Raw genomic sequence first — 258,098 nt, forward strand, 5'->3', positions numbered from 1 at the left:
GAAAACGAAGGAAGAGGAGAAAAACGCTGGGTGGAGCCAAGGGGTCGGCAGCAAGGCTTCCAAACTCCCGGGGGGCCTCTTCTCTTTTCGCTCGCCTGAGTCGCCCCGGGGTCCGCTTCGAAGGCGCGATGCCCTCGCCGCTTCCCCGGCGCGGTTACCTCCCCGGCGAGTTTTCGCCCCCGGTGGACTCGAGGCCCTGCAGCAGCCCTGCTGAGCTGCCAGGGAGGGCAGGGAAGCTCCTCGTGGGTGGCACTCCTCCCAGGGCCCCGCGGCTACCGCGCCGGCTGGCCTGGTGCTCCATTGACTGGGAGCAGGTGTGCTTCCTGCAGAGGCTGGGAGCTGGCGGGTTTGGCTCGGTGTACAAGGCGACCTACCACGGTGTTCCGGTGGCCATAAAGCAAGTGAACAGGTGCACCAAGAACCGACTGGCGTCCCAGCGCAGCTTCTGGGCCGAGCTCAACATCGCCAGGCTTCGCCACGACAACATCGTGCGGGTGGTGGCCGCCAGCACGCGCACGCCCGCAGGCTTCAACAGCCTGGGCACCATAATCATGGAGTTCGGTGGCGATGTCACCTTACACCAAGTCATATACGGTGCCCCCAGCTGCCCTGAGGAGGACGCGGAGCCTCGCTGCTGTGCCAGAGAGCAATTCAATTTGGGAAAGTGTCTGAAGTATTCCCTAGATGTCGTGAACGGCCTGCTTTTCCTTCACTCGCAAAGCATCGTACACTTGGACCTGAAGCCTGCGAACATTCTGATCAGCGAGCAGGACGTCTGCAAAATCGGCGACTTCGGTTGCTCCGAGAAGCTGGGAGATCTGCCGTGCTGCCGCACTCCCCCTTACCCCCCGGGGGGCACCTACACCCACCGAGCCCCAGAGCTCCTGAAAGGAGAGGCCGTAACGCCCAAGGCTGACATCTATTCCTTTGCCATCACTCTCTGGCAAATGAGTACCAAGGAGGCCCCGTACTCCGGGGAGCGGCAGTACGTGCTCTACGCTGTGGTGGCCTACGATCTTCGCCCGTCTCTGTCCGCAGCTGTCTTCACGGACTCCGTGTCTGGGAAAAGACTGGGGAAGATCATCCAGTGCTGCTGGAGGGCCAGTGCCTTGCAGCGGCCAAGTGCAGAACTCCTCCTGGTCGACCTTAACTCCTTAAGAGCTGAATCTGGCTGACTCTAAACCTGTATCAAGATAGGCTTTGTCTTTGTTTCTGCTCGTTTTTAAAGAAGTGACCATGTAGAAAAAAAACATATCTGCGGGATGGGTTTTTAGAAAATAAAGTTATTAAAAACTCCTTTTTTGTCTCCAATACCTTTTCTTTTTTTAACTTATTTTGAGAGAGAGATGGGGGGGGAAGGAGGGGTAGGAGGGGTGGAGAAAGAAAGAGGGAGAGGGAGAATCCCAAGCAGACTCTCAGCGCAGAGCCCGATGCGGGGCTGGAACTCCCGAACCATGAGATCATGACCTGAACCGAAATTAAGAGTCAGACGCTCAACCGACTGAGCCACCCAGGCGCCCCTCAAATACCTCTTCTAAGACACACAGCACAACTACAAATCTAGTAGTTGTCTTAATATTGTCAGTAACTAACCTTATTCCCTTAGAGAGTTATACACTTTGCTTTCTCAGCAAGCATGCTTTTTTTTTTTTTTTAAATATTTATTTCTGAGACAGAGACAGGGCATGAGTAGGGGAGGGGCAGAGAGGGAGGGAGACACAGAATTTGAAGCAGGCTCCAGGCTCTGAGCTGTCAGCACAGAGCCCGACACGGGGCTCAAAGTCACAAACCGTGAGATCATGACCTGAAGTTGGTTGCTCAACTGACTGAGCCATCCCGGTGCCCCATGCATGCTTACTTCTGCAGTCCCCTACTCCTGAATTTATTCAAATCTGTTATTGGTGAAACCGGCTTGTCCAGAACAGAACTGAATCATAAAATGCCAAAATTTTCTATGAATTCAGATCATATGCTCCATACCCACCACCTAAATTTAACCTACTAACAGTTTACTTGCTCCCACACCAAAGCACAGAGCCCAATGCGGGGCTCGAACTCACGAACCGCGAGATCATGACCCGAGCTGAAGTCAGGCACTTAACTGACTGAGCCACCCAGGCGCCCCAGTAGAAAAATACTTCTAAACTGGGTCTCTTTTACCTATTATTTGGACTCAGAAATAGGTGACAAAGCAAAGATTTATGATATGTGAGAAGAAAATGACAACCCCGAGGAAGAGTAAAATTTAACATTTGGTTGGAGGAAAGCAGGCAAGTAAAACCAGAATGCCCCCTTTAGAAATCAAGGCAATGGCTGCCAGGACATGAGACTGTGAAGAATGAGGTGACTGAATTTTGTCATTAGGACCACTCTGACTTCCATTTAGCCCAGCAGTTTCCGTGAGTGGTAGAGGGCAAGGCCATCGCAATGGACCCGACAGTTATGGCAAAGACTCGATGTGCTTGGGCTCTTGAGGAAGAAGGCAAGAGCAGAAACCTTCAAAGGGGGTAAGATACACCCGTGTTCGGCTTCGGGGTTTGGTTTAGTTGTCTTAGGATGAAGGAAGTGAGTTGATCTGTGAACGAAGCAAGAAGAGACAAGGATAAATGATGAAGTTTAAAAAGTTGTAAAAGAAATGGAAAGTAGTACCTAGGGAAGGAAACCATAGCTTTAGAGAGAAAGGGTATTTCTCCCCAACGAGCAATACGAGTAAGCAAACGAGGGCGGGACAATTGCCACCGAAGGTGAGTTTTTACGCAGCAGAAGGAGACACTGGGGAGGTTCACATCTGAGGGCTTCTATTTTCCGTTAAGGGTGATTGAGAGTAGGAGGTCTACAAGGAGATCACCGTTTGGAACTGTTCTTGAGGGAAACAAAAGGGAGCTGTCCACGCCCACGTAAAGTACTGCTTCAGCATGCTATCTCTGTCCATGCAGCTTGGAGCACAGGGCACCCAGATGCCAGCGAACGATTTCCTCCCCTGTTCATTGGAGCCACAGGGGTTCATGTTGGAAAGTTTAAGGTACGAGGGCTCAAAAGCAAAATGAAATCAGTTTGCTCCGTCAAGTGTGCTAAAATGAGATCCTAATTATGCCGAATATCTCATTAACAGACTGTCAGTGAGCTCCTTGAGGATCCCCTATCAAAAGCATCAAGGTCCAGAATTCCCTTCCAGAATGAACATGGCCACAGCTTAGACTCAAATACCTTCTCTTCTTCTGGAAACCACAGTGGGAGGTACCTTGTATACCCCCTAATCAGTGACCCGAGGAGACGAAATGTGCAGGCTACAAAGTGTATGTAGTGACGCCAGATGACTGGACACAGCCTGCAGGAAAAGAGCGCGGGGAGCGGTAGGGGGTAGCTCAGGGGAGGACCTATCGGTGGCCGACCTCAAAGTCTTGGCAAAAACACGGCCTGATGAAGAGGAACGCGCTGTGAAGTGCAAACGTGGAGGAAAAAAATCCTCAGAACAGGGTCAAGGTCAAACGGAGCTGAGCTTACAGGAGTTGATAGAGAGCGAAGGCACAGAAAGTACTAAGGGAGGTCTGGCCGCGGCCCAGCTCAGAAAGTGGAAGCAAACGGCCCCTTCTGAGCATGGGAGGGTCATTTGGGCGGGGGCCGGGGGTGGTCGGGGAATACAAGACAGGCACAGAAGCCTCCGGAGCCGGGTTTGTTTGGAGAGAGAGAAAGGTGTGGTTGCTTGAAGAAACCCACAGAAATGCCATGCTCGAAGGAGACAAATATGGTCTTTGGGGTGGCAGAGAAAGGAAGTCTTTGAGCTGCGGGAAGACTGCTCTGATGGGAGGTAGAATACGCCGACGGCTTCACCTGTAATAGTGAACAGTCACAGGAAATTACTTGAAGCAGACACATCAAGTCAGAGGTAAAGGCATATTTAACAGTACAAAGATAAGCATTAAAGATATACTCCTGACATAAATTGAGGCACAGGGGGAGAGAGGAAAAAGGATGTAAGCTGTCAACGTTATCACTGTTCATAGAAGTAAACTCACAGATACTGTCTAGGATTAAGGATGTTATATACAAGTATATAATTGAACACAAATACAAAAAAAAAAAAAAAAAAACTCGTCTTCAAAATCAGAACTACCAAAACAAAACAAAAAGGTGAAAGAACCAAGCACAGAATGAAAGACAACAACATAAACTTTAGGAACAAACTAATATAAAATGTGAAAATTTAGATTAAGCTTATCCGTCATCACCAATAAATGTAAGTGACTTAATTCACCTATTAAAAGAAAATCTCTATGCTATAAGATATAGTTCTCAAGCAGGGGAGCAGCAGAGAGGGAGGGAGAGGATCCCAAGCAGGCTCTGGGCTATCAGCACAGAGACCGATGCAGGGCTTAATCGTTTTTTTTTTTTTTTATTTAAAAAAAATTTTTAATTGTTTTATTTATTTTTGAGAGAGAGAGAGAGACAGAGCACAAGCAGGGGAGGGGTAGAGAGAGAGGGAGACACAGAATTCTCAAAGCGGGCTCCAGGCTCTGAGCTGTCAGCACAGAGCCCAGTGTGGGGCTCGACCTCATGAACCACGAGATTACGACGTGAACCGAAGTCAGACACTTAACCAACAGCCACATAGGCACCCAGGGGCTCAATCTTATGAACCAGGAGATCATGACCTGAGCTGAAACCAAGGTCGGATGCTCAACCGACTGAGTCACCAGGCGCCCCAAATATAATTCTTTTTTAAAAGCATGGACAAAAATATACCAACTAAATGCAAACCAAAAATGGGAGCCACAATTTTATCGTAAGATAAAAAGGAGTTGAAGTCAAAGAAGGATACTGAATAATGTCAAGGAATACAATTCACAATCAATAAACAAAAGTTAGAAATAACTGCGAGCCACATATTAGAGCAACAATTTTCACACACCAGAAATAACAAGCAGTAAGAGAACAAACTGAAACACTATCCACAGAAGACTAACAGATTAGATGGACACAAAATAAGGTATGATGTCGAAGACATTGACAAAATTAATAGAATACATCTGGTTGTAACACAGTTAAGACCCAAAAAAATAAACATAGCTTCTTTTCAAGTACTTGTGGAAAACTGATGTATACCATGAAGAAAACCTTAAATTCCAAAACCTAAAAAGTGTAAAGACAAATACAATTGAAATTTTAACAAAATTTAAAAAGAAAAAGCTCCTTTTCCTAGAAATTTTATTTATTTATTTAAAAAATTTTTTTAAATGTTTATTTATTTTTGAGACAGAGAGAGACAGATCGTGAGTGGAGGAGGGGCAGAGAGAGAGGGAGACACATAATCGGAAACAGGCTCCAGGCTCTGTACTGTCAGCACACAGCCTGACGTGGGGCTTGAACGCATGAACCATGAGATTGTGACTTGAGCCGAAGTCAAATGTTTAACCGACTGAGCCACCCAAGTGCCCCCTCCTAGAAATTTTAAAACTCTTAAGTAATTGTGTGTCAAAAAGAAATGCTAGTCAAAATTGCAGGAACTCCAGAGGGCAACAATAAGAAAAACACATATATTAGAACACAAAGGAAAACAATAAAGTCAAAGAAAATTTGTAGTCTCAAAAAGTTATAGCACCTAGAAGAATATATAATATTTTAGGAAACTATAATTTACCAAGTCTGGCACTAATGAAGATATAAAATCTCAGCAGGCCCATTTCTATAGAATAGAGAAGGTTGTCCAGTCCTTGCCTTCTCTAGAAGGTTGTCTAATCCTTTCCCCTTCCCCACCCCATTAGGCATAAGACCCAAAATTCCACTGACTTCAATCCTTAAGGACCAGGTAATCTTGGTGCTACTTAGATTAGAAGAAAAACTTCCCAACTCTTTTTGAGAATAACACACTGAAGCCTGATAAAGATTGCTTTACAAAGCAACAAAGACCAACCTTATTTATAACAATCAGTGTGAAGGTTCTAAATAAAATATTAGCAAATAATATAATGCATGATAAATAAATGTGAGTTTATTCCAAGACGCAAGGATGGTTCAGTATTTAAAAATTATTAATTCATCATATTAATTGGTCAAAGAAAAAATAATATATACTGAGAAGACAGTTGACAAAATTAGACGTTCAGTTCCAATTTTTAAAAAGAGACTAAAAAAGAGGAACCCTTAATATTTTTAAAAACACTCCACATACCAGTGATAATTTCTTAGTTTTTATAAATATATCATGGTTATATAACATGTTAACATGAAGGGAAGCCAGGTGAAGGGTATACAAGACAAGAATTGTCTGTACTATCGTTGCAACTTTTCTGTATTTCTAAAATTATTTCCAAATAAAAAGTGAAAAATCACAACACACACATTTCAGCCCAAGAGCCACCACCCTAATGAGTAGTCACTGGAAACATTCCCACTAAAGTCAAGAATAACATAAGAATGTACACTACTTCCCTACTATTTAACACTTTATCACTGAAATTAGAAAAAAGAAGGCAATTTACGGTCTAATAATTGTAAAGATAGAGGGCAAGCTAATTCTGTTTGCAGATTCAATTTTCGGGATGCAAAACTGAAAAAGAATTAACAGAAAAACTAAAGAGCAATGAAAAGACTGTATAGGGTCGCACTATAAAAAAATAACATAAAATATGTCAACTGTATTTCAATAATAAAAAATTAATGAGTCAATAGACTTCAAATATGTAAAAATAAAAAAAACCCCAGAATTTATAGAAGAGGATTCCTTTTATGATAGCAATGAAAAAGAGAAAAATACTCTCCCTGACACATCCAATGGGCCGCTTGGTTGGTGATATTAAGGCCAGAAGATGGGATTTTTGGCCAGTGTGGGAGGGATATGATCTGTATACACGTGGGCCGGAGAAGTAAATATATTGAAGATAATGGGAACCCCTTGGAGAAGGGGGCTCTAAGTACAAAAAGGAAATAGTCTACAATAAGTTGCATCCTGTTGGAGGTATCAGTGTAAATTCATACTTTTTAATAGTGATAGATGGCTAGCGAGATACAGACATATAGAAATAGACATAAATGTGTGTGTATCTATAGGTGTGCATGCACATACATGTGTTTTCTATTTCCGTCCTTTGAGAGGGTCTAAAATAATGGTGTTTTGAAGCAGACTTCAACATCAGATTTTAGTTTCTGGATTCTGAGTTTTCAGTTTCTAAATTCTTAACTATTCACAGCAGAAGAAAGGCAGGGCTTCTTAGAGAATTGGCTGATTGCAGAGCGGAGAAAATACAAAATGGACCTAGAACATCTTATGCCCCAAATAAGGGAAGTGCTCCAGAATGAGAGGGACAAGTCCAAAGGACACAGGACAGGTCTCCACTGGCCAAACCAAAGACTATTTGTGCATTAAAATAATAACGGCAAGAAAATAAAAAATAAAACAAGTTAAAAAATGTAAAATAAATAAACATTAAAAGAAGAGAATCATTAAAAAATAAAATAATAATAGCAGCAAGTAAAATAGGAACAAATAATCTTAGTGAATGAAATAGGAATTCATACCAATACGAATAATTAACTAGATAAGGGAGAAAGGAAAGTCCCACCTTACAATAGAATTGCTAATAAATGTAAAAGACTTATTAATTATTAATTATCCTAACAGTGGAAAGTCCTGCTGACATTATCTTACAAGTGATATAGATAGATATAAGCTATTTTAATCAAGTTAGTATCACCAGCAACGGGACAAATTGACAACATGTGCCTCCTGATACGGCACACTGAGAAAAACATGCACCACTTCTGTGACATTCCTGAGAAAGATATACAACCTGATTCAAATCATGAGGAAACAATCTACAAACCAAAATTGGCCTGTGTAGTTGAAAACCATCAAGGAAAGACCGAGGAGGACATGACAACCCAATCTAACACATAATCTTGAATTGGATCATGGTCCCATAAAGGACACTACCAGGACAACTGGCAAAATTTGAATGCAGCCTCTGGATTAGTTGATAGTATTGGATCAATTTCTTCTTGATTTCCATAGTTACACTGCAGTTATGTTGGAGTGTCCTTGTTTTTAGGAAATACTCACTGAAATACTAAAAGAGCAATGAGGTGTCCATGTCTGTAACTTACTCTCAAGTGGTTCAGAAGAAGAAATAATTATAAATATATGTAAAGAGAATGATAAAGTAAATGTGGTCAAATTTAACAACTGGGGGAATCTCTGTTGAAGAGGATTTGGGAGACTTTTATGTCACTTTTGCAACTTTTCTGCAAGTTTGGAATTATTTCAAAATAAAACAATTAAGGGGTGCGTGGGTGGCTCAGTCGGTTGAGCATCCGACTTCGGCTCAGGTCATGATCTCGCGGTCCATGAGTTCGAGCCCCACGTCGAGCTCTGTGCTGACAGCTCAGAGCCTGGAGCCTGTTTCAGATTCTGTGTGTCCTTCTGTCTGTGACCCTCCCCCGTTCATGCTCTGTCTCTCTCTGTCTCAAAAATAAATAAATGTTAAAAAAAAATTTTAAATAAAAAAAATAAAACAATTAAAAACAAAATACGTAGGTATAAGCTTTAAAAAATGTGCAAAATCTTTATGGGGGAGACTTTAAAACACCTTAAAAAATACATAAGAGGCATCAAACAAAATGAGAGCTTATTATAAAGATGGCTATTGTTCCTAAATTAACTTATAATTTTTAAATGATTCCAATTTTCGTACATCTCCATCTGAAAATCAGACAGGCTGACTCTAAGATTTATATAGAAAATAAAAAAACAAAAAGAGCCAGAAAAATTCAGAAAGAAATGAGCAACAAGAAAGCACTAATCCTATTAAACATTAACATGTAGTATAAAATCTAAGTAATGAAAATATTGTGGTATGATGTATAAATACACAGACCATTCAAACAGAATAGAATGTCCAGCAAAAGAGTCAAACACATATGTGAATTTGGCATACAATAAAGATGGTTTCTTAAATCAATGGAGAAAAGATGGACGTTTCAATGAAATTATGTTGGGACATTTATGTGGCCAACTGGAACCAAAATTAGGTCTACATCTCACAACATATGAATATGTTCTCAATGAGTCAAAGATTTAAGTGTCAGAAACGAACTAATGGGAACTACCAGGAAAAAAAAGGTGGGGTCAACTCCATTATAACATTAGAGTGGGAAAGTTTTTCCAAAGCCATAAGAGGAATAATTGGTATTCCCAACTACAAAAAGAAGGAACGTATCTACATGGAAAAAAAGTTAACAATACAGATAAGGTCAAAAGAGAAATACAGACTGGGGGAGAGTATTTATACTTCAAATCACCGCAAAGAGCTAATATCCCTAATACAAAAAGAGCTCTTAGAATTTGATAAGGGGAAAAAAAAAAGAAGGGTGAACAATCAGTTCACAGAAACAGAAACATGAATAATCTGTAAATATATGAAAATTCCTAATTAAAGCTACTCTGGGATACCATTTGCCATTACAGAAATTGAAAACAGATCACCAAAATGCAAAAAAAAATTGACAAATAAGATTGGTGAGGCATGGGGAACTGGATCCCCTCAGATATTGCTAGTGGAAGTACAAATTGTTATGAACTTCATGGAAAGTACTTTGGTACATCTATTAAAATTACAAAATCACGTACCCTGTGATCCAGTAACCTTACTTCTGGAAATTTATCCTGTTGATCTACTCATAGGCATATGAACAAGCTTATTCATTGTAGTATTCTTGGAATAGCAAAAGATTAGACGCGGGTCAAGTACCTTTCAATAAGAACTAGTTAGACTTTGATTCATCTATATAATAAAACACTATTCCCGGGAACAAAAAGAATACACTTTTTACTGTTACTGAGAAAACTTCAGAGTGTATTTTTAAATTCAAAGCAAGGTATAAGACAGTAATGAATGCCGTATGCCATGCTATGCTTCCTTTTGCGAAAAAAAAAAGGAAGGAAAATAAGAATATATATTCATTTTTGTTTGTATTTGTATAAGAACCCCCGAGGGAAAAACAAAGTAAAAGTGATGATCTGTGGTAGGAACAGGAATGGTGTTGAGTTCTTGCAGTGGATCTTTTCTATTATTTTCTATTAATTTGATATTTGAACCACACGAATGCATTGCCTCTGCAAAAATAGCAACGTTGAGTAGTAACCATGTTTAAAAATAAAGTCAAACCTTATCTGTACAAGTTTGCCCCAAACCACTTTGAATCGTCTCACCTAACTGCCCTGTTCATCCAGCTTCCCTCAAGCCAATGAAATCACGGTAAACATGCTTTTAAGTGTGCCGGGAAATCCATTTCTTCCTGACCTTTCTCAGATTCAAAGCAGAGAGCAGCCCAGACAACAAAAACAAAATACAAGAAGCTTTTAATAAAGCTTCCCCAAGAAATCACACACAATAGATAAGGATCCTAAAAGACAATGGAGGCTACCACCTCCAAAATTCTGAGGGAAAATCATTTCCAACTTAGAATTCTACTATACCCAGCCAAACTATCGAGTGAATGTGTTCTGACTAAAGACCTTTCCAGGCATGCAAGATCTCAATTTACTCCTGTGCACCCTTTCTCAGGAAACTACTTGAGGGGGTATTCCACCAAAGCCTAAGTAGGAACCAAAAAAGAAGAAAATATGCGATTCAAGAAATAGATACAACTCAATAAAGAGACAAAGGGAATCTCCAAAGATGATGGTAAATGAAGATCACAAGTTACCAATCGTGCAGTAGGGCAAATTAGAGCAAATCTGAAGACCCAAGAAGATAAAACTAAAGAATATCTGTGTTTGAATACACTGAAAGAACATTTCCCCAATTTGAGGAGTGCTCAGGGTTAACTGATAAGTACGGAGAAAACAAAGCGAATGAAACAAAAAATGTATTACCTTGAGGGGACACAAAAAGTTGGGCAATACAAGAAAAGCAAATACAGCATAAAAAGCGGTTCAGTTCAAAATAGCCCTATGTAGCTATAATAACACCACATTGTATGTTGATCTCACCAAAGCTATAACAATGAAAGAAGGACCAGTGGAGGGGAATTTTGACTATAGGTATTGGAGATGGGAATGGGAGAAAACGAAATCCTAATCTTCCGAAGACAAAAGTCAATAGGTATCAATTGGTAGTTCCTAAAACTAAGGGAAAAAAAAAAAAAAAACTCCAGCAGTGTCCACATAAGCACGCTACTTCTAGGCACAGACACAGATACCAAAACCACCAGCAAAAGGGAGTTGAAAATGGTTATAAGACTCCGAGAGTTGATGCGGCATCCTAGAGGCCTTTTGTTGTTGTTGTTGTTGTTGTTGTTGTTGTTGTTGTTGCACGAATTCTAGTGCAACTATTTGACTTCGAAGAAATGTAAAACTAACTTTGAGAAAGAAAAAGGAAACACGAGTGGGCGTGTCTCGGGAAAAAGGTGGATGGCAGGGATATATGTTAATGTGCCTTTTTCTACGAAATGAATTTTAAGAAACGCTATCAAAGAGACGGAAGTAAATATGATCTCTGATGACTTTAATATGCGTGAATCAACGCACTCTGCGACATCCACGCTTTCTTTACACTAGCCTGGTGAAACACGGCGGGCTCCCTCAGAAGGGGGAAGCCTGACAGAAGGAGCAAGCCACCCCTTCAGCTAAGGGAAGCAGAAGTGGCAGACAAGACAGCTTCCGGCACACTGCTGAATAGGGCAACAAATTACAAAGAGGGAAACCCTGAAGGTCTCTGGAATGATAGAGTAGGGCCAGAAGATTTTTAAAGGGAAAGGAGAGAAAAACTGGACAGAATAATGGCAGCCCGTGCCAGGAGCAAGTCCCCTTACACGGGAGTCAAGTTACAGAATTTCCCTGACTTCAGAACTGGCAGTTGATTTCCCCCCTTTCAGGAACGGTGAATCATCTTAGAACACACGGGATGGTCAGTCCGACCAAACATTTGTCAAACGTTGAGTAATCTTTACTGAAGTCGTTAAGGAATTTTGATTCTTCCACAGTCTGAGGAAGAAACCATTGGAAAAAACAAGAAAAAAAGACAGGAAAGTCACCCGTTTTCTCCCCTATTTCTCAACTGACTGTCATGACAGGGTCATGCCAGTCTACTCTAGATAGATCATGTAACTCTTTTAATTGTCTGCCGAAGTGTTTCTTTCCATAAGTATTTCAATTTCCTGCTATTAATTTCAGCTAGAATTACCCACCACGCGGACAATTCTGTTTCTGTGATAGAGCGGACCGAATTCAGGCTTGACTATGCAATTAGTGGATTGCTCGTTCAGGCTCTGTCTTCTGGATTTCTTGCTGTCCACATTTTGGCCATTCTGGCACTCATTAGAACCCTGACCAGATGTTAGGAGAGAAAATGATGGAGAGAAATTCAAATTTCTTTTTCTAACAAGTCTGTTGTCCAGTATAGGCTTTAATTCGATTTGAGGACTACTTTTAGATTTCATTTAGTTGTACCCTCCCCAACTCCCCATTTTATAGATTCTTCCTCAGGAATTAAAATTCTATTTTCAAGAGTTGTTTTTAGGTGTTTTTTTTTTTTTTAACTATTTAATGAGGTTCCAGAGTCAGAGCTATAGTTGGAACTTAGAACTTCAGGCATCAGTGAAGGCAGTGGGAAGGCCAGACTGGGCTTTTGTTTGTAAAAGCCTCAAAGATTCCATGAAAGAGATCACTAAGAAATTGGGGCTCTGGGGCACCGGGTGGCTGTTGGTTGAATGTCCGACTTCAACTCAGGTCATGATCTCACGGTTCGTGAGTTCAAGCCCGAGTCAGGCTCTGTGTTGACAGCACGGAGCCTGGAACCTGCTTCAGATTCTGTGTTTCCCTCTCTCTGCCCCTCCTCCACTCGTACCCTCTCTCGCACTCTCTCTCTCTCTCTCACACACGCACAAAATAAATAAACATTAAAAATTAAAAAAAAAAGAAATTGGGGCTCATAGCTGAGCCCCCCACCCGCAACCCCTCCACCTCTCCCCATCAAAAAGATAAAAACGTAACCAGGAAATAATGGCATTTCCTTACCTAAGGAGGAGCTGTTGGAATGGAAAAGAAATGTATTCTGAAAAGACTATCAGAGCAGGTAGCTCAGGCTACCTTAGGGGCTGAGGAAGAAGATCTTTCGAGGTGTCTTCCAGGAAAAACTTCCAGTGGAGAGGATGGACGGTTGTATGAACAAGGGAAAGCAGAACAATGAAAATAAAAGAAGCGCCAGGGGGCGCTGCTGGCTAACAGCTGGGGTAGCCTTTTCCCTGACCCTGCAAAGGTAGGTGTCCTCAAGGAACAGCAGAGGCAGCAGCCCCTGAGGAAGCTGTCATGACCGTAGCAAGGGGACAAGCAGTTAGTGTCTCTGAGCAGAGGGCGGGAGAGGAGAACGCATCTTTCCTGATTGTAGCCTGGGCTGCTGCAGCCCCAAGAAACAGAGGCTGTGTTTAGGGAGCCTTCTGTCTGGGAAAGTGGAGGAAACCAAAGAGTGAGTAAGTCATGCTTCTTATTTTCTTTAAAAAAATAATGTTGTTTTTTACATTGATTTATTTTTGAGAGACAGAGTGAGACAGAGTGTGAGTGGGGGAGGAGGGGCAGGGAGAGAGGGAGACACAGAATCCGAAGCAGGCTCCAGGCTCCGAGCTGTCAGCACAGAGCCCGACGCGGGGCTCAAACCCGTGAACCGTGAGACCGTCACCTGAGCCTTAGTCCGACGCTTAACCGACTGAGCCACCCAGGCACCCCTAATCATGCTTCGTATTTTCAAGGAGCTTCTAGCCTACCACCAAAAGTTTTACTAAAACTATGTATGTATTTTTTAATAAATACTTTACATATCACACACCAATATCATTTCCAGGTGGATTAGAGAGCCAGAAGAAGACAACTGAATAGTTAATATAAATTTGAAGGAGGAAGCAATTTCTAAAGTTTTATAAAAGCAGTATAAAAACTGTAGAGATTGCCACATCTAATTACACAAGGATTATAAGTTCTGGATATTAAGAAATAAAATGCAGACAATGGGTTGAGAAAAACAGACACGTGAACAAAATTCGTAATGCTAATAAAGTTGTGGTAAAACAGTCTTTCATACGTTGCTGGTCACAATACAGACTACTGCAATTTTTTGGAAAGCACTTGCAGTTTGGCAATATGTATCAAGAATCTTAAAAATATTTTTATTTGCTGATTCAGTAATTATGCTTCTGGAACTCGATCCTAGGACATGCTACAAAATAAGCATTTTAATTAACAAAATGTTCACTAAGAGCCATTTATTTCAAGAAAAATTCGAAACAAGATAAATGTCCAAATGGTTAAATAAATTACAATACAACAGTTGATTTAAAATGTTATGATGATCGAGGCTCCTGGGTGGTTCAGTCAATTGAGCGTCCGACTTAGGCTCAGGTCATGATCTCACACTTTGTGGGTTCCAGCCCCACATCGGGCTCTGTGCCGATAGCTCGGAGCCTGGAGCCTGCTTAGGATTCTGTGTGTCCCTCTCTCTCTGCCCCTCCCCTGCTCATACTGTCTCTCAAAAATGAATAAATATTTTAAAAAATTTAACATAATGATGATTATAATAATACAGAAATGGCTATACTACCTCATTAAGTGAATGGGGCAGAATACAAAATCATTTATCAGTCTGGTTATAACATTTTTTTTTTCAACGTTTATTTATTTTGGGGACAGAGAGAGACAGAGCATGAACGGGGAAGGGGCAGAGAGAGAGGGAGACACAGAATCCAAAACAGGCTCCAGGCTCTGAGCCATCAGCCCAGAGCCTGATGCGGGGCTCGAACTCACGGACCGCGAGATCGTGACCTGGCTGAAGTCGGACGCTTAACCGACTGCGCCACCCAGGCGCCCCTGGTTATAACATTTTTAAGCAAACTTTTCAAAACATGTAGAAGAAGACTGAAATTCTTGTTTGTCTGGGGCAACTGTGGATGTCTCTTTATTTTTTAAAAGCTTTTCTTATTTTCCAATTTCTAAATATTCTTTATAATGAAAATACTTATTTAAAAATAAATGGCCACCAAAATCATTGGTATGCATTCACAAAGAACAATCTGGAAAGGAAATTAAGAAAATTCCAATTTACAATAACATCAAAAGCAAAAAAAACACTTAGGTATAAATCTAACCAAAGAGTTAAAAGACTTGTACACTAGAAATGACAAAATATTGCTGAAAGAAATTAAAGAACAAGTAAGTGGAGAGACAACTCACGTTCATTAATTGGAAGACTTTAATATTATTAAGAATGTCCATACTACCCAAAGCAATCCACAAATTCAACACAATCCCTATCAAAAACCCAATGGCAATTTTCAAAAAGAGAAAAATTCATCCTAAAATTCATACGGAACCTCAAGGGACCCCAAATTGCCAAGACAATTTTGATAAAACAGAACAAAGTTGAAGTGCTCACACTTCCCGATTCAACATATATTAAGGAGGGCACTTACTGTAATGAGCACTGGGAGTTACATGTAAGTGACAAATCACCAAATTCTAGTCCTGAAGTCAATATTACACTATATGTTAACTAACTAGAATTTAAGTCAAACGCTTGAAACAAAAAATAAAGTAAAATAAAATAAAATAAAATAAACCTACAGTAATCAAACTACAGCGTGCTACTGGCATAGATAGGCAAATAGACCAATAGAATAAAATAGTGAGCCCAGAAGTATACCCTTACATATACAATCAAATGATCTTTGACAAGGATGGCAAGACCACTCAATGGGAAAAGAATAACCTCTTCAACAAATGGTTCTGAGAAAACTGGATATGCAAAAGAATCAAGTTAGACTCTTACCTCATAAAATATGCAAACGTTAACTCCAAATGGATTAAAGACCTAAGCATAAGACCTAGAAATATAAAATTCCTAGGAGAGGGGCACCTGAGTGGTTCAGCCGGTTAAGCACCCCACTCAGGTCATGATCTCATGGTTTGTGAGTTCAAGTCCCACATCGGGCTCTGTGCTGACAGCACAGAGCCTGCTTCGGATTCTCTGTTTCCCTCTCTCTCTGCCCCTCTCCTGTTCTCTCTCTCTCTTAAAATAAATAAACATAAAAAAATAAAAAATCAAATAATAAAATCAAATTCCTAGGAGACAATACAGAAGAAAAGCTTCATGATATTGGACCTAACGATGATTTGACACCAAAAGTACAGGCAACAAAAGTAAAAATGGACAAATGGGACTACATCAAACTTAAAAACATTTGCACATAAGGGAAACAGAGTGAAAAGACAACCTAGAGAATGGGAGAAAATATTTACAAATCATGCATCTGATAACGGCTTCATGCCCAGCATATGTAACAAACTCATACAACTCAGTGACTAAAATCAGATAACCTGATTTTAAAATGGGCAAAGGATTTAAATAGACATTTCCTGGGGCGCCTGGGTGGCTCAGTCGGTTGAGCATCTGACTTCAGCTCAGGTCATGATCTCACAGTTTGTGGGTTCGAGCCCCGCATCTGGCTCTGTGCTGACAGCTCAGAGCCTGGAGCCTGCTTCCATTCTGTGTCTCCCTCTCTCTCTGCCCCTCCCCTGCTTGCTCTCTCTCTCTCTTTCAAAAATAAAAAAATAAACATTAAAAAAATTAAATGGACATTTCCTCCAAAGACATACAAGTGGCCAAAAGCATATGAAAGGATGTTCAACATCACTAATCATCAGAGAAATGCAAATCAAAATCAAAATGAGGCATCACCTAACACCCATCAGGATGGCTATTATAAAAATAAAAAAAAATAATGACAAAAAACCAGGGTTGAAGATGTAGAGAAACTGGAACCTTTGGGCACTGTTGGTAGGACGGTAAAATGGTGCAGCCTCTGGAAAACAGTACAGAGAATCCTCAAAATTTTTAACCTAGAACTACCCTACAATCCAGTAATCCCACTTCTAGTATATATCCAAAAGAATTGAAAGCAGGGTCTCAAAGATATATCTCCACAGCAGATATGTTCACTGCAGCCTTAGTCACAATAGCCAAGAGGTGGAAACACCCCAAATGTCCATAAACAGGTGAATGGATAAATACATAAACAAAATGTGATATATACATGCAGTGGAATATTATTCAGCCTTAAAAAGGAAGGAAATCTGGCAATGTGCTACGACAATGATGAAGAAAATGATTAAGAAAATTAGGTTGAGTGAAACAGCCCGTCATAAAAAGACAAATAAGATACAATTCCACTTATATGAGGTATCTAAAATTGTCAAATTCATAGAAACCGAAATTAGGATATGATTAACAGGGGCGGAAAAGGAGGAAAAGAGGAGTTGTTAATACCTAGAGAGCTTCAAACTTGCAAGATGAAAAAGTTCTGAAGATCCTTTCACAACAAGGTGAACACAAAAACAGCTTTCTTGAGATATAAGCCACATATACAATTCACCTATTTAAGGTACACAATTAAATGGTTTTCAATACATTCAGCTGTACAACCATCATCATAATCAATGCTAGAATATTTTCATCACCCCCAGAAAATCTCTGTCTATACCTATTAGCAGCCACTCCACTGTCCCTTCACGCCCGGCCTTCAGGTAAACATTAATCTACTTTCTATCTCTACAGAATTGCTTAGTCTTACATTTCAGGTAAGTGGAATCATATACTATGTGGTCTTCTTGATTGGGTTCTTTAACTTGGCCTCATGTTTTCAAGGTGAATTCCTTTAATGGTTTATTCCAAATAATATGATATCTATAATGCATATAATATCTTTTTTACAAATTCTTTTTAATGTTTATTTCTTTTTGAAAGAGAGAGAGGCAGAGCGTGAGCAGGGTAGGGGCAGAGAGAGAGACGGAGACACAGAATCTGAAGCAGGCTCCAGGCCCTGAGCTGTCAGCACAGAGCCCGACGTGGGGCTTGAACTCACGAGCTTTGAGATCATGCATGACCTGAGTCGAAGTCGGATGCTTAACCGACTGAACTACCCAGGTGCCCCTATAATATTCTATGTTATATTCAAATAACATTATACACACACACACCATATTTTGTGCATCTATTCAGTTGTTCCCACTTATTGACTTTTATGAATAATCCTGCCATGGACATTCGCATACAAGTTTCTGTGTGGATATGTTTTCATTTACTTAAGGTATATATATTTAGGAGGGGAATGTCTAAATTGGATGATGAAGAGTTTTAACCTTTTGAGGAACTGAGACTGTCCTCCAAAGCAGCTGAGCCATTTTACATTTCCACCAGCAGTGTATGGGGGTTCCCAATCTGCACATTTTCATCAATACTTGTTATTAACTGCCTTCTTAATTGTACTCACCCTAGTGGGTGTGATGTGGCATCTCAGTATGGTTTTGATTTTCATTTCTTTGATGGTTAATTTGGTTGAGCATCTTTTTATACTTTTATTGGCCATTTGTGTATCTTCCTTTAAGAAATTTCTATTTGGATTCTTGGTTCATATTTCAGTTGGGTTATTTGTCTTGTATTATGGAATTATACGAGTTCTTTACATATTCTATATATGCATCCCTTATCAGATATATGGTTTGCAAATATTTTCTCACATTATATAGGTTGTCTTTTCACTTGTAATGTTTATTTATTTTGAGAGAGAGAGAGAGTGAGTGTGAGTGGGGGAGGGGCACAGAGAGGTGAGAGAAAATCCCAAGTAGGCTCTCCACTGTCAGTGCAGAGCCCTACTCAGGGCTCGAGCTCATGAACCGTGAGATCATGACCCAGGCTGAAATCAAGAGTGGGACGCTCAACCAACTGAGCCACCCAGGCGCCCCAATCTTTTCACTTTCAGACAGTCTCCTTTGCGGTACAAAACGGTTTAATTTTGATGAAGTCCAATTTATCTTTTTTTCTTTTGTTGACTGTAGTTTTGCTGTCATAACTCTAAACCATTGCCAAATCCGGGTTCACCAAGAGTTATGTTTTCTTCTAAGAGTTTTGAAGTTTTCTCTCTTACATTTCAGCCTCACATACATTTTGAGTTAACTTTTGCATATGGCATAAGTAAGACTTCCCTTTCCCCACCGAATTGTCTTGGCACCCTTTTCAAAAGTCAACCGTCTATAATGTGAGAGCTTATTTTCAGATTCTCGATTCTATCCTATTGGGTTATACATCAGTCCTTATGCCAGTACCACACAGCCTTGATTAATGTAGCTTTGTAGCAAGTTTTATTTTTCCTTTTTTTAAGTTTATTTATTTTGAGTGAGAGAGAGAGAGATCGAGAGAGAGCACAAGTGGGGGAGGGGTAGAGAGAGATCGAGAGAGAATCCCAAGCAGGTTGCACACTATCAGTGCAGAGCCTGATGCAGGGTTCAATCTCACAGACCACGAGATCATGACCTGAGCTGAAATCAAAAGTCAGATGCTTAACCGACTGCACCACCCAGGCACTCCTGCTTTGTAGCAAGTTTTAAAACCAGGAAGTGTGAGTCCCCCAACTTTGGTTTGCTTTTTCAAGACTGTTTACTATTTCCAATGTGAGTGTTAGGATCAGCCTGACAATTTTTGCAAAGAAGCCAACTGGGATTTTAATAAGGACTGAACTGAATCTGTATGTTGATTTTGAAAGTATTGCTATCTTACAATAGTAAGTATTCCAACTCATGAACGTGGGATGCATTTCCAATTACTTAGGTCTTCTCCAATTTCTTTCAACAACGTTTTGTAATTTTCAGATTACAAGTTTTTGACCTCTTTTGTTAAATTGATTCCAAAGTACCTTATCCTTTGTGATACCATTAGAAGTGGAGTCTTTTTTTAAATTTCATTTTTGGATTGTTCATTGCTTCAGTTTAGAAATATCCAGTTGAATTTCATATATTAAATTTGGCATCCTGCAATCTTGCTGAACTCATTTATTAGTTCTAAATGGGGTTGTGCATTCTTTAGGATTTTTCATATAGAAGATAATGTCATCTGTAAATAGATAGCTTCACTTCTTCCTTTCCAATCTGGATGACTTTTTCTTTTCTTTTTTTCTTGCCTAACTGCCCTGGCTAGAAACTCCAGTATAATACTGAATAGAAATTATGAGGGTGGACATCCTTGTCTTGTTTCTGATCTAAGGGGAAGAGCTTTCCCCTTAGGTAAGGTAGGTAGGATGTTAGTTGTGGGTTTTTCAGAGAAGCCCTTAATCATGTTGAGGAGGTTCCATTCTAGTTAGTCCTGGTTTGTTGAGTGTTTTTATCATTAAGGCATGTTGAACTCTGTCAGAATTTTTTCCATAACTGTTGAAATGATCATGTGGTTTCTGTCCTTTAACACATTGGTTGATTTTTGGGTTCTCTCTTCATTCCTACTTGACCTCCAAGCAATATTAACACAGTTTGAGTACTGCTTTTTGAAATACTGTATTTTCTTCTCTTGACTTCATTATTCTATTTTTCTCCTACTTCACAGGTTCCTTTTCCTCTGTCTAAATGCTGAGGATCCAGGGCTTTGTCCTGAACCCTCTCCTCTTCTCTGTTTGCACTCTCCTTGCATGATTTCATCCAGTCCCATGATTATCCCCATGCTAATGGGCCCCCAGTTTATATTCCCAGCCTTGATCTCTTCTTTGAGCTCAGAGCAAGATCATACTGCCTCCTTTATGTCTTCATTTTCTATTAACAATGCAAATGTAACTTGATCAAAACAAAGCGATTGTTTCCCACTGCTTTCCAAGTCTTCTTTAGCTCAGTTAATGTTCCCCAAATGCACCTATTTGCTTAAGCAAAGACCAAGAAGTCGTCTTAATTCTTTTTCTCCTCTACCTTCTGAGCCCAATCTAGTCACGGCTACTTCAAAAATACATCCCAAATTCAAGGACTTCTCATCATCTATATTACTAAGGACAACTGTATAAGCTTCCTAATAGTTTGCATTGCTATTGTTAATTCTCTGTGCAGCAGCCTAGTTTAGGTTTTTAAAACCTAAATCATATCATACCACTTTCTTACTTCAAAATTTACATTACCAGGGTGCCCGGGTGGCTCATACGTTAATTGTCCCCTCGAGATTTTGGCTCAAGTCATGACCTCACGGTTCGTGGGTTTGAGCCCCATGTTGGGGCTTGGGACTCTCTCTCTCTTTCCCTCCTGGTCCTCCCCCACTTGCTCTCTCTCTCAAAATAAATAAATAAGCTTTTTAAAAAATTTACATTGCCTTCCCATTCCTTCATAATGAAACCCAAACATCTTATTCATAACCTAAATCTGATCAAACCATGATCTGGGCCTTGGCTATCTCTCAGACTTTACCTTTCACCCTTCTTCCTTATTTTTCATGCCTAAACATACCATCTTTCATCCTGTCCTGTAATATACCAAGCTTCTTCCAGCAAGGGATGGCTAGTTCTTTATCATCATTCAGAATTCAGCTTAAATGTGTCCTCCCTTGAATATTCCATCTTAAGAAGAAACCATCACACTGTACTCCCCAGTCACTCTCTGTTCTATACCACTCATCTTTTATTTTCTATAAAGAAAGAAATATTATGATATGAAACTATTCTATTTATTCGCTTACCTTTCCAAAAAATAACCCATCCTCATCCGCTATGTCATGTAATGAATGTAAGCTCCATGAGAGAAAATGTGGCCTCAAGGTATCTGCCCTCAAGCAATATCTGACACATAGTAGCTGATCAACTAATACGTGTTGAAGAAATGAATAGGATATGTGAGAGGTACAAAAACTATAAAGACAGAGCACCTTTCCTGAAGTAACTTGTAGTTCAGACAAAGAAATGTGTATTTATTCATTAAAAGTAGTTCTGAACATCTAGTATGTATCAGGCATTTTGCTAGGAGTTGGGAACACAAAACTGCCTCACCGTCTCGATCTTAGTTCGGGCTCTCATCATTACTTGATTTAATTTCTAAAATAATCTCAAAGTGCTTTTTTAATGAACATTTTCAAACATATATGAAAATAGAGGAGCCCGTGTAATTAATTTTCAAACTGAACAATTACCACAGCTTTGCCAAATGTGCTTCATTTAGTGTTTTCTCTACTTTTTTCTTTGCTGAAATATCTTAAAGCAAACACCATTTCCATTCCTAAAAATATGCATTTTCTTACATAACCATATTGCCATTATCCCCTTTAATCAACAATAGTTCCTTACTAATATCTAATAATCTGTCAACAATCAAATTTCCCTAATTGCCTTAAAATATGTTTTACGATTATTTTGTTTGAATCGGGATTTAAATAAGGTATACACATTGTGCTTAGGTGTTCTTTAGTCTAGAGTGTCCACCCTCCTTTGGTTGCACATTTTCAGAAACCAAACATTTCTACAGAATGTCTCACATGCCAGAATTGCCTTGTGGCTCCCTTGTGGTGTCTTTTTCTACTACCCTTCATATTGTTTGTAAGCGGAATTTAGTTTCAGAGCCTTGACTAAGTTCAGGTTCAACTTTTTGAGGAAGAATACTTCCTATGTGGTGCTGGTTACTTTACCCCAGGAGAAACACATTACTTTTTCCACCTTTTAGAGATACTAAGATGGATGAATGGGTTCGGTAAATCTCCCCATTGTAAGATTACCCTCGAGCTTTCTTTCCTGTAATGGTTCCATCCGTTACATGTTGCCTGATTCCATGTTTTTTTAATTTACTTATTTATTTTGAGAGAGAGAACACAACCGGGGAGGGGCAGAGAGGGGGGGGGAGAGAATCCTAAGCAGACTCCATGCTAATAGTGTGGCTCAGATTGTGAACCAACTGTGAGATCATGACCTGAGCCAAAATCAAGAGTTGGATGCTTAACTGACTGAGCCACCCAAATACCCTGCCTGATTCAATTATTTAATTAGGAATTGTAAAATGATAGCATCCTAATTTTACTGTTTCTATGCTATTTAGTATTTGAAATTCTGTTAAAAAAGGAACTCTCCCATATAAAATAGAACCATTTGGTGGGAATACAGTATGTATAAGAAAATCAAGATAAATGCTTAATTTTTGCTTCAAATTTCCAGTTTTCACGATAAGGCATTAGTGCCTTATTTACTTACTAGGCATCCAATGAGTTTACTTATTTTTCTTTTCTTCCTCTATAGTCTTGTTCCTCTCTCTCTTTCTCTTTCTCTCTCTCTCTCTCTCTCTCTCTCTCTCACACACACACACACACACACACACACACACATACTCTTGCTTGCTCTCTTTGGGTATCACTGTAAATTCATTGTTTTTTATATATTCAATGTCTGTCAATTCTAGTCATTATTATTTTGATACTCAAATGGTCTCATAACTGTCTAACGGAAGCTTCTTCATATTGGCCTTTGTTCTTTTGACATAATCCATTAATCGTCCTTCCTCTGTGACACAACAAGATGTCCCAAGCTCATGTTGTAAATTCCTGCCCATATCCAGAATCAGGTATTTCTCCAATAAGCCCTGGATTATTGTAGTGGGGAATGGTATTTAGACACCACAACACAGGCACTAGTTGAGCTCATGGTCATTGGGTTGTCGTTGCCCCCTGGTCGCTTCTGTGGATACAGCCAGAGAATAAGTATTTTTGAAATTAAAAAAAAAAATAGTAAACATATGCAGTATGTTAATTATACTTCAACAAAGCTGTTAAAAATGAAAAACAAAAATAATGCACATCAATAGGCTCTATTTCAATCACTCTTTTCAGTCTCAACATTGATAAGATAAAGATAAGGTGAGATAAAGATAACCATATGGAAAAGTACATAGCACGCACATGGCACACTTATACACCACCACAGTTCAGCAAATAAGTGCTGACAGATTATTTTCCATACAAGACATCTACAATAGAGATCAAGAAATTCTAAGTGTATTTTTTAAGTGAGACAACTAGGTACATCTGGAAAAAAATAATTTGAAACCACCTAATATCTTACATCAGAATAAATCTCAGAAGGATCAAAGAAATAAAGATAAACAATGAAACCTTAGAAGCATCATTAAAAAGCCATGGAAATTTTTAAAAAGGAAGCTGTGAGGGATAAGTATGACCCCAAATCCAAAGGAATAAAAGTGTAATTAATGACAACAAAAAAATAAAACTTCTGCATAGTAAAAACTGACATTAGCAAAATTAGAAGATAACTGACAAACTGAAACATAATATCTGCAACTCAGATCACAGATTAAGAGCTAATGTGCATAACAGAGAGCTCCTACCAAATACCTGAATAAAAACAAATAACCTAATAGAAAAACAGGGGTAGAGGATACCAATAGACTATTCACAGAAAATAAAATACTCCAAATGGCTCTGAAATATATTAAGTTAGGCTTAATTAGCTCAGTAAAACAAACAAAAAAACCCACAACAATTTTAGATGAATGCTAAAAGCGGTAAAACTAATAAATTTTACTAAATCTCCATCCTTTCCTTTTAATAATCTGGGTGATCAAATTGGAAGTACACATTAAATGCATGGAGTCTGTCACTTCAAGGAAAACAATTAACAGCCAATTGCTAATGACAAAATTTGAGCTTTCAAGCAGACTTGTGGCTCCCTTGTGGTGTCTTTTTCTACTCCCCTTCATATTGTTTGTAAGTGGAATTTAGTTTCCAAAAGTCAGAGGACTTTGGAAAACCTATGTCTGCCACCATGAACTTCACAGCTTCCTAATACTGAAAGGACTCTTCTGACAAATTGAGTAGTGATAGTAAGAAATATAATTTTTAAAATATTATAAAGTGAAATATGTCAACATGTAGAAAATCTGCATAAGCTCAGAAGCCAGTATTTTCCAAGTGACCAATGCAAGATGTCACAAAATCATGCATGAGTAGGGGTAAAAGGTCCATTCAAAGTGCAAGCGGGACAAATAGATATTATTATAAGAGAGTACAAAAAGGCCACTGATGTGGTTTCAGACTCTCATTGTAATTAGTCTTTAAGAAACTGCCACTTATCCAGTGTAAGTGCATCAAAGAAGATTATCCACAAAAATCCGAATAGATTATTAAAATTCTTCTCCTTTTTCCAACTTCTTATCTGTGCTCACACAGAATTTCTACACATCAGCCGCGGCAACCTACTGTAACAGACTGAATGGAGAAGCAGATATGAAAAGTGAGCTTTCTTCTATTAAGCCGGACTTTAACAAGATTTGCAAAAATATAAAACAATGAAAATATAGTTATTTTTCATAAAAATGTTAACAATGAGTAAGTTTATAATTTTTTAAAATAATGAACAAATGTTTTTAGACTTCCTCATTTTTAGTCTCTAATACAGCAAACACCAATAGACATCGGGCCACATAAACAAAAGCTTATGGAGTCTTCAATAATTTGTAAGCATATAAAGAGTTACTAAGAATGGGAAGTTTGAGAATCACTGTTCTAGAAAATTATAAATTGCTAAAAGTGACCCCAGAACAGAGATCCCAAGGCAAATTAATTACCATAGAAGAAATTAAGGTTTAGAGTTACCTCTCAATAAAACATGCATTCTACCGTATCTTTTAAGACACGCATAACCACACTACTATATAAACTTCGTGCAGAATGAAGGAAAGCTTCCAAATTGTTTCTCTGATGCCAGGACATAAATATGTACACACACACACACACACACACACACATCTTAAAAACAATCTCATTTGTAATACGTTTTGTGAAGAGATATTTTTCCCCAGGAATGCAAAAAAAAAAGGCTCAATATTAAGAAATCTATTCACCATATTAGTATGAACACCTACTTACTTACTTACTGAAAAGGCATTTGACAAAATCCTAAATTCATTCCAAAATGAAAATTACTAAAAGAAACCATAAGATAATTAAAAAAAAATAATCTCAGAACGTGGAGGGTCTTTCTTAGCAATCAATTATTTTCTTGATGTGTCCCATCCAGTGAGGTATAAACAAGGAAAAGGTTTTTTTAAATCTAATCACTGGTTTCAATTGCATTTTGTCACTCATCTTTTCCCATCCCTTAATTAAAATCTAGGGAAGAGTCAATGACTCTCTGGTAACTTCGGGTTTTCAAAACTCAGTCCCAATGAAGTTTAAAACCCTAAACTAAACCAATTCGAAGGCTGTTCCTTGCCATCACCAGGTGGACTTGTGCTTGAGTAAAGAGACCATAACATTAACAATCCAAATAGGAGCATTCTTGAGTGAAAGTTGGCGCTGGTCAAAACAACACCTTGGTCACGTACTGAGGCTGCCCTGGCCAAATCAGATGAATGGCCACCTGAGACCACAGGACTTGAATGGGGAGAGAGGAGCCCCCATCTGCCATTTCAAGCCTCCTCCCCTGTGGATTCTATATGTAGCTCCTCCAGTGTTGGGGAGCAAGAAGGAGGGACAAAAGAGGCAGAAGCCATCTTGCGTGTCTGGCAATATGTTGGCAGTGAAGAGATATTCTCGGATCTGTTTATTTCCATGCAGTAGCTTCTCAGAGCTGGAAGATCACATAGTCTAACACCCTCCTTTTACAATGAGAAAACTGAGGCCCGTGTAGATAGTGTGACCCTTACGAGGTGGCCACCTCAGCAGCGGACTTAAGCATGTCCTCACAACTCCTATCAGTGTGCCCTTTGCTGCCCTACAGCTGCCTCTCCTACCCGCACCCATCAGAGCCAGGACCAGGGTGAGGCCTTAGGAGGTAATCACCTCAGGTATAATATTTAAGGGGTGCCAAAAAAACTCAGTAGTAAAGAACAGCAATAGGGCAGTGCAATATTTTTAAAAAGCAAAGTAACCCACGACAACCAACATATCACAACGCGCAATAAAGATGGCATCAGTATGACTGACATTTCCTTCCGCCTGAGGCTCGAACAGCCATGGTCTACATAGCTTTAAATGTCTAATATTCGTCTGGGACTGAACGTGTCTACAACAGAACTCTCAATCTTCACTTAACCTGTCCCTTCCTCAGGCCTCTCCACCCCGGTGAGTGGCCTAGTTCATCAGTCTTAAAACCCAAGAGACATTCTTGATTTTTTTCCTGCCCTAGTACCTACAGTCAACCCATCGACAAGTGCCATAGAATCGACTTTCAAATTCTGTTTCCGATCTCCAGTCGCCTTCATTGCCAAGGCTACCACTCTTGTATATAACACTAAGCTCATCCTACCTGCAACAGCCTCCTAACTTCTCATTTTCACCATCATCCCCCTACAATTCATCTCCTCAAAACACAAATCAGATCGTAGCCCTCCCCGGACAAAAACGCTTGGGTGGTGTCATAAGTAATGTCCCCCAAATATGTCGAAGTCCTAACACCAGTACCTGTGAATGTGGACTTATTTGGAAATAGAGTCTTTGTCGATGCAATTAAGTTAGGGACCTTGGGATGAGATCATTCTGGATTTGGTGTGGGCCCCAAGTCCAATGACTTGTGTCCTTAGAAAGAAGGAGATTTGACTCAGAGGCACAGGATGATGGCCATGTGAAGACAGAGCAGAGACTGGTGTGATGAGTCTACAGGACAAGGAATGCCACGTCCTGGTAGGAGAGAGGCCTGGAAGCGGAGAGAAGGCAAGGTACAGATTCTCCCTCAGAGCCTCCAGAAGGAACCATCCCTACCAAGAGCTGTGAGGGAATAAGTTTGTGTTGTTTTAAGCCACATGTTGGTAATTTTTGACAGCAGCCATAGGAAGATAATATGGGCAGCAGTTTTCTGTTGCACTTAGAATAAGATCCAGGCTCCAAATCCTACTTCGCAAGGCACATTACCCGGCTCTGCCCTCTCCTTGACTCCAATTCCGTTCACCTTTTTCTCATCCACGGTGCTGCGTCTTCTCTTTTTTCACAAACAAAACAAGGTTACTTCTCCCCTGGGGACTCTGCTGTCCCCTTTGACTAAGAATCTCTTCCCCCAGCTTACTCCCTCGCTGGCTCCTTCCTGTGATCCCATCCCCTGCCTAGTGACACCTCCTGAGTCACTTGCTGTTCTTCTCTTCGGCTACACAGCTGAAAATGCCAGATATCACTTTCCCGGCAAGTTGGCCGGAGCCACACGAGCTAGGCTTTGCCCATCAGATGTTGGCATCGAGAAACAAGGAACCGGGCAGAATCCGGAAGGAGCGACGACTGCAGCGGCACATAGATCCGGTTTCCAGCGGTCGTCAAGGCAGGGGCTTCGATACACTGTCCAGTGGCCACGGTGCCGCACAGCTGGGGTCACAAGAAGACACTGCAACATCAGGGCTCAGCCCCGGGACAACTGCAGCACTGTGTCCGCAGCATACCCTCCAAAGCCGGTTCTGCAGCCCTGCCACATTTCAATTTGCTTAGAGTGATCCAGAAGTAATTTCCGTAGATTGCAACCAGGGGTCTCGAGGGATGTGCCTCTTCGGGAGGCCCTTGCAGACCGCACAACTTCTATGCACACATCCTGTGCTGTTTCCTTCATAGAATTTATCACCGCTGAAATTCCCACTTATTCTACGGCCAGTTATCCGTCTCCTCCACTAAAAGGCATGCTCCGTAAGGCAGGAATGAAAGCAAGGGTCTCGTTTTCCATCGTATTCCCAGTGCCTGTAACTGCCGAGACATAGGTGTCAATCCATAAAGATCTGTGCAATGAATCGACGTAATAAAAGAAAGTGGAAAAAGGAGTGCCTGCGTGGCTCAGTTGTTTCGGCACCTGACTCTTGATTTTAGCTCAGGTCATGATCTCATAGTTGGTGAGTTCAAGACCCACATTGGGTTTTGTGCTGACAGTGCAGAGCATGCTTGGGATTCTCTACCTCCCTCTCTCTCTCTCCCTCCCTCATGCTCTCTCTCTCAAAATAAATACACTTTAAAAAAAAAAGAGGGTTGCTTGGGTGGCTCAGGCAGTTAAGCATCCGACTTCAGCTCAGGTCATGATCTCACAGTCTGTCGGTTTGAGCCCCACATCAGGGTCTGTGCCGACAGCTCAGAGCCTGGAACCTGCTTCAGATTCTGTGTCTCCCTCTCTCTCTCTGCCCCTCCCCTGCTCGTGCTCTATCTTGCTCTGTCTCTCACAAATAAATAAATGTTAAAAAAAATTTTTTTGTTAATAAATAAAAAGAAAAAAAAAGCAGAAATAAGACCATGTCTAAGCTTGAAGTGGGTTTCAAATGGCTAGTTTACCAGCAGAGAATTAAGATCTTTCAAATTACAATTATGAGTTTGGCTCTAAAGAACATTAAGGGAGGTAGTGAAGCTACTCGAAAGTTACTCCTCACCACACAGGGCCAGTTGAGAGATACCCGTGGGGACAAGCTGACCGGGGGAACACTCTGAGCCTCGTGATTACGAGAAAGGGCAGTCTCCATGCTGTTGACAGGCCAGCAACAGTTCACAAAGGCAACAGGAAGGAACTCCGAAGAACAGGTATCTCTTACGCAAGCAGCCTAGGATTCTGCATTCCCTGCAACGACATGGGCAAAGCGGTTCAACACCCTCTGATCAAATTTCACTTCACTTGATCTTAGTCAAAAGGCCAAGAAGTGATGATCAAATATCACTTCAGGTCGCCCTTTGGGGCCTCCTACATGACCCTTTGCAGCTCATTTCATCAGTTCAAACATGTTGTGTGTATCCAATGTGGTAGTGATCTATTGCCGAGTACCAAGTTACCACACATTTAGCAGAGGAAAACAACACGGTCATTATCTCACAGGGTCTGTGGATCAGGAATCCAGGCTCAGCTTAGGAAGCTCTCCGTTCAGGGTCTCTTGTTAAGGCTGCACTCAAGGTATCGGCCAGGGCTGAGGTCTCGTCTGAAAGGAGAGATCTGCTTCCAAAGTCACATGGCTGTCGGTAGGATTTCAGTTCTTCAGGGATGTTGGACCGGACACCTCAGTTCTTGCTGGCTGTTGGCCACAGGCTGCCCTCATTTCCTTGCCCCGTGGGTCCCTCCCTATAGCAGTTTGCAACGTGGTGGCTTGCTTCATCAAATCCAACAAGGGAGAGAGTCTTCTAGATAGTCAGGTGTCAGAACCCCATTTAATCTATTCACAGAAGTAATGTCCCAGCACTTTTGCTAAATTCTCGTGTTCAGAGGCAACTCACATGTTCCCACACTCAAGAGGAGGGGATTCCACAGGGGCACGAATAACATAGTGGCGGAGATCACTGGGGGCCACATTTGAGGCTGTCCACCACACAAAGGCAACGCGGCAGTATTCGTGTGTGGTGAAAGCTATAGGTTCCAATCTTCTCACAAAGGGAGGCGAATGGTAGAAATATTTCCTAAAGACTTGTGCCAATTCTATGCAACATGAGAAGCACAACCCCGGGGGGGGAGGGGTGGGGAGGAATGATTGCTAGGTACCTGGCTCCCCTGTGTGAGATCAGGATCACAAAAGAGTGACCATGGGAGTCCTCCGAAGGTTATCTGCTGAAACTAGGAAATGGCACTAGGCGACAGAAGTAGACCCATTTTTCAGGTTGCATTTCAAGAAATGCTAGAATCGTTAGGCCTGCAGGCCTGGGAACAGGAGAAACAAAGCAGGGAGAGAAGTACTCTCAGGTCTGGTGGATCGGACATTCAGTTTCCACCCCTACAAAGAATTCTGCGAGCTGTGCAGTTAAATATGCTGGAAAATTACCAACCCAATGCGTGTTCCGTATGAATCGTTCTCAATGGAAAGATCTGCGTCCCTAGTTCTGTTCCATTGCTCACTTTTGTGAAACCATTTTAAGAGCAAAGAGAGTTAAGTGGCCTTGGGTATCTACAGAACTGCAAACCGGAAAAAATAAAAGAATTAAATAAAAAGGATTCTGGGGTGCCTGTGTGGCTTAGTTGGTTGAACATCCAACTTCGGCTCAGGTCATGATCTCACAGTTCATGAATTTGAACCCCGCGTCAGGCTCTGTGCTGACAGCTGGGAGCCTGTCTCCTTCCCTCTCTGCCCCTCTCCTGCTCACACTCTGTCTCTCCCTCTCTCTCTTTCTCTCTCTCAAAAATAAATAAACATTTTAAAAAATTTAAAAGAAAATAAGGATTCTGCCTTACAGTGGACACATTAGTAGCTCAATAAAACTTCCGATTTCAGCTAGAGTAAAATACAGAAAGCCTTTCTATGCTTTTACACCTCGCACATAGGTACAACTACTAACGATGATGATATGAGCTCTGTAAGTGAGAGACACCATAGCGTAGTGGCTAAGAGTACAAACTCTGGAGTTCGACCGCATAGGTTCAAACACCAGCTTTTCCTGTGACCTTGGGCAGCTCACCTAAACTCAGCTTCCTCATGTATAAAACACGTTCCGGGGGGGTTGATGTGAAGATCAAACAAATTGATGTGAATAAACCATATACCCAGCACTGTTCTAAGCACACACATGTAATCCTGGCACACGAGGAATTGCCTCCATATTTCACTCCCCTACCAACACAACACAGGTCACCACAAGAGAAAGTTTTCAACCCTTTCTGGTTTTTATTCTTAAATTTCAGACAGAAGTTTTAAGACAAATTTATTTAGATCATAAACTCTGCAAAGAACACAGTGTCTAAACAGCCTCTTGACACATTCATTTGAAAATACGGCTTCATTATTTCACCAATGTACCCATCTGTACCATGAATGAAGTCGTTTTCAACTTCTATGAATTTCCTTTGGTGAGAAGTTATGATGACGCTGTCATTACAGCAAAAGACCAGTAGATGGCTGTCCACAGAAAGGAGGTCTTCACAAGATCATTTGAAAAGACCTACAAGAGGCCCCTGGGTGGCTCAGTCGGTGAAGCGGCCGATTTCAGCTCAGGTCATGATCTCGCGGTCCGTGGGTTCAAGCCCCGTGTCGGGCCCTGTGCTGACAGCTCAGAGCCTGGAGCCCGTTTCAGATTCTGTGTCTCCCTCTCTCTGACCCTCCCCTGTTCATGCTCTGTCTCTCCCTGTCTCAAAAATAAATAAAACGTTAAAAAAAAAAAAAAAAAAGAAAAGACCTACAAAAATCAGCAATGGAAGTCTACGAATAGAGATGTTGAGAATGTAATCACCACACTGCTGGAAGAAGTATCTAGTTGAGCATAGCCTTAAAGGGCAACTTACATAACATCAAAGTATTTCTGATTGTCTAATATGCATATCCTTTGATTAAGCCATCAAAGGATAAGCATATCTAGTAATTGATCTATGGCATTACGGAGGGCATTCTGCATTTTCTTCTTCTTTTGGATAAATTGTTAATTTTCACTTTTTCTCCCATGAATATCTCACATCTAATGTTAGAACATTACATTTTTAATTAAAATGTGGGGACTACTCAGGGTGCCTGGGTGGTTCAGTCGGTTAAGCATCCAACTTCGGCTCAGGTCATGATCTTGTGGTTTGTGAGTTCAAACCCCGCCTCAGGCTCTGTGCTGGCAGCTCAGAGCCTGGAGCCTGCTTCACATTCTGTGTTTCCCTCTCTCTGCCCCTCCCTTGCTCACATTCTGTCTCTCTCGGTCTCAAAAATAAATACACATTAAAAAAAATTTTTTTTTAATATGGGGACTACAGGAGCTATTAACTTTAAAGAGAAAAATACAACAAAATGTTTGAACTAAACATAAATTTGAAAATAGTGATGTTACAACGGAATACTACTTGGCAACGAGAAAGAATGAAATCATTCCACTTGCAGCAACGTGGATGAACTGGGGGTATTATGCTTAGTGAAGTAAGGCAGTCCAAGAAAGACAGATACCATATGTTTTCACTCGTTTGTGGGATTTGAGAAACTTAACAGAAGACCATGGGGGAGGGGATGGGGAAAAAAAAGTTACAAACAGAGAGGGAGGGAGCCAAACCAAAAGAGATTCTTAAATACAGAGAACAAACTGAGGATTGATGGGGGGGGGGGGGGGCGGGGGAAGAGGGGAAAACAGGAGATGGGCACAGAGAAGGGCACCTGTTGGGATGAGCACTGGGTGTTGTATGTAAGCGATGAACCAGGGGAATCTACCCCCAAAAGCCAAGAGCACACTTTACACACTGTATGTTAGCCAATTTGACAATAAATTATATTTAAAAAAAAAAAATGAAAGTAGCGGTTCATTACGTTTTTCTTTTTCTTTTTTTGTAAATTTTCACTACAGCCTTCTAATATTACCTCAACCAGCTGTTTCCTTAGTTCTGGTCACATCAAGAATTATTCCCATACATGCTGGGCCACATTTTGCCTTTTCCTATACTGAAATTCTTTTCTGTGGTCAAGGAAGTTAATTTGTTCACCGCTTTCTCAAGTGCTTGAGGGGAAACAAACCTAAGAATAGATGGACCAGATTTGTTCCTTAAAAAAAAAAAAAAAATCACAAATACACTGAAGCATTCCTACTGGTCGCCATCACAGTTAAACCCCAAGTTACGAAGTCTCATTTAGATTACAGCTAGTAAACTAAGAATTCTGGTTTTCAGATTTTCTGCTGTAAATTCTACGGATATGTTTGTTTGTTTGTTTGTTTGTTTGTTTGTTTCCGCCAGTGGATGCCATTTTAGAATAAAATGAACTAGAAAGGTACAAATTTTAATACTGAAATTAATTGTTAAATGGCAAAAAACCTAGTATACATATTTTTGTGAGTCAAAGAAAGCCAGCTAGTAGCTCTGCCCAGTTATCACCAAATAAGTAAGTTAATGCTGTTATTTCATGAAAGTTTCAAACATCATTTCCCTTCAAGGAACAGAAGAGAAGGGCTCAAGAAGGAGCCCTAGCTGGAGGGGTCAGAGCTCTGCCCACCAGTTCAGTGTGTCCGAGCAAAGAAGTCTCATGCACCCAACATTTCACCTGTAAAATAACGAGGTTATTTACCCTTCCTTCTGCCCTGCACGAAAACCCACAGTCCCTATGTCGTTCTGCTTAACCACTCTGCCATTTTTCAGTACATGTGTCCTCGGTATGCTCTCTCTCCTGGCTACCCAAGTCAGTTGACCGCTCTTAAGTTTTAACACTGTACTTTGTCCCATTACTCAGGCGATCTCGAAGGGTCTTTTCCGATGTTACCTTATCCGAACAGAGAGGGGATACATGTTTAGAGTTAGGGAGAGAGCCTGGGTCGCCAGGATGGGCCTCTGGAGGCACAACACGCTCCAGGATAATCCCAGCAGCCAGGCATCACGTTCCCGGAGGGAAAGAACCCAAGTTCAGGTGCTTTCTAGAAACGGATTACATGCTTCTACCGGTCTGCGAAGCTAGAAGGCAAAGTATCACGAAAAGGTATTTCAGGCTATGAACACAACTGCCTACTCACTTTAAAAACAACACGCCCAGCTTGTCAGTCATTTTCCCCAATATCCAGGTGAGTTAAACTCAGATGTTACCCACCTGCTCAGAGAACGAGTGATTCGGTTTGTATGGGAAGAAACATTTGCGCTGTAAAAACCACAGGAGTCGTTTTGATTTTGCAGAGACCAGGGGTAGGGGCGCCCGGCAGAGGAGTTTCTCAGGTTTTAGATCGCAATCTCCCGGTCATCTCTCCCAGGCGGTTAAAGGACCGCGGTGGTGACTGCGCTGGCGTGGACGCCACCTCGCGGGGCTCTGACTCCTCCCGGCCGATAGGGGGCGCCCGCAGCCGCACCTTTCCCGCCAGCTCGTCGGGCGCTCCAGCCCCGGCTCGCGCAGCCGCCTCCGTAGCCCTGAGGGCCGTTCCTCTTCCGGGGCAGTGCGGAGACGCGTGCGGGACCCGGATGCAGACGTGAGCGCAGCTATATAAGTGCCGCGCAGGCCGCACGCGTTTCTCTTTGAGGAAGACGCGGTCGCAGCCGGAGCGGTGCTTTGGAGGCTCCCGCGCCTGCTCCTGACTCACCGCTGTTCGCTCTCGCCGAGGAACAAGTCGGTCAGGAAGCCGCGCCGCAGCCATGGTGAGACGGGGGGGCGGCGCCGCGCGGTTCGGAACGTGGCGGAACTTGGTCCCTTCCTGGGACGCTTGGCGGGCTGGGCGGAAGCGGCGAAGGCGCGAGCCTCGCTTACCCGGGAAAGGGGCTCCTGAAGTGGTGGTGGAGCTTGGGGAGACGCGATGAAGCGTGTTTCTAGGCTTTTAAAAGATCTGTGTTCATCTGTGTAATGCTAGGCTTTTAAAGACACCGGGAAGACCCCCGTGGAACCGGAGGTGGCGATTCACCGAATTAGAATCACTCTAACCAGCCGCAACGTAAAATCTTTGGAGAAGGGTCAGTACGGTGGCTTTGGGCAAAAAAAAAATAAAAAAATAAAAAACGATGAATTTGACTTGTTGCTGTACAGGATCGACTCGGAAAAGTCAAACGACAAGTTGTTTAACTTAGGGAAAATGAGAAGGATCCCCCCCTTAACTGTTGGTGCATCTTCAATGCTTGTTGGCGATGAGGAGACAATAAGTGTGTTGAGTTACGATGATAGTTTTATACGCTATTCTGAGCCAGCATCGGTTCAGATTTCTTAGGGCTGCTTTGGCTGTTTGGGACGAACTGAAAGATGCTTTTATTTCCCTGTAGTGTGTGCCGACTTGATCAGAGGCGCCAAGGAAAAGAATCTCAAAGTGAAAGGACCGGTTCGGATGCCCACCAAGGTGAAATGAGTGAGAGGGGTGGGAAAACCACACAACCCGAAAGAAAAGCGTTAGAGTTTGTTCACGTTGAGTACCGGGTGTTTACAGGTAGCTGTGGAAGTTTTGCTCTTCTGTTCCTGGGTGGGTGCGGCGCTCGTAAGGGCACCGTGCGGGCTGAGTGGACACGGACTTGCCCTTGCAAGTTGATGCCAGGAGAGGAGTGATGCTCCGGGGAGTAATCCCAGGGAATGGGCGTAATGGTTTTCCGGATGTTCTAGAGAGCAGCGTAAAGCCATAAATGCTTGGTTTCCTTTGTCTTTTGTTGCAGACTCTGAGAATCACTACAAGAAAAACTCCTTGTGGTGAAGGTTCTAAGACTTGGGATCGTTTTCAGATGAGGATCCACAAGCGGCTCATTGATTTGCACAGTCCATCTGAGATTGTTAAGCAGATTACTTCCATCAGTATTGAGCCAGGAGTTGAGGTGGAAGTCACCATTGCAGATGCTTAAATCGGCCTTTTAATAAATTGGTTATCAGTTAAGTCTCGTTGACTTTCATTCGTAATGCCATCAGATTTTAGGAATATGCGTTTGTGCCACGAAGTTTAGTCCATCTTGCAGGTAGACTGGTCAAAATTAGGTGAATGTCCTGGGGTGGTCTCGCTTGTTCTCATTAGGTCTCTTAGAGGCCACTGAAGCCGTTCGCACTTGACATCACTTGAGAACTGAGTTGTATTCACGCAACGCGTGAAGTCTTCAGGATCGACGAGCCTACGGCTGCATATTGGAGCTTTTTCAAAGGATGTGTCTGGATCCTACCCCCAAATTCTAAATTGATGGATCACAGGGTGCTGCAAATCTAAAGTTTCTGGGATGCAGCTATGACTTGAGAACCTAATGTATTCTGGTGGGTAGGTAACATGGGAAACAGTAAGTTCTGCCAGTTAATGTTCTTCCTCCTGAAGACCAGGCTAAAGGGTAAACAGATGTTTTGGGAACATTTGCGGTTTTGCAGGCAGGTGTTTTATATTTTAGAAGAATGGGTTGAAAAAAGTAAACCTGGTATTTGTTAGCATTTAGGTTATATCTATAAAAGTATTTTATATACAGTCCTTGGAGTTTTCATTTGATATGTAGACCATTTAACATGGAGCTATGCTGACATGTAGTTTATATGTAAATACTAGTTAATTTTAGGAGTGAAAAGCATGTCCCGTAGGCCAAATTTATTTAGCCAAACCCTTATTGGCACAGTAATGGATAACGTGTAGCTATCAGGCTCTGTTAGTGCTTTATTTTCTTGAATGTGTCTCAGGGGAGAATGCTGATGTTCCAGTATTGAGATTTTTTGCTTTTTGAAATTTATAATCAGATGGATATCTTCAATAGGTCTAGTTTTCTACTAGAGAAAATCGCCAAAAATATTTTGACAAGCATTTTTGCAAATTACAAAATGCCCTGAAAGTCATCATGATTGTATTTGCTATGCTTGCTAGGATAACAGTGATGAAATTAACGCCTTTTCTCTAGGTTTGGGCTTAGACCTTCACTTTGCTGCACTATCTTGTCCACGGTCTTCAGTTAACTATGTGCGTTCAAATTGAACTTGAGCTCAGATTGCTCCATACATCCAGTAGTGTGCTAGATAACCTGTGCACCTCCCAAGCTCAAACTGGACATGCCTAAAATGGAAATCTCTCCCTGCTCAAAACCCTTCTCTTAGACCTCAACATTTTGAACTGACAGGAACGAATTATACCAAGCTGATGAACTCACAAATTCCAGTAGTTTAATTAGTTTGGGAAACTAAAAAATTTAACTGTAACTTTAATAAACATTGGCCATAAACATACTACTTGAAGACTTAAGCAGGGAGTCTAGTTAAGGTTTCTGGGGTAAGCGAGCAGTGAGTGATCCATTCTTTACAGAGAGGCTGGTGTTCTTGGTTTAGAAGTGAAGGAATTCTTGATCAGAAGCCAAGTAGTGAGCTCCTGACCTGTCCTCTAACCCAACTTTAAGATTTCTCTACATTGGGGACCCCTGCTAAGAGCTGTTTACTTATCAGTTAAGATCATTTTAATATTCAGTACCTGGTAATGTGTGGCCTTCACACAAATAACAAGTTTGTTTTGATGATCAAAGTATTGCAGCATAGAAGTCTGGAATATACTCAGTATCCTGAGAATTGTTTGAAAAGCGATCTTCTGTGAAAACGTTGAAGTCATTTAGGACTGAAGAACAGGTTGATTGTGAGAAGTGTGCCTCAGTACATCGGAAGATGTTGAAAACAGCTTTATGGCCTTCACGACAGTTGTGAATTTTAGGTGATGTGCCAGAGTAACTAATACCTGAGCATTTGTGAAGTTTCCCACTCAGTTGGAGCTATCTTTAAGTTACAGCTATTTAGAGAGCCTGTGATACAGCCAAAGCACAGCACTTAAAATTTGGGGAACTGCTGTTGTCTTCCATTCCTCAAACATTTAAAAACATCTGTAGTACTTGGAAACAAAACCCATGCAGGACCTTGGGATATTTAGTACTGACCTAAAGATAGGTTAAGTAGTGGTTGTGGTGCCAGTGAGCCTTAGAGGCCAACTTGTATGGATTAGGGATGTAAAGAAACACGAAGTTGGGAGGCCTCTCCTGTCCTAAACCTCATTTCCTTTGGATTTACAGAGTACTCACAACTGTGAGCTGTAAACATAAGGCAAGAGAAACCACCCTGGCTGTGCGTTTGCTGGATCACATGTCCTCACCTGACATTCCTAAGTGCAGGTGTACAAGCTCTGTGGATATAAAGTGAACAGGCAAGAGAATGTAGAAGTAGAAATTCTTGGCCGTGAGCAGTCAGATCTGCTGCAAACGTCATTTGGATAAGTGGGCTTGATAAGATAGTGCTTCGGGACTCCTGCAAAACACTTAGTAACTATCTCAAGACCATATATGGGTGTTCCTTTCTCTCTCCAGGGGATATTTTCCAACCAAACCAAGACTGGCTCGCTAAGGGCATAGATTTCTCGCGCCCGGACCTCGATTCCCAGAGGGCAGGGTGAGCTGCTGGTCAATGGTATTCGGTCAAATTATGCTTCATCAGAGAAGTCCACGTGAATCCCCAGAGGTGTGGCCTTTCTAACCATCCTCCTTCAAAAAAGTGAATATGTAGATCTAAAGTGAATACAAAGAGCCTGGCCAGGCCAAAGCTTTATTTTTTTGAAAATAAGAGGAGCCAAATTAATAATTTACTTCATTCCAGGAATAGTATAGTTCACTTATATAGCAAGTTCAACTTTTAGGACGAGAGAAGTGAATCCTTCCATATATTTTGTTCTGTAAACTGCCTTTTTTTCTTTACATAGAACCTACCCTACGAGGTATTGTTAATATAGTATTATTCAAAACTTTTCACGTACATAAAAGTGTATGTAATCATAATCTACTCTTTATATAAAGTCTATATCTTTAAAAAATACAAATGAGAATACTAAATGTAAATCATTTTTATCATATATCTGGGAGAAGTTCCTATATCAGCACATAACTTCATTTCTTTTAATGAATGTTGCATTATATGGATGCACCTGAATTTAGTTAAATAACCAGAATTTATTTAATAATTATTCATTTGAAGAATTATTTAAGAACATTTACTATATTCAGGTATGACTTTGTCTAAGTCACTTGGATTCCACCTTGATTCCACTCTTAGTCTACGTTTTCACGTAATTATGTGAACTATCGGAATCTTAATTCAGATGGTTTTCAGCCAGTTCTCGGGATATTGAATGTATTCCAAAGACTTCTTTGCTGCAATATACGTCAATCATCAAAACAAGCTTGTAGGTATGTGTACAAGAGAAGAGATAAAAGAGAAATAGATATTTCTGTCCTAAGATTCCAGAATTTTTAATTTTAAGTTGTTACCAAATTGGTGCCCTTGAATGATTGTACCCATTTATATTCCTACTAGTAGTGGAAGTGCAATAACGTCCATCTGGTGGACAAAAAAAATGTATCAGTATTTTATCTCTGCCCTCCATTTGTTGAGTTTCTCTTTCTGGGGCTCCTATTGATTGGGTGACCTGGAGGTCCTGTATGTCTGTTAGCCTTCTTTCACAGGCTTTTTTAGTCTTTTTTAATTTTACAGTGTGGGATTATTTCTTGGACTTTCTCATCTAGCACTTTTATTGATTTAATTTTTCATCTTGATAATCTTGGAGGTTTTTTTGTTTTTTTTTTTTTAACTCCTCCATTCTGGTAAATTTCAAACATAGACGTAGAGGGAATGGTATAATGAATCCATTCAGCTTTAAGAAATGTCAACAGTTTTCATGTGTAACTTCATTCTCTCCCCCAACCAACCTTCAAATTATTTTGAAGTTAATCCCAAACATATTATTATATATACACATTTTTCAGTGTCTAAAGGACTCTTAATTATTACTTTGTAATTATTTACCTTGTTTTTTCAGTTTAGTAGCGTTAAGTATGTTCACTTTGCTGTGCAACAGATCTCCAGAAGTTTTCCATCATGCAAAACAAACTACCCACTGAAGAACAACCCCCATTCTTCCCACCCCTAACCCTTGCCAACTACCATTCGGATTTTTGTTTCTATGAGTTTGACTACTTTAGATACTTCATAGAAGTGAAATCCTACAGTATTTCTCTTTGTGACTGGCTTATTCCATTTAGCATAATGTCCTTAAACTTCATCTTTGTGCTGTATGACAAGATCTCTTTCCTTTTAAAGGCTGAATATTCCATTGCATGTACATACCACATTTTATTCATTTATCCCTCAATGAACATTTGAGTGGCCTCCACCTTTTGACTGTTGTGAATAGTGCTGCACTGAACACAGGAGTATTAATACCTCTTCCAGATCTGGCTCTCGATTCTTTTAGGTAAATACTCAGAAGTGGGATTGCTGGATCATATGGCATAACTTTGTATTTTTCATTTTTTGAGGAACCTCCATTACATTTTCCATAGCAGCTGCACCATTTTACGTTCTCACCAAGGGTTCCAATGTCTCCACAGCCTCGACAACACATTTTCTGTTTTGGGTTTTTAGTTTGTTTTTTGTTATAGTAGCTATCCTAATGGGTGTGAGGTGGTACCACACTGTGTTTTGATTTGCATTTCTCTAATGATTAATGAAGTTGAGCATCTTTTCTTACACTTGTTAGCTATTTCTGTATCGTTTGAGAAATATCTATGCAAGTTATTTGTCTATTTATTAATCAGGTTATTTATGTTCTTATTGGGCTGTAGGAGTTCTTTCCATATTCTGAGTATTTAACTCATTAGTTATGCGATTTGCAAATATTTTCTCCCATTCTATAGGTTGCCTATTCACTGTTGATTGTTTCCTTTGATGTGCAGGCTTTTTTTAAGTTTGATACAGTCCCATTTGTCTACTTTGCTTTTGTTGCCTATGCTTTGGGTGTCGTATCCAGAAATCATTGCCAAATCCCTTGTCATGAAAACTTTGTTTTCTTCCGGGAATTTTGTAGTGTAGTGTATTAGTTTAAATATTTTTCTGTGTGAGACAGAGTGTGCAGGGCCAGGGCAGAGGGAGAGGGAGAGAGAATATCTTAAGCAGGCTCCATGCTCAGTGCAGAGTTCAATGTGGGGCTCAACCCCACCACTGAGAGATCGTGACTGAGCCAAAATCGAGTGGGATGCTTAACTACTGAGCCATCCAGATGCCCCTAGTTTAAGTCTTTAATTTTGAGTTAATTTTTGAATATGGCTTCACAGTTTTGCATGTAGATACCCAGTTTTTCCAGCACCATCTGTTAAAGAGACTGTCCTTTCCCCCGCTGTGCGTTCTTGGCACCCTGATTGAAAATCATTTGACCCTATACATGAGGGTCAAGGCATCCTTGCATTCCAGGAAAAAATCCCTCTTGGTCATGGTGTGTAATCCTTTTAATATGCTGATGAGTTTCTTTTGCTACTATTTTGTTGAGGATTTTTGCATCAGTATTCATCAGGGATATTGGTCTGTAGGGTTTTTTTATTAAGGTATAATTGACATATAACAATAGTTTCAGGTGTGTAAGGTAATGATTTAATATTTGTATATATAGTCTGTAGTTTTCCTGTAGTGTCTTTGGCTTTGGTATTGGAGTAATGCTGTCCTTAAGAGTGAGTCTGGAAGTATTCCCTTCTCTTTGGTTTGTTAGAGGAGTTTGAGGATTGGTGTTAATTCTTCTTTAAATGTTTGGTAGCATTCCCCAGTGAAGCCATCTGATCCTGGGCTTTTCTCTGTTGGTAGGTTTTGATTACAGATTTAGTCTCCTTACTAGTCTGTTTCAATTTTTTATTTCTTCATGATTCAGTCTTAGTACGTTGTGTATTTCTAAGAATTTATCCATTTCCTATGGGTTATCCAGTTTGTTGGCATGTAAGTGTTCATAGTATTCTCTCATAATCCTTTTTGGGGTTTTTAAAAATATTTATTTATTTATTTATTTATTTATGAGATGGAGTGGGGGAGGGGCAGAGACAGGGGGAGACACAGAATCCAACACAGGCTCCAGGCTCTGGGCTGTCAGCCAAGAGCCCAACATGGGGTTCAAACTCCCAAACTGTGAGGTCATGACCTGAGCCAAAATTAATGCTCAACCAACTGAGCCACGCAGGTGACCCAATCCTTTTTGGTTTTGTGGCATTAGTTGTGATGTCCCAGGTTTCAATTCTGATTTTAGTTATTCAAATATTTTTTCTTTTTTTGAAATTAATCTAGCTAAAGGTTTTTAAATTTTGTTGATCTTTTCAACAATCCAATTCTTAGTTTTGTTGGTATCCCTATCGGGGTTTTTTTTATTCTCTATTTTGTGTATGCTCTCATCTTTAATATTTTCCTCATGCTAACTTTTGAGTTTCTTTTTCTTTCTCTAGTTGAGATGTAAAGTTAGATTACTGATCTGAGACTTTCTTAATGTAAGCGTTTACACCTATAATCTTCCCTGTTGGTACTGTTTTCACTTTATCTCCTACATTTTGGTGTGTTGTGTTTCCATTCTCATTTGTCTCCTGGTATTTTCTAATTTCCCTTGTGAATTCCTTGACCAAAGAACTTGACTAAATTGGTTTTTTTGAATTCCAGAAAGTTGAACTCACAAATCTGTTTCCATTTTCTTTGTTATTTATTCCTTGGTTTTCCTCTATGATAGTTTCAGTGAGGTCTCTAGGCAGAGATGAAGCAACTATCTGTGCTCAGTCTGCAACCCTGAGCTGAGATTTAACTGATTCTTAAGGTTTCTTGAGCATCTGTTTTATATAGATAACCCACATAGGACATTTCTCATTAACAAGAACGATAGAGTGGCATTGTACTGAAAGGTAGGGGCTCCTGAACCAGACCATCTGGGTTCCAAATTTGGCTTTTCTCTTTTCTAGCTGAGACTTTGGTTAGGTATGTTACTTACATTCTTGTATATGAGTTTCTTCACCAATCAAATGAGAGTACTAAAAATCCCTTATGGAGTTATTCAAAGATGAAATGAGTTAATATTTTTAATGTACTTAGGTGAGTGATTGGCATAGAGTAAGAACTATTTCAGTATTTGGAATTGAATAAATTTGAATTTCAGAAAATGAAATGCATCTGAGAATGTGGCCCCTTGAATTTGTCTCACTCATACCTGGTACAGAGTTCCTCGAATACAACAAGATTTAAAACATTTTTTTTTTCTGCTTAGAGGTTAACTAAGTTGAGTGGTGACAATTTTTGCACTTAAGTAGGTAGTTAATAAAAAAAACGAACTTAAGTAAGTTTGAATGACTGTGTATCCCTGACAAGATATACAGGCGTCACAGTCGCGACTGAAAGGAATTCACAGAAAGTCCGACTGACAGTCGAGGCACAAACTGGCCAAGGGAACACTCAAGGAAACAGATTCCAAACGTTTGTTGCCTTTATTTTTATTAACCCTTGCATTCGCACAATATTTCAGCCAAAGCTTGAGGAAAGTAAGAACCCGACCTATTGAAAGCTCAATCAAAAGACCATAATAAAATAGCCAAAGATACAGTTCTACAAAATTGCAGTATTTTTTTAATTTTTTTTTTCAACGTTTATTTTATTTTTGGGATAGAGAGAGACAGAGCATGAACGGGGGAGGGGCAGAGAGAGAGGGAGACACAGAATCGGAAACAGGCTCCAGGCTCTGAGCCATCAGCCCAGAGCCCGACGCGGGGCTCGAACTCACGGACCGCGAGATCGTGACCTGGCTGAAGTCGGACGCTTAACCGACTACCCCACCCAGGCACCCCAGTATTTTTTAATGTCTGTTTATTTTTGAGAGAGAGAGAGAGAGGCAGAGTGCAAGCGGGGGGGGGGGGGGGGGGCAGAGAAAAAGAGGGAGACACAAAGCCCGAAGCAGGCTTCAGGCCCAGAGCTGTCAGCACAGAGCCTGACGCGGGGCTTGAACTCACAAATGGTAAGATCATGACCTGAGCTGAAGCTCAATCGACTGATCCACCCAGGCGCCCCGGCAATATTTTTTAGAAAGAACTTTTGACGTTGTTTTCCTGTAAGCATTTGACAGGTGTTTTTAATCTCACAGTATTCATTAGTTGTTCACTTACAATTTGGCACATTTGCATTATGAAGCCTCAAGTGTTTTCATTTCTAAAAAGGTCAGCACTGTTGGCTTAAGTCTTTTTCAAAGATAAATCCCATTAAACTTTGCTTTACAAAAAAATGAAAGAAGACCCACAAGAGCAAAACTGAGGAAGGAGAAATCAACCATTACACTAAAACCAGGAAGACCGATTTATCGCAGTTCAGTCCTTTGTTGCCACGATGCCAGAAAATGAGGTTGACACATGTTCTTTAAAGATTCTTCTTGTTTTTCTTTTGAAATAATCTCGAACTTACAGAAAAGCTGCAAGAACAGTACAAAGAACGTTTTGTCAACCGTTTGTGTAAAGGTGGTCGACATGACACTCCATCACCCCCAAACACTTCAGTGTATTTCCGGCACAAAAATGCATTCTCCACAACCATAATACAGCCGTTAAAAATAGAATATTCACACTGATAGTGTTAGCTCCGTCCAGTCCTCACATCTCCTCCAAGTTTTGCCGGTTGTTCCAATTTTGCCCCTTCGAGCACAGGGATCCCGATAACAGTCAGGCATCCCATTGAGTTAACAGATCTTGTGTGTCTCATTTAGCCCGGAACGGTTCCTTGGTGTCCCTTTGACCGTCATGCCCCTGACGCTTCTGAAGATTCCAGGCACCGAAATTTGGATACTTTCCTTACCCCACGTGGGCTGCGGCACCTCATTCGGGGCCGCCTCCTGCAAGCGTGCCCTCCTGCACGGAGACCCTCCACTTGGGCCGGACGCCCCAAGCCCGACTGCCCTTGCCATCGCAGTGACGCCACCTCACCCTGCTCGGGCTCCGGCACCCTGGCACCGGGGCCCCCACCCAGGCAGCACCCCTCACCCCACTGAGGCGACAGCACCTTGCGCTGGGCAGCCCCTCCACGGACACCCACCTCACCCTGCTCCGGTGCTGACAACCTGCAATGCGAGCGTCGCGGCGCCCCACTCCCCGGGCGGCTGGTCTCACGCAAAGGCTGACTTGCTCAGGGAGAGAGGGATCACGGGAAAAAGGACAAGCTTCGGATGGTGTTCAGAAACGCGTCTTAGTATCTGTACGTGAGTCGTAGCCGAACCGGCTGACGAACTGAAGTCCTTTTACTTAAGCAGAAAGCACAAACCGTAAGCACAAAAGCGTTCTCGTTTACATCATGAATCCCAAAGGAGTATTTTGAAGTGTTAAAACGGGTGGTCACATTTGACTGTGATTATTTTAAAAACATGCGCAGGGAATTCACTCAGTCTTCAACATTTTCTATGTATACACAAAAATGAAACCAATAAAAATTATCGTGTAAGACATTGAAATTAGTAAGCTGTTATAATATAATTTGGGTTCCTGTTTTATAATGATGTGTTAGTGTTCTCCAGAGAAACAGAACCAATAGCTTCTATATACATGACATTTATTGAAATATATGAAATTTATTGTAAGGAATTGGCTCATGTGATTATGAATGCTGACTAGTCCCAAGATCTGCAGGGTGAGTCAGTGGATTAGTTCCAGTCTCAGTCCAAAGGCCGGAGAACCAGGAGCAATAACGGTATAGCTCCAGTCTGTAGGCCCATAGGCTGAAGGTCTGGAAAGAGACAACGTTTCGGTTCAAGTCTGAAGACAGGAAAAAGCCAGGGCCCCAGCTCAAAGTCAGGTAGGAGGAAGTCCCTCTTACTCCCGGGAGGGTCAGCATTTTTGTTCTATTTGGGCATTCGAGTGATTGGGTGAGGCCCACCCATGTTGGGGTGAGGGGCAATCTGCTTTACTCAGTGTACTGATTTAAATGTCAGTCTCAGGGCCACCTGGGTGGCTCGGTCTGTGAAGCGTCTGACTTCGGCCCAGGTCGTCATCTCACAGTTCGTGAGTTCGAGCCCCGCATCAGGCTCTGTGCTGACAGCTCAGAGCCTGGAGCCCGCTTCGGATTCTGGGTCTTCCTCTGCCTCTGTCCCTCCCCCCTTCACACTCTGGCTCTGGCTCTCTCTCTCTCAAAATAAATAAACATTAAAAATTTTTTTTAAATGCCAATCTCCTCCCAAAACAACCTCACAGAAGCACCCAGAATAATATTAGGCCAAATATCTGGGCCCCTCGTGAGATGTCTAGTCAAGTTGACATATAAAAATTAACCATCACAAATGGCAAGCTGCATGTTCCTACCGGAAACCCTCTCGTGATTACTGCCAGTCCAGACCACCATCCCTTCTTTTTTTTTCCTCTTTCACCTATAACCTAAAGTTTAACATCTTCCTGTTTTTAAGTATGCCATTCAGTAGTGTGAAACATACTCACATTGTGGTGAAAGCAGATCTCCAGAACTTTTTCACTCTGCAAAACTGAAACTCTATACTCATCACACAACAACTCCCTTTTCCCCCACCTCCTGGCCCCTCGACCACCGTGCCACTTTTCTGTTTCTCAGAGTTTGACTATGTCGGATACCTCACAGAAATGAAACCATAACGGTATTTGTCAGTTTGTGACTGCCCATGTCATTTAACATAATGTCCTCAAGGCCCACCTACGTTGTAGTATTTGACAGGATTTTCTTTCTTTTTAAGGCTAATATTCCGCTGTGTGTACCACATTTTCTTTCTCTGTTAATGGACATTTTGGTTGTTTCTACTTCTTGGCTACTATGAATAGCGTTGCTATGAACACGGATGTGCAAGCAGTTCTTCGAGACCCTCCTTTCGGTTCTTCGGGGTAAATTTCCAGAAGTAGGATTGCTGGATCGTATGGTCTACCATTCACTTCTTATCTGGGTTGTTGTGGTCGCCTCATTCCCCGTCTCTTGTGCCCAACCAAAGGCTCTTTCTGTTTTTTTCCATATGTGCTAAAATTATCCTTCAGATATTTAAATCGGGTCACGTCATTTTTTCTGTGTAAACTGCTCCAATAGAGACATGGAGTTCCTGCTTGAGATGTACAGAACTAGAAAAAGAGCCACTCCCAAACTTACAGCAGTAAGAGAGAAAAAAAAAAACCCAAATGCGTGACTTTTACTGAACTCATCAGGCTGCTGAGGTCTTAAGGCAACCAGATGGTGATCTAAGGCGACATAGGCGTTTTCTGGGAGAGGCCAGAGGCAAGCATCTGTTTGTCTGGGGCAGATGCAGCTGCTAAGAGGAACCAGACACTTTTCATCCTTTCTAATTTCCACGTTGCCGAAATCTCTGCATGAGGGAATTACATTCTGAACGGTAATTTTACAGACAACTACAGTAGAGTCCTTTAACTTCTAAATATTTTCTTCTACCCATTTGCAATGAAAGGTTTCTAAAATGTGCTGTACTTCGCCCCGCTTTATTGGACCGAGTACACATACCAGTTATTGGGCTTTGGGAGGCTAGACATTCTAGAACAGGTGCTGTACCGCGCTAGAAGGTTATCCTGTCCTCCAGGACGTCGTACCGTGAGAGGCCCTTGAGTGCATTTAAGATTTTTTTTTTTTCAATGTTTATTTATTTTTGGGACAGAGAGAGACAGAGCATGAACGGGGGAGGGGCAGAGAGAGAGGGAGACACAGAATTGGAAACAGGCCCCAGGCTCTGAGCCATCAGCCCAGAGCCCAACGCGGGGCTCGAACTCACGGACCGCGAGATCGTGACCTGGCTGAAGTCGGACGCTCAACCGACTGCGCCACCCAGGCGCCCCTACCTTGAGTGCATTTAAAGAGATCATCCTCCGGGCGCCAGAGTGGCTCAGTCAGTTAAGCGTCCAACTCTTGAGTTTGGCTCAGGTCTTGAGCTCATGGTTCGTGGAGCCCCGCATCGGGCCCCATGCTGACAGTGAAGAGACTGCTTGGGACTCTCTCTCCTCCCTCTCTGCCCCTACCCTGCTCTCTCTCCCTCTGTCAAGGTCAATAAACGAAACTAAATAAATACATGTAGACATACATTAATGAATAATCCTCTAGCTGTTCTTCTGTTCCTTCAGGAAAGCCCTTCAAGGCTGTCCTTCCCAGTGGCACAACACCTAGAGGAAAACCTTCTAAAGCAAGACAGAAGTCCCATTGCCTTAGCTCTCAGATGAAAGGTACCAGTAGACCAAGTAGGAGTGGACCGGACTGGAACCCGTCTAGGTCCCTGGTCACTCTTGTACCCTTATGACTGTGCTCACCTGCCCTCCAGGGTTTTGAGAGCATGTCTGAGGAGCAATGCACCCACTAAACTCAAGAGGGTATGCAAGCTTATCCAAATCTGGTGATGATGCTTTCCTAGAATTCTGTGTGGTGTGCTACCACGAGTTCTTTCTTAACAAAGAGCTCTTTGCTTTGGATCTTCGGATCACCAGAAATCTGTGAGTGGACACGGGTGAATTCACTTTGAAATCATAGATAAAATTTTGTATAGGCTTATGCCTGACTTTTCTGGGAAGGAGTTCCAATATTTTCATGAGATTCTCAGAGGCAATGAAATAGGCTGAGATGTTACCCCTCTAACTCTGAAGAAAAAGAAGTGATGAAGTGACTTACGTTGGTCTCTTACACAGGCTCAGTCTGGGCTGAGCATCAGGTATAAATACAAGTGCAAGGTTATCTCTATTGGATCAGCGTCTGACGCATATGTAAGTGTATATCACACTCGAGTTACAATGCTTCCCACAAGGGGCCCCCCAGATGGCTCAGTCAGTTAAGTGTCTGACTTTAGTTCAGGTCAAGATCTCACAGCTTGTGAGGTCGAGCCCCGTGTCGGGCTCTGTTCTGACAGCTTGGAGCCTGGAGCCTAATTTGGATTCTGTGTCTCCCTCTCTCTCTGCCCCTCCCCTGCTCGCACTCTGTCTCTTTCTCTCTCTCAAGAATAAACATTAAAAGAAATTAAAAAAGATACTGTTCCCCACACAATGTCCTACACCTTTCCTTTCTTCACTAATATATCAGGACATCATTTCAGGCATCTTATTTTTGTGTTTATGGAACTGTGCTAATCTTTTTCATGATCACGTGGGATTCTTATGTATGGCTACATCACAATTTATTTATCTAGCACCCCACTGATAGATACCTAGATTTTTTTATTGTAGTTTTGTTGTTGTTGTAAACCAATGAAACGCTGCATATCTTTGTACATATGGCTTTGCACAATGTATGGCGGTGCCTTTTTGCTCATTCCCTTCAGACACAGGGCATTATTAATACTTTTGGGCATTTTCCAGAATGATAGGTGTTGTACTTCGCTTTTTATGTATTCCCTTAAAGATTTCCATATATTCATGGAGCATTTGTACTTATTTTTCCATAAAATGTAGTGTTTACATTTGCCCCAATAAATATATCTTTACAGTGTTACCTGTTATAGAAGTGAGAAGCCCAGAGTGACATGGGCTACAGCCCCCGTTTCTCAGTGGATACGAAATTTGATCCTACTCTAGAACAAATTACTCATGCATCTATTTTCTTTTTTTCAATGTGTTTTTGCAGGATCTGTTATGGTAGCTAGAAATCTGCTAGAAAAGTCAATTGCCAAAAAAGTAATGATACACTGATGCACTGAGTAAAGATATATTAATATCCAAAGTAATATTTCATGAAATACCAGGAACAGAACAAATTAGTAATAAAAACTTCTTTTTTGTAATATTCATTTATTCTTGAGAGAGAGAGAGCACTCAAGCACGAGCAAGGGAGGGGCAGAGAGAGAGAGAAGGGGACACAGAATCCTAAGCAGGCTCCAGGCCTGACTCGGGGCTCGAACTCCCGAACTGTGAGATCATGACCTGAACCAAAGTCAGGCGCTTAACCACCCGGGTGCCCCAGGAATACAAATTTCTATAACATGACTTCAACTTAAGTATGAACTGACTTAAGGAAATGTTCATAGTAATTACCATATTTCTGTGGGGTTTTTAAAAGGTAAATAATGCTTTTCTTAATGTCTATTTATTTATTTTGAGAGAGAGTGTGTGAGCAGGGAAGGGGCAGAGAGAGAGAGAGAGAGAGAATCCCAAGCAGGCTCCACACTGTCAGTCCAGAGCCCAACTCGGGGCTTGATCTCACAAACGTGAGATCGTGACTTGAGCCCAAGTCAAGCGTCAGAGGCTTAACTGACTGAGCCACCCAGGCACCCCTAAGGTAAAGAATGCTTGGCTGCAACTACAGCTCTCACTATTACCCACAGAAGAATAATTTTATGTCCTATAGGGAAAAGTTGTAAAACTTTAAAAGGGTTGTGATTTCTAAATGCAAACTTTGAAGTTTTCTTCTTGAAGTCATCTCCCTGCAAGTTTTTGGCAGTTGCACAACTTTTAATATTTTACTGGATTCTTTGAGCGTATATTAAGAATGCGGTTCCATATGAAGAAGAAAGCTGAGCTCTGTGATGAAGGCAATGCTTAGTAGATCAGATGTTTTTCTGTAAATTTCAATATGGTTTTGATAAAATCATGGTTCCAAGTCAGTGAGTATTTGTTTTATTATTTGCACAGCTCAGAGCTAAATGTTTTGCCCAACTCACTGGGATTTGCCAAGGACCCATTAGCAATGTGAAATATAAGTAAGAATGTATTATATTGAGGGCCCAGAGGTGGGGTCTGGAGGTACTAAGGAGGAGGCAGCAAACAGGTGAAGGAGTGTTCTAGGCAGAAGGTCCAGCTCGTAAGTGAGAAAGAGCATGGCATGTGAAAGGGGCTGGGAGAAATTGGGTGTGGATGAAATATCTAGCCTGGGATTCACGTGAGGAGATGGAGAGTGCTGGAGAGGTAAGACGGATCAGGTCATGCAGAGGATTTCTTCTGTGCTAAGGACTGTAGACTTTATCCTCAGAGAAAGAAGAGGACATTAGAGGGTTCTGGTCAGAAGAGTAAGATGATGAGATACAGTACTAAAAACGGATTGGAGGGGAGGGAGAAGCCTGAAGGCTGGAAGACCAATTCAAGAGCCCAGACAAGACACAACTGCAATGTTAACTAAAATAGCGGGAATTGGAATGGAGAGATTCTATCACCGTGAGAAGTTTTCAGAAGGTAGAATCCACCATATTTGGAAATAGGTTGAATAGGAGGAAGAAGGTGTCTTGGGCACGTGATGCGGTGTCCTGAACATTGGAGAGCTGAGAGAGCATTTACAAAGAACACCAGGGAAGGTTTGGAGGGCTGGCTTGACCTATTAGAAGGGACCATGTGACATCCATGTGCAGATACTTGGTAGATAGCTGGGTAAAATGGATCAGAAGACCTCTTTCTCAGGATCGAACTCTGGAGTGGAGATCAGATATGGGAACCTCAGCACGAAGATAATTGCAGTCAGAGAGATTGAGGAGATCGCCCAGGGAGCATGTGTCTAGTGAGACAAGGTGGGCTGGATGGAACCTGAAGAATACAAATCCTGGTCAAGAAAACCAAGGGACTGGGGCGCCTGGGTGGCGCAGTCGGTTAAGCGTCCGACTTCAGCCAGGTCACGATCTCGCGGTCCGTGAGTTCGAGCCCCGCGTCGGGCTCTGGGCTGATGGCTCAGAGCCTGGAGCCTGTTTCCGATTCTGTGTCTCCCTCTCTCTCTGCCCCTCCCCCATTCATGCTCTGTCTCTCTCTGTCCCAAAAATAAATAAACGTTGAAAAAAAAAATTTTTAAAAAAAAAAAAAGAAAACCAAGGGACTGTGGAATGAGGGAACCCAAGGAAAACATTGCAAGAATGAGAGCGATGTCAACTGGGTCAAACAAGATGAGTCCATTAGATTTAGTAAAAACTTCCACAACTATCACTTCAAACAGCTGGTGGGGATGTGAGGGAGATTGTGAGAGGCTGGGGAGTGAGAGGAGGGTGAGAGAATGGAGGCAGTGAGCACAAATGAATCTTCTGGAGAGTTGGGCTGTAACAGAGATAAGAGAGTCAGGGCTAGAGGCCAGCTGCGTGTGGTTGAGTGGACTTGGTGTTCTTCAGATGAACTTAAGGTGAGTTTAAAGGCTGATGGGAAGAGAAGCAAGAGTTGAACCCATGGGAGAAGGGGGTGGCAAGAGAAGGAGAAAGTGGTGAAGGATGACATCATGGGAGAAGGAGATGGGAGGGTGAGGTTCATGAGAAGGTTGGGGGGGATGGAGTCCAGAGACAGGTAGAGGGATTAACTTGAAGAGGAGGAGGGACACCTTATGCTTTTCTGTTTTATGTAGAAGGAAAACGGTAAGGACAAGACCTATTGGGAGGTAAGTTTGTTTAGTGCCTGAAGTTCAATAATTGCTCATCCATCGATTCCTAGTGTCTCTGTGAATGGAAGAGTCATGAGCACATGAGTAAGGAGTGAACTGTGGAGTCCAAGACTTGAAGAGAATGAGCAAAGTGTGAAAAAGCTTAAGGGAGACCAGGAGAGAGATAGAGCCAACCAGAAAACAGGAGGATTTGGGGGTGGTAAGACTGATTTTATAATGGCACCAATCCAAGCCATTTTATTACTTTTTCTGTAGTTCGTGATCAAGATTTAGAAACGGGGAAAGCAAATGGTTGTGTTGATCTGGGACTGGGCTTTTCCGGATCACGACAATGGTGGGAGATATAACAAGAGAGTGGAGAATATAAAAAATGTTTCCAATAGCAAAACCCCCCCAATAACTCCATTAAAAGGTAAGCTAAGAACTTGAATAGATGTTTTTCCAAAGAATACATATAAATAGTGAGCAGGTATATGGAAAGATGCTCAACATCACTAGTCATCTGGGAAATGCAAATTAAAACAATAAGATACCATCTCACATCTGTTAGGATGGCCGTGATCCAAAAAATCAAACAGTGTTCATGAGGATGCGCACTATTGGTGGGAATGTATGCAGGCACCCCCACCCTGGAAAACTGTATGGAAGTCCTTCAAGAAATTAAAAATAGAGCTACCATCTGATCCAAAAATCCCACTCCGGATATTTATCCAAAAGAATTGAAGTCAGGATCTCAAACAGATATTGGCACTTACATGTTCATTGTAGCATTATTTATAATAGCCAAAAATGTGGAAACATCCTGAGTTTTCTTGATGACAGACAAATGGGTTTTTTAAAATACAGTATATACACACACCGGAATGTTATTCAGCCTTTAAGAAGGAAACCCTGGGGCACCTGGGTGGCTCAGTTAAGCACCATTCAACTCAGGTCATGATCTCACGGTTCATGAGTTCGAGCCCCACATCAGGTTCTGTGCTGACAGCTCGGAGCCTGGAGCCTGCTTCGGATTCTGTGTCTCCCTCTCTCTCTGCCCCTCCCCTACTCGTGCTCTGTCTGTCTCTCAAAGATAAACATTAAAAAAAAAAAAAAAAGAAAAGAAATCCTGGAGTATGTGACGACATAGATGAATCTCGAGGATATTGCGCTCAGTGAAGTAAACCAGTCACAGAAGGACAAATACTGCATGATTTCACTTATCTTACACACACTTGCTAACAGATACATGAAAAAGCGTCCAACCGTATTAATCATCAGGTAAACGTAAATCAAAACTACAACGAGACATCACCTCACACCTGTCAGAATGGCTAAAATCAAAACCACAAGAAACAACAGATGCTGGTGAGGATGTGGAGAAAAAGGGAACCCTCGTGCACTGTGGGTGGGAATGCAAACTGGGGCCGTCACCGTGGAAACAGTGGGGACGTTCTTCAAAAAGTTAAAAGGAGAACTACTTTATGATCCAGCTCTTCCACTACGGTGTATTTACCCCCCAAAATACAAGAACGCGAATCCAAAGGGAAACATGTTACCCCATGTTTATAGAAGTATTATTTACAATAGCCAAGATATGGAAGCAGCCCACTGACGAATGGACGAAGAAGATGGGGTGTGTATATAGACACACACAGGGAATATTATTCAGACATAAAAAAGAATGAAATCTTGTCATTTGCAAGGGCATGGATGGAGCTAGAGAGTATAATGCTAAGCGAAATAAGTCCATCAGAGGAAGACAAAATACCATAGGATTTCACTCAGATGTGGAATTTAAGAAACAAAACAAGCAAAGGAAAAAGAAAGAGAGAAACCAAGAAACAGACCCTTAATTGTAGAGAATAATCTCATGGTTACCAGAGGGGAGGGGGTGGGGCATGCGTGAAACAGGTGATGGGGATGGGGGGGGGGCACTTGCCGTGATGAGCGCCAGGTGATATATGGAAATATTGAATCATTATGTTATACCCCTGCAACTAATATAATACTGTATGCTAACTGGAATTAAAATAAAACTTAGGGAAATGCAAATCAAAACCACATAAGTTATCACCTCACATCTGTTAGAATCCAGGCTGTTATAAAAAAGGCAAGAAATAAGCAAGTGAAACCAAAAACCGAACCCACAGATACAGAGAACAGATTGGTGGTTACCAGACGTGGGGTTGGGGGATGGGCAAAGTGGATGAAGGTGGTCAAAAGGCACAGACTTCCAGTTATAAACTAAATAAACCCTGTGGATGTAATGTACAGTATGGTGACTGTAGTTAAAATACTGTATTGTATATCTGAAAGTTGCTAAGAGGGTAGATCTCGAAAGTTCTCATCACAAGAAAAAAAATTCATAACTATGTGTAATGATGGATGTTAACTAAACTTGCTGTGATTGGTTTGCATGCAATCTATACGTATATTGAATAATTGTACACCTGAAACTAATATAACGTTATATGTTAATTATATCTCAATTAAAAAAAATACTTTCGGAATAAGATCAACAAATTCAATGAAACCTTACACTTCATCTATGGAAAGACTTTTAAAACCTGCCTTCATAAATCATATAATTCTTTTTTACATATGAAAAGGTACATATAAAGCCACAAACATCCCATGTGGGGAAATAATGAAAATTCTGGGGCGCCTGTGCGGCTCAGTCAAACTTCGACTCAGGTCATGATCTCACCAGTCCCGAATTTGAGCCCCACATCCAGCTCTGTGCTGACAGCTCAGAGCCCAGAGCCTGTTTCGGATTCTGCGTCTCTCTCACGCCCTCTGCCCCTCCTCCATTCGTGCTCTTTCTCTCTCAAAAATAAATAAACATTAAAAAAAAAAAAAAGAAAAATTATGTTAGAAGGATAAATGGACTTTCATATTTACAGAGGTGACAAAGGAAATAAAATCTGAGGAATAAAATGGTTTAAAATGGAAAAGCTATTGACTCCACTTAGCAAAGAAAATAGTCCTCTGACCCTTCTTCCTCCCCTGAGACCCTGGCCAGTTCTCCCTAAACACCAGTCCCTCACCACCACCCACCCCATCAGTCTCAGCGGCCAGACACACAAACATACTTCTCCTCTGTGGGATGCAAGGTCTCAACTAGAATTCAACTAGGAATGAGAAGGGTAGCCCCTCTAGAATTTACTTTCATTCATGACTAAGATGTACCACTAAGGGGAAACGAGAACTCCACAAATTTCATCCAAAGCCAAAGAGCCAGTGCCAGAGAAAAATGATTTTGATTTTGATGTTTTTAAATGTTTATTCGTTTTTTGAGGGAGAGAGAGAGAGAGAGAGAGCACCTTGCTTGTACCTTTCCTCTAGCAACGAGGACTTCTAAAGCATGTCCTCTGTGCCAGGCAAGGATGGATAGGCATGACCATGAGGACCTTGTATGTAGGAAAGGAGATAGACACCACATCACGTGAAAGGCGTGACAGCCTGGTAACTGATGCATCAGAAATGAAACATACTTTTACTGACACTTGATAACACTCCTAGGCCAATGGCAAATTCAGTCTGGTCCTGAGTTCTTTGTGTATCTCCCACACCTCCTACCACCGATTGACTTCAGTTGATTGTAGCTTACCTGAGAAGGTGTCTTACTTCGTCTAGAGTCTGGATCCATGGCAGTAATTGATACACTGCCTGGCACACAGCCATCTTTTTCATTCAAATGAATTTCAATTTGAATAGAAGGGACAGAAAGTCCTGTTCGTCTCTAATCCACATCCCTCTGTCATCTCCAATGGCCTGGAAGACATTCACCTTCTCCTAGCGGGAGACTCAGTAGAAGCTGACCATTTGCAGGGGTCCTGAGTAGTCTCAACCCCCAACTATTTCCCTATCTAAATTTGAAAAGCCAGTATCAAAATCTATACCGGAAACTGTTTTCCCCAGGCCCCAAAATCTTCAAGGTCCTTAAAACAGGAACAAGAAGCAAAATATAAAACAGAGCAAACAAGAAAATCACACTAGAGACAGGACATAACCTATCTAAATTCCACAGTGTTGACATTAACCAAAATAAGAGGATTATAAAAAAGAGCTAAAATAGCCAAACTCATGGGAGCAAAGAATTGTGGTTGTTAGGGACTGGGGGGGCCGGGAAAATAGGGAGTTGCTTTCAATGTGTATAAAATTTCAGTTATGCAAGGTAAATAAGTTCTAAATATCTACTGTACAACATTGAGCCTATTGATAACAATACTGGGTTGAGCACTTTACTTTTTAAATTTTATTTATTTTTGAGGAAGGGAGAGAGAGTGGACAGGGCAAGAGTAGAGAGAGAAGGAGAGAGAAAGAGAGAGAGAAAGAGAGAGAGAGAATCTCAAAGAGGCTCTACGCTGATCCCACAAACCATGAGATCACAACCTGAGCCGAAACCAAGAGTCGGACGCTCAACCAACGCGCAAGTGACTGAGCCACCAAGGTGCCCTTGTGCACTTTAAAATCTGTTAAGAGGGAAGATCTCAATGTTAAGTGCTTTCACTATAATTAAAAAAAAAATGCCAAGTGCTAGAAGATGAAATCCATGAATAAGGAAGATGTGCAACAGAAGATTCTGATAATTATATTCTGGCAGAATGAAGGAAAGTCAAAGTATACGTTGGCAATCTCACAGCAGCATTCAAGTTACACACACACACACACACACACACACACACACACACACAATGTGGAGCTGGAAAGAGCACAGGACTTGGTATCAGAAGATGTTTGTTCCAATTCTTCCCTCTTGTTTGGCCTTGAACAAGCAATATGACCTCTCTGGGATTCAGATGCCTTCTGTATAAAGCCTTAGACTAAATGATCTCAGAAGTCCCCTTCAGTTTTGAAATTCTAGAATTCTGGGATTATACTGAAGGAAAATAGTTTTTCTATGATTCTACACGGATGTGATGCTAATTTCCAGCTGTGGTTATAAACCATAACTAATAGGAATGATACACTCCATAATCACAAGAGGACTTTCTGTTGTTTTAATTCAGACTAGTGATCTGAGAATATTGGCATAACAGGTTTGGAGAAATGTTAGGATTTTTATTTTAAAGTGGCTACAGCAAAGGGTCTAGTGACATTCAATGAAACAAACTTTTTGTTAGAAAGGAGTTCTAGTAAATAATAGATGTTAACTTATTTTTTGCTGAGCAAATGTCCTCAGCACTGAAAATCCAAGGAGATACCAAACTATGGACATAATGAAGAGTCATAGTGAAGAGAAAAAAGGAGTTACTTTAGTTTAATCACCTGGCCTTTTCTGTCTTTTATGATAGGACTTTGGCTATTCGTAAGATTGCCCTTATAACATGGTTTCTCTGGGACACTCCTGGTGTCGGTCTTTGCTTTCCATGTAATTAATGACATTTCTCCCTTTTACCTCAGTTCTTATTACCAGATAAAACATATCTAACTTCTAAAAAACATCCAAAAACTGTTTTTGACCTGTGCCAAAAGATGAGACAAAGCAAGCATCAGAACCAGACTCAGAAATGACGAAGATATTGGAATTATCGGAAAGGTAATTAAAAAGAACTATGATGAATATGTTAAATGTTGTAACGGAAAAAGTAGATAAGGTGCACGAACAGACGGGTAATGTACACAGAGAGAAACGCTAAAGAAAGGTCAAGAGAAATGCCAGAAGTCAAAAGCACAGTCACATAAATAATGTCTTTGATGGGCTCATCAGGGGACCAGACAGAGCTGAGGGGAGAATCAGTGACCTTGCAGGTAAGTCAATAGAAATTTCTCAAACTGAAATTCAAAGAGGAAAAAAAAAGGGAATAAAAAAAAAGAGTGGAACATCTAAGAGCTATGGGGAAATTATAAACAGTATAACATACGCATAATTGGAATGTCAGAGATAAAACAGAAGAGAGAATGGAACGTCTGATGCGTAGACACCAAACCACAAATCCAAGAATTTCATAAGATGCCATGTCAGTTAAACACCAAGAAATCTACAGCGAGGCTTATCATATTTACACCGCAGAAAACCAAAAACAAAGAGAAGCCTGAAAGACGTCAGAGTGAGGATAAACATTTTGCCTCTAGAAGAATCAGGATAAGAATTCCAGCTGACTTCTCCTCAGAAACCATGCAAGCAAGAAGAGAGTAGAGGGAAATCTTGAGCGTGTTGAAGACTGAAGATGAAATTGCCAAAATTCTAGATAGAGCAAAATTAGCCTTCAGATATGAAGGAGAGATACAGACTTTCAAAGGCAAACAAAAACTGAGCGAACTCATTGCCCACAGACCCACCCCGGAAGGTTAGAGGAAAGTCTTCAGGCAGAAGGAAAACGATGTAAGTCAGAAATTCAGATCTACAAAAGAAAGGAAGAAAGTTAGAAAAGGTATAAATAACGGTAAATATGTTCTTTACTTTTTCTTATATTTTAAATGTTTATTATTTGCTTTGAAAGGGGGGGGGGAGTGCAAGCAAGAAAGGGGCAGAGAGAGAGAGAGAGAGAGAGGACCCCAAGCAGGTTTCACACACCATCAGCACAGAGCCCTACATGGACTCAGTCTCACAAACTGTGAGGTCATGACCTGAGCCAAAATCCAGAATTGGATGCTTAACAAATGGAGCCATCCAGGCTCCCCTATTTTTTCTTCTTTTAACTGCTCTAAAGGAGAACTGTTTAAAGGAATTAGAACAGCAATGTGACAGTTGTCGCATCTGGACAAGCAAGCTGCATGCCAGCAATGTCACAGGGATGGACGACGGACTTGGAATATTCTAGTCTAAGGTATCTGCACTCTACATGAGGCAGTATAGTATTATTTGAGGGTGGGCTTAGGGTACTTGTAAGGTATGTGCAAACTCTAGGGCAACCACTTAATTTTTTTTAAAGAGGTATAAATGATAGGAGAGAGATAACATGGGATCAAATAAAATGCTGAATTAAAACTAGAGAAGGTGGAAAGGGGGGTGGGGAGAGAAACAAAGTACAAATGCAGCAAACAGAAAACATTTCCAAAAATGGGAGATTTTTTTTATCCAGCGCTATTGACAATCAGTTTAAATGGGACTGGTCTAAACATGCCAGTTAAAAAACCAGAGATTGTCAGATTGAATTTAAAAAAAAGATCCAGGGGCGCCTGGGTGGGTTCGAGCCCTGCGTCGGGCTCTGTGCTGACAGCTCAGAGCCTGGAGCCTGCTTCAGATTCTGTGTCTCCTTCTCCCCCTCCACCCCTCCCCAGCTTGTTCTCTCTCTCTCTCTCAAAAATAAATAAACATTAAAAAAAAAAAAAAAAAAAAAGAGGGGCGTCTGGGTGGCTCAGTTGGTTAAGTGTCTGACTTCGGCCCAGGTCATGATCTCACAGCTTGTGAATTTGAGCCCTGCATTGGGCTCTGTGCTGACAGCTCAGAGCCTGGAGCCTCTTCAGATTCTGTGTCTTTCTCTCTCTCTGCCCCTCCCTCACTCATACTCTGTCTCTCTCTCTCTCTGTCTCTCTGTCTCTCTCAAATATAAATAAACATTAAATAAAAGAAAGGATCCAACTCAGTTTAAAAATTAAGATACAGGGTATTAACCATGTTTCTAGCTTCAGTAAACTCTGTGTTTTAACATCTGCTCTACACATATGGGCTTGACATGTCTTTTTCTAGGCAACCCAATAATATAACTTAGTCACCTTTCCTTGCCTTCCTGCCTCCCTCATTCCTCTCCCCCAAGTGGGGTATGCTTTTTGAATGTTTTAACGTTTATTTATTTTTGAGACAGACAGAATGCAAGTGGGGGAGAGGCGGAGAGAGAGGGAGACAGAGAATCCCAAGCAGGCTCCAGGCTCTGAGCTGTCAGCACAGAGCCCGATGCGGGGCTCAAACTCACGAATCGTGAGATCATGACCAGAGCCAAAGTTGGATGTTCAACCGACTGAGCCACCCAGGTGCCCCAGAGTGTACTTTTTAAATGCAAGCTAATCAATCCAGAGTCCACACTCCCAACCGCCTCTTTCATCGGACTCACACTGAGTTATTTTCCCCTTGCTCTAACTGCCCCTGTGCCCCAGAGCTCAGTGAAATAATTCAAACTAGCCAATCGTAAGCCTGCTTGTCCTTTCTTGCCATTTCTGCCCTGAAGAAAGCTCAACAAAGGCCCTGGCCAACAGTTTCCCTCTCTCTCTGCCTCTTGACTGACCAGGGTGCTTCCCCGTGTGGCCCCCTGTGGTATGGCGTGTCCCCTCCTCTGAGGAACTGTGAGTAATAAACTATCTTTTTAATGGAAACCGCCTTCTCCTGATTATTGGCCTTACCACATCTCAGGTTTTCTACCAATACATCCTACTTTGAAACACTCAGACACATGAAAAGTAAAAAGATCAAGAAAAACACATCACGCTGACACTAATTTTTGAAAAAAAACCTGGAGTGACCGTATCAACTTTAGACAAATCGGAGCTACCTTGAGACAACGATGACGTTTCCCTCGGCCTCAGCACAAGTACCACGGCCGTGGCGAGATCTCTGTAATCCCTCGTAATTAAAATAAAGTCCTTTGTAAGTTAAGGTTCCCGTCCACCAGCAAAAGGCATGAGGCTGAAAAAGATAATGCTCTGCATTTGGATCTGATGTATGTGCCGCCACATAGAAGCGTTAAAGGCGGATCTGCTTCAGATTCTGTGTCTCCCTCTCTTTCTGCCCCTCCCCTGCTCACGCCCTGTCTCTCTTTCTCAAAAATAAACATTTTTTAAAAAAATTTAAGGGGCGCCTGGGTGGCGCAGTCGGTTAAGCGTCCGACTTCAGCCAGGTCACGATCTCGCGGTCCGTGAGTTCGAGCCCCGCGTCGGGCTCTGGGCTGACGGCTCAGAGCCCGGAGCCTGTTTCCGATTCTGTGTCTCCCTCTCTCTCTGACCCTCCCCCGTTCATGCTCTGTCTCTCTCTGTCCCAAAAATAAATAAACGTTGAAGAAAAAAAAAAAATTTAAGATCCCTTTTCTTTTCATTCCCACATCAGCTTCTTCCTTCTCAAAAAAATGTTTCGAATTTGTTTTTTTCTTTTACATGAGAACATGAATACGAAGCACTTAACATGGAACCTGATATACATACAGTGGATGGGCAGGGAGCATTGACTCTCATTGCCCTTCCCTAGGGGAGATTCAAACAGACAGACAAACAAACAAACACCTCTTTGCTTCCTGGCTTTATTGATGCCTTCTTGGAAGAAGGTGCATCCGTAAGAATCTGCAAAATCTGATTTTACCAAGGGGCCCTTCTGTCTCCTTTTTAGGCCTTCGTGTAGTTTCTCACCCCCGCCCACCAGGATGAACCCATCTCAGCTCGGGGGTGTTTTGCTCTTTTTTGAGGACGCGGACAGGAGCCGTGAGTATGGAGTCTGTCACTGGCTGAGTCTGACAACGTGTTCTTCTTCAGATGAGATCACTTGCTTCTCCTCAGTTCCCAATGACCCCCTCATAGGCTTAGTCCTAAGGAAGAATTTTCCTCCCCCTCTCTTGGCCCAGGATAAGTCTTTTAAAAAGTGCACTATTTGAAGAAAATTGAAGTTCATATGGGATTTGGGGGAAAACCAACAAACCCAATTTGTGTGGTGGGATTTTATTCCTTACCCACCCTACCCCCCCCCCCCACACCACGATCTAACCTTATCATGGCTTTCAGTTCCTCTTCCCACCATTGAGAGATACTTGGGTGAGGATTGTTCTTTCTCTCCTCATGGCTGGCTAGAAAGGGAGACTTCTGAAAGGCAGAGTGAAGAGTCGTCCACGTTATGCTATGATAGTCCTAGAAAATCTTCTAGTTGCTTCCTTCTGAAGAATATGTAAGACCCCCATCTACTGTATGGTGCCCGGTAAGGGTCCACTACTGACTTTGCAAGATGGTCAGCAAGATGCAATGCATTTATTGCAAGATGGCTGCAAAAGCCACACAGCTGGAATTGCCAGAACCCCGGTTACTACTGAGGGCAACAGGGACCCAGGGAGGGACAGGTTAGCCCACATGGTAATTCATCTTCTGAAAATAAAGCAAAAAGTCTTTATGCCATATGATTCCATTTATATGAGTCTTTAGAAAAGGAGAAATCATAGTGACAGAAGGTGGACCAGCAGTTGCCTGGGGCAGGGGTGGGCACAGAGGTGCAAAGGAACACGAGGGAACTTTCTGAGATGCTAGAAATATTCCACATCTTGACTGTGGTAGTGGTTAGATGACAGGATAGGCATGCCAAAGCTCATCGAGTTGTACATTTAAAATTACACTGCAGGGGCGCTTGGGTGGCTCAGTCAGTTAAGCATCCGACTTCGGCTCAGGTCATGATCTCGCGGTCCGTGAGTTCGAGCCCCGCGTCGGGCTCTGTGCTGACTGCTCAGAGCCTGGAGCCTGTTTCAGATTCTGTGTCTCCCTCTCTCTCTGACCCTCCCCCGTTCATGCTCTCTCTCTGTCTCAAAAATAAATAAACGTTAAAAAAAAAAACTAAAAAATAAATAAATAAAATAAAATTACACTGCAACAAGGAGCTAATTAAAAAAACAGTGTTAAGACACCCTCACTTAAAATGAGTGGGAGAGCCAAGGGTGCAAATAAACCAGCGCCCCCCTGCCCATTCCTTTCCTCCCCACGTCTCCTGCAGATCTCCATTGGAGGTCCACGGTCTGGAGGTCCTGGTCATTGACCAAACAGAAGGAGCCCCACTGAGTAGTACAGATTGCCTTGCTTATTTCCTCTCTTTCTCACTTTCCTTGAACCTCCAGGGGTGCTGTGGAGGATGACACCAGAACCTTGTAATAAAGAAATAAATCCGGAATCATGTTCAAATCTCTTCTCCTCCTAACTGGGCCTTCTGAGAACCAAGGGGAATCATACCAAACCCCCAGATTCCATTTCCTCATGTCCATCTCAACTGAGGTGCTATGGCATACCTTGTTCTTTGCCATTTTGCTGGGACTGGACCACATGGTGTCTTACCCTGTCACTTCCTGGCCCGTTGTAGGGAGTGGTGCCATTAGACCGGCCCACAGGACCCTCTTCCCCCTCTATGCCCACCTTGTTTCTTTAAGAATGTCTCTTCAGTTCTTTAGGAGGTTCCAGAACTCACAGCATAATATATGTCTATGTGTTTTTATTAATCCCAGGGACTCAGGATTGGGCTGAAATTTGTTAGAGACAATTTAAATCTTTGCACATTTTAATTGCAACTTTGAAGAGATTCCTGAAGGAGATTTTTTTTTTTTTTTCTTACTTTTACTCAAAAATTTAATGAAATAACCCCTTGGTCATTAATCTGCCCGGGCAGTTGGTGGGGAATGTGTTCACACCTGCGGTGACGTGTACACCAGCCTTCATCCGATTATAAATCTCTGTGACCTCAGCCCCCCTGGGAGTGTCACTAAACGTCATTAAAATGTTTTAAGTCCACTCAACCCTTAAGGGATATCTTTATAATTACAGTTATGCATAAAATTTTGCCAAGGCTTTTCTGAAGTCGCTATACAACACATGCCAAAATGGCGAGGAGATTCATTGAAACTGAAACCCTACTGCATTCGATCAACAAGGAAATGCATTTATTGCCTACAACTTTTATCTAGTTTTAAACCAACTTACAACCGTTATGAAAAGATTTTTCTCAAAGAAAATTCGACTAGATCCACCAGCCCTTTTGATACTGGGGGAGAGGGGAGGTGGTTATCCATTGAAACCTCACTCTCTCAGGAGAACTTGAAGGGAGGGCAGGAGCCTATTGGGGATTCGATCTGTTGAGTCAGCTTTTGGACACTAGAGGACCAGGGACCACCGTGGATGGATTTTGTGACTTCTTATTTCATAGTGCCTATTTCTCTGGGATAAATTAAAGTGGGAAGGGCTTATATTCATCTTTCGAGAGAGCAAGAAAGTGAGAGCTGAAGAGAATCCTGTTTCGGAGGACAAAAAACTCCAAAGGATAGGTCCGGCGGTGACCACCATTCCAGAGGAAAGGATCCTTAGGACTCCCGGCAAAGAAGAAAGGAGAGTATAGGGAGCTGTCATGGCTCTCCTCCAACAGGAGTAGAAAGTGTCATGGCGTTCAGGCTACTGGTTGCTCCATGGGAGAGAGGGGAAGTCATATTTCACTTGGAATATGCCTATTGGAGTCCCAGCATTTAGTTAGTTTGTTAGTTAGTTAGCTCTTCCTTATTCATCCTTCGAAATGGTTTACTGCCATTCTCCAAAAGTCATTATTATTTAGCACTTACTATATAGAGAACTCCCACCAAAGATGTTTTTCTTAATCACATTCCGTGAGACCCACGTTAGCTTAGCAGGGAATAGGGCCCCGGATGATATGAGAAAGAAACAAAGATTTGGGGACATCAACATTAACGGCAAGTATGCCACACAAGTAAATGACTTAATTCTGAAGGGGAAGAGCCTAATGTCATTTCGATCCTGAGTCATGAATATGATACCATCCGTTGAACACTTCGGCCATGACAACCATCTAACTATCTCACATCAGATAGCATTAATTTTTTTTTTTTTTTAAGTCAAGTTAGCTAACATACAGTGCAGTCTTGGCTTCAGGAATAGATTCCCATGATTCGTCACTTACATACAACACCCAGTGCTCATCCCAGCAAGCGCCCTCCTCAATGCCCATCATCCATTTTCCCCACCCCCATCCACCCTTAACTACAGTTTGTTCTCCATATTTAAGAGTCTCTAGGGGCGCCTGGGTGGCGCAGTCGGTTGGGCGTCCGACTTCAGCCAGGTCACGATCTCGCGGTCCGTGAGTTCGAGCCCCGCGTCGGGCTCTGGGCTGATGGCTCAGAGCCTGGAGCCTGTTTCCGATTCTGTGTCTCCCTCTCTCTCTGCCCCTCCCCCGTTCATGCTCTGTCTCTCTCTGTCCCAAAAATAAATAAACGTTGAAAAAAAAAATTAAAAAAAAAAAAAAAGAGTCTCTATGGTTTGCCTCCCCCTCTGTATCTTTTTTTTTCCTTCCCTCCCCCTATGGTTATTTGTTAAGTTTCTCAAATTCCACGTATGAGTGAAATCATATATCTGTCTTTCTCTGACTGACTTATTTCGCTTAGCATAATACTCTCCAGTTCCATCCATGTTGTTGCAAATGGCAAGATTTTGGTTTTTTTCATCTCCAAGTAATATTCCATTGTGTATATATACCATATCTTCTTTATCTATTTATCAGTTGATGGACATTGGGCTCTTTCCATACTTCAGCTATTTTCGATAATGCTGCTATAAACATTGGGGTGCATGTGACCCTTCAAATCAGCACTCCTGTATCCTTTGGATAAATCCCTAGTAGTGCAATTGCTGGGTTGTAGGGTAATTCTATTTTTAATTTTTTGAGGAACTTCCACACTGTTTTCCAGAGCAGCTGCACCAGTTTGCATTCCCACCAACAGTGCAAGAGGGTTCTCCTTTCTCCACATCCTCGCCAATATCTGTTGTTTTCTGAGTTGTTAATTTTAGCCACTCTGACCAGTGTGAGGTGGTATCTCAGTGTGGTTTTGATTTATATTTTCCTGATGATGATCAATGTTGAGCATCTTTTCATGTGTCTGTTGGCCATCTGGATGTCTTCTTTGGAAAAGTATCTGTTCATGTCTTCTGCCCATTTCTTCAAGGGATTGTTTGTTTTTCGGGTGTTGGGTTTGGTAAGTTCTTTATAGATTTTTGATACTAACTCTTTGTCCAATATGTCATTTGCAAATACCTTCTCCCATTCTGTTGGTCGTCTTTTAGTTTTGTTGATTGTTTCCTTTGCAGTGCAGAAGCTTTTTGTCTTGATGGGGTCCCAATAGTTCATTTTTGCTTTTACTTCCTTGCCTTTGGAGACATATCAAGTAAGAAGTTGCTGTGGCTGAGGTCAAAGAGGTTGCTGCCCGTTTTCCCCTCTAGGATTTTGATGGTTTTCTCTCACATTTAGGTCCGTCATCCATTTTGAGTTTATGTTTGTGTCTGGTGCAAGAGAGTGGTCCAGGTTCATTCTTCTGCATGTCACTGCCCAGTTTTCCCAGCACCACTTGCTGAAGAGACTGTCTTTATTCCATTGGATACTGTTTCCTGCTTTGTTGAAGATTAATTGGCCACATATTTGTGGCTCCTAATTTTTTTTAAGATTTTCTTTTTAAGGAATCTCTACACCCAACGTGGGGCTCGAACCCACAACCCGGAGATCAAGAGTCACACACTCCACTGACTGAGCCAACCAGGCGCCCCACGCCCAGCATGTATTACCTGTACGAATCCTTAATGTCATTTTCTGAGATATAAAAAATAAAATCCTTTTCTAGTGCTTGTTCTGTGTCAGACACTGTGGTAAACGTCTCCACACATATTAGCTCATTTACTCCTGAATCTAGAAGCAGATGACATTATCCTCAGTTTACAGATGCTGTTTAAGTAATGAAATCCAGTAACAACAACCGTCACGTTTGCCTTCCGTGGACAACAGTGGAGAGTCCACAGAGGCTGCGGTCACTGCAGGTGAGCCCTCTACCTCTACTGCGCATGCCCCACGGGCTTGCTCCCACGACCCATCCTGATGGGGCAGCTCTCCTGGCTCTTTGATGGTGCCCCTCTGCTGAATATCTGTCTTCCTCACCCAAGGACCCACTAATTTTCATGGGACGTATTAGCACAGCAAAGGCTCTTCCTTCCCAGCACCACTAGATTCCAACCCTCTCCTCATAAAGTCCTGGCCAGTGTTTCGTTTTGTTTTCTATTTTTATTGGAGTTGGTGGTGGACAATGGTTCCTCCCCATGGTGCTTTGTCCCTGGGAAAGCTTTCTCTCCTTCACATGCCTTGGAGGCTTGTTGCCTCCTTGCCTCCTTGCCTCCTTGCCCCATCTTTCCAAGGACCAGTGCGAAGAGATCTTAAGATGCTTGAAAGCCCTAAATCTGCGAAAGCCATCCCAGGACAGAACATTTATGATACAGACTTAGAAAGAAATGTACCACGTCCCAAGATTTTATTAGACTGAAAGCAGTAATCCCAATATTTTCTTTGTAATGTCCTAGATTTTGAGAAGGAAAAAGCAAAACCTTCAGAATCAGTGCCATAAAATGCAAGTCTGTCTGTCTTTGGTCGCCAAAAACCCAGGCTCTTCTTCTTCTGGATCCTGGAGGTTCACGAAGGTGTTTTCTTGCAACACAGGCTAGTTTTTGTCCGTGCTGAACACTTGCTGAAGCTCATCTTTGGGCTGCTTCTTCAGCTCAGGAAGGGAAGACATGATAGTTCTGGTAAGTTCAAGTGAAAAGGAAAATCTTTCCAATGGACTTGACGTAACTATGCCCAGTGCATGTTGGGAGGAGGAAGACCCTAGCCCGTTGTCCTGGGGACCTCTCCAGCCTTGCGCCCGACCGCTCTGTGCAGGTCACCTGTTTCTTGGGCGCACACCTTCTACAGAAGTTTCCCCACTGTCTAGAGCCTCTGTCTAGAGCCTCATGGGCAGAGGCTTACAAATTGCTGCTTCCTGTTTCCGAAGATCTCTAGCATGGATCAGCGCCATTGCTGGATCACTGTGGACTCTGTCCCAAACTCTTATTTTCTGCTCCAGTGTCATCACTTCCTTGGACAGCTCCACTTTCTGTTGGTTTCTATCACTAGGAGAAGTCTTTGGCTTTCTCTGTCTGTAATGGGAAAAGCCAACTCTGTTTTATCTCATAAATATCCCCATTGAGAAGAGGTGACCCGGGGGAACAACAAAGCAAGGCTGAGCTGGAAATGCTAGACAGTGGAAAGGCACCAGGCTTGCGCCTCTTTGCAGCCATGATTCCGGGTTAGAGATGCACAGGGCAGCGTTTTGTGACTATGGGAAGAGAGACACCTGTTTCCAGGTAAGAAGGGGTGACCATATCCATGCTTATTGTCGGAGTCAGTTTTGTCCAAATTCTTGCCCTGTGGTTTATTACCACCCAGGTCTCTTGGGACTAAACCCTTTAGGAGAAAACACTCTCTAGTTCTTTGTTATGTGTTTTACATGTCATACGTTTTCTGTTTTCTTGATGTCACTGGTTGGTTGGTTGGTTTTGTAGCTGGATAATTTTAATATGTCCAGGGAAAATACATCAACCAATAAAATGGGGCAAATTGTCTGTAGTCACATCATAACTCAGATCATCATCATTTAAGTGGGACAACAATTTGTTTGCTTTCGGGAAAACGTCTAAGCCCCAAATGTAAGAGAAGTTTTACTGTGAAAAAACAAAGCAAAACACTGGAATAAATTACAACCTGGCTAAGTCGTTATCAGTGCCATAAAGCTCTACTAACTAAATGTTAATAAAATCTGAAAAACAAAGCCCCAAACCCATCTTACCTGAGAGGTGACTTCTTAATACACGGACATACCTCTTAATTCAAGGCATCATGGGAATGATTCCTTTCAGGGCCTATCTTAATATGTCTGTGTGGTCAGAAAAGAATAAGGAGTGTCATTCAAATTAATAACGGGAGTGTTTCTCCCCCCACTCTTCTGTATGCCAAGCACAGAGGAGATTGGGGGTGGGGAGTCAATTTTTGCCATTTATATTCTAGGCAAACTACCTCTTTGGTTATTTGCAATTGGAAGGTGCTGGTTTTTCAGCCATGTTTCTTTTTGTGACACATTTTGAAAAATCATTCAGGTTCAAGAGCAATATATATTAACTAAGCATTTGAGTTTTTTCACTTGAGATATTTAAGACTTTAATTAAAGGAGCCCATTCTCCCCCCCCCTTTTACCGTTTCTTCTTAATAAAGATATAACTTTATGAACAACAATCTCATATTAAAATAGGCATGAACTCATTAAGCAAGGGCACTTTATGTATGTGCTGGACTGAAGTTAACACAATAGTAACTTGTCACAGCTTTGCAGTTTTCTGGAACGGACCGCTGGAATTCAGATCTGCTGTTTTATAAGGAGTAAGTTATTTTATACGTTTTGAACAGTGACCACATTATTACACATTTTCACGAGTTTGTATTTCTGACAAAATCTCTTTCATACACATTATTTTTGGACTGAATTTTTGCAAACAGACATAGGCATTTTACAAACAGAAAGATTCAAGGCTGAAGTTGTAAATGCAGCCAGGTTATTTCAACTTGATGGCTCGGCTTGTTTGAGATTATGAGCGCTTTCTGGGGGCGTGGGGTGGAGATACATTTCCATTTCATTGTTCTTTTCGGCTTTGAAAGAGGACTTAAGGTAATGTACAGCAGCCCATAGAGAGGGAACCAGAACCACCACTGGGTCATTTATGTGACTGAACACAAGATGGCGCTGTCCCCTGAAGGAATTGATTGGAATGCTAAGGTGTTTTGTGTTTTTTTTTTAAAGCCTATTGTCAGGGGTTGGTTTGTTATTTTCCAAAAGTCAGATAAAAATATTCCCTTTACTTTTTGTTCTTAATGAGGTTTTAACTTTATGAATAAGCATCTACACTTGAAACAAACGTGGACTTCTTGAAGAATGTAACTCTAAGTAAGATGTTAGGTAAAGGTAGATGCCTGGATGGAAACTTTCTGGCTTCGTGGTACCAAGAGCAGACTCATGGAACTTGTTTGCCTTTCCGTGGCTGTTGTTAACAAACTTTACTTTTAGAACAGTTTTAGATCTACAGAAAAATTCCACAGATCGTACAGCAAGTTCCCATATACCTTGCATCCAGTTTTGCCTGTTATGGTACAATTGTCACAACTAATGAATCGATGTTGACACGTTATTATTAATAATAATGTATCACTATTAATGATACATTATGATTAACTAAAGTCCACACTTTATCCAGATTTCCTTAGTTTTTACCTAATGTCCCTCTTCTGTTCCAGGATCCCATCCAGGACACCACATTAGACTTAGTCCTCATGTCTCCTTTGGCTCCCCTTGGCTGTGACAGTTTCTTCATTTTTGATGACCTTGAAGGTCTTGAATGTTGCTGATTGGCTGTCTTATAAGATGCCGCTGCATTAGAATGTGTCTGATGTTTCCTAATGATTAGACTGGGGTTATAGATTTGGGAGAGGAAGATTACAGACGTAAAAGTGCCATTTTATCACATCAAGGGTACATATTGTCAATGTGACGACTAATCCACCGTTGACAATGTAGACTTTTGTCACCTAGCTGGGGCACTGTTTGTCAGGTTTCTTCACTCACATTACCTTATCCCTCCCTTCCCATGCCATCCTCTTTGGAAGGAAGTCTCTATGCACAGTGGACATTTAAGGGTTGGGCTGTTATGCTTTACCTCGTTGAAGGCGAAATATCTACATAAATTATTTGGAATTCCTCTGCATGGAAACATTTTCTCTTCTCCTCCACTTATTTATTTGTTGAATTATTTATTTATACCGGTGTGGACTCATGAATTTTTATTTTACACTCTGAGTCATAATCCAATACTACTTTACTTATTTGGTTACTCAAATCCTTCCAGCTTTGGCCCTTGGGAGATCTTTCAAATGGCTCTTGTGTCCCTTTGACATACCATCATCGCTGTGGGTTGTTTCTTTTAAGCAACTTGTTTGCTTCCTAATAGATTTTGTTTGATCTACAAATATTTAGCTCCATTATTCTGTGGGCATTTCTCCTTTCCATTACTAAAATAATAGACAATAATGAAAATTGGAAGATGGATAAAAGTAGGGGAAAAAAGCACAATTCAGTCTTTATGACTTGAGTGTGTACTCTTGAAGTGCCTTCTTTTTTCTTTTTCCTTGCTTTGCAAACTTTTCAACGTTTCTTTTTGAAAAAAATGGGTCTAGTCATTCTTTGTAAGTCATTTGATATGTGGGTTATTTCTATTTAACTACACATTATGAACATTTTCCTGTCTCATTTATATATATAGAATATATATTTAATTTTATATAAATGTATATATAAATAAAATATATATTTTATATAAAATATTCAATATATTAGTTATAATATATATTACATATAAAATATTAATTATTATATATATATATCACTTAAAATGTTTTACATAAGGAGCACCTGGGTGGCTCAGTCGGTTAAGGGTCCAACTCTTGATTTCTGCTCAGGTCATGATCTCCCGGTTCACAAGTTCAAGCCCCAAATCGGGCTCTGCGCGGACAGTGCAGACCCTGCTTGAGATTCTCTCTCTGCCTCTGCCCTGCTCACGCGTGCTCTCTCTCTCCTCTCAAAATAAATAATACAAAAAACTTTAAAGTAAGAGAGTGTTCTACATAATCAATTAACCTTTCCTGTTTTAATTTGATTAAAATTAGCCCATAAATATCCTCAGTGTATTGCATAATTCTGGATGCATAGCAGGTCTTTAACACATAAGGACTGAATAAATTAGCTATTTAGAAAGTTTCGATATTTTAGAATTATAAATAGTGATGAAATGAATGTGTTTGAATCTACAAGTTACTTAAGTATTTTTACATATATAAGATTTCTAGAAGTTGAGCTGAGGCCAACAATAGCATGATGTTTTTGAAGCTCTTTTTTTTTTTTTAATGTTTATTTATTCTTGAGAGAGAGCGAGAGAGAGACAGAGCATGAGTCGGGGAGGGGCAGAGAGAGAGGGAGACTCAGAATTGGAAGCAGGCTCCAGGCTCCGAGCTGTCAGCACAGAGCCCGACACGGGGCTCGAACTCATGGACTGTGAGATCATGACTTGAGCCGAAGTCAGACGCTCAACCGACTGAGCCACCCAGGCGCCCTAATGTTTTTGAAGCTCTTCATTCATGATAAGATTTTATGAAATTGGGCAAATCGTATGAGGCTAACCCACTGAAAGGAAGGGAAAAATATTGTCCAGACCGTGCGAGGAGGCAGGGGGTCAATGGTTGAGCCTCTCAACAAAATGTGTGCTGCCTGATGAGACACAAGACTTATTGGAGACATGCTGTCTAGTTCAGAGCCTGGGGGCTGCCCTTACAAGCACACATTCTCGGTGCTTTGTTGAAACTCGGGGAAGTTGTGTGACCCGTTCGATTCTGTTCAAGAAAAGACAGGAGGAGAAGAATACACATCCTGGGCAGCACTGGCCACATAACCCTCTCAAGCGCTCTCATAAGTGGGCAGAACAGTGAGAATTCACATCTCTCCCTAGGATCTCCGCTTAATTACACTCCTGTACTATCCACAGGTTCATTAAAAACGTAACACAGTAGCGCGAAAACCCCAGAAAACCCCAGAAGCCAGACTCCTACATTTGATAGGAGGTAATATATTAAGAGGATTGAAGAGAGATTTACTGCTGCCAGTTTTAAAAAGGTTTTAAACTATTTTTCTCTCGCAGGAGAAGAATTCAGTCCTTGTTTTTTTGCATTACTTGGTCTAGCAGCACAGGGCTTTTTTTGTGGGGTTGCGTCTTCCGAACATTCAGGCTTTAAACCTCACACACGTTGTTGAATGTTGGTTTGGGGAGGTGTGTCCAGTGGGGACTCCCCATTTTCAAATTCCGCCCTGTGAGGAGTGTGACGCATTCTCACCTTTTCCTCTGCCTCAGGTTTACGTCTTCTCCTCTCAGAGAACCCTATTTTCCACTCCAGAGCATTCTCCTAGATGCTGGTGCATAGCTGAATTCACTCCTGAAAGGGATTCTCTGTCACACTCTGGCTAGGTCAAGGACGAAAGTCCTTATCTCTTTTACTCTCTGGAGTTGAAGGTTTTAATCTGAGTCTTCACGTTTTTCATTCTTTCTCTTCATTTCCTACCACAGCCCAAGCAGCTATCTGCAATATGGATTGGATATTTTTAAAGCTGTTGACAGATGGGAAGCGGCTGTTGAGAGAACTAATGATCACAGAAATGACTGGGGGGGGGGGGTTGTGCACGTGTGTGTGTGTGCACGGTCGTGGTGGTGTGCGTGTCTAGGTATCTTTTTTTGACCTTCATTCATTTTTGAGAGAGAAATAGAGGCGGGCGGAGGGGGGGTGGGCAGACGATCCGAAGCGGGACTCAGGCTCATCACGACCTGAGCCAAAGGCAGATGCTTCACCCACTGAGCCACCCAGGAGCCCTCTAGGTCTCCTTCAATAGGAAATACATCCCAGCGAGGGCAGCACCCACGACCACGCCTAGCACACGGCAGGCAATCGATAAATATTAGTTGATTGATAGACAGCTGGTAGTTTACTGTTATACAGCCCCCCCCCCCCCAGTCGAGATCAATTCACTTCTCTTTCTCATCCACGAGTTCTGGTTTCTTTGGGGATCAAAGTCCTTTTAAACATCGTTAACAACGAAACACCCCAATCTCTGAGGATTCTGGCAAGAGAGAATAGGAAAGCATTCTGTCTCTGAAATACTTTGATGTTTAAAAAAAAAAAAGGCTCGGCACACTTCCCTATCCCTTGGAATAATGACGCGGCGGAAGACGTTGGCGACTGATGATAACCACGCCTGGGTGCGTGCACGTGCGTGTGCCCCGGACTGTGGCCGCAAACACGCGGCCCGTCATGTTTCGCCATCCTAAGAGTCAGAGATCGCTCTGGTCTGCGTCTGGGTCAGAACTCTCCATCCAGTCGTGATTCTCCCTCTGGCGCTGTCTTAGGAAGCCGATGGGGGGGGGGGGGGCTCGTTGGGCAGGTTCAGCAAGGTCTGACTGTCCCCCGCCCCTCCCCAGGGTCAATCAATTCCTAGAGACAGCGAATGACTCCCCTGGGAGCATGCATTTCACATGCGACCCAAAGCCCACACCCCACCACCTAACCTTTGCTCCCACACTGGGACCACTATCCCCCAGGCCCAGGTAACTGTCAGCTAGCTCGCCCCAGGCCCCAGAGCCGGCTGACGTCATCCTGACATTATCCGCCTTGCCTGCAGAAACCACCAGAAAGCTGTGGCCCATGTTTTCCCCTCCCGCCCCACCCTACCCCCAGCACTTCCTGGCGTGGCCTGGAGCTCTCTCTTCTCGGGCGAACTGTAACAAACTTTGTTTTCAATGGCTGTTGTCTCCTCCTCTGTTGGCCTCGCTCCACTTGAGTACGCTGAGTTCAAAACCCACGCTTGGAAACATACTGCTGAGGCCTCCGGAGCCTGGATGGCACCCCATGTTAGCTCTCCCAACTTCCTGCCTCAGCACACACTTTGTCTTGTTGGCTGGCCTCGCTCTCCTCTCCCTCCCTATCCCTGCTTTCCACGAATTTCTCTTTTATTGGCCCCTCCTGTAATTTCCCTAGGCTGCTGCGTTAATGGGCCAGGGCCGAGGTAACAAAGCGCCACAACCGGGGTGGTTTCGACAGCAGAAATTTAATGGCGCGCAGGCCTGGAGGACCGGAAGTCGGAGATCAAGTTGCTGGAGGGTTTGTTGTTGTTGTTCCCAGAGCTGGAGGGAAGGGTCTGCTCCAGGCCTCTCTCCTGGGCTTGCCCACAGTCTTCTTCTCCCTGGGGCTCCTGACATAGTCTTCGGTCTAAGCGCGTTCTCTCTCTTCCCAGGATGTTCTTTCTATAAGGGCGCCCGTTATATAGGGTTAGGGACCTGCCTGTGCAGTCCCTCTTGGCTTAGCTAATTACATCTGTAACAACCCCGTTTCCAAATAAGGTCACATGCTGAGGTCCCGGAGGTTAGCATTTCAGCATACCATTTTGGGAGAACACAATTCCTTTTTTTTTAATTTTTTAACATTTATTTATTTTTGAGACAGAGACAGAGCATGAACAGGGGAGGGTCAGAGAGAGGGAGACACAGAATCTGAAACAGGCTCCAGGCCCTGAGCTGTCAGCACAGAGCCCGACACCAGGCTCGAACTCACGAACCACGAGATCATGACCTGAACCGAAGTCGGCCGCTTCACCGACTGAGCCACCCAGGCGCCCCGAGAACACAATTCCACCCTAACAGTTCCCAACGCCAAAATCCAATTCCCTAGTTGCATTTATCAGGGTTATAATTTGAATACTGAAATCAGATCTCACCGAGGGGGGAGGTTGTTAAAAAAAAAAAAGCCACACAAACAGATCTCTGCACCCCATTCCACATCTGGAGAAGGCCAGTCTCAGGGTGTCAGGCAAGGCCCTGAGATGGTCTGCATCCACAGTGTCTCCCAAAGCATGCCAGTCACAGTTTGGGCGCTTATGTTCCCCCCCGCTGGGGCTGCCGTAACAGCCTCCTCATCGGTTTTCCTGTCCATCCGTCCCTCACACTGCTCACTGGTTGGACTTCATCATGTGATTTTCTGACATTGTGTTTTAATTTTTTTCATATTTATTTATTTATTTTTAATTTTTAATAATTTCTTAATGTTTTATTTATTTTTGACAGAGAGACAGCATGAGCGGGGGAGGGTCAGAGAGAGAGGGAGACACAGAATCCGAAGCAGGCTCCAGGCTCCGAGCTGGCAGCACAGAGCCCGCCGCGGGGCTCGAACCCACAAACCGCGAGATCAGGACCTGAGCCGAAGTCGGACGCTCAACTGACTGAGCCACCCAGGCATCCCTTGATTTCACGCTTTCATTTCACAAACGCATTGGCTCAACTGTGTGCCTGGTTCCCAATGAACTATGACATGATTTATTCCTCATAACAACCCAGGGAGGGGAGGACCGTTCTTACCCCTATTTTGTAGCTGAGCACGGTAAGTAGAGAGCCGGGGTAGAAAGCCAGGCAACGTGACTCCTCTGTCCAAGGGCCGCCACCTCTATGCTGAACCGCCTCGCCTGAGGCCCCCTCGAATGCGTAGGGCCACCACCCGCGTGCTCTAAGAAAGTTCCTTCTCCTCATCCAGGAGCCCGTATTTTCTCCACGAGGTGGCTCATCCTAGTTGACTGGGTTCCCCAGCTGCTGAGCCCCTGTACGTCCAGTGGGTCTCAAAGGGTGGTCCAGACTCAGGAATATCGGCTGCTGTTCTTGGGTCCCTCCCCAGACCCCCACCCCAGAACTAGAAACTCAGGGTCGGGGGCAGTGATCTGTTATAATGAATCTTTTTTTGTTTGTTTGTTTAAATTTATTCATTTATTATTTTTTTTAAATTATGTTTAATGTTTATTTTTAAGAGAGAGAGATAGGGCACAAGCGGGGGGAGGGAGGCAGAGAGAGGGAGAGACACAGAATCTGAAACAGGCTCCAGGCTCTGAGCTGTCAGCACAGAGCCCGACGCGGGGCTCGAACTCACGGACCGCGAGATCATGCCCTGAGCCAAAGTCCGACGCTTAACCAACAGAGCCACCCCGGCGCCCTAAATTTATTTTTGAGAGAGACAGAGACAGTGGTGAAGTGGAGGAGGGGCAGAGAGAGAGAGAGAGAGAGGGAGAGGGAGACAGAGAATCCTGAGCAGGCTCCACGCTGCCAGCGCACAGCCCGACGCAGGACTCGAACACACAAAGCCACGAGATCATGACCTGAGATGAAGCCGGGAGTCAGATGCTTCACCGACGGAGCCACCCAGGCGCCCCAGTTTAACAAAAATTCCAGGTGATTTTGATGCGATCTCGAGTTTGAGTAGCAGGGCCCTCCTTCTACCCGGGCTGGGGGGCTCTGCCCTTTGGTGTTTCCCACGCTACTCTGCCCCTGCCTCTTGCCTGCTGCGTCCTTTCTCGGAAGCTTCTCTCTGCAGAGTCTCCTGTCCGTCTGCCAGCGCCCCTGTCTCCCTGCAAAGCCAGTCCCGGATGCCATTTCTTTACGAAGACTTTTGTCTTCATCTCCACGCCTGTTCCTGTAACCAGCTTCGCCATCTCTCCTCGGAATGATCTTCTTCACATCTTCCACCTCTTTTTTCCCGTATGATAGGTTTCTGGCATTACCTGTAGCATCCCTGTACTTGTCTCCTTAAAGCAAGGAATTTGAGACTCACCGCCCATGTCCCTAAGGAGTCTGCTACATTTCCTGTCCTCAGGGAAGGGTTCGGTAAAGCACTGCATCAAATGACTACTGTCAGCCCACCGAGCACCCTATTTAAAGCGAAGTGCAAGGACAAGAAAGAGATTAGGAGTGTGCTGAGCCACTTTTAAAACGTCTTACAAAGTAGGATTCAAAATGAATTCTCTGACAGAGCAAACGTTTTTTAAATGATTCCATTTATCTCCTTTACGTCAAAACGTCTGTGCTGTGGCTCTCCCCGACTGCCCAAAGACTTCCACACTTGACATGCTCCCAATTCTTTCTCACGTACCCCATAGCCCACATCCAAATGACTTTTCCAGAGCTGTTCAGATTTGACAATTCATCGAGCGTTCAGAATTGAATGGTAGTGCTTCCACATGGTCTGAATTGCACGTTAGGAAAGAACGTCTTTGTTTTTTTTAATCATCTTTTTTTTTTTAATGTGTGCTTCTTTTTGAGAGAGAGAGAAACAGAGCATGAGTGGGGGAGGAGCAGAGAGAGAGGGAGACACAGAATTCAAAGCAGGATCCGGGCTCCGAGCTGTCAGCACAGTGCCTGACACGGGTCTCGAACTCATGAACCCTGAGATCATGGCCTGAGCTGAAGTCAGATGCTTAATCGACTGAGCCACCCAGGCCCCCCTCAACTGTCTTTTTAAAAAGGTGTGAGTAGTGAGTTGAGCTCTTGTCTGACCTCTCTTCTCAAGTTAAAATTACTCAGAAATTTTCCCTCATACCTGCGCAGACTCCAATGAAGCAATTTGTAAGTGATTCCTTTGTGCGCCTGGAATGCTCAAATGAGTCCTGCTGTAAAAGCCTTTCACTTATCTCACAAGGAAACAACAGGATGTGAAGCCAGTCTATTCCTCCGGTGGCGTTCAACGCACCTGAGTTTTCAGCCGTTAAATAGCGATAGCACGGGCCATACCTTCAAGGGTTGCGGCGTGAGTTACAGGTAATTTTTGCAACGTGCCCAAGTACAAAAGAGAGCGCCGAGCCACTGGCGGGTGTACAGTTATCTTTGTAGGTTTATAACCGCCGTTTCCATCAGGAAGAATGGCAAGGCTCATGGTCACTTAATCTGCTAAGAAAACAAAGATCCTGGGAGGAAAGATGGGTGGTGAGATCTCATCTGAGAATACAAGGAACTAACGGGCTGTGGAGGTGGCAATAACATTCATAGAGGCCAGGGAGCTCAGCTATGGGATGAACAATTGCTTTAATTCAATCAAGCGTACCCTGGTGTTTCAGTACTGAGCGCCTTTCAGCAGCTACTGCCCCAATGTAGTTTGTATTTGAGCAAAGGAAAAGATACAAGGAAAGCCATCACCACAGGCTACATTGGAAATGTGTTTGTATTTACATTTCAGTGCCTTTGAGTTATCCCACTGCATGAGTAAATAAATATGGTGCTTCCTTTTGTTGGCCTCTTTTACACACTCTTGGGACAGGAATCAAGGCTTCCGCAGTAAATTATCTTCCCTAGGAGGCCTGGGCAGTATGCTTTTCCAGGGCGGTTCCGACAAAATCCTGCGAGGTATCTTGGAGGGGCTATAGAGTGTCCCTTCTACTGAGGACACCAGGGTCAAGCCTATGAGTTTTACTTTGGATTCAGTGAGCCTCATGGTCATAAAAGAGGAAAAAGGCACATTTTCCCTCTTCCTTCCTCCTGTATTCCTCTGTCCTCCCTGGGGGCATCTGAGGAAAGTGCAGGCTGGCCTTCCTTTGAGCAATTAACTTTGCCTTAGGGACCAAAGCAAGGGAGGGACTCTCAAGCCTGGGTAAACCAGATATCTACCAGGGAAGCCTCTCAAGTACAGTGACTTACAGCCCTCCTGCAGAACAATAATGGCGGGACCTGAGGCCATGCTCCTTTTCAAGTCCCCAGTAATGAGCTGGGATGTGATGATGTAAGGCATTCTGGTCCGCGCCCCTGCCCGCCCACCCCCCCAAGAGGATACAAACACTGCCCAGGCCCTCATTTTGCCTGCCGGTCATGAGGCAGCTGGAATCCTACTGACAAGGGGAGAGACTCATGCTGTCCACGGGGTATGATGTACAGAAGCACATCCTGCAACTGAGCGACGAGGCCCCAGGTGATGGAGGAAAAGATCACATGCTTGATTGGGAGGGAAAAGTGGACCGTAAAATGGCGAAAGGAAGCAGAATTGAGAAACGAAAAACAGGGCGAAGATAAACTTACTAATTTTCTAGACGTTTCTTTCTGCTTTAGGGATTCTTTACACTTTCTCTCCATAGAACATGCTGGGTCATACGTGTGATTCTGAAATGAAATGTGAACAGGTGGGTGAATCAAGCGATCAGCTGTGCAGACGTTCTATGGTGATAATATTCTCCCTCTGGGAATATGGCATTTGTGAATCAAGAACTTTAGAATATTTTAAAAAGGACGTTTAAAAAAGATTGCACAGGAAAGTAGAATATTTGATCCCTTCCCCTAGGTACCCAACACCTAGGCGACACACACAAAATGAAATTCTAATGGTGCCTGCTAAGCCTATTTGAAAACAAATCCTATTTGGCCCCCATAAAGGGACAGCCAGGCTGTCAAGTCCCAGTTTTCCAATCTGGAAACGCTCAAAGGAATGGACGTAGAGCTTGTCCAAGTGTTTTAAGCGATGTACCTGTATGGAATCGCCTCTCATTTTCCCCCAACTGGTACTCATTTCTACGTTGACGATAGTTGGAAATGTTGGACACAAGGAAGAAGCCTGAGATGTTACTGGGCCAGGTGTATTCAAATAAAATCAAAAAAACAGCAATATTAGGTATGTACACGACAGCATAAGTGAAACACGATGTGATGTAGCATTTTCTATTCGAAGCTCACAGTAGAACAACTTAGTAAACGAGACCTCTCGTCTCCCTTGCTGCAGGAGCTCATTTGAGCCTTTCAGTCACTTCCGTTCCTTTCGTATCCTCGTATAAATAGTCCCACCCACACCTTACACAATTTAGAAAAGATGGCTGAATCACAAAAATAGACCCAAATATGGCGTTTTTACTTTCTCGGGTACAACGAAAATTAACATTCCATCGTTAAAATAACGTTCAAATCATTGGAAGCAATAAAGAGAATTCTTATGTCTTAGAAGGCCTTTTATAAGGCTCTGCAGAGATTAGAATCTTATTGTTTGACCCAAAGTACATGGTCAAAAAAGTCTCTCAGATAGGAAACTGGGGAATTGAAAAGCTGGGCCGTTAAAAATATTCCTTCTGAGGGTCCAACAGTTCCTTTGGTTCTTCTCTCTTTCCTGGGAGGTCTGGGCCAGCCCTGGCCGTCGGTGGGGTCTGTGTGGCGACACATGACATCTGTGCACACTCACAAACCACACACACTCCTATAGGAAACAGAACAGGAGAGCACGCTTCGTGTCTGGGAGTTCCCAGCCGTCTCCGTGGAAGGAAAATCTTTAACAGCCTCAGACTTTAGGGGCAGGGGAAATCACTGCAATCTGGGAGAGACCATTTTAACCTTCTGACTTCAGCTGCAAAACGTAACAGATCGGATTAGTAATTTTTTTTTTTTCTTTTTTTTCTTTTTAACAGATAAGCCAAGGCAGAGAGAAAATGCAAACGAGGGTCGTGATCTGCGTCTGGTTACTTCGCTTTTTAGGAATGAGTTTCACTCTGCTACTGTTTGAGATTCACTGCGAGGGCCTCTGCGCCCATGAGTCCCACATCGAGTTGTAAACAAGAGGCCGAGGTGGGTGCCTGTTGGACGGAACAGGTGGCTTCTTCTCCGAAGGCAGACGTCGGTCTAGCGAAGCAAGGTTGCCGGCTGGGTGCGGTCCGCGCGGCTGCCGGTGGGCATCAGCCGATGAGAAAGAGAATACTTGCCCATGTCGAGAGTGTTCTTCCTGAGTAACTTGGCCTCGCTTTCAGGAAGCAGGGCCAGTAGATGATCCTAGCATATGAAAGACTAGCACAACCAGCGACGGTCATGTTTTCCTCTCGAATGAGGCAGCCGTCCCAGCCGATGGCCACGAGCCTCCCTGGGCGTCAAGGCTGCTGCTGATACTGCCCTTCCGTGGCCGTGTAGAAATCATCCAGGACACTCTGTAAGTAATCAAACGTCGGCCTCTCTTCTGCCTTTTCTTTCCAGCACATTTTCATGATGTCATAGAGCTCGTCGGGGCAGTTCTCCATGCGGGGCATCCGGTAGCCCTGCGACAGGGCGGTCATCACGTCGGCATTAGTTCGCCCTAAAGCAAAAGAAATGTACCATTTAGCAACCTGACCGAGGGTCGAGCACTGGAGTGGTCTTTCCGCTCCCGGCATCCTACATCCACTCTTGAAGCGAGCTGTAGACGCTGTCATGGACTGAACTGTGTCCCCCACCCCGGCCCCCAAATAAATTCACACGTTAAAGTCCTAGCCCTCCATCTCAGAACGTGACCACGGGGCAGAGATACGGCTTTGAGAGAGGTAATCAAGTTAAAATGAAGCCTTGAGGGTATGCTCTCACCCAATCTGACTGATGTTCCTTATAAGAGGAGATTAGGACCCAGAGACACCAGGGACGTGTGGGCACCGAGGAAATGCCACGCGAAGACACAGCGAGAACATGGCCCTCTCCAGGCCAACGAGGAGCCTCAGGAAAAGCCCAGCCTGGCAGCATCTTGTCGCAGACTTCCGGCCTCCAAAACCGTGAGAAAATTCCTTTCTGTGGTTTGAGCTATTTAGGCTGTGGTACTTCGTTACAGCAGCCCTTGCAAATGGACAGGGAGGCTAAGGAGGGTTCGGGAAGCAACTAAATAACGCATAACTTTCACTACGAAGGGGATCAAGACGGCATTCGGTTTGCCAGAGTGAAAACGCGCAAACAAGAGAAGCAGAAGACAGAGCAGGTTCTTTGAATGGCAAAAGGATAATGGACTTGACTGGCCTTAAATGATCTAGCCAAACCCAATTCTAACCCTCAATCTCCATTTCTTTTGCGGTATTTTTTCCAACTTCTACCTGTAATACACATACAAAAAAAATCATCCTCATATATGTTATCTCGTACCAACGTAGTTTTTTCAAATCAGCTTTTCAACACAAGTTTACTACAGGAAGTCAAAATCCTTAAATCAGCCAGTCCAGTGGATTATGTCCCAATCACGAAATTGTCCCCTAAAAAGACTTCAGTGCAGCGCTCACACTGACTCTAGCATGTGTATGTTCTTAACGTCCAGTGAGGGAAGGGGAGTGTTTGTTGTGTGAAGGGTGGCCTTTCCTGGGGGCAACTGTCCATCTTTGATCCTGAGAACAGCTTTAAGGAAGAAAAAAGAACATTTCCCTCCGTGTATGAAATGGGGTATCTACATCTGTATGTTTTGCCAACTGTGTGGATACCTTACCGTGCAGGGAAAAAGCTGAGTCATGCAGAATGTTTCCACGTAGTATCTGATACCCGGCATACGAGGCATTCCATTCATTGCAACAATTTCCTTTCCATTAGCCATAGGTTTTACCAGGGGCGGTCACTGAGAAGGTTCTAAGAGATAGCTAGACGTGAAAGGGCTTTGACCAGATTTGAAACAGAGCCTTCTTGTGAATTTATTCTCTGATCTGTGTTTCCCAAATTGTGGGCCACTACATACATTTGATTTGAGATCAACAAATTGACCTTTTTTTTTTTTTTTTTTTTTTTAGGGAGCTACCAGTTTTTAAAAATACATTATAACAGAATAAAATAGAAAAGATCAGAATGCCCCGCACGTAGTAAAAGTTAGTGCGATTTTGTGAAAACTTTTGTTTTGTTTGTGGAGCAGACTTTCTGTTTATTTCTTACCGTGGGGCATGATCGGCGACCTTTGAACTCCTCTGCCCTGAACTAACCTTTCTTTTTCTAAGGACACAATGACTGAAGGCCCTGCATGGATTTTAAACCCTTGAAAGAAGACATCATTATTTCAGTCTTGGAAAAGTCCTTGTCTTTGAAATGGAAAGATCCAAGCCAACCTTACAATAGTTAGGATCTCCTGAAAGTTGTTTATTTACACGGTGAATCAATTTTGCTCAAGTCTTTTGAAACACTAGCTTCAGATATTTGTGTAACAGGAATGTTCTAATGGAAAGACTTCAACTTATTCTCATTGCTTGAAGCCAAGGGACCGATGTGCAACACTCTATTCATTTGGGGTTCCAGTCTCCGTAAATTATGTGACTTCGGCATTGCTCTGGCTCTTGTAACTAGCCAAGCTCACTTGGATAAATTTCAGTTGAAATCTCTGTATTTGCTTCTACTTGGGCATTGGGTGAGGCTCTGCGATCCTGGTAGGAGGATTACACCCAGGATGATAGAAAACGGCAGCTGGACCAGCAAACTTCTTAGGAATACGTTTTTCACTTTTTTTAAAGTGTATTTATTAAAAACATTTTTTAAACATTTGTTTACTTTTGAGAGGCAAAGTGAGACAGAGCCTAAGTGGGGGAGGGGCAGAGAGAGAAGGAGACACAGAATCTGAAGCAGGCTCCAGGCTCTGAGACGTCAGCACAGAGCCACTCACGGACCACAAGGTCAAGACCTGAGCTGAAGTCGGACGCTTAACCGACTGAGCCACCCAGGCGCCCCTTATTTATTTATTTTGAGAGAGGGAGAAAGCACAAGTCAGGGAGGGGCAGAGAGACAGAATCCTAAGCAGGCTCCATGCTGTCAGCACAGAGCCCGATGCGGGTCTCAAACCCGCGAACCATGAGATCAAGACTTGAGCCAAAGTCGGACACTTAACCGACTGGCCACCCAGGTGTCCCCTCTCTTCTGCTTTCCGCCTGGAGAAACCCTAGCTGAATAAACGGTCAGAACGTGCCCACAGAAGAGATGATCTTCTAGCCCGCCCCCGCTTGGCTCACCGCAGAGTTTTCTTTCCTCATTCTCCTCTGTTTTCCTAAACTCTGAAGAACTCTCCATGATGCAGATAAAGGCCACGTGTGCTCCATCCTGCCTGAGGGAACTTGACTTGGTAAGAGGACCAGAGAGAAATCTGAATGCACACGTAAATCAAGAAGCACAACGAGGCTACGGAATGACGAGTCTTATGGAAGAAAGGGAGGGGGGGCAGGGAGACTTCAACCAGACCCTAAGGTTAAACCTGATTCTTGGTCCTTGCTCTGTTGTGCGAGGTTAAAGAAAGCAAACACCCATTGGCTGGTGACAGAAAAGCTAGCACTAGGCTCTGAGAGATGCAGAGATGATTAAGACAGAGTCTTGTCCTCAAAGGGCACGCGGCCCAGCGGGGAGGATGCCCTCAAGGAGAGGGAGGTGGGTGGGGAGCAGGAAGTGAAATCCGGAGTGGGTAGGAATTAGCAGAGACTGAAAGTTGGTGACGGAGCGCAGGGAGGAGAAAAACGCAGTGCAGCCGAGAACAGAAAAGGAATGGAGAGTTAGCAACTCTCTCCCCTCTGAATGGGAGTCCAGCAGGCCCCAGAGACCATGAGTCTTTAGACACAAGGGGCCCTCTGTGCGTGTGAGCGAGGGAGTAGCAGCTGCTATGGGACCACAGCCTCCCACCCCCTAACACTTCCAAAAGGGCAATTTTTTTTCTCTTTCTTTTGAGCACCGTCTGTGACCAAGGTGACTATTCACAGCAGATGAACTCCCTGATTCCAATTCACACGCTGGATGTGTCTGGTAAGAAACAGCCAGGAAAGCGCCTGGGTGGGGCCGTCGGTTAATCGTCCGACATCGTCCGACATCAGCTCGGGTCACGATCTCACGGGTTGTGAGTTCGATTCCCCGCGTTGGGCTCCGTGCAGGCAGCTCGGAGCCTGGAGCCTGCTTCAGGTTCTGTGTCTCCCTCTGCCCTCCCCCCCCCCCACTCACACTGTCTCTCTCTCTCTCTCTCTCTCTCTCTCACCAAAATAAACAAACGTTCAAAAAAGAAACAGCCAGGAAAGACATGATGCTTCAGGAAACTTTGTCATTTTCAAACTTCCTTTTTCTTTGTAAGAGCAAAGCAAAACAAAACCCCAACCACAAAGATCCCCTCTATTTTCTTTAGAAAATTCATATATGAATATGATTGCAGTTTGCTTTTAGGATAGGGAAGTAAGGACCTTTTGCCCCACCTCCTCCCCCTCCCCCGTTTAATGTATCCTAAAACACAAGGAAAACAAGACATAGAGACTTCAGCTCTGCATTTGGTGAAACCGGGAGACCCTTGTCACCCGGAGGCAGACGTGGTCTGAGCCAGGAGCAGGCACGTGGAACAGAAGTACCTGGGCGAGAGGATCACCACCAGCAGGCAGGATGTGTCCTCCCGGCACGCCCTGGGGAACTTCCACACGGAGTCACCTTACACTCAACAGAAGGGTGACGTTGGTGGCCGCAGACAGACTGCACCCGGAGCCTGCCTGGCAGGTGGCCCATGTTAGCGCCGGAGAGACTGAAGGCGACAAGCCCCACGCTCGGGAACGCCAGCCCCAGTGGAGGTGGGGGTAAAGTGCAGGCTGAAGCACTTAGGAGGAAGGCTGAGGATGGGAAGACGGGACCCTCCCGACACACACCACAACCGGAACGAACCCTGAGGACACAAGCCAGACGCAAAAGGGCAAATGCCGTAATGATTCCATTTATCGGAGGTACTTGGACTTGCCAAATTCAGAGACAAAAGTAAAACAGAGGCTGCCAGGGGCTGGAGGGCAGGGGCCTGGGGACTTACTACAGCTTAGGTCCGGGATGATGAAAAAGTTGTGGAAATGCAGGGTAGCGATGGACACACGACAAGGTGAGCGTACTCACTGCTACCAAACTGTGCACTTGAACATGGGTGGCAAACCTTACTCTGTGTATATTTCACCTACCGTGGCAACCATGGTTACCGTGGTGACTCTGTGTATATTTCACGACAATAACAAAAAAATACAACCACAAACAACCACAGAAGACGCTGAGGCCCCCTCCCCAGTGCACCTCCAGAGTGCTGACAGCCAGGCTGGTCCCCCACAGGCAGAACCTGGAGATTCTCTTCTGAAGAAACTAAATGTTCCCAGAGAACAGACCTGAAGACACTGTCCCGGAAGGGTGCTGACTGGTGAGCCTGGACCACCGCACACCTTCATTCCCGTAAGACCCCTCATCAAAGGAAGGGTGGGCAGATAAAGCCTTCGAGCAGTACCAAAGGGCAGGATGACAGAAGCCACGAACAGACATGAGCCTCAACCTCCCCGTACGTGATCCAGCAAGAGAACAGAAAATGGGGAGGAGGAGTTTCGAGGAAGCTACCTAGGAAGATTTCCCAGAATTTACGGCCGCAAGTTTCCAAGTAGAAAGGACAAACAGTTACTCAGAGTAACATAATGACCAGTGACATTTCAGGGAGATAGAAAGATCCTGAGTTCTTCCATGGAAAAACAGGGGGATTCGGGACACGGGATGGGATTCAGAAGCCAGCTGCTGTGGCTAAGCCACTTAGGAAGGCAGATTCGGCGGAGGAATCTGTTTAACATTCTAGGTGAAAGGTTTGCTGTACGAGCATTTACAACACAAGCAAATTCGATAACGGTACTTACTTAGTGGTTTAATTTTATTTAGGTCGCGAGTCTCTCAAGAAAAAGCCCCATTCGGGAAGAGTCCTAAGTATGAAGTACAAGCAGAGTATCACCTCTGAAGCCTCAAATTTTCATGACCGTGATAAGCTGTCTTTAGGCATTCAGTGCTCACGCATCAATGGGAACAAGAGAATGTTTGACAAAAACCATTTCTCACCGCTCTGAGCCCAGGGGGGCTAAGAACTTTAAAACACAGCAGAAAATTGTTGAAATGGACTCACAGTAATTGAAAACAAAGGATTTGGGGGATCTGCCCAAAATAGGATTAACAGGTACAAAAACCTGTTTGTAAAAGGTGTGTTAAGAAAAAGACCTTTCCAGAAGTTCCTGCCTCCTCAATGTATCTATTTCAACACAGAGAACTGAAATGGGAAATGACACTCCTACCATCTACCCTATACTTAGTATGTGACTACTAGCATTTTGATTTTACTGATCAAAATGGATTTGTACCTTTTATTCTCTTATTCCCAGAAGTTTGTTCTATGTGGGTGATACCAGTTTTGGAACCCAGTCAACATGTGTTTTGGTACACCTTTAACTTTATCTGCATGAATATTTCTAGAAAGTCTCTGTTCAGTTCAGCAGAAATTGATAACAATGGTTCCTATGGGGGCAAGGGGGTAAGGGGGTTGTTCGGCTGGAGGTTAGGGATGAAAGGCACACAGAACTGCCACCATATACTTCCCCGTAGGTCTTGAATTTAGAACCATGTGACCATATTCCTACTTAATGGTAAGTAAAATGGGGAACATTTTTACTTAAGAGAGACTAGTATGAGTACAGTATTTTGAATTCTGAGCAACAAATATTAAAAAAATTTTTTTATGTTTATTTATTTTTGAGACACAGAGAGAGAGAGACAGAGACAGAGACAGAGACAGAGACAAGCAGGGGAGGGGAAGAGACAGAGAAGGAGACACAGAATCCGAAGCAGGCTCCGGGCTCCGAGCTGTCAGCACAGAGCCTGACGCGGGGCTCGAACTTACAAACCATGAGATCGTGACCTGAGCCGAAGTCGGATGCTCAACCCACTGAGCCACCCAGGTGCCCCTCTGAGCAACAAATATTACAATGACTAAAATTCGTGAAAGTCAATGTCTTTGGAGGAGCATGAGGCCAGGGAGGCAATTTTTCATTAGAAGTCTCTCCATACCACCTGGTTTTTTGATGAACATATATTACTTGAGCAAGAATTGAAATATTTAATAAAGACATAATTTTTTAAAAATTAGAAACATCAGAAGTTTATCAAGAAGGGGCACCTGGGTGGCGCAGTCGGTTAAGCGTCCGACTTCAGCCAGGTCACGATCTCGCGGTCCGTGAGTTCTAGCCCCGCGTCGGGCTCTGGGCTGATGGCTCAGAGCCTGGAGCCTGTTTCCGATTCTGTGTCTCCCTCTCTCTCTGCCCCTCCCCCGTTCATGCTCTGTCTCTCTCTGTCCCAAAAGTAAATAAACGTTGAAAAAAAAAAAAATTTAAAAAATAAAAAAAAGAAGTTTATCAAGAAGAAAATTAATATAACCTATCATTTTACTGCCCAAGGATAGTAACATTTTGGTATATTTCACTTTCTGGTCTTTTATTTATTATTATTTTGTTTATTAATGTTTATTTTCGAGGGACAGAGTGTGAGCGGGGGAGGGGCAGAAAGTGAGGGAGACACAGAATCTGAATCAGGCTCCGGGCTCCGAGCTGTCAGCACAGAGCCCGACACGGGGCTTGAACTCATGAACCGCGAGATCATGACCTGAGCCAAGGTTGGACGCTTAACTGACTGAGCCGCCCAGGCGCCCTGTCTTTGATTTCTTTTAAAATACATGTTCACTTTATATCTGACTTCCTTATCTCCTTTTTGTTCCCTTCCTCTTATTCCCATTAATTTTACAAACCACTTTAAAAAAAGTGGTTTCTAAACCACTAAAAAAAAAAAAAAAAAGCATCTCCAGCACTCTTCCAGGTAGAGAAAATATGCCCAGATAACTCAGTTATCAGTGGGGTCTCTCTCCCACAAGAAGTTTCATAGCAGTGATGGATATGGCCTGTGTTGGCAATATTCACCAATTTCCATGTTACCTGTGAATCAAGTCCTCTGATATTTAAGTAAATAGGATTGTTCAATTCTGCTCACGTCTCCTAATGCTGGAAGCTCTCATCTTCTACAACCCTCATGACTGGAACACCTCACCAATCCAGAGTTCCTGACAGTATCTCACATCCCTGTTCTTACAGGGGACAAGCTATCTGGGGGACAAGCTATCTGGGGAACAGAGCAATCAGTGCTTTCTGGTTGGTCTTACTGTATCCCACCCCCCCCCCCCCCACCATTTTTCTACTGCTTTACTTTTCTTTTCCTTTTTTTTTTTTTTTTTTTTTTAACATTTTTAATGACTTTTTTTCCCCTAAATATTTAAAAAAAAATTTTTTTTTTTTTCAACGTTTATTTATTTTTGGGACAGAGAGAGACACAGCATGAATGGGGGAAGGGCAGAGAGAGAGGGAGACACAGAATTGGAAACAGGCTCCAGGCTCTGAGCCATCAGCCCAGAGCCCGACGCGGGGCTCGAACTCACGGACCGCGAGATCGTGACCTGGCTGAAGTCGGACGCTTAACCGACTGCGCCACCCAGGCGCCCCTCCCCTAAATATTTTTAAATCCTGGGCATTGAGCACAGTGAATGAGAACAAGGTATTCTTGGGGTTCAGGCCTGGGGTTCAGAAGCAGCTCTGCAAAGGGCTAGTGATTCAGTTTTGGGCCCGAGTCTCCTCTGAGCCTCACAGGCATCGTCTGTATGTCGCTGTGGAGCACGTCCTACGTATCACATATCATTTTATGAAGTCAAATGTTTATCTGACCAGATTCAGATTATACACGTAATTTACAGTCTCTCTGTATAGATATAGATCCAGATGATAGATACAGGTATGTAATGTCAGACATCAGGATTGATCCAGAAATATTTTCCTTGGGCACCTAGGTGGCTCAGTTGGTTAAGCAAAAGACTCTTGCTTTCAGTTCAGGTCACCACCTCGCGGTTTCATGAGTTCGAGCCCCACGTTGGGCTCTGCACCGGCATCATGCAGCCCGCTTGGGATTCTCTCTCTCTGCCCCTCCACACTCACACAGTCTCTCTCAAAATAAATAAATTTTAAAAAACATTTTCCCCATTTTATAGTAGTGTTTTCATTCACTTCGGCATCTAGAGCGGGGTTGGCAGTCAGAATATGAAACGTTGGTACAAGAAGGATTTCGTGGGACGGTCAGCCCACCGCCTGAGGCTCTCCCCTCCCTGGTCCCCTGGTCCCTGATTCTCCATGGCTCATCCCAAAACCGCACTGAGGGTGATCAGGAGCACGAAGGCCACGTTGCTACTCTGTCCACAAGTTTTTCTCATCCATAGCACGGTGTCTGTCTAGACGTTAAATGGCACGTCATTCGTTCATTCATTCATCCGGCAAGCACTCACTGAGACCCAAACCACGGGGCCTCAGGAAGTCATACAGTGGCTGTTTCCCCTGTGGGTCACTGGGCCCTCCAGACAGCCCTGTGGCTCCCTCCTCAAATTGCTGAGTCCCTGCTGCCACCAGGATCACAGTAGACAACCAGCTACCCTCCTCCCCTACTCACTGATCTTTAAGCGACTCCATAGCCCACTGCGCCCTCTGACAGTCCGTCGCCCAGTTGACTGTTACCAGTCCCTTCCTGCTAGGATATCAGCTCTCAAAGGCACAGGAGCTGCGGCATCCAGGCACCTCGAGGTGCCCGGCACCCTATTTTTTGAATGAGGGAACGATTGAAACATTAAAGATTTAACTGTAATTTCATCGTATCATCGATTTTGCAAAAAGCCGAACATGAACAAAAATGCGGAGGCTTTGGGAGAAATCCTTCTTCCTGCATATTCAGGCATGGATCCTGGGAAAAAAGGGCGGGCTGGCACAGTCTGGCTCCAAGGGCTTCGGGTGTTAGGAATCTAGAGACACTGAATGGATGGCCTCACATTCAGTAAGTTACAGACTGGGAAGATCTTTCACCGAGAAGCAGAGGTGGTCCCTTCCTGAAGAGGCAGAGACTCCAAAGTACTTTATACAATATAATCTGTTTCAAAACTAGCCAAAAAGCATTGTAAATCCTCACTGTTGTGTCTGTTTCCTCCTCTGACAGGTGCACTGCCGAGGAAGGGCGCCTGTGTCCAAAACGTCCTCGTAACAGCAACGCCTATGAGGGTGCTAGGTGCCTTCCAGGCATTAAGTGGTAGAATTAATTAGAAAAACAGGGGCGCCTGGGTGGCACAGTCGGTTAAGCGTCCGACTTCAGCCAGGTCACGATCTCGCGGTCCATGAGTTCAAGCCCTGCGTCGGGCTCTGGGCTGATGGCTCAGAGCCTGGAGCCTGTTTCCGATTCTGTGTCTCCCTCTCTCTCTGCCCCTCCCCCGTTCATGCTCTGTCTCTCTCTCTGTCCCAAAAATAAAAACGTTGAAAAAAAAAAATTAAAAAAAAAAAAAAAAAAGAAAAACAAAGGGAAGGGGCTCCTGGGGGGCTCGGTCAGTTAAGTGTCAGGCTCAGATCATGATCTTGTGCGCATGGGGCTCTGTGCTGACAGCTCAGAGTTCAGAGCCTGCTTCGGATTCTGTGTCTCCTTCTCTCTCTGCCCCTCCCCTGCTCCCACTCTGTCTCTGTCTCTTAAAAAATGAAATAAAATTTTAGGGGCACCTGGGTGGCGCAGTCGGTTAAGCGTCCGACTTCAGCCAGGTCACGATCTCGCGGTCCGTGAGTTTGAGCCCCGCGTCGGGCTCTGGGCTGATGGCTCAGAGCCTGGAGCCTGTTTCCGATTCTGTGTCTCCCTCTCTCTCTGCCCCTCCCCCGTTCATGCTCTGTCTCTCTCTGTCCCCAAAATAAATAAACGTTGAAAAAAAAAATTAAAAAAAAAAAAAATGAAATAAAATTAAAAAAAAAAATTTTTTTAAAAAGGGAATACACATTCAATCAAAAAATGAAATAAAATGTTAAAAAAATGTTTTTTAAAAAGGGAATACACATTCAATCAAAAAATGAAATAAAATGTTAAAAAAATTTTTTTAAAAAGGGAATACACATTCAGTCAATACACATTCAATACACATCAATCAATAAAAAGGCAGGGAAGTGTCTAAGCCTATTTCAGAACACTTTCCACTAAAGATAGTCACAATCAAGTTCTAGCACAAAGGGCTTATTCTTAACTTTTGGGATGGGTTTATTTTTTTATGCCTCCTGCCCTTTGGGTTTTTTTCTTCACGGGTACTACTCGAATGAAAATAGGTAAGCAAACGATACCTGGGTAGGGAATTTTCCCGTAGGTGACGATTTCATACAGGAGAATTCCAAAGGACCACACATCAGACTTAATCGTGAAACATCCAAAGTTGATCGCTTCTGGAGCCGTCCACTTAATGGGGAATTTGGCACCTAAGGGAGAAGACATGTGTCACTTGGGCCTCTGAGCTGACACGAAAAAAGTCCTGGGCATGTGGCCTTCATACTTTCCTTCTCTGGGGGAAGATTTTAATCATTTCTTTTGAATAGAGAATGCCTCCATACAGTACAAAACAGAGACAGTAGAAAACATCATACTGAAAATAGTCACCTCCCTCCCCTGTGTCCCTTTTGGGCATTCCCCTTGTGAGAAGCAAAGTTCCTTGTGTGCCCTCCCAGGGACATCATGACGGGCCCACCTGAAACAAAAGAACGTGACACGGAATGTGTAGGCATTTATGCTTCGCTCACATATTTGTCCCTCGACACCGGTCTCCAAAGCATACATCTTCAGTGTTCAGATGGTCACTGAACCCGTTCTGTGTTTGTATGGAATATAAATAATCCCTTGACACACACGTTCTGGCGGGCAATCTCTGGAAACCCACACCAGCGGGAATTTTAGATACGACTCCAAATGTTCAGGTCTCCTGCCTTCATTTGCTCGGAGCAAACATTACTACTTGCGGGAACTGAGTAGCATAATGATCCGCCCAGAGGGAAGCAGTAAGGACACCAGGATTCTGGAATTTCTTGAAGTATCAGACCCAAGTTGGAAATCCGAACTAGAACAGTAAGGACAGGAGACGGCCCTGTAGAACAGCTAGGTCCTGCACGCAGGGTACTCACTCTAGCACGTTCTGGCGATGAACCCCACAGGGCTGGGCAGCAGCAGGGGAGGTCGGGGGATGGGTGGGGGAGGGGCAGGGTGTCTTGAGGTGGGTGGGGGGAAGTCAGTCCTGCCCAGCGCGCCCTGCTTTGAATCCCGGGTCTGCTGTTTCCAACTTGGTGTGACCCTGGCAAGTCACTTAACTGTCTTTAGGCCGTCTAGGCACCTGTATCTCTCTGTCTCGAACCTGAGGAGACGGAACCTCCCCAAGGTTGGTGCCAGAGTCAACTGGGTTGATCTGCGTGCTTGGCACAGGCTAAACATTCCCGTTGCCCTGAAATGGCTACTATTTAATTCTAGAACCCAAGCTCTCTGCGCTAAGCCACCTGTCTCACACGAGAACAGTTAGTTATTTTTGTGAGACACCAGTCTCGTCATATCCAACAAAACCAGTGGAATATATTCCGGCTGGTGTAGGTCGAGGCTACCCCTCCTGGGTTCGATTCTTGGCTCTCCCACTTACTATGAGGCCTTAGCAGCTGCCGAATGTCCCCGTGGCCTGACCTAGAAGGTGGGAAGGGTGATGATAGGGCAACAACGTGGCATCCTACATCACCTGCCTTTTCGCTGAGGACAAGTTATCACCCAACCTCAGGGGGGAGCCACCTGAACCATGATGGGCACAAGAGACGCTAAACAGATCAAAGCGGTGTTTCCAATGCACCTTTTTTTTTTTTTTTTTTTTTACATTTTTTAACATTTATTCATTTTTGAGAGACAGAGAGCACAAGTAAAGGAGGGGCAGAGAGAGAGGGAGACACAGACTCTTAGCTGGCAGCACAGAGCCCGACGCGGGGCTCGAACTCACAAACCGGGAGATCACGACCCGAGCTGAAGTCGGACACTTAACCGACTGAGCCACCCAGGCGCCCCTCAATGCGCCTTTATAAATCCAGTAGACGTCTTCCAGAAACGGCACGCGTGTGTTTCCAGGAAAATAAGCCTTGTTTAATAATTTTTGGGAATGTCAAGAGAATGCTTGGCTCTACAAAGATATGCACGCAACTTTCGTGAGTGAGACCTTCAGGATCCTCAGACCTTAAGCAACACGGAAAGGCGAGCACAGCCCCAGACAGAGCCATGAGCCAGCTTACTCTGTGCGTTTTAGTATGTGTAGAAGAACATGGAACGTGGTTAAATAAAAGGGGTGTATTTTTGTAGCATTACATTTACTTCTCCGTGTGCCATACTTTCCAAGTTTTGATTCGCAATCGAAAGGCCAGAATACAGGATACAGAATTATCGTTACAAATGTTTTCTCCACAGTTAGGAACAGTGTGCTTCCTTGTTTGGGCAAAAAGCTTTAACATACAATTAGCAACAAAGTCTAATCTTTGTTTGCCAAGTCTCTCTTTGTTTTCCTTTGCTTAATTGAAATACAGATGACAACATTTATAAACTTTACACACAGTGTGTGGAGTTAATCAGGAGAGTAATTTTTTAAAAACGATTATTAGAATAGACCCACAAACAGCAACTATGGTGCATTGTGAACATTTTACCAAAGGAGTTCTTTTCTTCTTTTTAAATTTTTTTTTTAAGGTTTATTCATTTTTGGGGGGAGAGAGAGAGAGACAGACAGACAGACAGACACAGAGGGCGAGTCGGGGGAGGGGCAGAGAGAGAGGGAGACAGAGAATCCGAAGCAGCTCCAGGCTCTGGGCTGTCAGCACAGAGCCCGACGTGGGGCTCGAACCCACAGATCGCGAGATCATGACCTGAGCCAAAGTCGGACGCTTAACCAACTGAACCATCCACGAGCCCCAGGAGTTCTTTTTTTAAAATGATGACTATTGTAATTGCTTTGTAAAAGAAAAAAGAGAGAGAGAGAAAGGGAGAGAGAGAGAGAAACGAAATAAAACGAAACAGCAAGACAGCTGAAGCGGTGAGGACAACATACCTTCCCTTGCTGTGTACTCATTGTCCTCGATCACGCGAGCGAGCCCAAAATCCGCAATTTTGCACATGAGTGACTCAGAGACCAGAACGTTCGCTGCTCGTAGATCTCGGTGAATGTAGTTCTTCCTCTCGATGTATGCCATTCCCTCTGCAATCTGCAAACAGAAAAGGGCTCTCACTTTCCGTTGAGGGTAACCTATCACAGAGGACCATCAGGAAAACCAAAAAGACTTACAAGTTCCTGAAATCCTTTCCCGTCTATTATTCTGAGCTTTCAAAAATTTGAAAACCGTGGGTAGGCGGGCGCCTGGGAGGCTCAGTCAGTTAAGAGTCGGACTCCTGGTTTCGGCTCGGGCCATGATCTCACTGCGTTGGGCTCTGTGCTGACAGGACAGAGCCTGCTTGGGATTCTCTCTGTCTCTCTCTCTGCTCCCTCCCCTGCTCACTCTCTGTCTTTGTCTCTCAAATAAACAAACAAATAAATACAGTGGATAAATTACAACTGCTATTTTGAGTCCTTTCTAAAAGAACTTCCCCCACCCCAAATCTCCAATGATAGTTGAAAAGGGCCATAAGGCAAGCTGAGGGCCAAGCACAAGTTAGCACAACCCCTCCACCCGCCCCCCCCTCCCCACACACACCCCGGTGGGACGCGTGTGATATTCCTCAGGCACTCCTGGCTGCCCAAGAACAAAGGAAAGGACAGAAAACAAATGGTTAAACTGATCCGTCTCCATCAGTTTACAGATATCTCATCAATAGCCTAATCTCCAGGAAATGATCATGCTTTGCTAAATGGAGAAACAACCTTAGCTGACAACAGCGAGGCCTCCAGTCACCTGTCAATCCTCTTTAGCATACGGAAATCACTTTGAGGAGCCTTCTCCTGACTTTACCTCCCCCAACCCCACAGTATATAAGCAGTCATTCCGCGCAACCCCAGGGTTGAGGTCCTGTCCTCACGCTTTAATAAAGTCACCTTTTTGCACCAAAGGTGTCTTCAAGAATCCTTTCTTGACCATCAGCTCCAAACCCCACCATCACCCCAAAACCCCATCAACAGTGATCACGTCTCAACCGGATTTTTGTCATAGCTACGTGTGTTGACGTTTCCTAATGTGTGGGGAATCTTTTTTTAAGACCCCCACTAAATTCTTGCACGGAGCTACACGGATGTCATGATCCCCGTGCTTCAAATGAGAAAACAGAGCTGGAGAAAGGGCCATGCTCACACAAGGAAATTATCAGGGTATTAAGAACAGGATGTCCTTGGTCAGCAAGATCCTTGCTGTCAGGTTCATCAGCAGCCCACAGGGCCGGTTCTCCAAGCTCTCCCCGCACTGTCGATGAGCAGAGAGCTTCACCCTGACAACAAAGCACGCCAGCAGGAAAGAAGCAAAGATTTAAACAAAGCTGTAGTAAAGCCAGGGAGGTGAAACTACTACTCTCGGAACTCGGTTTTTAAGGAAATCCAAATGAGATGTTTAGTTAAAAACATTACCAAATTATAAAGATAAGGATCTGGAAGGAAGGAGGGAAGGAAGGGAAGAAGGAAGGAAGGAAGGAGGGAAGGAAGGAAGGAAGGGAGGGAGGGAGGAAGGGAGGGAGGGAGGGAGGGAGGGAGGGAGGGAGGGAGAGAAGGAAGGAAGGAAGGAAGGAAGGAAGGAAGGAAGGAAGGAAGGAAGGAATCAAGGATGGACGGAAGGAAGGAAGGAAGGAGGGAGGGAGGGAGGGAGGGAGAGAAGGAAGGAAGGAAAGAAGGAAGGGAGGAAGGAAGGAAGGGAGGAAGGGAGGGAGAGAAGGAAGGAAGGAAGGAAGGAATCAAGGATGGACGGAATGAAGGAAGGAAGGAGGGAGGGAGGGAGGGAAGGAGGGAGCTGTATCTGGTGAGCAGTTAGAGAGAAAGTTCTAATTAGGATCGTGTCACATAGGAATGAATGTATTCTTCTGGATTCTATCTTGAAATCCAAGAGTCTCAGCTCGGAGGGCCCGACTTTCACCCCTCACCCACTCGGTTCAAACCCCCTTTCAGCAAGGCCAAGCCGCTTTGCCAAGGTGTTGTTCCTTGTTACCGGCTGTGCTTCTCCTGGACCCTCTCCCGGAATGCCTTTCCTCCCCTTCCCTCCACTCCTCTGCGATGAGTTCTCGTCACTCTCTGCCCACCGGCAAGGGTCACCTTGTACAAAACCACGCGCTGGTACCGATTAGAGCTCGGTCTTTATTTTTACGCTGTTCAACGTGTTTGTCGTGTCAGGCCTGCCAGACAGTGAACACGTCCAGGGCCGAAGCCACACCCTGTACCTTTTCTGCTTTCGCTTCGATGTCCCGGAACCTTCCTTCACCAAACCTCTTCTCAGAGCTTTTTTTTTTTTTTTTTTTCTCAACGTTTTTTATTTATTTTTTTGGGACAGAGAGAGACAGAGCATGAACGGGGGAGGGGCAGAGAGAGACGGAGACACAGAATCGGAAACAGGCTCCAGGCTCTGAGCCATCAGCCCAGAGCCTGACGCGGGGCTCGAACTCCCGGACCGCGAGATCGTGACCTGGCTGAAGTCGGACGCTTAACCGACTGCGCCACCCAGGCGCCCCTTCTCAGAGCTTTTTACAAGCGAGAGCGGTGCGTGTGGCCCTTGACTAGGCAGGTGGCGTGGAAGGCCCAGCCTACGTGAACCCCCACCGGGTGAAGTTGGAGTCAGGTCCCTGCTTGGCCAGCCCGGCCAGCCCTCACTTCCGTGAGGGCCCAGGTGACCGCATCCCTTGACAGAAACGCTTTAGTCCTCTGTGTGAGTCCAGCCGGGTCACTCCCTGCTCAAAGCCAGCCTCAGGCCAATGTCTGAACTCTGTAACCCCGCCACTGAGGCCCCGTGTGACCGGCCCCTGCTCGGCCCTCCTGCCTCCTCACCACGAGCAGCTCCTGTCCCGTATCCTGGTTCCCCAGCTGCCTCTGCTGGGCACATTCACTCTGGTCTCTTTGGCCTGGCCAACTCATTCTGGGGGCCTCAGTGGGGATGCCACTGCCTCTAAGAAGCCTTACCCGGCTCTCCTCGGGGAATGCGTGTGGTCCCAGGGCTCTCTGCTCCTCACCTGTTTACCTACGAGCCCTGCGGGAATATAAATCAGGGCAGGCCTAGGGTGTGCCCGTTTCTGTTCCTGGGCCTTTATGTAACATTCCAGTAACTATACGTAAACCGGGTCAGGAAGCCCAGCGAGCCAAAGTTGGCTACGATCTCAACCTGGGCCTGCACCGCAGTTGGCCAGAGCACTCAGGAAGCAGATGACCCACACAGATGTGCACTGGTGGCGTGGACAGAGCTTCTAGAACATGCCACCAAGTATCCACACCTCTCTGGCTCTTGGGGACAGATTTTGATGACCCATATGTTATTAAAAAAAAAAAAAAGGCGATAATTATCCTTGCCCTTGGAACTTTAACGAGGCTGAAAGGAAATTTCTTTCCCAGAATCATACCACACGTTAATGTGATGGTCTGGAAGTCAATTTAATTTCCCTTGTGTACGTTTAGCGGTTAAAATGAAAGCTTAACCCCTATGCTAGTATTTCTTTAAAAATGGTTTTCTTAATATTTATTTATGTTTGAGAGAGAGAGAGAACATGCATGAGTAGGGGAGGGGCAGAGAGAGGGGGGACAGTGGGTCCGAAGCAGGCTCTGAGCGGACAGCAGTGAGCCCGATGTGGGGCTCGATCCCACGAACTGGGGGATAGTGACCTGAGCCGAAACCGCTTAAGCTGAGTCGGGCGCTTAAGCGACTGAGCCACCCGGGCACCCTTGACTTGACCTTTATGTTTTAAATCAGATGAAGAGATTCTCTCATCATCCCGGACCACGGCAGCTTCACAACGCCGGGCCCAGGGATGTACAAACACGAGAGGACCTCAATTCCGCAAACCACCTGCTGAGGCTAAAGCAGCAATTAAATAGGTCTCTTCTGTCCGTGCGCCAATTCCTGACTCTGTATTAGAGAGTCTGGGTGTGAAGCTACTGGGGAAATTTGAAATACAAAGCACCTCCATTATCTAAAATGAGAACAGTCACGTAAAAAGACAACGTTGGCGATGTTTTCGTGCTCCTGGTTTTAAGCGAACTGATTTAGGTTTGGGTGTGTTTTGCATTTCTCATGCTCTTCAGCTCAAATAGCATGACAAACGTACATTTCTTGGTTCCTCTTTCTGTACCTTCAGTGGAAATATACGAGGGTGACATTTCTGCCTTTGGGGTGTGTGTGTGTGTGCACACGCGTGTTGTTCACTGCTGTCCTGGGAGGGCAGTGAGGAATTATTAAGAAAGATAGTGACCCCCTGGGATCCCAGCCTGGGCCAGTAGCCCAGATGGGCTCTGGTGAAATTCCAGGCCTCTAGTACCTGGTGAAAGTTCTAGGCACGGGTGCGACATTAAACATGCTGTTTCCCGAGTTAAAGGGCAGGTGCTAAATAAGCAGGCTTTAGGTCTCATGCAATGCAAGTTTTCCAGAGAGGCCATTTGAATGTGCTGTTAGAAGAAAAGACATTGGTCATCAGGGGTCTGCCAATCAGCTTTCAAACATGGGGGAAATCAAGGGGCTAAAAATAGGTGTGCAACCAGAGAAAGAAGGGGTTATCAAATGTTCTGACCCCAAACACACTGGCCTATTTTTGCTGCTGGTGTGAAATAGAAAGTGTCCTCCCTCCCAACCCGAGTACCCTCCCTGGCCCACAACAACTCAGAAGGCGCCATGTCTTCCAAGGGCAGGTGACCCGGCCGTGTTGGCTGGTGGGTGAGCTGGATTGGGGGGGTGGGTTTCCGATCCTCACCCAGCATCTCAGAGGGTCCTCGCGGGCACACTCGACGGGGCGTTGCAGTCCGTGGGTGTCTACGTTCTGGTACATCCACGTCTACACATGCGGTTTTACAGACACACACACGTACACACACAAATACAACACAAGCGCGGGGCGAGTGTTCAGAACTCTTAACAGCCTCTGCTCCCTCTGCCCATCATTTTCTACTGCAAACAAACACATATACACGCACGTATGCAAAGTGAGGACGGAACACAAAATCTAGAGTCCTCTTTACTCTGCAAATACATTTTTTTCCCCCCCAGGGTACAAGGTCGGAAATCACACCAAACTTTTCAGAAGCATTTGAGCTGAGTTCACTCGTTTTTAAACTCCTGCTCCAACAGTAACATTTAGGTAGAGAAAGTCTGTGTGTTCCTCTTCCCCAAAGGAGGCGTAAACATGGCAGGCAGCTCAGGAGACCCTCTCCACACACCCCTGCCTGGGCCGCTCTGAGCAAGGCCACACGGGTCCTGCCCTTTTCAGTGACCCGTGGCTTCCATCATCAAATACATTTATGGAGACGCGAGTTGCCAGTGACCGACTCGCGGCTCTCAGTACAGTTCCGCTTGGGGCAGAAAATACCTAATGACTACAGGCTTTGGGTCAGTATCAGAGGCTTATCTCATGTGGACTACAACTCTGGAGGGGGAAAAAAAAATCTCAATTATGTTCTTACATACCAAAGCAGAGCTCAAATAAACCTTGCAGGTGACCTTCCTTGCTAGCAACTGACCACAGAGGTCACGCATCTTTTCCTGTTTTTCTTAGAAGCCCCATCAGCAACCAGCATCCCAGCATCCCACACAGGACTCACGCCCCCCTCTCCCCCGCCCACCTTCCAGTAGGCTCCCTCCGGGTCACAGGCTCTGAGCCTTCAGTAGCCTTCCCAGGCCTGTGCTCTGTGGATGGTCTGCTGGGCACACACACTGGGCTGCTTTCACCGGAGAATCGGAGTGATGCTTTGGACAGATAACAAAAGGCTCGTGTGGATGGCCTTGCTCTGGAAGTCTTGCTCCGGTGTTCTGTTCGTCCTAATTACTATCACTTTCCTGAGAAATTGGCAAGGAACAAGCTATCTGGCTTAGTGAGTCATTTTTTATTTTAATGAGGAAGAAGCCTGCATTTGAATCGGATGACGGAGGGAACAAAGGAATGGAAGGAGCCTAATTGAGGGACTCAGTGTGATCTCTCAAGCAAAGCTAAAATCTGCCCCAGGAAGTTCCAGCCTAAATGAGAAACTGGAACTGAAAATACAACCTGTCTCAGAATTGGCTGGTTGGAAAACATTTGTCATCTAGACCAGCAACGAGAGAAATTAAACAAGCAAAGTGCCAAAAGGCAGGAGAGAATAAAAAAATCTGGTTTTCTTATGCTTTACCTGTCCGATTAGGCATCGGTAACTTCATTCTTTAGATAGGCATTTCCCTCCTACACTTGGGAAAAAGAGGATTCCAATCACTAATTACTTTCAAATGCCCTAGGGGGCTCGTGAAATAATGATGGGGATAGTATTAATAAGCTGGAATGGAACAAATGAGGAACAACTGAGTAAAACCTAGGGTCTGTGTGAAGGGTCCTTGTAACAGGAAGCCTCTAGAGTCCATCCCAACTGACCTAAAGACCATTTAATGACATAAAGACAACAGGGAGCTTTCAAACAGAAAGCTTAAGTGAGAACACATCCCCTCTGTAGTCCAAATGTGGCAGCATGTGTCTTACAGCACTCGATGGTTTTATAGAAACACTTCTCTATAAATATTCATTGGTCTTTCTATACTGGATTCCTACAGTCTTTAATGTGTAGTTTGGATGGAGGGAGCACAGAGCTCACCCCCCCCGCTGGGTTTTGGGTCAAAACTTCCTAGAAATTTTGTTTTAGCTTTATTTGGTTATTATAACGTTCTTCTTTATTCTTCCCTTTCGAGCAAAACTGCTAAGAAATAGTGAAGTCTTTTCCTTTGATAATGATGGTGGGGACGGTGACGATTATAGCTACACGCTGCTTACTCTGCCCAGGCATCTGGCGAAGCATTTATTATACTCCTTAAAACAAGCCCACGAGGCAGGCGATATTCGTGGTAAGGATGAGGAAGCGGAGTCTTGGAGAAGGTAATTTTTTCCTGGATAAACTTGGGTTTTAATCCAAGTCTGGCTGGTCCCACCCACCACCTGCGCTCTGAACCCTTCATCCAGACTGGCATCTTCCTTTACCAAGAGGTACACGTAGTGGAATGCTCACAAGCAGGTAAAAGGAGGGAAAAGAGAGAGAGAGAGGAAAAGAAAACAAAACTAGATAACTTAAAAAGTGGCCAAGTTAAAGTTTGCAGTCTGTCCGACTACCGTCAGAGCTCTCAGATGAGGGCGGTTTGGCATATGCGAACTCGGGGCTGGTAAGTTTCCTGTGACCGGTCAAAATGTAATCAAACCGACAGCAAGCAATCAAACCGACATCAAACTTTCCATGGAGACAGTTTCGTTGAATAATCATACTCAAATCAGCAAGTTTCCATGAAGGAGATTCACCTTCTTTAGCGAAAAAGGAAGACAAATCTGTCAACTAATTCCCATAGAGGTTTTCTTGAGAAAACTTTAGACTACTTCACGCCCATCAGGATGGCTATTGTAAAGACCAACAAAGAGACACCAAAGAAAAACAGAAAGTAACAAGTGTTGGTGAGGATATGGAGAAATCTGGAACCCTTGTGCACTGCTGGTGGGAATGCAGAATGCTACAACCATATAAGGAAGACAGAACGGGTATTCCTAAAAACATTACCACACAAACATGGGATTATCCTGGGATCCATCGATTCCGCTTCTGGGTACATACGCCCCAAACTAAAAGCAGATATTTATACAATATCTGATGGATATTTGTACACCCCCATTCACAGAGGCATTATTCACAATAGTCAAATGGTGGAAGCAACCTAAGAGTCCACTGATGAGTGAATGGATAAGCAGAACGTGATCTATACATATGACAGAATATTTAGCCTTAAAGAGGAGTGAAATTTTACACCTGCTACAACATGGCTGAGCCTCGAGGACATTATGTGAAGTGAACTAAGCTAGGCACGAAAGGACAAATGCTGTATGGTTCCACTCATGTCATGGACTTAACGTAGTCAAATTCGTAGACACAAAGGAAAATGGTGGTTGCCAGAGGCCAGGGGGAGGGAGAACGGGGAGTTGTTTGATGGGTATGGTGTTTTATTTTTGCAAGGTGAGGGGCGCCTGGGTGGCTCAGTCGGTGAAGTGACCGATTTCAGCTCAGGTCATGATCTCGCAGTTTGTGAGTTCGAGCCCCGTGTCGGGTTCTGGGCTGCCGGCTCAGAGCCTAGAGCCTGCTTCGGATTCTGTGTCTCCTTCTCTCTCTGCCCCTCCCCCACTTGTGCTCTGTCTCTATCAAAAATAAATAAATCTAAAAAAAAAATTTTTTTTCTTTTTTTTTAATTTTTGCAAGGTGAAAAAAGTTCTGGAGATGGACGGTGGTAATGATTGCACGGCCCTGCCACTGAGCTGTGCACTTAAAAATGGTAGATTTTCGGGGCGCCAGGGTGGCGCAGTCGGTTAAGCATCCGACTTCAGCCAGGTCACGATCTCGCGGTCCGTGAGTTCGAGCCCCGCGTCGGGCTCTGGGCTGATGGCTCGGAGCCTGGAGCCTGTTTCCGATTCTGCGTCTCCCTCTCTCTCTGCCCCTCCCCCGTTCATGCTGTGTCTCTCTCTGTCCCAAAAATAAATAAAAACGTTGAAAAAAAAATTAAAAAAAAAATGGTAGATTTTCTGTTCTGTTTATTTCACGCGCCCCTCTCCCCCACAGCTATATTGGAAGCCTCGCACCGTCGGGAAGCAGGACCTGAGCCCAGCAAAGGCTTTTTGCCGCAGGGAGCCCAGCACAGCACTCGTCACCCACCCGCCTGTGGGTGCAGCTTGATCAAGGTGCAGCTTCCCGGTGGCACACCAGGTGGGACCGAACCAAACTGGGAAGCAGGGAAAGCTCCGCCCCGATCACTTCTTCGCCTGGGGCGGCTCCTCCATCCGGCCTCACATAAACCCTGGCCGCGACTGACACCCACCTAGGGCCTGGCGGGAAAGAGATTACCGACGCTGCCTCGGGACACAGTTGGGACCGTTGCGACTCTGCGTCCTAAACTTTAGAAGGACTCAGCTGGAGTTTAGACAAGATGGGGCTGGGATTCTCCTCAAAGCCTCCAGTTTCCACTTGGCAAAGTGGGGCTGATATCAGTAACAACCTGGTAAAGTCCAGAGGAGATTGAGAAGAGAACGGAAGGAAGGACGTTCAGCGCAAGATGACGACTCTCGTCACTGCTACGCTCCTCCTCCTGCTGCTGCTGTGAGTAACAGAAAAGACCAAAATCCAGATGTGGCTCCTAACGGTGACATGACAGACAGCGGAGCGGATTCCGTGGAGCCCAGGGACAGTGGCAGGAAGCTGCGGCACAGGGCGGAGTGTGGTCCCGGGCACACCGGCTCGCGGCTCTGGGCTTTGGCCGACTGGACGCGAGCGGCCTTGGCAGAGGCTAAACTTGAAGACGCTGCCTCCACTCGGGGTGGGCAGCAAGCTCCCTCCCACCAGCTGCCCGAGAGGGTAAAGGGATGGTCCGCCAATGACACCCCCCCCCACACACACACGAAAGAGACTGGCCAGTTCTGCACACTCAGGACAAGGCGGTGAAATCAATGACACGGGATCAGAAAGCTCCTTTGCCCTCTTCCGTCATCATCAGTTTCGTCGATACTACTGTGCCGTAAACGAGCTACCCCCTGATCTGTGGCTAATGAGCCCCGCTCCTGCTTATCGCTTTGAAAAGCAAGCAGGTTTTGAGAAGGAAGCAAATGGTTCACAACTTATCCCGCCGCAGTGGGAGGAAGTGAGAAAAGAACCCAATGGGTCTTGTTTCTGAGCTCGAATACCGATTTCCTCTGAGGTGGGATGTGAACCAACCCAGACGGTCCCCCCGCCCCGACACCTCAAACTGAGAAACAATTCACTCTATTCATTGCCACTGGGTCTTACATGTGAGGGATCAATAAATTCTACTCCTGAAGCCAATATTACACTCTACGGTAACTAACTAGTATTTAGATTGTTTTTTTTTCTTTAATGTTTATTTAGTTTTGAGAGAGACAGAGAGACAGAGTGCAAGCCAGGAAGGGGCAGAGAGAGAAGACACAGAATCCAAAGCAGGCTCCAGGCTCTGAGATGTCAGCACAGAGCCCGACGTGGGGCTTGAACCCACAAACTGCGAGATCATGACCGGAGCCGAAGTTGGATGCCCAAAAGACTGAGTCACCCAGGCGCCCCAACTAGAATTTAAATAAAAACTTGACACAAACCAAAAAAGCCAAATTTTGCTCAGTGAAAACAAGCCGTGAATGTCAAGAGACATAAAAACATTTATATTCTGATCTTGTTATCTGGCTAGTGGGCAGGGGATGGGCAGGGGTTCTGTGGTAAGGAAACAAAATGAGTAAAGGTTTGTCCCCAGGAATGTTTTGTATTGTTATTTATATTAGGGAAGAATTGGAGGTTCTTCATATGGGAATGTTAAGGAAATCATCCTATAATCATAGGAACAGAATATTATGTTGTAAAGGCACATACGTGTTTTTTTTTTTAACGTTTATTTATTTTTGAGACAGAGACAGAGCATGAACGGGGGAGGGGCAGAGAGAGAGGGAGACACAGAATCGGAAACAGGCTCCAGGCTCTGAGCCATCAGCCCAGAGCCCGATGCGGGGCTCGAAATCACTGACCGTGAGATCGTGACCTGAGCTGAAGTCGGACATTCAACCAACTGAGCCACCCAGGCGCCCCAGCACATACATGTTTATAATGTGATATTTATTTTTAATAAAAGGAAAAATTATTGGAAAATATATTGGAAAAATATTGAAAAATATTCAGTCCAATACATACAAAACAGCACAGAATTTACAGTACAAATCTAATGCATAATTAGAAATAATTAAAATGGATGGTGAGGAGCTAATAGAAAAAATGAGCAGAAGGTTTAAAGAGTTCCCAGAAAAATATACTGCAAAGAATAAATATGGAAAAAGGTGCTTGACCTCATCTATGTTAAATAAACATAAATTACAATAATGAATGCTAAATCTGATCTATCCGACTGGATTGGAGAATGCTAACAATACCAAGTTTGGGCAAGGAGATGAGACAAAAGATACTCTCATTTTTTGGAAAGACTTTCAGGAGTAACTATCAAAATTTTAAATGTACACACACTTTTGGTAGATCTACAACCTACAATTAATTTCATTTTTTTAAATGTTTTATTTATTTTTGAGAGAGAGAGAGAGATGGAGAGAGAGATGGAGAGAGAGAGGGAGGGAGAGCGAGGGAGGGGGAGAGAGGGAGAGAGAGAGGATTAGAAGGTGGGTTCTGTGCTGACAGCCTGCTTGGGATTCTCCCTCTCCCTCTCTTTCTGCCCCTCCCCTACTCGCGCTCTCTCTCAGAATAAATAAGCTTAAACAAAGAATGAGGGGGATCATTCTACACTGATATACAAAAATAGCCAAGATATATCAAGCTACGGAGTTGCAGCATATTGTACATATCATGCATTTCCGTGGGGACCGGGAGGAATGACCATAACCAATGCTGGTAACTGGAATGATGCATTAGAATTGCTAAAATTGGGACCGAGGAATCGGGGTATAAGGTTTTTAGTTTCTAAGCTAGAGTATACTTTACTTTGACTTTTCTTCTTTTCTAAACCCATTATCAATGCAATGCTTAAAAAAATATCATTAAACAAATAAAACTGAAATGTAGCATAAGAACACACGAAAAAGCTTATAACAGGAAAATGGCATCTGAATGCTATGTTTTCAATATTTCTATCAGAAACGTGCACTGACTTTTTTCTTAATGATTATTTATTTTGAGACAGAGAGAACAGGGGAGGAAGAGAGAGAGAGAGAGAATCCCAAGCAGACTCCAAGCTGTCAGTCAGCACAGACCCTGACGTGGGGCTCAAACTCATGAACCGTGAGATCATGACCTGAGCCGAAATCAAGAGCCGAAAGCTTAACCGACTGAGCCGCCCAGGTGCCCCTGCACTGACTTCTACTAAGCAAAACAACTTCTGTTAAAAAAAAAAAAAAGAGAGAAAGATCTGATATGGATCACATTTTCCAAGAATTTCCCAGAGCATGAATACCTGTTTTGTGCTACGTCCGCTTTGAAAGACTTCTAGGATTACTCACTAGGTACGTATTCACATTTATACAATCATACCAATACGTGGGTATGCCCCAAGTTAACAGAAAGCAGCTAGGAATGTACTGGGGGGGTCCGGTCACTTGTAGCTTCACGAGGATGCCACCCCCAGAGGACACTCTTCGTCCACTACAAGAATGGAGATCGCTGTCATTCTGAGGCGGGGTTTCCCACTTACACACAGGCCAGTCTGCCCGCTAGGAGCCTGGTCCTGTTCTGGGCGGGTGGCAACGAAACAGCCTCCCTGCCCTGTGGGGTTTACTTCCAAATGGGGCAGACAGAAAAGAGCACATCGGCAAACAGCCGTCCCCTGTTGTGGGACAGCTAAGCACGGAAGAAAACACAGAGGCGCGTGTGCTGTGTTTCAAGTCCAACGACGCACTTTAAAGAACTTAAGTTTGGCTGGGTTGGCAAAGCCTGGGCTGTGTGGCTCTGGAACTAATCCCCGACTTCTCTTTCCTGGGACCAACTGAAAGCAGCCTGTGATGAGATCTGATAAACTCCAAATATACCTGAGACAGAGGCGCTGTAATCATTGTATTTACATTTCTTTTTTTAATTTCTTTTTTATTTTTATTATGTATTTATTTTTATTTTTTTTCAATATATGAAATTTATTGTCAAATTGGTTTCCATGCAACACCCAGTGCTCATCCCAAAAGGTGCCCTCCTCAATACCCATCACCCACCCTCCCCTCCCTCCCACCCCCCATCAACCCTCAGTTTGTTCTCAGTTTTTAAGAGTCTCTTACGCTTTGGCTCTCTCCCACTTTAACCTCTTTTTTTTTTTTTCTTCCCTTCCCCCATGGGTTTCTGTTAAGTTTCTCAGGATCCACATAAGAGTGAAACCATATGGTATCTGTCTTTCTCTGTACGGCTTATTTCACTTAGCATCACACTCTCCAGTTCCATCCACGTTGCTACATTTCAACCCTTTTGAAATAAGCTTCCAAAGTGGCCTGTGTTTATCAATGGAGCCGGTGAAGGTCTGCTCCCCGCGATGGCTCCTGTCCCTTTTCCTTTTCCTAAGGATATGGGAGGAGGGGGGAGCCGGAAAGGCGGAATCTTAGGAGAAAGCTGTCAATTATTTGGTTCACCAGTGGGGGGGGGGGGGGTTGGATTTCTTGTGTGCCTCACGACTGGAGAAAATAGTTACTGGTCTTCACAAACGTAAAATGGGAAGGGAAATAAAATCCTCCCTGTTGGCCACAGCTTCACACCGAGGAAAAGAAACAGTGCACTTGACCCTTGAACACAGACTCAGACTGCATGGGTCACTTTTACGTGGGTTTTTTGTTTTTGTTTTTTTTTGTCAATAAATACAGTATACTACTGTCAATGTATTCTTATGATTCTTAAATTTTTTTAATGTTTATTTTTGAGACAGGGTGTGAGTGGGGGAGGGGCAGAGAGAGAGGGAGACACAGAATCCGAAGCAGGCTCCCGGCTCTGAGCCATCAGCACAGAGCCCGACACGGGGCTCGAACCCACCAACCATGAGATTGTGCCCTGAGCCGAAGTCAGACGCTCAACCGACCAGGCCACCCAGGCGCCCTGCTCCTTATGATTTTAATAACTTGTTTCTCTTTAGCTTATTTTACGGTCATACAGGGCGTAATATGTGTAATATACAAAATACGTGTTAATTGACTTTATGTTACCAGTAAGTCTTCCATACAGTAGTTACCTCCAGGGAGGAGTCAAAAGTTATATACAGATTTTCAAGTGCGTGTGGGGTCAGGGCTCCTAACTCCTGTGTTGTCCAAGGGGCAACTGTACTTTAGAAGGTGTAAGACCTAGAAAAATGATCACTCACAAAGTTCAGCAAATTCTCCGTGGCAGTGCTTTCCAGAACTCATCAGAGCCCCCAAGACACCTGCTGATTGTCCTGAGCTCTGCTCCTTAATTACTGATATCCAAGAGAAGGACCCAAAAATCTACAGATTTTAAACAAGGGCTCAAGGTGAGTCTTAATGATAAGGCAAGTGCCTGAAACCCTGTAACATACCCTGACTTCCATACAAATAAAAGAATCAAACAGGGAGGAAAAGATGAAACTTCTCAAAGATAATCCACAACAAGACTAGCACTGCAGGCAGATACATGGCCACTCTGGGGCCTTTTGCTCTTTTTCTGAGTGAGGCAAAGCGTAACTAGAGGCCAAGGGGAGGAGGACGTTGGTCTGATTCATGTTTCCAAAGCAGAGCTCGGCCTACGGTGTTACAAACAGGCGCTGAAGGGAGCAAAAGCTAAAGCACAAGCCTAATTAGGCAGCTACTGAGTAATTTGGTTTGAGAGAGAGCGTGGGACTTGGGTTAGAGCGACGGCGGCGGGGGAGTGAGGAACGGGAGTCTGTTTTAGAGGCAGAATCACCCGATTTGCGGAAGGACTAGACACGCGGTGTAAGAGAAGGAGGGTCAATAACGACTTCAGGGGTTGGGGCCTGACCGCTAGAAGGATGGAGATCCCACCACCCGAAGGGGCGGAAGCTATGGGTGGGTGGGCAGGCTCTGGAGGGGGAAGGACAGGAGCTCAGTTCGGGAATTGTTGAGTTTGACATACCTGATGCACATCCACGGGGAGATGCTGAGGAAGCCGTTAGCTCAGGGAGGCAGATCAAGCTAGGGACATACACTTCAGAGGGGTCACAGTACAGACAGCTGTGCTGGGTCAGATAGCGTCCCCCCTCAGAGACATGACCACCTGGAACCTCGGGATGTGACTTATTCGGACAATGGAGTCCTTGCAGTTTTAATTAGTTGAGGATCTCGCTAGGAAGGCATATCCTGGATTCAGGGCAGATCCTGAATCCAACGACCAGTGTCTTTAGAAGGGGGTGGCAGAGGGGATTGGAGACACAGATGCAGAGGAGAAGGCCTGTGAAGGAGGAGACAGAGTGGAGCACTGTGGCCACAAGCTAGGGAGCACCAGGAGGTGGGACAGGCAAGGAAGTGCTCTCCCCTAGAGCCTTCAGAGGGGACACAGCCAGGCCGACATGTCTGTGCAGGACTTCCGGCCCCCGGAACTGTGAGAGAATAAATCCCTGTTGTTCCAGGCCACCCAGGGGGTAGGAATTTGTTATGGCACCTCTAGGAAAGTAATACAACACTTTCAATGGGACCTCCCCATATGGGAGGTCAATATGGGGAAAGAGGAGGTCCAAGGACTGAGCTCTGGGCCCCTCCGATGTGTACATTTTGGGAGATGAGGAAGAAATGGCCAGTGAGAATGGCATCCCAGCATGTCTGGGAGCGGAGAGGGACCGGCTGCTCCAACCACTGCTGCTGGGCCACCAGAGAAGGGGCAGAGGGATGCCCTTGGACTCAGTGTGGTGGGGACCATCCAAGGCTTGCCAGGACCTGTTTGGTCGAATGGTGCCGAGTTCGAGAGCAAGAGGAAAGGAGCTGGGAAAAATGAGGCTAGTCCTTCCAGGGCTTTTGATCTTACAAAACAAGAGAGGAGAAACATGGAGGTGGGGGTAGCTGGAGAGAGACATGGAAGAAAGGGAGACCTTTATTCTAATTCCTTTGAGAATGGCAGAGAAATGAGGGGAAAACGCCAAGGCAGAATTTCTAGAACAATGTCTTGAAAAAGCAAGAGGGGATGGGACCTGGTGAATGATGCAGGAGGGAGGGAGTAGAATGGGGGGCTTTCTGCGATGGCGAAAGAGACAGCAAGGAAATCCACCGAGAGAGAGAAGGGGAAGGAGGAGTTAGGTTCGGGGGCAGAGGAGAAGGTGAGAGTCAGCTGTCTGGGAGCGTGAGGAGAAGTTCTAGGCACCTCCGTACCGGCCTTGAATTGCAAGTGGGAAGAGCCACCGTGTTGACTTACTTGGATGTAAATTAAAAACGAAAAAAAGAAAAAAGTGCCAAGAGCCAGTGTGTCACATCCGTGCCGGTGGCAGCAGGGGGAGATGGGGGGGGGGGCAAAACGAGTAAAGAGTTGGACTTAAGGCACGTGTGACAAACGGAGAGGCACAAGGGAGTCTTGCAGAGGCCTGGTGGGGACAGAAGAGACACACGAGGTGGGGGTGAGGGAGGCGTGGCAACAGGCAGCGGGTTCCATGGGCGGGAAGTGGCGGGCAGGGGTACAGTTGTTGGAGGCGGGAGTCCCAGGGGGTGGGCCAGGCACATGGGGGCCGGAGGGCCGGATGGGACTTGAGCAGCGGTGGAGCCATGGGTCATTCCCAGGGAATGTGGGGGCAGTGGAGAAGAGAGAACAGAGTCCTAGAAGAGGAAAACTCAAGAGGCAGGGAGGCTGAGTCTGAAGGTCTACCTGCGTGGGTCCCTACAAACAAGGGCAGGGTCTCCTGGGGCTGGAGGGAGAAAGTGTGAACCCGAGCCGAAGTGTGGCAGTGACAAGCGTCCAGGGATCCGGGGACGACTACACGGAGGGCGGTGGACCTCAAAGCTGGAGGTCCTGGTGGGGGGGGGGGGGGGCGTCAGGGAGAAGGAAGGTATGGATCTTCTGTGGGTAAAAGGTAGGAATATCATCTCCGTAGTCAGTTCTGTAACCTCGTGCGTTGCCCAATTATGTTCTATACATGAGAGGAGATGTGGATAAAATAATTAACAAGACCTGGAAATCCTGACATTTAAAAAAATTTTTTTTAATTTATTTTTGAGAAAGAGAGAGAGAGAGAGAGAGAGAATGGGGGAGGGGCAGAGAGAGAGGGAGACACAGAATCCGAAGCAGGCTCCAGGCTCCGAGCTGTCAGCACAGAGCCCAACCCAGGGCTCGAACTCAGGGACTGTGAGATCATGACCTGAGCAGAAGTCAGATGTTTATTAACCCACTTAGCCACCTGGGTGCCCCATTTTTAAGTCTGCTTATTTTTGAGAGACAGAGAGCATGAGCAGGGGAGGGGCAGAGAGAGAGAGAGAGGGAGAGAGAGAGAATCCCAAGCAGGCTCTGCACTGTCAGCATGGAGCCTGATGCAGGGCTTGAACTCACAAACCAGGAGGCTGCGACCTGAGCTGAAACCAAGAGTCTGACGCTTAACTGACTGAGCCATCCAGGCGCCCCGGAAATCCTGACATTCAAAGAAGAATCAGCCAGCCACACGGCCGCTTGAATTCCAGCATCCCTTGCCCCTGCCTGCTGGTGCAGGAGAGGACACAGGGCTCTCCCAGAACCAGGAAAAGGCCACGCAAGGATCTGAATGACACAGTGGGAGGAAAAACTTGCTTGTATTCCCCTCTCCCCAAATTAAATGCATCCGCCACTGGCTTCGGTGTTAAACGTTTCACTTATAATTTCTCCTTCCTCCTGGTGTTCTTGATTCCACAGAGAACGAGAAACAAAGCAGCTCTTTGTCTTTGCATAAAGGCCCAGATACTTGTATCTACTTCCTCCTTCTTCTCTCCCTTGTGTTTAGTTCAACAAAGTAAGTTTTGTGCAGGAAAGTAAACACACTTGGAGGAAGAGGAAGAATAAATGTATCAGGAAAATACCTTATGGCTAAATACACCTGAATAGTGACCCAGCACACATTAAAAGACACATTCTTCTAAACATTCTTTCAGAGCTGCGTGAAGCAGAGAACAAAGAATTTATTGTTTAAAATTTTTTAATGTTTATTTTTGAGAGAGAGAGGGAGGGAGAGAGAGGGAGAGAACGCGTGAGCAGGGAAGGGGCAGAGAGGGAGAGGGAGAGGGAGACACAGAATCCGAAGCAGGCTCCAGGCTCCGAGCTGTCAGCACAGAGCCCGACGCGGGGCTGGAACTCATGAGCTGTGAGATCGTGACCCAAGCCTAAGTCAGCTGCTTAATGGACTGAGCCACCCAGGTGCCCCCGAAATTTATTGTTTTAAACTGACTATAGACAGTCCCCACTTTGGTCAGTATAGTCATTCAACAAATATTATTGAGCACATCCTATTTACATGGCATTGTGCTGAGAGCCGGGGATAAAAGGTAGACAAGAATTTACCAAAACGTTCAAACTGCAGTAAATGTTATGAAAGAAAGGAACAGGAGGCCAAGACAGAGAAGAATGGAGTGAGTGGGGGCTTGGGGTGGAATTGTTTTAGGCGGGATGCTTGGGGAAGGTGTCCTTGAGCAGGAGGTGGGGTGAGGCACGGTGCAGAAGGGGTCGGTTCCAGGAGTGGGCTTGGGAGAGGCACTAAGTTAGGAAGGAGCCGGTGGGGGGGGGGGGGGGCGCACGGCGGCAGATTTTACAAATGTGGTGGGAATGCACTGAAGGAGCTAAGCGGGGATGCACCATCATCCTATTGGTGAGATACCTCGAGCGGTCAACTTCGCCGAGGCAGAGAATCGGAAGGTGGTTGCCAGGGGCTGGGAGAGAAGGCAGTGAGGGGTTAGTGTTCAATGGGTGGGCACTTTCAGCGTGAGAAGATGAGAAGGTTCTGGAAATGGACGCCGGGAACAGTCGCATTAACAGCGTGAACGTACGTCAGGCATGAACTGCACACTTAAAAAGGATTCAGAAGGTGGGCGCCTGGGTGGCTCAGTCGGTTAAGCATCCAACTTCGGCTCAGGTCATGATCACGCGGTTCATGAGTTCGAGCCCCGCGTCGGGCTCTGTGCTGACAGTGCGGAGCCTGCTTTGGATCCTTGGTCTCCCTCTCTCTCTGCCCCTCCCCGCCTCGCTCACACGCATGCTCTCTCTCTTTCAAAAATAAATAAGCATTAAAAAAAAAATTTCTAATGGCAAAAATTTTATGATTTGTATATTTGACCACAAATGCACAAACACATTTATCAATTGGCTCTGCCTACTCTGTACAGCTTGGGAAGAGGAAGCCAAAGAAATAGGAGAGAGAGAGAGACATTGAGAACAGGATTGCCAGGTAAAACACAAAGAGAATGCTGCTGCTAAAACATTATTCCTTGTTGGGGCGCCTGGGTGGACCAGTCGGTTAAGCCTCCGACTTCGGCTCAGGTCCTGATCTCGAGGTTTGTGGGTTCGAGCCCTGCGTCGGGCTCTGTGCTGACAGCTCAGGGCCTGGAGCCTGCTTCGGATTCTGTGTCTCCTTCTCTCTCTGCCCCTCCCCTGCTTGTGCTCTGTCTCTCTCAAAAATAAGTAAACATTTAAAAAAATAAAAATGGTACTTTATAGAAAAAAACCAATATGAACTTGCTTTTGAAAATGAGGACCAAATAATTGCATTTAAGTTATGATAGGAATAAGTTGTTTCCAGGGTGTGGGCTGGGGAACGGCGGGGGAGGACCGACAGGGAAGACGAGGTGGTGAAGACAAGCCAGCCAGGTTTAGAGACTTAGCTGTGCCAACGAAGGAAAGGATCCGAGGAGCTGGGAACAGAGGAGGTGAGCCAGGGACAGAGAGGGGCAACGAGGCCAGGCATGTGGCTCCTGCCTAAACCACCACGCTGACAGGGTCTAGCCGAGTTCTCCGAGGACTTCCTTGTTTAAAAATCCCAATGGCCAAATCCCCCCTCCTCCTTACAGGGCTGTCTCCCAGATGGGTGCTCCTGGTGTCCCCGGGCTGTCCTCCGCCCCCCCCCCCCCCCCCCCCCCGCACAGGTGCTCTCTGGGAAGTCAATCAAAGTCCCATTGAAAGTCATCAGATAGGCCAGCCTCCCAGGACACTCTTGAGCTCCCCTGGCTGCGGGGACAGCAAGCGCCTCGAGGGCACGCGTGGGTGCGTGTGCAGACACAAATACTACTGTAGTAAATACAAACGGCACCCACTGACACCCAAGGGCCAAGCAAAATGGAAAGGGTAGACCTGTACCTCCTGCGCGAACTTTTGCTGAGTATAAACGTTTTTTGTCTTTCTCAAATACGTCTTTTCAGTCACCCACCAAACAGTTACCTGTCCCTTCTCTATAACTCGAGAGTGGGCGATACTCCCAGGCTGGCTCTCTCAGCTCTGTGTCCCCTGTCCCATTCTTTCCACACATCCTATGTGAACCACCCCCCCCCCCCCGCCCCGTGTCCTTATGCACCAAATTCTCTCAAAGACTCCTTCCTAGATCCAGCCCCTTTCAGGCTAGCAGGGCTAACCCTGGCTCTTCGGGTCACCTCCTCCAGGAAGCCTACCTTTTCCTGAGACCTCGCCCACTGGTCTGACAGCAGCCTGCGGCGCCCGTCCCAGAAAGGCCTCGCCGTATTCCTATTTGCACCCCTGCTGTGCGGTGCCCTCCACCGCTGTTACTTCTCTGCCAGGCTGCTCTCTGTACATGTTTGTGGCCGAAGAAGAGGGAGGTTTCCCAAGGGGGTGGCGGAAACACGGGGAGCGTAAGCCAAGGGCTTCAGACAAAGACCGATTGGAATGCACACTCTGCTGCTCCTTTCCGAGTGCTCCCGTCTCCACTTCTGAATTGTGGGCAGCCGCTCACAAACTGTGTCCACCTCTAAACGGCTTCAATTTAATGCTGGCCTTGCACTCCATGAGGAGTCCCTAGACAGGAAATTATCCCGTGGCTTACACTAGCACGGACCAGAAATTGCCGCCCCTGGACAAAATAATACCGAGATACGAGGCAGATCTGGCAGGCAGACCAGAGGGACAGCTTCCTCCCCTTTACATGAGCTTAAAGCCTCTTCCTGCTGCTACAAAGTTTTCCCATCAAAATTAAAACAAGAGTTAACAGCTAGTTCATGGCCCCTCTGCTTAAATATGCTAAACATCCCTGCCCACCCCCCCCCCCGAAGTGGGGAAAAAGAGTTCCCATTTTACACTATTTTTAAATGACAGTTTCCCATTCTTCAGACGGAAGAACTTTTTCAGACGGAAACTGCATAGGATGCAGTTTTGCAATTCTGACAGTCACTCTGGTTTCATGTGTCCATTCTGTAAGTTTTCACAGCCAAAGTTCAAGTCTTGGGCCCAAAGCTCACTATGCAAAACACCTTCCTCTGATAACGTTCCTATTCCTTTCTTTAGAGCAAGGTCAAAATCTTGTATCAGTGTCCTCTGAATACGTGCAAAATCATTACTTAGACTTTCAGGTGATGATTCACATAGATATTCTCGGTAAATTTTCTTAGTCAGTCGTGGAATTTTAGCGCTGGGGCATCAGGATGCGGGAAACCTAATCTGTGCCTCTCACTTTGCAGAGGATGGCCCGGCCTATGAAAGGATTTTCCCCAGGCAGGACCAGGTTTCCCAGCCCTCGGCTCCATGCCTTCTCGGTTGGCATCACCAAGAGTGCCATCTGCAAAACAAGTGATGTTTCTCGCACTCTGGACAAAGAGTTAACCACCATCTCTAGAGTTTATGCTGGGATTTACAGTCCAAGCCCTGGCTCCTTAGTTTTTCGTTTGGAGAGAAAGGGTGGGGGTGGGGGGGAGCAAATGAGGGGCAGAGAGAGAGTGAGAGGGGGAGAGAGAGACCAGGGCTACTTAGTAATAATGCACACTGAGTCACTACCACGCCCCATCGGCCAGCACAGCCTGCGGCACGGAATAAAGAATTGGCAACACGGGGCCTCGATCTAGAGTCGTGCGTGAGAAGTGAGACCAAATGCGGGGTGGAGAGGGGATCTGGCCTCAGGGATGCAGTGCAAACCCCGTCTGTGACCCGCGGTCTCCCCTCGCCGCTGAATCTGATTCAACATGTCCACTGGAATCCTTCCTCCAGTCTGAGTAAATGAAATGTGATGACACTATCCATCGAGGGTTGATGAATGACGGTTTGGAAAACAGAGGAGTTGTTTCATTCCCTTGCGCTGGGGGAAGGGGAGGGAAGGCTGGCCGTGAGTGGCAGAATGAGAGCCTAACTTATCTTGTAGGCTCTTTACGAAGAGGGAGAGCGAGGAGACACGTTACCTGACGGTATCGACAGACACGGCAGAAACTTCAGAAACTCCCCTCGAGGCACCGCAGACCTCATTTACCGCCAAGAGACTGGTGGGTCCCGGGTGATTGCTACGGATTCCCAGTCTATGCCTTGTTTTCTCAGGCAGCAGATCCTATGATGAGGGGGAACTCAAAAAAGCTCTGATGGCAAAAGGCCTTCCCACTCAAAAAGGTTGAGAATGACACGGACAGATTTCCTGCCTTCCTCAGTCTACCAATTTCCAATATAAAATGCAGCTTAAACGTAACATAGAGGGCAAAATATATTTAAGCACAATCACTATGTGATAAAACTATAATCTCTGATAATAGAGATTGTGGGGCGGGGGTGGGGGGGAGGGAAGAAAGCCAGGTATCATTAATTCTGATAAGCAACAGCCATCCAGTGGGTAAAGATGAGTATCGGCACAGTGTGGGGTACAAAACAATCCTAGGGCAACTCTGATCTTGGCGTCCGAGCGTGAGATGGTGCAGAGGAAACAGCAAGTTATCTAGAGTCAGAAGACCCAGGACAGAGTCCAGCACTTCCAGCCACTGGCTCTGTAACCTTAGACAAAGCCAAGGTCACCTCCTCATTTGTGACATGTGGTAACTACCGATAAAAATGCCTTCAAGATAGTTGGGCTCAAATCAGATAATGGACACAGAGGTGCTTTATCAAATGGAAGGAGTTAAAGAAACGTTACTTGTGGCCATTATTGGAGTCCAAGCCTTGACTTTTCTATTTTTATTGCACAGCTGTCCATTTCAGTTTTGCTAACTTCTGTACTTCAGTGATGTTGCCACCAAAGAACCAGGAATGCTTTGGTTCACCTGACCTGAATTACAAGATGATCTCTGACCTCCATCTTGCAACTGTGAATCTCCTGCTTCTCCCCCCTCCCCACTCCTTTGTACAAGTCTTCGATTCCATTTCTGCTTCCGTTGCAGGGAATCCCCACAGATTTCAACCCCCTGGCTTTTCAAGTTCATTTTTCTTCTCTTCCAGGAGGCAAAGGCTGCAAGGGAATTATGCAGTCTCTCTGCTCTGAAAGTATCCAGCTTCCTCTGCAAAGGGGGGATTTTCTGATTTTAGCACAGAGCGTACAACATCGCTTCCTTTCCTACAAGAAAAACACTGCTGCAGCTGCCTTCGTTGAGATTTCTTCCTCTCCACTAAATGCAGAGGAAGGCCAGTGAGCTAAGAGATGGGTTGCACAAGGTGAATTACACTTGGGCTCGCAAGAGCTTTTTAGGACTCATCCTGAGACAGGAAGTGATGACGTCAGCTCTCACATGAACCGAGAGGATATCATGTGCATTCACCCACTTCCTGTCTCGACTGGCCGAAGGGGAGGTTGCCTAGGGGAAAGTAGAGCTTGGGGAAGTAGGTCGCGGGGAGAGGGAAGAAGAGGCTGAGAAGAGGCTGTGAGAAAAGTCCCAGTGTTGTCCCTTATCCCCGCTCCCTCTTCCCTCCGGGGCTGCGATTAAGCAACTGCTTTATTTCCACTCTCAGTCCCTCGCTGCGAAAACCAGCTGAATTTAACTGCGTCCTCTTGTGCTCTTTGATGCTATGATGATGCTAATATGAGAAAGTGCAAACTACAGCCTGCTAGTTGTTGAGAGTCCACATGCCAAATGGACTTCCATGATTCTCCTGAAGTCAAGCGGAGGAAGGCACGGAAAGGATCGATTATTAGGTACGGGCACCAAGTGTCCTCTATCACCTTGGGCCAGCGTATTTATTACTCTCATCCATTATGGAGAGGCAGCAGAGTTAACTGGTCGCACACGATGGAGAGGAAAAGGAGGAAAACTTCAGAGATGACTTTTTGTATAAAGAGATCACTTCAGACCGGTCACAAAGGGAATTGACGGCGGTCAATTGGTGCATTGACCAATTGGATGGGAAAAGGTTGGATGGTGATTGGGCGGGCTCAACAGAGAGCCGATTTCAGACTGAGACCGAGGCGTGCAGGCCCCCACTGCTTGTTGCCAAGGTTCAGGCCCTTTTCTCACGTTATTGATATCATAACAAGAAAAGTCACAAGCAAACGAAGCAGATGATAATCAAAGGTGGGGCAACATATGGTCTGGGAGGTCCACCTTGAGAGAAGGACTGGGGAAGAGTGTGGGTGAGGTATGCACCATGAACAAAGATGAACTTGAACTACTGGCACCTCATGAAGATGAAAAGCTCCTGCGCTGCAAAGGAAACAATCAACAAAACTCAAAGGCAACCGACGGAACGGGAAAAGATATTTGCAGATGACATATCAGACAAAGGGCTAGTATCCAAAATCTCTAAAGAACTCACCAAACTCCACACCCGAAAAACAAATAATCCAGTGAAGAAATGGGCAGAAAACATGAATAGACACTTCTCTAAAGAAGACATCCGGATGGCCAACAGGCACATGAAAAGATGCTCAACGTCACTCCTCATCGGGGAAATACAAAGCAAAACCCCACTCAGATATCACCTCATGCCAGTCAGAGTGGCCAACATGAACAAATCAGGAGACTATAGATGCTGGAGAGGATGTGGAGACACGGGAACCCTCTTGCACTGTTGGTGGGAAGGCAAACTGGTACAGTCACTCTGGAAAACAGTGTGGAGGTTCCTCAAAAAATTCAGACTAGATCTACCCTCTGACCCAGCAATGGCACTGCTAGGAATTTACCCAAGGGATCCAGGAGTGCTGAGGCATAGGGGCACTTGTACCCCAATGTTTATAGCAGCACTGTCAACAATAGCCAAATCATGGAAAGAGCCTAAATGTCCATCAACTGACGAATGGATAAAGAAGTCACGGTTTATATACACAATGGAATACTACGTGGCAATGAGAAAGAACGAAATATGGCCCTTTGTAGCAACATGGATGGAACTGGAGAGTGTTATGCTAAGTGAAATAAGCCATACAGAGAAAGACAGATACCATATGTTTTCACTCTTATGTGGATCCTGAGAAACTTAACAGAAACCCATGGGGGAGGGGAAGGGGGAAAAAAAAAGTTAGAGAGGGAGGGAGCCAAACCATAAGAAACTCTTAAAAACTGAGAACAAACTGAGGGTTGATGAGGGGTGGGGGGGAGGGGAAAGTGGGTGATGGGCATCGAGGAGGGCACCTGTTGGGATGAGCACTGGGTGTTGTATGGAAACCAATTTGACAATAAATTTCATATTAAAAATAAATAAATAAATAGAATAAAATAAAGTAAAATAAAACTCAGAGAACTTAAAAAAAAAAAAAGATGAACTCAAAATGAAATTGTATTTGGTGAATGAATTTTGTGCTGAACCACATGCTTTGCGACAACCCCAGGCGCTGCTGACCCGCTGACTCTCCCACTGACACTTAACTCCCCAGGCACTTAAATTAGATGTCCCACCAGTTCTACCCAGTGGTCATGGCTGGGAAAGGAACTCTGGGCGGGGGAACAAGAGCTCATCCAGCAGGAGCTGGATTTGCAAAACTCCTTTGGTGGTGGCTTCGATTATCCCAGGCCCCTCCTCTCATGGGGGGTAGGGTGAGGGGCGGGGGGAAGGGCTCAGCCCTATCCCAGTTGACCGAGGAGTCAACTGAAGCCACCTGGAACCTACGATTTGAAAGTCATGGTCAATGCCAGGCTCTGAGATAATCTTCCTTGCAAACTACAAAGCTTTAGAAAGCACCTTTCTCCCCCAACTCATTTGTAAGCTAGAAAAACGTCCCTTTTTTAGTAATAGTAGCAATTTACCAAGTTAAAGAATAGGTACAGAGACCCTGAGTCTCTTAAAGCTTTAACTATGTCAAGATAAAGTTTTATAAGGTAAGCCAAGTAAAATCAAATGAAAAATACTCATGTGATGGGGCGCCTGGGTGGCTCCGTCAGCTAGGCGTCCGACTTCAGCTCAGGTCATGATCTCACAGTTCGTGAGTGCGTGCCCCACGTCAGGCTTGGTGTTGACAGCTCAGAGCCTGGAGCCTGCTTCCGATTCTGTGTCTCCCTCTCTCTCTGCCCCTCCCCTGCTCATGCTTTGTCTCTCAAAAATAAATAAACATAAAAAAAAATACTCATGTGACAAAATAAAGTCCTTCTCCAGGTACAGTACACACCCTGACATGCATAATTTCTCTATAACTGTAGACCCTATATTACCCTATAGAACTGTAGGCACAGATCAGACCCTCAGTTGCACTTGAACTATAACTGCTCAGGCCTCCAGGCCAAATGTCCCACTCCTCCATATCCCTGTCAGCAACCTTCCCCCTCTGAGAAGCAGGTGCAACAAACCTGCACGACACTCAAGTGTCTCTCATCCACCGGGGACGCCTAAATCACTGCCTCCTTTATCTACATCAAGCATGACACAAGTACATCAACTTCTGCTTTCTCATTTTCTGCCTCCCTATCTACCTAGCATCTAGAGCCGCGTCCATCCAAGTGATCTTTCCTCTTCCTGCAGAACAGTGGTTTTCAAACTGTGGTCCTGGAACCCTTGCAGTCCCACAGAGCCTCTCACAGGGGCCAGCGTGCAGAGCTTGAGTGAAGGGTTAAAAAGGCAGGGCTGCTGGACTCTTTCCCTCCGCCAGCTCTACCACAGCGATCTTGCTTCTTTCCACCTTAGACACTGGGGTTCCAGATCACCTTTGAATGTCCTACTCAGATAAGAAATCTACTAAGGCTGTCAAGTTCAGGGAGAGGAGATGGGGCCCGAGCATGAGGACTTCGTCATGCACCTTTACTGGAATGATGGGGACTGTCATCCCCAAGGTGACCTCAGCTTCCCCCAACAGGCTGCGATGTGCCTGTATCCACGCCAGTCTGTGGTGAGATTAGACCCCCAACAACATCACCTTAAAGTAGCATTCCCATTTGACGGGCCGATAAACCAACCCAAAGAGGCAAAGGACTTCCTGGGTGGTTATGGCTATCGAGTCCCGACACACACGAGCCTTCGGATGTTGAACCCCAGCTCTGCCCACAATTCTCTACTGCAGAATACGTATTCTGACGCTCTCTTACTTGGAGTACTTCACCTGCACACTCGTTCCTTTGATCTCATCCTCCCCAGAAGGCCTTATCAACTTCCCGACTTAAAGAGGGTCGGAGGGAAGAAACCGGAGCGAGAAACGAAGATCAAGAAGGCCACGCTTACCTGAAACTTCTAGAAACCTCCTGTGCTACTTCAGGCTTTATGGCACGTGGCCTTCCCAACATGAACTACCCATGGCCAGGATTTAGAAACAAAACAAGCCAAAGTACGGAACGTGCCGACCAGACACAATCAAACTATTAAAAGTCAGCAGCTGGCATCATCCGGACGTGCGTTTCCTGGACACATCGGGCATACTGCTGGGTTTCGGGTGATGTCCCTCTGCCCTTAAATGCCCTTCAGGAAACGTGTGCTTCCAAACTAAACACATTTGCCACTTCTAGGCTAGTACTAGAAATATTACGAATGAGTATTTCTTAGAATCCTAAAGACACAGCCAACAAGAAGGACGAGACGGGGGGGAGATAAGGAGCTCCTTCTGTTTGCACGAATACTAAGGACTTCGAAGTTTCCGTACCTTAGGTTAGTACCTGAAATACCACCATGCATCACTTAGAATGCGCTGTGCTTATGTCGCGTGGGGCTGCATTTCCAAAACGCAGAACAAAGTGACCACTTCAGCTGCGTTTTTCTATAGCTGGTGCAGAAGTGAACGGAAGTATAAGGGGCTGACTTATTTTAAGGCAGACGACACCCCAGCCAGAGCTCGACACACGCACAAATGCCTTCAGTGTGAAACACGCATTACTGTCTTCAGGGAAGCGTGCCCTGCAAGGTCTTTTTCTCAGAACCGCTCCTGGGAAGCATTCAAGGAAAATGCTTTCTCCCGGGAACATCGCGACTCTGATGCAAGGCGGTCTGCGTGAATTTACGGGCACCCTGGGTTTTTAATACTTCACCTGAGCAGAGAAGTCAATGAGCTTTGGAAGCAGGACTTTGCCCCCTTCGTCACTCTTCAGGAAATCCAGCAGACTGCCTGTTGATAGAGAGGAACAAGTCAGGGTAGTTCAAACACACAAGACCAACATCCGAACACAAGTCAAACAATCATTCCTATTAGCGGGGGAACCCACGGAATGACGGCCTTGACAATGCTGTATGGCCACTGTGCCTTTTTCTTGAAGTTGGTCATACCCAGTCCCCTCTAAGCTGCTCCCTTTGACCTGATGGGAAATGTAGTGTGTGGTCCAGGTAAGAAAGGCCGATGGGGGGCATGGTTTTTCTGGCTCCGGGTGACCGAGAGCATGCATCTCAGAGCACTTTGCACCTGGCACCACGATACACTTCGTGCAGCTGCCGAATCCTCAGAGCTGCTCAGGGACGGACGTCAGCAAGTCCTCATGGCCGACCTGCCTGCGGCAGGCACTGGGCTGGGCTCACTCCTATCTGTGTCCAGCAAAAGCACAGAGCTCAGCACAGGCTACAGATGCTCACGAGTGTCTGATGAACATACCGTGCTCTGTACCTAAAAGAAAGTTTGTCGATAACCTCCCCCTCCCCCCCCCCCCCCCCCCCCCCCCGCCTGGCTTCCTATGGCATCATCTCTAAAACAAGACCTGCGTTCTCCCCTAGAACTTGAAGTGTCAGCCTTAGGCAAGTTGCTTACCTGTAACGTCTTAGTCCCTGTACAGCGGGCACAGCCTACCAGCTATTATCAGGGTCCTCGTAAGGACAGGTTTAAAGCACGTGCCATGGTGCCTGGCGGGTAGTAAGCGCTCAATAAATGTTCTGCTGCCTCATCCACAGCACAGAACAATGGTACTTAGCCCTCAGATTGCTAAGAAGACCAGGCGAGATCACCCGGGGAAGGCAGCAAGGACAATCTGGTATACAGTAAGTACTCAATAAAGGCTAAGCATCGCTATGTGGAGAAACTCCTATTTACAGTTACGATCCCGGATGCTACCGGCTGATTAATTCAACACGTATTTACTGAACTCCTACAAAGTGTCTGATCCTGAGCCTGGTTTCTGGGTGACAGCAACCTAAGCCATAGGGACAAGGTATTTGGTTTTCGTTTCTAAACAATGTCCTTTTCTGGAAGGACTCAGAGTGAGTAATATTCTTTTTTAACATTTTTTTTTTTTAATTTTTGAGAGAGCAAGACGGAGCACGAGAGTGGGGGAGGGGCAGAGAGAGAGTGGGGGACACAGAACTCAAAGCAGGCTCCAGGCTCTGAGCTGTCAGCACAGAGCCCGACACGGGGCTCGAACTCACGGACTGTGAGATCATGACCTGAGCCAAAGTCGGACATTTAACCGACTGAGTCACCCAGGCGCCCCAGACCGACTAATATTCTGAAATATTTATATATATTAAATAAGCAAATGTAATGTTCATCTTTCTATTCAGCTACGACATTACACTATAATCTCCATTAAGCAGGAGATGATTGTTAATTCTCTATTATGTATGTTTCTTTCTTTTCTTCCTTCGTTCCTTCTGAAGATTTTTAAAGAACCATTTGGCAGTTTGTTAGTATCTCTAACTGAACAGAGGAAGGGTGATAACTCAAACCCTGTTATCTGAAGGTAATATCAGTGGGAGAAAACATGATTGCTGGAAACCTCTTCGTTCAGTGATTCTGATACATAGGAATTTAACTTCCAACAGTTTAAAAAACGTTAACATTTTTGAAACTTAAAAAAATTTATTTCAATGTTTATTTTTGAGAGACAGATAGAGTACGAGTAGGGGAGGGGCAGAGAGAGAGAGAGAGAGAGAGAGAGAGAGAGACACAGAAGCCGAAGCAGGCTCCAGGCTCTGAGTTGTCAGCACAGAGCCCAGTGTGCAGCTCGAACTCACGAACTGTGAGATAGTGACCTGAACAGAAGTCTGACACTTAACCAACTAAGCCACCCAGGTGCCCCAAAATGTGAGCATTTTAAAGTGACACCCTGAACATTAAAAAATGCTAAGGAGGAAAATGACTCGTTTTAGGATTTTAAGAATTCCCGTTTTAAATATATAACAAAAATACTCCTATTTGAAATAGATTTTTTTTTTGACAAATATTTATTAGGGGCCTATGACGTATTGCGTGCTTCTCTTGTGGCTAATATGTATATGAAGACAAATGCAGAGAAGATAGACTATGTATTATTTCTATAATTCAGGTAATATTTATAACATGTCTCATGAGGTGGTTTGTGAACATGCTCTCCTTTCCCACATTTTCTCATTTTTCCGTGGTGAGCCTGCTGTGTTAGAATTAAAACTGAACATTCTTTGAGCATTTAAGCGTTTTGCTTTGGGAGCGTCAAGCCTCTTAAAAGCACGGGGTCGGGGGGCGCCTGGGTGGCTCAGTCGGTCAAGCGTCCGACTTCAACTCAGGTCACGATCTCGCGGTCCGTAAGTTCGAGCCCCGCGTCGGGCTCTGGGCTGATGGCTCAGAGCCTGGAGCCTGCTTCCGGTTCTGTGTCTCCCTCTCTCTCTGCCCCTTCCCCGTTCATGCTCTGTCTCTCTCTGTCTCAAAAATAAACGTTAAAAAAAAAATTAAAAAAAAAAGCACGGGGTCGGGGGGACGGGCTCACCCTTGGCCATGTATTCGGTGATGATGTAGATAGGCTCCTCTCTGGTGACCACGGCATACAGCCTCACCAGCTTGTCGTGCTGAAGGGTCTTCATGAGGTTGGCCTCCTCCAGGAACGCCTGCACAGACATGGTGCCTGGTTTCAGGGTTTTTACAGCCACTTTGGTACTGTTGTTATAGTAACCTAGAAAGCAAGCAGAAGGGAGGGCAAGTTTCGTGACTTCAGCTTTATAGATCAAACTGAAAACCAAAAACTTTATGCAGAGTTCAAAGGAAATTTCGTCCTAGGTCGAAAAAACTTACACAAAACCCTCTACAGGGTTCACACGAGGGAAGGCTGAGTCAAGGGTGTGTGAGAATGTGAGACTTCTGTCTACCATCTTTACCAAAGAAATCTAAAATCGTCCCCAAAACCAAAAAGTTTTCATAAAGCATTATTTAAAAAAACAAAAACAAAAAAAACCCTCTATATGCGGGGCACCTGGGTGGCTCAGTTGGCTAAGTGTCCAACTCTTGATTCAGGCTCGGGTCACGATCTCACAGTTTTTCTTGCAGGATCGAGCCCCGCATGGGGCTCCGTGCTGAGCATGGTTATTCACCCATAAACAAGAATGAAATCTTCCCATTTGCAAGGACATGGGTGAAGCCAGGAGAGTATACAACTAGGTGGAATAAGCCAGAAAAAGACAAATGCCATATGATCTCACCCATATGTGGAATTTAAGAAACAAAACAAATGAGCACGGGAGAAAACAGAGAAAGAGACAAACCAAGAAATAGACTTTTCACTATAGAGAATAAACTGGTAGTTAGCAAAGGGGAAGGGATTGCAGGATGGGTGAGATAGGCAGTAGGGATTAAAGAGCACACTTACCATGATAAAACAATTGTTTTGATTAAAATGTTAAAAAGTTTAATATGGAGAGTCATTACAAACTTGCTTCAAGGTTTATACATAGGTTTTCAGTGACACAAATGTATTTAATGAATGCAGAAAAGTCGTAGGATACAAAGTTGATATACAGAAATCTGTTGTATTTCTATACACTAATCATGAAGTAGCAGGAAGAGAAATGAGGAAAACAATCCCATTTACGGTTGCATCAAAAAGAATAAATATCTGGAATAAATTTAACCAAGGAGGCAAAAGATCTGTACCCTGAAAACTATAAAACGCTGACGAAAGAAACTGAAGACGACACGAACGAATGGAAAGATACACCAGGGTCATGGATTAGAAGAATTAATGTTGTTAAAATGTTCCTACTATGCGAAGGAATCCACAGATTCAACGCAATCCCAATCCAAATGCCAACAGCATTTTTTACAGAACTAGAACAAATAATCCTAAAATCCGTATGGAACCACAAAAGACCCTGAATAGCCAAAGCAATTTTGAGAAAGAACAAAGCTGAAGGCAATCCCAGATTTCAAGGTACAGTACAACGTTACGGTAATCAAAACAGTATGATGTTGGCACAAAAATAGACACACAGATCAATAGAATAGAAGAGAAAGCCCATAAATAAACTCATACTTACGTGGTCAATTAATCTATGATAAAGTAGGCAAGAATATACAATGGGGACAAGATCGTTTTTACGATAAATGGGGTTAAGAACATTGGACAGTTACATGCAAAAGAATGAAGCTGGACCACTTTCTTATACCATTAACAACAACAAAAAAAGCCCTTCAAATAGATTAAAGACTTAAATATAAGACCTGAAACTATAAAATTCCTAAAAGAAAACACAGGCAGTCATCTCGTGGACATCAGTCTTCACAACATCTTTATGAATATGTCTCCTCAGGCAAGGAAAACAAAAGCAAAACTAAACTACTGGGACCACACGAAAATAAACCGCTTGTGCACAGCGAAGGACACCGACAAAATGAGAAAACAGCCTACCGAATGGGAGGGGAGACTGACAAATGACACATCTGATAAGGGGTTAATACCCAAATATATAAGGAACTTCTACAACTCAACACCAGAAAAACCAAATGATCCGATTAAAAATGGGCAGGGGACCTGAACAGACATTTTTCCAAAAAAGACTTACAGATGGTCAACAAATGTATGAAAAGATGTTCAACATCACTAATCATCGGGGAAATGCAAATCGAAGCCCCCAGTGAGACCTCACCTCACACCTGTCAGAATGGATGGTACCAAGAAGACACGAACTAACAAGCATTGGTAACGACGAGGAGAAAAAGGAGCCCTCATGCACTGTTGGTAGGAATGCAAACTGGTACAGCCACTGTGGAAAACAGTATGGAGTTTCCTCAAACAAACTGAAAACTGAAATACCATGTGATTCAGTAATTCCGCTTTTGGGTATTTACCCAGTGAAAATGAACACATTAATTCTAAAAGATATATGCAACCCTATGTTTATTGCAGCATTACTTACAGCAGCTAAGACATGGAAGCAACCTGAGTGCCCATCAGTAGATGAGTGGATACAGAAGTGATACCCACACACCCGATGCAATTTACTCCGCCATAAAAAAGAATGAGATCTTGCCGTTGGTAATAACACAGATGGGCCTAGAGGGCATTATGCTAAGGAAGTCAGACACAGAAAGATAAATACCATAGGATTTCACTCAACTGTGGAATCTAAAAAAAACAAAAAAAAAACAAAAACAAAAACAAACAAAAACAAAAACAACGTAAAATAAATGAACAAACAAAAACAAAAACAAAAAAACAGACTCAACAGAGAACAAACTGGTGGTTGCCGGAGGGGAAGGGGTGCAGGGATGGGTGTAATAGGTGAAGGGGATGAAGAAGGTACAAACTTTCTGTTACAAAGTGAGTAAGTCACAGACATGAGAAGTACAGCATAGGGACTCTCGTCAATCATACTGCAATCATGTTACTGTGGTGAACAGCGAGTGATGTACAGAATGGTCAGATCACTATGTTGTACCTCCGAAAGTAATGTAACATTGTGTGCCAAACTTCAATAATAAATGCAAAAAACAAACCAGATACAATGCAAAAAAGGTTTCTACATAGATCCTCAGTGACATGACTGTATCAGTGGCAAAGCAGAGCAAGAAAATACACTCCCTTTGACACATGTAACCGACAAAGGACTGGTGTCCAGAATATACAAAGAATTCCTACAAATCAATAAGAAAAATAGAAAAATGGACAGAGGCTTGAATGGGCATTTTGAAAAGAAGTCGTCCAAATGGCTGCCAAACGTGTCAAAAAGAACTCAGTCTTATTAGTAATCAGAGAAATGCAAATAAAGCTATAGGAAGAAGCCACCACCCAGCTTGACAAAAATCACAAAGCCTGACAACTTGAGTGTTGGCGAGCACATGACCATGGGAGAGAGATTGGGGCAGCTCCCCAAGGCCTTCTGTGCTCTTTTCTGAGCATCAGTGAAATCGAGCCGTGAAGCTTGTCTTTAATAATATTCCCAGGGGCCCATGAAGGATGTTGACAGACCAGCCTCCTTTCAAGTGCAATCATTTGAGTGTTGGCCACACCCCTCACCTCCCCACAGGCTGTGCTGACCCGTGGCCCACCTCCTTCTAGATACAATTCTGTTGATCAGGAAATGGCATACTGAGAACCCTTGTATATGTGACTGGGATAAGCACTTTGGAAACAAAGTTGGCAGTGTTTGGTAGAGTTGAAGATCCATACTCCCGTGATCCAGCAAAGTGACTCCTGGCCACCCTAGAAAAACTCATGGACCCTTGATCCACTACAAAAAGGTTCCCAGCAGAATTGTCATTCATAGTTGCTGAAAACTGGGAACACGTTCAGCTTCATCAATAAATAGTGAAATCAGGGGCGCCCCCGTGGCCCAGTCAGTTGAGCGTCCAACTTCGGCTCCGGTCACGGTCTCACGGTTCATGAGTTCGAGCCCCGTATCAGTTTCGCTGCTGTCAGCCAGAGCCTGCTTCGGATCCTCTATCCCACACACTCTGCCTCTCCCCCACTCTCTCTCTTTCTCTGCTCCTCCCCTGCTCACTCACCCTCACTAACGTTTAAAAGTAAATGGTGAAATGAATAGCTAAACCTCTCTACACCTTGAGTACAACAACACGATGTGCTATAGCGATGAAGGTAAATGAACTGTAGCCACGCCCAAAAACATGGATGAAATCTCACAACTATAATGTGGAACAGAAGAGGCAAGACGTAAGAAAACGGTAGTTTTTTGGGGCACCTGGGTGGCTCAGTTGGTTAAGCGTCTGACTTGGGCTCAGGTCATGATCTCACGGTTCGTGGGTTCGAGCCCCGCGTCGGGCTCTCTGCTGACAGCTCGGAGCCTGGAGCCTGCTTCGGATTCTGTGTCTCCCTCTTTCTCTGCCCCTCCCCTGCTCACACCCTGTCTCTCTCTCTCTCAAAAATGAATAAACATTTTTTAAAAATTAAAAAAAAATAAAAGGGTAGTTTTTGGTATGACTCATTAACATAAAGTTTAAAACCAGGCAAAACTACTATATTCTTGAGGATGCACACCCCCATGTGCATAAGTAACAGAAGAATAAAGAAAAGGAAATTATCACAAAAGCCAGAATGGCAGCTGCCTTTGGGGGACGGTGAGGTTGTGGTTGGTAAAGGATAAGTGGGGGCTGCTGGTGCTGGTAAGTTTCCACCGTGTGGTCTCAGCGGCCACCGCGCCAGTGTTCATTTTATAATTATTTGTGATATTGAACATTTGTGTTGTATACAACTTTTCAGTCTGCCGTTAGCTCACCCAGCAATAAAAGTGAAAGAAACAAACCCGCTCTCTCTCTGTCATCCAACAATGGAACTCACTGAGCCTTTTTACATACATAAAATTATGGGCAAAGGATGAAGAAAAAAAACGCTTTCCAAGGGCAGGGGAAAAAGTTGTCAGGAAACAGCACAGCTGCTAAAGATATTAAAATTGCTGATAAGGAGGTTGAGATGAACGGTAAATAAAACGGTTCCATCAAGCACAGCTCAAGATTGCAGCAGCTTCCAAACTCACTGGCGTCTTGGGGCGGTGGTATTTAAACAAGAGGGCAGGTCTCCGACTTGCCCTAAAGGCATGATTTTTATTCGGCACTAAGGATCAGACTATACTTTGCCGAGATACTCTCCCGTAGGGTACAGGTTCAATGAACCTAGTCATGGAGATTTGGGTCGGCATTACAGATAGACGATGATTTTTTAAAAAAAAATCATTTGAGGGGGCGCCTGGGTGGCTCAGTCCGTTGAGCATGTGACTCTTGATTTTGGCTCAGGTCACGATCTCATGATTCAGGAGATCGAGCCCCGTGCCAGGCTCTGCGCTGGCAGGTGTGGAGCCTGCCCGGGATTCTCTCACTCTGTCGCTCGCTGCCCCTCCCCAAATCGCATGCGTGCCCCCTCTCTCTCTTTCTCAAAATAAATAAATGAACATTAAAAAAAAAAATCACTTGAAAGTGAAGAATTTCTTGAAGAGTGCCATTTTGGCACAGTTAAAGAAAGCTCGTGTGACACTTTGAGGCAGCTCCACTTCCGGGTGTGACTAATTTGCTAAAAAGCTCCTAAGTACCGCAAAATGGAAGCTGGTTTTCACAAGAGGGGCATGTGGTTGGTGTTGGCTGGTGATTGAATTTCAAGGCAACTGGCTCGAAAATGTATCAGGCAACATTCAATGGAAAACAAGTTCCCTTTCTTCTACAAAGTCTCTTCGCAGATCAAGTGGCAACAGGAAACATCATCTTTGGCTTCACTGAGCAGTCAGTTCCCCTGGAATCCAACAATCCACAGGGAAAAACGTGTCACCAAGCCAGATGTCAAGAGGATCACACGAACGAGAGGAAACAGCTTGAGGGAGAAACTCCTTTCTTTTAGCCCCACCCTCTCCTCCCCTAAAGCAGGTCACTTCCTAGTATTTGTTCGTGCGTTGCAGACCAGAACAATCTGGACCGTAAAATGTGACTGGCAGTCTATGAATGTCACAAAAATATGATTTTATTTGGTTGCCAGTGATACAATTTTTAATTTGTTCTACTTTTGCTATCAATGAGAAAAACTAGTCGGCTCATCTCTTGAGATCCAAAATCCCAAAAGAGAAATCAGAAACTAAACTCAGGCAGCTCTAAATTGCAGACCTTGATTTTTACACCAACCCTTGGACAGATGGAAGGAGACACAGATACACCCGGGGGGGGGGGGGGTAGGCATCCTTTGACCTCTGATCCATAACATAGTGTCACCAATCATTTATTCTTTTGGTCTGATTCCCAGTATTCCTCTGCTAAATGCATTCAGCACATGGACGTTATTTCTTTCTTTTTTTTTTTTTTTTTAATTTTTTTTTTCAACGTTTTTATTTATTTTGGGGACAGAGAGAGACAGAGCATGAATGGGGGAGGTGCAGAGAGAGACGGAGACACAGAAAGGGAAACAGGCTCCAGGCTCCGAGCCATCAGCCCAGAGCCCGACGCGGGGCTCGAACTCACGGACCGCGAGATCGTGACCTGGCTGAAGTCGGACGCTTAACTGACTGCGTCACCCAGGCGCCCCAACATGGACGTTATTTCAATAGCAAAGGAAGTACTCCCTTGACAGCCAAATTCATAGAACCGTATCTGCAAAAGATCCCAGATCAAAATTTCTATTTTGCTCTTTTCTCTTTTTTTCCCTTCTTTCTTTCCCTTCCTTCCCCACCCCCTTCCTCTTCCCTTCCTTCCTTTAATACAAGACTAGAGGAGAAAAGCATGATTAAAAAACAACTATCAACGTCAATATCCTGGCAAGGATATCATACTGTAGTTTTGCAAGATGTTACCACTGGGGGAAACTAGGTCAAGGTTACATGGGATCTCTTTGTACTATTTATGTATTGTGTGTGTGTGTGTGTGTGTGTGTGTGTGTGTATACACACACACACACACACACACACGAATATTGAAAGAGAATTCATATGCCATATCATTCACCTGTTTAAAGCATACAATTCATTGGTTTTTATATATTCAGAATTGTGGGCCCAGCAGCACAATCAAATACTGGGACGTTTTCATCACCCCCAAAAGAAATCCCACAGCCATTGACAGTCACGTCCCCATCCTCCTGGTCCCGCCACTAAGGCGGCCACCCATCTATTCGGAGTGATAGATTTGCCTATCCACAACACAAATGGGATCACTTAACACGTGGTCCTTTGTGTCTGGCTTCTGTCATTTAACACAGTGTTTTCAAGGGTCACCCACATGGTAGCATGTGTCAGCTACTTTATCCCTTTTTATGGCTGAATAATATCCTATTGGACAGAAACAGCACATTTTGTGTATCCATTGCACGGATGGACATGTGGGTTGTTTACGGTCTGTAGCTATTATGAATAATGCTCTTACAAACATTCATCTAGAAGTGTTTGCACAGATATGTTTTAATTTGTGTATTATTTCTTACAGCTGCAGGTGAATCTATAATCATCGCAAAATCAAAAGTTTTTTTAATGTTTATTTATTTTGAGAGAGAGAGCACACATGAGCAGAGGAGGGGCAGAGAGAGAGGGAGAGAATCCCAAGCAGGCTCTGTGCTGCCAGCAGGGCTCGAACCCACGAACTGTGAGATCATGACCGGAGTCAAAAATCAAGAGTCAGGGGGCGCCTGGGTGGCGCAGTCGGTTAAGCGTCCGACTTCAGCCAGGTCACGATCTCGCGGTCCGGGAGTTCGAGCCCCGCGTCAGGCTCTGGGCTGATGGCTCAGAGCCTGGAGCCTGTTTCCGATTCTGTGTCTCCCTCTCTCTCTGCTCCTCCCCCGTTCATGCTCTGTCTCTCTCTGTCCCAAAAATAAATAAACGTTGAAAAAAAAAAAAAAAAAAAAATCAAGAGTCAGAAGCTCAACTGAATGAGTCACCCAGGCGTCCCTCAAAATAAAAAGTTTAATTAAGAAACCTAGGAACGGGGGTGCCTGGGTGGCTCAGCTGGTTAAGCATCCAACTTCAGCTCAGGTCATGATCTCACAGTTCCTGAGTTTGAGCCCCGCGTCGGGCTCTGTGCTGACAGCTCGGAGCCCAGAGCCTGCTCCAGATTCTGTGTCTCCCTCTCTCTCTGCCCTTCCCCTGCTCGTGCTCTCTTTCTCTCTCAGAAATAATAAATGAATAAACTTAAAACACACACACACACACACACACACACACACACCTAAGAACAACGGGGTGCCTGGCTCAGTCAGCTAAGCGACCAACTTTGGCCCAGGTCGTGATCTCGCCGTTTGAGCTTGATCTCCCTCTGTGCACAGCTCAGAGCCTGGAGCCTGCTTCGGATTCTGTGTCTCCCTCTCTCTCGCTCTGCCCCTTCCCTGCTCACGCTCTGTCTCTCGGTCTCTCAAAAGTAAACAAAACACACATAAAATTATTAGCAACTCTATTTAAACAATGATTTTTTCACAAGGCTTTTACCCCCTTTCAAAGAGTTTAAGTCAAAAGTGACACTTCGTATTTTTCAGTGCCCCACTCTCCTCTCTTCTAAACTTCAGTTTCTCCCACCACCTGGGCACATGCTAGAATATGTTCTCTAAAGTCAGTGTGAATATTTAGCACGTGGCCAGTGGACGCCCATGAACAGGGAAGGGTGAGAAATGGGCAGGAAGCTTTAGTATATCTAGAATTGCAGTGCAGCAGAGGTTTTCCGCATCTCAGAAGGACCAATGTGCCTGAGCTCCAGGTGACAATTTCAGCATAGCTTTGGGCCGCTCAGGGCAACACTGGGCCGTGAGCAGGTCTACTCGGCCGGGTGCGCCCCCCTTCCGCTGCTACCTCGCCCTTGACTTCCCACTAGCACAGCCCCTTGTCAATTTCAAATGGCACTTGTGACCGCCACCATCGCAAAGCTGGCGCAGTGGTTACCGTTCTACTGAAACATTATTTTATTTTATTTTTTTTTTTAAATTTTTTTTTCAACGTTTTTATTTATTTTGGGGACAGAGAGAGACAGAGCATGAACGGGGGAGGGGCAGAGAGAGAGGGAGACACAGAATCGGAAACAGGCTCCAGGCTCTGAGCCATCAGCCCAGAGCCTGACATGGGGCCCGAACTCCCAGACCGCGAGATCGTGACCTGGCTGAAGTCGGACGCTTAACCGACTGCGCCACCCAGGCGCCCCACATTATTTTATTTTTGAGAGAGACAGAGGCAGAGCGTGAGCAGGGGAGGGGCAGAGAGAGAGAGAGAGGGAGACACAGAATCAGAAGCAGGCTCCAGGCTCCGAGCTGTCGGCACAGAGCCCCACACGGGGCTCGAACCCACAGACCGCGAGATGGTGACCTGAGCTGAAGTCGGCCGCTTTACCCGACTGAGCCACCCAGGCGCCCCAACTCTCAAGACAGTTTTAAGAAGATACAAGAGGACTATCCTAAGGTCTTCCCCTCCAAGCGATAGCTTTCCAGACTACCAGATCTCACTCTTATCTCTTGGGGGCAAATGGCGTGTAGTTTGATGCCTTCCTCTTGGCTTCACAGTTGAACACAAGGAGGTCGGAACCAAATGCCATACTGTCCCTTCACACGTGGGGTTACTGTTTCAGAGCAGATGAGTACTCCCTGCTTAAGCTCCCTCTGCTTTTCCCCTCAAGTATGCAATTCCTTTGCCAAAAAATATTCACGGGAAAGTCGAACTGGATTATTTATGGTTTGAATTTCTGATTGAAAGTGGGGGAAAATCCACTAAAATATAGCTTCCCGTGGCCATAGTCAAATACAGATAAGAAAAGTAGAGGGCACAGAACCATATTCTATAGGAAACATGTCAGGTATATAATCTCCTGCTTCATTTCAGCAACTGAGAAGATAGTTGTTTGCCCATTTTACTGATGAGGACACCGAGGAGATCAAATTAATTTCTAAATAGCTCATTAGCAAGCGAGTCCAGGCCTCTGGGATGCCAGAGTGCCTGGCTTCTTCGCTACATTGAATGACTTTGGGCAAGTTGCTTATCTGAGTCTAGAGTCCTTGCTTATCCAATGGCGACAGTAATTCCGATCTCGCAGACTTCTTGTAATGAGTATGAGAGATAATGGAACACGTGCCCGGGGGGGCCAGTGGACACCATGTCACTCGGACATTCCTTCCTCTCCTCCGTCCTTCTGCCTCCTCGTGCTCACTTCAATCATCTCCTCCCCATTCAGAGTCAGAGTAAATACAGGGAGGAAAGAGCGTTCAGACGGCCAGGGGGAGAAGGCAGGTCCCTGGGTCCCTAGGGAGCCAGTGGGGTTGGAGAAGTCACGTTTGCGAGAGTGTGGAGGAGGGCAGGGACAGCTTCCTTTTAGAGAAGCTATGGCTTCTGAGACGGAAGAGAATTGAAAATGAGAAGATAATGCTGGAACCATTTGGGGAAAGCTCTTTTGGAGCAGAAGATATTTACATGATCTTAATCTCCTCACAGATTATTCATTAATTACGAAAGGGAATTGAAAACTAATATTTACAATGGAGATATCTGGTGCACTTCATCAAAACCAAACAGACCATCAGCAATGATGGAATCAACTAATATTCTGTGCCTCCTGGTAGATGCCCTGAGGACACAGCATCGCTTAGTACTTGGATACTATTTACGCATGAAGGCATCGTGGGAGCCAGATCATGAAACCATCCAAGTGAGGGACAGTCTACAAAACAAATGACCCAGGTTCTATAAAATGTCAGTGTCAAAACGGATGAAGGGCCAAGGGACTGTTCCAGATCAAAGGATAGCGAAGACATGTCAACTAAATGCAAATATATACAAGGGCATTACTGGGACCAGCTAGAGAAATCCTGGACTCTATGAGACAATCATATGCATCAGTGTTAGATTTCCTGAACGTGGCCAACGTGTCACGTCAGATCACAGCCCTGCTCTTAGGAGACACATGTTTTAGTATTTAGGAGTGCAAAGTCATCGTATCTGCAACTAACGCACAAGTGGTTCAACAACAACGAAAATAAAACGTGTATGTATATGTGTGTGTATCTATAAAAAAAGATCAAGCAAACATAGCAAACTACTAACTAGTAAACTCAGGTGAAGGGTTTGCAATGTTTCTTGTACTATTCCTGCCCCTATTCTGTGCCTATTAAGAAATAAATACAAATATCTCAGGGGAATAAGGTAGGTGGCTTTTTTTTTTTTTTTTAATGAGCAGATAACAGTTTGATGATTCCTTAAAAAGTTAGTAATAGAATTGCCACATGGCCCAGCAGTTTCACTCCTAAAAGAATGTATGTACCCAAGAGAAATGAGACCATTGGTCTATACAGTCTGTACATGAATGTTCATAGCAGCATTATTCACAATAGCCAAAATGTAGAAACAACCCGAATATCCATCAACAGATACACAGATAAACAAATTGTGCTATATCCATACAATAGAATTGGGTGCCTGGGTGGCTCAGTCGGTTAAGCGTCCGACTCTCGATTTTGGCTCAGGTCACAATCTCACTGTTCGTGAAATCAAGCCCCATGTGTCGCGCTCTGCTCTGTCAGCTTGGGATTCTCTGTCTCCCTCTCTTTCTGCCCTCCTCCGCCCGCACACAAGCACATACTCTCTCTCAAAATAAACAGACTTTCAAAAAAGGGAGAATACTGGGGTGATTGGGTAGCTTAGTCATTTAAGTGCTTGACGTCAGCTCAAGTCACGATCTCACAATTGGTGAGTTTGAGCCCCGGGTCAGGCCCTGTGCTCACAGCTCAGAGCCTGGGACCTGCTTCGGATTGTCTTCCTCTCTCTGCCCCTCCCCTGCTCATGCGCTCGCCCTCTCTCTCTCTCTCTCTCTCTCTCTCTCTGTCTCAAAAGCAAACATTAAAAAAAAAAATTATTTTTTAAAAAGAAGGATTATTATTCACCCATAAAAAGGATAAAATTCTGACAAATGCTATAACGTGGCTGAACCTTGAGGACATTATGTTAAGTGATGGAAGCCAGTCACAAAAGGAAAAATACTGTACGATTCCACTTCCATGAGGTACCTAGACTAGTCAGATTCATAGAGACAGAGTAGAATGGTGGTCACAAGTGTCTGGGGGCAGGAGAAATGGGGATTGACTACTAATGGGTACAGCGCTTCCTTTTAGGGTGGTGAAAATATTTTGGAACTCGATAGAGGAGGTGGTTGCTCATCGATGTGAATGTAGTAAATGTCACTGAACATTGTTCACTTTAAGATGATTGATTTTATGTTACACAGATTTTTACCTCCATAAAAAAGAGAAGAGCAGAAGAGAAAGGGGGAATTTGACATTATGACTTGAGCCACAGAGTACGAGTAAGAAGAGGCCACACCTGCAGCCAACACTCACACCCCGGAATCTGATGACTGGGATGGAAAAGCATAATACCTTCCAGTTCCTTCCACGTACTTGCAACGTCTGCCATATTTAAAACATGCTTCAACTAAAGCAGCATCAGCAGGATTTCGTAGGCAATACTCTGATCCCAGGGGCCAAGATTTTAGAGGAGAAGCCTCTCCCCCTCACAGACCCCTGGGTGGGCAAGTGAAACGTCTATATAGCTACAGCAGGCTGAAAGAGTCTCTAGTTTCTGCCCGGCTGGGACTGCACAGTATTAAAAGCTGCTACCCCTTTTTTCTCTCTAGAAATCATAGCTGCTTTCACTCACATAAAGCTGGCACAGAAAAAGTGACCCAATAAGATGTGTGTGACCTCACATGTTATCCTTAACAAGAGTAACTGCATTTTCAGCTAGAACCTTGAGGGGAACATGAACTTTTTTTATAAAAAGGTCTTAAAGGGGCGCCTGGGTGGCGCAGTGGGTTAAGCGTCCGACTTCAGCCAGGTCGCGATCTCGCGGTCCGTGAGTTCGAGCCCCGCGTCAGGCTCTGGGCTGATGGCTCAGAGCCTGGAGCCTGTTTCCGATTCTGTGTCTCCCTCTCTCTCGGCCCCTCCCCCGTTCATGCTCTGTCTCTCTCTGTCCCAAAAATAAATAAACGTTGAAAAAAAAAAAATTTAAAAAAATAAAAAGGTCTTAAAAATTCTATCACAAAACAGAAAGCAATTCACATTCAATGTAAAAACTTTAGAAAAGATAGACGGGGTGGGGGAAAAAATCCCCTGGAGAAGCCACTGCTATAATTTTGGTGTACTTGTCAGCCTGAGAAGGCAGGAGTTAACGGTAAGGAGTGATTCATTAATGGTGGCGCTTTGAACATCTTTAGAAACTTCCTTGGTGAGAAACTGAAGTAAGTGCGATGTGTCCTATTACGGCCACTAGTAAGGATGATCCTAACCCCGAAGGTAATTTTTCCTGTCCTGCACTTAAGACATGTGTCCTGAGAATCCAGTCATGAGAGAATCATGAACAATCAGGAGAATGACCCACTGCCCTCTTCCTTACGAAGGTTCGTTCCAAAATTTTTGTCAATGTTTAGTTTTGAGAGACAGAGCACTAGCGGGGGAGGGGCAGAGAGAGAGGCAGACACAGCATCCGAAGCAGGCTCCAGGCTCTGAGCCATCAGCACAGAGCCCGATGCGGGGCTCGAACTCGTGAACTGTGGGATCATGACCTGAGCCGAAGTCGGACGCCTAACCGACTGAGCCACCCAAGTGCCCTTACGCATTTATTCTACGAGAGAGTTACTGAGGTGGGGGTGGGTGGGAGTGAAATAGACAAAGGGGAGTAGGAGGTACAAACCTCCAGTTATGAATATTGTAATAATGCTGCATGGCGACAGGTGGTTGACTAAACTCATGGTGGGCAGAGCAGAACACAGAGAATTGCTGAATCGCTTATTTTCGTGCACCAGAAACGAATGTAATGTTGACTGTGAACCGTAATTCAACTAAAATTTAAAAATATATATTAAACATTTTTTAAAAAAGAAGAGAGAGAATTACAAGGAAGAGAGTCGAAACAGATTTGCAGGCCAGTCCTTGTTGCCAGGTGGGCAGAGCCAAACAAAAGCAAGGACGCTTCCGGGGCGGTTTAGTGTTTGGCTGAGAAAACGCGTCAAAATTAGCTTGGGCCCTTATTTCCCTGGTCGCCTCCCCCAGAGGCGCAACTCACCCATCCAGACTTCCCCGAACTGCCCGGCACCGAGCCTTTTCACCAACTTGATGGACTCCCGTGGGATCTCCCAGGCGTCTTTGTCCCATGGCTTTTGCGGTTTGGGACTAATACACGCCTTCTCCAGTCTTCTGCACAAGCCATCGGACTGCTCTGATTTGAAAGAACACAAATTCAAAGAGGTTATGCAACATCCCACTTTGTAGTTCACCAACATCTAAGAAGAAATTTCGACAGCTAGCGCCATTGCTTTCGGCCTGACGTAGTCTACGGACCTAAAATGTCGTGCGGGTATCTTTGGTGTCCTCGTGACTTTTGAAATTCTTACATGAGAGACCATTTGAAACGCGCCTTGACTTTATCGATTAGTACGGTTTGCAAACCTCCAGTGTATGTTGCCTCAGAGTGGGTTGCAGAAGTAAACAGTACCCACGGCCGCCCACCACAACCGACTTCAATCACACAGGGAATGAACCCGGAGGCCGCCCATGGGTTTGGCTTAACAGGGCTGAGAACCGGCACTGGAGACAGAGGACCACTGACTTGCCACTTCTAAATATTTTCTTGTCATTGTCCTTTGTTTTCCTTCACCCAGCATGCGCATTACCTTATTACCTTTACCACATATACACACGTGTCTACAAAGACACGTATCTGTGAATCTGCATTCCGACTCCAAATATTTAAAGATGTGCTGTAAAAATATGCACTATGTGGAAAAAAATATTCATTTTGCTCTTCACCATTCTGGGACATTAACTGTGAAACGGCATGGACTAGGTGGGAAGGGCCAGGATGGTTATTCACTAGGATCAAATCTGACTTTAAATGCGGATTTAATTATAGATGAATTTAGAATCAATGATAGAGTATGATCCTCCAACTTCTTCCCAGAGATGTACGATGTAGAAGAATTTTAGTGTAAAAAAGTGTCTGAAACCCTGCATCTCATAATCATCTGTTTTGCCTTGTCTGACCGTCGGCTTTTACTTACTTTGGTAATGCTTAATCATGTCACTGATACAAGGGAAAGTGATTCGTGGAGAGATGTAATAACCCCCATTGTCCAGACTTCTAATTTTGTAGTGCTTAATAACATCACCATGCACAGGGTCATAATCTCTGACAGAAAGAGAGAAGCTTCCTGTGAGGGAAAAACACAAGTAAAGATCATGCTTATATTTTAGAAGATCTGCCTTATGCAACACTATAGTATGCATTTTGCCATAAAATATGCAAAATGTAAATTAAGTATGGATAGAGTGCATAATTTTTAAAGTCCTATAAACAAGTCTGCTTGACACATGAGGCTAGTATTTTGTTTGCTATGAAACCTACCAACGTGCCCTTCTCCTTCCTCGCAATAGGTATTTATGATTTCGCTGAATTGAAAAGTTACTTTGATTTTCTTTCTCTGAAGATTTCAAGATTTACTCTAAATAATAACGTAAGAGGCCCAGCAAACATAAAGTGTGGTAAGAAATGGCCATAATTGGGCTGCTTCCTATGTTACTTTTCGTAGTAAAACTAATCATTTGAGTCATTTGTTACCAAACTATAAAACTTTCACTACCAGAACATAATATATCTTTCTTTAAAAAAAAAAAAAAAAGAATTCCAGACTAGTTTCTAAGAATGATCTGTTCAGTAGTGATTTATCGGAGGATTTAAACCACTCCCTACCTTTTAACGTTTCACTTTCTCTGATAAGAAAAGCCCCAGCACTGTTCCCGGGTGCAAGAAGCTGCCTTTCGGCGTCTTTCCTGGTTATGTCCTTGAAAAACCACCTGAGAAGACATTGTGACATTTCATGAGTATTATGCTCCAGGGAAGGAAAAAGATAAGCAATCGGGGGCGGGGGGGGGGGGGGCTGGGTGGCTCAGTCGGTTAAGCGTCTGACTCTCGATTTCAGCTCAGGTCACGGTCCCACGAGTTTGTGAGTTCAAGCCCCGCATCGGGCTCCTTGCACTGACCGTGGGGAGCCTGCTTGGAATTCCCTCTCTCTCCCTCTCTCTCTCTCTCTCTCTCTGCCCCTCCTGCACATGCTCTCTCTCTCAAAATAAAGTTAAAAACTTAAAAAAAAAAGAAAAAGATAAGGAATAAACATGACGGCCAATGTAACAAACAAATCACCCAAGATGACAACGTGTAAAGGACTCACTCTTCCGTTTCCAAGGTGTTGACTTTGGCTACGTAGTTGCTGGGGATGAAACCTTCTCTCTTCGTTGAAAGGGATTTAGCTTTCCACCATTCTCCATGTCTGGAATGGAAACAGACATCGAGAAGTGTTCGTGTCCAATGAGTCAAGAACTGCACTTGTCTTAAGGTGTTTGTTTTGGGGGGCGAGGGAGAGTGAGATGATCCCTGGAACCCCAGAATCCAGTGGGAAATTCACTCATTTTGCTGAAATACAAATATGTTTAGAGATGAAGGCGGGGCAAACAGTCTCGCAACTGGGTCACCGTGCTCAGTGCTGTGCAAACAAGAGTTGGTAGAAATGGCTCCCATCGGGCAGAAGCAACATTTGCGGCTTCCACCCGGGACATCTAGGAAATGCTTTAGGACCCTTACAGAGCGGGAGTCAAGGGACTAATGAACCATAGTTCCTAGGTTATAAACTCCTTTGTTAAAATATGGAAACGCTAATTTCCATAGACAGATGCCGTGGAAAGAAAGAAATAGAAAACCATAAAATAGGGGCGCCCGGGTGGCTCAGTTCGTTGAGCGTCTGACTTTGTTCGACTCAGGTCATGATCTTGCCGTGCGTGGGTTTGAGCCCCACGTTGGGCTCCGCGCTGGCAGTGTGGAGCCTGCTCGAGATTCTGTCTCTTTCCCTTTCTCTGCCCCTCCACCTCCTCCTTTTCTCTCTCAAAATAAGATATATATTCTCTCTCAAAAATATATATATTCAGGGCACCTAGGTGGCTCAGTGGGTTAAGCATCCGACTTCGGCTCAGGTCACGATCCCACAGTATGTGGGTTCCAGCCCCGCATCGGGCTCTGTGCTGACAGCTCGGAGCCTGGAACTGCTTCGGATTCTGTGTTTCCCTCTCTCTCTGCCCCTCCCCTGCTTGCACTCTGTCTCTCTCAAAAATAAATAAACATTAAAAAAAAAAAAAAAAAGGAAAGGAAAACCATAAAATAAATGATTCTAAGCAGGCAGCCTCGTCCCCATGTTCTTGGCCTCCGCACGGAGGCAAGGAGGAGGCTGGCGCCAGGGAAGGAGGCAGAATGGATGGGTCCCCACGAGCCTCAACTATCATCGGCTTCCAATCCCCGCACGCAGTCGGGCTCCGTGTCCACAAGACATGAACGACAACCACAGTGACACTGCGCTGCTGCCTGTGGGACGCCCGTGCCGTATTTACACGCACGTTAATTCTCACATCACCCCCAAGACCGAGGTACCGCCATTCCCATTTCGTAAGTGAAGAAACCAAGAGATCACACAGTCGTCACGAGGCAGAGCCGGGATTGCAACCAGTAAGTGACAGCTGCTCTTAACCACTTAGCCCCTTGTACTTACTACGGGGTCTCCCTCCTCCAACGTGGTTGGTGGGCCAAGGGGACAACGTATGCCAGATCAGCGGGAAATACTTAGGAAATCTGTATCCTCAGTTCCGAGCCCCTGGGGTCTGAGTCACGGGTCTGTGAGTCAGCACAGAGAGGTCAAGGACATGATGATGCCTAAGTGTCTTCCCACGAGGGCTACAACTGCCGAGCAGGGGCGTTCCCAAAACGCTGCTTCAACAGTGTCCTTAGAACTCAAACCAAGCTGGACCCATAAACCCAGTCTGGATTTGGGCAACATCACTAAACAAACATGGCATTAGAATAACGTGCCAGTTCCTGGAGAGTGTTCACAGCCACACATAAGAGGAAAGTTCCTGTGGCCTTCCTCCTTCCATTCCCAAAGCCCTGCTGGCGAGCAAGGAGGCGGGAAGCCAAATGAGGGGTCGGGCCTCGGTGGCCTAAGGGACAGCAGGCACAGCGTGCGAGGGCGTACTCACTCCTCCAGGACTTTCATCTTCTCTCCTTTCTTGAACGACAGGTCGTCCGGATGGATGCCATCGTAGGGGTACAAGGCTACCACGATGTCTCCTTGCTCCTCTGGATCTAAAACCGAAGACCGGGAAGGAAGACATTCAAGAATCAATCAGTGGAAACATTCTAGTAAGTCCCTGTCAGGCACAAAGGAGTCCTGCCCAGTGGGACGCACAGCCCACATGGTCTACGGTAAGCGACGTATTATACGCACCGGATACATTATCGGTCATCGCCAATCGTACAGGCCCGCGACTATAATTAACTCCAACTCTGTACTTAAGAAATTATTCAGCCGCGTTCATGGCGGCATGATGCACAAAAACTGAAAGGAGGAAACAATCCAAACGTTCAGTGATAAACGAATGGATAAACAAAATGTGGTGAGTGCGTACCACAGAATATTACTCAGCCTTAAAACAGAGGACAATTCCGGGGCGCCCGCGTGGCTCGGGTGGTTGTGTCTGACTCTTGATTTCAGCTCAGGTCACGATCTCAAGGTTCGGGAGTTTGAGCCCCGCGTCGGGTTCTGTGCTGACAGTGTGGGGCCTGCTTGGGATTCTCTCTCTCCTCCCCTCTCTCTGGCCCTCCTCCCCCTCCCCCACTCTCTCCCTCAAAATGAAACGCTTTTTTTAGTGGAAGAAAATTCTGACACAAGCTACAGCATGGATGAACCCTGAAGACGTCACGAGAAGTGAAAAGAAGTCAGACACGAAAGGACAAACACTTTACGATCCCATTTATTTGAGGTACCTAGAGTAGTCAGATTCAGGGGGACAGAAAGTAGAATGGGGGCTGTCGGGGGCAGAGGGGAGTAGGGGAAGGGAGCTAGTGTGTAATCTGGACAGAGTTTCAGTCTGGGGAGACAAAGAAGTTCTGGACACGGATGGTGGTGACGGCTGCACAATAACGCGAGCGTACTTATTTCCACTAAACTGTATGCTTAAAAATGGCCACCGTGAGGGGCGCCTGGGTGGCTCAGTCGGTTAAGCGTCCGACTTCAGCTCAGGTCACGATCTCGCGGTCCGTGAGTTCGAGCCCCACGTCGGGCTCTGGGCTGACGGCTCAGAACCCGGAGCCTGTTTCCGATTCTGTGTCTCCCTCTCTCTCTGCCCCTCCCCCGTTTATGCTCTGTCTCTCTCTGTCTCAAAAATAAACAAAAAAACGTTAAAAAAAAAAAAAATGTAAAAAAAATGGCCACCGTGATAACTTTTATGTTGCGTGTGTTTTTCTACAACAAAAACAAAGAAAAACACTCAAGCTGACTACCTTACAGAGCCTGCAACAGTGAAGAAAAGAAGCCATGTTGCTATGAAGACGTACCTTTGGTTTGAAACCTCTGTCCTGGCAAAAGCTGGGATTCTGGAACCTAGGAGAGAACATTTGTTAGGAAGAGGACTCTGACGTTTAGTTTTTCTCTCTCCCGCGTTCACGTTGTACGTTCTCTCGTTTTTCTGACGGTAGCACGTGAGGTTTAGGACTCGGAATTTAGTAAGGCAGAGGGAAGAGGAGAACAGAGAAAAACTTCTGCATAGCTGCGTCCTGACATACACAGCTCGGTGGAAGGACTCTCCCCTCACAGTCTCTCCATCTCTCCACAGACTCTCCACCACGGTCCCTTGCCTGCGATGGCAGGAAGCGACCAGGGCTCGAAGCAGGGGCTGCTAGATGCTAACCCGATCATCACTCTCCCTCTTATTTGGTAACAGGACCCTAATACTGTGTGCGATGGCAATTTGCCCAGCCAAGTGGCTATGCTTCTGATTCTCTGACATTCTATGCAGATGGGGGGCGGGGCGGAGGAAGGAGGTCTGTAAGCAAACTGGTTGCGGGGGTTCTTTGGGCCGGCTCCCCCTCTCCCTTGCGCTCTTTCTGCCTAGAAACAGGTGGAGGCTGGAGTCTCAGCTTGGAAATCAGACACCAGGGAGAGCAGAGCAGAAGATGGTGGGGTGGCGGGGGGGGGGGGGGTAGGTAGCCGGGGTCCCTGCTGGCTTTGTGGGATTGCCACTCTGGCCAGGACTGCTGATCTCCGCGTTTCCCAGACTTGTGTAGAAAACTGGTCAGGGGTCTGTCCCTAGGAGCTGAGAACCGGTCCTAACAGATCCAGGCTTCCTAAGGCTGACCCTGGTTCTGTCACGGGGACAGCTGGCATCTGTTGTTATTTCTGCTGGGGAATGAATGATCAGGGTCTGTGGGACAAAAGCCACCTCAATCAAATCCCTCTTTCTCTCAGTGACCACGGAGAGGACGGTAAGACCTCCGGGGCCCCTTTTAAGGAAAGTACTGTCGGAGGCAAATCATGCCACTTTTCTCTTTGATTAAAGTGACTTAATGGAATGGGACTGAAACGGCGTGCACTGAAATTTAAAGTTCTGACGAAAGCTAGCCCATAAAATCTCCAATTAGGAGGTTGGGGGCGGGCTGTAGAGGAGAGAGGACACGCTACATTTCCTGGTAGCAGAAAATCATGGGTCCATACTATCCTTGAAGACTTATTTTAAGAAGTTCTAGACTGATTTTTTAATCACTGGATTTGCATAATTACGACGCATGATCAATTATAAATGATGTAGAGGAAATAACTAGAAGATGAGAGACTAAATCACTTTGAAAGCAGCAAGCTGATTTTCAAGTATCAATGAGTCCTTAATTTACAAAGGTTTCAGTAGCCTTTTCATAAGAGCAAAACACATATATGGTGCAGTCGCGTTAACTCTTTCTCTTTAAAGTGTCTCTTCCTCGGGGTGTTGTTGAATTCCATCACTTCTGCCTGTCTCATCACGGCTCCTCTGTCATCAAAACAAGGCGTGCATTTTTGGCACAGCTGGCTGCAGCTGGGAGTGTTATCTATGGCCATGGGTAAGGCCAAGCTAACAGCCTTGTGAGACAAAGGCATCTGTGACCACAGAAGGCACAGACTAAAATGCAGAATCCATGACAGAGGTGCAAGGTTGCAACCATTTTTTTTACTATTTCTGCTTTCCAACTCAACGTTTCACCTGCTTTACATTAAATAAGAGGCAACGTGGTAAGTTCATACTATTTGCCTTTGTGCTTTCTGAGTAAAGGGCATCTTCGATCATCAGTTCAGAAGAAAACTTGGGTTTAAAGCGTGAAAAATGCATTGCATGTGATACCAGAAAAAGCCAGATTCTTTCTCTGAGATCTTCCCCCACCTCTGCCCTTATTTTCTCCATCTTTTTTTTTTTAAATTTTTTTACTTTTTAAAATTTACATCCAAATTAGTTAGCATATAGTGTCTCTGAGATCTTTTAAGTCTCTAATAAGAAAACTACCCGTGACTCCCAATTCTCTAAATCATTTTATTTCCTATTAATCATGTTTATATAATACGATTCTTCATCTATGCTTGTTTATGTAATATTTTTAAATATAGTTACATGTATTTATAATGACGAAATTATTAAAGCCATATCCTTATACACTTTGAGTTTCTATATAAGCGTAACGTTCACTTCTCTGTCTAGAATCATGTGCGGTAATTAATAGCGATAACATATTCACTCTTTATCTCCATTTATTTTTATGGAGGCCAACAGTGACGTCTCAATTTCAACAGTGGCAGGAGATTTTGACATACGTGACAATAGGTAACTTTGCCTTGGCAACAATAACAGCCTTCTGTAATGCCAAGGCATTATATTTAAAACAGGTCAGACTAGAGCCGCTATGGAAGTTCTTAATAAAAGCATTGGGGCTAATAAACTGCTTCCAGCTTAAATGCTTAGAAATTCCATCATATAGACAGATAGATCAACAGGTATAGGTATCTGTATGTATATCTATAGACCTATCTACCTACCTATACATATCTATATGTAGATGGAAAGGACAGTAGGCCTGAAATAAAGTTCATTGGAAGCACTAACTACCCAAAGCTCTGTTCCTCTTTTCCATCAAGTCAGATAGAGTATTAGGTCCTCCTTTGCCCAGCATTTCCCAACTGCATCGAATAGCATGTCACTCATGCTACTATCACAGATATAAAGATATCCGTGCAAGGTCAGGGGGCAGAATTAGTTGGGTGTTTTTTTTTAAATCTTTTAATTCTCTACAAAAAGTCCTGACAGCTTCAGAATCGGCGCTGTTTGGAATTAACTGAAGAATGACAAGATGTGGGATAAAATATGACACGCCGAAGGGCCTATTAGCACTTCTTTTAGCTTCTGGCTTGTATCCAGAATTTCCTTCTGCTTCCAGACCCCTGCACTAATCTCACTATCTACCCTAAGTCATACAGGTCCAGATAGATGGGCAGATTCATCTTTATGTATAAAGAGCTGGTCTTTGCACCAGTTTCATGAAAAGTGATTTTCTTTTCACAGGAGAAGGTGACCAACGGCCCCTTTTTTTCGGACAGGAAGGAGCCTGGTTATCTCTAAAATGTTTACAAACTCTTTAAAGGATTAAGTTACAAGGCATATCGAATGTTGTTGGAGGCCCAAGTAACGGATTTGATTTTCTGCACGCACAGGTTACAGATTCGGTGTTTAAATTACGCAGCCATGCTTTGATCCTGCTGTGGGAACGCTCCCCTGAGACTATCTACTTACTGGCCTTTGCTGTTTATTGGACGTTGGATCTCTCACATAAATAGTTCGGTCAGTATTACGTACTGGTTGAGGCTTCAAATCTACTCCATCGCCATTCAGATTGTCTTTCCTTTTTGATTTTATACATCCCATATTTCCTGTTGGAATATAAAAGCAATGACAGGGTTTTACCATTCTAGAACTGGCGTTAAGCTCCCAAACATCTCCATTAACAGAGGCTAGAAAGAGTATATTTTTATGCTTTATTATAGATAACGAACTCAAATGTGCTTCACATACCCATTTGCTGGCTCATTCATTCATTCAACAACTATTGCTCGAGCAATTTTACGTCAGCAAGACATCATTCACGCTCTAGAGACGCTCGTATTCTTGTGGCGGGGACGTGAGAATCAAAGCTACAGTACAACGGGATGAGTCCATGACAGAGGATGCAACTAACTGGGACCTAGGGAAGGGCACCTAAATCAGGCAGGTGGAGAAAGAGGGAGTCAGCGGGAAACATCCTGAAGGAAATGCTCCGTGAGTCAGAATGGGAGCCACACGGCAAAGCCACACGGCAAAGTCGGTAAAGGGATTCCAGGAAGAAAGAACTTCAATGCAAACGACTGACCCTGAGACAACATGGCCCCTTTGGGGAACTAGTTCCTCTCACCCCTTCGGGGAGGGGGTTCAAAAAACTAGTTCAATAGTTCTACAATGAGAAAGCTTTTCACCAAGGAGCAGGTAGGGAAGGCCACGGGCTGGGATGGAAAGGGAGGCACACCTTGGGTGCAACATCGGGGAGTTGTTGGGCTCTCTTTGTCATTTCACAAGGACATAACGTGCAAGGCAAAGTCAGGGGCTTGGGGCCTCAAAGGCAAGCATGCAGAAGACCTAGAAGGCAGAGAACCTGGGGGCAACTGAATGTGGCTTCGGGCCTGGGAAAATGGCGGGGCGGGGGCCTTCACCAAGACCAGAAATGCAAGAGGAGAGATGATGCCTGGAGCAACATCCAAATGATCAGATCCAGTAGGCTTCCCAGAAAGATAGGTGAGTGTGGAAACCAGGCGAGATGGCGGAGCTAGAGGCATGAATGACGGTGTCGGCAAGGCATGACTGCGTACTACTTTGGAGGAAGACAGAAGGGGTTGTGCCTGACCAGAGCACGAGGACACAACAATGCTTCTGAATGCGAAACTCTTCTACTTGTTTATCTGGTTAATACTGGGATATATAGAGCACCACACAAAAGCACTCTGGGGACTAAAGAGGGATTCTGAAAACTATAATCAGATACGCATTCTGCCTACAGCATAGCCTCATGGTCCGATCTATACATTAAAAACAATCTGTTATGAGCTCCGTCAGAAGGCCCCATAGGGCAGTGGGTCCCAAACCTAAACGAACACCAGGGTCATCAAACTCAAGAGACCAGATTCCCGGGACACGTTCCAGGAAATTCCACTGGGGCCAGTGGAGGAGGGTACCCAGCGGGGGAGGGGGGTGCATCTGTGGAATTCGGAAGCACTGCCATTTTGGGGACCACTGCCTACAACAGTAGAGGAGGGGGAGATGATTCAGAGCTTGGGGGAGAGGTGCTGGGAATCGGGAAATAACTCCCAGAGGAAGAACTGTTCCAAGAAGTCTCAAGATCTCTGGATTATCACCCACAGGGCACGTGGCCACAGCTGATCTCTGCACCTTGTCCCGCAGGCTCCCAGTTGGCCCGCACCCCTCAACTTGTTTATCATCGCACTAGTGAGATACGAAGCCTCTAAAGGCTCAGTCACGCCTCTTTCTGAAACTAGCAAAAGCACAGTTCCCAAAATAAAGGGGAAGGCAAGTATTTCTTTGATTCAAAACAGCACCCCCCCCCTTTTTTTATATGCTCAAGTTTCTGAAACGGAGAAGGGTTTTGAAGTGGATCTGTAAAGGTGCGAGATGGGTTTTAGGGTGAACAGGCAAGTTCTTTTTTCACCAGTCTCAACCCCCACCCCCTCCAAAATGCTGTTTTCACTGATCGTCCGTTAAAACGAGAGAATGTGGTCCTGGAGAAGGCCTCTCAGCACCCACCGCCAAGCACACGGGCAACACCAAGGGGAGGCCCTGGAGGGTCCCCCCCAACCCCCCGCCCAGCTCCCCCTTGCAAAGACCGCACCCCTCCCCAACCCTCCGGGCTGCAGGTGCTCCTGAGACCCGGCTGGCTGCCCCACTCCAGCAGGCGCTCTGTATCTTGGCGTCTGTTTCTCCCTCTGTGTGTGTCTCTCTCTCTCTCTCCCTCTTTCCCTCTCAATGTCTCTCTGCCTCTGAATCTCTGTCTCTCTCTCTCTCCCACCACCGTCTCCAGAGCTAACCCCAATGCTACCTGCCCAGCCTGGTCGTCACTAAGGACCCTATTGAAAAGATCCCCCGTCTACCCACTCCACTGCTCAGGCTTTACACTCTTCTCTTTTCTAATTGTGACCGACATCCCATTACATATTGATTAACTTGTGGCCAGCGCCCACCAGACTCGAGGCTGCTGGGGAAGCTCCCAGCCTGTTTCTTCCCGGCAGTATTCCCAGCGGCCACGCAGTGCCTGTGCGGGGCAGGTGCTCAGGGAACACGCCCCCGAGAATGACCGGGTGGGGCGGCTCTGGCTGTGTACACGCTCAGCATCCCGACCCTCTTGCAAAAGGTGAACAAGAGAAAGGAGAGGAAACCCACCTCCGTCGGTTTCAGAGGCAGGTATCTCTAGAACGGACTTGTAGTTTGCAAGAAATACAGAGGTCAGAGGAACGAAATGATCAGGCAAGTCCACAGTCAGGTCCAAATCCATGTCTGGACACACTGAAGAGTGCACAGGGTAGGGGGGTGGGGACGAGGCGGTTACACACTAAAAGACTAGAGACACATAACCTTGTGTGGATCCTGGATGGGGGTGGGGACAGAGGAGGACACAGGGTGGGATAACCGGGGAAATCTGAATGTGTCTGAACATGATGTTTGGGAACTGCTAGGTTTCGTGGGTGATGAGACAATAGCTCTCTGATCATGCGGCATGAGGCCGGGTCTTAGGAGACGCATACAGGTGTGCAGGGGAGGGGGGCTCATGGTGTCACAAGTTACAACGCTTTGCCCAGGACAAAGACAAGGGTGGGGGGCGGGGAGGCAAATACGGCAAAACGTTCAAAAGTCAGAGAACCCAGGTGAAGACATTTTCATTTTTTTTTTCCTGTGGCTTTGTTAGATTCAAAATTAAAAGTTAGAGGAGGGGGAGAAAATAAGAGGATGTTATGAACAACTTTATGAAAAAGAAGTCATACAAAATGTTAGAAACCCCGGCAGAGAGAGAGAGAGAGAGAGAGAGAGAGAGAGAGACAGACTCAGCGGGAACAAGGAGAGAGAAGACAGCTGGTGTGGAGTGGGGGCGTCTGGGAGCCGGACCTCTCCGGGGTCTGGACAAAGAGGCGATGACGACTGCCCATGGGCAGTGGCCCCACGAAGGAAGAGGGAAGGATGGAAACAGAAAGCAGGTGGATGTGTAAACGATGGCAACAGTTCACAGATGATCATCTCTTCATGTTCATTTCATAATTTCCCTTCCCCCCCCCCCCCCCGTCACCATGGATAACTGATAACACACAAGGGCTGTTGATGACAACAATTACGACACTGCTCCCCGTGGGGTTACCGTCCTCGGTGGCTCAGGCTGAGCTGGCCTCTGCCGACGGTCCACCCGACAGGGAGTTCTAGTTCATCACCGCCCAGCGAGAAAGCTCAGAGAGCTGCTTGTGGGGACACGAGGATGAACTCAGACCTGGTCCTGCCAATTCCTCATGCTGTGGGAAGGTTCCAGAAAAGTAGAAAATCCAACGTACCCCCAACAAAAACTAAGGTGGTTACACGTTTGCAAGTGATAGGAGCTACACTCTACCATGATGCACACTTCAGCATTTATTTCATTTATTTTTATCTGAGGGAGGCAGAACGGGGGGGAGGGGGGTGGAGGGGAGGAGAGAGAGAGAGAGAGAGAATGAGATTGAGAATCCCAAGCAGTCTCTGCGCTCAGTGTGGACCCCGACGCAGGGCTGGGTCCCACAACCCGGGGATGATGACCTGAGCTAACAGAAAGTGTCAGGTGCTCAACCGACTGAGCCACCCAGGCGCCCCCACACTCTAGAATTTTTTTTTAAATATTTATAATTTTTTGAGCATCCCATGGACTCCCTGAAGAAACCCTATGACGCAGGTATTACTGACCCCACTTTACAGAAGAGCACACTGAGGCCCAGAGAGGCGGTTATGACCAGTCCAAAGCCACGGCACTGCTGAACCCTAGCGCTGGGCCTCGCACACAGGCTTAGCTGAAAGTCCAGACAATGGTGGTTTTGAAACTCGTGTCTTACCTACTTCAGTAATGATGCCGAAGGAAGAGATCATTTTTACAGCCTGCTTCTCTTGCAGAAGGACTTGAAATGCTTTTCCCAAAACAGACAACGAGGAGTTTAATAAAACGAAAGCAGAAGAGCCGAGCCAAGGAAAAGAGGAAAATGGGGATGTGGTAACATGGCGGGCACCAGATTTGCTATCGCCGGTTTCCTGGCAGGAAGAACAGGGGTGCAGGGCGAGTGACGGAGCTTTCACGAAGGCAAGAGGAAGTAGGGCGGGCCCGTCACAGGAGGGCAAGGCCCCCCCCCCAGATGCTAAGGTTTCTCATGATTAACTTTATGCGAAGTGCTACGGATGATGTCGTTCGCAAGGCCTTCAATTTTTTAGCAGTAAGTGAAGACGCATTTCACACGTGGGGATTTTCGGTCAATAACGATAAAGACTGAGGGGCACCCAGGTGGCTCGTTGGTCGGGCGTCCAACTTCAGCTCAGGTCATGATCTCACAGTTGGTGAGCTCGAGCCCCGCGTCGGGCTCCGTGCTCACAGCTCAGAGCCTGCTTCGGATCCTCTGTCTACCTGTCTCCCCGCCCCCCCGCCCCTCCCCCACTCCCTCTTTCAAAAATAAACATAAAAAAAAAATCATGACAATAACCAAGATTTGACATGCAAATACAGCCATGGGATCTTTATCACATAAGCTGGACTACATGGTCTAAAATAGACACAAACATCTGGGCAGCTACTTGCTTACAAAGGGTCATCTGCCAACACACCCAGGAAACGGGAGGTGGTTAACTCTTCTTTCCAGAAATTTCTTTCACTGGAACAAATATCCTTTCAGGTGGCTTATCCTCATTTAAGCGCCTTAGAATACAAACATCCTTTGGGGTGGCTTATCCTCAGTGAAGGGCCTTAGAATACTAAAACCGTTTTTAAGAAAAGATTTAAGAAAAGACTAAGTATGAGTCTTCATTTACTACCCTGCTGCCTCTGGTCAGATCAAATAATGCCTTACCGTTATCTATGCACTTGCTAAAAAAGGCAACCGTCCGCTTGTAATTCTACTTCCGGGGACGGATTTCTTTTTCTCCCCCTCCAGCTTTACTGAAATATAACTGACATAGGACATGGTGTAATTTAAGGCATACGATGTTAAAGATTTTGTACACCGTGTATTGTGAAATGATTCCCACAATAAGGTTAGTTAACACCTCAATCACTTCACGGGGTTGTCAGGGGTTATTTTCATGGTAAGAACTTTAGAGGAACTGTTCTTGAGATACACAAGGTTGTTCACGTGAACGTTACGTATATCATATAGAGAGACAATCTACATGTCAGTAGGGGAGAGTTCATTAAGTTGGGATAAACTGACATATTCTGAGAGTAGAATGAATTAAAAAGAGAGATTTGTAGAATTCGGGCATTCTTGACCATCGGTCATTACTGATTGAAAAAACACACAGAGACATAGGGACACACACATATCCATATGGAAGCATATCCATCTATCCACAGAAAAAGAAGACAGACCCATCACCATGTTGGTTAGGTTCTGAAGTCCATTGGAAGGGGCAAGATCCTATACAGAAATTTTCTCTTCAACATTCCTAAAGGGGACGCCACAACTTATAAGGTATTTTGGAGTGAGGACTGTAGCGTTGGATTGCTGAACTCAAATCCTGGGTCCATCAATTACTAGCTGTGTGATCTTGGGCAAGTTCCCAAACCTCTCTGTGCCTCAGGATCCTTCTGAAAACTGGAGATAATCTTACTTGGCTCATTGCGTTGTTATGATGCTCAAATGAATGAAGTCAGTCAATGTTTGTAAAGTGCTTACAAGTATGCTGAAAACGGCACACTGAAAGAGCTATAGACGTGTTTGTTAAGCACATAGATAAATGCGGTCTAAACGCTAGTTTCCCTCCAGCGCGGCAAGGGAAACACTGTCGCCGATGAGAAACAGAAGCACAGCGTCTACCCCACCCCGAAGAGGGAACGGTAGGAGCCCATCGCCACCTCACCCTCGGGGTGGCACCCAGGCCACCTGGCCCATCCAGATGGCCATTTTCTTCCTTACTCTGTCCCTCCCCTCTTTGGGGCGGGTGCCTTCCATGCCGGGTCAACTCTGCCGTATGCTTGGGTATGGCATGATGAGCAGAATGTGAGTGCATATGCATTACCCTGTGATTAAAGACGGGGAGAGAAGCTGGGGAGTGGAAGAGGTTCCTGAGTTTGCATTTAACATGCATTTTGGGTAATATCTTGGCCTCTGTCACAGATCTCCCAAGTTGAAAAGGTACTACGGTGGTGCCTGGGTGGCTCAGTCGGCGAAGCATCCGACTTCAGCTCAGGTCATGATCCTGCGGTTCGTGAGTTCGAGCCCTGCTCCGGACTCTGGACTCCTTCTTCCTCTCTCTCTCTGCCCCTTGCTCACTCGTGCTCTCCCTCTCAAAAATAAATAACATTTAAAAAGTATATAAAAAGGGGCGCCTGGGTGGCGCAGTCGGTTAAGCGTCCGACTTCAGCCAGGTCACGATCTCGTGGTCTGTGAGTTCGAGCCCCGTGTCAGGCTCTGGGCTGATGGCTCGGAGCCTGGAGCCTGTTTCCGATTCTGTGTCTCCCTCTCTCTCTGCCCCTCCCCCGTTCATGCTCTGTCTCTCTCTGTCCCAAAAATAAATAAACGTTGAAAAAAAAAATTAAAAAAAAATAAAATAAAAAGTATATAAAAAAGTAAAAGTATTACACCCCATATATTATATTTCAACCTATATTTTTCAAGTCTGTACAAAGCACTTCCCTGACTGCTACATAAAAGTTTTGAAATCACTCATTTCTCATATTATCAGAGCCTAAAGATCTATCAGGTAGGAAACTGGAAGCCATTTCCCCCTATGTAATCTGAATCCGTATTTTAACAGCAAGTTAAAATCCTAGATCTTAAAATTTAAAAACAAGGCTACTAGAATTTAACCCCCCAGAACCTGCATTTCCAGCCTTTATAAAATGCTACAAAGAAACTGTGTTGGTATCCCATTTTGTTTTTATTATGATTTGTAAATTTTCTGTCTTCACTCCATCAGCCAAAAAGAAAGTAAATTGTCTTTTTTTTTTTTTTTTTTTTTTTAAACTCACCACTACTTCTCCCAACCGACTGCTTTAATTTGCATGGAGTTTTCCCAGCAACAAGCCAATTACTCATCCAAAGGCTCATCAGGAGCTCCAGAACCTTCTTCCTGTTACCGACCTCCTGTCTAACCTTGCAGTATCCAGCGTCATTCTGGAGTTACCAGACATGTGTATGTGGAGAGGGAGGAGCAGCAAAGAATATGCAATTACCTACTTTGTGCCCAGCATTGCCCCGATGAGGAAAGCAAAGCCCAGAGATGAACCTGTGCGAGGTTATCAAAGGTTTTAGGTACAAATGGAACTTGGTCCATCGGCTTCGAAGACACACTTCTTGACCCACCCAAGGCTTTGCTGCCTCCCCATACTGTGAGTTTCATCTCTGAATTAGTGAGCTTAGAAAAACAAGAAAAAGGAAGCCCCAACGACATAGGGAGAATAATCCCCCCCAAAAGTGACCTTCAACATTTAATAAAAAAGTCATGATCTCACGGTTCACGAGTGGGAGCCCCCCATTGGGCTCTGCGGTGGCAGCACAGAGCCTGCTTTGGGATTCTCTCTCTCTCTCTCTCTCTCTCCTGCTCGTGCTCTCTAGCTCTCAAAAATAGATAAACGTTAAAAAAAAACAAAAAAACCCCCCAAACAGTGATCTTGAACTTCCAAAGTAGGCTGGGTTTGGTTCAAGGGTCATTCCCAGGAATTTATCCCTAAATAACGTCTTCCATGCCTCGTGCTTACATTCCAGAACCAGTTATTTAACTCAAGCCTTGCTTTGTCTGCCCAAATAGAAGCCTTCTTGACACCCTTTGATTGTTTTCCTTCTTAGTGTACTTTCAAGAATGAGACTCCGGAGATGTTTTCAGAGAGGCAAGGTCGATGGAGGGGCTCCAACAACCTATCAGAGAGAAAGTGTCTCAGTGGTAGCCTCAGGACAACAGAGGAGGAGAAAGCTCCAGAATTAAACTCCATAATCAACTCCATCAGTTCCTACTTAAGTAGTTTTCTTTTGCCAACGTTCCTAAATTCCTTTCGAGAAAGATAGAATTGAAAAAGATGCAGCCAGACTCTCTTAGACAACTAAGATTTCTCTCCTCTGTAGGCCGTGGTAATCATTTTCAAATGTTCTCGGTATTTTCCCCTGGATGAAATCGCCCAGAAAGCCATACTGACACAGTTAGTAAGCTGATAACCAGGGCCACCCGGGTCCAGACCCTGGTTTCGACCGGCCTCGAATACGAGGTCCTGAAGGTTGAGGGGCAATTAAGTCAATGTCGTTTTGGTATTGGGTAGTCCTGGCTCCTAGGTTTCCTCTGGGTTCCATAATCTAAGCAAATCCTTGACAACGCGGGTCACAGGACTGCTCTATGGTGTGGGTGTCACCTCTGGTCTGTGACTAAAGGTGGGATCCCCGTAGAAGGGAGCGGGGTGCTTTACAAGAAGTACTTCTTGAGTCATAAAATGTGACAGAGAGCCTGAAGGAGCATTAGAAAGAGTAAGAATGGGGTAGAACCCCCATTCTAAATAAAAGGGGGCCACGCCCACCCACTTTTATTATTAAGGGCCAATTGGGAAAGGGGGGTGGGGCGGGAAGTTGCTTTAAGTACATTTAGTAGTTGTAGGTCTACACCCCCAGATCCAACCTGGGGGAGACTGTACATCTGACAGAGGGTCTGCCCCTCTTTTTGCTTACAGGATGAGGCACAACGGGAGGCTATCTGGAGGCTCCCCTCACTCAGAAGGGACAGGGGCTCTGGGAGATCCCGCCGTGATCCATCCGCTCGGGAGGGGCCGTTCGGGTTAACGCTCCACACAGTCAGCACTGCGCCCATCATATGGCAGCAGACACACAAAGGACGTGGAGAGAACCCGTGGCTTTCTTCCCTCCCCAAGTAGCACAACAGAAACCCTGTACCTACGTAGGTACCGCCTAAGAAGGGAGGAGGAGAAACCCGGAGAGCGAAACTCCCATCTTAAAGAGGTGGCGACATGATGGAAAAAAGACTAAGCTGGGAAAACCTCAAACCCTGCTGGCAAACTTAAGGCTGTTTGCTGACCTGCTGTTATTCAGAGGGATGAGGAGCGAGGGTTGAAGACCGTGAAGCCTTCTTTCCTCTGCTTTTGCACGGCCGAGGTGCAGTGTGGCCATGCTGCAAGCTTGCTGCCCACAGGAGGCAGGGCATTCTGGAATGCATTCGTGATGATGGTTTTAGAACCTTGAGAAGCTGCTAGAAACCACCGAACTGTGTGTCTTAAAAGGGTGAATTTATGGCATGTGAATTGTGTCGATAACGAATTAATTTCAAAATATGCTTCCTCGACCCCCCCCCAAGAGATGGATATAGGGCAGTATGGCTGGCTTCCCCTCCGAGCCATTTTATGTTTTTGTGATCGAAGTCTGAGACATTGTAATTTACCTTATGTTTGCCAATGTCTCCATCTGGTTTGAGAGCTTGTTTTTATTATATGCTGTAGGACGCAGAGCGGCAGGGAGATGGAGGTATTATGCAGTTAGCTACAACGTAAATGTGTAGCATAAACAACAGGAAGCCCATCCTGAAATATTCTGAAATAACGATGCATAAAAAGAGCAACTTGACTGCGCTTATCAGAACCTTAACAAACCAATACAGTTTTAGTCGCCGCATTTATCAGAGTGAGTCCAGAAAAGATCATGAAAGAATTAGGTGAGGGTTCAAATACCTGAACATTTGGAATCTGGAGAAGTTCAAGGGTAATTTGACTCTGGCGGGAAGACCGCAGAAGATAATGACAGGTACAGGAAACTAGGAACTGGGAAGCAGAGTTGCTGGGTCCAGCCTTGACAGTCCTGTAATTACGGACAAAACCACTTTTCTTCTCTGGGCTCTAATTTCTTCACCATAAAATGAAACCATGTGGCTTGGCATGAGAGTCAATGATACTATTTTTAACTTGACAATACATATTAAAGTCTTTTAAAATGTGTGCGCTTCTTGGGGTGCCCGGGTGGCTCAGTCAGTTAAGTGTCCTACTTCAGCTCGGGTCATGATCTCGCGGTTCCTGAGTTCAAGCCCTGTGTCAGGCTCTGTGCCGACAGCTCAGAGCCTGGAGCCTGCTTCGCATTCTGTCTCCGTTTCTCGGCCCCTCCCCCGCTCGTGCACTCTCTAATATAAATAAACACACACACACAAATGTGGGCACTTCTTAACATTCCATTCAGCAATACATTGTTTCTAAGAAAATAACTGGTCACTTACACAAAGCTCTGTAGAAAAGGATATTTTCTTTATAAAGAAAGGCGACTGTGTGTAAATACCACACGATCAGAAATACACTCGAAATACAAAACGATAGGTCACTCTCGAAGTTTATCACACCTATAGCCAGTTCTCTGAAAAATTACAAAATGATCAATTTACCAACATTTGTATATTTTAACCAGGTTTATGTAATTTTATACTAGAGGGATGGTTTTAACAGCTTAAGTTTACAACTGTGTATTATTAGTTGAAGTGGTTTTAATAGCTTAAGGGTATAACAATTGTTATTGAATGTAATTGTTTTAAAAGCTTTTGAAAGTTCCTATGATGCCTTTTAAGGAAAGTTCTATTTTTAAAAACAGGATTGTTTTTAAACAGTTCTATTTTTAAAAACAGGATCTTCTTAGGCCTATATTAATATTAGTTGGTAATAAGTAGGTAATAACTGGTTTAATTTTTTTTTAAAGAGGGGGGGAGGGGCAGAGGAAGAGAGAAAATGCCAAGCAGGTTCCATGCTCAGTGCAGAGCCCGATGCTGGACTCCATCCCACAACCCTGGGATCATGACCTGAGCCAAATTCAAGAGTTGGGTGCTTCACCAGATATATATATTCTATATATATTCAAATATATATGTAATATGTAATAAGGTGGGCTTTATTACAGCATGCACAAAAATAAACTCAAAATGGATTAAAGACCTAAATGTAAGACTTGAAACCTACAAACTTCCAAAAGAAAACAAAGGCAATCAACTCTTGGACACCAGCCTTAGCAATAGTTTTCTGTTTTTCCAGGCAAGGGAAACAAAAGCAAAAATAAACAATTGAAACTACAAAAAACTAAAAAGTTTTTGCACAGTGAAAGAGATCATCAATAAAATGAAAAGGCAGGACACCTGGGTCACTCAGTCGGTAGAGCACCCGACTTCAGCTCAGGTCATGATCTCAGAGTTCGTGAGTTCGAGCCCCACACGTTGGGCTCTGTGCTGACAGCTCAGAACCTGGAGCCTGTTTTAGATTCTGTGTCTCCCTCTCTCTCTGCCCCTCCCCTGTTTGTGCACTCACTCTCTCTCAAAATTAATATTAAAAACAGTTTTTTTTAGTAAAATGAAAAGGCAACTTATTGAATGGGAAAGGTATTTGCAAATGATATATCCAATGAGGGGTTAATATCCAATATGAAGAATATGAACATAAATATATTAATATAAAGAACTCCTCCAACTCAAACAGTCTGATCAAAAAATGGGCTGGGGCTCTGAATAGACATTTTTCCAAAGACATCCAGATGGCCAACAGACAGATGAAAAGATGCTCACCATCACTCATCATCAGGGAAATGCAAATCAAAACCCCAATGAGACACAACCTTATACCAGTCAGAATGGCTAAAGTAAAAAAAGACAAGAAAAGCAAGTGCTGGCAAGGATGTGGAAAAATAGGAACCCCGTGCACTGTGGGTGGGCATGTAAGTTTGTGACAGCCACTATGAAGAACAGTATGGGGTTTCCTCCAAAAAATCAAAAACGGCGACAACCTATAATCCAGCATTCCACTTCTGGATATTTACCTGCAGAAAATGAAAACACTAACTCAAAACTCTATATGCACCCCTATGTTTATTGCATCATTATTTATAATAGCTAAGATTTGGAAGCAACCTACGTGTCCATCAGTTGATGAACGGATAAAGAAGTGGTACACACACACACACACACACACACACACACACACACAGGACTATTACTTACCCATAAAAAAAGAGTAAGATCTCGCCATTCACAATGGCATAGATGGACCTAACAGGTATTATGTTAAGTGAAATAAGTCAGAGAAAGACAAATATCTCACAATTTCACTTATACCTGGAATCTAAAAACCAAAGCAAATGAATGAACAGATACAGATTCATAAATACGGAAAAGTGGTCGTTATCAGAGGAGGGGGGGCTGGGGGTATAGGCAAAACAGGTGAAGACGAAGAGATACAAAATTCCAAGTATCAAGTAAATAAGTCACAGGGATGAAACGTACAGCATAGAAATATAACAAACAAGAGAAGCTGGACCCATGGCTTAAGATCTTTGAAACGCTGATAATCTGTCGAAGTTAAGAACTTGGAGAGGTTGTAGCTAAAGCTGTGGTCTTTGCTAAGAATTTAAACAGAAATAAATTGTCAATCATGGCTATGCTGACTACACCTAAGGAAAACCGTTCAACATCCAGGAGATGCACCTAAGCGGGCATCTATGGCATGATACAAAATTCAGCTTCCTTCAGCTGTCTTGGGCTTAGAGAAACTGACACCTACCTGCCAGGTGTCTCAAGAGGTGACAAGGACTCAGACCCCTATGTGAACACAAGAGGCAATTGATACCCCCATGGCCCCTTCTCTTGGACTCCTAGCAAAGTTGGAAGGTCTCAGGTAAGGGAGTCGGCGGTGGAAGAAAGAGGCTGTGCAAAGGTCCTGTGACTGGAATGAGGTGAGGGCTAGAAGAGGAGCTGGTATGGCTGGAGTGAGGCAAGCAAGGATCTGAGTGGTAAGAGGCAAGGCCGAGGTCCTGACCCTCTTATGATAAGTGTGCAGTGGATGACAAACACACAAGCGATGGGTGGCATCCCCCTGGATCAGTGTGCGTTAAGAAGCCTTGCTTACACAGCCGATCCCGATTTGCATAAGTCTTAGTTGAGCAATTTCACACAGAGGAAGACAAGAGGAGATTGTTGAAACAATGGGGTTTTTTTTTGGTTTTGTTTCTCTGAACAATAAAAGGGAACACAATGAAAACAAGATGAGTTCATGGAAACTTATGTATCAGAGAAGCTTATGTATCAAACGTGTCATTTAAATGACCAGAAGAGGAAATGAAAGGCAGAGTATGAATTCTGTACGTACAGCCAACCAAGAAGTGTAATCAACTTCAACTTTGCGTCTAGCCTCAGATTTCTGTGATCAAGAATTCTGCCACATAGATTTGAAAATGCATAAAATCATGTATTTATATTCCATCTTAAGAACTAAAGCAGCTTTACATGCGTGCAGGCAACATAATACAAACTACTAGGAAATAAGAAAAAAAAAAAAAAGGTGAAACTGAGCCCTTTTGCAGCTGAAGGAAGCTGTTACAGCTTGCCGTAAGTTTCTGTGCAATTGTTAGATGTAGGCTGCAAATCTACAAAAAGTGTAGGTTTTCTTGAGGCTGAAGCCAAGAGGAGGAAAAGAGGCCTGAGATATAAATAAATTGGCTGCTCTACAACAGAATTTCTCAACCTCAGCACTACTGACATTTGGAACCAAAAGAATTTTTTGTTGTGGGGGGCTGTCCTGCACAGTGTTGGGTAGTTAGCGGCACCCCTTGGCCTCTACCCAAGAAGAGAGTGACACCCTTCTCCCCCCACCTCCTCGTGAGTCGTGATAACCAAAAATGCCTCCAGACACTGCCGAATGTCCCTTGATGAAGGCTATGTGGCAGGAAATCAGATGTTTTAATTACTGGCAATGACCTTACGTACTGAGATTTTCTGCTACACGTTGGGGTAAAACAATATGCTTTGTTAGTCAACGGTAAAAGTCAGGTTTAATGTCCCACTATAAAGTTTAAGGGACATAGCCAGAAATTTTGTCCGGTAGATGTCTGGACATCTGCCTATACACACAGGGACAGACACAGACCCACAAAGACACACATAGAGATCCGGTGTTTGTTGGAAGGGTTCCAGAAACTTTTTATGAGAAAATCATGACCCTGACTCTACACTTCTATATAGACTAGTCATGGGGCGCCTGGGTGGTTCAGTCAGTTAAGCATCCGACTTCGGCTCATGGTTTGTGAGTTCGAGCCCCACATTGGGCCCTGTGCTCTCAGAGTGAAACCTGCTTGAGAACATCTCTCTCTCTCTCTCTCTCTCTGCTCCTTCCCATCCATTCCTCTCTCTCAAAAATAAACAAACATTAAAAATAAACAAATCAATAAAACTAGTCTCACGAGATAAAACTAGAAGAAACAGTAAGAATCATCTATTCTACCTACCCCTCTCTTATGAAAATGTATTTTATTTTCACTGAAGTTAACACAAAAACTCATTTAAAACTTCAGTGTGGAAGAAATGGGCAGAAAACATGAATAGACACCTCTCTAAAGAAGACATCCAGATGGCCAACAGGCACATGAAAAGATGCTCAACGTCGCTCCTTATCAGGGAAATACAAATCAAAACCACACTCAGATATCACCTCACGCCAGTCAGAGTGGCCAACATGAACAAATCAGGAGACTATAGATGCTGGCGAGGATGTGGAGAAACGGGAACCCTCTTGCACTGTTGGTGGGAATGCAAATTGGTGCAGCCGCTCTGGAAAACAGTGTGGAGGTTCCTCAGAAAATTAAAAATAGACCTACCCTATGACCCAGCAATAGCACTGCTAGGAATTTACCCAAGGAATACAGGAGTACGGATGCATAGGGGCACTTGTACCCCAATGTTTATAGCAGCACTCTCAACTATAGCCAAATGATGGAAAGAGCCTAAATGTCCATCAACTGACGAATGGATAAAGAAGTCGCGGTTTATATGCACAATGGAATACTACGTGGCAATGAGAAAGAACGAAATATGGCCCTTTGTAGCAACGTGGATGGAACTGGAGAGTGTGATGCTAAGTGAAATAAGCCATACAGAGAAAGACAGATACCATATGTTTTCACTCTTATGTGGATCCTGAGAAACTTAACAGAAACCCATGGGGGAGGGGAAGGAAAAAAAAAAAAAAAGAGGTTAGAGTGGGAGAGAGCCAAAGCGTAAGAGACTCTTAAAAACTGAGAACAAACTGAGGGTTGATGGGGGGTGGGAGGGAGGGGAGGGTGGGTGATGGGTATTGAGGAGGGCACCTTTTGGGATGAGCACTGGATGTTGTATGGAAACCAATTCGACAATAAATTTCATATATTGAAAAAAAAAACAAAAAAAAAAAAAAACAAAAAAACCTTCATTGTGAACAGAATAGAGAGCCCAGAAACAGACCTACTGAAATATGGTGAACTGATCTTTGACGGAGGAGTCTGTGAAATTAATTCAATGGAGAAATGACAGTCTTTCCAACAAATGGTGCTGAACAGTTGGATATCCACACGAGAAAAAACATTAATCTAGACCCAGACCTTACATCATTTACAAAAATTAGCTCAAAATGGATAAGCAGAACTAAATGTAAAATGCTTTAAAAATGTACAAAAGATCTGAACAGGCACCACTGGAGAAGATAAACACGGTAAAGAAGCATATGGGAAGATGCTAAACACCATACATCACGAAGGAATTGCAGATTAATGCAACAGTGATATATATCACCACACGCCTAGAAGAATGGCCAAAATCCAAAGCACCGACAACACCAAATGCTGGTGAAGATACGAAGGAACGGGAACGCTCGTTCGTGGCTGGGGGAATGTAAAATGGTGCAGCCACTTCGGAATACAGTTTGTGGCAGTGTCTTGCCAAACTAAATTTTCTCTTGACAAATGATTCAGTAACCGGACTTCCTAGCATTTACCCGAATGAATTGAAAACTTAAGTTCGCACAAACCCTGCACGCGGATGTTTATAGCCGCTTTATTCGTAACTGCCCGAGCTTGGAAGCAGCCAAGACGTATTGCAGCAGGTGAACGTATCAACAAAGGAAGGTACATCCAGACAAAAAATATTCTTCATCAATAAAAAGAGGTGGGCCATCGAACCATAAAAAGACACGGAGAAAACTTCGATGCATATTGCTAAATGAAAGAAACCAATATGAAAAGGCTGCATACCGCATGATTGCAACTATATGACCTTTTGGAAAAGGCAAAACAGCACTGTTCCCTGGAAACAGTAAGAAGATCCGTGCTCACCAGGGGGAGTTCAGGGGGGAGGAAGGAAGAGGCGGAACACTGGGGATTTTTAGGGCAGTGAACCATTCTATCCGAAGATGCGATGGTGGACACATGACATTATACATTGGTCAGAACCCATAGGATGTACAAAACAAAGAGTGAACCCTAATAAAAGCTGGACTTTCATTGATAATAGTGTACCAATCTTGGCTCATCAGTTGTAACAAATGTACAAGGTAATCCAAGATGTTAATAATTTGGGAAAACTGGGGGGTGCCATATGGGAAACTCTCTGAACTTTCCACTCAATAAACCACTCTGTAAACCTAAAACTGCCCTAAAAGGAATGTATTAATTTTTTAAACTATATTATGACAGAAGATACCAATCCATATACTTTTGAGTCCATATTTCAGAAAACAGATCTTCAATTTTGAAAAGATGATTGCCTTAAAATAGTTCTGCTGGGAAAATCTGCACACATCCACCTACTACGTATGCTCCTCAACACCCCAAATTTTCCAATTATCAAGGGCAGGCTCTTACCTGCTCTACCTTATTATGGCGTAAAATACAGTAGAATTTCATTAAACCTTCTCAGCTGAATTCCTAAGCTTCTACAGTGTTAGCGTGGGAAAATAACTGGTAAGAGACAGGAGATCCATTAATGTTTAATAATAAAGCCGTGAATCCTAGCAATATGCTTATAGCTCTTTATGATAAAGGAGAAGTAAAACTGCATTAGGCTTGTAAAAATGGCAAGACAAAACACATCTGATGATATAGCCCTGAGTTTATACATATGTATCTGCGGGGTGAACAGGATTTTATCAGCAATGGCAATCCCACAGAACCACTGTCAACTGATAGTTAAGTCAAATAAGTAAAAATAGGAGCAGTGGCAGGTACGTAAGAGATGTGGTCCATTTAAGGGACTGTTATGGAGAAAATGGTTGGATCTGGCGAGTGAAACCGGACGGGGGATGTTGGCGGGGGGGGTAGGAGTCTGCTCTTTTATGTTAAAGCTTTTAGCTGTTTTGGTTTTTAAATTGTGTACAAGTCTCCCCCTTGATGGCGATGAAGAATTTTTTTTAAGGATGGCTAAAAGAACTGTGTACCTAAATTAAAAAAAAACAACACAAAACTGTTTATGGGGTGCCTGGGTGGCTCAGTTAGTTAAGCATCTGACTCTTGATTTTGGCTCAGGTCATGATCTCACGGTTCACGGGATGGAGACCCGCGTCAAGCTCTGTGCGGACAATGCGGAGCCTGCTTGAGATTCTCTCCTTCTCCCGCTCTCTCAAAATAAGTAAATAAACTAAAAAAACAAAACAAAGCAACTTTATAATGTGACATTAAAAAAAAAAAAAAAGCAAGGTAAGTTTCACATACATTATGATTACATATGTAGAAAAGGTTTGGAAAGAAATATGAAAATCAAATGAAATCAAAATTGAAACAAAAACACCTCCTGCTTCTATGGTGGGTCAGAGCTTTTCCTGGACTTTCTCCCTTGCCGACACGTGTACAGAAAGCTACCGTGTTTGACTCTGATAAAAATACGCCGGTAAAATTAGAAATCAAACATGGCGAGCTATGGATTTATGCTAGTCCCCTCTACCCACAGCGGCCTTTTGGACTTTCCCATTATCTGGGAGACAAGGGACACCCATATGACGTTCAGTCCTGCTACAATGCCTTGAGGTCGGCCAGCCTCGGTGTCCTCAGATGGCGAATGGGGTGATCCAGGCACTCATCCCGGTGTGGTTGTGGGGGACTTTAAACGTATTCAAGAGAGCTGCAGGCACGGAAAGCCCGTCTTCCCCATGGGCTGGCACCCATGTGAGCTTGTGGTCAATAAAGTATGATGGTTAAAAGCCAGGCAATGAGTCTACCCCAGACGACCAAAGGTCACAGGGCCACAATTTTAAACACAAAAGACGGGAGGAAGAAGAACAACTGGGAACCATTCTTTGGACTAAGCTTGAAGACAAAACAGCGACTTATCCAGTGTGGTGGAAGATACTAGAAGCAGACGGGAGAGAGTAAACTTTGAACTCACTCCAGGAGTCTAAAAGTGAAAAAGAGGAAATGAGGCCACGGCTGGGTCCCAAGTTACTTTCTTAAAATGGGTATGGCCAAAAAGGGTCACGAGATGCAGGAAGAGAAAAAGGGACGGGAGGCAGAGAGCAGACCTGCGGTCACGGTTCCCAAACTGTGTGCCAAGGCACCCAGGGTGCCACTGCAAACTCGAGGCGTGCCTGGGGATATTTCGAATTTTCGAGGGAAACACAATGACATCTATTGGACGCTGTGAGAACGAGTAGCTCAAGGTAGCTCAGGTTCAACATTAGGTTGCACTGTATTCCTTTCAGCAATTTCGAATCTGTGTGAAACAGGGTTTTCTGTGGTTGCTGTGATAAAAAAGGAAGGATCGCAGGGAACAGAAACGCGGAGATAAACATGGAACAGAAAGTAAGGCTGGTGGTGTCCAATCCAACTCCAAAAGTCGAGAGGCTGCATGACACAGGTACACACATCCCACTAGGGTACATGGTGTTCATTTAGGAATAACATCAGGGCGCCTGGGTGGCTCAGTCGGTGAAGCATCCGGCTTCAGCTCAGGTCATGATCTCGCAGTTTGCGAGTTCTCTGCTGTCAGCACGGAGCCTGCTTTGGAACCTCTGCTTCCCTCTCTCTGCCCCTCCCTGGCTCGCGTGCACACACACACTCTGTCTTCCCAAAATAAATACACGTTAAGGCAACACTTTAAAGAAGAATAACGTAAAAATAGTATGTTTTACTTTCAACGTTTGTGTGCTAGTTTTTCAAACGGTGCTAAGGTGTTATAATAAATACGTATTAAGTTGTTTGGACCTAGCAACCTAAACACAGATGGAACTCTTTGGGGTGTCTTCTGCTCTAGGATTGACCATGTAAAAATTACTGACACACTCAGGGTCAGTAATCTTTGACATGTGAGCAGCTTAGGACAGAGCAGGTGGGTGCTGCGAGCCTGAGCAGTGAGGCAGAGAGACAGGAGAGGGTGGGGGGGGCCACCAGCCAGGTACACCTGGGGCAGGGATGGGGGGGGGCACAAGGTCTCCTGGCACCGAGAACCCCCCACCTTCAACTTCACATTGCCTACCCTGCTGTAAGGAGAACCCACCCATTCTCAGTAGGAATACGCTAGAGGACGTCCCGATTCGTTTTAGAAAAATCTCAAATCATGGAGACAGCATGACAGGCATACTCTGTTGAATGTCCATTTTTCTTCATGGAAATGCCCTTTGCTCACCGTCCTACTCACCCGGGCTCAGAACCCCCGTCATCTTTGCGACCTGCGTGTCACGCTTGACTCAGTAGAAACAACGCTCCGTCGAGCCCCGTCCCTTCCGCAAGATGTGGCTGGCTTCGAAGCTTAGAAAAAGGCATGGACTGGACGAATAGTGGATCGCGGTGGTTTTTCCCACATTAGTCTCCTGACTTACGAAACCCTACGTGATGTTAATCACTAATATCGCAGCATTTTAGGGATGACTCGTCTGGATTGTGGCAGGTGCCTCCTCGCTAGTCCTTCGGCAGCAGCCTTTCCCCTGCTCTTTGCTCATCTCTGCGAATCATCTGATCACTGTGTCCGTCGAGATTCCAAGTTCTCCAGGCCACCTTCCGTTACTTCGCTGGTCCAGTGAGTTAACACCTATTCGCAGAGCCCGGTTTCACAGCGACCATCTGCGGCCCTTCATCCCTGCCCTGCCCACTTCCCTGTTCACATTTCTCCATAGGAATATCGGAAGCATTCAGATTACAAGACCCATTGTACCATCAGTCGGGCTCTCCTCCCGGGGAGAGCAGGGATTTTTGTTACTTCTATACACAGCTGTAGGGCCAGAGCCGAGAACAAACCTAGCTCACACCCAATCTTGCCTGCTCCCCTCAGGTCACATCCTTCTCTGCCTCCGATTTCTTCTCTCTGTAATCAATTTGGAATGTAGGCACAAGCCCCGAGACGTCTCCATCTCATGCTGGTAACAAAACTCTTAAATTGCCTACCTGTGAACGTGTACATAGCCTCCTCGACTAGACTATAAACTCCTTGAGGGCAGACACGGTCTCTTCTACCTTTTCGTAAACCACCTTGCATCTGCCACCCAAACACACACAGAACCCTCCCCAGCTGCCAAGTCAGCAATAAAACACCATCCACCGAGTTAAAGTTGAATTTGGAAATTCCAAGGACTGTGTTTTGCAGTCAGACGTAATTCTACAAGTAGACGTCATTACTTTGTGTTTTAAATTTTTTTATGTTTTATTTTTATGAGAGAGAGAGAGAGAGAGAGAGAGAGAGAGGCACGAAGCGTGAGGAGGAGAGGGGCAGAGAGCGAGAGGGAGACACAGAATCCGAAGCAGGCTCCAGGCTCTGAGCGGTCAGCACAGAGCCCGATGCAGGGCTCGAACCCACGAACCGTGAGATCATGACCTGAGCCAATGTCAGATGCTTAACCAACTGAGCCACCCAGGCACCCCATTTGTTTTTTTAATAGATGATCAGTAAATGTTAGACCCCCAAATTATTTTAGTTTCAGACCATGAAAACATGAATCTAGATCATGAAAACAATCAAAATGCCCCCATTAACTAAAAATCAAAGAACTGGGGCTGAAAATCTCTACATTAAAAAAACAACTTTTCTGGGGGTGCCTGGGTGGCTCAAGTCTGATAAGCGTCGACTCTTGATCTTGGCTCAGGTCATGATCTCCTAGTTTGTGAGTTCAAACCCTGCATCAGGCTCTGCACTAACAGCACAAAACCTGCTTGGGATTCTCTCTCTCCTTCTCTCTCTGCCCCTCCCCCGCATTCATTCATTCATTCATTCTCTCTCTCAAAAACAGATAAACTTAAAAAAATAACTTTTCGGAAGTGAAGTAGCAAAGGGCTTTGGAATGAGGAAGCATGGGCCCAGTTTGGTTCCTCCATTTATTAATAGCCATATAAATATCAGCAAGTTACTCATTAATTACACTTCATTTTAGTCGTTTATGAAACGTAAGGAATATTCCTCCTTCAAAGGTGGCTGTAAGGATAAACGGAAATAGCATCTGTTACGTGCTTCACCCAAAACGAGTGATGCGTTACTTCCCGTTTTCCCTCCCTGTCCCCGAAAACAACGGGAGCCAGATTACAGTGACATTATCATACCGAAGGGAGAAAAAGGCTCGGGTAACCTCTGGCACGAACACAGTTGTTACAGAAAAATTGCTTAGGGAGCCTTCATGAGTGTGGATTCCACCCCCAGCTATTTTCATGGCACCCCAGACAGCTTCTAACGATAGCTTCTCCCTCTTCTCCACCTGAATTCCTTTAAAATTTTTTTTAAAAATGTTTATTTTTGAGAGTGAGAGAAAGTGAGAGAGAGAGAGAGCACGGGTGAGGATCAGAGAGAGAGAGGGAGACACAGAATCCGAAGCAGGCTCCAGGCTCCGAGCTGTCAGCACAGAGCCCGACGTGGGGCTCGAACCCAAGGACCGCGAGATCAAGACCTGAGCCGAAGTCGGACGCTCAACCGACTGAGCCACCCAGGCGCCCCTCTACCTCAATTCTTACCACCCCCCCCCATTTGCTTTATTAAAAGCTAAGTGGCCCAGACTGCAGACCCTTCCCTGCCTCACGCTGGGCTCCCTCATCGAATCTGCGAACTCGTTTTCCCGTATCGGTGGTACACACTCACATATCTGGCAGGAAAAGGAGTTCTGTGCTTACAGACATTTTTCCACCTGGCTTTGGCATTTCTCTGATTTTGTCCCCAAGCGAGTAAAAAAAAAAAAAAAAAAAAAAAAAGAAGAATTCTGCTTCTCGGCTTCAAGATGTGTTAGACTGAAGGAAAAGGAGAGAAAGGCGCAGAGAGGGTAGGCACGAAACACAGCCACTCAGGTCCTCTGTGTCCCAGGAGCTCACAGAATCACAAAGCTGCCTCTGGCCAGTTTCTCTGCCTCGAGAGCCTTGCTTTCCAAACCTACCTCTCAGCCGAAGTGTGTTTAGTTCCTTATCCCAGCTGGCACGCTCTGTCTCCACCACCCCTTGGTCTCTTGGATGCCTCCCCAGCCAGCCTCATGCTGGGCAGGAGAGGGACTCATGGCAGACAGAGTAGGGTTTTCAAGCACCCCCAGGAGGAGGAAGTTACTTGTTCCCACGGGCCTGGGTTTTTCTTTCTGTGGGTGTGTTTTCTCTTTCTGAAACCAGGAAACTAAATTTGCCTAATGGTTAAACCCAAAAGGATTACAGATTCTTTCTTCAAGAACCCTTGGGAGGCCTGTTGTCCAATCCTCTGTGTTAAAAGCACGGCCGTTTCCAAGTCACCCAGGCAGAGGGGATGCTTTCTAGACTCTTCAGTGAAGCCTATCCTACTCGGTTATTTTTAGAAGCAGTACCATATCAACAGATCATTCAGATTTAGGCTTCCCATTCTCCTCACCAAACACGACACAATATCTCAACTTCCTAAAACAGACAAATTTCAACATTTCATCCCCCCACCCCCACCCCCACCATTTCTTTCTCCTCTTTGAACAAAACCACTTTTAGGTTCAGGCTCTCACACACTTGCATTCTTCACATTTCCGTTAATTAGCCTTGAACGCCCAGCAAGTTCTGCTTTTCTTGCAATAATTGAGATCCTCTTTCTCGACCAGCATTTTTACTACAAAACGTGTTCTCCCTTGGCAACGGATCCCAACGTTCGACGGCCTTCCCGTCAGGCATGTCACTGTCGGCTGCTCTAACCTCCAGACAGGTGGCGGCCCCTCCCCGCAGCCCCTGCGTGTCCCACACGGGAACACGGGTCTCAGAGGGGCCACTCAGCGTCTTTGCCTTCTCGGCCTGATGGCTGCGTTTGTCAAAGAACTGTGGGCGCAGGCTGAGTTTGAATCCCAAGCTACTGGACCTTGGGAGGGTATCTAACCCCTCAGTCTCAGTCAATTGGTTGGGAAAATGAGGCTATTGCCCCCTATCTGGAGGTGAGGCCGCTGTAAGGGTGAAGGGAGGTAACACACCCAGAGAAGGGAGCTGAGCCAGCACGGTCTGGGAGGGCTCTTGGTAATTTTACTTCCCTGTGGTTACCTACAAGTGCCTTACTATTCCTTAATGTATCCTTTCTAGATTTCTCCTTTTTTTTTTTAAATGCTTATTTATATATTTTTGAAAGAGAAAGCGAGAGAGAGAGAGAGAGAGAGAGAGAGAGAACAGGGGAGGGGCAGAAAGAGAGGGAAGAGAACGAATCCCAAGCAGGCTCCAGACGGTCAGCACAGAGCCCGACATGGGGCTCGAACTCACGAACTGGGAGATCACGACCTGACCCAGATCAAGAAGCAGACACTTAACCGACTGAGCCACCCAGGCGCCCCTCGATTTCTCATTCTTAATTCTTTTAAACATATTTTCAGCTGCCGTACTCCAAACAGTACGCTCTGTATTTGTTCTATCAACGTGTGAGACCACGATCCTTAACCTTGTCTATGCCTCAGGACAACGTGGGGGCTTTTAAAAATAATGCACGTGTCCGGGCTCTACCCCCGACCCGCTGTGTCAGAATCTCCGGGGGTTAGGCCTTGGGCATCATCTTAAAAATCTCCAGGGGCCAACAAGTCAATGTAAAGCTCAGGACGGGACGGCTGGTCAGCAAGGCCCGTGCGGGCAGACGCCGCTCTAGGGGAGGCCAGCCTCGCGGAGGCAGAGTGGTGAGGACACAGGGCTGAGGCGACAGCAGCGGATCGGAGGCCACCCAGGTCCCTTCCCACCACGGCTTTCCTTGCTCAGCTCTTCCTCCGGCTCTGGGCAATGCTTCAGCCTCCCTCCGATAATTCCCCATTTCTGCTGAGGCCAGCCGGAGGAGGCTTCCCTGGCAACCCAACCAACTTCTACGAAGGCAACAAGCTCTTTAGTCTAACTCAGTCTTATTTATGCAATCGTCTTTAGACCAATAGGGAACTTCAAAGCAAGACAGTTGGGGGAACCCGGGACAGTCTCTACCACCGAGACTCCCAGATACGCTCCCTGATGTTCCCCGGCCCCACACCCTCTCCTCACTTGTAAGACAAACCTCTCTCGCAGCTCAAGTTCTGGGCACCCGTGAACCCAGGGTCCTTTTCGTTTGGTGGACACATTATCGGAGCGACGCTGGAGGCGTAAATATTCTAAGACACGGCCGTCTCCGAGGACCTGAGTATATGATGCCTTTGTGTCAACGGAGGACGGTGACCCTCTGGGGGCATATTTCCAGAACTCTTTTCCTTTCCTCCTTTCTTTAGTTCATGTCACCAGCTCATTCGCACCAGCTTCTCCTTTCTCACTCCCTCAACTTCACAAGTTTGACGAAATATTATTGGTGTCGCCAGCAGGTCAAAACTGTTAAATTTTTTTTTGATGTTTATTATTTTTGAGAGAAAGAGAGACAGAAAGTGAGCAGGGGAGGGGCAGAGAGGGAGGGAGACACAGAATCCGAAGCAGGCTCCAGGCTCCGAGCTGTCAGCACAGAGCCCGAGGCGGGGCTCGAACCCACGAACTGTGAGATCATGACCTGAGAGGAAGTCTATGGCTTAACCGACTGAGCCACCCAGGTATCCCACACACTTTTAAAGAGCACTTTCAAAACAACAACTCTCCCTGACCTCAACCATCACCCCAAATTAAATTTTTAACTTTTATCTCTGATAATTTTTCACACACACACACACACACACACACACACACACACACACACACACTGCCTGAGGCAGCATTTAATTCTCCTGCACAGTCTCAACAGCAGTGTCACTATCCCGACATTTCTAGGATAGAGACAGACAGAGGTCAGTCCGTACTCTTCTCTCAGGGGTGGACCATTGTGAAATTCAGTACATGATGAGGGATTTATATCTTCCTTAACATCTGGTGCCCAGGAATCAAAGACAGGATACCCATCTAGAACAACTGGTCCTGGGTAACACTCCACACCAGTGCCCCGTGATATAAATGTATGTCTCCACTGCTCTATGATCTACATTACGCCCACACCCTTCCAGAGTGGAATTAGGTTTGGAAAGCACCCGACGTAACCTGACAACGTCCAGAAGTAGAAAGCCTAGCGCACGAAGCACTATTTTTAAATGAGGAAATAGGACCGTTTCACAATGGGAAACCCGATCTCATCGGTTCCAGTTTACTGATGTTAAAAGCACAGTGATGTTTAACACACCCAACATTTCTCTCCAATATTTTCCCTTTCTGCCCTCAAAAAACAAGGTAAGCATTTATTTAAAAAAATTTTTTTAATGTTTAGTTTTGAGACAGAGACACAGAGAGCAAGCAGGGGAGGGGCAGAGAGAGAGACACAGAATCGGAAGCAGGCTCCAGGCTCCCAGCACAGAGCCCGACGTGGGGCTCGAACTCACGAACCGTGAGATCATGACCTGAGCCGAAGTCGGACACTTAACTGAGTCACCCAGGCACCCCCAGAAGTGTTTCTTTAAAACCACGACTCCTGGGGCGCCTGGGTGGAGCAGTCGGTTAAGCGTCCGACTTCAGCCACGTCACGATCTCGCGGTCCGTGAGTTCGAGCCCCGCGTCGGGCTCTGGGCTGATGGCTCAGAGCCTGGAGCCTGTTTCCGATTCTGTGTCTCCCTCTCTCTCTGCCCCTCCCCCGTTCATGCTCTGTCTCTCTCTGTCCCAAAAATAAAATAAATAAACGTTGAAAAAAAAATTTTTTTTAAATAAAACCACGACTCCTTTAGCCAACGATCAACTTGATAAATTTCTTCCCTCAAGACCTAGGTAACAAATGGGACGATCACAGAAATAATTTACCAAGAAATGGAATTACCAAATTAATTTACTGAAAGTTTTGTTTCATGAGCCTAAAATACCATCGATTTTTATATCCTTATTTTATGTGCTGTTTATTAAAAAAGAAAAACAGAATGGCTACCCTGCAAATTATTAAGATGTCATTAACTGTGATTTCAGAGGTATTAAAATGGAAAAATGTGCTTGCCTTAGAGCTTGTGAAATACAGTAAATACATGCTTATTGGACATCCATTTGTTTTAGAAGTCATCATCTAGGTTCTGTTTTATTCTCAAATGTCTCTTTTTGTTTGACAGTGCTCTTCCTATTCCTTTTAGGTAGAGAGAATTTAGTTTTGTTTTTTTTTTAATTTTTTTTTTCAACGTTTATTTATTTTTGGGACAGAGAGAGACAGAGCATGAACGGGGGAGGGGCAGAGAGAGAGGGAGACACAGAATCGGAAACAGGCTCTAGGCTCTGAGCCATCAGCCCAGAGCCCGACGCGGGGCTCGAACTCACGGACCGCGAGATCATGACCTGGCTGAAGTCGGACGCTCAACCGACTGCGCCACCCAGGCGCCCCAGAGAATTTAGTTATTAAAGTGAATTTCAATAGACTTAAATGGCAGGTCTGTTTTTTCCCCCCTATTTAATGGTGAAAGTGAGTAGTATTTCAAAAGCCTGGCCCACGGTTTATGCAGGGTAGTTGTATTATTGTCATCTCTAATCCCTGCTGACCTTGTTTTCCCATCTAAACATTGCCCTGATCCTGGGTGGCTCAGTCGGTGGAGCGTCCGACTTCGGCTCAGGTCACGATCTCGCAGTCTGCGGGTTCGAGCCCCGCATCGGGCCCTGCGCGGACAGCTCGGAGCCTGGAGCCTGCTTCCGATTCTGTGTCTCCCTCTGTTTCTGCCCCTGACCTGCTCACGCTCGGTCTCTCGCTCTTTCTCAAGAATGAATTTAAAAATATTTTTTAAAAAAATGAAACACTGCCCTGATGCTATCTGCTAAAACCGTCATCTAACACTTACTATGTACCTGGTACTGCCAAGCACTCTACATGGATTGTGTCATTCAGTCCTTAGGACAAGCCTTCAGATGCTATTATTAACCCCATTTAACAGACGAGAAAGTTGAGGCTTAGAGAGGGAACGTGACTTTGCCGAGGTGCCGGAAGCAGTAAGCAGTCGAGTCGGAGCGGAGACACGTGCTGGTAGGTGAGCACCATTTGCTCCCCAGGACGTACTGCAAGAAACCTCCCGAGAGTCCACACTTCAGACTACACGCTGAAAGAGGGAAGGGAGGACCACCGGGCACCGTCCCTCGGCCCGGGATGGCTGCAGACTGGGAACGTGATGTGGTCTCTGGAGGCCGACCGCTGACGGCTTTTTCCGTGGCCGGACTGAGCTGTTGGAACAGAGAAACAGGACCCCAGGGCGGTGACTGGAAATCCGCAGGAGCGCAAGGGAAGGGTGACAGAAAACGCCTGTGACGTGAACGCGCAGCGACGGTCTCAAACATCCCTTTGAGGAGCGTTTACGAGGCCCCTCTTGATGCTTCACAGAGGAGCACAGAATCAAAGTGTTTGAGCTGGAGAGGACTTAAAAGGTTATCTAGACCAGCAAGCTCAGCATCTCCTGAGATCGATAAGAAATGCAGATGCTCAGGCCCCAGCCCAGACCTTCGGAATCATACTTTGTGCCCTCGGGGGGTGAAGGCACAACCTGGGTTTGCGCAAACCCTCCAGGAGATTCTCACGCCTGCTGAAGTCCCAGAACCACTGACCAGCCCTGACCAGTCCCACGTCCTTATCTGACAAGGACTGTGATGCCCTCGGTCCAGCCACACGGACACAGCAAAGCGAACGAAGAGAACCGCAGCCCTCAGGGTCTTAGTCTAGAACCTCAACCGTTTCAGTGGCTGGTTCTCCATTCACAGTGGTATCGATTTTCAAAGAACTTGGATGTGCTAACATATCGTGAAACAAACTATAGTTCCTATCATGGAACCTGCATATCGGAGGCAGAGCATATCTGGTGTCACAGGGCATAAGTTCACAGCAGGTCGGGCGAAGACCAAGGAGTGATAGCACCCAGCTCTCGAATGCCGGAGACTAGTCAGCCCCGCACACCCTGATAGAAGTTAAAGCAGACCCATTTTCAAAAAGAAGAACAGATCACAGATAAGGCTTTCAGCCAGAGGACAGCCTCAGTCATCAAGCTGTGGTTCATAGAAGTCTCATAAAATGTAATGTTTTCATCTCTCCCAGTCTAATCGGACATTATTAGATCATCCCGATTCAAAGCAGGTGAAACCCCAGGCGCACACACAGATGCCGAAGAGCCCATTTCAAGTTTAGCTGGTCCTGGATCCCCCTGGAAACAACTCCACGAGCATCGTTCACCTTTTCCGAGTTTGTCTGAAGCTGGGCTCCACAGTTACCAACAAGATGAAAAGGGCAGCGGGAAGGCAGTGAACAGAATAGCAACTTCGTGGCTCCTTCTTACTTTACCCAGTAGGTCAGTCTCCTGGATTTTGTTCTGGAACAGTGTATCCTCATGTCTGGAAGGGGAGACCGAGGCAGGTGGGAAGGAGGTACAGGGAACACGACCGCCACGGTGACCCTGCTGTCCGCATGACCACCAAACTTCCCGGCCACTGAGGCCTCGGAGAAAGGTCCCTGGGTTTGGGCTGCTCCCCAGAGCGCATGCACATGGCCGGAAGGGCAGTGGTCCCCCGCCCCCACCCCAGGGCCTGGCCGGGGCCACCGACGGGGGCCTGGTCCACCCGTGTGGTCAGACCCTCCCTGAGCTCCAAAGGAACTGCCCACCTCTCACCGCGGAATCGGAACATCCTCTCCTTGGCCTTTTCACCCTCCCCCGAAAGTGTGGGGTCATCTCAGCATAATTCACGTGAGATACAGAAAATGCTCACGGAGGCAGCAGGGGGGGCCCATTCCCCCCAGAATGCGTGCCTGAACCCCTCTGACCTACTTCAGGACCCCACTATACCTCAGAGCCGTGCTGAAAACTCTCTCTCTCCCCTTTCTCTCGCTGTCCAGTCCCAGTCTCCCCCTCTCCCCGTCCCCCCAGTTCACCACGGCCCTCTGCTCCCCGTGCCACACGTGGCTGGCCGGGGTGTCTTTCCAAAAAGAAAGATTCTTTCTCCCCGCTGCTTCCTCCGTCCTCGGGGCCTGGAAGGTAGCTTCCTGATTTTGTAGGCCATGCACCTTGTCCCCACCCGTCCTGCAGGCCAGCCACGCGGGAACCCAGTACCCCGCAGCCTTCCATCCCTCCCCGAACACCCCGCCCAGCAAGCGGGGCTCCTTCTCCTTTCGAATAACCCCTCGCAAACACCGTGTCCTGCGGATAGAGCCGGCCTGAACCTGCAGCCAGGAGTGCACATCCCTCCTCCCGGGCCCCCACCCGTTTCAGCACACGGCACCCCCTTCGGTTTATTCCGCGGGGTCCCGGCAGCGCCCGAGACGCAGCCACGGCCACGAGAAGACACCCCACGAACTCCGCTGAGCCACACAAGGAAGGAGACCATTTGCGCGCAATCATCTCTCCTCCAGCCTCTCAAAAGGCTCCTTCACTCGGCGCCTGGGTGGCTCAGTCGGTCTAAGCGTCTGACTTCGGCTCAGGTCATGATCTCACGGTCTGTGGGTTCGAGCCCCGCGTCGGGCTCTGGGCTGACAGCTCGGAGCCTTGAGCCCGATTCTGTGTCTCCTTCTCTCTGCCCTTCCCCACCACCCCCCCCCACACTCTCTCAAAAAATAAACATTAAAAGAAAAAAAAATTTTTTTTTTAAATGGATTCTTGGGTCCTGTGCTTGACAGACCCTTGAACTGGAATCCATATGGGGGTTGAGGGCATTTGCAGCAAACAACACAGGTAATTCTTCTGCTGATTTGACTCAGCTGATACTTTGTCCCCTACTAAAATGTCAGTTCCTTTGGAAAGAGAATGGCCTAGTAAACTTTATTAACTGCTTATACTATAATGTTAATTTTAGCTGAAATTCCTTCCTGAAAGATTTAAGTAGAAAGGGGGCAGGGCACCTGGGTGGCTCAGTCAGTTAAGTGTCTGATTTCTCAGGTCAGGATCCCAGCGTTCCGGGGTTCGAGCCCCATGTCAGGCTCTGTGCTGACAGCTCAGAGCCTGGATCTGCTTCAGGATTCTGTGTCTCACTGTCTTTCTCTGACCCTTCCCCACTTGCCCTCTCTCTCTCTCTCTCTCTCAAAAGTAAACAAACATTAAAAACATTTTTTTTTTTTTAATTTTGAAGAAAGGGTGGGGGAAAAAAGTCATGGAATACATCCAATTTTGATTTGAAATATTCTCTGGATAGGAGGACATTTTACATCCAATCCCCCTCTAATCAAAATGCTTATCTGCTAAAGTGGCTTATACTGCATAAGAATAAAGTCAAGGCTAAGGAAATTTTAACAATGGCCACTTTAAGAAGAAATTATAGGGGCGCCTGGGTGGCTCAGTTGGTTAAGCGCCCAACTCTTGGTTTCGGCTCAGGTCATGATCTCATGGTTCATGGGTTCAAGCCCCACGTCGGGCTCTGTGCTGACGGCGCGGAGCCTGCTTGGGATTCTGTCCCCCTCTGCCCCTCCCCTGCTCGCTCTCTCTCTCTCTCTCAAAATTAAACAAACATAAAAAAAAAAGAAATTATAATACCTGTAGTTCTTTTTTTGAAAAAGGATATTTTTATCGGAAAATTCAGTATTGCAAGGTACTTATAAACTCTTGCCTTCTTACTCAAAAAGAAAGAATTTATTTGGGCTAAAATTTCAGAAAACACTTAACCGGAGCCACAGTAGGTAGGGTCTGGTCGTAATGCTGGATTTTAGAAGTGCTGTAACTCAGACATCTTGAGCTTGGTTTATTTGGTCCTTCCCTACGCACAGCACAGCTCCATGGCAAAAACCATTTTGTTTCAATATGCCTATCAGTGTATCCTTAAAGAAGCACACAGAACTCTGTTACACAATGAAACAAATATTCTTTAGGTTCCTAGGAAGTGCGTTTATTTTTCCCATTTTAAGCGTTCGCCACATCATACCCTTACACACACACGTGCCCACTCCGGCCATCTCCATCTCAGACAAGAGCCCTGTCGGCTGTTGAAGTTGCAAACTGAGAAGTCAGCCTGACTCCTCTTTTTCCCATTCCCCAAACCCAACTCAGCAGCGAAGTCCTTCAGTCAACATGCACAAGCCATCCTCAGTCTGACCCTCCTCGTCTCTACCACCGGGGCCGTGTACGCGGGTGCCCCAACCGCCAGATAAAATACAAGACACCCAGTTACGTTGGAATTTCACAGGCACAGTGAGTCAGTTTTGATATAAGTAGATCCCAAATATGGCATGGGACATCCTTATGCTAAAAAAGGATTCATTGCTAACCTGTCGGTTTAATCTGGCATCCTGTATTTTTATTTGTTAAATCTGCCAACCTGTCTGCTTTCCCTACACAGTCCAATCTTTTATTTATTTTTTTAATCTTTATTTATTCTTGAGAGAGGTCAGACAGGGTGTGAGCAGGGGAGGAGCAGAGAGAGAGGAAGACACAGAATCCGAAGCAGGGTCCAGGCTCTGAGCTGTTGGGACAGAGCCCGACACGGGGCTCAAACTCACGAACTGTGAGATCACGACCTGAGCTGACGTCGGACACTCACCCGACTGAGCCGCCCAGGCGCCCCCTCAATCTTTTCTCTATTGATTAAAATCCTCCCACAGCTTTCTTCAGAATTTAGAATTGAAGCTAAGTTCTTTACCAAAGCCTTGAGGGTCCTCTATCAGAGAAGGTGGGAGAGGTTGGAGAGGGCTCTCTGCTTGCCTCTCCAACCTCTCACCCTCTGGCTTCAGCCAGAGGAGATGGCCTTCTTCCCTGCAGACACTCAAGCTCATCCCCACCTCAGGGCCTTTGCACTTGCCCTTGTCTCCCACATCATTCAGATCACAGCTCAAAGACACGCCCCCTCCCCAGCCAATGTGCTGGGGAGTACCCAATCCAACATGCCCTGTCACGTTGCTCAGTCTTACCTTCCTCAGGGCCCTTCATCCCGCCTGAAAGCACTCAGTATATTGCCTTTTTTTGTCCCGACTAGCAATGCGCGCGCCATTAGAACAGAGCCCCGTGTCGTCTGTTCACTGTCTCCAGAGCACCTAGACCTGAACCTGGCATTCAATGGCCTCCCTTTATACCTGCTGATGACGAAGTCAACGAGTTTCCCATCTGTAAAATGAAATCTCCCCCTTCACGTCCGCAGGTTCAGCTTCCGCAGGCGTAGGAGGACATCCCTACACAACCTTTCCTGCACCAAACGCAGACTTTGTCCCCGTCAGGCAGCGACTACACATTTTCACCTTTTGCACGACAGTGCTGCCCGCTTCTCCAAGGTCAGAGGCACCAGGAGTGGTGTCTTAGCCCGAGGCGACAGTGGATGCGGTGACTGGAGTGTTTCGCTGTATTTTAGAACCTGTAATTTAAAAATTTAGTAAAGGGGCGCCTGGATGGCTCAGTTGGTTGAGCGTCCGACTTCGACTCAGGTCACGATCTCGCGGTACGTGAGTTCGAGCCCCGCATCGGGCTCTGGGCTGACGGCTTGGAGCCTGGAGCCTGCTTCCGATTCTGTGTCTCCCTCTCTCTCTGACCCTCCCCCGTTCATGCTCTGTCTCTCTCTGTCTCAAAAATAAATAAACGTTAAAAACAACTTAATCTAGAAGTTGCTGTGAAGGTATTTAAAAAAATAAAAATAAAAATAAATAAAAAATAAAAGTTTAGTAAAAAGCCCAAAGGCCAGAGTGTTGATATGAACGCTATAAAGAGCAGAAATGTCAGAAGCCTAATCCAACTGCAAGAAGATGAAAATCACAAGATAGGCTGACAGCCAGGACCCTGAAGCCTTAAGCCACACACTTCTTTCTGATGTCAGCTGGTAGCCTTATTGTGAAGAAAGTGCATAAAATTAGAGACCGAGGATAAAATGCTGAATATATATTGAAAATTAGGTCTAATCTGGAAAGTACAATTAGAAACGGTACAAGTTGCTTAGCTGTCTGGGAATGGAAACCCTTATCACATATAAGCCTATTTTTGGCTTTCGGGCTCAGAAGAGGAAGAAGGGGCTGGCCGCCTGTGGACCATCAGTGGCACAGCCCTAAAGCAACGTGTCCACGTCCTTCCACAGCAGCAGACGGCAATCCCTCTCATTCTTTTATACCCCTCCTCATTCCTGGGAAATCGTGAAGTTTCCGAAGAAGACAAGCCCCAAGTGTTAGTTTCAACTCTTGCGAGCTGCTAGGAGAATAAAATATTTTCAGTGGTCGCCCAGGCTCTTTTGTGCTGTTCAGATAGAGGATTGGGAGGCAGGACAGGAAACCACAGGGCACAGGAGAAAGGGAAGTGCCAAAGTCATGGTATTGGGTGTGGGAGTCCATAAGCGGACTCCAGCAAGAAGCAAGAGGGGAGATAAAACACACATGTTAAGTAGAAGCAAATCGTTGAGGAAGTCACACGAATGTTCCCCATTTCAAGATTCTAAATTCTCACAGTTTCTTTAACCATCCTACGGAGGCAGTTGTGAAAAATACAGGCTCGTAATTTAAGAAAAGCACGGAGGGGCGCCTGGGTGGCTCAGTCGGTTAAGCGCCCAACGCTTCGTTTCTGCCGAAGGTCATGATCTCACGGTTCCCGAGTTTGCGCCCCGTGTCCGGCTCTGAGCTGACAGTGTGGAGCCCGCTTGGGATTCTCTCTCCCTCTCTTTGCCTCTCCCCTGCTTGTACTGTCATGGTCTTTCTCAAATAAAATAGAGAAGAGAAGAGAGGAGAAGAGAGAAGAGAGGAGAAGAGAGAAGAGAGGAGAAGAACAGAAGAAGAAAAGAGCAGAAGAAGAAAAGAGCAGAAGAAGAAAAGAAAAGAACAGAAAAGCAAAGCATGGAAATGTACCAAGCCAAGTTCTGACATTGGGACCGTGTGGAACACTTCCACGAAAGCCTCACTTACGTGGATGTCAGGGGAAAGAGGATAAGCAAGATACTCTCTGCCCTCAGGAATTTAGAGAACAGCAGGAGAAACAGGTAAATCAGTGCTAATACTGGTAAGACACGACAGGTACAACAGAGGTATGTTCAACACGCTTCGGGGCCACAGAGCCAAGAAGTGTCAGGGTTGGCTTCACCTATGCACAAGGTATTAACCTCAGTTATTGCTTAATTGGACTTTACCATATGATATTGTCTTTAGTTTTTTTTCTTTTTTTTTTAATTTTAGAGACAGAGAGCATGGGGGTGGTGGGGCAAAGGGAGACAATCCCAAGCAGGTGCCACACTCAGCATGGAGCCCAACATGGGGCTCAATCCCATGACCCTGGGATCATGACCTGAGCTGAAATTAAGAGTCAGATGCTATTAGGTATTTATCCAAAGGATACAAGTGTTCTGTTCCAAAGGGGCCCATGCACCCCAATGTATACAGCAGCACTATCAACAATAGCCATGAGAATGGAAAGAGCCCAAATTTCCATCGACGGATAAGTGGATAAAGAAGATATTGTGTATACCCACACGCACTGGAATATTACTCAGCAATCAAAAAGAATGAAGTCTTGCCATTTGCAACAAGGTGGATAGAAACTAGTCAGTCAGAGAAAGACAACTATACTAGAACGTCACTCATAAGAGAAATTTAAGATACAAAACAGACGAACAGAAGGGAAGGGAAGCAAAAGTAAGACAAAACCAGGGAGGGGGACAAAACATCAGAGACGCTTAACTCCAGGGACCAAACTGAGGGTTGCTGGAAGGGTTGTGGGTGGGGGGATGGGCTAAATGGGCATGGGGCATTAGGGAGGACATTTGGTGGGATGAGCACTGGGTGTTACACACAGGGGATCAATCACTGGATTCTACTGAAATCATCATTGTACTAGGTGCGAATTTGCATGTAAATTTAAAAATAAATATAATATTAAAAAAGTCAGATGCTCGACTGACTGAGCCACCCAGGTGCCCCTCGTTTGCTTTTCTCATTGAAGCAAAAAGTGGTGTGGAGATAGATGGTGATGGTGGTCGTGGCACGGGATGAATGTACTTAATGCCACAGTATACTTCAAGATGGCTAAGATGGTAAATGTTATGTATATTTTACCACAATAAAAAAAAAAAAACACGAGAACTTTTCCTTATCCACCAAAACCAGTATGTATAGACAATGAAACACACAGATCTTAAAGGCTGTAGGAGATCGATTTTGATATATGTCCACAGCCACATACCCACCTTCCAAAACAAGATACAAAACGTCCCTATCACCTCAGACCGTCCCCTTGTGTCCCTTTCTAAGTCACACCCTCCCTCTGATCACCGTTCTTGAACTTCATGCAAATGAAGTCACTCAATCTGGATTTCTTTCTGATGTATTTCCCTTAATACGTTTGTGAGATTCAACCAGGTCTTGCCTATATCGGTATACCCCCCCCCTTTTTTTGGGGGGGTCTGAGTCGTGTCCCATTTTATGAATCTACCACCCAGATTTATTGAACCACTCTTCTGATAACAGGTATTCGAGGCATTTCCAGGGTTTGGGCTTTTTTAATATATATTATGAAACAAATGCTACCTACATACTTGCACAGGTCATTTTGTGGACACATGCTCTCACTCCTCATCCGTGAACACCTAGGAGTAGAAGTGCTGCGTTGTGAGGCACACGTGTGTTGAATTTTACAAGAAAACATCAAAGGGTGTCCTGGGGTAGCTGTCCCGTTTTGTACTGCGGTCTCCCCGCATCCTAGCCAGCACTTTGGTATTACCAGTCTTTTTTTTTTTTTTTTAACTTAAATAAAATAAACAAAAATTTGTTTTATTTTTGAAAGAGAGAGACAGCATGAGCGGGGGAGGGGCAGAGAGAGAGAGAGGGAGACCCAGAGTCCGAAGCGGGCTCCAGGCTCCGAGCTGTCAGCACAGAGCCCGACGCGGGGCTCGAACTCACGAACCGCGAGCCGAAGTCGGACGCTCAACCGACTGAGCCACCCAGGCGCCCCATCGGTCCTTTTTTTTTTTTTTAACCGTGGCTCACCACACTATGGATGCTGCACGGGGTTACTGCTTTCGCCACGGCTCTGCTCCTTCTCTCTCGGGCAGGAGGTTCACACCCCCGCTCAGCTGGAGATTGAATGGGGTTCCTTTCATTCTTTTCTTTTTCCGCAAAGCACTTTCACAGACCCTTTCCAAACCAGTCCTGACAAGGAATTCTAACAGCTGAAGAGAAGAGCAGCTCCGAGATGGGGTAACGTGCCCCCCGAGTTCACCGGCTGGAGATCCCCACCCCCGGCCCTCTGACGAGACAGATTCCCATTTCTGAGCATCCCAGTCAACCTGCTGCCTGTCAAGGGAGAAAAAGAAACCCCAGCGAATGAGGGGTTCTGATGGGACTGTGCTACACCACGGTTTCCCAGACACAGTCCTTCCTCACTCATGGGCCACTGTGACAGAAGTCAAGAGCAGCGGGCAACCCGCAGGACGGCGGGGAGCGTGTCCCAGGGAAAGGGGAGCGAGCTCCTGGCTCGTGGGAGACCCCCCCCCCACACCTGAATCTGAAGTCCCCGAGTCACAGAAGCTCTGTGGAGCCCACACACGTAAAAACACAGCCAAAACAACGCTGTTGTGGTGATTGAGGCTGGCCCAGCAGGTGGTCTGTCCCCGTCCCACTCCAGAGGCTTCTAAGTGTGTCAGGGAGACGGCAGGACAAGCACTCTGACCCCGCAAACTGTCCACTGTCCTCACGGGTGCCCACTCTAGTTGCTTTCCTCGAAGGGGGAGGAGAGGTAGCTCCACCGGGCCTGTCTCCACCCGCCAGCACACTTGACATCCGGCTGGAACGTGACCGGAGAGTAATGGCACCACCTTAACTCACTGATCGGAACATTTGCTTACAACGGCCCGGAGGTTCCACGATGGCTACAGCTGGTGAAATGGGTCTCAACCTGACACACAAGCAGAATCTCAAGGAGACCCCTAAGAAGTACTGACCCTGGGTCCCCCGCTAGTCCCGCTTACTTGATCGGGGTGCAGCCTGGCATGGGAAGGCTTGCGTGCTCTCCAGTGATTCCCGTGAGAAGTCAGCGTTGAGTACGGTTACAAAAACCCTACGCTGCAACCTTACCTGCTTTTGAAAAAGAAATGGCACCATCCAGTCTTGTTAGGAACCTCATCAAATACCGGGCTCCGTGTCAGAAGTGAAATCATAGCGATGGAAATGCCACGGGTCATTCAACTCCAGGGGCCCCGGTGGTTGACTACAACAGTCACAGTTCCAAGCAGCATCGGGATTCCATGCCCTTATTCAGGAGTGGGGACTGGGATGTATCCACTGGCAACCTAACCCCACTCCTGAACTCAAAACGAAAAACAACGCTCAGGAGAAAAATTAAAGCTCTAAGGGATAAACAGAGCCCCTAACGGCAACATACCCGCAGTGGAACTGGCTTTCATAGCATACTTTTGCTTCTGTGAACTTTATTTTTGTTCCATAAACCTGAGAGCCGAGGTGCCTGGGTGGCTTAGTCGGTTAAGCGCCCGCCTTTTGGTTTAGACTCAGGTCATGATCTCACGGCTCACGGGATCAAGTCCCACTCTGGGCTCCGTGCTAAGGGTGCTCTTCACACGGAGCCTGCTTGGGATTCTCTGTCCCTCTCTCACTCATGCTCTCTTTCTCAAAATAAATAACTAAACTTAAAACCAAACAAAAACAAACCTGGTAGCCAAAAATAGAAAGTTATTAAAGTTCTGAATTTGGTTATACTATAGCCATAAAGAAAACGGTAGTATTTACAAAGTATTAGCTTTGGGGTGTATTTTATGAAAAACAGAACTCACTTCTACTTAGCTCAGATTTATCTATTGTAAAACTGTGGCTATCATTTTCCTTTATTTCAAGACTCATGCTAGCTCATTGTTTATAACCAACTCTCAGGGAACACGTATTTTTATGAGTGATAAAACAATGTCACTTCATGTTTAAAGCCTCAAAATGTATGTAAAGTTATCATAAAACCTTCTAAATTCTACATAAACAAACAATAGGCTAATCATAAATAGACAGAAGTCACTTTCAAATGGGAGGGTCTCCTTAAACCACAGTGGACTCATATTCAACTATCACCACGGAAATTAAAAGAAGCTTCCCAAGAAATAATCTCCTGCTCCTAAAACTTACAACAGCAGAAGATTCCCAACCTGTCCATTTCCTGAAACACTGGCCGTCAAAACCAGAAGTTCAGCTCATCATTGTCCCCTTAAGTTTATTCATCATCATTAACTTTGTCCCACAAGCCTTGTATACAGAAGCCTTGTGATTCTCAGTGTTCCCCACTAGCTCACTTGGTTCTTTTGAAGACTTGAAAGAAATACCTCAAGGTAGGGCTCTCCTCTCCTGTTTGCTCTAATGCGAAGGCCCTTCCCCTTCATATCAATACATTTTTTTATTTATTTTATTTTATTTTTTTAAAGTTATTTATTTATCTTTGAGACAGAGAGAGACAGAGCATGAGCAGGGGAGGGGCAGAGAGAGAGGGAGACACAGAATCTGAAACAGGCTCCAGGCTCCGAGCTGTCAGCACAGAGCCTGATGCGGGGCTCGAACTCACGGACTGTAAGATCATGACCTGAGCCGAAGTCGGAAGCCCAACCGACCGAGCCACCCAGGCGCCCCAAGACATTTTTTTAAATGCATCTGATATATGATGACTGACTCCCGTCTGGCTCCTGCCGGGTGTCTGTCTGGTAACGAATCCGTCACTGCCCTGGGTAGGCCATTAACCCAAATCAAGGTGCCAATGCCTGTTTTGGCTTCGGCTCCTCTCATCTGTTTGGTTGAGCCCCAGGAACCAGATAAGGACTTAGCACACGCTATTCAGTGGGTGCTCTCTCCTAGCTGCCTCCAGCTCAGGTTCAGGATGAAGCAGTGGTTTTGTGGCCCGAAGGTTCTCGCAGGCCCAGCAACGACTCCAAACTGTCTGTCGACGGAGTTTAATTCGGAATCGGCGTGAAAAATATTGACCCAAGACTCCCACGGCAAACTTGCATCCCTACAGAAAGCAAGCGTGACACAGCACCTCTGCCCGACCCCAAGACTGCAGCGACCACGTTTGGGGACTATTCGTCCAGGGAAATCACCAGAGGTGGTTCTGGTCAGGCCACAAAGTATACCAAGGGATCCTGCAGGAGCCCAAGAATGGGCACAAGGGCTGGCGGTGAAAGGAGACCGCTCCTTTTCTGTTAAAGTCAACGTCAAAACACTCCCACTTGCTCTGACTCCGTCTAGACGGATTTGGGGTTTTACTCAAAGAATCACCTGACCACGCCAGTAATGCAAGAGAGTACGGGGATTCTGATACACCATCCTCCGTAAACGAAAAGTTGAAGTCTTACCTATTGCTCTTTTAACGTCTTTTCAGAGAGCTGTCATTCAGAAATGGAAAAGGCCATTTATAAACCATACGGGAGACACTCGGTCACGGACTGTCCGAGTGCTGAGCAAAGACACTGGCCGTAGAGCGGCCTCCCAGGGAACTCGCTGGGGGACACTGCCTCCCAGGGAATAAAGTGGCTCCGCCCGGGCACAACTTTTCGAACCGCAAGGCTCTGTAACAGCATTTTAAGGTCAAGCGTTAGCGAGTATTCGATACTGAAGAGTTCCTGCTTTATGGGAAGAAAAATGCAAGCTACGTAAGTAATTAGCAAAAGAAAAATGGGAGATACATTCTGAAGAGAAGGCTTAATCCAATCACGAGTCAGTCTTCACTATAAAACAAATTATTTGCTCTGCTTTAGCGGAAGAGGAAAATTATTCTTTCCCAGCAAAGGGTGACAACTGTAATAGATTAAACTCAGTTACCAGCTGAAGTTAATGTGGATAAATTCAACTGGCTTAATCCTGATCATGCTTTAAACTCCTGACGTGATGTTTAAAGTTTCAGTACAATTTCAACGAATTTATTCGCTCTTCACCTTTTCAAGCTCTGACCATGGTAAAAAAAAAAAAAAAGAAAAGAGAAGAAAAAAAAAATCACACCAAATTGGCAAAATTGGGGGCGTTCTCTTGCTCTGACCGGTTTTTTAGCATCTGGGGTTCTGTCTTCCGCAAGACAGAGCGGTTAGACATCAGATTCACTGAACGGCGGAGCTGAGCTTGACCCAGGTTCAAGTTCCACCGCCCCCCCCACAGAGCTACGTGACACTGTAGTTAGTCTGCACAAATGGGATGGTAACTGTACCAATTTCAAAAGGCTCTTGTGAAGATTAAATGAATAAAAACTTAGTGAGTGTTAATGACGCACCGTGTGCGCTCAAAAAAACATTCGCTGTGTCATTTTAATTATCAGTCTCTCAGGAGCGACCACATCCCTGGGTTTCCACGTAAGTAAGCGTATAAAGTCAACCTCATAAACTAAAGTCAAGGACGTCACCTTCCACGTAATAGTCGTGACTTTTTTTTTTTTAAATAAAAATAAGCTTTCAAGGTTAAATACAGGCATACCTCATTTTATTGTACTTGGCTTTTTCCAACTGCATTTGCTGATTTCATGTCTCTGTCACATTTATTATCATTATATTGTTACAGTGACCTGGGATCAGGGATTATGACTCACTGAGAACTCAGATGATGGTTAGCATTTTTTAGCAGTAAGGTATTTTTTCATGGAGCTATGTACATTTTTTTAAAGACATAATCCTTTTGCACACTTAATAGACTACAGTATAATATAAACATAACTTTTATATGCACTGGAAAACTAACAAATTCATCCGACTTGCTTGACTGCAACATGCACTTTACTGCAGTGGTCTGGAACTGAACTTACCATCTCTCCAAGGTATGCGTGCAAAACACACACACCAGCCTGGGGGTCAGGCTGGCTCAGGTTCCATTTACTTAGTAGCTAAGGGAGCATTTAATTTATTATCTCTGAGCCTTGGCTTCCTTATCAATAACAAATATTAGCAGCACACCTCGTAAAGAATTGGTGAGGGGCGCCTGGGTGGCTCAGTCGGTTAAGCATCCGACTTCAGCTCAGGTCATGATCTCGCGGTCCGTGAGTTCGAGCCCCGTGTCGGGCTCTGTGCGGACAGCTCAGAGCCTGGAGCCTCTTTCAGATTCTGTGTCTCCCTCTCTCTCTGACCCTCCGCTGTTCATGCTGTCTCTCCCTGTCTCAAAAATAAATAAATGTTAAAAAAAAGATAAAAAAAAAAAAAAGAATTGGTGATCTAACACAGGACATACATTCAATAAAATTGCTATTTCTATTGTATTTTCTGTGAAAGGTAAAGACTGCTCAAGACGGGAAGAAAAACGAGTGCTAACTGTGCTGGCATGATTACAAAACTCGGGCGGCTAAGAAAGAAGCTTGCTTCCCCTTCGGCACCACGGCTAATCACTCCCAGCTCCTTTTTCTCTTTGGTCCTGACACATCGGTCTTTTGTCTAAGAAGACTGAGAATCGGATTCCGTGTCTCATCATTAGCTAGCCTGTCTGGATTTGAGGACCAAGGGCCAGAAAGTCCTTTTAGCCCCCTGTGGAGGCGAAACAACGCATGGAAAACTTAAGTCATCCTGGTGTGGGTTTCTCCTTTGTCCATCGTTCATCCAAACATTCTTTCCCTCTTGGCAATACACTGTGCTTCTAAGCTTTCACAAACATTTCATAACGCAGTGCTGGCTCAAATCCAAGCATGCATCTAGACTCAGAGTACCACGGCCTTTGCAAAATCTTTTCAGTAATTTCCATACAGTTGCACAGAATAAGCTCCCTGAAGACTGACGGCCAAAAATGATTACTTTACCAAAAGAAAAGCAAATATTAAATATTTGTTAAGACTCTATTATGTTCTGAATAGATCCACAAAAATTGGCACGGCTAAATTTCCAAAGACCTTCTATAATTAATCGCCACACAACAGATGGCCACATGGAAATGACCAGAAGTCAAGTGCCTTGCCCATGATGATACCTCCAACAGTGAGAATTTATACCTGCAAATGTGGAGCCAGGTCACATGACCGGGACCTCCGTCCACTGTCCCTACATGACATTACCCCTCACAAAGAGAATGACACAGAAGCACTGGCTCCAGTGATCACACGCTTGACTCTTGGGAGAGTCCGTGAGAAGCTATGGTCACGTCCATTCTCTCGGTGGGGGAGCTGGGGCTCCCAGAGACCACCTCCCCACAAAGTAAACTTTGCAGTTAAGGGCACTTGCAGGATAGGACAGGACAAAATGCCCAGGTTACCCTCAGAATTTAAAGCTCAGCTTTCCAGGATCCCCCCCCCCGCAAAGGGAATAACACAGCCCTTTACAATCTCGGAGGATTCTCTTGGGGAGGACCTTTATTTAAGTAGCAGCCCTAAAGAAGAAAAACTATTTTGAGTATAGAAGACACAGCAAAAGTTCCCCCCCATGCACCCTGCCAACAATATGAAGCTTTATGGAAATTGCATTATAAATGACCCCTTGAAATCCTGCGAAGTTTAATTAATAAAACTGGAAACAGTTCAGTCTGGGAAACATCTAAAGCCACACACAACATACCATTAAAAACGGTTGCCTGGAATCTATGCAAAAGAGAAAACGGACTAGTGGGTGCCCAGGGCAAGCGGGGTTTGGGGGGGCTTGGGGGAAATGGAGAGGGACGGCTCATGGGTACAGGATTTCTTTTTGTTGTGAACAAAACGTTCTCAGGTTGACTGCAGTAATGGTCGCTCAATTCTGTGAACATACTAAAAACCACTGAATTGCATACTTTAAATGGGTAAATCATATGGTATGTGGATTCTATCTCAGGAGGGCCACGCTGTAAAAAAGGCCACATACAGGAGGATTCTATTTATATTACATCCTGGAAAAGGCCCAACTATAGCGACCGAGAACAGATCAGCGCTTGCCAGACGCTGGGGGTGACAGAACTATTCTGCATCCTTATGATGGTGATGGCCAAGGGAATCCATACATTTTTTCTTTTTTTTTTTTTTTTTAATTTTTTTTTTCCAACGTTTATTTATTTTTGGGACAGAGAGAGACAGAGCATGAACGGGGGAGGGGCAGAGAGAGAGGGAGACACAGAATCGGAAACAGGCTCCAGGCTCTGAGCCATCAGCCCAGAGCCCGATGCGGGGCTCGAACTCACAGACCGCGAGATCGTGACCTGGCTGAAGTCGGACGCGTAACCGACTGCGCCACCCAGGCGCCCCACCATACATTTTTTCAATCATAGAATTGTATAGAAAATTTTTAAAGTCGACTAAAAATAAAGGACAAAAAAACTCCAGTCGTTTCTTAACATCAAACCTACTTTCACTTAAATCTTTGTTCATTTAACTTTGTTAAATATTTCAAAACAAAAATGCTTACTAACCTTAAAAAATTATTCCGATGACTTAAGAGTGCCGTATCCCCCTACTGAAGGGATTTTGAAATATTCTGGAGCACATCTGAAGGATCAGCGGTTTTTTTTTTTTTTGTTTTTTTTTGTTTTTGTCAGAGGGGGGGATATCCAAGGCAGAAAAGGCAATTTTAAGAGGAGGGCGGGGTTCGGGATTATTGCTACAACTCAGGGGTCCCATGCAGTCAAGCCCCTCATAAATGCCACAAGTGAACTTGGAGGTCTGCTTAGCATCTGTAAAGCTCGTTCTCGACCTCAAGGTGTTTTTAAGGTAGTCAGACTTCGAGCATCCTGTAACCCATTATTAGGAGGAGAAAAAGTATCTTTTAGGATACAACAGAGAAGACTCAACGTTCATTAGCCTCAAATCTGGATTCGTGTATGTGGCATGATAAGAATCACATGAATCAAAGCCAGAGTAGTAACTTGTGCACCTCATCTCCCTGTTGGAGGGGGAAAGGCCAAGGTTGCTCTAAGGTCAGAGGGCTTGAGGGGGGCAGAGTCTGGATGGAACCCACTCTCTGGCCGGGCCACAGTAGTCTATCCAGGCACTCAGGTGAGGGAGCCTGAGGGTGGGGCCTCGACCAAATTAGGCAAGATTTTTATTCCCTCCCTTTTTATCTATAAAACTTTTTTTTTTTTTAACTGCTTTACCTCTCATGCTTAAGGACTGCCTAACAATAAAAGAAAATGTCTTCCCTTTGCCTCCTGCCTGAAGAGGAAGAAAAGGCTAGAGGGACTGAAATTTGACCCCAAACGGCACCCACAGGCGTGTGGTGAGTTAGATTTCTCTGAGGACTTTCAGGTATATTACCTCACTTAACCCTTGCAGCAACGGGATGGAATGTGAAGTAAACCTGTCATTGCTGACTTAGGTGTAAGGAAAATGAGGCCTGACGAGTTTAAGAAACTTCATCTCGGGGCGCCTGGGTGGTGCAGTCGGTTAAGCGTCCGACTTCAGCCAGGTCACGATCTCGCGGTCCATGAGTTCAAGCCCCGCGTCGGGCTCTGGGCTGATGGCTCAGAGCCTGGAGCCTGTTTCCGATTCTGTGTCTCCCTCTCTCTCTGCCCCTCCCCCGTTCATGCTCTGTCTCTCTCTGTCCCAAAAATAAATAAACGTTGAAAAAAAAATTAAAAAAAAAAAAAAAGAAACTTCATCTCATGCCCTACACCTACAACGGGACAGACGTGGATTAGAACCCAATTTTTTTGTTTTTTTATTTTTATTTAAAAAAAATTTTTGGGGCGCCTGGGTGGCGCAGTCGGTTAAGCGTCCGACTTCAGCCAGGTCACGATCTCGCGGTCCGTGAGTTCGAGCCCCACGTCAGGCTCTAGGCTGATGGCTCAGAGCCTGGAGCCTGTTTCCGATTCTGTGTCTCCCTCTCTCTCTGCCCCTCCCCCGTTCATGCTCTGTCTCTCTCTGTCCCAGAAATAAATACACGTTGAAAAAAAAAAAAATTATAAAAAAAAAAAAAATTTTTTTTTTTTTTATCTTCAACTCAGGAACACACTTCTTCAGCCAAAACACGGTCCTGCTGTGGTCAGGCTCCTTGGCCTAGCCCCCCCTCCCCATCCTCCACTTCCAGGATTCATCCCTTCTTATGTCACCAACAGACATAAGTGGTGGAAACTCTCAGACACTTTGGTCAGGGGCCAGGGGGCCGCAGGTGGTTATGCCAGGGCTCCCCCTGCCCTCCTGGCCTGTGGTTCTCGGGGGCCTTGACCCAGACCACAACCCGCGCCCTTTCTCGTAGGAAGGCCGCGCCTCCATACTCCCTGCCTGTGTGTGCTCTATCCTACTTCATAGGAAATAGAGATTCATACTCCTCATTCTACTTTTTAAAAATATTTTCACTTCCCGAGTCCACATGGAACAATTCTGCCATTTAGAGCAAGTGGATGTAGCTGCGGGTCACATGCATATTCATACATATATATGAATATGCATACATATTCATGAGGACGGAGCATCCCAGAAATGTTTTCTGAATGACGACTAAATGAAGCATTACTTCATGGATTAATAAATTCCACAGGTCAAATAATGCTGCGGTCTCCTCTCCGACAAAAATAAAGTGTCAGAACGACGTGAGGCAGGACAGTGAGTCATAAGGGGACCGTGTTCCTCCGCATCAGAAAAATGGGTCCTAGTTTCCTGAGGCGCTTCCCAACTGAATTCCCAAAACCAGTCAGGACTTCCAGATGTCTACACACAGACTGGCTTCGGGTCATGTGGCCGGATGTGCGATTACTTTTGGGCCACTGGAAACCACCTTTCCCAAGCCCACGTCTTTATATCCGCCTTGACACATTCACTTGGCTGTGCAGAGATGGGGAGAAAAGCGAGACGAACGAATGGAGGAAGAAAAAGGTATTTCAAGAAGGCTCGGATCAAACTCCCAGGTGAGAATTTTAGCAACGGGACAGCCAGGGTAGAACACAGGGCAAGGACCTGCTCGGGATGGAACCGCAGTCATTCGGCAGAGGCGGGGAGCTGGCCAGGGCCTGCCAGACCCAGAGCTCGGCAAGCTGCTCATCTGCCAAACAAAAGGCTTTGTGCTGCTTTTCAGTTTCTTACACCTTATTGCCGACAAGCCGACACTGGAAACTAACTTAAAACTGGGAGCAGGACGACAGATGCCTTTGAGGGAAGAGAGTATTGTCAGGGGGGCGCACGGGGAGGCAGAGGGTCCGGCTCTGCTTCTTGAGCTGGGGGTGGTCACAGGAGGCTTTGCTTTAAGCCACTTGCTGCGTGTATGTTCCACTTCAATCGAAAGAAAAAGCCCCCTGATGCGCTGGGAAAACTTTCTTAAAAGCTCCCCTTCGAGGGGCACTGGGGTGGCTCAGTCGGTTAAGTGTCCGACTTCAGCTCGGGTCATGATCTCACCGTTTGTGGGTTCGAGCCCCACATCGGGCTCTGTGCTGACCGCTCAGAGCCTGGAGCCTGCCTCCGACTCTGTGTCTCCCTCTCTCTCTGCCCCTCCCCGGCTTGCACTCTCTCTCAAAAATAAATAAACATTAAAAAAATTAAAATAAATAAAAGCTCCCCTTCGAACCTAGGAGGAAAACTCCATCGGAAGTGTGCTTTCCTATGATTTGGAATCAGTGAGTACACAGCTAGAAAGAACAGAGTTATCAAGAGTCGGGTAGTCCAACCCGTCCGGTTTTTTTTCTTCAATGTTTATTTTTGAGAGACGGGGGACAGGAGGGGCAGAGAGAGAGGGGCACAGAGGGTCCGAGGTGAGCTCTGTGCTGACAGCAGAGAGCCTGATGCGGGTGTCGAACTCACAAATCCTGAGGTCATGACCTGGGCCAAAGTCAAACACTCAATGGACTGAGCCACCCAGGCGCCCCTGGTCCAACCTGTTCTAAAGGGTCCCGTGAGAGAATCACTTAGCGTGTGTTTACAAATCTGGGAATGGAGAAGGCCCACTTTGCACCCCAGCCATACCCCCTTCAGGCCTCCAATCGTGCCTCCTCCTACCCTCCAATCTAGCCTCTGCCTTTGTACAATTCTCCACTCATGCGCACGCGTGCACACACGCACACACACACACACACACACACACACAGAGCTGTGTCCACATCTTGTCAGCCATCAGTCTACATGGCTCCATGTTAAATGACACAGAGTTGAAGACCCTGCCCCCTCCCTTCCAAAAAAGTCAACACCAGCCAACATGGTGGGCAAATCTCAGAATAAGGAGAATTTATCAAGAAAAATCAATGAAATATCCTCTCCACCACCTTCATCTAATTTGTATACATTTCTGTTTATCTAGCAACTTTTCTAAAATCATTTTATTTTATTCTGAGAGAGAGAGAATGCAAGAGGGGGAGAGGGAGAAAATCTTTAATTTTTTTTAATATTTATTTTTGAGAATGAGACAGAGCGTGAGAGGAGGGGCAGAGAGAGAGAGGGAGACATAGAATCCGAAGCAGTCTCCGGGCTCTGAGCTGTCAGCACAGAGCCCGACGCGGGGCTCGAACCCACGAGCCATGAGATCCTGACCCGAGCCGAAGTCTCCTCTCCAGAGCTATCCAAAAATGAAATGGGTCACTTTGAGCACCCTCTCACGGTGTTCTCACAATGTGGCCTCCATTACCTGCAGTAGGATAACCTGGCAGGAAACTAACATTTGAGACCCAGTATTCACAGGAAGGTAACTACCTCCCTGCTAAGGGCCATGTGTAAGACACTACCAGAATCTCTTCCTTTTACAAGATTCTAGGATTCAAACGTTGAATACCAAGGTAGATAGGTGACGTCAAGAGCCCGAGGGTTGACACTTGACATCCGAAGGGTTATGTTATTTGTTAAGTTGGATGGCACGGCCTCATCTCTCTTGAAGACTTCTAACTATGGCAGCAATGTAACGTTGGGGTCATTCACTAGAGTGCTCAGAATGGTTTCTTCTACTAGACTCTTGAAAAGTTATCCACTCGTAAAGGAATTGAAGGAAACTTACAATGAAATCCTCATTCAGTGGTCGTATTAATTCAGTTAAAACCTTAACAATAACTGAGGGTCGGAAAGTAAAAGACACACAGGCAGTTATGAAATTTAACCGGTTAACATTTCCTTTCTATATCCATTTTAATCCATTAAAATTGAAACCATTCAAAAAGGCAATGTGCTCCCGTGTCCAGAGAGACAACAACCAAGGTCTTGTCCAGGGAGACAAAAAAAACCACTTACGGTACTCATTTGATTATATGGATGACCCTACATTCCACATGAGAATTTCATTTGAAGCCAGAGAGACTGGGTGCCTACTACCATATTTGTCTGTCCCCCTCTAGACCACGAAGCCTCTCATGTGAGGATGCAGTCCATCCCAGTAGCCTAGGCCAGAGGACCCCTGGCCTCTCTGGAATCCCCAGGCTCATGTGCCTATCTCAAAGCCCCTATCTAGAGAATTCCTTCTACTCCTACACCCAGCTCCAGCGTCTCTTCCTATCACTGGGAGCCCTCTCCTTCCGCTTGCAGAGCACCGTGTGAATACATCTAGGACGGCACGGGTCACACTCTGAACACCACATCTGTGTCCTCACGCTCCCCTACAAAGGGCACCCTTGAATGCCGAGACCATCCCGCTAACCCTGGTAGCCCCTGGGCTTACCGTAGTTCTGGGTACCTCGTAGGCAGATCCAAAGTTCAGTCAAGACTCCAGCATGTGGCAAACCGCTGGGCAGGATGGTTTGTGACTGACCCCCCCCCCAGTAGACTCTGAACTCTCATTGGGTTGTGACAGTATTTAAATTTTTGCTCAGCATGTGTTTGTTGAAGGAAGGAAGGAAGGAAGGAAGGAAGGAAGGAAGGAAGGAAGGAAGGGTTTCTCCCCTCTAAGAAAGAATCACCTAGTCCATTATAAAAAGAGTTCCCTTTTATTTGGTGCCTGCTGTGTACCAGAAACAACATTAGGAGATAGGAGGTTGGCTCTGTTAATCACCACCACAAACCTGGTATTACTAAATGGTGAGGATAAGTAACTTACCTAAAGTCATAAGCAGGGGAAACGAGATAGGAACTCAGATCCGTTTAACTTGAAACCCGCTTTTTACCATTTACATTATCTCCCCTCAAATTTAAAGGTAAGAATCTCTCAAAGGCATTGAAAACAAGAGATATTCAATATGTGGTATTGGATTATGCAAGGTAGTTGCCAGCATCATTGGCAAATTATGCCATTTTGGCCAAATATTGCCATTCCTAGTTATGGAAGGGATTTTTTTTTTTTTTTATAATATTTTTGAGAGAGAGAGAGAGAGCACGCGCGCCAGAGCACAGGTTGGGGAGGGGCAGAGAGAGAGGGAGACACAGAATCCAAAGCAGGCTCCAGGCTCCGAGCCATCAGCACAGAGCCCGATGCGGGGCTCGAACTCCTAGACCGTGAGATCATGACCCGAGCCGAAGTCAGAGGCTCAACCGACTGAGCCACCCAGGCACTCCTGGTAATGCTTTTACTATCTTATAGATCATAAAAGGGATCTCAACACCAAGCTGCTGCTTTATAATACATTCTCCTTTTTTTTTTTTTTTTTTTTTTTTCGTAAGTAGGCTTCTCATCCAGTGCACAGCCCAACATGGGGCTTGAACTCATGACCCAGAGCCCAAGACCTCAGTGGAGATAAAGAGTCAGACACCCAACTGACTGAGTCACCCAGGCACCCCAACAGATTTGCCTTTTAAATCAAATGGAAAATACTCATAATGCCACAGAAACTTAGACCTCAACTCCAAATTAATTGCTCATTTCTTCAATAGTGTTGCTATCATTAAGAATATTTAGATAGGTGTTTGGACAGGATGACCACTCAGGCCAGCGATCAAGTACCGACCTGCTAGTGACTACAAGGTCAAGGCTTCTGATGTTACACAAGACAGCAATAAATGTTACTTTTCAGCTCCAAATTAAGCTCTGTGGAGGTGCCTGTTAGCCCCTGGGTTAATGATCCACCTCTTCCGAACAGCTAATGAGTATTCACTATCTCTTCATCATTTGGCAACTCCATTTTATAGCCAAGAGTCTAGGCAAGAAGTTGGTCGTGAAGGAAAAAAATGGCTTCCCGCTAAAAGGCTCTAGCGATTCTCCTTTTACACAGTAAAATCCAACATTTGGTATTCTGGGCAATGGCCCTCCAGGCTTATCCCCACTCCACTAGAATGAGTTCTTGGATCTTTGAATGATTCCTGCACAGCTGACTCAAGGGGCATTTGTTACGCTCCATGCTAAATATGACTAAATAGAAGAAAGAGACCCTCCTGTAAGAAAATATTATATCCACTTACAAGACGCAGAGCCCATGAGTTCCTCCAGGGGCAAGTCTGCTCACGATTAGATCACACAAGCTCCACTGTGGCCGCTTTTGCCCCAACGTTTCCTGATGGCTCTTCCCTTTCCCCTGCACTCACACTGGCTTCACGTCACTGCTCATTACAATGGTGTTTTAAAGTCAAATAAGTGATTCTTGGGGCGCCTGGGTGGCTCAGTTGGTTGAGCGTCCGACTTTGGCTCAGGTCATGATCTCACAGTCTGTGGGTTCGAGCCCCGTGTCGGGCTCTGTGCGGACAGCTCGGAGCCTGGAGCCTGCTTCGGATTCTGTGTCTCCCTCTCTCTCTGTCCCTCCCCTGCCCTCTCTCACTCATGCTCTCTCAAAAGAAACAAACATTAAATTAAAAAAATTTTTTTTATCAAATAAGTGATTCTTAAAAAAAAAATGTACCAAGGCAATAAAATTGGTATAACCCAGAAATAATCACTATCAAAACTTTAGTACAAAAAGTATTGATGTGCATAGCTTACAGATTATGTGTCTCACCAATGCATATATTTCAGAAATACTATCATATATTACCCACACATTTGTGTTCAACTTATTTTTTCTTTTTCTTTTTTAAATTCCAGTATAGTTAATATACAATGTTATATTAGTTTCAGGTGGACACTGTGGGATTGTGACCTGAGCTGAAATCAAGAGCCAGAAGCCCAACCAACTGGGCCACCCAGGCGCCCCAACTGAATACTATTTTTAGAAAGATCTACGGTGTTCCATTGTATGGATTTATCTTAATTTGTATTTGCTTAATAAGCCTCCCTATCAGCCTGGAGCTTCTTGGAATCTCTGGGCTCCCCCAAATGTTTTAAACTCTAATAGATCTCACTACACTGTTCTCGAAAGGACGGCTCTGGGTCACACTGCCCGGTGATCTAGAAGGAAAAGCTCTTTCACCAAATTCGTTTCTTTTTTTTTTTCCTTTCTTTCCTTTCTTTCCTTTCTTTCTTCTTTTTTTTTTTTTTGCATACACATAGAAGTGCATTCAGGCACAAGGTGAAACACGTTTCTTGATGTGGGTTATGGTCAAAGAAATATGAAAGTCACATGAAAGTCACCGCCCTATCCCGAAAAATTAACAAGAGACTAGAGTTTAAGTAATTTTAAAAATAGGACTGAACCACTATAGTTAGTTTAAGAAATTATTATATTGCCTGAACATTAAAAGATTTCAGAACACCTAGTTAGATTTTCAGAATGATTTCCATGATGGTGACCATCAAAACGTGCATCTTTCTGTTGCTGAAGACTCAAACATGGCCACCATGGGCTTTGCCACAGAAGGCTCTCCAGTGATGACTACGCTTGTTCTCCCCCTTCCCCCTGCCCCCGCCCCCTCTCAGGGGCAAACTGAAAATGAACAGAGCAGAAGGTGGTAGAAAGAACCCTGAGGGAAAAAAAAGCAGTGTTGAGTGGTAAGGAAGGTGGGGCTGCAGGCAAATGACTGGGTCTGGGGCCTTCCAAGCAGGAGGAAGTATCACTTCCTTGCCGGCCCCCTCCCTCGGGCCTCCCGTCAGGCCGCTGGCTACAGTTCTGCCCTCTGTGACACAGCTTCCCCGTGGAAAGCAGAAGTGGTCCTCCCTCTCCAGAGGGTCTCTCTGAGACGAGCTTCTCTGTTCCCCTCACCCCCGTGGGGGTTAACGTTAACAGGAAGAGGCACCCAGAAGGCCCAAAGGCCAAGAAGACATCATTACTTGAGCTGAGGCACCCAGAAGGCCCAAAGGCCAAGAAGACATCATTACTTGAGCTGAGGCACCCAGAAGGCCCAAAGGCCAAGAAGACATCATTACTTGAGCTGAGGCACCCAGAAGGCCCAAAGGCCAAGAAGACATCATTACTTGAATTGGAGGTAGAATAAATGCAAACCCATCTCTCCGGTCTCCCCAGCGCTGAAAAGTGGGCCCAAGGAAGTCCTGACAGCTCTCCCATGCCCCACAACTGATGCGGTACCCACAGACAGAGGAAGAAGGACTAGAGAGGCACGTTGGCAAAGAGCTTTCAGATGGCACGGCTTGGGATCAACAGAGTCAGGGTAGATGCTCAGAAAAAGATGGGAGTGTGGGCAGACCCAGCATTATCAGACTTGCCTGAGGTGTGTAAAAAGCAGATGAGATAGACTTAAAGGCACTCTGAGCTACACGAATGGAGACTTCTGCCCAGGGTTCTCCAACTCACCGGGAGCAGAGCCCAGACCAGTAAGAAATACCTACATAGATGGATTCTATAAAGGTCTCACCATTCGTATAATTTTACGGGACATCATTTGTATAAGTCAGCGTTATGAAAAATGAACAGTTACAATGACATGAGCCAATAAACTCTTGCCACAAATGCTCATCTCTTACCACATCAACTCATGGTTCATGGACCTGGTAAGAGGGAAACAGAGAGCTGAAGAGGGGGGCCAGAGAAGGGAGACTGGGAATATGTGAGGGTTAATAAAGACAGTCAAACAACCGAACTTTGGGAGAGTTCTATACAAATGAAAGCCATTTCCAGATGGCCAACAGAACTTTCAAGAACTACTTTTGCGGCAACTAAGGAATGCTGACAGCTTATTCAGTACTAAGAGAAAGTGAAGCACAGAACAAGATTGAGGAAAAAGTCCAAGAATGAAGAACAAAGGCTACATCAACTTGTTAGCATGGATGTACCTTTTTAAAAGTTTTTTTTAATGTTTATTTTTGAGAGAGAGGGAACGCAGGGAGGGGCAGAGAGAGACAGAGGGGGAGACAGAGAATCTGAAGCAGGTTCTGCATTGACAGCAAAAAGCCCAATGTGGGGTTTGAACTCAGGAAGCATGAGATCATGACCTGAGCCAAAGTCAATTGCTTAACCAACTGAGTCACTCAGGTGCCCATGGATGCACCTTTTAAACACATCATCCCAAATCATTATTTGAACTTTCTCTTATAAATTACAAGAGAGCCCGTCCAGCTAACTTAAGTCAAGGATATCCAAAAGAGGGTCCAAATCTTTCAACCGGGCCTTTGTTTCAAAAATTCTAATTCCTCAACTGGCAGACTCCTATGCTATTTTCTATACTTGGGCTTCTCCCCTAAATGGGAACTTACTCAAAATAAATTTCAGAAATGATGATAGAGTGAACTCAACATTTCACAACTTAAGTATCAGGAAACCGGGCAACTGTAAGAAATCTTTCAATATTTCTGACTGGGGGAAAAAAAAAAAGACTTCCTCTTACATATTTGTCCTCTTCTGTCACCAATCTTTAAAGATAACAGGCAATGTGTACCCTCTTGTAAGAGTGTTGGCTTTGAAGGGTACCTTGCTCATAGCAGGTGCTCAGTAACGGGTAGTGTATGTTTGAACGAGCATCTTCTGGGCCCTATCTCCCTACTTTCTATTTTCACCTCAAATGATGCTCCTACTGTTATAACCACCACACAAGGAGGCCTGTAAGGTTCACGGGAGGCATTTCTAGCAGAGGCTGGAGGCAATCCTTGGGCAAAGTATTACCTGAGCACTTCTGTATTAACCAATAAGCCCGAATAGCCCCCAAGGCAGTCACTAGAGTTGCTTGGGCAACAGCCGATACAGGGGTCACCTTGGCAGTGATCAGATCTCCCCCCTCCCTGAGCAGGAAGCTGTGCTAAAAGGCACAGAAACGCATCTCCCGGAACATGCCTTAAGTGCCCTGCTTGATGATGCAATCGCCAAGAGATAGAAGAAAATTACCTTGTGGTTCCCCTTTTCGAAAATGTTTATTAAGTGATTTCTTTCCCGTAGTTGAGTACCTACTACAGGGCAAAGGCAGAACAGTGCGGAACGCTCTGAATTTGGAGCCAGAAAACATACCTACTCTGCCCAACGGTGCTACTTTGCCACCTGCGACCTTGGGCAGGACACCAAACCCCTTTGTTTTGTACCTGTCCCTGCCCACCCTGGGGTCCATGAGAGGTTCAGATGAAATTATAACTCAGGAAGGCTTCTGACTCCGGAATCAGTGATTCCCAGGAATCGGCTCCTAACAAGCGAAAGGGATGAGCACCGTCCTCGCGATGGGTCACTGATCGACGTCCCAACTAATGACTATCCATGCGTGAGGACATGGAGGTCATGGAGATCAGCAGTGTGAGCTGTGACAACGTTTCGCACTGCAGCCTCAGACACCTTGTGTTCTTATTTACGCAGATGCAAATTATATTACCCATAAGCAAACCCATGCTAATATTGTTGAATCACAACTCTGTGTATTCATTTGAACCAAATGGCGTCTCCGATGTTTTGAATACAAGTGAAATGGACCTAAGGGGCTTGGACAGTCCTTGATTCACAAAATTGCTGGGCCACTTTTCTGCTAAAAAAGCCCCTGGGGGTTGGGAGGATATGGCAAGGTCTCCATACACGTGGGCAACATCGAGTGGGTCGTTTTGATTGGGCAAACGACCTTTAATCCAAATCAAGCCCTTGCTCCCAGTGATACAGCTGAGTAACAGGTCCTGCAGAGAGACTGACCCTGGGAGAACTGGACAGTCAAAAAAAGTCCCTCAAATCCCTGTTTCAGAAACCAGGACGGAGGGCCAGCGGGCTTCAAGTGCCTTACGAACCAGCCCTGTTCCTTGACCTTGCGCAGAGCCAAACTCGAAGCCAAACTTCACCCTTTCTTCCAAGTAATCTCGACTCTGCGACAGGCACTGGGGCTAGCGTTTTGGGCAAGACAGAGCTGTTTTCACAGAGCCTTCATTGCAGTGGTGAATACAGACACACACACATACACACACGCGGACAAATCATGATATAACGCCAGTTACTGCTATGAAGGAAATGTTGGCCGAACAAACGGACAAGTCATTAACCCAACTTATCCCAAATCACAGCTCTGGTAGATAATGGCAGAGGCCCAAACTTAGGTTTTCCAGTTCCTGTTTTCTCTTCCCTTACCGGGGCTGGCCTCTACCCTTCACTCAGGAAGAGGGTTACCCCACTCTGCCTCCAAAGAGGCCCAGTCACCAAAAGCCTCCTGTGATCAAATTAAATGTCTTCAAGCCTTAAGACATTTACCTCCAAACGAAAACCGGGGACTAACTGAATCCCACCCTTTTTCCAGCAGACTTTACTTCATTTAGGAAGGGCTTCTCGGGACTTACTAAATTCCTATACTCCTGTTCCCCCCTGCACGGCTGTGGCTTTTACCTGTGCAGGGACAACAGGCCTGCCCTCCTAAACCCTACAAGTGCCTGTAGGGGCGGTCAACAAATCAAAAGTCAAACATCTTTACTGGCTAGCGCTTAGGGTGAGTGAGACTCCGGGGCGCTAGCTTTGCAGACAACTAATCTCCGGTGTATTTATTAAGCACGTTTACTAGGAGGGTCAGGTGGCTAAATCGGACCATGTAGTCTTAGGTTTAAAATCAACAAATTGCAAAGAACCAGGGAACCCTGTTTTGATAGAGTTACTGTATTTGCGACAAATAATAACAGCGCCATTTATGGAATGCCTGTGTGTGTACTTGGGGCTTTGCATGCAACACACAGCTCAGAAAGTAAATATGTTCTCCCAGAGATGAAAAAACCCACGCAGGTAATTTCAGTAATAGGCCCAAGCTGACACTGGGCGAGGAAACTGCAAGGCCCGATTCAACTCGGGTTTCTGGCAAAGAAGTTGGGTGGGTTTGGGATAATACACACACACACACACACACACACACACACACACACACACACACGAATGGAGACACAACCGCACGACCACGTCAGCTATTAGAAAGGAACATCGCAAACGCACAGCTTGGAGAAGATGCCACGGTCGGCCAAGATAACGCAGGAAAGCGGGAACTGACGCTTACACCCTTCCCCCCACGGCGAAGGAAAGGCAACCCCTGAATTCTTAAAATAACTCTCGCTTCCTCTCCGCCGGCGGAGGCACGGGACTGCTCCTCGGCAGGCGGGGAGGCGCCGGGCTCGGCGGGAGGGTGCCTACCGATTCTGCCGCAGCCCCCCCCCCCACCCCACCCCGACGTCACGCTCGCGAGGAGCCTGGCAGAGGGGCCGGGCCGAGCCCCATCCCTCACCTCGGGGGGCCCCGGGGCGGCCGGATTTTGCAACCCGAGGAGTCCCCGCCGGGATCCCCGCCGCGCGCCGGCTCTGCGCGGCGAGGGGCTTCCCCGAGGCGCACCGAGAGTGGCCCGGGCGGGGACGGCAGCCAGCGCTCGGGTCGGCACCGGAGGGACTCGCCGCGCGCCTGCCCTCGCACCCGCACCTCCCACCGCGCCCCTGCGCGCCGCAGCCGAGAGGACACCTGCGGAGCCGCCCGCCCCCGCGTCTGCGCTCCCCCAGGCCCGGCCACCCACAGGCTGGAGGCATCAGTGCTGCCAGGAGGCGGCGCGCGCCCCCGGACGCCGCGGCCCGCGCCGTTCCCCCCAGCCCCCGGCCCCCGGCCCGCCCGGCGCCCGGGACTCCGGCCGGGGACACAGCCGCGGCCCCCTCCCCACCCCCACCCCGCGCCCACCCCCCGGCTAGCTCCGGGGACTCACCAGCTCCGGGTGAAAGTTGCTGGGCGGCGGCGGCGCTCCACGGTGACTCGAGTTCAGAGCGGGGGGCGCGACGGGGCGGCCCCGCGGGGCCGGCGCAGGGCGGGCTGCGGGCTCGGGGCCCGGGGTGGCGCGGCCGCCCCGCCTGCCGCGGGCTGGAGGCTGCAGCGCGTCGGGCCCGGAGGCGCCACGGCAGGGGAGCGAGCGGCCGGCGGCCCGGAGCGGCGGGAGAGGAACTGGCTGTCGCTGGGCTCGGCCGAGAGGTCCCAGCTACTTCCTGGTGCTCGGATTTGCATACTGCGCCGGGAGGGCGGGGAAGTGACCGTTTGGCCTCTGCCCAAGGCTTGGGTCTTCGGCGTGGCCGTCGCGCGAGCTTTGAAGGCAGAGAAACTTGGAGTCGCAGCGTGCCGCTCGGGGGAGTGGAGCCGCTGGGGCCCCACATGCTCCTGTCGACGCGGACAGAAGGCTCTTCCAGGGAGCCCGGCCACGGAGCCTCGGTCGGCCTCCTCGGCTTCTCTTCCAAGCCACTCCCGAAGGTGTCAGGAGGTGGGGTGCCCCTGGCCGCAGAGGGGGCGCGCCCTGAGCCCCAGCATCTGGAGTTCTCCAGAGAGAGGCTGAGACGTGCCGAGTTGACGTGCAGAGTCTCACGGAGTTCTTAATGTTCCCAACAGAGTAAGCCCCTGAAGGGTGCCCACGGGGATGTTCAGGGGGCTGAGCGGGGGCGGAGGGTGGAGTGGCCTGGCGAATTACCCGGTTCCTCAAAACTTGGACTTCCTTCCCGGAAAACGGAGATAAAGGTGCCTGGGAGGATGAAATGCTCCTGCAAAGGGCTCCTACTGTGCCCTAGCGCGCCGTGATGGTCGCTGCTATTCTCTCATTCCGGCTCTCTCCGCCTCCCCGCATGCGGCACGGTGCTCGGCACACAGCAAGGGCATAATCGTGGTTTGTTGAAAGAATGAGCCCGCCTTCAAGCCCATGTCCCAACTCAGTAAATGCCATACGCAAGTCCGAGATACTCGTCCCGGCCGTGGCGGAGGCCCAGGTCGAAGCGAGATTCCCCGAGATCCCAGCATGACGCCACGCTGTGGAATTTACAAGGAAATAAATAGCGGCCTGTAGGAGATTTACTCTTGGTATTTATAACAGCGAACAAGTGGGGCCTCCCAGGTGCCAGGCATTGGGCTAAGCCCTTCTGACCCATTACCTTTCTCTTTTCCCCCTGTAATTCTTCTTTTAATCTTTTTTTTTTTTTTAATCAAAGTACAGTTGACCCACAATGTTACATTAGTTTCAGGTGCACAACATACTGATTCAACAAGTCTATATGGCGATGCTGTGCCCGCCGCAGGTGGAGCTACCATTGATTGGCACCATTCAAGGCTGTTACAGTACCCTTGACCCCATTGCCTACGCTGTGCCTTTCGCCCCCAGGACTTACTTATTCTCTCACTGGAAGTCTGTGAGCTCCCACTCACATCACCTCTTTTGCTCATCTCCCTACCCCCGTGTCCTCTGGCCACCATCAGTTTGTCCTCTTTATTTATGGGTCTGTTCCTGCTTTGTTGGTTCTTTTGCTTTGTTGTTTAGATTCCACATATAAGTGAAATCATATGGTGTTTGTCTTTCTCTGTCTGACTTCTTTCAGTTAGCATGATGCCCTCTAGATCCATCCGTGTGGTCACAAAGACAAGATCTCATCTTATTTTATGGCCGAATAACATTCCACTGTGTGTGTGTGTGTGTGTGTGTTTCTATTTGTACTTTTTTATTTTTGGGACAGAGAGAGACAGAGCATGAACGGGGGAGGGGCAGAGAGAGAGGGAGACACAGAATCGGAAACAGGCTCCAGGCTCTGAGCCATCAGCCCAGAGCCTGACGCGGGGCTCGAACTCACGGACCGCGAGATTGTGACCTGGCTGAAGTCGGACGCTTAACCGACTGCGCCACCCAGGCGCCCCTCTATTTGTACTTTTTTGAGGAACCTCCATTCTGTTTTCCACAGCAGCTACACCAGTTTGCATTCCCACCAACAGTGCATGGGGGTTCCTTTTTCTCCACATCCTTGCCAACATTTGTTATCTCTTGTCTTTTTTATTTTAACCATTCTGACAGATGTGAGGTGATGTCTCATTGGGGTTTTAATTTGTATTTCCCTGAAGATTACTGATGTGGAGTACCTTTTCATGTATCTGTTGGCCATCTGGATGTCGTCTTTGGAGAACTATCTGTTCAGGTCCCCTGCCCATTTTTTAAATCAGACCATTTTTGGTTTTTTGGTATTGAGTTGTATAAGCTCTTTATATATTTTTGAATGTTAATCCCTTATCAGATATACCATTTGCAAATATCTTCTCCCATTCAGTAGGTTGCCTTTTCATTTTGATGATGGTTTCCTTTGCTGTGCAAAAGCTTTTTCCTTTGGTGTAGTCCCAAGAGTTTATTTTGGTTTTATTTCCCTTGCCTCAGGAGACATATCTAGAAAAATGGCCTTGGTTGATGTCCAAGAGTTTACTGCCTGTGTTTTCTACTAAGAGTTTTATGGTTTCAGGTCTTACACGTGGGTCTCTAATGCGTTTTGAGTTTATTTTTGTGTATGGTGTAAGGAAAGTGGACCGTTTCATTCTTTTGCGTATAGCTGCTCATTTTCCCCAGCACAATTTACTGAAGAAACTGTCTTTTCCCCACTGTATGGTCTTACCTTCTTTATTGCGGATTAATTAAGTGTGGGTTATTAAGATTCTTTTTTTTTTTAATTTTTTTTTTTCAACGTTTATTTATTTTCGGGACAGAGAGAGACAGAGCATGAACGGGGGAGGGGCAGAGAGAGAGGGAAACACAGAATCGGAAACAGGCTCCAGGCTCTGAGCCATCAGCCCAGAGCCTGACGCGGGGCTCGAACTCACGGACCGCGAGATCGCGACCTGACTGAAGTCAGACGCTTAACCGACTGCGCCACCCAGGCGCCCCTAAGTGTGGGTTATTAAGATTCTTAAGAGGCTGGCCCCACCTGAGGCGACAGCCATTGTCCAGCCATCAAGTAGCCACCTTAACATAATCCTATACAGCAGCCATCTATTACTGACAACAGACTATAGACGTTTGCAATCTACTGCCTTACACAACAAAAAAAGGTAGGATGGCCTATACCTGTGATGTTCAATAGCGTGTAATCGGTTCATTTTCCTGCCGAAGAGGAGAGGGTAGGGCCCCTGTTGGAAGGTATTGAATGTGTGCGTGAAATCGGTCACGGATCCTATGGAGTAATTGATTACCTGAGACCCCACTGCCTACACCTTTCTTCAGGACGACCTGTCAAGTACACTGGCCCTAAATGAAAATTACTGTTTGATTCGTATTTTAATACTATTACTACTATTACCCATGCATCCTTGAGATCCTGGCAAAAGGCACGTGACTGGGACACAAAATGTTTGGTGTTGATTAATCCATCTGGAATGTCCCGTCAGTGTTTTTCGGTAAAGTGTCTTGTGGAATAAGGAACAAAGGATCACCAGGCAGGGCTGGGCTTGCACTTAGGTCCTTACATACAAACACCTTACATACAAGCACCCTGCTTAAGGTTGTCTCTTTGTTCTTATTTGGGGTGGGGGGGTGAGCGCTGGATGCCAATCTATGTTCCTTTCCATTTCTCAGGTTGCATTCACATATCCTGAATACTTCCCCACCCACTCTCGACACTTTTTTTTCCTCAAAGCCCCATGCAAGTTTCATGTCTTTGGAAAAATTTGACTTAAGCCCTCATTGGTATCTTTCTCTTCCAGACTTCCGGAGCACTCGGTGTGCAACATTCATTTTAAAATAGACTTAGGTCCTTTTTAACATTGTTTGCCTTTGTTTCACATGGTAACTTTCTCTCCTCCACTGCTGGGAGATAGCGAACCCCTCTTTGGAAGGCACGGCTTCTTGTATTTATCTCTTTCCCACCGCACTTCTCAAAAGTTCTGTTAGGTGCTTGAGGGCTCACCTGGCTGGCTCTGTCGGTAACACATGTGACACCTGATATCAGGGTTGTGAGTTCGAGCCCCGTGTGGGGGGTAGAGCTTACTTAAAAATAAAATCTTTTTTTAAAAAGTCTATTAGGTGCTTTAAAATACTTCATTAGTATTGGTTGGTTCATAATTGACGGACTGAGTTCTCTCAAGGGCAGTCTCAACAGGGAACTGAGCACACACGGCAACGATCGGAGGCAGGCTGAAAATCAACAACAAAAAAAAAAAAAAAGAAAGAAAAAAGAAAATCAACAAAGATCCCTCTTGGCAAGGGAAGCAGGCTTTTGAAGAAGGCGGGGGACATGCCTGGGCAGGACAAGAGGAGGAATAGTGGAAATGGCACATCCTCAGTCTTTCCAATTCTGCACCTGCAAATTCACCCCCTCGCTAAAACTTATTTGAAACCCCCACATCCCTGCACCCAATGCTTTCACAGCCACGCAGGGACATGAGCGTAGCAGTGAAAAGTCTGCGTCTCCCCAGGCACCCATTCCCAGCAGAGGTCAGACAAGGTCACGCCCCGCCTTCCCGTTGCAGCTCTTGTTACTATAAACCGGGCGTTCTTTGGGGCTTCGTTTGGCGCCATGTTTTTTTGCATTTCTGTGCTTTTTGCTGGTAATTTCATTGTTTAAAATGGCAAAGGGTAATGCTGAAGTGCGGTCTAGTGTTCCGAGCACGAGAAGGCTGTGATGTGCCTTATGGAAGAGATATATGTGTTAGGTAGGCTTTATTCGGGCATGAGTTACGTATGGTACGGTTGGCTATGAGTTCGATGTTGGTGAGTCAACAGATTACATTAAAGAAGGTGTCTTTAAACAGAAACACATAAAACGAGGTCACTTATCGGTCCGTCGACGAACGTGCAGTGGCCAGAGACTCTCGGCTGCTGAAGCCTGCCTTCCCGTCAGGAGCAGTGGTTGGGTATTAGCTGATTCATTCATCTTTATAGACCGTAACTGCTAGGAATAATGAGAATCGATGGTGCGGAAGAACATCCTGTTATCCGCTGGTCGGAAAATGAAATGCCTGACTTCAAGGAAATTTTCCCTCAACACCATCTACATCATGCGCCCGATCGTGGCACTTGGAGCGGGGATCGGGCATCCTCGGCACAGGCTTCCGTGTCAGCTCACCTGCCATCTGACCCCCAGCTCACCCCGCCGTCACCGTGTGGACTGTCCCAGGGTCCCTTTCACTCTGCCGGGAGCTGCCCTCCAGAGGCTCAGACTGTTGCAGACAATGCAGGGACTCCTACAGACTCCCTGCACCAGCTCCCTGCTTGGCTTTGTGGGGAGGGGCAGAGTGGAGGCTGAGATGGTCCGTCTGACCCTTGCAGACACGGCCGCAGACCGAGGCCCGTGTAGCAAACAGCACAGCGGTGCCCAGCCCTGGCAGCACGTGGGAATCGCCTTACCCAGGCCCGACCCCGGTCATTACATCAAAGGGGTGGAGTGAGAGAGACTTTGAAGCTCCCCAGGTGGGGCCGAGGAGAGACCAAGATGGGTGGGAACCACTGGGAAAAAGCTCCAACCAAGACCCTGGGAGGACACGGGACGTAGCTGCCAGACAAACGGGTATCTACTTACCGCCAGCGTTCCGGATCAAATGCACTAGAAGGCCTCTCCCTTGATGCACTAGGGACTGATGAATCAAAAAAGCTGTTTAAAGTGGGGAAATAATAAAAGTGATGTACGTGTGCCTTAAATATTTCACTTGAGGGGCGCCTGGGTGGCTCAGTCGGTTAAGCGGCCGACTTCAGCTCAGGTCACGATCTCGCGGTCCGTGAGTTCGGGCCCTGCGTCGGGCTCTGTGCTGACGGCTCAGAGCCTGGGGCCTGTTTCGGATTCTGTGTCTCCCTCTCTCTCTCTGACCCTCCCCTGTTCATGCTCTGTCTCTCTCTGTCTCAAAAATAAATGAACGTTAAAAAAAATTTTTTTTTTTTAAATATTTCACTTGAACTTAAGGTTGAATTCACGTTCGTTCCCCGCCAATCTCTCATGTGATGCTACGGCACTTCCTCTGTGAATCCCCGGCTGGGCATTCTGTATCCTCTTTCTTCCCTAACCCACACCCGTGGGCCCTCATCTCTGGTTTCCGGTTACAGCTTTGTGGAAGCAGAGGAAAGACTCCCGAAGCCATCTCTCCCCCCAGTCTCTTGCCTTCTACAGCTGCTTCCCTCACACCTAAATCATTCCTAAATCAGCAGAATTATTTGCTTTTACCATTAAAAAAATTTTTTTTAATGTTTATTCATTTTTGAGAAAGAGAGCATCAGTGGGGGAGGGGGAGAGAGAGAGGGAGACACAGAACCGAAGCGGGCTCCAGGCTCCCAGCTGTCAGCACAGAGCCCTGACGCGGGGCTTGAACCCACGAACCACGAGATCATGACCTGAGCCAAAGTCGGGACGCCTAACTGACTGAGCCACCCAGGTGCCCCTGCTTTTACCATTTTACCTGTGACCGTTTCCAAATATTCAGCTTAGTTTACATAGAAACAACTTTTCTACTCATTTTTTTCTAAGTTGCTACTTAATTAAATTGCTTATTTATAACGTCAGGCACACATTGACATAAAAACAACGGGAGGGGCGCCTGGGTGTCTCAGTCGGTTAAGCATCCGACTCTTGGTTTCAGCCCAGGTCATGATCTCACGGTTCGTGAGTTCGAGCCCCACATCTGGCTCTGCGCTGACAGTGTGGAGCCTGCTTGGGATTCTCTCTCTCCCTCTTTCCCCGCCCCTCCCCCGCTGGCTCTCTCTGTCTCTGTCTCTGTCTCTCTCTCTCAAGATAAAAAAACTTAAAAAAAAAAAACAAACCCTGGAAAAGTTGCAGCAAGGAGAGGACTCCCTTTGCTGGAGGGAGGATTCCCTTTGCTTTTTACAAAGGGTTTTTGTCACAACTACCAGGGAGGAACTGGGCAGGTTGTTTTATATTAAAGCCTCCTATCGGTCCTCACAACAAGCCGGCTTTATTTTCTATGTTTGATAGGTAGGAAAATAGCCTCAAAGGAGGAAGGTGACTCACCCTAATTCACCTTGAGATGGCACGCGCTGGGTTCAAACCCCTTCTGTCCGTCTGACCTCGCAGCCCAAGTTTGTACCCTTGGATTCCAATGCCCTCTGTAAAGTCTGGGCTTCTCAGTCGGCAAAGCGCAGAAACCCCGCCGGTGTGCCCGAAAGCACACGTGGCTGAATCTGGGCCGAGTCCTTCTCAATTCTTCTGCATTACAAAGGGATAACCAAACTACCTGAATGAGAAGTTATCTAAAAACCGAGCTAGCGAATAAGGGTAATAATACCAATAACATCGTCGAGATTGGAATCCTATCAAATTTATAACAAAATACACGATGATGCACAAGACGGGGCTACATGGGAATTAGACCAAAATATAGACTGTGTGTAAAAAATAAAAGTCTCATATAGTCATATGGAGGGCTTGGGAGGGGGGGGTGGTCTACAGGGGAATGTCCCGAGGCAAGAGGGAGAATTGGTTATGACTTCATTTTTGTTTTCTCTCAGAAGGATGAGGCCCCCGGTCAGTGCCATATTCCCTCCTTCCATAGCTTCTGATCTTTAGCAAGGGTATCTAGGCCCTCAAACCAAGCAGATCTCCTCACTCTGGTATCAGCCCTGCCCCCGGTTCTAATTCTAGATGTTTTTATAATATCTACGAACTCATGTACTTAGTTTTTCAAAATTTCTGATTTGAAGAAAGGTTCCAAAAATAGCCACAAAGAATCGCTATCTATCCTTCAGCCAGATTCTCCAACCATTAACATTTAACCATGTTTGTGCTCTATCAGTCCGCAAATTTTTCTCAACCGTTGCTCCAGAGTAAGTTACAGACACGATGCCCTTTTACCCCTAAATTCCTCAGTGTGTATTTCCTAAAAACATTCTCTTATCAGGAAACGAACATTGATACACTGTTAATCTGCAGACCATTCCGGGGCTCCTGGGTGGCTCAGTCGGTTAAGCATCTGACTTGATTTCAGCTCAGGTCGTGATCTCACGGTTCATGAGTTCGAGCCCTGCATCGGGCTCTGCCCTGCATAGAGCCTGCTTGGGATTCTCTCCCTCCCCCACTCTGTCTCTGCCCCTCCCTCTGCCCCCGATCAAAATAAATAAACCTAAAAAAAAAGAAGAAGAAGAAATCTGTAGACCATTCAAATATTGACAGTTGTCCCACAAATACACTTTATAGCAAAAGAAAATTCCAGATCATGCTGCATGTTGGGTTTATGTGATATTTCCTCATAATTAGATTCGGGCTGTGCATTTCGGACAGAAGGCATCATTGATGGCAGAAGGCCCATTATCTCCTTAGTTAAGGGGGTGTCTGCCTAGTTTTTCCACTCCGGAGTCACGATTTTTCCTTTTATAATTAATCAATATCTTGTAGGGAGATAGCTTGCTCCCTGCGAACTATGTAAGGAAGTTTCCTATACTTCATCAAACTTTTACCCACTAGCTTAGCGTCCCTTGATGATTCTTGCCTGAGTCAGTCATCTCTGTAATGTCTGCAGAAATGAGGTATCCTATCACTTTGGAACAGAAAGAACCTTCTGAAATTGGATTGCATCAGTCGAAGGAAGTAGAGAGCCTTGGAAAAACAAGTAGCAAGGATCAAAAAAAGAAAAAAAAAAAAAAAGAAGCATAAAACCACTTAATTTTCAGAGCAGCTTCATGATGTAGTTTGTTTGTTTATAATCTCTACACCCAACGTGGGGCTTGAACTCACAACCCTGAGATCAAGAGTCGCATGCTCTTCCGACTGGGCCAGCCAGGCGCCCCATGATGTAGTTTAATCGGAGAGCTTGCCTGGGGTGTTATTGGCATTAAGGCTGGCGGTTTGGATGAAGGTGGTGGCGGTGGGGAATGATGGCCAGGGGTCACCTGGTGCCCAGGACATCTTGCAGGAAAGAAGTGTTTGGAAGCAGCACCTGAGGGAGGTGCTGGGTAGGAAAGGGCTGCAAAAAAGAGTCTCCCTCCCCCCCTGCCCTCGCCCCTCTCCCCCTCCCCCCTTACCTGGGACAAACCTGGCTTGCTTCTCTGGAAGTCCAGGGTGCCTGGGACAGATACTGATCTCGAAAGCTTGATTGGGTAACGTAATTGCCCCTGGGCGATGCAGCCCCACTAGTCACCTTTAGTGTTCCCAGCAAGAAAGAAGCCATTTCACAAAGCGGGCAGGGGAGGGGGGCCAGTCTCAATGGGCGAGCCGAGGCCAGCGACCTCACTCCCAGAACTGGGCAGCACCCCGCTCAAGCGGGTTAGGGTGCGGACGGATACGGAGTGCCCTCGATGCCCAGTGGCCGTGCATCGGGCCGCCCACTGCTTCCTCTAGCTTCCTTTAAGCTCTCCTCCTTTTCTGCTCCCAGAAAGCAAAGGCCACCTGCGTGGGTTTGGTGCCACCATGCCGTGATGAGTGTGTCCAGAAGAGGGCTCCCCACCCCCCCCCGGAAACCGGCTGTCCTAACAGTCGCAACCTCCCCCAGGTTCTCCCCCCACTCCCAGGACTGCCATCTGGAAGAGAATCACTTGTACACCTGCGTGTGAGTATAACGGTAAGCATCAAAAAAAAAAAAAATCAACACACACACACACACATAAATTGGGGGCAGGGGTGGACTTTAGCACAAATGCTTATGGACACCAGGGAATTAATAAAGAAAAACGAAAACTCATATGAACCCTTTCAGGCTACAAAAATTTTCCATAAAACGTTATTTGTGCATAAATTACCGCAAAGCAGGATTTCTCAAACTGTTAAATATGAGTTGGTGTCGCATGGAAAAAGTTTTCATGGTTAAATTGCTTCGGGGATCCTGAGATGAACCTGGTCCCAGAGGCTCCAGGTAGCACAGCGATGTCGCTGTGGGTCTTTTAGGAAGGGGCCCGAGTGCGTGTGTGTGTGTGTGTGTGTGTGTGTCTGTGTGTGTGTGTGTGTGTGTGTGTGTGTGTGTCCCAACTCACGGGCCCAGGAGACGCGCGTGCTGAGAAACGCACTTGGGACCAGCTGTCACAACACAGCTGCTCGTGTTCATGGGGAGCCCTCACTGCCGCCTGGTGCTAACGGGGCGTCGTGTCTGAGGCCCCTGGGACCGTGCCGCTATCTCGTCTGCTGTCACAGACGTGACAGCAAAATAGTTTAAATCGTGAGCACGAACGAGGTGCCCATGGGTGTTTGCACCCCTTTCCCAGCATGCAAACAAACCCGAACTGCTTCTCAGAGCTCTGCGACACTCCGTGTTGACAGAATTGTCCCTCAGAGCCTTTCATGGTGAACTGGCCCTCTGGGGTCTCGTGAATGCCATCACCTCTCATGGACCAGCGGCAAGACGGCATGGCAGGCTGGATACGGTTCCCCCAGAAAACCAGCTGTCGTGCGGAGACCTAGCCCGAGGAGGGTGTTCGTGCAACGCTGATAACGATTTTACGTTCCGGTTACATCCTTTATCTGCACTGACCAACGTTGTGTCGTTTTCATGTACGTAAGTATGTATGTATGTAGTTTGGTGACCATCTTGGAAATTGTTCCTCGGTCTATGCTGCCTGCGGATGAATTTAGCTTCAAAGGCTGCTTCTGCTTTTCACCCTGGTGGAGGGCATCAGCTAACTACCCCCACCCTTCCCCCCCTTCCCCCCCCCCGCCCCCAGTTCTCTGTAGAGCCAGCCTGGTAGCCTGGTCTGGCTATTACCACTTCTTGGGCGCGAATGGCCACCACTGCTCGGCCAAGTATTTCACGGGGAGCTACAGATTCTGACGATGTGCAAAGAGGTGTTGGTGTATTTTAGTACGACTCCTTGACTTGTCTCCAGGCTAGTGATGTCTCTCTAGTGCTCAGCTAAAGTGTTAGGGGGGACCTCCACTTGTTGTGGTCATTTCCCACCACTCGCCCCCACCTCCAGAAATGTCCAGAAAATGCAGAATATTCCTTACAGCCACTCCGTAAAATCTCAACCGCCCTCTTAAAGGTAGAGTTCATTCCAGGGTAGGTTTATGATATTTTTTTTTCTTCTGACTTTGGGTATGTCTTTTGGTTGATCTGAATAGTTTGTGTGTGCGTGCGTGTGTGTGTTCCTCCAAAGTCCTGTTTATTTTGATTCGCTGTTGTTAAGCTCTGAGAATACCACTATCCTGAAAATACACTGTCCTATGAAGTTCTTTCTTAGGGAGTCTTCAGATCTGACTGTAGAACAGATTCAAAGTTATAAGAGAAAAAATTCACATGAATTAAGTTGGAATTTTAGAGTATATGTATTTGTCTTACCACCCAGTGGGAGAGCTTTGGTTCAAGGCTGTGATGTTGAACTTGAACTGCTCATTGACGTGACCCCAGGGTATCAGAAGAGGTCCTTTGTGATGATCGGGTACGCGATACTTAACGTGATTCTGTTTGCTTATCTACAAAGTGAGTCACATCTAGCTCATACGAGGTCCTGTGAAGGCAGTCAAGTGACTCAGTTTTCCTCGTCTAGGGTTATGGTGATGGGATGAGGTGGGGGAAGAGGTGGAAGGAAGGACAAGAAGGCCAACTCATACTTTAAAGACACAAGACGTTGAGAATATTTTTATGCGGCTTAGTTCACGCTGCCATATAACTTCACATCTTTTTGGGGTTGTTTTTGTTTTTGTTTTTCACACATTCCCCTTCCGGCCATCCTCACCTGGCCAATTTTTACCCATCTTTCAAGGGCCAGTTCAAATGCTACCTCGTCAAAGAGTCGCGAAAACTTCTTTAGATTTGTTGCATCTGTTCAGCCCTTAAAAATCCTATGAAACTTCACCTCTAGCTCTTCTTGACTTGTCGCTTTATACTTTTCTTCTTTTTCTTTGTTTTCTTTGTTTTTAAGAATTTATTAAATTCTTAAAAACTTATTTTTATTTTTGAGAGAGAGACAGAGCACATCTGGGGGAGGGGCAGAGAGAGAGAGAGAGAGAGAGAGAGACCCAGAATCCAAAGCAGGCTCCAGGCTCCGAGCCGTCAGCACAGAGCCCGACGCGGGGCTCGAACTCACGAAGCGTGAGATCACGAGCTGAGCCGAAGTCGGATGCTCGACTGACTGAGCCACCCAGGGCCCCCCGTACCTTACTTCTAATATAGGTATTTATCTACATGGAGCTCCTACACCAGAAGGTGAACTCCTGATGAGGATCCAGATCTGTTTCTTCTGTTTTGACTTGCTTGTTGCTACTCTTAGCCCTGAGCATGGTGAGTATCAGCAGCAGCGGCTGGGAGTGAGTCTGCCAGCTCAAGAGTCAGTATGGCACGAGAGGCTCCCACCACTCTGCTGGAACCCAGAGAGGCAGCATTTTGCCTGGGTTCATGGGGAAAACCAGCCAGTGGGTCCTGTTCTGGGTTGAACTGTGTCTTCCAAAAGACGCTGAAGTCCTTATCTCCAGTGCCCGTGGGTGTGGCAGTGTTTGGAAATGGGATCTTTGCAGATAACCAAGTTAAGAGAGGTCATGGGGGGGGGGGGGGCGCAATTCAATAGGACTCTGTCCCTATAAAGAAAAGGAGAACGTGAACCCAGATGACCATGCCGGCACGCCAGGAGAATGCCGCCTAAGACGAGTCAAGGAATGAGAAATGTCGCGAGGAAACCCGTAGACGTTAGGAGAGGGGCATACCACAGACCCTTCCCCGGAGCCTCGGCAGGAATCAACTCTGCCAACACCTTGATCTTGGACTTCTGGCTTCCAGAACTGCGAGACGGCAGATTTCTGTGGTTCGAACCACCCATTCGTGGTCCTTTGTGGCAACAGCCCTCGCAAAGTAGTGGATGGTTCTTGAGCGGGGACGTCCCTTAGACACATCATGTACACAGTTTTCTCAGTAATGTTTGAGACCCCTGCTGTTTCCTCCGGCTTACGTTTGATGGGAACGCTGTCACAGGCCAGTGAAAGCAGTCTTCCAAGGTCACACGGATCACTCACCCCTGCTGAAACATGGAGGTAAGATCTGACTTTGGGTTTAGCTGACCAAGCCTATGGCCTTCCCACTGCGCCCTACTGCCTGTTTCCATCCCTCCCCCCCCCCCCCCGCCCCCTTTCTAGAGTCCTCGGTAGCTTTAATGCCAAGATTTGACCCTCTGATAGCAATGAGCATCTATGTAGGGCTCGCTACACGTGGCTAAAGCACACACTTCCGGACCTCTTGTATTGCACAAAGTGGGACTGCAGACATATTCGGGCTCAGCCCTAATATCTGTGGGACCGCTCCTGAGCGGCCCAAATACTATGTGTCTAATATATCTAGTCTATATACATCAAGTGATACATAAAACATGATCTAGCCTCTTACCTTGTAAAATAAACCTTTGTATTAATTCCGATTCTTCAGAGAAACAGAATCAATATAAGAGAGGGAGAGAGAGAGAGAGGTTTACTTTAGCAAATCGGCTCATGTAATTATGGAGGTCAGCAAGTCCAAAATCTGCAGGGCTGGCCAGCAGACTGGACGCCAGGAAAGAGTAGAGTTGACGTTGCAGCTCAAGTTCAAATGCAGTCTGGGGGCAGAATTCCTCCTTTCTCAGGGGACCACAGTCTTTATTATTTTTTTTTTTAATGTTTATTTATTTGTGAGAGAGAGACACAGACAGAGTGTGAGCGGGAGAGAGGCAGAGAGAGAGGGAGACACAGAATCCGAAGCGGGCTCCGGGCTCCGAGGTGTCAGCACGGAGCCGCGTGCGGGGCTCGAACTCACAAACCGTGAGAACACGACCGGAGCCGAAGTCGGCTGCTTAACCCACTGAGCCGCCCAGGTGCCCTCAGGGGGACACAGTCTGTGCTGTGAAGGCCTTTAAGTGCTTGAGCGAGGCCCATCCACCTGATCATCTGCTTTACTCAAAGTCCTCCGATTTAGATTTTAGTCTCGTCTTAAAGATGCCTTCACAGCAAACTCCACAGTGAAGTCTGACCAGACGTCCGGGTACCTGGCCCAGCCGAGCTGGCGCACAAAACTAACCACCACCGTCTTGGAAGGACTTGGGAAGGTGGAATTCTCAGACCCCGGGGAAGTGTGCATCGGAGCGAGGCGATACCAGGACCGCTGATGGCTGGCTGAAGGCCCTTCCTTGTGCTGCCACTCACCCCTTCTCTTCTCACCTCTGCCCCTCACTCTGAGCAGCCTTGCACGCAGGAGTGCGGCCTTCCTAACCCGCACATCGAAATGCCATCTGCGGCTCTGCAGACGGCTGCCTCTTGGCCTAGGGAGACGTGAGCTGCCATGCTGTGTTCCCTGGGGGAGGAGACCTGAGCGTCCGATCTGCCTGGAAACACCTAGGCAGGGACTTTGTGGTCTGTGGTACCAGGAACATGGGTGGAGGGAGGCTCCAGGAGGGCAGGAACTCGCAGACTCTTCTCTGGAAGGGCATGGCATGCCAGGGGCAGGGTCTCCACCTCACGGGGAGCGAAACCAGACTCTTCTCGCCTGGATCCAAGGAACGGGTATAGTTTCTTAGGCTCGGTGTGAGAACCTGAGATTCAGAGAGCTTCTGTGAGATGCCTCAGGGACTCAACTCATCTAACACATGGCAGGTTCTACTGGCTGCATATCCTAACTCCCAGCCAGTATCATGGCCACTGTTCCACTTAGCATCGCACTCTAGACATCGGGCTTAGTTTCATCCCAGATGCATTGCTTGAGAGATCGCTGTAAGCTGTCCTCAGGTGTATGTTATGAAACCATCTTGCAGCTAAAGGTGTATCGAGGGAGTGAGTCTTTCTAACATTCCCATGACCACTGCTCTTGAATAAAATACTAGGTTGAACCCTATGAAACTGCCATTTTTACAGGCCCCAAAAATGGTTAACTATTGGCAATTTTACATGGTTCAACGTGTTACAAAAGTATTAATATCCTTAGTCATCCTTAATATCTTTATCACAAACATGGACGAGTCTTTCGATAAACTCCGTGAAGATAAAACAACACACAAAAACAACCTCTTGATACAATTAAAGACTGGAATTACTACCTAACTTCTCTGGGAGCTTGGTGAATGCAAAAATAATGGAACCAGTGGGGTCAGGCACACAGAAACACAAGTTCTTCCTTAAACTCTCTTCTCCTTACTCTGGTCTTTGTGGGTTTTGGAAGGTGGTTGGGACCACACGGGTGGGTTTCGTTTAAGTGGTTGGAATGCTTGAACTGGAAAGAAACAAAGAGTAAGATAGTAGTCACAATAATATGGTGGATAATAGGGTGGTAAGAGAAACATAATAATATTTTACATATTATTTACATATTATGTACATATTATTTACATAATATGTACATATTATTTACATATTAACCACTTCTAAGTGGTTTTAGAAGGCGTTGGTTCATTCAACCTCTGTAAGAAGTCTTTTGAGGTAAAGAGGGTAGGCGTGATTTCTACCTCTGCTTTTCAACACGGGGGAAGGTAAGTAACGATTATGGAGTACTAGGCATTGGTCGAGGTACATTGCATGTATTATGTCACACAGAGAAATGAAAAGACTTGCTCAAGGGCACATAACTAGCGAATGGGAGGCTGGGACTCAACTCAGGTCTTTGGATCCAGAACCAGGGTGCATTCCACTGTCTCCATGCTCTCCACCGGTCTGCAGTGATGACCCACCTCATCTGTGCATTCCCTGCCTCGAATGCAGACGGGGCTGACAACATTGTGTTCTACAGGCTGATCCAGGAAGACCCCGAGCTTCCTTAGGTTGAGGACGGGGTCTTCCACACCTTTCTATCCCTGTGCCCAGCACAATGCCAGACACATACAGCTCAATGAATATTTGCGAGATGAATGCGTTCTCCAGTGCACTAAAAATCAATTGTATAAAAACAATCGTATGCTTTTATGCATCCATAAAGCTTAAGTTCTCTGGGATTCAAGTTGGTGATAAAAATAACCTTTCTTTGATAGAAAGAACATCGCATAGGAATTATGAGAGCTCTGTTTCAGCTCTGGCTTCACCATTTATTAGCTGTGAAACCTTGGTTTCCTCACTTTTGGGCTTAGAGGCTGGTCCGCATGGCATCCGTAGGAACTTCCAGGTTTCAGAGTCTCTGCTTTTGATGGTAAGACATACTAGGAGGACTTTTATTGCCTGTTCAGGGCGTTTGACCTGAGAAAATAATTCACTGTGACCTGGGAAATTATGTGAGCCGTATAAAGCGATATTTTTGCTTAGACCAATTGGAAGCAGCTTTTGATTTCAAGAAGGAAAATCCTTTGAGGGGGATCCGCATACAAAAGAGGCGGTGAGTAGCTTGTATTAAGGAGATTAAACCTTCAACTATTATGGAGTCTTATAAACCAGTCCAACTAGATGCTCCTGTTAAATGGAATCAAAGAAATCCTTCCGGTGACCAGAAAACTAAAGCCGAATCTTCTAAAGTTCCTTTACATGAGTGTTTTGTGATCTGAACTTGAAAGTTTAGAACACTGCTCGAGTCCAGGGCTGTTTAGGGCGCATTCCCGAGAGAACGCAGATGGCTGTAAGAAATCATTTTTAATGTGTACTTATTCATCTCTGTCAGTAGCTGGATTTCAGACCTAAGAGAAGGGGGTTCTAAAGAAATGGGCTCAGGACATGACTGCGGACCAGTCAGGCCAGAATGATCAAACACGTTAGGCTACAGACAGATGGAGAGAAAAATTCAAATTTAGGACAGTTTCTTAAATGAGGTTGAAGAGACCATAACTGTATCCATGTGTACACGTGTGTGCAGGACATATGTGCGGCATGAGTCTGGAAACGGGAATGAGAATGGGGCCCCCCTGCCCCCCGAGAAGGCTCCGATGGAAGCATCCGGAAGATTCAGCAGGCCTGAAGTCCAAGACGCTCGTCGGCAGAACTCCTCTGTCAAGAAGTGGGACATTCAAAGATGTGATGAGATTTCTGAAAAGTGGATGCTGTTTCCAGCTTCTCAATCAGTTTCTATATCTCACAGGCTTCGCATTGCACTAACCAGGGAACAAGGGCCTCGCTAACGTGAACGACGCTGAACCGGTTAAATGAACTAGCTGTAGGATTAATGATGGAGTGGATGTGAGAGCTGTAACCGTTATTGAGTCAGAGCACCAGGGAAGGTCAGGAAAGGGAACCCAGTAGCTGCCTTCCAATGGCCAGGAGTGCGCGGCAGGCTTCATGTCCTTTTGTTTTTGTTTTTGATATAATTTATCGTCAAATTGGCTAACCTACAGCATATACAGCGTGCTCTTGGTTTTGGGGGGTAGATTCCCGTCATTCATCGCTTACATACAACACCCAGTGCTCATCCCAGCAAGTGCCCTCACCCATGTTCCCCTCTCCCTCCTGCTTTTTTTTAAAGTTTTTCTTTATTTATTTTGACAACGCGAGAGAACAGGAGGGGTAGAGGAGCAGAGAGAGAGAGAGAGAGGGAGAGAACGAGAATCCTAAGCAGGCTCCACACTGTGAGTGCAGAGCCCGACGTGAAGTTCGAACTCATGAACGGCGAGATCATGACCTGAGCTGAAATCAAGAGTCGGACGCTTCACGGACGGAGTCCCCCGGGTGTCCCCACATGCGTATTTTTGTTTCATCTCATGGTAAGAACGTTGGGCGACAGAAAAGAGAAACCTTGTCTGATCTCAAACTAGTAACTTGATGGTTCCAGGATGGAACACAGGCTTTTTGACCTACCATAATTATCTCGTTGTCATCGTGTGCTGAGCAGGACACTTGCTGGATGCTGCTTTATTTACTTCTCACAACAAGGATGTGCTGTTGGTGTTGTTAATCCCTAAGTTGCAGATGAGGAAAGTAAGGCTCAGAGAGGCTAGGTCCCTTTCCCAGTATCACACAGCCAGCAACTGGCAGAAAGAATAATTATCAAAGTCGTGCATTACTTTTGTACGTGTATGTTAATATCTACAGTTAAATGTTTGATTAAGTTTAACTCATTGCGTGATCATCTTTGGGGTTAGACGGGTGATTATAACTTTTTGGTGTGAAATACAATGCTTAAGGTATTTGAGGACGTTTGTGGAAACCAAATACGACTCAATCAATTAATGTTTATTAAGTGTTATTCTCGCTAAAGAAACCACAAAGTTTGTTCTGTAAGTAAAACCTAAATAGTGATTCATCAACTTCTCAATTGTTCATCCTTTTGATACATATTAGCTGACTTTCTGTGCTATTCTGGTGATTATTTTCATTGGTGGCTCATCATCTGTTGTCTACCGGATCTGACGATCATGTCACCATTCCGTCAGGAAGATTATGTCAAAACCAAAGTCGATGTGGGAACTCTGTATAAAGTAGCATGTTGCTGAAACGAAATCAAGTGTCCTTTCCCTTTCAGAGAAGTCCCTTATTTCCCAATAAAAACAAACAACAATAGCACATGGCAAGAGTGGAAGTGAGGGTGCAAAAAGTACAAATGAGTAAAAAATCAATAGAGAAGGGATTTGTGCTCTAAAAGAAAAATCTGTCTTGCGGAGATGTTATCAAACATGATCGGCCTTCAAGAGTACCTTCACAATTCTTTCTTTCTTTTTTGATTTTTCCTTTACAATTCTTTCTTTTTGTACACAGCTGCAGCTAGACTTCTAACATGTTTTAGTATTTGGTTACAGTGTGATTGCCTTTGGGTCTCATGCAGGGCCAGAAGGAGGAGGAGGAGGAGGAGAAATAGAAGGAGAAGGAGAAGGAGAAGGGGGAAAGAAAAGAAAGGAAAGGAAAAGAAAAGAAAAGAAAAGAAGAGAAGAGAAGAGAAAAGAAAAGAAGAGAAAAGAAAAGTAAAAGAAAAGAGAAAAACTTAGAAGCATTGGAAAAACTGCATGGTGCCTACAGGATGTCCTGTCACATTTATCTGGTTAGACAGATGCGTGACTCACTATAAAACATGACACATCGGAAATGGTTTTATTGTGCCCAGTACTTCTCTCCTCGTAAATGTTAACACATAGGTTGGAGGATAACAAGGTATATCTGTCCTAATAGAAAAGCATCCACTCTAGTTCTTTTCAAGGCAAAAGAAATTGAATCTCAGACATGTAGATGGGGAGAGCCCAGAACGTGTAAGCAGCACCAGGCCAAGCCTTCTCTCTGTACTCTCAAAAGCTCCAGAAGTTCTGCTCCCGTAAGTCGTTGGTAATAAATGGTCCAAGGACGGTATCCCTGGATGGAACCTCTGTGTTTTACCATTGTTTTTCAAAGCTGGGATAGCACGCGCTCAACTAAAATACTTAAGTATTCTAAAATTGCAAAAATTCAGGGGCGCCAGGGTGGCTCAGTCGGTTGAGCGACCGACTCTGGCTCAAGTCACGATCTCACAGCTCATGGGTTCGAGCCCCACGTCGGGCTCTGGGCTGACAGTTCGGAGCCCGGAGCCTGCTTCGGATTCTGTGTCTCCCTCTCTCTCTCTGCCCCTCCCCTGCTCACACCCTCTCTCTCTCTCAAAATTTAAAAAAAAAAAAATTTTTTTTTAATTGTAAAAATTCACCGGTAATCGAATACGAGGTAGAACAAAGGCCATGTTTTCAATTCCATAATCTTTAAAAATTTTTTTTTTCAACGTTTATTTATTTTTGGGACAGAGAGAGACAGAGCATGAACGGGGGAGGGGCAGAGAGAGGGAGACACAGAATCGGAAACAGGCTCCAGGCTCTGAGCCATCAGCCTAGAGCCCGACGCGGGGCTCGAACTCACGGACCGCGAGATCGTGACCTGGCTGAAGTCGGACGCTTAACCGACTGCGCCACCCAGGCGCCCCATGCATAATCTTTTAAAAAGCAAAACAAAATGAGGGCACACAAAGGTGTCTTCTGAGTGAAGTTCTTGACATGGTCTTAGTTAGGTTGCCTCAAATGTCTCCTCAGCACGGAAACTTCTTGACTGGATGACCTGAAATGACCTTTCTCCTCTCCGTATATATGTATTGCCAAATAACATCATTAAAAAAAAAAATTAACGCAGAGAGAAAATTTCCCTTGGTCCCATTATTGGAAATACAAAATGATAACACGCGATCCTAGCTTCTTCCGCTTTCATCCGTGTTCTGACAGTGGCCGGGCGCGTGTGCATGCGCGGGCAGGTCTGTGTGTGTACGGGGAGCGTGTGTTCAGGGGTGTGTGTGCGTGGCAACGGTATTGGCACGTGTGTAAGGGTGTGTGCCCGCAGGGGAGCGTGTGCGTCAGGGTAGGTACACCGATGGGTGTTCAGGGTGTAATTATGTGTATAGACATTTGTGTGCGTAGATGAGTGTGTGTGCTCAGGGCTGTGGGGGGCGGGGTAAGGGCACGTATGTAGGAGCACGATGTGAGGATGTTCGTGTGTGTTTGTGCAGGGATGCGGGTATGCAGGCGTTCTGTGTACGGGGTGTTAGATGCACGTGTATAGCTTTGCATGCACGCAGACATATGCACGTGTGTGTGCGTGTGTGTGTGCGCGTGTGCGTGTGAAGTGTCATGTCCGGGCAAGAAATTTTGAGACGTGGGTCAGCCACGAGGATCTGTGGGAAGTGTGGAAGAACAGAGGGGCTCACTCCCACGACCCCGGGATCGTGCCCTGAGCCGAAATCAAGAGTCAGACCCTTAACGGGCTGAGCCACCCAGGCGCGCCCCAAGCTCGGGAACCTCCGGACTCGCTAAACTTCGGGTTTTGGTGTTTTAAAATGAGCAGACCGCGACTTCAGTGGGGTCGAGGCCTGTCGAGGATGTAGCGTAGCTCGGCTCGTGGGAAATTCTCCCCGGACGGTCTCAAAGGAGAAGGAGAAGCGGGAGAAGAGGAAGAAGAAATTTCAGGGAAATGCAAGGAATGCTTTATTTTGATACCGAAAGAGGAACTACTCTGCGTTTGACCTTGCAGACTCTTTTCTGCCGTGTCTAATTCAGAGTCCGGGGACGAGTGCCTTTGGACGGCGTGGAGGAGAGCTTAGTGGACAGCTCAGCTCTGAGCTGCTGATGGAAGGGAAGAGAACAAGGCCGGGGGGGGGGGGGCAGGGGGGCGAGTTCAGTGAACTTTCATGCACACGGGAAGGTGCCCGCTGGCCACCCTGGGGGAGTGTGTCCCCCAGACCGCTTCTTACTGCGGTGGCCAGGGAGGCACGACTCCCCGGGATTTAGGGGGACGCAGAGCCGGGTCTGAAGACGGGATGCCCGTCCGGGGTGCGCAATGGAATCAAAGGAAAAGCGTGATGCTCTGTGTAATCTACCATGGTCCTATAAAGATACGGTTTATCTAAAGAAAACGGGTCGCAGTTCCCCTAATTTTTGACTTCCGCTCTTCTGCACCAATTCCTGAACCCTATCACCAAGACCCATCGCCAGAAACGATAAAGCTTGCCATCTATCGCTCTTTCTCTACTGCCCCTTTTCTCGATTCTTCTCTCGGGCTGGCGGGTACCGTTGTGGGGGTTTTGGCCACACTCTCTCTCTCTGATTCCCACAAGTATTCGGCACGAAGTTGTTTATTGTTGAGCGTTCTCCAGGCACTAGGCGCCCTGGCGGGGGCAATTCTTCCATTTCACGGCAGAGGAGAGGGCATGCCAGCAAGATGGTGAGTCTTGCCCCAAACAGCCCAGCTCTGCGGCCTGAGCCCGGGCGCCGCACACTCCTCCTCGCTGAGCTGGTGCAGCGGAACCTGATGCAGAGGGAAGCTTTGTGCCAACCCCTCGTGGCAAAAAGAAACTACGGTCGAATCATGCCCTTGTGTTACGTAGCATAAAATGCATGCTCACGGATACTAGTTTGTAAAAAAAGTAAGATGGAAATAAGTAAAGGAGAAGTCTGTCTCCATTCGAAGCCAGTTTAGATGTTAAGAAAAAAAGAAAAAAAAAAAAGTGGACCTTTTGGCTTCAGGTGGAACTGATGATCCTGTAAAACAAAGAATGAAATTCGTCAGAAATCGAAATTTCTTGATATTGTTTTTGCTTAGCGTGAGGGTCAGTCTTTAAAAATGCCTTTTTAACCAATTAAATTCTCAAAGGACATTTTTTTAGGACATTACAAGTAAAGTTAAAATGAGAAACTGAGTGTAACTACAGATATGAGGGAGAAGAGAGTCCCCACGGGCTATCGAAAGGCCTAGAAGGGAAGGACGTCCTTCTTTGCCGTGAGCAGACTGGCTCATCCCAATTTAGACAGAGCCTGTCCACTGAAGAGGGGAACTATGAATTTTTTTTGTTTGTTTCTTTTTAAAAGTCTCCATTACCGGGGCGTCTGGGTGGCTCCATTGGTTGAGTCCCCAACTCTTGATTTCAGCTCAGGTCATGATCCCGGGACCATGGGATCGAGCCCTGCCTCAGGCTTGGAGCCCGCCTAAAATTTTCTCTCTGTCTTCCTCTGCCCCTCTTTCCTGCTCACTTGCTCTCTCTCTCTTAACAAATAAAAATAAAATAAAAATCGTCATTACTGTTTGTTGTGTTGATGCTTGAGTTCTCTAGATTTAGAACATGTAGACCTTTGCCAAATAGCATGCTGATTTTCCTGGTAAATTAACTATTATAGGCTGAGTTGTACCCCCTTCCCTCTCAGATTCAACCCTTAGTACCTCAGAGTGTGACCGTATTTGGAGATACGGTCTTCAAAGACGTATTTCAGTGAAAACAAAGGCAGATGTGTGGGCCCTCATCTGATGTGACAGGTGTCTTTTCAAGATGGGGAGATCAGGATACAGACATGCAAAGAGGGAATTCCATGGGAGGACACAGGAGAAGGCGACCATCTTTTGGCCAAGGAGAGAGACCTTGGGAGAAACCAACCGTGCTGACACCTCGATCTCAGACTTCCAGCCTCTACAACTGTGAGAAAATAGCTGCTGTAGAAATCGCCCAGTCCGTGGCATTTTGTTATGGTAGCCCTAGCGTACTAATAAATCAACCAACCAAGGAACAACAACAACAACAACAAAAACCTTCTCAGGACCCCAAACCTATTGGCATCATCCACCCTATCCTATCCTTCTCCAAAGACAGAATCATATGTTAGAGAGAGACAGAGAAATAAATGTGAACAAAATGTGTGTGTGTGTGTGTGTGTGTGCACAGATGTGTACATGTGCATATGGGTACATACAGATGCTTCCTCCTTCTGCTCCCCAAGAAGGCCGGGAGCGGCAACACCCCCATGGAAATGAACACATCCAGTGCCTGGGGCTTGACTGCTCAATACCATCATCCTCTCAAAAGATACAGGACTCCTGGGAGAAACGGTCAATTCTGCAGCTGGGGCAAGGAAGTACAAGAAGAGGCTGGAACATCTCACTAAGAAAGAAAGCAAGGAAGTACTTTAAAAAGTCCGAGGGCACGTCAGAAGGAAATTGAAGTCACTTTTTATTTTTTTTATTAAAAAAAAAATTTTTTTAACGTTTATTTTTGAGACAGAGAGAGACAGAGCATGAACGGGGGAGGGTCAGAGAGAAGGGAGACACAGAATCCGAAACAGGCTCCAGGCTCCGAGCTGTCAGCACAGAGCCCGACGCGGGGCTCAAACTCATGGACCGCGAGATCATGACCTGAGCCGAAGTCGGCCGCCCAACCGACTGAGCCACCCAGGCGCCCCTGAGGTCACTTTGTAAAAGCACACACTTGTTAGGGGCTCCTGGGTGGCTCGGTCGGTTAAGCGTCCAACTTCGGCTCAGGTTGATCTCACGGTTTGTGAGTTCGAGCCCCGCGTCAGGCTCTGTGTTGACAGCTCAGGGCCTGGAGACTGCTTCCCTCTCTCTGCCCCTCCTCTGCTTACACTCTCTCTCTCTCTCTCAAAAATAAACAAACATTAATGAAAAATTTTTTAAAAAGCACACACTTGTTAAATTTGGGTCAATCTGAATATAAAATAATGAGAGTAACAAATTATAATGGGTTCTAGGTAACAGATTGTAGCCTACTGAGTAACATAGAAAGGAAGAAGTTGTGGTAATACGTAAATTGGACGTATGATGAGGAACAGGATATTTCTATAGTTTCAAAGTTTTTCCTCCACGAAAAGGTTATAAATTATAACGGGAAGAAGGGTAACCGTTTAGTGGAGAAGCCTGGCAGACACAATTTCATCAAGTGACCAAAGTAAGGAAGCGAACTGATATCGTGACCCGAAGGCATACGCTGAGGACACAGCGTCTCTTCTGTGGCATTTCATCAAAGACGCAGCACTTGAGCCTAATCGTGCAAAGAAGCATCAGAGAGGCCCGAGCGAGGGACTTCCTGCAAAATAACTGGCCTGTAATCTCAATAAGTGTCGAGGTCCTGAAGGTCAAGGAGAGGCCAAGGAACCGTTCCGGCCTACACGATACTAAAGAGGCCTGACGGCTACGCGTGATGTCTGATTCTTGTCTGGATCCTTTGGCTCTAGAGGACATTATTGGGATAACTGGCAAAACTGAAAAGGTGTCTGAAGATTGGATGGCAGTAACGTATCAGTGTTACTTTCTAAAATTTAAGGGTTGTTTTGTAGTTATGTAGGAAGTACGCACGAAGTAGTCGCAGATGACCGCGGTTTAACAGGTTTTGTTAGCATTTAGGTATGGGAACGAGAGACCGCCGTCGAAGATCTATCTAGTTGGTTATAGCCTCCGGGAGCCGTGGCACCCCACACAGGCCCACAAGGGGAAGCAGTGTCTGTAAGGAAGCAGAGGGAGTGAAGGGAAAATGTAGACCAGAGCTTTTACTCTCGCTTCCATGGGAAGAACAGGCGAGGCAGGGCGAGCGGGCGTGGGATTGGCTGTTTTGAACTATCAGTAGGCTCTCGGGCAGAGAAGCTGTCCTTCTTGTCTGGTACCTGCTTTGGGGTGATCAGGTGTTTGGTGTAGATCATGGGTGCGGACTCTGGCTTGGTTGGTTTGCATTGAAAAGCATGCTCGATGCGGGTTGTTCGTCATCTTTAGGAACGGGCTACCCTGCTAGGGGCGGCCCCTCCAGGGGCAGCAAGACCCCAGCTGTCAGAGCATCAGAATACAGAAAATAAGAGACATGGTTATCAGAGTTGGGATGACAGATGGGCAACTTCGCATTAAGCGATGGAAGAAAAATGTCTTCATCTTGTACCTGCAACTTTCCTATAAGTTTATGATGATTTTGAAATTAAAAAACAAAAGAGAATGATTTGCAGGCGTGTCTACCTTCACTGCACTGAACTTCTGGATGGCAAAAGGGATGCCTTATATTTGCTTTGCATTCCCAAAGTGCCCAGAACGCTCCAGCACTTAGTGGGCGTGAAACAACAGTCAACGTATTAATGAGTGAAACAAAAAAGGTCTTGCTGCTTTCCCTTTGTGTCGTTACCTCCTCTGATACTTCCCATTAAAGAATCTGTCCTCTTGGGGCCCCCGGGTGGCTCAGCGGCTTGGGTATCTGACTCCCAGTTTCCACTGGGTTTGGTTCATGGTCTCACGATTTCGTGAGTTCGAGTCCCGTGTGGGCTCTGTGCTGACAGCACAGAGCCTGCTTGACATTCTTCCTCTTTCTCTGCCCCTCTGCCACTCACACTCTGTCTCTCTCAAAATAAATAAACAAACTAAAAAAAAAAAAAAAAAAAAAAGAATTTGTCCTCTCCATTTATGTGGAGGGCAGTTTGATGTTGCACATTGTGTGTTTTTCCAAAATCAAAGTCTGCTGCTTTTTCCAGATTCTCAAGCAAGTATGAGAAGTCCAGTGTGAAAGTCATGCACCTTAACTTTGTTACGCCCTCCTTCTTCTTGTGCTGCTCGACAATTACTTAGACCCTAAAAAGGACAAAATCAGAGTTATTTTTACAGGTACTGACAACAGGCTTCCATTATATTCCATATTGGACGAGTGGCCATATTTCCTCAAATGGGAGGTAGGGCTTGGCAAACAGAAAAATTTAAATTAGAACTTTCTGGAAAATCTGGTCATTGTATTTACATGAGATGGAGAAAAGTTTCTGGCATGAGTTATAGAACAGTGACTGCGGGGAGGGGAGTTGAGGGAAAGGGATGTCGTGATGTGCCAGGTTTGAGACTGAGAGAAGGTGATTGGGGGAGGGGCAGCCATCTTCCCTTTGCACTGACGTACCCTCTACTGGTCCTGAGGATGGCCATGGGCTCGGGGAGAATGGGGGGAAGGAGGAAGAGACCCTCCAAGATGCTGAGAAGGAAAAGGAAAGGAAGTCCTGTGGTTGTAGAGCCCCCTGATTGGGACCCCACTCCCTGGTCTATTATTGTTTAAAGATGGTGATGGGCTGGGACATATTAGTCAGAGGCCACCAGAGCTGATAGGGGACCATCGTGCCACCTCAAGAGACACTAGGGATTACAGAAACCAATGAACAGAGTGTCCTTGTATGTGGGGTGAGGGATATGAATAGACGATGTTCTCACTGTAGATACATTCGTGGGAGATAAAACCATAAAGAGATGTGCAGGAAGTCAAAGAGTTTGGGGGTGTGTGATTATTCAAAGGTGACACCAGATCGGGATTATTCGATAGGCAGACAATGTAGGTGCACAGAACACTAGCAAAAGAGGGGCAGGGTCAAGAAGGATAGGAAAAAGGGGGGGTGAGAGGGAGGCAAGATACAAGGAACGGAGAGAAGAAAGAAGAAAGGAATGGAGGGAGAGAGGGAGAAAGGGAGAAATTACCCCAAATTTGACCATAGAGAAATCTAGAAAGAAGCTGTTTTGTTTCAGCATACATGTATTTTTGTATCGTATGGCTTACTTACCCATCGCTGTTGCTTTGCAAGACATATGAAGCGCACGCTGAACTTTCCGGGGCGAGGGACGTGTTGGAGACGAGAGCAGGTGAATGCCAGAGCCCGTCAGGGCCTGGCCAGTGATGGCCGAGGTCAGACGTCCCCCTGGTCTGGCCTGCTGAGGCCCAGTCTCTGTTTACGAAGACAACTCTGGCCTTTCAAGCATTGAAAACAAAACTTCACACTCGGGATAAAGGTTTGAGAAGATCTGCAGGCTTCGCTTTTCCTCTGGGAAATTACAGTTACTCGCTGTGTGTTGTGATTCTTGCCCCGTTAGCCTCGAACCAGCCTTCCCAGGGCACGTCTGCTCGCACACCGTTAACACGAGAGACACGCTTGTTCGGGAAAGGCCACAGTCCTCTGGTACCAAAAATAGACAGCAAAGCAACACGTTTCCCGGTTTCCAAGACACGGGGACAACGGAGGCCTGGCAGAGGCCCAGCAGACACCCCAGCAGCCCTCAGCCCCTTCCCTCGGAGTGTCCGTGATCCCTGGAGCTCGGAGCCCTTCCCTTGCGGTCAGCACGGGGGGTTCGGCGACCTCTGGCACGTCCACGGCCGTGCTCGAGTTCTGACTCATTGGCTGCCTTCGCCACGTATGACCAACTGAAGCTTCCCCCAGAACCTTAACAGATGGTCTGCTCTGTGTCGTGCTCCCGAAATAACACTTCTGGCCACTCGGAAAAGAGATGGCCAGTTATCAGGAGCCATCTGCAGTTGGGTGTTGCCGTCTATTTCCTCAGACGTCAGCCACCAGGAACTGCCCCCAGACTGTGCTGCATTATCAGCGGCTGGTATAAATCTAGCATCCTACAGCCCTTTCCGATAACTCTACCGTTTCCATAAATCTATAGCTGTCTTTATACCAGGCCTCTAAATTTGAATGAAAAGTGAGAGCATCTAATCTGTTCATCAAATTTTTTGGCGTAAATAGAGCTGACCTCGGGAATGTTCTTGGGGTCCGGTTAGTTGTTCAGCCCCACGTAGATGTGTCCCCAGATCTTGTTATCTGTCTTTCATCCCTTACCGGGTATATCGTAACCCCTAAAAGGTAGGGAAAGTCTTATCCTACGGGTAAGTCATGGCAAGAGAATTATTCTTTATGGGCTTCGAAAGGATGTGTGTGAAGTCAGTGTTCTTCTTTCGTAGGCACCAGAGGAATATGAATTAGATAGAAATCTAGACAAGATTAAAAACCAAGCTACCCGGCTGGTCGGGTCAGCATTTCCTTCCCGGAGCTCTGTGGTGCTGGGCAGGCCACAGCCTCCATCTGGCAAAAAAAGAAATAAAAATTAAAAAAAATAAAGGTGATTCATGAGATCTGTGAACCTTCCATGTAGATACGGCCAGATACATAGACTGTCTCAGGAAGGTGGGGCTCTTACCAGTTTCGCAATAAATGCTCGTCCTGGACGTTGCATTTTCTTTGGGAAAGATCTGAGATGGTTGAGGGGTTATGATGAGGGGGATCTGTAATTCTCATGGTAGGGACTGAGATTATTGGATGGTGAAGCTGGCTGTAAGGGGCAGCTACAATCCTCCTGGTTATCGGAGAGGGTCCTACCCCCTCAGGACGGTCCGTTTGGTTGGCCGTGGATGAGGTGACCGTCCCAGACCGACGAGCAGAATCGAATGGGAGGAATATGGGAAGTGAGAGACACAGAGAACTTTTGTCCTGGACTGTTGTAAGGAACTAAGCAAGTTCCCCGGAGAAGGCTCCCCGCAAGGCAGGAGGTAAGGCCATTATTTGAGCAGCAACATCCCGTGGAAACAAAATGGTGGCCACAGGTATCAGTGTTCATGTTCTAATAGCCACCTTAAAGAAGGCAAAAAGAAGGTGGACTTCATTTTAACCATAGATTTTATTTATCTCCCAACATCCAAAATCCTATCGTTAAGCACGCGATTGATATAAAAAATACTAATATGTTTTGGATTCTTTTTTGGAACTGTTGGAAATCAGGTGTGTGTTTTCCACTTAGAGCTCTTACCGCCCACATGTCTAGTTGTCCTTGGTCGCATGCACCCTGGACGGTGAGGCGCTACAGACTTGCAAAGGGCTGAGGCAGTGACTCCTGGGACCCTGAGCTTGTCCTCTGGAAGCGGAGGGTATATTATCACTACTATCTGAAACCCGTTTTTTGTTTGTTTGTTTGTTTGTTGGGACCGTGACTGTAGTTATTCTCTATGTGGCTCCTTCCTTGGTGGTCTCTCCCCTTTCCTTGATAAATGCCAGGCACGTGTTATACTAAGTGGAATTCTGAAAACTCATGTGTTTGAGTCCCTGGTGGGAATACTTAGGATAACGTAAAGAGAAGTCAAGAGGAGTGGCTTTGGGCTGGGGACCACGGGTGAGGAGGGAATCCCAGAGAGAGACGTCCCGCTGTTCCTGTCCCCTCGGAGTTCTTCCAGCATTTTCTGTAGCTGTGGCCAGGGTGGCGACAGACCCAGTGCCTTTCTAGGGCTCAGCTAAGTGGGGTCCGGAAATATATGAAGGTGGAGGGAAGAGAGAATGAAATAAACAGCAACGGATAGAAGATACAGGTACGACAACGTCAAGCTGTGGTTGGTAACTCGAAGGCTGTGGCAGCCACAGGCTGGGACCGCCCTCCATGTGGCACCAATGAGACAGAGCGTGTCGGAAAAACTTTGGGAAGCAAAGAGAATAGATCGATAATGACAGTAGAAGATCCCCCTCCGGGGCCAGTGCAAGAAGGGGTAGCCCTGTGGCCGTTTATCTACCAGTCAGCCTGAGTGGACCCGGGGTGACCTGGAAATTCAAACACAGGATTATCGTTACCAGTAATGGTACCAATCAGTTAGTGTTGGGCAAAACTTTTGACGTTCTTCTGTAATCAAAAATAGCATCATAGGCAATTTGATGTATGAAAACAAAACAATGGGGGCGCCTGGGTGGCTCAGTCGGTTAAGCATCCGACTTCGGCTCAGGTCATGATCTCAGGGTCCATGAGTTTGAGCCCTGCGTGAAGTTCCGTGCTGACAGCTCAGAGCCCGGAGCCTGCTTCAGGTTCTGTGTCTCCCTCTCTCTCTTCCCCTGCCCCGCTCACTCTCGCGCTCTCTCTCATTGAAAACACTTAAAACATTGAGTTTAAGTTCCCATCCGAACTTTATTGCAGCCAGGTATTTGAAAACACCTTGGGAACCGTGTGAACGGTCATTTAAAGTGCTCCCTGGGAGCGGGCATTAGGATTAGAGGGCTTCTTAGCAAACCAGCAATTTGGAGCTAAGGCTGCTTGCTGAGAAATTCCACTCCAGCAAAGAGTCCCCCCACCCCACCCCCTTGGGCTGCTGTTAGGTAAGGCGTGCATTCCTAAGAAGCCTGGGGTGGGGGGCAGGGGGATGCAGGTTCTGATTCCCACCACTCCCATGATTCCCATGACACGCCCTGTCCTTTGCAAGAAGGTGCCCTGGCTGTGCCCAGTTCTCTCCCCTCCTGAGTTTACATTCCCGGGGAACAGCAGAGTCTTGGGGGGGGGGGTCACAATGGGGAGTTTGCAGGGATACCGTGATACTCCATTGGACTTTCCCTTTGAAATCCTTCTAAGGTCTGAGTCTGAAAATGAATCAGAGAGATCGCGTGGGGGGTGGAGGGACACAGAGAAGGCATTCGGAAACCCACACTTGTCTTCGCTGGCCTCCACCCTCTCCCCGGATGCCTGAGTGGCAGTTGGAGCCACTGTCTCTCCCCCCAGCCACCACCCTGCCCTTACTATCTCTCCACGGCTGCCCTGGATTCCTCTCCACTCAGCCTGACGCTGTGAGATTAACACAACAAACTGTGCCACTGCCCCTTCCTTAAAGTGCATTTCTGCATATTTCGGACATGTGTGCAGAGTTTAGTGGACTGTCCAGACTTCCACGCCTCTCTGTGCAGAATATTCTGCAGGCAGATCATGGAGACAGACGCTGAATGGGAAGGCAGGGGGTGCCTTTTTTTTTTTTTTTTTTACAACCCCCCTTCCCTTCTCCTTCTCACGTCACACGGATACCGTGCTCAGACCTCCTTCATTCCGCAGCCTTTCATGAGACCGACTTGGTTGGAGGTGCTGTGCCTGTGGGCTCGCTCTTCCTGGAGGGGAGCCAGCTCTTCAGCAAAATAAGGTCTCCCCGAGTTACAGGGTTCAAGGTGCATATTCGTGAAGGTAGAAATTAGGCCCCTGTGCTGCCCCGTTACAGATGCGCGCAGATGGCCGTGCGACATGCTTTTAACGTGTGACTCTAGGTTAGGAAAACAAATGATGGGAGCGGAGTGGAGGCCTTTAGCTAGAAGCTGAAAAACAGTTTGGGACTTTTATTTTTAGGAGGCTGGCAAGGCACTTAATATCAGACCCTGGAGACCGAAGCTGGAAATCGGAAAGGCAACTTGACCGATAACCTCGATGGCTTCGTCCAACAAAAAGGACAAGACTGCGGGAGGGGCAATGGACGTGATATTCTTTATGAGCATCTGGCCCTCCTGGAGCTGCTTGTCTGTTCAGCACTGCTTTTATTTTGCATCCCCCACGAACGGGGAGGGAGTGTGGCATTCGCTCCTCTCAGCGCCTTGGGCGGCTCTGAGGTCTGGCTCATTCCACGACCTGGGGCAGAGATCGATTTTTTTTTTTTTTTAATTTTTTAACGTTCCTTTATTTTTGAGAGACAGAGCATGAGCGGGGGAGGGGCAGAGAGAGAGGGAGACACAGAATCCACAGTAGGTTCCAGGCTCTGAGCTGTCAGCACAGAGCCTGACGCGGGGCTCGAACCCATGAACCGCGAGATCACGACCTGAGCCCAAGTCGGACGCTCAACCGACGGAGCCACCCAGGCGCCCCGGAGAGGTCTAGTTTTCATTCAGTTTCCCAAATAGTTCACTCATTTTTGGAGGAAAACCAACATCTCCTCTGTCAGTATGTCCATCCTTCCCTGCTCCACGCGTTTGGCAACGATTAGCGGTCTGTTTACTGAGTTTGCGACTCAAGGGGCAGGCAGGCTGGCATCCTCACGGGAGGGCTGGGCAGACCCAGAAGGGCCAGGGGCCTCGGGGCCCTGCGGCCTCCCCAGAGACAGAGCACCCTGAAATCCGGTGACACCTCCTGCCTGGAGTGACTTCTCAGGTCCGCAGAGAGCTCGCCAGCTGTCAGCCAGCTGGTCACCCAGGAGGAAGCCCCGGGAATGGAGAAGTGAGAAGTTTCGGCATCGTAACTAAGGGCACGGCTCCTCTGACCGTGGCCGGAAAACCACGAATGGAAAAAGAAAAACTGCCCCGAGAAACATTTGAGAACCTGCAGTGAGCGCACAGTGCTGGGGCTTGATTTCCTCCCCCAAATTATAACAAGCGACCCGTCGCTTTTCTTTGTCACTGCAGAGCCTCTCCCCTGCCCCTCGGAGGTTCCAGATCTGACAACGGGCCTGGTTGAGAAGGGCAAGGCTTCCAGGTCGTCTCAAGTTCAGTTTCCGGGAGCGTCTCGGTGAGTTTAGTGACTGCAGTTTAGCCGAGGACAGGAGTGGGACCCCTCCCCTGTGTCCCCGAGCCCGGTCGTGTTTCCAGGCCGGCCCCTCTGGTTCTGTGCGACCTTCCGAGTTCTGTGACGGCTCTGAGCTCTCTTTCCTCCGTCTGCAAAGTATAGCCAATGGTGGCACTCCTGTCCCAGGCCCTTGTGAAGAATGTATGACATTAGGTCCAAGAAGATCATTTGGTAAAGCCTTAAAGCATTGTTTCAATCTTTGGTTAACAAGCAACCAACAGAATCACTCACAGAGAGATGTCAGTGTCTAACCCCAAACTAACTTTCCCCCTCTCTTTTCTCACTTCTTCTTTTTCATAGAAGTGACACATTTTGTGATTAGATTAAGCCAGTAAACATCTAGGGAGTTCTACAAGGACACTGAGCTATACAGGTTTGGTTTGAAATGCTCCCAAGAACCTTACCATCTAGTGGGGACGAGACACATACACATATTAGAAGTTTTAAGTGGTACTCATGTCACATTACATAAAAATGTATAAAACATAAAGAATATTAAAGTCATATTAAAAACTCCCTAATGCACAATTAATTACTGTATTAGTTTGCTAGCTAGGGCTGTCATAGCCAAGTACGGCACAGGGTGGCTTTTGGGAACAGAAATTAATTTTCTCACGGGGCTAGAGGCTAGGAGTCCACGATCGAGGTCTTGGCAGTTTCTTCTGAGGCCTCTCTTCCCTGGCTTAGAGTTGGCCTTCTTCTCCCTGTGTCTTCACTGACTCTGTCATCTGTGCGTATCTGTGCCCTAATCTTTGCACAGAGGGACAATAGTCATTTTGGATTAGGGCCCACCCTAATGACCCCATTTTTACTTAATTACCTCTGAAAAGACCCTATGTCCAAATGCAGTCACGGTCTGAGGTGCTGAGGACTTGTAGGTCAATAGAAGACTTGTGGGGACATGGTTTGACTTTATAACAGTAACCAAGTAAACGGTGTAGACTAAGGATCCAGATGCTACCGGGGGAGTCTTGGTGAGTCACAAATGCACTTCCTACAGCGAGCTCAGACAGATCCAAACGTACAAATCCTTTTGTGCTTCTCTTGGTGATAGGCTGCCTGCAAATTAGTGCTACTTAAATGAGTTGCCATCTTCTAGTTAAATAAGTTCCGTAAAATTCCTAACATAGTTTTATCTCTATAGGATGTTGTCCCACATATTCAAATCAAGGGAGCAAGTTCAAACAGTCATTTGAATAAATGACTTTGCTTGTGAAAAGCAGTAACTAAGTTTATTGCAATTTAATTATTTTTCTCTCTCCCCTCACTCCCTCCCCTTATTCCTTCGGAATGGGGATGGTCCACAGGCACGAAGACTTGAGTATACGCAGGCCATAGTTATGACGGAGGCAGGTAGTCAATACCGACGTGGGGCAGGAGATATTTTGGGGAAACTCAGTGGTGCAGAGTCGCTATGTAGATGAGGTGACCCTGAAACTGGGGACCTGAACGTACCCGTATATCAGTAGATTCAGTTTCATCGGATTGTCACATGGCCGCACAGAACCTCTTGGTTGAATTTTACATAGTATTTCTACAATAGTTCTACATAGTTCCGAATTGCATTTTTCTACGTGTATGTACCACAATCTGTTTAAAAATTCAGTTCTTTTTTTTTTTTTTTAAATCTATGTCTACACTGTTTTCAACTCTTTACTCAAAAGAGGACTGCAGGGAACATCTACGTGATGAGTTTTATTTGCATTTAAATTCATACTCTTCTGTAGCCGGACTTTTTTTTAGGATAGCAAAGTGTTATGCTCTCGGGACCTCTGCTTCTGCTGGTTAGTCATCAGGGTTCTACTCAGTGACTGAGGTGGGGTGGCTATTACACCCTTTTCTACACACACACACACACACACACACACACACACACAAACACACACTCTTCACTGACTGGTTTCTTCTGTAGGGGGACCCACGGCAGAAGGAAGGAACGACCAAGTCAGAGGCAAATTCAACTCTGGAGTCTGGAGCACTTGAGTAAGCCCCGGGAGACTGGTAAAGGAAAACCTTTGAAACTCTAAGTAGCATTGAATCCAGTCAACAATAAGGGCAGTCTTGCTACAGAAATAAAAGAGAGAGTTAAGGGAATTATTTCAACAGCTGCTAAAATCTTGAATAATGTAGCCACATCCCCTAATTTCATTTTCTACAGTATCCATTTCAGCTTAAAGCCTAGTCTAGGACAATTGTTTGTTTGTTTTTTTCTTTTTGGATAGGTATGTCAGAGACAAGCATGGAATAGAGAGTGCATATTTGGCACCTGGTTTACAGAATAAAGATAAACACAATAAATTGTAGAACAAAGAATAAAGATAAATACAATGAATATAAATATAAAGAATAAATACAATAAAGATAAATACAATAAATTAAATACAATACTTTTCGACATGGTTTTCCCCTTTGTTTGAGTCAATTCCTAAATGTTAACAGATTAAACTCTGAAATTAATTTTTAGCTTCTAGCACTACTAGAAAATCAGAACTTGTCATGTGAAAAGGTAAGTATTTCTGGTTATTGATTCCTTTATTTTTTGTTAAGCTAAAATATAATGGGAACTTCCCAGCTAATAGTGGAGTTCTGTCCTTGGAGCACGAAAAGTTGTCATATGCAATGTGTAAACGAATGGGCCGTGTTCCAATAAAACTTTATTTATAGACAGTGAAATCTGAATTTCATTTCATTTTCACTTGCCATGAAATAAAATACTTTTCTCCCTAAAAAAAAAAAACTCTTTATGAATGTAAAAACCATCCTTCTCTGACAAGCCTTACAAAAAAGGTGGTGGGCCACATTCGGCCTGTGGACCACGGTTTGCCGAGCCCTGACCTAGAAGAACGGAGGAATTTCAAATATTCAACCACTGTCTTTTGATTAGTTACAGGAAGTTGAAGGAAGATTGGTGTGTGATAAGATAAGGTGTGCCAGCCAGGGAGTGAAGCTTTCTTGCTGTAAGTATTTCTAGAGACTGGCGACAGCCCTAGCAAGTTCAGAACTGTTGTGTCCCTCCCAGGTTGTACTGTCTACTGCATGCTGGCTTTCAACAAGGGCCACAACATGTTTTGAATGAAAAAACACCTGCTTACGATGCTAACCAGACTCAAAGGCAGAAAGCATAGCAAATGAAATCTTTCCATCCAAGCAGGCTTTTCCGGTAGTGAAACTAAAAAAGCAGCAGCACATACTGGTGAATCTGTTTTCACATTTGTAGTTGAGGGCATGACATGGTGACCCCACCTGGGAACGCGCTTCTACTCTGAGTGGCTATGCAGTAGAAGCTACCAGACCTCCCAAACAGGGAAGCTGTCTCCAGAAGGTTTCCTGTAATGGACCCATAACTGCCTTTAACCTTGAATCCCTCTTTTAAAAAATGGGATTCTAAATCCCACGTTTAAGAGTTGCTTAGGAAGTAACAGAAATAATAACCTGTATTTTCTTAGTTCTTTCACAATCCTACAGCATCATTTTCATCCACACCCCATAAATAGTTCTATGTTTTGAGACCACATGGTTTCTGGAACAGTGATAAGTGTGCTAAACCCTACAACACCCATGAGAGACTCTCAAGCAAAGGAGCTTCAGCAAGACCCTGGGCTGTCAACACAGGAATGAATGACCCTAAGACCGTTAACTACTCGATTATACCATCTCTTCACTTATCCTCCTGATTATTTTGTGGACCGGGGAATTGTTATTTCCATTGTGAGGAGCAAAGAGTCGGAGACACTGAATCACTTGCCCAAACTGGATCAAATCGCCATCTTACGACCTCAAGCCCAATACCTACGCTTCTTTACGATTAAAACAATATGATCAGGAAGGTGAGGGTTCAGGGTTTAAAAATGAGAAGACATAAAAACCCTAACGTTCAGGCTTCTAAGTTTACTCGTTTGCAAGAAGAAGAAAATTTAAATGTACAAACCTTTAGAAGGCAGTTTTTCTGTAACAAAAATAAAAGTCTCTCATTGGGGGGCTCGGATGGTTCAGTCGTTGAGCGTCTGGCTCTTGATTTCGGCTCAGGTCATGATCCCAGGGTCGTGGGATCGAGCCCCACATCGGGCTCTGTGATGAGTGTGGAGCCTGCTTGAGATTATTTTTCTCTCTCTTTCTCTCCCTCTGTCCTCTCCCTCTCTCTCTAAAAATTTTCTTACTAACATTCCGGCAAACATTTTTGTTAAATTGAGCTATAACCGATGTATAACATGGCATCCGTTTTAGGTGTACAACATGATGATTTGATAGATGTACACATTGTGGTTACAATGAGCTGCATCACCACACAGATACAATCCTTTTTTCTTGTGATGAAACTTTTAAGATCTACTCTCTTGGCACCTTTTTCCTTTAGTTATTTTGTCCTTTTTCAAAATTGAGAAATGAGTAATATGACATATTACATTAGTTTCAGGTGAATAACATGGTATTTGTAAAAATGGTTTTTTTTTTTAATGTTTATTTATTTTTGAGAGAGAGAAAGAGAGAGAGACAGTGTGTGAGCAGGGGAGGGTCAGAGACAGAGGGAGACACAGAACTGGAAGCGGGCTCCAGGCTCCGAGCTGTCGGCATAGAGCCCGACGCGGGGCTCGAACCCACAGACCGCTAGATCTTGACCTGAGCCGAAGTCAGACGCTCAACCGACTGAGCCACCCAGGTGCCCCCACGATTTGATATTTGTATATATTGTACAACCGTCACCATGTTAAGTCTATTCACGTGTCACCACTGTTACAAACCTTTTTTCTTGTGATGACAACCTTCAAGGTTTACTCACCAATTTTCAAATATGCAATATGCTATTGTTAATTATAGTCAACATGCTGTACATTAGTATATCTCTAGGACTTATTTATCTTACCACTGGAAGGTTGCACCTTTGACCACCTTCACCCATTTTGCCCACCCCCTGTCTCTGGCACAGTTTTCTGCATCTATGAGTTTATTTTTAGATTGCACACACAAATGAGCTCATACGGTTTTGTCTTTCTCTAATTTCACTTCGCATAATGCCCTCAAGGTATATGCATATTGGCAAAAATAGCAGGATTTCCTTCTATTTCGATTCCTTCTAGGATATAGCTCACATTTGTCTGTTGATGGACACTTTGATTGTTTGCATATCTTGGTTACTGTGAACAACACTGCGACTGCAATGAACATGAGGGTGCAGATATCTTTTTGATATAGTGATCTAGTTTCCTTCAGATAAATACCCAGAAGTAGAATTGCTGAATCATATGTTAGTTTTCTTCCAACGTTTCTGAGGAACGTCCATATCATTTCCCAGAGTGGTTGCACCAATTTACATTTCCACCAATGGTGCCCAAGTGTTCCCTTTACTCCAAATCCTCACCAACACTTGTTATTTCTGGACTCTTTGACAATAACCATTCTAACAGGTGGGAGGTGATGTCTCAATGTGGTTTTAATTTGCATGTCCCCAATGATTAGTGATGGTGACATAGTTTCATGTCCCTGCCGGCCATTGGACGTCTTTGGAATAATGTCTGTTCAGATTGCCCACTTTTTAATTGGAGTTGTTGAGTTGTAGGAGTTCTTTATATATTTGGATATTAACCACTTACCAGACATATGGTTTGCAAATATTTTCTCCCATTCTGCAGGCTGCCTTTCCATTTTGTTGGTTTCCCTTGCTGTGCAGAAGCTTTTTCGTTTGTTGTAGTCCCACTTATTTTTGATTTTGGTCTGAGATCCAAAAAGTCATTGCCAAGACCTGTCAAGGAGCTTACCCCTATAAGTTTGCATCTGGTTTTATGTTTTCAGGCCTTGTGTTTAAGTCTTTAATCCATTTTGAGTTGATTTTTGTGTATGGTATAAGAAAGTGGCCCAGTTTTTTTTTTTTTTTTTTTTTTTTGCATGTGGTTATCAAGTTTTCCCAATCAAGCTTTCCCATTGATTGAAAAGACTGCCCTTCTCCCATTACATATTTTTGGCTCCTTTGTCATAAGTTAATTGGCCACATATATGTGGGTTTATTTCTGGGCTCTTACACTGTTCCATTAATCTAGGTATCTGTTTTTATGACAATACCATACAGTTTTGACTACTATGGCTTTGTAATATAGTTTGAAATCACCGACTATGATGCCTCCAGCTTTGTCCTTCGTTTTCAAGATTTCTTTGGCTATCCAGGGTCTTTTGTGGTTCCATAAAAATTTTAGGATTATTTGTTCTATTTCTGTGAAAAATTCCATTGAAATCTTGATAGGGATTGCATCCAATCTGTACATTGTTTTGAAAAACATGGACATTTTAACAGTATTAATTCTTCCAATCCATGAGTATAGGTATCTTTCCATTTTTTTGTGTCTTCATTTTCTTTCATCAAGGTCTTATAGTTGTCAGTGTACAGGTGTTTTACCTCCTTGCTTAATTTATTCCTAGGTATTTTATTCTTTTTGGTGCAATGATAAATAAAAGTGTTTTCCTGGTTTCTCTTTCTGATAGTTCGTTATTGGTGTATAGAAATCCAACTGTTTTTGCATATTGGTTTTTTATCTTGCAACTTTACTGAATTTATCAGTTCTAACAGGTTTTTGATAGAGTCTTTGGGGTTTTCTACATACGATACCATGATATCTGCAAATAGAGACAGTTTCATTTCTCCCTTTCTGACTCGGAGGCCTCTTATTTCTTCTTCTTGTCTAATTGCTCTGCCTGGATTACCAGTACTATGTTGAATAAAAGTGTCAACACTGGGTGTCCTTGTGTCCTTGATCTTACAGGAAAATCTTTCAGTTTTTTACTGTTGCATATGATGTTGCCTGTGGACTTGTCATATATGGCCTTTATTATGTTGAGCTACGCTCCTTGTATATCTGGTTTGTTGAGAGGTTTTTTTTCACGACGACCATCTTTGATTCCTAATTTTTCCTTAAGAGCAATGATGAATACTAGTTTTTACTACAAGCCAGACACACAGAGCACTTTACAAAGTCATGTACATGAAGTCATGTAATCTTCATGACCACTCTACGAAATAGGTGTCATTATTACCTCTGTTTTTCAGATGGAGAAACCAAGGCACAGAGAAAGAGGGTCCATTTCTAGACTCATCTCTGTATCCTTATAGGTCTGGGGCATAGAGGGACCCCTGGTTTGGTAAGTCTCATTTGGGCAAAAGAGTACGAGAATTCTGGAGACAGTACCTGGGTTCGAATCCCAGCTACCTCATTTACTAGTTGTGTGAACTTGAACAAGTAACTTAGTCTTCCAGTACTTTAGTTTTTTGATCTGCAAAATGAGCAAAATACTATCTCATAGAGTTCTTTTTTGTTTGTGTTTTAGAAGATTTTTTTTTCAACGTTTTTTTATTTATTTTTGGGACAGAGAGAGACAGAGCATGAATGGGGGAGGGGCAGAGAGAGAGGGAGACACAGAATCGGAAACAGGCTCCAGGCTCTGAGCCATCCGCCCAGAGCCCGACGCGGGGCTCGAACTCATGGACCGCGAGATCGTGACCTGGCTGAAGTCGGACGCTTAACCGACTGCGCCACCCAGGCACCCCGAAGATTTGTTTTTTTTTAATTTTAGAGAGAGAGCCAAGGAGGGGCAGAGAGATGGGGTGGGGGGAAGAGAATCTTAAGCAGGCTCTGCGCTCAACGCAAGCCCGAGGCAAAGCTCAATACCACAACCCTGAGATCATGACTTGAGCCGAAATCAAGCGTCAGACGCTCAACCGACTAAGCCACCCAGGCGCCCCTCTTGTGGAGTTCTTGTTATGTATTAATGAGTTAATATACACCGAGGTTTTAGAGCAGTCTCTGCCCATGGTGAGCACTGCATTATTTCGTTGAGCACAGAAGAAGTTGGCTCTGTGGAGCTGTTTCCCAGCCCTGATGATAACTTGTGCTGATGTCATCCATTTTCTCGAGTCTGCGCCCTGTAATGATGGAGGGCTGGGCTGTCAGCTAATGAGGAAGTGAGGTAGATAAAGTTACATGAAAAATTATAATTATGTAAGTTACGGAATAAGTACTACATATTGATATATACACAATTATGTAATAAATATTACATATTGGTGTATACTATATATATATTTTTTTCATTTCTTATTGTGGTAAAATATACATAAAACTTACCATTTAAAATGTGCGGTTCATTAAGTACATTCAAATTGTTGTGCAATCAACACCACTGCCCATCTCCAGAACTTTTTCATCATCTCCATCATAAATACCGCACCCGCTAAACAATAACTCTCCATTCCTCCCTTCCCCTAGCCCCTACTGACCACCCTTCTAGTTCCTGTCTCTATTTCCTGTCTCTATGAATTTGACTGTTTTGTATTTAGATGGAGAGATCGAGCACCAAGAACTGTGTATATGAGTTAGACACGATCCATATGCTACACTTCCATTTGTTTCCTTTCTTCTTTTTCTTCCTCTTCTTCATTTTGAAAATAAAACATCAGGTGCACCTGGGTGGCTCCGTGGGTTGAGCATCTGACTCTCGATTTTGGCTCAGGTCATGATCTCACAGTTTGTGAGTGTGAGCCCCGCACTGGGCTCCGTGCTAACAGTGCAAACCCTGCTTGGGATTTTCTCTCTTTCTCTCTGCCCCTCCCCCCCTTCTCGTGTGCATGCACACTCTCTCTGTCAAAAATAAATAACTAAACCAACATTTATGGGGTGCCTCGGTGGCTCAGTCAGGTAAGGGTCCAAGTCTTGGTTTCAACTCAGGTCATGATCTCACAGTTTCATGGGTTCAAGCCCCGTGTTGGGCTCTGTGACAGTGCAGAGCCTGCTAGGGACTCTCTCTGTCCCTCTCTCTCTGCCCCTTCGCCACTTGAGCTGTTTCTGTCTCTCTCAAATAAATAAATTAAAAAACCTTTAAAAATAAATAAACATTTAAAAGAATAAAAATAAATAAAAATAAACCATCTTTCTTTGCTTTTTCATGTGGAGAGAGAGGTCTCCCAAACCTGGGGAGGAGGCACATAGACTTTAGGGCAGGAAATAGTGGCAGAGGAGAAGGACGAGCCTCATGAGAGAGGAAGAACAGGAAATCATTAAGACATAAAAAGTATCCCTATAAAGAGAGTAGTAACTTTCTTACTTTAGAGTCTGACCTTCCTGCTGATCGAGGTCACTTAGACCATGTGTCCACTTCCGATCCAATTGCTGTGACAGGACAGATGTGACTATACTGATTTGCGTTGGCTACTCTCGGAACCACCCTTAGAGTAGAGGTTAGGGTCCAGGTACCCAAATCCTGTGGCAGGGAAATTCGGGATCCTTTAGGAATGACTGGTAGGTCGGTAACCATGAATAATATCCTCTGTGATAGTGCATGGCTTAGTAACACAAGATAACGTGGATTATACTTCAGAAGGCAATTCAGGGAATATTAAGTCAGGGCTTAAATTAAGATACCCCAAGTTCCACTTACCCTTTCGGGGTTCAAGGGCTGACTCGAGAGCCTTGCTCCCTGACTATGATGTGACTCTGATAATTGAGTATTGGATCTGGTTTTAAAAGACTCGCATTATGGCTCCTGTTCTCAATAACAAATCTGCCCTTAGAACCATGGTCTAGGCCCTGAGCTCTAGAGGCACCACATGTCACCAAGGCCAAAAGGCACGCAGCAAACATCCACTGGTACTCTTGGCCTGGGCTCTGCGATGGTAGGTAGGGGCAGGCCATGGATTCATTGAAACTCTCTGTTGATCTCTGCTCATGAGCAAGACAAGGGATGATCACAGCTGCCAAACATCATCCTGGGACGTCAGGCAGACCAGCCGAGGTAGCCAGCTATTTGGAAGGACACGCTGATCTGTGAAAGTCTTACACACAGGTCTGATTTGCTACAACATACAGTTGTTGCTATATTCTCTGGAAGGATATGGATTGCTTTATAGGTTTTGTTTTCTTCCAAGTGCCTGAATATTTAGTTTGGAATACGGAGTTTTTGAATGATTTATGGCTCACTAACGTGGGTGAGAGAGAAGCATTTTTAAAAACTTGTCGGGGGGTGCCTGAGTGGCTCAGTTTTTTAAGCGTCCGACTTCAGTTCGGGTCATGATGTCCCAGTTCGTGAGTTCGAGCCCCACGTCGGGCTCTGTGCCAACACCTCAGAGCCTGGAGCCTGCTTCAGATTCTGTCTTCCTTGCTCTTTGTCCCTCCCCTGCTTGCACTCTGTCTCTCGCTCTCTCTCAAAAAGAAATAAACATCAAAAAATTAAAAAAAAAACACAACTCATCACACTGCAGCCTTCCAAATTCAAAAACTAAAAAAATTTGAAAAAGGGTTAAACTTAAAAAGTTTAATGTCAATTTTATAATCTTAAAAAGCAGTTAATAATAGGAGTGCCTGGATGGCTCAGTCAGTTAAGCGCCTGACTCGATTTCTGCTCAGATCATGATCTCACGGTTTTGTGGGTTCGGGCCCCACGTTGGGTTTTGTGCTGACAGCGTAGAGCCTGCTTTGGATTCTCTCTCTCTCTCTCTCTCTCTCTCTTTTTCTCTCTCTCTGCCCCTCCCCCACTTGTGCTGTCTCTGTCTCTCTCAAAATAAATGAACTTGAAAAAAAAGCAGTAAATAATAAAATTTGATCTTTAAAACTCTCCTTTTATATACAACAGTAAAAAGTTGGACAGAACTAGGCTACAAAGAAAACTCAAAATTGGCACTTTAATATCTGAAATACCTCTAATGTCTACTTAATATACAAAATTGGCACATGGGGATGCAAAAATCTCTATTTATTATTGTTTTCATCTATAGAACAGGAAAAGTGAGTTTACCACTCAGAGTCTTGCTGGGTATGAGTTTTTCAGATATGGTGAAAATGTTTATGTAAAGACCTCCCTGTTCAAGATATTTGGGGCATATGTAGTATTTTGTAATGCTGGCTGGGAGGTGCCTTTCTCGTAGGCAGAAAGGAGAAGTCAATGGATTTGTGAGCATGAGTAGAGACAGGAAGTGTCCGTCAGTACTTGGGGCAGAAGTCAAAGATTCGAGAATTGTAGGTGCTCTTGATTTTGAAACTAACTGATCATGTGATTACGGGTCAATCTCAATTTCTATAAATGGAAAGATCAGATGATGCTACAAATCCTTGCCGTATATTGAATGAAGTAACTTGTAAGAAGAACGATTTGCCATCTCCTACAAAAGTAAAAGGACAACGACAACCTAACTATTCCAGCTAAGGACACGGAAGGCTGTGAATTAATAAAGGGTTTTGGGGCAGCCTGGGTGGCTCAGCCACTTAAGCATCCAACTCTTGGTTTCGGTTCAGATCACGATCTCGTGGTTTTGTGGGTTTGGGCCCCGTGGAGGGCTCCATGCTGACAGTGCGGAGCCTGCTTGGGATTCTCTGTCTCCCTCGCTCTCTGCCCCTCCCCCACTCATGCTGTCTCTGTCTCTCTCAAAATAAATAAGTGAACTTAAAAAAAAACACACAAAATAAATAAAGAGCTCTTTACATTTTAGCAGCGGTTCTCAGCTCAATGCTTCAACTCAAAGAAGTGGTCCAGACTCTGCCGACGGACAGTGTGAGGGGTCTGCAGGTGCTCAGGGCAGATAGTCACAGGAACTCAGGGAAGGGACTGGTCCACACGGGGTGGCAAGAGGGGACTGGGAGGTGAGAGAGTGACAAAGTCTCTGATCTCAGAGAGCTAGGCTGAATTGGTTTTAGTCAGATGACCACGCTGTGTTGGGGAAATGTCCTAGCTGAGGGAAGGGCTTTGCAGAAGCTGGAACTGAACAGTAGGGTCCGGGCTGGATGGTGGGATGAGTGGAGAGGGCGTGCTGTGACTGGGAGAGAAGCAGAAGTGGGCTGGGCTGGCGGCTAGGCCGTGGGAAGGCGTTTGAGCATTACTATGGGGGCCACATGAGGGAGGGTTCAGGGATGATACTCAGGGTTTTCTTTTGGGCACAGAGAAGGATGGAGTAGCCACTGAAGAGTTTCAAGTTGGGAGAGATACAACCAGATTTGGAATTTAGAGAGCTTTGCTCGCTGCAGAGTTAGAAGACAGACGGATGGGGGAACACCCTTGGAGTCAGAAACAACAGTTAGGAGGCCCCGGTAGAAATTGATGCTAGAGATGATGGTGGCCTAGACTAGGATACCATCAGTGAGAATCAGTAGGGAGGAGATGATTCACCAATTATGTAGAAATTTGAGATTCTTGCTTATAAGTTATGAATAAGAAGTCAAAACTTTTTTGGTCAACCAAGTGGCTGTAGTAACCTTCATGGCTTGGTTACTGTGTTAGTATCTAGTGCCATGTAATTAATTATCCCCAAACTCAGCAGGTTAAAACCATATACATGTTTACCTTATAGTTTCCATGGGTCAGGAGTCCGAGTGTAGCTTAGCTGACTGTCTCTGATTCAAGGTGCCTCCTGAGACTGCATTGCAGGTGAGCCATTGGCTATGGCTGTGGTCTCATCTGAAGGCTCTGCTGGGAAGGGATGTGTTTCTAAACTCACTCATGTACTTGGTGGCAGGCCTCAGTGGCTTGCCACAAGGGCCTCTCAACAGGGCAGCTGGTTTCTCTCAGGGTGAGAAAACTCCAAGAGTAAAAAACAGTGCCCAAATGGAAGCTACAGTCTTTTCGTAACCTAATCTTAGAATCGGATTCTTTCACTTCTGCCAAATTCTATTTGTTTGTCTCCTCCACACTAAAGGGAGGGGACTTACACAAGGCAGGGATCACTGGGAGGCCGTCTTAGAGGCTGCTTCCTAGTTAGCAACTGTACATTAAAGACATCTTCAGGTTGTCCATCGGTAAAGATTTTAGAAGTTACTACTGCAGGGTCACCCGGGTGGCTCATTCGGTTGAGCGCCCGACTCTTGATTTTGGCTCAGGTCATGATCTCACAGTTTGGGAGAGTGAGCCCCATGTTGGGCTCTGCGCTGACAGCATGGAAGGAGCCTGCTTGGGTTTCTGTCTCTCCCTTTCTCTCTCTCAAAATGGATAAATATTTAAAACAGAAGGCGCTACAAAATTCCAAGAAGTAATTATGAAGGCGCACGCCAGATTTTAATGTCTCACTATTGGTGTTACTAAGAAGCACTAATGATTATCTGATGACAGGGCAGAGATCTAACTCTCGTACCCTCCCTTGCAGCTTTTTATCCATCTTGCCTATGTCTCTTTACGTGCTACACTGTTTGCCTGTTTTATTTTCACATGCCACGGTATAAAATCTCAAGACAGATGGTGCCTCAACATATAGTTACCTGGTAAAATGCACCTAGAAACCATTTCTCTCTAGAGAGAACCCTGGTAACAAATGGTGAGACTGTCACTAGAATCTGAGGAGAAAGTTTAAAATATTAAAAACCCTTTTGGTACCATTCAGTTTTGGGGAAGTGAGCCGTGCCATTATCGCCTCAAACTGTGGTTTACATTTTTCTCCAGGAGAAGGGCTGGGACCATTCCAGGGAACACTGTTTTTTCTAGCATGGGTATTAATTTTGTGGGCATAGATAAATTCATGCAGTGAGTCCACGTGGTGGGGCACAGAGACAAGAAGAAACAGCCCATGTGCGCCGTGATCGCAAAGGGTAGAACTTGAAATACCTTTACAGCCCACTCTCGTTCTCCAGAGTTTGTCCTGAGGTTAAGCCAGAACAGAGCAGGACAACCTAGATGCGTTGGCCCCTGCGAGGCTGAGCAGACAGGAATCCCAGGCTCCACTCTGACCAATGGAGAGGGGTAGCAAGACCTAAGATGGGGGCCTCAAAGTGCACTATTTGGTGTTGGAGAACATTGGAGAGATTCCTTTGAGTTGTGCACATTTTGAAAAAGCGGATTTATGTGTTTTCATGGTCTTAATAGTCACAATGTAAACAGCCAGTCTTCTTTAGGGAATATTTGGGTTGTTTTCAAATTTTTCCCTACATGTCATGAATATCTTCATGGATATAACGAATATCTTCATGGATGTAACAAATATCTTCATGGATATAACGAATGTCTTCATAAATATAACGAATATCTTCATGGATATAACGAATATCTTCATAGATATAACGAGTATCTTCATGGATATAACGAGTATCTTCATGGATGTCATGAATATCTTCATGGATATATGCTTATTTTTCCCCTCGCTCAAGGATTTCCTCAGGGCAGATCCTTAGGAGTCAGATAAATGACAGAGGGAGTATATCCAGACTGGACTGAGGGCTAAAGATGAAGAGGTCAGGATGGGTCAAGACCATGTCTAGAGGCGACATGGAAACAAGCACCCGTGAGGCCAGTCCAACTGTGTGGAAGGCCCAGGAGGGGCAGCAGAATCCAGGGATAAGCTGGTAGGCCCCGGGGCCACAAGACAAGAAACTGCATATTTGGAACTAAAGGTACCTGTTGGAACTTAAATCCTTAAGTCATAGCCACAAGCTTGGGTTGGCAGCGAGTGTTAAAGAACTCTGGGCCATCTCAGATCCCATTCCGTTGCTTTTCCAAAAGGCGATAATGAACAGCTAGTGAATGAGTGAATTATTTATCGTAACAAGCTATCATTGAATGCTACTACTTTTAAATTGCTAACTGAAGAGATCTAACCTGGTATTTAAGGATTGTTTCAACTGGGATTGTGAACTCCCAAAGTCTAGCAGTGCCTGGCATACTCATTTGTTTAATGAGTGATTAGGGAAAAGTATATTTCTTGTGTTTGTATGCTATTTGCATTTCCTCACGGGAAATTAATGTTTAGATGCATTTTTTTTTTCTATTTATTTACTAGAAATGTCATTTAAAGAAAATGAATTTGAATAAAGGGAGCACATGTCTTAAAGAAAGTAAAACGCTTCTCCCGTCCCTCGTTGTGGGGGAGGTTGAGAAGGGATTCCCCAGAATGGCAAATTCCCCAGAGTTCTTGTGGAGTCTGAGTTCTTCATCAATGCCCAGAGCGAGGCCGTCAGGCCTAAAAGAATTAAAGCAAATTCATCCAAGATCCATATCTAGTCTAGGCTCAGACACAAGTCACTGTAACAGTTACAACAAAAACCTTCAGCATATAGGTTTACTATTTGTAATCTCAGCTTATTATTGCCGATTATTTCAAGGGTTAAAAAAATCATGATTATACTTCATTTGAGATAATGATTAATTAGTCCTTAATTTAGGACTTCCTAAGCTTTTATTTGAAATACTGCAAAAGAATCTCACCTTTCCAGTTGGAAGGAGGAAGGCTTGTGCAGTATTTCATCCTGGGTTATAAAATGCAAATCTGGTAATTTTTTCCAGCTTCAATGACTATGGCTCCCTATCAGCTAAGGGTGAAATCTGAATTCCTAAGCATCTGAGATTTCATTACGAGATACCAAAGCCTCAGAATGAAAGTGTTCTTTTTTGTTCTCCAGAAATTTAGATCTGCACTATCTGAACGGAAGCCATCAGTGACCAGCCCCCTGTAGTTACCGAATACATGAAGTGTAGCTGGTACCAGTGAGATGTACTGTAAGTTTAAAGTACTTACAGTATTTTAACCAGGGGGTGCCTGTGTGGCTCATTCAGTTGAGCGACCAACTCTCGATTTTGGCTCAGGTCATGATCCCAGGGTCATGGGATTGAGCCTTTTGTGGGACTCAGTGCTGAGTGTGGAGTCTGCTTGGGATTCTTTCTCTCTCCCTCTGCCCCTCTCTCCTTCTCATGATCTTTCTCTCTCTCTCTAAATTAAAATTAAACCACACTGGATACTGAAAACTTAGTAAGAGAAAGTAAAATATCTTATTAATATGGATTTATATCATTTACATGTTAAAACTATTTTCAAAATTAGTTTCACCTGTTGTTTATTTCTACCTTTAAATGTGGCTACTAGAAAATGTAAAATTATGTTTGTTGCTTATATTTCTAAAAAAAATTTTTTTTAATTTATTTATTTTCGAAAGACAGAGAGAGAGAGAGAGAGCGCGCGCACTGGTTGGGGAGGGGAAGAGAGAGAGGGAGACACAGAATCCGAAGCAGGCTCCAGGCTCCGAGCTGTCAGCACAGAGCCCGATGCGGGGCTTGAACCCACAAACTGTGAGATCATGACCTGAGCTGAAGCCGGACACTTAACCAACTGAGCCACCCAGGTACCCCTTCTCCTATTACGTTTCCATTGGACAGTGTTGATCTGGAGGATTCCCATTAATACTCTTCAGGATTTCCAAGAGGTGTCTTGCTTAATTACAGAATGCCTTCCCCATTCAAAGCTGGAGAAGTAACCCACTCTGCTCTTGCAGAAAGGAGAGTTTTATCCTACAAGGTCTCCAGGAACAGAATGTCTCCCAGGAAAAGTAAGGAATTGCCCACCGGGCTGACACTAACTTGCGTCTCTCATCCGAGCTCTATCTACCTCCTAAACCTCTCTCAGATCTGCCTCTGCCTTTGGTCCTCAGTGCCACACACACACATCACTGATGTGGACGAGCGCCTCCTTCCACGCCTCTTGCTTCCCGGGCAGGCTAATTCCTGAGTCCGAGAGATCCCTCCAAGGGAAATCTTCAGCTGCAGTGTGTGGCCCCACAGCGATCAGGGGTGGAATTCAGGCAGTGTGTGAATGTGCGTGGCAAACAGAAAACGAAACAAGCTCGTAGCAGTACCTGTGCTCTGCCACCAACGGACATTTACACGGTTTCATGGAACATTCTAGTTGTTGCACCTTTCTTGAAACACCATTTACAGGGCTCACTACTTGGCAGCAGCTAGCAAACCCTCCAGTAGATTTTATTTAATGTGTTGATTTAAAAAAGCTAGCACTCGGGGCGCCCGGGTGGCTCAGTGGGTTAAGCGTCCGACTCCGGCTCAGGTCGTGATCTCGCGGTTTGTGAGTTCGAGCCCCGCATCGGGCTCTGGGCTGGCAGCTCAGAGACCGGAGCCTGCTTCGGATTCTGTGTCTCCCTCTTTCTGCCCCTCCCCCGCTTGTTCTCTCTCTCTCTCAAAAATAATGAACACTAAAAAAAGAATTTAAAAAAGCCAGCACTGTGTTCGGGTTGCAGGCACAGGACTCTTCAGCTTCACCAAGAGTTTGACATTTACTGATGTCTAAGCAGATGGCATGCTTTTGCCTTTGTGCCTTCTAAATGCGGTTTCCTTTCTTGGAATGTCTTGTCCCAAGTTGTTAACCTGGAAAAATCCTACTCCTGAATCTCCTCCTGTTGATAACTTACCATGATGTTCAAAGGGCAGCCTTTTCATGGTACACGGGACGCTGTGTCACGCTTCTTGGTTCCTTGAGGGGACGATGTGGGTCTTTATCTTCTTTACCATTCACCATCCATTCCACTGTTTTTCAAACAGTGGAACAAAGTTCCATTGTTTGAGGTAAATGGATGAACATCCTTTCTATTATTATATTAGTATACAAATACTAAAAGGGATAGTGAGTATTCATTTTTGGCCGTATTTGAAATTGCTTTTCAAATACATTTTTTTTTTTAACATTTATTTACTTTTGAGAGACAGAGAGGGACAGAGCATGAGCGGTGGAGGGGAAGAGAGAGAGGCGGGGACACAGGCTCCAGGCTCCGAGCCGTCAGCACAGAGCCCGATGCGGGGTTCGAACTCACAGACCACGAGATCAGGACCTGAGCCAAAGTCAGACGCTTAACCGACTGAGCCACCCAGGCGCCCCTCAAATACATTTTAAGTTTTAAAAATTAGCTGAGTTAAAAAAAAACTGCCGCTACACATTGACAACAAGTGTGGTGACATTATGAGGGTAACAGACAACTGCCTGAGGTCTGGGAAGCACTGGCCTGGCCGACGTCTTTCCTCTGCCTGGTTAGGCCGTGATCCGGGGTACATGAGGACTTGGGGAGCACTTCCTGTTGTCTTTTACACCCCTCTGCTACGGCCTCCAGAATTCGTTGGGCAGCCTGAGATAATAACATTTGGAAAATGAGTGAGCTGTCCACAAAAAATGTTTTATGCTAGTTTTTCAATCATTTTATGACAGAAACCATTAAAAAAAAGTCAATGAAAGGAAATATCGGAAGTTAATGTACTAACTTTATATCAATAGACCAAAATCTAAGTGAAGATATTTTTTCTTCTTTTTAAAATTTATTTAAATTTTATTTTATTTAAAATTTATTTAAATTTTATTTAAATTTAAAATTTTATGTCACTAAGTTAGTTAACATAGTGTTAAAATGGTTTCAGGAGTAGAATTTAGTGATTCATCACTTACATTAAAAACCCAGCACTCGGGGCGCCTGGGTGGCGCAGTCGGTTAAGCGTCCGACTTCAGCCAGGTCACGATCTCGCGGTCCGGGAGTTCGAGCCCCGCGTCAGGCTCTGGGCTGATGGCTCAGAGCCTGGAGCCTGTTTCCGATTCTGTGTCTCCCTCTCTCTCTGCCCCTCCCCCGTTCATGCTCTGTCTCTCTCTGTCCCAAAAATAAATAAACGTTGAAAAAAAAAAAACAAAAAAAAACCCAGCACTCATCCCAACAAGTGCCCTCCTCAAAGCCCATCACCCATTTTCCCTACCCCGCCAACCCTCCCCACCACTCCCCCCCCCCCCGTTTGTTCTCTGTATTTAAGAGTCTCTTATGGTTTGCCTCCCTCTCTGTTTTCATCTTATTTTTCTTTCCCTTCCCCTATGCTCATCTATTTTGTTCCTTAAATACCACAAATGTTGAAATCATTTGGTATGTCTTTTCCTGACTTATTTCGCTTAGCATAATGCATTCTAGTTCCATCCACATTGTTGCAAATGGCAAGATTTCATTCTTTTTGATCACTAGTATTCCATTGTAAATATACCACATCTTCTTTAATGAATGGATATTTCTGAAGAAATTATAAATTATTAAAAAAACTCACGAAAGTATTAAAAAATGGAAGAAAAATGTGATTTTAAAAAATGAAAGTATCTTGCTTAAAAAAGTATCAGGCTTAGTTTTCCTGGACTTCTAACCAAGGGTTCAATGAACCAATAATGCTAATGTTACTTAGGACACAAGAAAAAAAAAACAAAAAAAACAAAAAAGGAAGCATTCCCAAAGCATTCTGCCAGCATAGTCTAATTCTGATACCAAAACCAGGCAAAATGCACAAAAACCAAATATAAACAAAGTAAACTTACCAAGTGAAATCCAGCAGTGAACTAAAACAATACATTATGATAAAGTAGGATTTAATGATACATGCCCATATTCTTGAATAATTTGACCTTTTAAGAGTATTTTAGCACTTTATTAAATAAGAGCAAAAAAAAAAAAAACAAAAAACCTCTAGGATACAGTAGTATCTTTAATTCTAAGGCAAGCTCTAACATTGAATAGAAATGCTTCTGAGCTTTCACTGCAAAATAAAAAGCAAGAAGCAAGTGCCATTATCATAACATTCCTGGCAATCCTAACCAATACAATAGGAAAAGAATAAAGATTAAAAGGCACACATATTGGCAAAGAGAAACTCTTATGAGGGTGTCATGACTGCCGATTTAGAAAATCAAAGTGAACCAGTTGAAACGCTTAAACTGTTCAAAAGAGTTCAGTGAAGTGACTGGATGTAAGAAAGTAAGAGCGGTTACATGCAAACAATAGTGTAAGAACAAGAAAGATCCTATTCAAAATCAAACCGTAAGTGTGAAATACCAAGCAATAAACTTGGCAAAAGTACCAAGATTTATATGAGTATAAAGGCTTTACGGAAAGACACAGATCAGAAAGGGACATTTTAAGTCTTTGGATAGAAAGATTCAATGTTGTGACATCACTCTGTCTAAACTGAAAACTGTAAATCCTAATGGGGATTTAAAAATAGAACTGACAGAGGCGCCTGGGTGGCTCGGTCGGTTGAGCGGCCGACTTCGGCTCAGGTCATGATCTCACGGTTTGTGAGTTTGAGCCCCGCGTCGGGCTCTGTGCTGACAGCTCGGAGCCTGGAGCCTGCTTTGGACTCCGTGTCTCCCTCTCTCTCTGCCCCTCCTCCTCTCATGCTGTGTCTCTCTCTGTGTCAAAAATAAATATTAAAAAAAAAAATGAAAAAATTTTAAGTTCACCTAAAAAAGTAAAAATGCTCAGGAAGAGCTGAGAAAAATTTGAAGGAGTAATGATGAGGGATTTGCAATTATTAGCACATACAATGAGAACTACAGTAATCAAAAACGTGGCACAGGAATGGACAAGTGACTGATGGGACAAAAAGAATTCCAGACGTAGAATTACACACACACACACACACACACAATTCCAAATTAAAGGACAAAGTTTAGTTCATTTAATAGAAAATGGTGTAGTAACTAGCTAGTATTCATTTGGTGAAAAGATTAGATGCCTAATAGCTCACGCACTTGCATAACATATATGAAAAACTGTTCATCCCTCACTAGTTATCAGGACATGCAAATTAAAATAACTTTGATCAGTCTGGTAACAATAAGAATTGAAAACATGCAACGTTCTGGACAGTCGGGAAGAGTGGCCCTTTTCGTGCATAGTTGGTGAGAATACACATTTTTGAAGGGCAACTTAACATGACATACTAAATGCAAAAATTAGCAGGACTTTTAACCTAAGTTTCAGTTCTAGGACCCCACCCTACTTAGAAATCCACACTGCAGTAGCGTCTGCAATTGCAAAAGCTAGGAACAACCGAAATGTTCATAGTAGGGTAATGGTTAAAGACCGTCTCAGATCTGTACTATGGGACTGTTTAAAAGTGACAGCACAGGGGCGCCTCGGTGGCTCAGTCGGTTAAGTGTTTGACTTCGGCTCAGGTCATGATCTCACGGTTCAGGAGTTCAAGCCCCATGTCGGGCTCTGTGCTGACAGCTCAGAGCCTGGAGCCTGCTTTGGATTCTGTGTCTCCCTCTCTCTGTCCCTCCCCGCTCTCACTCTGTCTCTCTCTCAAAAATAAATATAAAAAAGAAAAAATGATAGTGCAAATGTTTACGTATTAAAATGGAGAAACTTGTACGGCTTATTAAACTCAAAACAAAATCAAATGTCAAAATATTATCCTATTATGTTCCATCCCACTGTGTGTGGACAGCTCTGGGAAATGTCTCGAAGTAAACATACTAAGGTGCTGCCCACCATTGCCTTTGGGAAGGGGAATGGAAATGTGGGAGACGA

General features: G+C 45.4%; 3 protein-coding genes, 2 long non-coding RNA genes and 1 other non-coding gene across 12 annotated transcripts in view; 4 read left to right on the forward strand and 2 right to left on the reverse strand.

Moving 5' to 3' along the window:
- MOS (MOS proto-oncogene, serine/threonine kinase) overlaps window positions 1–1,251 on the forward strand; it is a 1,880-nt gene extending 629 nt beyond the window's left edge. The window contains exon 1 of the mRNA XM_045452892.1: window positions 1–1,251. This exon is cut by the window's left edge and continues 629 nt beyond it. Coding sequence (XP_045308848.1) covers window positions 129–1,175 — 1,047 coding nt within the window. The 5' untranslated portion in view covers window positions 1–128 and the 3' untranslated portion in view covers window positions 1,176–1,251.
- Window positions 1,252–34,630: 33,379 nt separating this feature from the next.
- On the forward strand, window positions 34,631–45,356 carry RPS20 (ribosomal protein S20). Of its 2 annotated transcripts, none has more exons than XM_045455207.1 (4): window positions 34,631–34,767; window positions 34,977–35,076; window positions 35,380–35,453; window positions 44,625–45,356. In XM_045455207.1, the coding sequence occupies exons 1-4, from the start codon at window positions 34,765–34,767 to the stop codon at window positions 44,904–44,906; spliced, it is 459 nt and encodes a 152-aa protein (XP_045311163.1). In that variant the 5' UTR covers window positions 34,631–34,764; the 3' UTR covers window positions 44,907–45,356. The 2 variants fall into 2 exon arrangements, with proteins under 2 accessions (XP_045311163.1, XP_045311164.1); XM_045455208.1 differs by lacking the exon at window positions 44,625–45,356 and adding an exon at window positions 35,761–35,975.
- Window positions 35,243–35,309, forward strand: LOC123587126. The gene has a single exon (XR_006707180.1). It is a non-coding gene; the product is annotated as a small nucleolar RNA U54 (small nucleolar RNA).
- Window positions 45,357–79,688: 34,332 nt separating the features above from the next.
- On the reverse strand, window positions 79,689–205,830 carry LYN (LYN proto-oncogene, Src family tyrosine kinase). 6 transcript variants are annotated; one of them, XM_045455209.1, is made up of 13 exons: window positions 204,849–205,830; window positions 147,659–147,795; window positions 144,408–144,453; window positions 143,051–143,156; window positions 141,202–141,300; window positions 140,724–140,827; window positions 140,035–140,184; window positions 139,041–139,193; window positions 125,036–125,218; window positions 122,402–122,478; window positions 94,590–94,743; window positions 91,822–91,953; window positions 79,689–81,176 (listed from the first exon to the last, which is right to left on the reverse strand). In XM_045455209.1, exons 1-13 carry the CDS (start codon window positions 205,285–205,287, stop codon window positions 80,974–80,976), a joined length of 1,983 nt encoding a protein of 660 aa, XP_045311165.1. In that variant the 5' UTR covers window positions 205,288–205,830; the 3' UTR covers window positions 79,689–80,973. The 6 variants fall into 6 exon arrangements, with proteins under 6 accessions (XP_045311165.1, XP_045311166.1, XP_045311170.1 ...); XM_045455210.1 differs by having other exon boundaries at window positions 147,722–147,795; window positions 204,849–205,108; XM_045455214.1 differs by lacking the exon at window positions 204,849–205,830 and adding an exon at window positions 170,265–170,406.
- Window positions 205,831–225,612: 19,782 nt separating this feature from the next.
- On the reverse strand, window positions 225,613–232,419 carry LOC123586241. The gene is made up of 5 exons (XR_006706700.1): window positions 231,489–232,419; window positions 229,279–229,423; window positions 227,883–228,070; window positions 227,359–227,553; window positions 225,613–226,682 (listed from the first exon to the last, which is right to left on the reverse strand). It is a non-coding gene; the product is annotated as an uncharacterized LOC123586241 (long non-coding RNA).
- A 4,463-nt stretch (window positions 232,420–236,882) lies between these two features.
- LOC123586242 lies at window positions 236,883–239,715 on the forward strand. The gene is made up of 2 exons (XR_006706701.1): window positions 236,883–236,985; window positions 238,955–239,715. It is a non-coding gene; the product is annotated as an uncharacterized LOC123586242 (long non-coding RNA).
- The last annotated feature ends 18,383 nt before the right edge of the window (window positions 239,716–258,098 follow it).

This window comes from Leopardus geoffroyi, chromosome C3 (genome assembly GCF_018350155.1).
Source record: "Leopardus geoffroyi isolate Oge1 chromosome C3, O.geoffroyi_Oge1_pat1.0, whole genome shotgun sequence".
Classification (NCBI taxonomy): domain Eukaryota; kingdom Metazoa; phylum Chordata; class Mammalia; order Carnivora; family Felidae; genus Leopardus; species Leopardus geoffroyi.

Coding starts and splice junctions, on each gene's coding strand:
- RPS20 (XM_045455207.1), top strand. Junction 35,077..35,379: donor CGTAAAATCTTTGGAGAAGG/GTCAGTACGGTG, acceptor ATTTCCCTGTAG/TGTGTGCCGACTTGATCAGA. Junction 35,454..44,624: donor CGGTTCGGATGCCCACCAAG/GTGAAATGAGTG, acceptor TGTCTCATTTAG/CCCGGAACGGTTCCTTGGTG.
- LYN (XM_045455209.1), bottom strand. CDS start 205,287: ATGTGGGGCCCCAGCGGCTCCACTCCCCCGAGCGGCACGCTGCGACTC. Junction 144,454..147,658: donor CCAATAAACAGCAAAGGCCA/GTAAGTAGATAG, acceptor GTTCTCTCCTAG/GTTCCAGAATCCCAGCTTTT. Junction 140,828..141,201: donor AACACCTTGGAAACGGAAGA/GTGAGTCCTTTA, acceptor ATGTCTTCTCAG/GTGGTTTTTCAAGGACATAA.